The sequence below is a fragment of the Schistocerca nitens genome, chromosome 2, assembly GCF_023898315.1.
Source record: "Schistocerca nitens isolate TAMUIC-IGC-003100 chromosome 2, iqSchNite1.1, whole genome shotgun sequence".
Taxonomy (NCBI): domain Eukaryota; kingdom Metazoa; phylum Arthropoda; class Insecta; order Orthoptera; family Acrididae; genus Schistocerca; species Schistocerca nitens.
In genome coordinates, this window is record NC_064615.1 from 952380371 (window position 1) to 952668728 (window position 288358).

General features: G+C 44.3%; 2 pseudogenes; one reads left to right on the forward strand and one right to left on the reverse strand.

Annotated features, from left to right (window-relative positions):
- Window positions 1-10230: 10230 nt before the first annotated feature.
- LOC126238340 (5S ribosomal RNA) lies at window positions 10231-10347 on the reverse strand (annotated as a pseudogene).
- An 80019-nt stretch (window positions 10348-90366) lies between these two features.
- On the forward strand, window positions 90367-90483 carry LOC126238164 (5S ribosomal RNA; annotated as a pseudogene).
- Window positions 90484-288358: the final 197875 nt, after the last annotated feature.

Below are 288358 nucleotides of genomic sequence, written 5' to 3' on the forward strand. Positions count from 1 at the left end.
CACAGCCGATTATGATTAATTCCTGGAACAGTGTCTTACGAGCGGAAGTATATTGAGATAGGTCAGTTGAAATCTTGGATCGCTAAATTAGAAATGGATATTGATCTCCACATGTTCTAAAAAAGATTAAAACGCCAAGAAAGATGCAACATTCCCGACGTGAAATATAGCTGCACAAATTTTCCATGATTTAGGTTAAAATCAATAATATTTGTTTATTTACCGGTTTCGGCTTATGTTAAAGTCATCCTCAGAATGTATGGCCCGCTATGGCTGGGGCCAAAAATTCTGAGGATGGCTTGAACATAAGCAGAAACCGATAAATATACAAATATTATTGCCATCTCGCCGGTTGATTTTAACCTAAATATAGCACCAGATCGCTGCACTCCGTAGACAATGTTGCCTAAATTTATGAATTCTACATGCTCTGAAAGGTCATGTAATTTATCATCACTTATACGCAGAGCAAATGTGCAAGCAACCAACAATATCACCTCAATCCAGAACGAAGTCACCTCAGTGTGTCCATTTCATATCACAAGTAGTGGAAAGGCATCAGGACCAGATGAGGTACCTGTAAGATTCTACAAAGATTATGTGATACAACTTGCTCCCCTTCTAGCAGCTGTTTATCGTAATTCGCTGGAGCAACAAAGGGTACCTAGTGACTGGAAAAAAGCGCAGGTCATTCCTGTTTGCAAGAAGGACGTCAGAACAGATGCTCATAACTATAGGCCTGTGTGACTGACGTCTTTTGTAGGATTATGGAATATGTTTTATGATCAAGAATTGTGAGGTTTTAAAGAACGAAAATCTCCATGGATTCGTAAACAGAAACCTTGTGAAACTCTGTCCACTCCGTTCCCCAATGAGAGGCTGATGCCGTGTTCCTAGACTTCAGGTTGGCAATTGACACCTTCCCACACTGGCAGCTTAGTGAGAAACATTCGAGCTTATCGAGTATCGGACCAGGTTTGCGACTGTATTTAAAACTTCCTTGCAGATAGAACTCAACACGTCGCTGTTAACGGAACAAAATCGACAGATGTAAAGGTGACTTCCGGAGTATCCCCAGGAATTTTGACAGGACCGTTACTGTTTACAGTTGATGTAAATGATCTAGTAGAAAGCGTCGGAAGCTTTTTAAGGCTGATTACCGATGACGCGGTAATCTACAAGACAGTAGCAATGCCAAGAAGACAGTATCGATTTGCAGAAAGACCTGCAGACAATTGATGAGCGGTGCATGCTCTGACAGTTGACCCTGAAGGTAAATAAATGTAACACACTGCGCATACATAGGGGAAGAAATCCACTACTGTACAATTGTACTATTCATGAAAAATTTCTGGAAATACTATCAGTCGAAAGTATCTAGGAGTAACTATCCATAGCGACCTTCAGTGGAATGCTCATGTAAAACAAATAGAAGAGAAATAAGATACAGGACAGGGATTCATACGAAGAATCATAGGGAAATGCAACTCATCCACGAAAGAAGTGGCTTACAAAGCTCTTGTTCGACCGAATATTGAGTATTGTTCATCAACCTGGGACCCTTAGCAGGTAGGACTGATAGAAGACATAGAGAAGATCCAAGGAAAAGCGGCGAGCTTCGTCGTGGGATCATCTGATTGGCGCGAGGGCGTTACCGAGATGTTCAACAAACTCCATTGGCGCTACAGTTTGGAACCGCGCGACCGCTACGGTCGCAGGTTCGAATCCTGCCTCGGGCATGGGTGTGTGTGATGTCCTTAGGTTAGTTAGGTTTAAGTAGTTCTCAGTTCTAGGGGACTGATGACGTCAGAAGTTAAGCCCCATACTGCTCAGAGACATTTGAACCATTTTGTACTTCTTATTTCTGTCAACGAATTTTTTATTCAATGATGAAGCAGTTCCCAGAGCATCGCGAGTGCTACCTACAAGTCCTTCTCAGAAAAGAAAGCCAACTATCCCATTGAGGGAAGATATTTGTGAGAAAATACTCTTTCTCTGCACCACTCCTCTCCCTGCTGGCACTTACTTGACCCACCTCCTGAACACCGACTTAAAATCAAACAAATCAGAATGTGTGCACTTAAAATTGTTTGTAATTCACCTTATTTGTTGATTAGTTGGTTTGAAAGAGGGGACCAAACAGCGACCTATTCTGTCCCTTCGGATTAGGGAAGGATGAGGAAGGAAATCGGCCGTGCTCTTTCAAGGGACCTATTCCGCCATTTGCCTGAAGTGACTTAGGGAAATCACGGAAAATCTAAACCAGGATGGCCGGACGCGGGTTTGAACCGTCGTCCTTCCGAATGCGAGTCCAGTGTGCTAACCATTGCGCCACCTCGCTGGATCACCTTGTTGGATTGCTGGGCTCCTTACCTCAGAACTGGCAGAAATTGGATGACTTCAAGTTGCAATTAGTTTGTGTATGACCACTGCCACTAAAAACAACAATAACAATAATAATAATACTAAATAGACCCCATAGCAGTGTAGTAGTATTTACGTCGTTAATGATGTGTTGAGCTGCTCTTTACTTCCTTTACCAGAAACCCCCAGCCATCCCGCCCGCGTCCCGATTCTCACGTAAAAACTGCTTCCGTTACACGCATCTCAGTGTATAAGATTTCATATGTGTCGCACAATGACACAATTTTGCAGATACGTTAAATGGTACATGTAGACACTGTCTGCAAAATGTATTGCGAATAGCGTTCGCAGTAAAGAAGCAGGCTAATAAATTAAACCGTTATTATGCCTGGAGGGGAAGTTTTGCTGCATGAACGTGGAAGACGTCAACGAGAAAAAGTTCCGTAACGGATTGAAATGATGTGTAAATTTTGTTTTAAGTCGTTACGCGCTTTCATTCTCAAATAATGGATGAATATACAGACATCACAAAAAGTTTTACATTACCTCGGTTCCGGAACCTGTACACAAAATTGGAATAGAGATCAACATAAATTTCATTTTGCCCTTTTCACTGCTCATGAAACCGACAAATTGCATGTTGTACCACCAAACAGCGCGACCTTCAGAGATGGTGGTTCAGATTTCTGTACACACCGGTACCTCTAATACCCCAATAGCTCGTCCTCTAGTATTGATCCATGCCTGTATTCGTCGTGGCATACTATCCACAAGTTGATCAAGGCACTGTTGGTCCAGATTACCCCACTCCTCAACGGCGATTCGGCGTAGGTCCCTCAGAGTGCTTGGTGGGTCACGTCGTCCATAAACTGCCCTTTCAATCTATCCCACGGCATATTCGTTAGTGGTCATGTCTGGAGAACGTGCTGGCCACTCTAGTCGAGTGATGTCGTTATCCTGCAGGAAGTTATTCACAAGATGTGCACGATCGGGGCGCGAATTGTCGTCCATGAAGACGAATGCCTCGCCAATATGCTGCCGATATAGTTGCACTATCGGCCGGAGCACAGTATTCTCGTGTCGTACAGCCGTTACGGCGCCTCCCATGACCACAAGCGACGTACGTCGGCCCCACATAATGCCACCCCAAAACAGCAGGGAACCTCCAACTTGGTGCACTCGTTGGACAGAGTGTGTAATGCGTTCAGCCCGACCGCGTTCCCTCCAAACACGTCTCCGACGATTGTCTGGTTGAAAGCATATGCGGCACCCATCGGTGAAGAGAACGTTATGCCAATCCTGAGCGGCCCATTCGGCATGTTGTTGGGCCCAGTTGTACCGCGCTGCATGGTGTCGTGGTTGGCTGGCAGCTGTGACCGAGCGGTTCTAGGCGCTTCATTTCGGAGCCGCGCGGCTGCTACGATCGCAGGTTCGAATCCTTGCTCGGGCATGGATGTGTGTGATGCCCTTAGGTTATTTAGGTTTAAGTTGTTCTAAGTCTAGGGGACTGATGACCTCAGATGTTAAGTCTCATAGTGTTTAGACCCATTTGAACCATTTTTTCGTGGTTGCAAAGATAGACCTCACCAAGGACGTCGGTAGTGAAGTTCCGCATCATGCAGCCTATTGCGCACAGTTTGAGTCGTAACACGATGTCCTGTGGCTGCACGAAAATCATAATTCAACATGGTGGCGTTGCTGTCAGGGTTCCTCCGACTCCGAGCCATAATCCGTAGGTAGCGGTCATCCACTTCAGTAGTAGCCCTTGGCGGCCTGAGCGAGGAATTTGATCGACAGTTCCTGTCTGTTTCTCCTCCATGGTCGAACAATATCGCTTTGGTTCACTCCGAGACGCCTGGACACCTCTTGTTGAGAGTCCTTCCTGGCACAAAGTAACAATGCGGACGCGATCGAACCGAGATATTGACCGTCTAGGCATGGTTGAGCTACAGACAACACGAGCCGTGCCCCTCCTCCTGGTGGAATGACTGCCGCTGATCGCCTGTCGGAACCCCTCCGTGTAATAGCCAGTGCTCATGCATGGTTGTTTACATCTTTGAGTGGGTTTAGTGACATCTATGAACAGTCAAAGGGACTGTGTCTGTGATACAATATCCACAGTCAACGTCTATCTTCACGTGTTCTGGAAACCGGGGTGATGCAGAACGTTTTTTGATGTGTGTAGAATGAATACCCTGCGCACTATCAGTTACGCTGTCTCGACACATATACAGAGTTTCTAATGTTAGCAGTTCTATTAGTATGTTAAACCTTTAACATAACATTATACCTGTTAATGAGTAGATTATGACAGCATTTTAAATTTTTAATTTCTGTCAATAATTATATGAGATACTGAAAATCAAATTTATGTGGCTCCCGTGAGTCGTTAGATAGGCAACCTGCCATTGGGATCTTGCCACGGGTTAGTCAGTTGTAAATATACATTGTTGGAAAGTGTTTAACAAAGCATATTTTGGTCTATTTCAGGAGCTACCTACAACTCGTAAATGTAATTTTCATAAGATATTTGTGCATATGTAACGTGTATGTCTCAGTTTTACTGCCGTTTAATTTTACTGCAGTTTATCCGTGGAGCTACAGAAGCATGAGGGAGGTGTTCATTCAGTTGGGTCACAAGCTGTAACTTGCACCACTCTGTGTATCGTGTCGATACTACAGTAGTCTTTGACAGAATAAATGTTGTTGTTGTTGTTGTGGTCTTCAGTCCAGAGACTGGTTTGATGCAGCTCTCCATGCTACTCTATCCTGTGGAAGCTTCTTCATCTCCTAGTACCTACTGCAACCAACTTCCTTCTGAATCTGCTTAGTGTATCCATCTCTTGGTCTCCCTCTACGATTTTTGCCCTCCACGCTGCCCTCCAATACTAAATTGGTGATCCCTTGATGCCTCAGAATATGCCCTACCAACCGATCCCTTCTTCTAGTCCCGTTGTGCCACAAATTTCTCTTCTCTCTAATTCTAATCAGTACCTCCTCATTAATTATGTGATCTACCCATCTAATCTTCAACATTCTTCTGTAGCACCACATTTCGGAAGCTTCTATTCTCTTCTTGTCTAACCTACTTATCGCCCACGTTTCACTTCCATACATGGCTACACTCCATACAAATACTTTCAGAAATGACTTCCTGACACTTAAATCAATACTCGATGTTAGCAAATTTCTCTTCTTCAGAAACGCTTTCCTTGCCATTGCCAGTCTACATTTTATATCCTCTCTACTTCGACCATCATCAGTTATTTTGCTCCCCAAATAGCAAAATTCCTTTACTACTTTAAGTATCTCATTTCCTAATCTAATTCCCTCAGCATCACCCGACTTAATTCGACTACATTCCATTATCCTCGTTTTGCTTTTGTTGATGCTCATCTTATACCCTCCTTTCAAGACACTATCCATTCCGTTCAACTGCTCTTCCAAGTCCTTTGCTGTCTCTGACAGATTTACAATGTCATCGGCGAACCTCAAAGTTTTTATTTCTTCTCCATGGATTTTAATTCCTACTACGAATTTTTCTTTTGTTTCCTTTACTGCTTGCTCAATATACAGATTGAATAACATTGGGGATAGGCTACAACCCTGTCTCACTCCCTTCCCAACCACTGCTTCCCTTTCATGTCCCTCGACTCTTATAGCTGCCATCTGGTTGCTGTACAAATTGTAAATAGACTTTCGCTCTCTGTATTTTACCCCTGCCACCTTTAGAAACATATTCCAGTCAACATTGTCAAAAGCTTTCTCTAAGTCTACAAATGCTAGAAACGTAGGTTTGACTTTCCTTAATCTTTCTTCTAAGACAAGTCGTAAGGTCAGTAGTGCCTCACGTGTTCCAATATTTCTACGGAATCCAAACTGATCTTCCCCAAGGTTGGCTTCTACTAGTTTTTCCATTCGTCTGTAAAGAATTCGCGTTAGTATTTTGCAGCTGTGGTTTATTAAATTGATTGTCCGGTAATTTTCACATCTGTCAACACCTGCTTCCTTTGGGATTGGAATTATTATATTCTTCTTGAAGTCTGAGTGTATTTCGCCTGTCTCATAGATCTTGCTCACGAGATGGTAGAGTTTTGTCAGGACTGGCTCTCCCAAGGCCGTCAGTAGTTCTAATGGAATTTTCTCTACTCCCTGGCCCTTGTTTCGACTCAGGTCTTTCAGTGCTCTGTCAAACTTTTCACGCAGTATTGTATCTCCCATTTCGTCTTCATCTACATTCTCTTCCATTGCCAGAATATTGTCCTCAAGTGCGTCGCCATTGTATAGACCTTCTATATACTCCTTCCACCATTCTGCTTTCCCTTCTTTACTTAGAACTGGGTTTCCATCTGAGCTCTTGATATTCATGGAAGTGGTTCTCTTTTCTCCGAAGGTCTCCTTAATTTTTCTGTAGGCAGTATCTATCTTACCCCTAGTGATACACGCCTCTACATCCTTACATTTGTCCTCCAGCCATCCCTGCTTAATTATTGGTAACTTAAACAGTGATTAAACTAAGAGTCTTTTAAAAATAATGACGAAGCTGACAAAAGCACAGCTGAACCGTTATTTTAGCCCTCTGGAAAGTACATTTCATCCTAGAGTGGTGGAAAGATCCACTGGTTTGGATCCACTGTTCCAGAACATCTCAAGACATCGATAACGTGTTGTACTGTAAGCTTCCTTTCCACTGCACCCCGATGCATCTCAGTATGTGCAAATGTGAGAATAACAACATTATCAGGCAGCGCGCGTGCGGGAACCGGTCGCATGCACTGTGGTTATTACGACGTCTGGTTGCGGCGCCGCGGCTGTTAGCTGCCTCTGCGAGCGTGAAGGCGCGCAGTCGACCGCGAGACGCTGATCGGTGGCCGATTAACGCGTGCTGAGGGATTACTTAGGGACGCCTGTTAGTCGGCGGACGTGAGGGCTGCGCGCCCCTCTTGTGGTCGCACGGGATCCTCGTTATCGCTCCGGAGCACCTCGTCACTGCTTACTCAGATGCTCCTTTGGCGTAACGAGCGAGTTGGTATCTGTACAGCTGAAGCCGACGTGTGACAACCGCAGGTACCAAGGTATCAAGCGAGAATATTGTTGCAGCACGACAGTATCACTTCAGTTCAGCTTTACTAAGACTGAATCTCGAATTGCGGGATTCATTAGTTGTAGTACTAGAATCATTAGTATTTCCTTCGGCAAGCTAATGGTGAGACTCTAAGTTTATTACTTTTCTTCGATTAAGTACCAAAAGTAGTACATACAGAGTTTAGCTTAATTTTCATCTTCACAGTGTTTCATAGGATTCAGGCAGAGTGAGCAGTGGGCAGGGGGTTGTGCAGATGTCAGACTCAGTTTAACAATTACTTTATTTAACCTCAAAGTACTTATGATAGTAGGATAGTAACACAGTTTCAGTAAAACAGTATATCCCTGAGTATATGGTAAAGATACTTAAGCAGCGCTCGAAAAAATCAGTACAATGAAATGAAATAAAGAGAATTAAAATCCAGCCTTTGCCATAAGATACATAACTGGGCAACAAGTTTAACAGTTTCTAATACATGGCCCTCGGCCGTAACCAGTAATGATGATGGAGACAACTTCTACAGTTAGACATAAGATGCCAAAACAGCTCTTAGACTTAGCTATCTTCAGTTATCTAGCACATAGTTATACATCTACATCTACGTATATACTCTGCAAGCTACGTAGGGTGCATGGCTGGGGGTACCTGTACCACTAGTAATCATTGTCATCATTTCCTCTGCTGTTCTACTCGCAAATAAAGCGAACGAAAAACGACTGTGTACAAGCCTCCATGAGAGCACTAATTTTTCTCATCTCGTCTTCGTTGTCCATATGCGAAATGTACTTGGTGGCAATGGAATCGATCTGCAGTCGGCTTCATATGCCGGTTCTCTGAATTTTCTCAATAGTGCCCCGCTAAAAGGATGTCGTTTCCCCTCCACGGATTCCCATCTGAGTTCACGAAGCATCTCTGTAATACTTGAGTGGTGATCGAACCTCCCGGTAACAAATTTAGCAAAACCCCTCGTAATTCCTTCCGTGTTTTCCTTTTATCCGACATGGTGGGGATCCCAAACACTCGAGCAGAACTCAAGAATGGATCGCACTAGTGTTGGTCTATTACTAATACTACTACCGTCACCAAATAGCTACCACAAGCTACCGACAATACTCTACCCAATTACCTCCGCATATGTCTTAATAAATTCTTATGGAACAAGACATCATATTGGTAATTCACATAGATCAAATAACAAAATGAATTCGTAGTACAAATTGCGTCAACAACTGAGTTACGTTTTGCGGCGTAAGTTAAAAAAAAATTACTTTCGGCTTAATACGCTTATGCAGTGAACTCACACTGTGTTGTGAGGCGATTGCTCTGTTGTATAAATAATTCAAAAGCCAAGATCGCTTAAACACTCTTTACTAGATGACCAGTTTCAACACACTAAAGGTGCCATCATCGGATCTGAATGTAGCTTAACATGCATAAATCATTTGGCTGAAACGATAAATGAGGCACACCAGGTGATATAAAATCATTGTCGCAGAAATATGAATTGAAAAACAATTATTTCTACGACAATGATTTTATATCAGCTCGTCTGCCTCATTTATCGTTATATCCAAATGATTTATGCATGTTAAGCTACATTCACATCTGATGATGGCACCTTTAGTGTGTTTAAACCAGTCATCTAGTAAAGAGTGTTTCAATGATATTAGATTTTGAATTATTTATAAATACGCTTAATACGCCCACAGCGCGTAGTTTAAAAATTTTAGCAAGTCTTTCTCAGAGCGCACACACATACACGCTCCGCGTGCCATCAGTAAGGAACCACAACTTGCCATACGGCAACCACGGACTTGTGTGCAGATCATTCTTTAGCGAATACATCCAATGTACGGCTCGTACACGACACAGAGCCCTCCATCAACTACAAAAGCACCAGCGTTCAGCCATTATCTGCAAAAGCTCTCAGATAGTGCTTCTCTTGTAATGCAGAAATCCCTTTCTCTGGTCGGATCGCAGTACGTCCGACCGGGGAAAGACAACAACTGCTTCGCCATGGCGTTGTGACTACACCGTAGTTACGTCCTGCTGACCGTACCGAGACATTCCATGAAGATAGGTCGTGGCGCTACGTCACAGCACGTGACACTGCAAGTCTTACGAGTGCCAGCAGTAGCGTATGAGAGCGAATCAATATCTATTTCACACGAGTATAATAATTCTCGACTGCGCGCTTAAATGCATGCAAGCTGTCGATAGCGCACGACAAAGTTAAGACCTCCAGTGGTTAGCTACCCAATTAAATGTTGATTTACCATGGGGCCCTGCACGGAGCCGAGCGTTCGCCAAGTGTGACGTACAAGCTGACAAGTATGACGTCACAAGTTAGTAGCGGGGCCCTTATTTCTCGTGGGCCCCGGACCATACTGCAGGGCGTCAGCTTCTCGAGACCCTCGCTCTCACCGCTACGTAGAATCCGTCGAGTAACAGTGCAGTGGTATTCAACCTGTGCATGGCGGAGCCCAGGTGCGCCATGAATGAACGCCTGGGATGCCGTGGATTTGTTTCGTAGTTAGGGGCAAAGAAGACACTCGTGGAGAAATTTAATTTCTGGTGTCAACCTTTGCAGCACTCCGTCACAAGTGGTCCATCGGGACCATCCGGCCTCCGTGTCATCCTCAGCTGAGAATGCGGATAGGAGGGGCGTGTGGTCAGCACACCGCTCTCCCGGTTATGATGGTTTTCTTTGACCGAAGCGGCTACTATTCTGTCGAGTAGCTCCGCAATTGGCATCACGAGGCTGAGTGCACCCCGAGAAATGGCAACAGCGCATGGCGCCCGGATGGTCACCCATCCAAGTGCCGGCCACGCCCAACAGCGCTGAACTTCGGTGATCTGACGGGAACCGGTGTATCCACTGCGGTAAGGCCGTTGCCTCAACCTGTGTAGCCTCGGAAGAATTCTACTTTAGGTGTTGCCTAGCCTGCGTAAGCAGTCATAACCTCGAACCTGAACTACCACGCGTTGCATTTAGCACCAGCAGTGATTGTCGTGCTTTGGACTTCGTTATAAAGTTGATAGAAGCGATTGAATGTGTAAAGGTTTTTAAATTTTTCAAGTGGAAGTAAAAAGCAAGAACTTGCTGAGGACAATAAGGGAAGTGGTAATGAAGATAGAAAACTGCAAGTAAGGAAAATACGATGATAGCTACTTAGGTTTTGGTTTCACGTGCGCTGTTGTGAACAATGAAGAGCGTACACAGTACCTTTTGTGTCTGGATGTGCTTTCCTAGCAAATTACAGCGTCATTTAGAAAGTGTTCATAATAATGATGCGCTCAAATCAAAAGATAATTTTTCCGGAAAACTGAGTCAAATGAAAGAAAAAAAATCCTCATATTCTAAGCAGGCAAAAATTTCGAATAAAGCACTTACAGCGATCTATAATGTAGCTTACTGAGCAGCAAAATATAAGAAAGCCCATACGATTGCAGAAGAACTAGTTCTACCGTGTGCTATTGACGTGGTGTCCATTACGCTTGGAAAGGCAGTACAGCTATTGCCCATTCTATTTTCTGACACCACAATTAGCTGTCGATTTCAAGATTAAGGGTAGGACCTTCATGAACCATTTATAGAAAAAATTAAAGGGAGTTATTTTGATCTGCATCTTCATAAGGCCATTGAAAGCAACCGAGATGTTCGTTTAATGGTGGTGGAAAGACGGCCAGGGTGGTCGAGCGGTTCTAGGCGCTACAGTCTGGAACCGCGCGACCGCTACGGTCGCAGGTTCGAATCCTGCCTCGGGCATGTGTGTGTGTGATGTCCTTAGGTTAGTTAGGTTTAAGTAGTTCCAAGTCTAGGGGACTGATGACCTCAGATGTTAAGTCCCATAGTGCTCAGAACCATTTTTCTAGTCAATGAGATTCCAGGCCAATGAGGGTCTCGAGATGCTCTGGACAGTGATGGTTTACCAATCCGCCATACAGCCCGACGATCAGGAGTGTTCGTCTTGGTACCATCTCTTTTCATAGCGGGACTCCTTTTGCTGCCATCCGCGCCACCCTCATAGCACTACGGTACGTCGACGATATTCTACGCCCCGTTTTGCTTCCCTTCATGGCAAGCCATCCTGAGCTAACATTTCAGTGCAGTAGTGTTCAGCCCGTGCGTCGCAGTGATCTGGTGCGCCATGAACGACCGCCTGGGACGCCGTTAATTTGTTTCGTACACTACTGTCCTTTAAAATTGCTACACCACGAAAATTAAGTGCTACAGACGCGAAATTTAACCGACAGGAAGACGATGCTGTGATATGCGAATGATTAGCTTTTCAGAGCATTCACACAAGGTTGGCGCCGGTGGCGACATCTACAACGTGCTGACATGAGGAAAGTTTCCAACCGATTTCTCATACACAAACAGCAGTTGGCGGGCGTTGTCTGATGAAACGTTGTTGTGATGACTCGTGTAAGGAGTAGAAATGGGTACCATCACGTTTACGACTTTTATAAAGGTCGGATTGTAGTCTATCGCGATTGCGGTTTATCGTATCGCGACATTGCTGCTCGCGTTGGTCGAGATCCAATGACTTTGCAGGATATGGAATCGGTGGATTCAGGAGGGTAATGGGAACGCCGTGGTGGAACCCAACGGCCTCGTATCACTAGCAGTCGAGATGACAGGCCTCTTCTCCGCATGGCTGTAGCGGATCGTGCAATCACGTCTCGATCCCTGAGTCAGCAGTTGGGGACGTTTGCAAGACGACAACCATCTGCACGAACAGTTCGACGACGTTTGCAGCGGCATGGACTATCAACTCGGAGACCATGGCCGCGGTTACTCTTGACGCTGCATCACAAACAGCAGCGCCTGCGATGGTGTACTCAACGACGAACCTGGGTGCACGAATGGCAAAACGTCATTTTTTTCGATGAATCCAGGATCTGTTTACAGCATCATGATGGTGGCATCCGTGTTTGGCGACATCGCGGTGAACGCACATTGGAAGCGTGTATTCGTCATCATCATACGGGCGTATCACCCGGCGTGATGGTATGGGGTACCATTGGTTACACGTCTCGCTCACCTCTTGTTCGCATTGACGGCACTTTGAACAGTGGACGTTACATTTCAGATGTGTTACGACCCCTGGCTCTACCCTTCATTCAATCCCTGCGAAACCCTACATTTCAGCAGGATAATGCACGACCGAATGATGCTGGTCCTGTACGGGCCTTTCTGGATACAGATAATGTTTGACTGCTGCCCTGGCCAGCACATTCTCCAGATCTCTCACCAATCAAAAACATCTGGTCAATGGTGGCCGAGCAACTGGCTCGTCACAATACGCCAGTCACTACTCTTGATGAACTGTGGTATCGTGTTGAAGCTGCATGGGCAGCTGTACCTGTACACGACATCCAAGCTCTGTTTGACTCAATGCCCAGGCGTATCAAGGCCGTTATTACGGCCATAGGTGGTTGTTCTGGGTACTGATATCTCAGGATCTCAAAAATGGTTCAAATGGCTCTGAACACTATGGGACTTAACTGCTGAGGTCATCAGTCCCCTAGAACTCAGAACTACTTAAACGTTACTAACCTAAGGACATCACACACATCCATGTTCGAGGCAGGATTCGAACTTGCGACCGTAGCGGTCGCGCGGTTCCAGACTGTAGCGCCTAGAACCGCTCGGCCACCCCGGCCGACTCTCAGGATCTAAGCACCCAAATTGCGTGAGAATGTAATCACATGTCAGTTCTAGTATAGTATACTTGTCGAATGAATACCCGTTTATCATCTGCATTTCTTCTTGGTGTAGCAATTTTAATGGCCAGTAGTGTAGTTACTGGCAAAGAAGACACATTTCAGTTTACATTTCAGCATTTCTCGCACACGGCGAGAGTTTTTACTGCTTGTGTTCGTTCTTGTCAAACCATACTTTAGCCAGCAAAATCACCAGATCTCTCCCCAACTGAAAACGTTTGGCTCATTATGGCAGGGCTATCAAATAAGCTCAGGATTTTGGCGATCTTACGCGCTAGATGGACAGTATTATGCGCTATATCTCTTAGTAGGACATCTAACAACTCTAACAATCAACGCCAGGGCGGCCGTTGTGGCCGAGCGGTTCTAGGTGCTTCAGTCAGAAACCACGCGGCTGCTACGGTCGCAGGTTTACGTAGTTCTAAGTCTAGAGGACTGATAACCTCAGATGTTAAGCCCCATAGTGCTTAGAGCCATTTGAACCAATCAACGCCAAACAGAATAGATGCTTGCATAAGAGCCAGAGGTGGACCAACACGTTATTAACTTGCTCAGTTTGTCAATTTGTGAAACTCTTTCTCTTGAATCAATCATCCAATTCTTTAGAAACTGTAACCATTATTTTTTGTCTGTACACGCACATCCCATTCGGATGACTCCTTCGCGTTGCGTCAGTCTTTTTAGTGTATTATTAAGTGAGTAAAATCAGTAAGGAAAGGTAACTAATGTGTGACGGGTTGGGAATGGATGGCGCAGGGAGAGCTGCCAAACGGCATGTCATCTTTCTGGTAAAACGTTCTCGAACCGGCCCTGCTTTCATCTACATCTACATCTATATACATACTCCGCAATCCACCATACGGTGCGTGGCGGAGGGTACCTCGTACCACAACTAGCATCTGCTCTCCCTGTTCCACTCCCAAACAGAACGAGGTAAAAATGACTGCCTATATGCCTCTGTACGAACCCTAATATCTCTTATCTTATCTTTGTGGTCTTTCCGCGAAATGTAAGTTGGCGGCAGTAAAATTGTACAGCAGTCAGCCTCAAATACTGGTTCTCTAAATTTCCTCAGTAGCGATTCACGGAAAGAACGCCTCCTTTCCTCCAGAGACTCCCACCCGAGTTCATGAAGCATTTCCGTAACACTCGCGTGATGATCAAACCTACCAGTAACAAATCTAACAGCCCGCCTTTGAATTGCTGCTATGTCTTCCCTCAATCCGACCTGATAGGGATCCCAAAGGCTCGAGCAGTACTCAAGAATAGGTCGTATTAGTGTTTTATAAGCGGTCTCCTTTACAGATGAACCACATCTTCCCAAAATTCTACCAATGAACCGAAGACGACTGTAACAAATCTAACAGCCCGCCTTTGAATTGCTTCTATGTCTTCCCTCAATCCGACCTGATAGGGATCCCAAAGGCTCGAGCAGTACTCAAGAATAGGTCGTATTAGTGTTTTGTAAGCGGTCTCCTTTACAGATGAACCACATCTTCCCAAAATTCTACCAATGAACCGAAGACGACTATCCGCCTTCCCCACAACTGCCATTACATGCTTGTCCCACTTCATATCGCTCTGCAATGTTACGCCCAAATATTTAATCGACGTGACTTTGTCAAGCGCTACATTACTAATGGAGTATTCAAACATTACGGGATTCTTTTTCCTATTCAGCTGCATTAATTTACATTTTTATATATTTAGAGTTAGCTGCCATTCTTTACACCAATCACAAATCCTGTCCAAGTCATCTTGTATCCTCCTAGAGTCACTAAATGACGACACCTTCCCGTACACCACAGCATCATCAGCAGACAGCCGCACATTGCTATCCACCTATCCAAAAGATCATTTATGTAGGTAGAAAACAACAGCGGACCTACCACACTTCCCTGGGGCACTCCAGATGATACCCTCACCTCCGATGAACACTCACCATCGAGGACAACGTACTGGGTTCTATTATTGAAGAAGTCTTCGAGCCACTCACATATTTGGGAACCAATCCCACATGCTCGTACCTTAGTTAGGAGTCTGCAGTGGGGCACCGAGTCAAACGCTTTCCGGAAGTCAAGTAATATGGCATCCGTCTGATACCCTTCATCGATGGTTCGCAAGATATCATGTGAAAAAAAGGCGAGTTGCGTTTCGCAGGAGCGATGCCTTCTAAAGCCGTGCTGACGCATGGACAGCAACTTCTCTGTCACAAGGAAATTCATTATATTCGAACTGAGAATATGTGCGAGAATCCTGCTCATGAGTACCTGCTGTTACAAAACAAGAAGACCAACGTAGCCGCAGAGATAGTTTGTATTGCCTCCTTGTTTTATTGTAAGGCATTCGCCGGGGGTAATGCCTCGAGCGGCCAGAGTTGGCAGTACGGGGAAATGTTGCGCATTTTGCACATAGCACAGGATTCCTGCTGAGCCGCTGACGTCGCTGCTTGGGAACTTTCCTGTCCGCCGTCCGTGAGAGCGCCGCGCGGACGCCGTCCCCGGCGCTGGGGCGCCTCTGGAGGCCGCTGCCTTTCGTGTTGGTGGTCCACTTACCGACGCCGGGCCCGCCGAACTACGCAGGAGGTCGCGCACTGCCGTGCGTGACGGCTGCAGGGTCACCGGACACGGACACCGTTTGTGGTACTTGGCGGGTAACGCAGCCATCGCGGGCACAGAAGCAGGCATGTGCGTCGTGCGTCGGTCTTCTTGTCCGGTATTCACACCCGTCGCAAGCATTGTCACTCTAAGTCCTTGAGCACTCCGACTCGCTTTCCGTATCCGTTTACAAAAACAATGGTTCAAATGGCTCTGAGCACTATGGGACTTAGCTGCTGAGGTCATCAGTCCCCTAGAACTTAGAAATACTTAAACCTGACTAACCTAAGGACATCACACACATTCATGCCCGAGACAGGATTCGAACCTGCGACTGTAGCGGTCGCGCGGTTCCAGACTGTAGCGCCTAGAACCGCTCGGCCACCCCTGCCGGGGTATCCGTTTACACTCCCCCGTTCTTACACAGCACTAACTTATTGAATTCCCATATCACCTCAAACACCTGGATTACGTTCGGCAGTTCCACGTCTCCCGCAGAATCGAAACCAACACTACACAGTATCCCCAATCCTTGCGAACCCTGACCTCCTGCAGCACATCTGTCACCAAGTTTCCCTTTTCTCACGCATCCGCGCACACCAAATCACCATACCCACTTCATGGTTAAATTCAACCGCCTCCCTCTACTAGACTGTGAAATCATTCCTGAGATCCGTCCTATAAGCGCCGACCTGCACTACATTTTCTTTTACCAAATGAAGTCTCCAGCTCATGCTTTCCCTGCATACCTCCATAACAGCAATTCCATCCATCAATCTCCTACTGCCCACATACTATCTCTCGACCCTTGTCAATTCTCTTCACACGTTCGTTCTCACCTCGCCTCCTCTCCAGTCTCATCTGTACCCAAATCCCTCACCTAGTAAATGTTCCACATATATGTGACGAGGCAGATGTGCAATTGTGTAGGTCTGCAGGCTTCAAAAATTATGTATATGTTAGCGTGATGCAGTAATCTCTAGAATTATGTACAAGCCCTAATGACGTAGTGCGCAATGCCGATGGTACTGTTACCGACGACTGTGCCGCTAAAGCGGAGTTATTGAACGCAGTTTTCCGAAATTCCTTAACCAGGGAAGACGAATGGAATATTCCAGAATCTGAAACACGAACAGCTGCTAGCATGAGTTTCTTAGAAGTAGATATCTTAGGGGTTGCGAAACAACTCAAATCGCTTGATACGGGCAAGTCTTCAGGTCCAGATCGTATACCGATTAGGTTCCTTTCAGATTACGCTGATACAATAGCTCCCTACTTAGCACTCATAAACAACCGCTCGCTCACCGATAGATCTGTACCTACAGATTGGAAAATTGCGCAGTTCGCACCAGTGTTTAAGAAGGGTAGTAGGAGTAATCCATCGAACTACAGACCTATATCATTGACGTCGGTTTGCAGTAGGGTTTTGGAGCATATACTGTATTCAAACATTATGAATCACCTCGAAGGGAACGATCTATTGATACGTAATCAGTATGGTTTCAGAAAACATCGTTCTTGTGCAACGCCGCTAGCTCTTTATTCGCACGAAGTAATGACCGCTATCGACAGGGGATCTCAAGTTGATTCCGTATTTCTAGATTTCCGGAAAGCTTTTGACACCGTTCCTCACAAGCGACTTCTAATCAAGCTGCGGGCCTATGGGGTATCGTCTCAGTTGTGCGACTGGATTCGTGATTTCCTGTCAGGAAGGTCGCAGTTCGTTGTAATAGACGGCAAATCACCGAGTAAAACTGAAGTGATATCAGGTGTTCCCCAGGGAAGCGTCCTGGGACCTCTGCTGTTCCTGATCTATATAAATGACCTGGGTGACAATCTGAGCAGTTCGCTTAGGTTCTTCGCAGATGATGCTGTAATTTACCGTCTAGTAAGGTCATCCGAAGACCAGTATCAGTTGCAAAGCGATTTAGAAAAGATTGCTGTATGGTGTGGCAGGTGGCAGTTGACGCTAAATAACGAAAAGTGTGAGGTGATCCACATGAGTTCCAAAAGAAATCCGTTGGAATTCGATTACTCGATAAATAGTAAAATTCTCGAGGCTGTCAATTCAACTAAGTACCTGGGTATTAAAATTACGAACAACTTCAGTTGGAAAGACCACATAGATAATATTGTGGGGAAGGCGAGCCATAGGTTGCGTTTCATTGGCAGGACGCTTAGAAGATGCAACAAGTCCACTAAAGAGACAGCTTACACTACACTCGTTCGTCCTCTGTTAGAATATTGCTGCGCGGTGTGGGATCCTTACCAGGTGGAGGATATCGAAAGGGTGCAAAAAAGGGCAGCCCGTTTTGTATTATCACGTAATAGGGGAGAGAGTGTGTCAGATACGATACGCAAGTTGGGAGTCATTAAAGCAAAGACGTTTTTCGTCGCGGCGAGATCTATTTACGAAATTTCAGTCTCCAACTTTCTCTTCCGAATGCGAAAATATTTTGTTGAGCCCAACCTACATATGTAGGAATGTTCATCAAAATAAAATAAGAGAAATCAGAGCTCGAACAGAAAGGTTTAGGTGTTCGTTTTTCCCGCGCGCCGTTCGGGAGTGGAATGGTAGGGAGATAGTATGATTGTGGTTCCATGAACCCTCTGACAAGCACTTGAATGTGAATTGCAGAGTAGTCATGTAGATCTGGATGTAGACACGCAGAGCTTGTTATGATGCGAGCTGTGACATTCATTAGCGCCTCTTCTGCTAGCGCCATCTCGCGACGCGGCCTATACTGTAAGAACAGAGCCGGAGTTGCGGTAGTACCTAGCTTGCGCTTGTATGTGAGGGAGACACTTAACATTTATAATGTCAAATGGTTCAAATGGCTCTGAGCACTATGGGACTTAACATCTATGGTCATCAGTCCCCTAGAACTTAGAACTACTTAAACTTAACTAACCCAAGGACATCACATAACACCCAGTCATCACGAGGCAGAGAAACTCTCTGACCCCGCCGGGAATCGAACCCGGGAACCCGGGCGTGGGAAGCGAGAACGCTACCGCACGACCACGAGCTGCGGACTTATAATGTCATTTCTCTGGGACGCCTATGTGCTACTTAGGACAATTTTGTAAAGCCTGCGTTTTATAGGCAACTATTAATAATCACCATGGTTTGCCTGGATGTTGTAACCTGTATGTGTCGTAAGGTATGTAACTAAATCTATATGTATACATGTTACATAAGTGGAATCCAAGCCCACTTTTATAGTGTTTTCTGTCCTCCCTAGATCCAATGATGTTGGCTTTACTTTCGCCAAAAACCGGTAATCATGGAGTAAGAAGAATTCCTGCAATCTTGGCTACCAGTTTATTGTTTTACAAGCATCTAGATCGCTCCCACATGAGCACAATGTGCTCCCTACAAAATTATCCTTTAAGTTTCAAAATCACCTGCATCTCCATCTCATCAAAGTAAAATGTCCGTTTGTTTATTCAATATACTTTTCTATTTTTTAAATATTCTGAAAATGGCATCATGGCATTTGTCTGCCGATCGCCCTCTGGGGAGAATGTGTATGAGTAACAGCTACAAAAAGTCTGGTACTGACTAACATCACCTCAGTAACTTCAATCCTTGCTGTAAACACCTGCAAAACCCAGGCTGCATAACCTGTTGAGGCTTGCGTCCTCAAGATCCTGACAGCCTACACCACAGTCCACATTCGTCGTAAGTAAGACACAAACATTTCTCGTACTAGCAGCTGAGCAAAAGCAGACTTGGAGGCACAACTAATAACTCTCCTAAAGGAATCCAACGAGAGACTATAACCACTAAGCGGCCAAACAAAGCCATTGTCAGTCACAGCAAAATTTCAGATGAAACCTGCAAATCACCGTTTGTCTGAGTAACTGCAAACCTATCCACTACCATAAAAATGACTTGCACATGACTTATAGTACGACACTTCTATCTAGGTGATCGAATTCTTTTTACACTTGCTGCACATAAAAATTTTTTACTCTCTTCACCTGTCTTGTCAGAAATTCTTCATAATCACTAATGGTTTAATGAAGATGATACATACCTCATGTACACTGATCGTCATTACAAATGCAACACCACGTAGTCAGTATGCAACGAACGTTCAAATTGGCATGCTTGACTATGCACTTGATCAGCATTTCTTCGCAACCGACATTGATATAGGAGCGTGGCCTATGTAGCCTGCAGTTTATCATTCTGCAATAAACCTACTCCCGTCGGTTAGGATCTTACGATTGTCATATGAATATGGAATCGATGGGTTCAGCAGATCAAAATTCTAAATTAAGCTGGATCTCAGTGACCCCGTATGACTAGCGCCCGAGAGGATAAACATATTGCTCCTTCGGCCGAGCAGAATCGTATAGCCACATGACTTACTCTGAATAAGGATAAGGGCTTATTCGTTCAAGACAAATATCTCCATATGTATAGTGCGGCGAGCGTCAGTACGCCATTGTTGCAGCTTCCCTTGAAGCGCCAAGGGAGAGTTCCGACGGTGGTACAACCGGCGAGAAGACAGGACACGTAAGTGGCACCACAGCATCTTTCCATATGAGTTCTGGTTCTGAATACAGATTACGATATACAGGGCGTTTCAAAATTACACCGACAGACTTCGTTACAGAGCGTTGAACTTACAGGCGCCGTCGCCCGTGTATGCGTGTGCACACAGTGTGATTCCGTGATGATGTTACAAAATGTCAGGGATGGTGGAGAAGGAAAAATATATCAGACTGAGGTAAGGGATCCTGGTCTGGGAAAGTGTGTAGTAAATTATATGTACGGTAAATGAATTGTGTAGGGGGAGAAAGGGAAGGAAAGGGATTAATGATTCAGCTGCATCGGGATACTACACGGAATCAGCGGCGACGAGTGATCCCAAACCCGGGATCTCCTGCTTACCAGGCAGATGCATTAACCACTGCTCAACCCCAAACACAGAGTTCAGTGCAACTGTGCGGATTATCTCAGTATGTCTCAGGGCCGACCACGTGTCGGACAAGTCCCAAGGAACAGGCACCACACATTCATATATTTAATTCACCTAGATGGGCAATGGCTCCACCTTCTTAATTGCAGATGCACAAGTACATCTGAGCTTCTGCGAGAATCTCAGAGTAGTATGCGTGGAGGAAATGGACAGGGGCGGCAGACAGGTGGCGCTCGATGGGAATGTGGATCAGCCGTGAGACGGACCGAGATTGTCCACGCAGTTGACATAAACTCTGTGTCCTGGGTGGCGCGATGATGATCACACCTGCCAGTAAGAAAGAGATCCCGTGTTGGAATCCTGGTCTGCCACGCATTTTTTACTCGTCGCCGCTGATTCCTTGTAATGGCCCGAAGCAGCTGACATCACTAATCCTTTTCTTACTAGGCGCTTCAGTCTGGAACCGCGCGACCGCTACGGTCGCAGGTTCGAATCCTGCCTCGGGCATGGATTTGTGTGATGTCCGTAGATTAGTTAGGTTTAAGTAGTTCTAAGTTCTAGGGGACTGATGACCTCAGATGTTAGGTCCCATAGTGCTCAGAGCCATTTGAACCATTTTTGAACCTTTCTTTTCTCCCCTTTCAACCTTCAGTTTTCATATAATGTATCACAGCTGAGGATTCCGCGTGATGTCTGTTCTTTCGAGTATGTCCGGAAGAACATACATCATGCATTCATATAAACGTGTAGTAAACGTCGGCTATAAAATGTATGCGTTAAGAACTATGAACAGTTGTTCAATAGAGGAGATTTGTTTCACAGTTGCCTAGATGAACAAATGCTCGTAGCTCCACGGGTATGCATTTTACAACCCAGATTTACTCGAAACTTTTTTCTTGTTTTAGTGCATACTGCCACTTCTGAAAGTTTCCTACTTTTTTTCCCAGTGTCGTGTATCTCAGATTGATACATTTATCCTTCCCCATCGTCACTGAAATTTTTTAATATCATTACTGAATCACCCTGTAATACATACACACAAGCACCGGCGACTATAACTACGACTTCCTCTAGCGTCGTTGGTTGACGTTCCTATCCTCATTTCCTTCCTCAAGAAACGCTCACCATCCCCTTGAAGTTTGTCGGCTTAATTTTGAACACTATGCACGTAGAAGATGAGGCATTTAAAACTGTTTTTAGAAATAGCTGGAAAACTACAAATCGGATTAAAAATGGTTGTGATAAAAGTTGTTCGCCAGGAAGGGGAACATGCATTGACATCACATTCGACCCCTTGCCCCACCCCCAAGAGGCAGGAGACGGAGGGGTGGGGGTTCAACTTCGAAATCTTAAATATGAGCCCCTATTTTTCATTGCGTATTCGGATCCTCTGTGCAAAAATATGTAACTTTCGTTTTTAAGGTTTTTCGTTAGTGAGAGATGGCACTGCAATCGACAAAAATCAAAATGGGTTGAAAAATCTTTGAAAAATAATGTCTCAAGAAACACACATCTAAAAATAGTTTTTAATTCATTGATAAACAGATCATTGAATTGTTCAAACTGCTTTCCATTTCAGCGACATCTGTGAAAGAAATTACTCCAATAATGTGGACAAAGTATTGTGTTATGGTCTGGTTTGCTATAAAAACCGGTTTACCATTGAAGATTTTAGATTAACTGCTTTCTAACCTGCTGGGACATTAATCTGATGTGTATTTCTAGATATATAATATTTTTCAGTGGTTTGTAACTCATTCTGATTTTTGTCGTTTGCAGCACCATTTATCACGTAACTAAAAGAATATTAAATAAAAAAGGTTACCAATTTTTTCCCAGAGAATCCGAATCCACAGTAAAAGATTAATGTTGAGTTTGGTGTCACAGGATGTCGCCTCTGGAGACGAACAACTTGATAGTTATATTTCCACAATGTTTGGGGCCGAGCGAGGTGGCGCAGTGGTTAGACACTGGACTCGCATTCGGGAGGACGACGGTTCAATCCCGCGTCCGGCCATCCTGATTTAGGTTTTCCGTGATTTCCCTAAATCACTCCAGGCAAATGCCGGGATGGTTCCTCTGAAAGGGCACGGCCGACTTCCTTCCCCATCCTTCCCTAATCCGATGAGACCGATGACCACGCTGTCTGGTCTCCTTCCCCAAACCAACCAACCAACCACAATGTTTGGGTCCAGTAATCGTGTTCCATGTTGTGCCCTCCAGATGCGAGAATCACTCTGCAGACTAAATCGGGACTCATCTGTGAAAAGAACATTGGCCTACCATTCGACCATCCAGGTGGCATGTTGACGGCTCCACTCTAGAGGTTCCCTTGCGTGAAGACACGCCAGAGGGAGACAGACAGCAGGTCTCCAACAAAAAGGTCACTTTGCTGAAGCCTTCTGTGCACCGTTTGCCTCGCTACAGCACGTCCAAGGGATTCTGCGAGGTCAGATGCCAGTTGCAGTGCAGTAGTAAGGCGGTGCCGTAAAATAACGGTCCACTCTGTTGTCACACGTGGTCGGTCCTGTCCTGGTCTCCGCAATACAGTTTCGGTCTCACTAAACTATCGATTCATCCGAGAACCAACAGAAAGATACACTTTGAGACATCGGGCCACATCCGTTTGCGACTTTCCTGCTTCCATTCTTCAATGGCCTTGCGCAGCAGAGAATCCGTAGGCGTCTTCTCTGTGCCATACTGCACCGTCTTTGACTTTGTACACAGCGATTGTGGATGAGGAGGGACTACCCTGCAAACACTATCCCCCCCTTGATAGGTGCCCTGGGTGTTGTGCTGTCTTCATCATCATTTCATCCCCATCCGGCGCGCGGGTCGCCCAATGTGGCGTCGAATGTAATAAGACCTGCACCAGGGCGGCCGGACGTGCCCCTCAAGGGGCTCATTTCCATTATCACGGACAACGAAGTAGCCGACGCCCATCACTTAGCGACCAAGAGCAGCCTGCTAATAGACAAGCAACTCTGCATGAAATAACTGCAGAAATCAATGTGGAACGTACGACAAACGTATCCCTTAGGACAGTGCACCGAAATTTGGCGTTAATGGGCTGTGGCGGCAGACGAAGGACGCGAGTGCCGTTGCTAACAGCGCGATATCGCCTGCAGCGCATCTCCTGGACTCATGACCATATCAGTTGGATCCTGGACGACTGGTTTCCATAGTCAGTTCAGATGAGCCCCGATTTCAATTGATAAGAGCTGATGGTAGGATTCGGGTGTGGCTCAGATCCCGCGAAGTCACGGACCCAGGATTTTGGATCTCCATCCTTGTGATTGATGGTCCGTGGCAGTACGCCTGTTCACTTACGTAATAAAAGATAACAGCGGCAGCGGTGCCTCAGTACACCATCTTCAGGTCCTAGGTGGTGCTGAGGGGGTGAACTCTGTCTACAGACAGACACAACATCGCTGTTACAGTATTAGTTCAAATGGCCCTAAGCACTATGGGACTTAACATCTGAGGTCATCAGTCCCCTAGACGTAGAACTACTTAAACCTAACTAACCTAAGGACATCACACACATCCATGCCCGAGGCAGGATTTGAACCTACGACCGTAGCAGGCGCCAGGTTCCGGACTGAAGCGCCTAGAACCGCTCGATCATTGCGGCTGGCTGTTACAGTATTCTATGGAAGCCAGTTCATATATGTTGGCCACTGATGGGATCGTGTATACGATCGTTGTTCACCCCCGTCAGCATCAGCTAAGGCTAATTGACCGAAACTGGTTGTCGTATAATAATATCACATCAAAACGACGATTGCAGGTGTTTCACTTTTTCCGCAAGGACCCACGTTGAAACAAGCCACTGTGCAAGCTGGTGGTGGCTGTTCAAAATTCAAATGGCTCTGAGCACTATGGGACTCAACTGCTGAGGTCATAAGTCCCCTAGAACTTAGAACTACTTAAACCTAACTAACCTAAGGACAACACACACATCCATGCCCGAGGCAGGATTCGAACCTGCGACCGTGGCGGTCGCGCGGTTCCAGACTGTAGCGCCAGAACCGCTCGGCCACCGGCGGCCGGCGGTGGTGGCTGTACCGGGTGATCAAAAAGTCAGTATAAATCTGAAAAATTAATAAACCCTGGAATAATGTAGATAGAGAGGTACAAATTGACACACATGCTTGGAATGACATGGGGTTTTATTAGAACCAAAAAAATAGAAAAGTTCAAAAAATGTCCGACAGATGGCGCTTCATCTGATCAGAATAGCAATAATTAGCATAACAAAGTAAGACAAAGCAAAGATGATGTTCTTTACAGTAAATGCTCAATTTGTCCACCATAATTCCTCAACAATAGCTGTAGTCGAGGAATAATATTATGAACAGCACTGTAAAGCATGTCCGGAGTTATGGTGAGGCATTGGCGTCTGATGTTGTCTTTCAGCATCCCTAGAGATGTCGGTCGATCACGATACATTTGCGACTTCAGGTAACCCCAAAGCCAATAATCGCACGGACTGAGGTCTGGGGACCTGGGAGGCCAAAATGACGAAAGTGGTGGCTGAGCACACGATCATCACCAAACGACGCGCAAGAGATCTTTCACGCGTCTAGCAATGTGGGGTGGAGCGCCATCCTGCATAAACATCGTACGTTCCAGCAGGGGTTTATCAGCCAGGCTGGGGATGATGCGATTCTATAACATACCGGCGTACCTCTCACCCGTCACGGTAGCAGTTACAAAACCAGAATCACGCGTCTCCTCGAAGAAAAAAGGCCCGATAACGGTAGATGTGGTAAATCCAACCCATACCGTGACTTTCTGGTCGTGCTATGGAGTTTCCACGACAGTTCTAGGATTTTCGGTAGCCAAAATTCTGCAGTTGTGGGCGTTGACAGACCCTCGGAGCGTGAAATGAGCTTCGTAGGTCCACAACACGTTACTCAACCAATCGTCATCTTCCGCCATCTTTTGAAACGCCCACACCGCAAATGCCCTCCGCTTCACTAAATCGCCAGGCAACAGTTCATGATGCCGATGGATTTTGTACGGATAGCATCGTCGGGTACGCCTAAGTGCCAACCAAACAGTAGTGTATGGAATACCGGTGCGACGTGCGACTGCCGCACCCGCTACAGTCTCCATCTCTTCCTGAACTGCAGCATTACGCCTTGTGCTCGGTCGGCCACTACGGGGTCTATCGTCTAAACAACCCGTGGCTTCGAACTTCGAAATCATTCTCGCCACAGCTGCATTTGTCAACGGACCTTTACCCGTTCGAATCCCCTTCCTATGGCGAAAGGATCGTAACGCTGAACTAGCACACTCCCCATTCTAATAATACAGCTTCACTAAAAGTGCCTTTTCAGGTAACGTCAACATGCTGCGACTGCTGGCGCATCTGATTCTCTCTCTCTCTCTCTCTCATTACAGCTCCTTTTACACACGACTGTCATGCGCAGTCACTGACGTTTTTTTGTCCAGCGCCATCTGTCAGACATTTTATGAACTTTGTTTTGTTTTTGATTCTAATAAAACCCCATGTCATTCCAAGCAAGTGTGTCAATTTTTCCTCTCTATCTACATTATTCCATGGTTTATTAATTTTTCAGATTTATACTGACTTCTTGATCACCCGGCATAATGCTGTAGGCTGTCATGTCATGAAATGAACTGGGCCCTCTGGTCCAAATGAACCAATCATTTTTAGGAATGCCTTTGTTCGTCTACTTGGAGACCATCTGCAGCCATTCATGGCTCAAATTGCTCTAAGCACTATGGGACCTAGAGTTAGAACTACTTTAACCTAACTAACCTAAGGACATCACACACCTCCATGCCCGAGGCAGGATTCGAACCTGCGACCGTAGCAGGCGCGCGGTTCCGGACTGAAGCGCCTAGAACCGCTCGGCCACAACGACCGGCGCCGTTCATGGACTTCCCGTTCACACCAACAATGGAATGTTTATGGATGACAGTATGTTCAAAAAATGGCTCTAAGCACTATGGGACTCAACATCTATGGTCATCAGTCCCCTATAACTTAGAACTACTTAAACCTAACTAACCTAAGGACATCACACAACACCCAGTCATCACGAGGCAGAGAAAATCCCTGACCCCGCCGGGAATCAAACCCGGGATAGTATGACGTATCACCCGGACACAATTGTTCGCGATTGATTTGAAGAACATTCTGGATAGTTCGAACGAATGATTTAGTATTATTTAGTCACCCAGATCGCCCGACTTGCATCTCATCGCACATTTATGGGACCCAGTCGAGGGGTCATCTCGGACACAAAAACCTGCACCGGCAGAACTTCCGCAGTTATAGACAGCTATACAGGGTGTTTCGAAAAGGTACGGCAAAACTTTCAGGAAACATTCCTCACACACAAATAAAGAAAAGATGTTATGTGGACAGGTGTCCGGAAACGCTTAATTTCCATGTTAGAGCTCATTTTAGTTTCGTCAGTATGTACTGTACTTCGTCGATTCACCGCCAGTTGCCCCAATTGAAGGAAGGTAATTTTGACTTCGGTGCTTTTGTTGACATGCGACTCATTGCTCTACAGTACTAGCATCAAGCACATCAGTACGTAGCATCAACAGGTTAGTGTTCATCACGAACGTGGTTTTGCAGTCAGTGCAATGTTTACAAATGCGGAGTTGGCAGATGCCCATTTGATGTATGGATTAGCACGGGGCAATAGCCGTGGTGCGGTACGTTTGTATCGAGACAGATTTCCAGAACGAAGGTGTGCCGACAGGAAGACGTTCGAAGCAATTGATCGGCGTCTTAGGGAGCACGGAACATTCCAGCCTATGACTCGCGACTGGGGAAGACCTAGAACGACGAGGACACCTGCAATGGACGAGGCAATTCTTCGTGCAGTCGACGATAACCCTAATGTCAGCGTCAGAGAAGTTGCTGCTGTACAAGGTAACGTTGACCACGTCACTGTATGGAGAGTGCTACGGGAGAACCAGTTGTTTCCGTACCATGTACAGCGTGTGCAGGCACTATCAGCAGCTGTTTGGCCTCCACGGGTACACTTCTGCGAATGGTTCATCCAACAATGTGTCAATCCTCATTTCAGTGCAAATGTTCTCTTTACGGATGAGGCTTCATTCCAACGTGATCAAATTGTAAATTTTCATAATCAACATGTGTGGGCTGACGAGAAACCGCACGCAATTGTGCAATCACTTCATCAACACAGATTTTCGGTGAAAGTTTGGGCGGGCATTGTTGGTGATGTCTTGATTGGGCCCCATGTTCTTCCACCTACGCTCAATGGAGCACATTATCATGATTGCATACGGGATACTCTTCCTGTGCTGCTAGAACATGTGCCTTTACAAGTACGACACAACATGTGGTTCACGCACGATGGAGCTCCTGCACATTTCAGTCGAAGTGTTCGTACGCTTCTCAACAACAGATTCGGTGACCGATGGATTGGTAGAGGCGGACCAAGTCCATGGCCTCCACGCTCTCCTGACCTCAAGTCTCTTGACTTTCATTTATGGGGGCATTTGAAAGCTCTTGTCTACGCAACCCCGGTAGCAAATGTAGAGAATCTTCGTGCTCGTATTGTGGACGGTTGCGATACAATACGCCATTCTCCAGGGCTGCATCAGCGCATCAGGGATTCCATGCGACGAAGGGTGGATGCATGTATCCTCGCTAACGGAGGACGTTTTGAACATTTCCTGTAACAGTTTGAAGTCATGCTGGTACGTTTTGTTGCTGTGTGTTTCCATTCCATGATTAATGTAATTTGAAGAGAAGTAATAAAATGAGCTCTAACATGGAAAGTAAGCGTTTCCGGACACATGTCCACATAACATAGTTTCTTTCTTTGTGTGTGAGGAATGTTTCCTGAAAGTTTGGCCGTACCTTTTTGTAACACCCTGTAGAGGCAGGGTGTCTCAGTATTTGTTGAGTCCATGCTACGTCGAATTGTTGCACTACGACGGGCAAAAGGAAGTCCGATACGATATTAGCAGGTATCCCATGACTTTTTTCACATTGCTGTATACAAAGCAATTTTAAGTAAAAAATAAATTCGACGCGTACAGTGTCTAGGGCACAGATATAAATAAACCTATGCAACGCCGCGTTTCTCAAAAACGGTTCAAATGGCTCTGAGCACTATGGGACTTAACTTCTGAAGTCATCAGTCGCCTAGAACTTAGAACTAACTAAACCTAACTAACCTAAGGACATCACACACATCCATGCCCGAGGCAGGATTAGAACCTGCGACCGTAGCGGTAGCTCGGCTCCAGACTGTAGCGCGTAGAACCGCACGGCCACTCCGGCCGGCGCTTTTCTCAGCTAGCCGAGAAGTAAAATAGGGTCGTTTGGTATTGTTCCTGATGTTGCCACTTTAATCACCAGCGGTGTATGAATTCTGAAACCAGATATCGTGCGCAATCGTTCGAGCTGTTGCCTCACTTCCGTGCTCGTCAGTCAGCGCGCCGCTCAGCAGGTACTTTTCCGAGGCGCGGAGCGAGTCGGCCCCACGACGCCCGCAGCAAGGCTGCCGCGCCTGGCTGGCCAGATAACCTCGGCCGCACCATAGCAACTCGGCGCCCACGCACCCTCACGCACCATTTAAACATAGCAGTTACCGTTCAGGTTTTCACTGTTCTGGTGGTTACTTTCTAGCCTTCAGAGTGGGCGCCAGTAGATGGGCCAGATAGAAAAAGTGAAGGACGCAGAAGGCGGGAAGGAAACGAAATGAAATTTCACGGGTTGATAGTGTATGTGATCTTAATGTAGTGATTACAAAATCGAGTCAAACTTGGCATGCGAGTCCACTTCTCTGTAAGACGTTGAACTCCCTCTTGCCTGGATGCACTAACTGATTCTATTGGTAAGGTTGTCATGAAGTCGTTGTATGCTCTCCTGAGACACGCTGGTCCACAACCGTTTTCACTGGCGCTTCGTATCCTGGCTACTGACACTGGCAGGAATTGGCGTCCAAGCTGGCCCCACACATGTTCTACACCCTAGGGAGTATCTCAGCTTCACGAAGACAGTTACTTGAGACAGTCATTGACCTGTTGAAAAATGGCAATACGAGACTGTCCAATGAGAGGCAACAAATGAGGACACAGGATGACCGTGTCGTACCGTTGTACTTCATTCACTACCAGCTGTGACCTGTGTAAGACGTGTATACTTCTATTGTCTATTTCCAAACCACACTTTATGAAAGATGTTATGCTTTATTAATAGGATTAAGTAGGAATAATTAATATTTGTCATGCTGGAAATAATTGTGGTAGCAGGGAATGTCTGCACCAAAGTATTGTTGGCAAGAGAGACCGCCAATTGATATAATTTTAAAAAGGGCGGGAGAGACCGCGTATGGATACATTTTAAGAAAAGAGCGGGAAAGACCGCGCATTGATACATTTTGTAATGGTAGCAGGGATTGTCTGCACCAGAAAACATTGTTGGCAGGAGAGACCGCACTTTAGCGTTCGTAGGAAGCCAGTAGTAAGCGAGAAGTGAAGCGAGTCGGTAGGAGGTCTGAAGCGAGAGGTTGAGAGGAGCGGTGTGCCTGCCAGCCACCAACTATGATTTACAAGAGATTATAAACGGATATACAGAGGCATCAACTAACTATTATCATAAGAGGAACTAATATTATTGAATTATTTTTTTGAGAAAGTCAAGACTACTGAAGATATGTTTGCGCAATGCTAGTTGTAAGATTATTGTAAAAAGTAAGTCCCATTTGAACGTTTGTAAAATCATTTCATTCAGAATATAATTAATTTTGGCCAGCAATATTGCATTTATGATTATAATCCATCTCAAACACCAACAACGTAAAACTTCGCAAAATTTTATTGTTGTCAAGAAAAAAGTTTAGCTGTGAATTACGTAACTTAAGTCAAATTAATTAAAGAATAACGTCAGCTTTGCTATTAAAGAATGGAAATCCACCAGCAGCTAATAGAGTATAGTAAAACAGAGTAAGTATATTCATGTCGCAGTTCGATGTAGCAGTCAGATGGCGATCCAGTAACAGTAAAAAAAGTAAGGAACAGTTTTGGTTTATTGCAGATAACGACTGAGGGCCACGACGACGACACATTCTATGTTTCGTCGAAATAATCAGAAAATCACTTTTAATAAGCAGCAATTAAATTTGTATGCGAAGATTGAGAAAGAGAATAAATTTCAAAGGGAAGATTTCATTTGTTATTATTAAGCAAGAGATAGAAATCCTAAGGAAAGGTTTCATAGGTTATTGTAGAAGGGAAGGTTGCGTAAAAAAAGAGATGTAGAGGAGACGGGAAGGTTTCACCTGGTCGTCCGCGATGACTCTCCACACCATGACGCCACCGCTGTGCCTCTCCAAAAACAATGGAAGAATTGTCTTCGCAGGTCATCGCCAAACTAGCCGACGATCGTCAGTGCAGAACCGCGCTGAACACAAAGCGACATCATTCATCAGCATTCCAAGCTTCCCGTTCATAGCACCACTCAAACGCAGCTGTTTGTGATGTCGTGTTAACCGCAGCCCACATAAGTAGAGGTAATTCCCTAGTCACGTGGTTGCTAGCCTCCAACCACTGGTGCTGGACGATACACGATGCTGCAGGCAGTCCATTACTTTCTCTCCGATGGCAGTTGTAGAGGTAAAGGGAGTGAAGTTGTATTTCGTGCACAGTACGGCGATCTATCCTTGTGCTGCTCAGACATGATCGACCGGAACCTTGAGGACGAGAATGCTTACTCTATTTCCATGCAATCCAGCATCTGGCCACTGTCACGTCCGAATGCCACACAAACCTCCATATTGCGCAATCCGACCGGCTGGCCAAGTGGAGACCCTGAATCACACCTTTTTCAAACTCTGTCATATACTGATTACGCTTCCTCAAACGAGTGCACGACAGTTATGTCTCCTTCACAATAAAAACGCAGCATTTAACGCTGTTGATGGCCCTTTATGTGCCTTACCAGGCGTGGTAACGACACTAAATACGAACAATACCAATGAACACTGGTGATCGTTACACCTATCAAAGAGAATTACAACTCTAATGATTTGCATACCCGCCGATGGTGTGCTCGTATACGAAATTGACTTCTGTCTTCTGGGTACGTTACTTTTTTTTTCAGGCAGCGTAAGTAGTGTAAGTAGGCTGTTTAGGTTTTTATATTGGTAACGCCACGTAGCGCTCTGTATGAAAATCACTGGCTGTGCTGTGTGCAGTCTGTGGCTGGTTTGCATTGTTGTTGGCTATTGTAGTGTTGGGCAGCTGGCTGTTAACAGCGCGTAGCTTTGCGCAGTTGGAGGTGACCCGCCAGCAGTGGTGGATGTGGGGAGAGAAATGGCGGAGTTTTGAAATTTGTAAGACTGGATGTCATGAATTGCTATATATATTATGACCTTTGAACACTATTAAGGTAAATACATTGTTTGTTCGAATTTCCAAATCTTTCATTTGCTAACTATGCCTATCAGTAGTTAGCGCCTTCAGTAGTTTGAATCTTTTATTTAGCTGGCAGTAGTGGCGCTCGCTGTATTGCAGTAGTTAGAGTAACGAAGATTTTTGTGAGGTAAGTGATTTGTGAAAGGTATAGGTTAATGTTAGTCAGGGCCATTCTTTTGTAGGGATTTTTGAAAGTAAGATTGCGTTGCGCTAAAAAATATTGTGTGTCAGTTTAATGTTGATCAGAATAGGTAAAGAGCGAAATGTCTGAGTGCGTTCAGTTCTGCTCAGCTGTTTGAAAATCAAATAATGTAAGAGGTTTATCAACACTGTAATTAATTAATTTTTCTAAGGGGACGTTTCAGTAGCTTTGGAGTTTCAGAAGACGACTACACTAAAATTATGAGACACAGAGAAAAACTGCCTACTGCAACTGGAAATTACGTTCGCCACAAAGATGAAATGTCACTGACAGTATCTTTATTTCCATTACGACTTACAGTGCGTGAAGTAGTCCGAGGCACCCGTTCAGTGTCATGTGTGTGCTTCCACACGTTATTAATAGCCTTTGACCCGCGTTCTAATTTCCAAATTCTCAACAATATTCACTGAACGTGGTAATAGCTACGTGAGACAGACAGCCTATTCGGACTGTTTCCAGTGGCTACCGTACATCAGTGCCACATCAAGTATAGATATCTACAAAAAGGCTGATGTTGCCGTTCACACGATTACGAATAAAAGTTTTTGGAGCAGGCATTGAGTCTACCCTACACTTCAAACTAGCGGTAAATTAGGTGAAAATGTCACAACCAGTCATCCTCAAAACTGGGACAAAATAGGACGCAATTTGGCACTAAGAATTTGCCTCCTGTAATTCTAATATATAACATGTGAACATTTAAGTATTGTTGATGCACTACGTTACGTTCTGCTACGCAGCAAAACACTGTCCCTCTTGTCGCCAAACAACTGCTGAAGCCTTGAGAAAGGCTCCTCACTCTATTGGAACTACTGCCAATACACAAATGCGTAGTCACGGCAGACGCTTAGCAAACAGCCGAATGTTTATGTTCCATTCGTAATACCTGTTGCAATTTACTGACAGATTATGCTTTCATTATCAATTGAAGACCAGAGTTACATGTCTTGATTGCGTATCTGCAGTATAATACACAAAATGATCGACTTCGTTGCTCGTTGCTGTTCTCATATTGTTTTATTTGCCACAAGTACAGCGTAACCACTAAATGTTGCAAAGAAACCTACTTACATATCTCAACCATCAATAAAATCAGTCGTTTTCAAATACTGATACTTTCTAATACTGGTACTTTGCGAAGGTATTGGTGAAGGGTTTATGTGAGGGTGGAAGTGGAAGCAGATCAATTGCACAAAGAGGACGGATTGTATAGATTTCATAGCGTTAAATATAAGCAGTTATTACTCATCAGACCATATGTATTGAACAGTTGTCCACTGAACTTCTACCTGTACTTCCAATACGTTTTATAAACATCTAAACGAGTGCTAGTTCGAGAAGAAGTAGTGTTCACACTGATCAACATTCACGATACACGAAGTTCAGCTGACTAGACATGTGCAAGTGTGATACTCTGAACTCTAACGCGGAGAATATCTGGTCAAAAGTATCTGGGCACCACTACGTAATGCGAAGTTGATCACTAGACGTTAGGAGAGGCGGAACTGCAAGTAGAAAAGGATGTGGGGTCGAGTGTGTTGTTACTAGAGAAGCTCAGAGACTTTTCATGTGGACTAGTCATTGAATGTCATCTGAGCAACAGATGCATCAGGAACGTTTCAATCGTTCTAAAGCTGCTCAAGTCGACTGTTGGTCATGTGACTGTGAAGTGGAAACGTGAAGGAACAACCACAGTGAAACCAAGGTTAGGCAGAGCTAATGTATTGAAGGACAAGGACAGTAGAGCGATTCGGAGAGTGGTTGTAAAATATCGCATGAAAGGAGTGGATGGGATCACTTATAAGTTCCAAAGTTCTAGTGCAGCTAGGACAATGACTTTGTTTGGGAAGTTTAAACAATGGGGTACAATGGTCGCCCAGCTCCTCATAAGCAACACATTTACACTACTGGCCATTAAAATTGCTACACGACGAAGATGACGTGCTATAGACGCGAAATTTAACCGACAGGAAAAAGATGCTGTGATATGCACAAACAGCAGTTGACCGGCGTTGCCTGGTGAAACGTTGTTGTGATGCCTCGTGTGAGGAGGAGAAATGCGTACCATCACGTTCCCGACTTTGATAAAGGTGGGATTGTAGCCTATCGCGATTGCGGTCTATCGTATCGCGACATTGTTGCTCCCGTTGGTCGAGATCCAATGACTGTTAGCAGAATATGCAATCGATGCGTTCAGGAGGGTAATACGGAACGCCGTGCTGGATCCCAACGGCGTCGTATCACTAGTAGTCGAGATGACAGGCATCTTATCCGCATGGCTGTAACGAATCGTGCAGCCACGTCTCGATCCCTGAGTCAACAGATGGGGACGTTTGCAAGACAACAACGATCTTCACGAACAGTTCGACTACGTTCGCAGCAGCATGGACTATCAGCGAACCTGGATGCACGAGTGGCAAAACGTCATTTTTACGGATGAATCCAGGTTCTGTTTACAGCATCATGATGGTCGCATCCGTGTTTGGCGACATCGCGGTGAACGCACATTAGAAGCGTGTATTCGTCATCGCCATACTGGCGTATCACCCGGCGTAATGGTATGGGGTGCCATAGGTTACACGTCTCTGTCACCTCTTGTTCGCATTGACGGCACATTGAACAGTGGACGTTGCATTTCAGATGTGTTACGACCCCTGGCTCTACCCTTCACTCGATCCCTGCGAAACCCTACATTTCAGCAGGATTATGCACGACCGAATGTTGCAGGTCCAGTACGGGCCTTTCTGTATACAGAAAATGTTCGACTTCTGCCCTGGCCAGCACATTCTCCAGATTTCTCACCAATTGAAAACGTCTGGTCAATGGTGGCCGAGCAACCGGCTCGTCACAGTACGCCAGTCACTACTCTTGATGAACTGTGGTATCGTGTTGAGGCTGCATGGGCAGCTGTACCTGTACACGCCATCCAAGCTCTGTTTGACTCAATATCCAGGCGTATCAAGGCCGTTATTACGACCAGAGGTGGTTGTTCTGGGTACTGATTTCTCAGGATCTATGCACCCAAATTGCGTGAAAATGTGTCCAATGAATACCCGTTTATCATCTGCATTTCTTCTTGGTGTAGAAACTTTAACGGCCAGTAGTGTATATAGTCAGTGCTAAGAGACGTATGAGGCGGTGCAAAGAGCGACGTCATTGCATAGTGGATGACTGGGAACGAGTCATTTAAGAGTGATGAATCACGCTGTACCCTGCTGCAATCCTATGCCAAAGTTTTGCTTCGGCGAATGCCTGCAGAACTAATGTATAGTGCCAACAATGAAGTAAGGAAGACGTGATGTTAGGATATGGGGTATTTTTCGTGGCTAGTATGTGGTCTGCCTATTGGGATTAAGAAAACGCTAAATGTGGAGGGATACGAAGACACTGTCAGCATTGCGTTCTGCATGCATTAGAGGGACAGCATGAAAATGCACCCTTTCGTGAAGCAGCTGCTGTGAGGTAATGTTTCGTGGATAACAAAATTCCTGAAATTATCCTAGGGATTAAGAAGCCGTTATTTAAATACAGATTAGCGGCCTCCTAATCTCCAAGATGATTAATCACAACTATAGCTGCCCTATCTACAAGGTTTTCTGCAATTTCTGAAATGGACTGGCCTGCCTCCAGTCCCGAGCTGTGAACGCAATGCAAAATCTTTGGGATAAGCTACAACGTCGACTTCGCACCACACAGCAACGTCCGACATTTCTACCTTCTCTGGTCTCTGCTCTTGAGGAAGAATGGGGTGCCATTCCTCCATAGACATTCTGGTACGTCACTAAAAGTGTTCCTAACAAAGGCGCAAAGTGAACAGATCCCATAACAATATCCATTAATAGGTATTAGGATACTTTTCATCCGATGTGAGGGCAATACTAGTACTGTATAGGCACAAGTGTTTCAAGCAGATCGATCAGCTTACATTGTTGAACTCGGTGTTCCGCAGTAGACAACCCCTAGTGTAACCATGTTGACCCAACGACATCATTCATTACGACTGCAATAGGCACGGGGTCGTCAAGAAATCGGACCGTGAATCACTGAAAACATGTCGCCTAGTCGGACGAACCAGATTTTTTGTTACACCATGGTGACTGCATGGGGGCTTAATTAAAAAGGATGCAAATACTTTTTATTTTTTAGTAGCTGTATGTCCGATTACGAAGTCTCGTAAACGGTTGGCCCTGACTAGTATTATTACGCAATCTGACTGCATAGAACAACAACAAAGAATGAAAGGAAATTTCCGTTAACACAATTAATTAACTAAGTCCCCAGAAACTATAAAACCTACGAAACCAAAGCACAAGTGTAACTGTTCTGTATGTGGAAGTGTGATTTAACGTACACATCTGGCACGGTTCTTCCTCAATAAGACAAGATATTTTAAATACCATTTATACTGAAGTAATTTAAAAAAATAAACAGAAATACTATAATTGCACATCGAAACCAGAAATACAGTCTAATACAAGAACACGAGCCAAATGCTTTGTTGACTGAACCTGTGACCAAGGGGCATTATTGTTTAACACATTTGAAATAAAAAAATAAAAAAAATTCCTTTACCTTTATATATATTGACGAAAAGTACTCTGATCATTACAATATCTCCATTCGAACAGCATCTGGTGTCTAGCCCATCAAAACATCTGCACACAACATGACCTCAAATAGTACAGGTATCAACATCCTCTCTCCAAACCACTACCACCACATCTCAACAACGACTGACTACTGCTACTTCTCAACAAGCACTGCCAGTGGAGGCGGCGGAATAATACTCTTTGGCGCAATCTCTGGCGCTGTGGCTCAGTGTAGCCACCTTTCATGACGAAGGTGTCCAGATGCACCATCAGCCAGGAAATGTCTGCTCTAAACATGCACCATATCGCAGCCGCGGGCCGAAGAAGGCAATATTGCGCTATGGGGGAACATGTACATGGAATTCCGTTGGACTGTGGTAGTAATCTAAGGCACTATGAGAGCTGCGTACTACGTGAACACTATCGCAGATCACCCGCATCCCCTTCATGCCTGATGTCTTCCCCGATGTTGATGGCTTCTTTAAGGAGGGTAACTGTCTGCCTCAGATGGCCAATTTCGTGTTTCAGTGGTTCCAGTTGCATGATAGTGAATTCATGTTGCCGGCTTCGCGACCAGATACTCCCGATCTGAGCGCGTTGGGACGCATCTCGGATTATATTGTGCACCACTAGCCCCTAAAGTACGGCAATTGCGTGACTTGTGCGTAGACATCAAGTGATTACACCGCTATGGGTCATCGATCAACTGCCAGCCACGCTCACAGATAACGTCACTCAAAAACTTGCTCCCCATCCAGTGGCAGTTTATCGTAGGTCGCTGGAGCAGCGGAAGTTTATTTCCGCTTTCAAGAAGGGTCCTCTGATAGATGTACATAATTAAAGTCCCCTGTCACTCGCTTCAGACTGGTTTAGAAATACGGAATACGTTTTGTGATCGTATATTTAAGAGCGTATATTAGAGCAGGAACCTTCTCTGCTTGAATCAACATGGCTTCAGCAAACAATGATCTTGTGAAATTGAAGTCGCTCTCTCTTTTGTTCGTCTTTGAGATCAAGAGAGAAGCAGAAATGGGCGCCCAAGTAAATGTCCTTTTCATACTGCCGTAATGGATTCGATGAAGTTGCCAGTTATCGTCTAGCGAATAAAATACGAGCGTGTGGGGTGACGGGCAAACTTTGTCAGTGGTCTCAGGACTTCCCAGCAGATTGAACAACATACAGTGAAGCGCCAAAGAAACTGGTATAGGCATGCGTATTCAGATACAGAGACATATAAACAGGCAGAATACGGCGCTGCGGTCGGCAACATCTATATAAGACAACAAGTGTCTGATGCTGTTGTTAGATCGATTATCGCTGCCACAATGGCAGGTTATCAAGGTTTAAGTGAGTTTGAACGTGATGTTATGGTCGGCGCACGAGCGATGGGGCGCAGCATCTCCGGGTAGCGATGAAGTGGGGATTTTCCCGTACGGCCATTTCACGAGTTACCGTGAATATCAGGAATCCGGTAAAACACCAAATCTCCGACATCGCTGTGGCCGGAAAAAGATCCTGCAAGAACGGGACCAACGACGACTAAAGAGAATCGTTCAACGTGACAGAAATGCATCCCTTCCTAAAATTGCTGCAGATTTCAATGCTGGGCCATCAACAACTGTCAGCGTGCAAACCAATCAACGAAACATCATCGATACAGGCTTTTCGAGCCGTAGGCCCACTCGTGTACAATTGATGACTGCACGGCTCAAAGCTTTACGCCTCGCCTGGGCCCATCAACACCGACACTGGACTGTTGATGACTGGGAACATGTTGCCTGGTTGGACGCGTCTCGTTACAAATTGTATCGAATGGGTATGGAGACAACCTCCTGAAACCATGGACCCCCTGTATGTCAGCAGGGGACTGTTCAAGCTGGTGGTAGCTATGTAATGGAGCGTGTGCAGATGGAGTGATTGCGACCCTGTTACGTCTGTCTCTGACAGGTGACACGTACGTAAGCATCCATTCATGTCCATTGTGCATTCTGACGGACTTGGGCAATTACAGCAGGACGTTGCGACATACCGCACGACCAGAATTGCTACAGAGTGGCTCCAGATACACTCTTCTGAGTTTAAACACTTCCGCTGGCTACCAAACTCCCCAGACATGAACATTATTGAGCATATCTGGGATGCCTTGCAACGTGCTGTTCAGAAAAGAGTTCCACCCCCTCGCAATCTTACAGATTTATGGACAGCCCTGCAGGATTCATGGTGTCAGTTCCCTCCAGACATAGTCAAGTCTATGCCTCGTCGTATTGCGGCACTTCCGCTTGCGTATGGGAGTCCTACTCGATTTAGGCATGTGTACCAGTTTCTTTAGTTTCTTTACCTCTTCATTGTATTATTATTAACGATGTAAGATGCTCGGATGTAAAAGTAACTGTGGGAGGACTTCCAGGCCTTGTTTTAGAGCAGTTATCTATCAATGTCAGGTCTGTTTCCGGGAGATAAAGTTTTGAAGGCGAAATGTTACAGCGCATGCTTAATCTTTTACGGACACTCGCACAGAATGTGCTGCCGAAAACTACAAATTTCTACAAATAATTTACGTCATTCGTGCGATAGTTCCCCGCATCTAAACGAAAGGCGTCATTTTTGTTTTCATTCGCTAGTCAGGCTGTCGATAACAAATACACGCAGCAAGGAACTTTTTACGGTAGCGACTTACTCAGGAAGGCCCGGATTTTTCTTTCTTAACCGTAATCTCCACCCCCCCCCCGCCACCTCCATCTCCTTCCTCCCTCCTGCCTGTGCCACGAAATCTCCCTACGTAGGTCGTACTGTCTGGTGAGTACAGGAAAAGCTGTTACTATAGCATCATGCTTAAGCAGGAGGAAAGCTGCAAAACCAACGGTAAATTTGAAATTTTCTAATTTTAAACTCGGTAGTCTAGAATTCCCTCATCTCAAATTCATACACTTCTCTTTCCATAATCCTGAAAGTTGGTATCATTCTCACAGAAACACCTTGTAGTAAACGTTATACCACGTTATGAGGCCCAGAGTTTTTCTAAATGGTAGAAACCATTTAATGTCACCCTATATGGTTGTACTGAAAAAATAAAATATTGTAAATGCTGTAGCTGAGACGAGAATAGCGGAAAGGCGCTTACGAACGTTTCAGGCACTTTTGTAATCGATCAGTTACGCAGTTTTATCCGTTTGCCTGACTGTGTCCAGTTTGAACGCGATCCTCTTGCACGAAGTGATGTCAGCTCATTTGATAGTTCGCATGTAGCGTGCAGTAGTCGTGCATACTGGCTGTTGACTTGCAAATCGCCCTCTAATGATACGTTCTGCAGCCGATGACGTAACGATGAAGGGGCTGGGGGCAACTCGTTTTACGCCAATTTGCTCGCAGATCTGCACTGGACAGGGTCGAACGCTTGTGCTTGTGTACGGACGTTTTGCTTGTTATTACACTCCGGAAAGTGAGAGCAGCTTAACAGCGCTCGACAGATGAGGAGGTAATCAGCATAATATTTTCGTGCAGAGATCGTGACTAATTCTGATAATGCCTATTTTTTAGAATGACGACATGCTACAGTATCGCTCGAAACCTCACCTACTAACCGTACAAGAAAAAGCTCACAAATAATAACCAGCGGATCATATCGATTGCGCCTCTCCAACGTCGTCCTCACCCGCAAAAACTTAAACCGCTCTTGTTCCAAAGTTGCCACCATTTCTCTCCAGCAGAATTCAAGCATTCCTTCTAAATCCCCGAATGTAAAGCTCTTCATCTTGAAAACCCGCCACGTCTTCAAAATTTAACCATGGATATTCATGATAATTTCTGAATACGGTTTGCCCTGTCATTGGCCCCAAAATTGTTAAACTTGGACGCGTGGAGCAGTGATATTCCCGATGTGTCATAACTCTCTGAAGTCATCCGGAAGGATTTAAAGGTGAACACTTAGCGAAGACACAGTGCGTCGAACTTTCATCGTGTACGTAGACGCGCCTTCTAGACTAGACTTGTGCAAAACAAATATGTTTGCTATTTGTAACTTATAATGCATCAAAAGATCTAATCCACAAACTGGTATGAAGGAGAAAATTAAATCCAATGACACCGTTTCTGCAATTTCATGAGTCTTAGAGGTACTTTTCCATAATACAGTTCTAAATAAACGTTTAAGCAGGTGATGAATACGTTGTCGGAATCATAGACAAAGCCATGCATGTAGAGTAACGAAATCAAGAACGCCAAACATACTGTAAAGAAATTAGAATTACATTAATACCTTCAGCTGCCAACGGACGTTGATATTTATCAACGAGGACAGGTGAAAATGTGTGCCCCAACACGGGACTCGAACCCGGGATCTCCTGCTTACATGGCACAGAGGATAGCGCGACTGCAGGGACTATCTGGTGCACGCCTCCCGCGAGACCCACATTCTCACCTTGTATGTCCACACACTACATTCGTAGCGTCCCACCACAACACACTCATTACTCGTGGAAGGCATTCTTGCCAAGTCCCGTAATAGTTCGGGGAATACGTGTGCAACCGCACAGAAGAAGAAAGTCATGGCCGGTGTTGCCAGAACTATATACTTATATGGTTATGGTGTCTGTTCTTTCGGACATATCCGACAGAACAGACACTATATCCATGTAACTGTAAAGAAACTTTATGATGAAATGAAACTACAAAACGAATCACCCCTCACGGACGAATAGAACACATACAACACAACAACTTTACATCACCAAACAAGGAAATTCCAAAATAATATTACAAATTTCAATAGTGTGATTTTACGAGCGAGGGCGAGACGTTATCACTTTGATGTAAGCACGGATGTATAAACTAGAACTGAATACTGGATTCCACTTTCTCTGGTGAAATCAAATGGATCGCAAAAGGCATTTAAGCTCTTCTTACCAGTTCGAATGAAAGTTTGACTCAATTTTCCCTTAGCTTAAAAGTACCGGGTGATAAAAAAGTCAGTATAAATTTGAAAACTGAATACATGTAGATAGAGAGGTACAAATTGACACACATGCTTGGAATGACATGGGGTTTTATTAGAACCAAAAAAATACAAAGGTTCAAAAAAGTCCGACAGATGGCGCTTCATCTGATCAGAATAGCAATAATTAGCATAACAAAGTAAGACAAAGCAAAGATGATGTTCTTTACAGGAAATGATGGTGGCATCATTCCTCAACAATAGCTGTAGTCGAGAAATAATGTTGTGAACAGCACTGTAAAGCATGTCCGGAGTTATGGTGAGGCATTGGCGTCGGATGTTGTCTTTCAGCATCTCTAGAGATGTTGGTCGATCACGATACACTTGCGACTTCAGGTAACCCCAAAGCCAATAATCACACAGACTGAGGTCTGGGGACCTGGGAGGCCAAGCATGACGAAAGTGGCGGCTGAACACACGATCATCACCAAACGACGCGCGCAAGAGATCTTTCACACGTCTAGCAATATGGTGTGGTTTTTTTGGTTCTAATAAAACCCCATGTCATTCCAAGCAAGTGTGTCAATTTTTACCTCTCTACCTACATTATTCCGTGGTTTATTAAGTTTTCAAATTTATACTGACTTTTTGGTCATCCGGTATATGTAAGTTTCAGCAACATATGTGAAACGCAAATGCACGAGACACCTGCTATCTCACCATATCCTTTGACATAGCTAGGTGAATGCGCCCATCTCGAAACATACAATACAAGGGTCTATACTACACTCATTCTACGTCGATGAGGAACCAGGCCGTCCTGGCTGCCTGCCAGATGATTGGTCGCTACTGCCCAAAGCTTTTAGTGCGAAACGGGGTATACCACGCAGTACTTTGCAAAGACACGCTTAGCTAGCAGACGAAATTTGCCAACGACTGATTGTGAGATTCTCTGAGGAGGGAAGTGACTTGCATGTGCCGCGAGTATGCGCGTATTGTGAGACAAAGACCACGCAATGGCAGCCTTATATCAGCATCGCCTTATGTATCTGTCTACCCTCACCCATTCGTATCCTTAAGGGGGAACGACATGGTGACGGTCCAAAAACATACGAATTTTTTATTACGAAATTCGAATGTATATAAATTAAATAATCATTCCCTAAAATATTACGCGCGAACTCCACAAAAGAGCGAATCTGTGAGCGCTTGAAGCCGAGCTTGCACTCCACGCGTCGGCGTTAAGACAATCGGCTTCGCCCTCACCCTCCCTATTTATACCGATTTGAGTAAACTTGATTTGCTGGAGCGCTGTTTGGGCGATTTTGCTCAAAATGTGAACGAAAGTTCCAATAGGCTCATTTGGATGTATGCTCCAAAAATAACATTGTCAACATTGCTTCAAATTTGACCGTACGTCTGTTCAATGTAGGCCTTACTGCTTTAATGCACGTGGCAAATGCCCTTCAAATCAAAATCGGCGATGAAATGCGCCGGTTCTGTGAAGACAGAAACGCCAGCGCGATGCGCTCAGCGACGAAAAAGGCTTGGGGACGAGAATGAGGGCTTTTCAGGTCAAAGTAGTAGAAAGCGACCATACACTAGCCAGAGCGATAGTTATTATGGACCAGGCATGTATGATATCCCGTAAGTTACAAGCTTTATCCGTTTTTAATATGATAATACTTGTCGAACTTTAAACGGGTTTTTCTCAAAACCATGTTTTTCGGCATGGTTGTCGTCGCTCACGCTACAACTTTCATCCGATTGGTCTCCCCTGAAGCAAATTGAATTCTCTTCAGTTCATTGTATCCGATTTTTTATGCTGATATTTAGAATTTTTTGCCCAAAAAGGTGGATCCAAAAATGGCTATTTCTTCAAATATCTATAATTTCGCCATTTTTTTCTTTCTGCAAATCTCTGAGATGAAGTGAAATTACATCTGTAAGGATCGGGGTGATTTGTTTATTTCATGTTTCAGATAACCACAACCGGAGTTACAGCGACAACCGTCGATCTATCTCGTTTCAGAGCTGCCTCGGGAAATCCCAATTACACAGTGAAGATATTAATATTTTCCAATTAAAAATACCGATACAAACTCCAATTTATGCTTTATTCTTTGCAGCAGATCTCATTTGTCTACTACATTCCAGTACCGAGAAAAGAAATCCTGTATTTGACCTATATTTACGTCCATCACCCCGTCGTTCCACCTTAATGAACTCATTTGCTCCCACTACCTTCTCCTCACCACACTGAACAATTTCGGACTTTTTGCACATCCAGAAAACCTGACACCAACCACCCTATTGTTTCATTCGTGATACCCTCTTACTCTGTCGCATTTGTTCCAAAAACACATCCCCTCACCATTACATCTGCGCCCTCTCCACATTATGTCTCGACCGCTGTTTCACTTCCACCTCATACCTAATCAAGGGAGTTATCCACCCTTGCAGATCTAACAGAACGTCCTCTTCCTGTCCGCCTCAGAGATTCCGTTTTCCTCACTTTCTTCCCTCCTTCCCAACACATTGGTTCAGAGTCCTCACCACTATAACCTTTCCATCGCATATGCTTTCCACAATGCTCTCCCACAGAACACCTACTGCTCACATCCTAAAACACAATGAAAATCCACATTTATCTTCTAAGTAGCCATAGGAAGTAATCGTTATTGTAACTTATAAACTTCAGATCCCCTGCTGTCGGATACGAAACGTCAGGGAATAATTTTATAGGTGGGGAGGGGAGGAGGCAGAAACAGCCTCAAAAGCTCATAAGGGTGTTACAGGGTAGGTTGTGCTGAGAAATAATTGTTAGTAAAAATATTCGGTACATTGTGCCGTTTCAGAGTCATCAAGCATTGAAGTTAGCGAATCAGGCCATTGCACGCCAAATTCAAGCGGGTCTGCTTCATTCGGTTTCCCAAAATCGAACAAGAGACCGATACAGAAACTGAAGATGGGTCGGTAGTAAGGATCGAATCCGATCCAAAGGCTGAGCAAGTTTTTGTATGTCTATCCTTGTTACAGACGGTCTGTGGGTTTTCGGCTATTCACTTACGTAATGAAATGGAACACGTGTAGCCATCGTTATCTTATTGTATTGCAACCAGTTTCTGTGACTCAGTACACCATTTTCAGGCGGTAACTGAAGCTGAGGTTGTGAACTCAGATAGCACACACGGTACAATCAGTGGTCAACGTGTATCAACTAGTTTCCGAAGAATCCTGTAACAGCGATGTTGTGTCTGCAACCATCTGTTCAGTGGTTCAGTTAGTAGTTGGTGGTTGCAGACACAACATCGCTGATACAGCATTCTATGGAAACTAGTTGACAGACGTTGGCCACTGATTGTATCCTATATACTGTCGTAATTCACCCCTCAGCGTAAGATGAAGATGGTGCAGTATAACAAATAACATCAAAATAAGGAGTGCATGTGTACATTCGAAAGGCTGAGCAGTTTCGCGAGCTATCATCTACGTTATGAGAACAACTGATACTAATTGTGTTTTGTGGGATGCTTGAATTTGCACACGTGACGGCCTGACTGCTTAATTTTAATGAAAATTAATACCGAAATGGCGCAACGTATCGAAGTTTTTTCTAAACAAATATTTCTCGGCATAAACTACCCTGCAACACCCAGACTTCTTCTGGCCACCCAGTATATCGACCATGTCCACTTAGCAAGGAAGTTTTAGCTGAAGTATGGCGATAGGCTATTGTTAACTTCCTGCTTAATCAACATTGTCCACTCACAATCTCTCCATTACTTTTCAGGAAGAATACTACTGAAGAGTCGATAGTCAATAGAGTATTGGTTTTTGAAACAGTCGCTCCGCCGCTACACATTTTACATTTATTCATTTATATTTGTTTCTCGCTTCTAGTTTTTACGTCGTAGCCCCATTTTAGCAATCAATCGTGCCATCACTGAAGCCATCGGGTTGGGATGTGGCATCACCAGTGATCATACCAAAACAAAAAACAAAAACAAAAAAAACTGCCCACTCATTTTATTGATATCACTTTTTGAATTGTATAGGAAATAAAATGAAATTTGACTGTTGTTCTGGTTGCTGCACTCCTCAACCCGAATTCTGCTTTCACGCAGCTCGCCACACTGGTCTATTCTGCACGAGGTTCTTCATCTCTGCATCACTACGTAAATTTCAGTGTGAAAACAGTAGTCAAGATTTGGTCTCTCTGTACAATTTTTACCATACACACACGTCTCTCCATTATAAAACTCATGATTCCTTGATGCCTCAGTATGCGTCATATAAAGTCATCACTTTTTTTATTCAAGTTGAACCATCAATTTGTTTTTCTCCGTACTCGGTTCAGTGCCTGTTTGCCATCCAATCTATCCGTCTGATCATCAGCGTTCTTCTGTAGCAACACATTTCAAAAGCTTATATTCTCTTCTTATCTGAACTCGTTACCGTTCATGTTTCACTTCCGTACAGAGAGCCGGCCGAGGTGGCCGAGCGGTTCTAGGCGCTACAGTCTGGAACCGTGCGACCGCTACGGTTGCAAGTTAGAATTCTGCCTCGGGCATGGATGTGTGTGAAGTCCTTAGGTTAGTTGCGTTTAAGTAGTTCTAAGTTCTAGGGGACTGATGACCTCAGATGTTAAGTCCCATAGTGCTCAGAGCCATTTTCTAACCGTACAGAGTGTCGATTGCGTTACAGAAAGGACTTCCTAATACTGAAATTTATGTGAGACTAGCTTAGCGCCCGTTGCTTCGTTGCGTAGACTGTATCGTCCGCACAGATATATTTTTGTTTTTTATTTTTTTTTTTTAATTTGATAGAGTGTTCACGTTGTTCACAAATTGCAACACCTTCTAATCTTTTCACGCTAATTAAGGTCATAGGAGCAGCGTCTTCTCCGAATGGACTTACCGAGCGGGATGGCGCAGTGGTTACCACACAGTGGACTCGCCTGCGGGAGATTTAGGTTTTCCGTGATTTTGGTATGTCTCTTCAAGCAAATGTCGGAATGGTTCCTTTGAAAGGGCACGACCAATATATTTCCTCCATCCTTCCCTAATCCGAGCTTTCACTCCGTCTATAATGACCTTGTTGTCGACGGGACGTTAAAAACTAATCTCTTCCTCCTCCTCTGAATATAATCCCGATCAAAAAGCGATTGTGGTAGCTAGAGTCCAAGGCTTTTGTTAACCACGCCTTTTGTGTACTTGTAGTGATATTTCAACACAACCCTTCATCCACTAACTCATATTTGTGTGTATCTAACCGAGAAGTGAAATACTAGGTTTCATAGATTTAGATTAAATTTTTTTTTATATAAAGAAATGTTTTCTTAAAAATTTTCATCCCTTATTTCACCCTCATGGACACGTAATTTTAATCAATCCCTTCTTAAATGATGCTTGCGGTATAAGATCCACACCCTTTTTGTGGTGTCACCGCCAGACACCACACTTGCTAGGTGGTAGCTTAAATCGGCCGCGGTCCATTAGTACATGTCGGACCCGCGTGTCGCCACTGTCAGGATCGCAGACCGAGCGCCACCACAAGGCAGGTCTCGAGAGACGTACTAGCACTCGCCCCAGTTGTACGACGACGTTGATAGCGACTACACTGACGAAGCGTTTCTCTCATTTGCCGAGAGACAGTTAGAATAGCCTTCAGCTAAGTTAATGGCTACGACCTAGCAAGGCGCCATTTGTACCATTGCATGTACCTCAAGATAGAGTCTCACTTGTATCATCCAGAATGCTGTATACCAAAGGACGATATAAAAGTTAAGTGTTCTAGTAGCTACGTTCTTTTCTTTATCACATTCATTACGAATCCTGTTCCAGACTTAACGCCAGACGGCGTGAGTTGACGCGTGCCCTTTCGGCTACTTCACTGTGGACTGGCTGCCTTAACAGTCCACTACACTTTCCAAATTTCAAGTTTCTATCCTTAACGGTTTGGGCTGGGCGATGATGCGTCTATAACAAATTTCTCTGTCTCGCAAATGATTTCTTGCTATTGCGAGTCTGCGTTTTGTATCCGCCCTACTATGTCCAACATAAGTCACTTTTATGCCCAAACAGCAAACCCCATGTGCCACTTTTAGTGTCTCATTTCCTAATTTAATTCACTCTGCATTCCCTGATTTAATTATGCTGCATTCCATTACCTTTACTTTACTTGTGTAGATTTTAATCTTAAAACTTCTTTTCACGACTGTCCATTCCGTTCAACGGCTCTTCTAAATCCTTTACCGTCTCTTACATAATTACGTCATCGGATACCTCAACGTTTTTATTTATTCTCGCTGAACTTTAATTCCTTTTTCAAGTTTGTCCACGGTTTCCTTTCCTGTTTACATAACGTAAAAATTGAATAATACCAGGGACAAGCTACAAACCTGTCCCACTCCTTTCCAAACTACTGCTTCCCCGTTCGTGCCCTTCGATTCCTATAATTGCAATCTGGTTTCTGTAGGAGCTGTAGATAACCTTTCACGTTTTGTATTTTATTCCTGCTAACTTCAGAATTTCACGGAGGGTATTAAGAGTGTAAATACAGTATAAAAATTCCAAAGTAAAATCTCATACAAATTAATTTTGATGTCAATTTAACTCAGAACTATGCATTTGACATCAGTATAGTCCGTCTCCGACTATTTTTACAAGTCAGTTTCTCCACACGACCCCATCCACACCGTCACTGTGTTTTGTCCTAGAGAGTAAGCCGTATGAGTACCAAGTCCGGTTTCAACAGCCCCAAATAGATCAGAGTTGTGCTAAACCCCAATCATCCTCCTTCCGTGGTTAAATGACATCAGAACAGTTACCAGTCTGGCAGATGACTTTGACACTACTATCTTTACTTTTTTATTCACACATTCATTTTTACGTACAGGGTCTTAGAAAACAATACCAACAATCTCTGAGGGGAAACGCCGGGCGCTAGGTCACCCCTAAGGAAACATACGTGTTTTTCTACATTTATGAAATATTCCGTCAGTACTTGAAAGAAGATAGACGTATCAAAAACTGAACATACAGTTTCAATGTTTCACAAGAATCTTTATTTCATGAGTCGTTGTGAACCGACTATCGGCTTTCTAGGACTTCATCACAGAGCTTATACCTGTATGCAGATCGTTATTTCCAGAGGTATATGACAGTGGAAGATTCTGCATCGATAGAAAAATCATAAAGCTGCGCTGCCTTGATTTGCATGATACTGAACAAAAAAAATTATATAATGATGTACTAAATGTTACAGCTTCCAGCATCTCTTATAAAAGGAAACTACATGTAAACTTTAAAATATCCCGGCCAATCAACTGTTCAAAGAGATTTCGGGCGTGCAGCCAGTAGTCGTAAACTTCATTGCACGATATTTCGGCTGGACAACTGTCGGCCATCTTCAGGTGAGGCGAACGAGGACTGACGAAGACGTTCTCCGCTCTGCCTTTTATAGTGAGCTGATGGTACTGCCGTGCATGCTTTGAAGTCGCGGAGACAGAAGGACCACACCGCCCAGCGACAGCGCCCTCGCTGGTGGAACTGCAAAACTCAGCTGCCGTCGGTATTGTCGCTGGCCGCAGCAATCGAAGTCTTCTGACGTCTTCGCCTTAAGCAAATTTCGGAGATGACGGGATTCCACGCGTTATTCAGTTGGTAACCACTGTCACGGTTCATTAGATTTCCTGCGATGAGTATTTCAACGGATTCTTTGACAATGGAGTCCTAAAAAGTTGTTGCTGTGGCCAAAATCGAAGTTTTGTCATACTCCATTGAATGTCCGTTGGAAATAAATGTTCCGCAACTGCAGACCTACTGGGTTGCAGTAGGCGAGTACAACGTTGATGTTCGTACAACGCTCTTCCACTGTACGCGTTGTCTGTCCTGTATAGGCCATACCACACTGACACGGAATTTTGTAAATTCCCGCCTTCCGCAGTAAAAACCATCCTTCACCGATCCCAGCAAATCCTAAATCTTAGAAGGTGGACGAAAAACCACTTTCACATGAAAGTTATTAATAATCCTCACTATTTTGAAGGATGTATTTCCAACGAAGGGAAGAAAAGCTAGGGACTTGGCTGGCGCGTTCTTCTCTTCATCCACTTCCCGGTTCCTGGCTTTAGTTGAGAAGGCCCTGTTAATTTGTCGGGTCGAGTATCCATTGTCTCTGAACACCGTCCTTAAATGTGCAAGTTCCTTAGGCAAATTCTCTGCATCCGACACCGTATGTGCCCTGTGCACAAGGGTTTTAAGTACACTCATGGTTTGGGATGGGTGATGGCAACTTGAAGAATGGTTCAAAATGGTTCAAATGGCTCTGAGCACTGCGACCGTGGCACGCGCGGTTCCGGACTGAAGCGCCTAGAACCGCTCGGCGACTGCAGCCGGCACTTGAAGAAAGCAAATACAAATCAGTGTGAGTGGGCGTACGATAAACAGAATGTCCCACCGAGTCGTCACTCTTCCTTTTAACCAAAACATCCAGGAATGGAAGGCAACCATCTTCCTCTAGTTCAACAGTAAATCGAATATTCTCATGGATGGAGTTAAGATGATGAAAAAACACCATTAACTTTTCTTCTCCGTGGGGCCACACTAAGAAAGAATCATCGACGTATCTACAAAAAAACAGTTGGTTTACAAACCGCTGATTCAAGTGCTCTTTCCTCAAAATCCTCCATAAAAAGGTTAGCCACCAGACGAGACAGAGGGATGCCACCTCGCTCTGTGTTCTTTCTACACGAAGTAAATATATATATATATATATATATATATATATATATATATATATATATATATATATTATTGTACACACACTTCGTTAGATCAGTCATGTTGACTTTTATAGCATACATTATCTGAAATACCATGTATGGTAATTACACATGCCTCTGTAATTATGAACACTCATGAACTGCGTATAAATCCTTTCTGTTCTGTCTAACCCAAGTCGTTTGGTTTTACAACTTCCTCGAAATATCTAGTTATGTAATCCCAAGTGCAGTTTTGCAGTTATCACCTCTCTCACAAAACTTAACCAATTTTCTTTGCAGTTTGCTATGACATTATAAATTACCAGTGTCTAAGGATGTCATTTTTGTATTCTAATTTGAATATCTGTCAACTTTTGTTACTTCTTTAATTCTGCTCATAAATCACAGTTTAAGATGTTTGTAAACACATGGTTTTTTTTTCTTTTTCTTGTTTTCCAGTTTCACATCCGCAAGTCCAGCTGTAGTTTTTCTCAGTGCCAAAATTTTTGGCGCACTTGCCACATTTCTGGAATTTTGTAGACCTTTATTAAATGTTTACCGGCCTACATTCTTGGAACTTTTCGGAGTAGGTAAAGGAGAAGATCCGCGTTGTGACCCACACTGGAGAGATGGGCTGAATCGTCCGGGGATTGTCAGCAGTTTCAAAGGTTGTCAAGAACGTCGACCTGTTGCTCATTGCACTGGAAACTGTTGTTTCCGACAGCGAAATCAACATCCCAAGGGAAGAGGTGGTTTCGTTGACGGCCTCTGTGCCACACTATGGGCTGTGTAGATTCTGAGTGGCGGTGTGTCTGAAATGTTCTCCTCGGCCATCCGTAAGTAAACTGCGTGATTTCAACGCTGGGCGTCGCGGTTCCGACGTTTATCGGAGAAGTTTCTAAGGAACTGTGAATTGTGGGTGAGACGGCGTGTGATGACCTTCCCATCGTATGACACGTCTACGGTGACGTTGGGCGGAGTTTTAGTGCAACTTGGTGCCTCACATAAATTTTTTTTTACATGTGCCGACACGCTGTTCGAACCTTCGCTGAGTCCGAGACTGATGTCGCAAGGCCGGCCGCTGTGGACGAGCGGTTCAAGGCGCTTCAGTCTGGAACTACGTGGCTGCTACGGTAGCAAGTTCGAATCCTGCCTCGGACATGGATGTGTGTGATGTCCTTTGGTTAGTTAGGTTTACGTAGTTGTAAGTCTAGGGGACTGATGACCTCCGATGTTAAGTCCCATAGTGCTTAGAGCCATTTGAACCGTTTTGATGGCGTAAGGCGCTACACCTTTAGACCATTGCCGCGTTGGGTAGCCACGCAGTCTTAGGCGCCTTGCCACGGTTCGCGCGGCATGGGTGTATGGGTGAGTGTGTTGTCCTTAGAGAAAGTTAGTTTAAGTTAGATTAAGTAGTGCCAAAAACTAGGGTCCGATGACCTCAGCAGTGTGGTCCCTTAATAACTTACCAACACATTTTAGACCATCACAGAGGAGGGCTGCAGGCACCATTGAGCCAAATTTCAAACGATTTAATAGAAATGGGAGACGATTATGAGATTTCGAAAATGTGACACTGTAATTGTGTTGCGCAGGATATTTTGGATGACTTACCTTCGGCGTCCCACCCTGTATAGGTACAGTGAACAGCTAAAGTTTGTAAGAGCTGTTCCGTACTTGGAATGCTGGATATTACGAAATATTGACTTCTTGTGTTTAAAAAAAATCTATGTTTTAATATCTATTATGAAATCTTACCATCTTAACAACGATTTTAAAGACCTTCGAGGTTTGTAAGAAAACCAGCCTACTTGTTATCACTGAATAATTTATTGGTCATTTAAAAGAACATATTTCTGAGCAAGTCTCGTAACACCAGTGCTGCACTTTCGATACTCGTCAAACGTGGCTGCTGGGGGGGGGGGGGGTTATATTTTTGAACGAACTAAGCAGAAACATTGGCAGGTATTGTACCTAAGCGCTGACTGATAACTTTCACTGTTCATTCACTTTATGCATTCATTGTATCAAGTAGTGTGCGCCCATATTGTTTAGACTGTTTCTTTTAATTGCTGCCGGCCACGGCGGCCGAGTGGTTCTAGGCGCTTCAGTCCGCAACCGCGCTACTGCTACGGTCGCAGGTTCGAATCCTGCCTCGGGCATGGCTGTGTGCGATGTCCTCAGGTTAGTTAGGTTTAAGGAGTTCTAAGTTCTAGGGGAATGATGACCTCAGATGTTAAGTCGCATAGTGCTCAGAGCCATTTGGACCATTTTTTTTTAATTGCTAAAAATGACACACCGAATTACATTAAATACATTTTCAGCTTATTATACATAAGATTACATGTGATCCATGTAAATATAATATGAAATAAACACACACAACCAATAGTCAGTAAAAGTGGATGTTCATGTCTAAATTGCTCGAAAAGCCGAAAATGGGTCGTCCTGATATACGAAGGCCAAGTCCAGTACGACACATGGAATACGAAGCTTACCCATTCGCTACTGCAGACGCTTCGTAAATAACAAGAAGCGAAACGCACATGGCACAAATCACACAACGTTTCATTTAGTTGCATAGAGGAACCACATCTCCAAGAGTAAGTACAGGTATTTATATGACTCAAACCAAGGTATCCACGATTAAAACTTTCATATGTTTGTGTTGTGTCAGTTCACGAATAATTTTACTCTCTTCACTAGTTAACTTCAACGGTAATTATTACGCATAACATTCTTTGATTTTCACGTTGCCTGTGTTGATATTAAAGATGTTACGAAGTGAAACGGATGTACAAGAATACGAGTTGTAGACACTTTTTTATTTTTCAAGACTTAACGTTGTTCCGACATGCACTACAAAATGGTGAGAACTCTATTTTGCATTAAATATCGAGTGAGGAGTAGAATCAGTCCTCAGTGTAGCAAATGGCAAGTCCTCCGGACCAGATTGTATACCAGTTAGGTTCTTTCAAAGCACGCTGATGCAACAGTTCCGTACTTAACAGTTACGTACCACCGCTAGCTCGAGTAAAAGTCAGTATCAAAGGACTGCAAAGTTGCACAGGTCACACCAATATCCAAGAAAGGAAAATGCAGTAATCGTCTGAATTACAGACTCGATTCACTAACTTCGATCTGAAGCAGGAATTTTGAACGTATAATGAGTTAGAACCTTACACTGAAATGAAGAAAAGCACTCTGTCATCAGGACACATGTGGCCCACGGGGTCCATCCAACCGCCGTGTCATCCTCACTGAGGATGCGGATAAGAGGGGCGTGTAGTCAGCACACCGCTCTCCCGGTCGTTATTATGGGTTTCTTTGACCGGAGCCGCTGCTATTAGGTCTAGTAAGTCCTCAATTGACATCACGAGGGTGAGTGCACCCTGAAAAATGGCGACAGCGCATGGCGGCCCAGATGGTCACCCATCCAAGTGCCGGCCACGCCCGACAACGCTTAGCTTCGGTGATCGGACGGGAAGCGGTGAAGTGAAAAAAGTCGTCGGATGTCTCCTAACATCATGTCACACCTCCTTTTGCCCTGCGTTAACGGTAACTCGGCATGGCATGGACTCAACAAATCCCTTGAAGCCCCCTGCAGAAATAGTGACAAGGGGAGGCCGCAAATTGTGAAATTCAGATTCGATTCATACTGCGCATAATAAAAGCTCATGGCCAGAGGTGTAATGTGGCAAAGCACCAAGATGCACTTCTCACCCGTTGTCGAGAATATCGACAGTTAAAAGAAACCGTTGCGGTGAAATACTCTCGACGATTAATAATTTTCTACAGCGTCGTGGCGCAGCGGTAAGCGCTCGGGTTCGTAATCCGAAGGGCGCCGAACCGAATCTCGCGCTATGTAACCTTTTTTTTAGTATTTGTTTTTTATAATTCAAATATATATTTCCGCAAACAAAGTTGTATTTCACAAATGTTATTAATTGTCTTCATAATGTTAACCACGTATAGTTAACGGAAGACGTAGAAACGATATTCCGAAACGAATACGTATAGCGTAAGTCAAACGTTCGAATTAGAATAGAGACCCCACGAACACAAATTCGCTGTGGCAGGTATGAAATATAAACTCCGTTACTCGCTCGTTACACTTGAATGACAGATGTTGAATGGGCCGAAACGAGCCGCCGCATAACAGCGTAGTTGCCTGCTAACTTCGAAAGAAGGTAAATGCGGTCCCTAGCGCAACTTATAACATGTCGAAAATCAGTGCGGACGGGAGAGCTTTGGTACACCCTGTTAAAAAAAACGGAAAAATTGAGGCGGTACAATTGGAGAGCGATCCGCCTTCACCAACATGCATAAGCAATTCCTTAATACTTTATATATTTGAATTACAAAAAACTAATAATAATTAAAAAAATTGCATGGCGCGAGATTCGATCCGCCGACCTTCGGATTACGAACCCGAGCGCTTACCGCTGCGCCACGACGCTGTAGAAAATTATTAATCGTCGAGAGTATTTCACCGCAACGGTTTCTTTTAACTGTCGATATTCTCGACAACGGGTGAGAAGTGCATCTTGGTGCTTTGCCACATTACACCTCTGGCCATGAGCTTTTATTATGGGCAGTAAGAATCGAATCTGAATATCACAATTGGCGGCCTCCTCTTGTGAGCCATGCCGCCTCTTTAAGCGTCCATAATTGAGGAACTGTTACCGGTGCAGCATTTTGCACACGAACTGACCTTTCCATTCTGTCCCATAAATGTTCGACGGGATTCACTTGGGGCGATCCGGGGGGGCGGCGGGGGGGGGGGGGAGGGGGGGGCAAACTATTCGTTGGAATTGTCCACAGCATAGTTCAAATCAATCGCTAACAATTGTGGCCCAGAGACACAGCGCATTCTCATCCATAAAAAATTCCATCCTTGTTTGGGAACTTGACGTTGAAGAGTGGGTTCATGGCTTCGTGGTTTCTGCTCCACACTCGAACCATACCATCAGCTCTTACACACTGAAATCGGCACTGAGCTGACCAGGGCACTGTTTTCCAGTCGTCAAGGATCCAACCGTAATGGTGACCGGCGCAAGAGAGGCGCCGTAGGCGATGCCGTGCTGCTAGCAAAGGCACTCGCGTCGCTCGTCTGTTGCCATAGCCTGTTAACACCATATTTGGCTTCATTGTCGGAACGGACACGTTCGTCGTACGTCTCACATTGATTTCTATCCCTAGCCTTTTGCGAAATGGAATGTCCCTGCGCCTCGAACTACCACTCCGCGTTCAAAGTCTGTTAATTCCCGTCGTGCACCGATAATCACGTCGGAAACCTTTCCTAGTGAATCACCTGAGCACAAATGACAGCTCCAGCCACTGCACCGTTCTTTTATACCTTGTGTACGCGATACTACCGACACCTGTATACGAGAAGATCGCTATCCCATGACCTTTGCCACCTCAGTGTATAATCACCTCCAGGAAAACGATCTGTTCACAGAAGGTCACCATGGATTCAGAATGTACGGTTCTTGTGAAACACAACTACCTCTTCATTCGCATGAAGTAATGAGTGCTGTCGACGGGGGATCTCGAATTGGTTCCATATTTCGAGATATTCAGTAAGTTTTTGACATCGTTCCTCACAAGACAAGAGACTGCTGATCAAATTGCGTGACTGTGAAGACTCGCTTCAATTGTGCGACTAGATACGTGATTTCCTCTCAGAAATGTCACAGTACGTAGAAATCGAGGGAAAATCGTCAGGTAAAACAGAAGTGATGTCTGCAGTTTCGCAAGGAAGTGTTACAGGCCCTCTGATGTTCCTAATGTAAACAATGTAAAAGATAATCTGAGCAGCCCTGTTAGGCTGTTTTTCAGATGATGCTGTCATTTGCCGTCTATTAAAGTCGTCAGAAATTCAAAATGAATTGCAAAATGAATTAGACACGATATATGAATGATGCGAAAAGTAGTATTCGTATCTTAGTAAGGGAAAGCGTGTGGTCATCCACATGAGTACCCAAAGGAATCCGCTAAATTTATTTTACACGATAAATCTCACAAATCTAAAGGCTGTGAAACTAAATACTTGGGGATTACAATTACGAATAACTTAAACTGGAATGATCACACAGATAATGTCGTTTGGAAGCTAATCAAGGACAGAGTTTTACTGCCAGAACGCTGAACAAGATGCGAGAGTTCTACTAATGGGACAGCCTACACTACGCTTGTCCGCCCTCTTTTGGAGTATTGCTGCACCCTGTGGTATCGGCGTCAGATGTGGGCTGACAGCGGACATCGGACATCGGAAAAGTTCCAGGAAGGGTATCTCATTTTGTATTATTGTCAAGTAAGGGGGAGAGAGTGTAACGGTTACGATACTCCAGTTGAGGTGGCGTTCACTAAAACAAATGCGTTTTCCGTTGCTACAGGATTTTTTCACGAAATTTCAATGATCAACTTTCTCCTCCGAGTTCTAAAATATTTTGTTGGTGACTTACTGCATAGGGCGAAATGATTGTCGTAATAAAAGAAATCAGAGCTCACACGGAAAGATAAGTGTTCGTTTTGCCCATGCGCTGTTCGGAAATGGAACGGTAGAGAAATAGCCTGAAGGTGGTTCGGTGAACCCTCTGTCAGGCAATTAACTGTGACTCTCAGAGTCTTGTACAGTGATCAGCCAGAACATATGACCCCCGACCTACCATCGATATAAACCCGCCCAGGAGATAGTAGCAGCACCTGGCGAAGAACGACTGCTAGTAAGACACATGCACGGTGCATGTAGTATCAGTGAGCGTGCTGTGCGTGTGTAGAATGGGGAAGGCGCGCGATCTGTCTGAGTTTGACAGGGCAGATAATGATTGCCCAGAGGCTCACCATGAGCATTTCGGAAACTGTACGACATGTCGGGTGATCGAGGAGTGCTGTAGTGATTGTTTACAACACGTGACGAAACCGTGGTGAAAGCAGGTCCAGACGTCGTGGGGTTCGGCAGCCACCCGTCCGACGTCGCAAGCTGGGCAGTCTGGTAAAACTGGACAGGCGATGAATTGTGGCGGACCTAACATCAGACATTAATCTTGGGCAGATTACAGGTGTGTCTGACCCCACAGTGCAGTGAACACTCCTAACGATGAGCTTCAGCAGCCGACGACCTACGGATGTGCCAATGTTAACACCACGACATACACAAGTACTGCTGAAATGGGCACGTGACCATCGCCACTGGGAGCTGGCGCAGTGGCAGAGCGTTGCATGATCTGTTGAATCCAATTATGCCGATGGGAGGGCGCGAATCCGTTGTCTTCCGGGAGGGACAGCTCCTTGACACCTGTACTGCAGGACGAAGACAATCTGGCGACGGCTCCATAAACGTGGGCAGCTCGTCCAAGGCGCAATGACGGCCAAGGAGAATCGTGCACTGGTTGCAGGCCACGTACACCCATTCGTGATGAGCATGTTTCCCAGATGCAGTGGCACTTTTCAACTACACAATGCGCCATGTCACAAGGCCTGGAGTGCGATGGAGTGGTTCGATGAAAATAGTGACGAGTTTCGGTTAATGTGCTGGCACCCTAGCTCACCAGATCTGAACCCGATCGAACACATCTGGGACGTGATTGAACGTGGCATCAGAGCTTTTCGACCCCCTCCCCGGAATTTTCGGGAATTAGGTGCGTGGTGTGTGCAGATGCGGTGACAACTCCCACCAGCGATTTGTCAGGGCCTCTGTGCTTCCTGGCAGAGGTGGACATACCGGCTGGTTACGTGCTGGTCATAATGTTCTGGCTGCTCAGTGTAGATGTAGATTCCACCATTATTTCTAGAATAGCTAACAGATAATAAAAAAAGCTTTACTGCCTGTAAAAAAAAAAAAATTGTGGGTTATGTAATGTTAACATTGGTGTGTTTATTGATCAGTAAATACAAGGTGTACAACTTTGCTTCCGCCGTTTTTTCCCCAACACTTGAGGCTTTAATGAAACAATTTGGTTACACATGTATCATTTGAAATATTTCTCATCGTTGGCCACTACTTCTTCCCATCTTTCGGGCAGTGTACGAATCCCGCGTCTAAAAAATTATTCATCTTTTGAAGCGATCCACGAATCGATCCAATTTGTGACTTCTTCACGAGATCGGAAGTGCTGGTCAGCCAGTCCATGTGCCATTGATCTAAACAGGTGATAGTCAGGGGGGCCCTGTCTGGAGAATACGGCGAGTGCGGTAGGACTTCCCATTTTAACGTTTCCAAGTACGTTTTGACCTCTTTTGCAACGTGGGGTCTAGTGTTGTCGTGCTGCAAAATCACTTTATCGTGCCTCTCGCTGTACTGCAGCCGTTTCTCTTTTAATGCTCTGCTCAAGCACATTAATTGCGTTAGATAACGGGCACCTGTGATTGTTTCACTTGGTTGTAACACCTCATGGTACACGACGCCGCGCTAGTCACAGGAAACGGAGAGCATGATTTTGGAGCCGTGAATATTAGGTTTGACCGTCGACGTGGAAGCATGGCCGGGATTTTTTGCGTTTAGAGTCATCATAATGAACCGATTTTTCGTCCCCAGTCACAATACGCTGCAGAAATTCCTTCCGTTTTTGCCTCTGAAGCAACTGTTCACAAACACAAAAATGGTTCAGATGGCTCTGAGCACTATGGGACTTAACGTCTGAGGTCATCAGTCCCCTAGGACTTAGAACTACTTAAACCTAACTAACATAAGGACATAACACACATCCATGCCCGAGGCAGGATTCGAACCTGCTACCGTAGTTGTCACGCGGTTCCAGACTGAAGCGCCTAGAACCGCTCGGCCACAACGGCCGGCTCACAAACACACAAACGCCGTTCAACGTCTCTTGGTTTCCGCTCACACGGGACCCAAGTTCCTTCTTTCTGAATCATGCCCATAGCCTTGAGACGTTTTGAAATGGCTTGCTGTGTCACTACCATTAATCGTGCCAATTCTTCTTGAGTTTGACGCGAGTCTTCGCTCAGCAATGTCTTCCGCCACTATGCCGGTCTACGACGTTAAAATCACCGTTCTTGAAGCGTTGAAACCACTCACGACACTTTCTTTCACTAACAGCGTCATTACCATATGTGCTTGAGAGCATTCGATGAGACTCAGTCGCTATTTTCTTCATACTGAAACAAAAAAGTAACACCTCCAGCAAACGACGAGAATTAGGTTCGTAAACTGACATTTTCAATCAAGAACAATTTTATGATGCGAGCACAAATCGACAATTGTCTCAATGAGGTTTTGTTTACCGAGGTCCAAGCTAACTGCCTGACGTCTGCGATCTGTTTCTTTCGACCGCTATTTACCATTGTCGCCACCTATCGGCAAACGGCTGAAGCAAAGTTGTACACCTTGTATGATATTAGATCTATTTGTATGTAGCTTCTGTGAATTCATCATTTGACATAGATTATTGTCGACCATCGATGTTTTGACGTTGATGATGGAATCTAAATCAGCATCGATAATTTGCCAAAGTCGCGTAGCACTACTGCTTGCTTGTTGGTGTATACCTTCAAAAATGGTTCAAATGGCTCTGAGCACCATGGGACTCAACTTCTGAGGTCATCAGTCCCCTAGAACTTAGAACTACTTAAACCTAACTAACCTAAGGACATCACACACATCCATGCCCGAGGCAGGATTCGAACCTGCGACCGTAGCGGTCGTGCGGTTCCAGACTGTAACGCCTTTAACCGCTCGGCCACTCCGGCCGGCTGTATACCTTCACTAATTCCTCAACCTTGAAGTTTCTCCTTCTTGATGGGATCTACGAAAAACAGTGAATGGACGGGAAGTCCAGATAGAGGTAGGTGGCTTCTGGTCTCAACCCTCTTCGGCTGACAGGCGGTATGTGGACGTGCCTTGAGTCGCCGCCCTGCAGTGGACACCCTACGGATCTGCTGTTTCGCAGCGCCCCTACTCGACTCGACAGCCCGGCGCCCTCCACTTACATTGGTTTGGCGCACGGCGCGTGCTACGGCCACCTGGGGCTAGCCGTCTGTTAGCGCCCCCTTTATCGCATTCGACCGGCTCGTGGCTTTGACAGGAGAGAGATATGGCTGTCGCTCCGTGTCTCTGACCGGTCCAGTGCTCTTTTACAGATTTTCAGGGGGGGCAGAGAGCGCCTCTTTTCGGCTCTGTGCACGTTCTGTGCCAAATAACCCTACAGTTCGTGCCACAGGGCTGTGTTCCAGGTCCATTCCTGCTTTTAGCTATTGCAAGTTTCGCGAAAGGAGAAGGGGAGAGAGAACAGAAATTAAATAATTCTTCCTATGGGATCTACAGGGTGGGCAACATAAAATCACGGAAAATATTTCATGCACTTTAAGATAGGATATCAATTTAACGTCATCCACCCAAGGTGCATGAATTAATTTTCAGGCCATTTTTATTTTATCCTTCCCATGTAGGTTACTAAATTCTAAAACTGAGTCTAGGTATAAACTAATAACTAATACTTACTGGTAGTTATTTCTGGTCTACAATAAATGCAAAGAATATATAATTCCCATATTCTACTAAAATTGAATGCCATATTTATAAACTGATGCCACAGCATTCGAAATTTCACTTTATTCTCTTCATACGGCCTAACGATCGACACGCTATGCGTGAGCGAACGTTGCCGCTACGGCCTTTCACGTCACCACGCTTTCGCAGACCAACCGTTGCTGCTTGTACGTTATTACGATACAGCGCTCAACGGTGGCTAACTCTTGATGTAGTTTATTTACAGCTGTCCATAACAGCGTCTCCACAAGAGGATACAATAGCAATGCAAGACGTACTCGGTCCTCATTACCTGACAGAGCACTCTCGTCGACGTGGAGAGGCATCTGGACCGGATGAATCAGTCTATCTATTAGATAATTCCTGTTCACGTAAATAAAAGATTCCATTACACCTCCTCCTTCTCAAATTAGTTAACATTACATAATCATCTTAATTAAACACATCGATAAATTGAGGCTTTACATTTGAAACATAACACTACAACTGCTTCCTCGCTTTAACGCAGCTAACCACTATCTCATACCGCGCCTACGCGCGCATAAAAAACGATAACCTAACCCTGCGGTACAGCTTCCAACATCGCTGCTCGCTCACATGTAACAGCTCGAGAGCAAAGATATGACTTTATTGTACAATCGATTAATGCTCAAATGACCCCTATCAAAGGAATACGGTGAGGTCCTCCTTCGTATCTTGGAATTAACTGGCGATTTGTGAATTGGTCCTGTTTGAGGCTGACAACCAGTTGCGCCACAAATCGATGAAGAAGTAACAGCTGCCATGGCTGAAAATGCTGGACGCAATGTGCTATCTCAAAGCAGTGCACGAGTTGTGTCACGACAGCTGGACATTTCAAGACCCACCGTTGTTTCGGGCACCAGCAGAGCAATCTTTAGTGGTGTTACAGGTTGTCGTGGATGCAGATGGTCGTCACATTGAGCAACGTTGGTAACCGGGAGCGTAAACGTAGTGCGCAATTAATAAATGTTACCCTCTCACGTGAAAATTAAAATGTGGTTCTTTCAATAGGTTATTCGTTATTTCTCTCCCGCTTCTCCTTAAAAATGTTTACACGGATTTTCATTGTCCCACGATATCACAATCGGTTTTCATATGGGGCCGTCTCAAGCAGCAAATTTTAATTATAACCATCGCTTTCCTTATTTTTCATCACCCTTCGTACGGGCTTGAGGTGGTACGCCACGAATTCCTCAAAAAATGGCTCTGAGCAGTATGGGACTTAACATCTGTGGTCATCAGTCCCCTAGAACTTAGAACTACTTAAACCTAACTAACCTAAGGACATCACACACATCCACGCCCGAGGCAGGATTCGAACCTACGACCGCAGCAGCCGCGCTGTTCCGGACTGACGAATTCCTTTCTGTGCCAACATTTTCATCCCAGAGTAGCACTTGAAACCTACGTCCTCAATATCTGCTAGATGTATTCCAATCTCTGTCTCCCTCTACAGTTTTTACCCTCTACAGCACCACCTAGTACCATGGAAGTTAACAGATGTTCTGTCATCCTGCCCGATCTTCCTGTCAGTGTTTTCTACATATTCCTTTCCTCGCCGATACTGTAGAGAACTTCCTCATTCCTTACCTTATCAAACCACCCAATTCTGAACATTGTTCTGTAGCACCAAATCTCAAATGCTTCGATTCTCTTGTTCCGGTTTTCCCACAGTCCACACTCCATTGCCGTACAATGCTGTGCTCCGAACGAACGTTCTCAGAAATTTCTTCCTCAAATCGAGGCTTCAGTTTGTTACTACTTGACTTCTCTTGGCCAGGAATCTAGGATCTACATAGCAACTACAAAAAGAAGCAGTTACACTCGCCTTATAGTGCAAACGAGCAATTGGCTCTGAGCGCTATGCGACTTAACTTCTGAGGTCATCAGTCGCCGAGAACTTAGAACTACTTAAACCTAAATAACCGAAGGACATCACACACACTCATGCCCGAGGCATGATTCGAACCTGCGACCTAGCGGTCGCTCGGCTCCAGACTGTAGCGGCTAGTACCGCACGGCCACTCAGGCCGGCGAAAACGAGCAATTATTGTCGTCTGGAGTCCAGGGATAAATCAGTAGTAGATCGTGTACTAGGACTAGGGAACTATCAAATTCTTTTCTCTGATACTGTTATTTTATGAAGATATAATCATTACTGTGCTAGACTGTACAGAGAGGCTGTATAGTAATTCAGAATCTCAAAACAAAAAAAAAAAAAATTAACGGAAAAGAAGGACTGGAATTAGTTGTGACCCTTAGTACAAAATAAAACAAACTCGCCATGTCTCTCCGCCTCTTGCTACAAGCTCCATAACAGAAGTCGGTAATTTCCAAGGATGATTGCCTATCGAAGTCGAGGGGTCCAAACGATAGATATCGAGCGTGCGATCGTAAATCGATCATGCGACTCTGGTGGCGGGCGTTATGAGTATGTTTACGTTGGTCATTACTGTAACGACAAAAGATAAGCGTTACAAAAATACTTGTCACTAACTCGTCGCCGGTATTGTCGGCATCTGAATGTCAATTACGGTGGTCTGGATGGATAATTTGGATTAGTGGAACCATGTATTCTTCCTGAAACTCGTCCGTTTTCCGCACTCTCCGCATTGAAAGTTAACAGTATTTCAGCATCGAAACTGTTCTTAAGAAGTTTTCCACACTTCGCACCACCACCTTCTACACAATTCCTTCTTTCCTCGTCTGGTGGTACTCCATATTTGCGACAAAAAGTCGAACAAATTTCTACGGTGGATGAACAAGGCATTAGATTCTTCCATGTGAGAGAATCCACCGAAGAAACGTCAAGTACACCAGACATCCAACCCACTAACGACATAAATCGTCTGGGTTTCCCTAGCAACTCACGAATCATTCGCGGAGGCATGTAATTTTGAGCAACTAAGGAAAAGACGCAAAACAGATAAAAATGACGATCAAAAACAACAGATCAGAACGCCCGCAAGCGGAGTCGCATGATCGATTTACGATCGCTCGCTCGATATGTATCATTTGGACCCTTCGACTTCGATAGGCAATCATTCTTGGAAATTACCCAGAAGTCGGTGCGACTCCTCGTTCTTAGGCAGCAGTCTGCTGACGTCACGAACCGACCGCTGCGTGGATACGTATCAACAGTTCAGCTTTCTGAGTTTGAGACTGTAACTGCTTTTTGAGTAGTTGAAGTCTCTGAAGATGTCTCTAGCATTGGAAGAGGAAATGTTAGGAAGAGAACAATGCCTCCGATCACGACCTTATGCCCAGAAAACCAATACCGACCATAACGCAGATACCGGCTGTGAAAGCCTGCATTCTATCGCGGTGGACTTCCAGCGCAGAAGGTCCAGCACACGGAGCAAACGGCCATTTATTGAATCGAGTACGATTGCGGGTCGCTCTCTGACGACGCGGCGGCGGCGTCTGCGCCGGCGACGCAGAGCGCGGTTGAGCAAGTCGGACGCCGTTTGCGTCAGTCAGGCATTGTTCGGCGGACAGAGGCGCTGCGCTTCCTGCCGGTGATGCAACCTGCCTGCTACTGGCCGCGCGGCGCAGTTTTCCCGGTGAGCGCCGCCGCCGCCGCCTTCCCTGCCAGCCACCAAACGCTTCCTGTTACGCCGCACTCTGACAGACCAGTTTTCCGGTACCCCTGGAAACAACAAACGCTGTCGTCCTGTCTCTAATGACTTCCATGCCGACGAGACGGTCAACACTACATTCATTCCCCTCTTACTAGGGGAGGCCACGATGTTGGTGTGGTGTCACCGCCAGACACCACACTTGCTAGGTGGTAGCCTTTAAATCGGCCGCGGTCCGTTAGTATACGTCGGACCCGCGTGTCGCCACTATCAGTGATTGCAGACCGAGCGCCGCCACAAGGCAGGACTAGTCTAGAGTGACTCCCTAGCACCCGCCCCAGTTGTACAGCCGAATTTGCTAGCGATGGTTCGCTGTCTACATACGCTCTCATTTGCAGAGACGACAGTTTAGCATAGCCTTCAGCTACGTCATTTGCTACGACCTAGCAACGCACCATATTCAGTTACTATAAGTACTATGTGAACAGATAATATTGTGACTCATGTACCATCAAGAGCGACGTTCATCATTAATGGATTAAAGTTAAGTATGAAACTAATTACGTCCGCTTTCTGAATTCTCATTCCTTGTCATGTTCCAGGCCCCACGTCGGTATAGTCCTTCCCTCCTCACGCCAGCCTGCGTGAGCTAAAACGCGTGCATTTCGGCCTCCTCTAGTAACACGGTGTTGGCTCTTCGGCCAACACAACAGTTGGGATCACAGAGTTACTTCAGACTTTGTACGCCTTTAGTAGGCTATTAAATCAGAATACGCAAGTACACTGAAGAGCCAAAGAAACTGGTACACCCTCCTAATATCGTGTAGGGCTCCCGCGAGCACGTGGCATGAACTCGTCTAATGTCTGAAGTAGTGCTGGAGGGAACTAACACCATGAATCCTGCAGGCCTGTCCATAAATACGTAAGAGTACCAACGGGTGGACATCTATTCTGAACAGCTCGTTGCAAGGCATCCCAGATATGCTCAATACTGTTGTTGTCTCGGGAGTTTGGTCGCCAGCGGAAGTGTTTAAACTCAGAAGAGTGTTCCTGGAGCCACTATGTAGCAATTCTGAACATGTGCGCTGTCGCATTGTCCTGCTGGAATTGCCCAAGTCTGTCGGAAGGCACATGGACATGAACCGATTCTGGTGATCAGACACGATGCGCCGGCCAGTGCGGCCGAGCGGTTCCAGGCGCTTCGGTCTGGAACCGCGCGACCACTCCGGTCGCAGGTTCGCATCCTGCCTCGGGCATGGATGTGTGTGATGTCCTTAGGTTAGTTAGGTTTAACTAGTTGTAAGTTCTAGGGGACTGATGACCTCAGATGTTAAGTCCCATAGTGCTCAGAGCCATCTGAACCATTTGATGACGCGATGCTCATGTATGTGTCACCTGTCAGACTCGTATCTAGACGTAACAGGGGTCCCATATCACTCCAACTGCACATGCCTCACACCATTACAGAGCCTCCACCAGCTCGAACAGTCTCCTGCTGACATGCAGGGTCCTCGAATTCATTAGGTAGTCTCCATACCCGTATACGTCGACCCGCTCGATACGATTTGAAACGAGACTCGTCCGACCAGGCAACATGTTTCCAGTCATCATGAAACGTCATCCCCTTAGAAAAATTAAGAATGACTGTCCTGGTAAACCTCTACGTTATTTGCTTTTCAAACATCTGAGGAAAACTGAATGTACTCAGACATTTCTCTCTTTACTTACTCTGATCATCACTAAACTGGCATACAATATTTTTAGAAAAACGCAATCTGATGTTGCCTTTCATGAATCACTTACCTCACAAAAATCTTAGTTACTCGAACTACTGCAATACAGCGAGCCCCAATACTGCCAGCTAAATAAAAGTTTCTAACTACTGAAGCCAGTAAGCACTGGTAGGTATAGTTAGCAAATGAAAGATTTTGATAGAGAACAGACAATGTATTTACCTTAATAGTGTTCAAAAGTCATCATATATATATATATATATCAGTTCCTGATATCCAGTCTTACAAATCTAGTTTTTCTGACGGACACACGTCCAGATCGTCCGCTCTCAAAACTCTGCTATCTCTCTCCCCACATCCACCACTGCTGGCGGCTCACCTCCACTGCGCAACGCTACGCGCTGTTCACATCCAACTGCCCAACACTACAATAGCAAATATTCCAAAATATTCCAACAATGCAAACTGATGTGTTGGCAGAAGAGCCAACACCGTGTTGCTAGAGGAGGCCGAAATGCACGCGTTTAAGCTCACGCAGACTGGCGTGAGGTCTGGAACAGTTAAAGGCGTTATAGTAGCCAAAAATAGTACATAGCTTCTGGAATACTTAACTTTAATCCATAATTGGAGAACATCGCTCTTGTTGATACATGAATTATAATCTCAATATAAACTGGTAATGGCGCCTTGCTAGGTCGTAGCAAATGACGTAGCTGAAGGCTATGCTAACTGTCGTCTCGGCAAATGAGAGCGTATTTGTCAGTGATCCATCTGTGGCAAAGTCTGCTGTACAACTGGGACGAGTGCTAGGAAGTCTCTCTAGACCTGCCGTGTGGCGGCGCTCGGTCTGCAATCACTGACAGTGGCGACACGCGGGTCCGACGTATACTAACGGACCGCGGCCGATTTAAAGGCTACCACCTAGCAAGTGTGGTGTCTGGCGGTGACACCACACAAACCAGCCACAGACTACACACAGCACAGTCAGTGATTTTCATACAGAGCGGTACGTGGCGCTACCAACATAAAAACCTAAACGGCCTACTTACAATCAACAGCGCATTGTCGGTGTTGACGGGCCCAGGCGAAGCGTACAGCTTTGTGTCGTGCAGTCATAAAAGGGTACACGAGTGGGCTTTCGGCTCCGAAAGCCCATATCGATGATGTTCCGTTGAATGGTTCGCACGCTGACACTTGTTATAACCCAGCACTGAAATCTGCAGCAATATTCGTAAGGGTTGCACTTCTGTCACGTTGAACAATTCTCTTTCGTCGTCGTTCGTCCAGTTCTTGCAGAATCTTTGTCCAGCCTCACCGAGGTCGGAGGTTTGATGTTTCACCGTATTCCTGATATTCACGGTACACTCGTGATATGGCCGTACAGCAAAATCATCACTTCATCGCTTCCTCGGAGATGGTGTGTCCCATGCCTCGTGCGCCGACTGTAACGCCACGTTCCAAGTCTGTTAAATCTCGATAACCTGCTGTTGTAGCAGCAGTAACCGATCTAACAACTGCACCAGACACTTGGCGTCTTACATAGGCGTTGCCGACCGTAGCGCCGTATTCTGCATGTTTACATATCTCTGTATTTGAGTACGCATGCCTATGCTAGTTTCTTTGGCGCTTCAGGTGCTGCACTGCACTACTCCGGCAATTCCTAGAAAATTGCAAGAAATGTATTACGCGTCTATTATTTAGCTTACGTATCTGTGCGTAGGTGCCAGACTTCAAGAGTTCATGGTGGTCATGTGAGTAGCGTTCGAGTTTCGTAAGACGAACGTAAATGAGGCGACATTTCGACTTACGATCATACTTAATTATTAGCCTATTTTTTCCTTCACTGGTCAGATTGTTTAATTTATATGTCATTTGAGAGATAATATAATGTAGAAAGAAACCACGTGTATTAGCGTGAAGTTTCAGTTTATATTTTCAGTGTCCGTATGACAAATCCCATCCTGCAACGTATGATGTCGAGAGCACATCCAACGAGTAATTGTACAATGCTCTTGTCGTCTGGCACATTGTGACTATATTACTGATTGTGAATAACGTCATTCGTATCATTATTTATCGACGATTGACGTGGGCTTCCCACACGCGTCCCTCGTCCTAGAAAATTTAATTACAAATAGTAAATAGTCAAGTGACAAATGAAATTCACTGCAATTTCATACGTGGGCGCTTTTCATTATTTTACCTCTCAAATGTCATATAAATTATTAGTGTGACTAGTCATGAAAATACACTCCTGGAAATTGAAATAAGAACACCGTGAATTCATTGTCCCAGGAAGGGGAAACTTTATTGACACATTCCTGGGGTCAGATACATCACATGATCACACTGACAGAACCACAGGCACATAGACACAGGCAACAGAGCATGCACAATGTCGGCACTAGTACAGTGTATATCCACCTTTCGCAGCAATGCAGGCTGCTATTCTCCCATGGAGACGATCGTAGAGATGCTGGATGTAGTCCTGTGGAACGGCTTGCCATGCCATTTCCACCTGGCGCCTCAGTTGGACCAGCGTTCGTGCTGGACGTGCAGACTGCGTGAGACGACGCTTCATCCAGTCCCAAACGTGCTCAATGGGGGACAGATCCGGAGATCTTGCTGGCCAGGGTAGTTGACTTACACCTTCTAGAGCACGTTGGGTGGCACGGGATACATGCGGACGTGCATTGTCCTGTTGGAACAGCAAGTTCCCTTGCCGGTCTAGGAATGGTAGAACGATGGGTTCGAGGACAGTTTGGATGTACCGTGCACTATTCAGTGTCCCCTCGACGATCACCAGTGGTGTACGGCCAGTGTAGGAGATCGCTCCCCACACCATGATGCCGGGTGTTGGCCCTGTGTGCCTCGGTCGTATGCAGTCCTGATTGTGGCGCTCACCTGCACGGCGCCAAACACGCATACGACCATCATTGGCACCAAGGCAGAAGCGACTCTCATCGCTGAAGACGACACGTCTCCATTCGTCCCTCCATTCACGCCTGTCGCGACACCACTGGAGGCGGGCTGCACGATGTTGGGGCGTGAGCGGAAGACGGCCTAACGGTGTGCGGGACCGTAGCCCAGCTTCATGGAGACGGTTGCGAATGGTCCTCGCCGATACCCCAGGAGCAACAGTGTCCCTAATTTGCTGGGAAGTGTCGGTGCGGTCCCCTACGGCACTGCGTAGGATCCTACGGTCTTGGCGTGCATCCGTGCGTCGCTGCGGTCCGGTCCCAGGTCGACGGGCACGTGCACCTTCCGCCGACCACTGGCGACAACATCGATGTACTGTGGAGACCTCACGCCCCACGTGTTGAGCAATTCGGCGGTACGTCCACCCGGCCTCCCGCATGCCCACTATACGCCCTCGCTCAAAGTCCGTCAACTGCACATACGGTTCACGTCCACGCTGTCGCGGCATGCTACCAGTGTTAAAGACTGCGATTGAGCTCCGTATGCCACGGCAAACTGGCTGACACTGACGGCGGCGGTGCACAAATGCTGCGCAGCTAGCGCCATTCGACGGCCAACACCGCGGTTCCTGGTGTGTCCGCTGTGCCGTGCGTGTGATCATTGCTTGTACAGCCCTCTCGCAGTGTCCGGAGCAAGTATGGTGGGTCTGACACACCGGTGTCAATGTGTTCTTTTTTCCATTTCCAGGAGTGTATATAGATTAAAAAGTGAGTGGTAGAGGGATTTGATTCGCCGCCCCGTACGTGATCCCCTTGCAATGCGCGAACACTAACCGCTTGACAACAATGGCATCTTACGACCAGAACCTTCGCACAGGTGCACCAGGTACATGATAGACGCGTAAAACTTCTCTTGCGATTTTCTCAGAATTGCCAGAGCACTGCACCTTACTGCTTGCACATTATGTTGTTTTAATGACCGACTAAATATGTACAACGTCTCAAATAAATATGTGATCCCAACGTCGTGGACTCCTCAGTCATTCTTCAAGAAGCAACAACTGCTTAGATACTGCATTTCCACAACAGTTTCCTCATTCTCTGCAGCACAGTGATATCCAATAGCGTCATACCCGAAACCACTATCGTAAGATAGTGTATGCACCTGCTAGATTTCTTCCGTTCATATGCTGTCCTGGGTAACATTATACATTTTTTCTCGGCCAATTTCGGTTGAAAAAATGCGAAATTTGTATTGAGACATCGCGCAATATTCCCGCTTCAGCCCCTGTAGTTTCATGAATTTTGGACAGGTGGCGGCGATAGCCTTCGAAATGGCGTCTGTAACGTAGGTGCGTTGCTAGCAGATAGCTGTAATTTTCTTTTGGCAAAAAAAAAAACAGAGCATTGCAAATATTAATAGGCGCTGGCAGAATGTCAGCGGAGACCTGGCAGTGAATGTTGTTGTTGTTGTTGTGGTCTTCAGTCCTGAGACTGGTTTGATGCAGCTCTCCATGCTACTCTATCCTGTGCAAGCTTCTTCATCTCCCAGTACCTACTGCAACCTACATCCTTCTGAATTTGCTTAGTGTATGCATCTCTTGGTCTCCCCCTACGATTTTTACCCTCCACGCTGCCCTCCAATACTAAATTGGTGATCCCTTGATGCCTCAGAACATGTCCTACCAACCGATCCCTTCTTCTGGTCAAGTTGTGCCACAAACTCCTCTTCTCCCCAATCCTGTTCAGTACCTCCTCATTAGTTATGTGATCTACCCATCTAATCTTCAGCATTCTTCTGTAGCACCACATTTCGAAAGCTTCTATTCTCTTCTTGTCCAAACTATTTATCGTCCATGTTTCACTTCCATACATGGCTACACTCCATACAAATACTTTCAGAAAAGACTTCCTGACACTTAAATCTATACTCGATGTTAACAAATTTCTCTTCTTCAGAAACGCTTTCCTTGCCATTGCCAGTCTACATTTTATATCCTCTCTACTTCGACCATCATCAGTTATTTTGCTCCCCAAATAGCAAAACTCCTTTACTACTTTAAGTGTCTCATTTCCTAATCTAATACCCTCAACATCACCCGACTTAATTCGACTACATTCCATTATCCTCGTTTTGCTTTTGTTGATGTTCATCTTATATCCTCCCTTCAAGACACCATCCATTCCATTCAACTGCTCTTCCAAGTCCTTTGCTGTCTCTGACAGAATTACAATGTCATCGGCGAACCTCAAAGTTTTTATTTCTTCTCCATGGATTTTAATACCTACTCCGAATTTTTCTTTTGTTTCTTTTACTGCTTGCTCAATATACAGATTGAATAACATCGGGGAGAGGCTACAACCCTGTCTTACTCCCTTCCCAACCACTGCTTCCCTTTCCTGTCCCTCAACTCTTATAACTGCCATCTGGTTTCTGTACAAATTGTAAATAGCCTTTCGCTCCCTGTATTTTACCCCTGCCACCTTTAGAATTTGAAAGAGAGTATTCCAGTCAACATTGTCAAAAGCTTTCTCTAAGTCTACAAATGCTAGAAACGTAGGTTTGCCTTTCCTTAATCTTTCTTCTAAGATAAGTCGTAAGGTCAGTATTGCCTCACGTGTCCCAGTATTTCTACGGAATCCAAACTGGCAGTGAATAAAGCACTATAATTCACAGGGCGAGGCGTCTGTCGCAATCGCAACAATGTCGCTCAAATCTGCCCGACTCCCCTCGTGCCGGCCGGCCGCACGCAGGTGTGACTACCCTAATGTCGTAACGAGCGCACAGCCGGACACTTTGCAGCACAACTGGAAGTCTCTGTTGCTTGTGCTGACAAACTCGTTCACCTGTGGGGGTACTCAGGGGTGTGTGGCCGAAGGGGTTCCTCGCGGCCTAACAGAAGACCACGAAGAGCTACGCGGAATTGCCTGCGCTTTACGAGTCTGTTTTACTGCCAGAAGAGTGGGGAATACTATCGTGCACTGGAATCCTGAATAAAGCTAACCTGCTTTCAGGTATATCTAATCAACCAATACATTAAATCTGATTGCAAATATTGGTTCCTACATTCAAGGGTCCGTACTGTAAAATTATGAAGGTTCCCATTGCGATGGTGCATACTTAAAACTAAATATACAAAATTTCATTACCTCGCCTCTACTCACAATTGATTCTGCCACTCATGCCACATCTTTGGTTCAGTGGTGTCGAAGATACAATCTCTTTTACATGTGATAACCATTTCATGTCATTTTGAAATCTATTACAAAATCGGGATCCACGTACAAGTGGATCCCTCATACACTGATAAAATAAATCAGAAGACTTCTTTTTTTTTTTTTAATTTTCTGAAATCTTCAAGACAAACATGGCATACCTTTTGAAGCAAACACGACTTTTTCTGATCACCAGTTCTGCTTCCAAAGTATCAGAAGTACACTTTCTTTACTAAATCGTTACTGTTCGTTTCATGTTTTTAATCATAAACTCACAATACATTTAATAAGAACCGTCAGTACAGTCCCAGCTGATGTATCAGGCTCCCTTTTCGTGGACGATTTTACCATCTATTGCAGCGCGCAGCGTACGTGTTTCCTGGAGCGCTGTCTTCAGCGTTGTCTTGACCGTCTTTACTCCTGGAGTGTCGCCAATGACTTCCGTTTTTCTGCCGAGAAGACGGTCTGTATTAACTTCTGGCGCTACAAAGAGTTTCTCCCACCGTCCTTACGTCTCGGTCCCGTTGTTCTCCCATTCGTGGAGACAACAAAATTTTTAGGTCTTACATTTGACAGAAAACTTAGCTGGTCTCCACATGTGTCATATTTGGCTGCCCGTTGTACCCGTTCCCTAAATGTCCTCCGTGTTCTCAACGGTACGTCGTGGGGAGCGGATCGAACCGTGCTACTTCGCCTATATCGGTCGATCGTCCACTCAAAGCTGGATTATGGGAGCTTTGAATACTCCTCTGCACGGCCGTCCATCTTACGCCGCCTCAACTCTATAGAACATCGGGGGTTACGTCTTGCGATCGGAGCGTTCTATACTAGTCCCGTCGAGAGTCTTCATGCTGAAGCCGGTGAATTGCCACTGCCCTACCGGCGCGATATACTGCTTTGTCGGTATGCCTGTCGGCTACTGTCAGTGCCCGACCACCCGTCCTATCGTTCCTTTTTTGACGACTCTCTCGACCGTCAATACGGGTTGTACGTATCTGCCCTGCTACCCCCTGGAGTTCGCTTTCGCCGCCTCCTTCAGCACCTTGATTTTTCACTCCCTGCAACTTTTCGAGTGGGCGAGAGCCAAACGTGGTTCGTGTTCACCTTGACCTCAGCTCGCTCCCACAGGAGGTTACCCCAACTTCGGTATACCGCTCCCGGTTTGTCGAACTTCGTTCGAAGTTCATTAACATGATCTTCATTTATACAGATGGCTCTAAGACCAATGACGGTGTCGGGTGTTCTTTTACAGTCGGGGCACACAGTTTCAAATACCGCCTCCTTAGCCATTTTTCGGTCTTCACAGCTGAGCTATTTGCCGTCTACCAGGCTGTTCTTTACATCCGCCTCCACCGACATTCTGCTTATGTCATCTGCTCTGACTCCCTGAGCGCCATCCAGATCCTCAGTGATCCGTATCCGGTTCACCCTTTCGTGCACCGGATCCAACGCTCTCTTCAGCAGCTGGCGGACGACGGTTCTCCGGTTACCTTTATGTGTGTTCCTGGCCATGTCGGTATCCCTGGGAACGAAACTGCAGATGCCGCAGCCAAGGCTGCGGCCCTCCAGCCTCGGACAGCTTCTTGTTGTGTGCCTTCATCTGATTTTATCAGGGTCATTTGCAGCGCATTTTATCGCTGTGGCGTGTCGATTGGGCTACACTTACTGACAACAAGCTTCCGGCCTTGAAACCTCTCCCCACGGCTCGGACGACCTGTTCACGCTCTTCTCGGCGGGAGGAGGTCGTTTTGGCCCGGTTACGAATTGGACACTGGCGGTTCAGCCATCGTCATCTGCTGACTGCTGCGCCGGCGCCGTTCTGCCCATGTGGGCAATTGCTGACGGTACGCCACATTTTAACGTCCTGTCCGAATTTTAATACACTGCGCGTTGATATTGGCCTACCATGTACTCTGGATGCCATTTTAGTGGATGAGCCAGGAGCAGCATCTCGCGTTCTTCGTTTTATACACTTGACAAACCTGTCTAAGGACATTTGATTATGCTGTTTTCTTTTAATCCCTTGCCTGTTAATGTGCCTTTTATAGTGTTGCCCCTTTTAGTTGCTGTTTTAACCTTGTGCCTCGCAGTGCATTCATAACTTAGTCTGGGCGCTAATGACCACTATAGTTGTGCGCCCTAAAAAAAGTACAGTTTTTAGGATCGCTACTAGCCATTATCCTAAACACATGCACTAAAAGATAGAAACGGAGATTAAGCTGTGACAAAACGAACAGCTATAAATAAAGAAGAAGCATACAATATATACTTAGGTGAAAGAAGTTACTGGATAGCGATATGCACATATGCATATTGCGCTAGTATCGCGTATACAACGTATAAAAGGACTGCTTTGGCAGAGCTGTTATTTGTGCTCAAGTGATTAATGTGAAAAGGTGATTATCGCAGAACGACGGGAATCAACAGACTTTGAATGCGGAGTGGTAGTTGGAGCTAGAGGCATGGGACATTCCATTTCTGAAATCGTTAGCGAATTCAATATTTTGAGATCCACAGTGTCAAGTGTGTGCCAAGCATACCACATTCGATGTATTAACTCTCACCACGGAGGACGTAGTGACCGACGGCCTTTACTTAACGTCCGAAAGCAGCGGCGTTGGCGCAGAGTTGTCGGTGCTAACAGACAAGCGACAGTGCGTGAATTAACCGCAGAAATATACGTGGGACGTACGACGAACGTATCCGTTAGGACAGGGCGGCGAAATTTGATATTAATGGACTATGGCAGAACACGATCGACACGAGTGCCTTTGCTAACAGTACGAATTCGCCTGCAACGTCCCTCCTGGGCCCGTGACCATTACAGTTGGATCCTAGACGGCTGGAAAACCGTTCCTTGGTGAGATGAATCTCAGTAAGATACGATAGTAGGGTTCGAGTGTGCCACAGATCCTACGAAGCCATGGGCACAAGTTGTCAAAGAGTCACTGCCGAGGTGGTGGTGGCCCCCGAATGGCGTGCGCTGTGTCTACATGGAATGAACTGTGCCGTCTGCATTTTCGGCTATTTGGAGACCATTTGTATCCATTCATAGACGTCATGTTCCCAATCAACTATGGAATTTTCGTGGAAGACAAAGTGCCATGTCACCGGGGTACAATTGTCGATAGGTTTGAAGAACATTCTGGAGAGTTGGAGCGAATGGATTGGCCATCCAGATCGCCCGACATGAATCCCATCGAACATTTCTGGGACATAATAGAGCGGGCGGTTCGTGCACAAAATTCCGCACTGCCAACACTTTCGCAGTTATTAACGGCTATAGAGGCTGCCTAATACGAGTACTTATGCAGGGGACTTCTGTCGACTTGTTGAATCCATGCCACGTCGACCTGCTGCACTAAGCAGGGCAAAAGGTGGTCTGACACAATATTAGGAGATATCCCATGACTTTTCTCCCTCAGTGGATACGAACCACTGCAACCACTGCCGCCGAAATTTGAGGTTCATATTAGTAATTAAAATAGTACAGAGCTATTTATAAGAACCTCCGGGGTTTAGAAGATTACTGTTGAAAACTAGACATACAGGAAACAGACACACGTAAGTAGATAGAGCAACTCTCCAATTTTGAACCCATGTTACGCGTGCTCAGCATTGGCCCTGTCTGGGACCCGGCAAACGTCATTACGCGCACGCGGTTCGTTGAAATCACTGACACAAACTGTCCCGGAATGCACGACGGAAACCGTCTTTGGAATACTTTTTATTTGTTTGTCTGTCTGAAGGGGTGGACTAATTCGATGTGACAATGTGTAGTAGATGATTTGTCTACACGTACTGACACTCCCCCTCGTACAACTACGACACGGTGTGCACTACAAATCCAAATTTGGAGAGAAGCTCTGTCTACTGATACATGTCATTTTTCTGTACAGTCCTGATCATCTTCAATTCCCGCTACTGATTGTTGTTAATATAAGGGGCGATCAAAAATTTCCACCTGAGGGCATTGCTGCAGCGTATTTGCAACGTACACTACTCGCCATTAAAATTGCTACACCAAGAAGAAAAGCAGTTGATAAACGCGTATTCATGGGGCAAACATATTGTACTGGAACTGACATCTGATTATATTTTCACGCAATTTGGGTGCATTAGATCCTGAGAAATCAGTACCCAGAACAACCACCTCTGGCCGTAATAACGGCCTTGATACGCCTGGGCATTGCGTCAAACACAGCTTGGATGGCGTGTACAGGGACAGCTGCCCATGCAGCTTCAACACGATACCACAGTTCATCAAGAGTAGTGACTGGCGTATTGTGACGAGCCAGTTGCTCGGCCACCATTGACCAGACGTTTTCGATTGAGAGAGATCTGGAGAATGTGCTGGCCAGGGCAGCAGTCGAACATTTTCTGTATCCAGAAAGTCCAGTACAGGACCTGCAACATGCGGTCGTGCATTATCCTGCTGAAATGTAGGGTTTCGCAGGGATCGAATGAATGGTAGAGCCTCGGGTGGTAACACATCTGAAATGTAACGTCCACTGTTCAATGTGCTGCCAATGCGAACAAGAGGTGACCGAGACGTGTAACCAATGGCACCCCATACCATCACGCCGGGTGATACGCCAGTATGGCGATGACGAATACACGCTTCCAATGTGCGTTCACCGCGACCGCGATGTCGCCAAACACGGATGCGACCATCATGATGCTGTAAACAAAACCTGGATTCATCAGAAAAAAATGACGTTTTGCCATTCGTGCACCCATGTTCGCCGTTAAGTACACCATCGCAGGCGCTCCTGTGTGTGATGCAGCGTCAATGGTAGCCGCAGCCATGGTCTCCGAGCTGATAATCCATGCTGTTGCAAACGTCGTCGAACTGTTCGTGCAGATGGTTGTTCGCTTGCGAACGTCCCCATCTATTGACTCAGGGATCGAGACGAGGCTCCACGACCCGTTACAGCCATGCGGATAAGGTGCCTGTCATCTCGACTGCTAGTGAGTGATACGAGGCCGTTGGGATCCAGCACGGCGTTCCGTTTTACCTTCCTGAACCCAACGATTCCATATTCTGCTAACAGTCATTGTATCTCGACCAAAGCGAGCAGCAATGTCGCAATACGATAAACCGCAATCGCGATGGACTACACTCCGACCTTTATCAAAGTCGGAAACGTGATGGTACGCATTTCTCCTCCTTACACGAGGCATCACAACAACGTTTCACCAGGCAACGCTGGTCAACTGCTGTTTGTGTATGAGAAATCGGATGGAAAATTTCCTCATGTCAGCACGTTGTAGGTGTCGCCAGCGGCGCCAACCTTGTGTGAATACTCTGAAAAGCTAATCATTTGCACATCACAGCACCTTCTTGCTGTCGGTTAAATATTGCGTCTGTAGCATGTCATCTTAGTGGTGTAGCAATTTAAATGGCCAGTAGTGTATATAAGCAGCGATATGCAGGCAAGGGATTAGCGTGGCATTTGTGTCTTTTAGATGTGCGTGCGGTAAATGCGGAAACGTGAACAATGGCGACGCTATTACCAAACATGTCCAAACACGACTGACGTGCTGTTAGTTTCTTGGCTGCCGAAGGAAAAACACCAGTAGACATACACTGGCGAATGAAGAATGTGTATGGGGCAGCGTGTTTGTTGAAACCTACCATTTCAAATGGTGTGTCAAGTTCTGTGCTGGAAATCAGTGGAGGGACGAAGTTCTTTTCGCGAATCGCTATTGAGAAAGTTCAGAGAACCGCTATTTGCGCTAGACTGTAGAACGATTCCACTGCCACTATCGTATGCGATTATCACGTCTTCAGTCCTTTGAAAAAGGCCTTGAAGGGTCGACTATACCTGTCGGATGAGGATGTGCAGAGGGCAGTTACGGACTCCTTCGCGCAACAGGACACGGTATTTTTAGCTGACGGGTATCTTCAACCTGATACGTTGGTAGGGTGATTGCCTCAGTGCTCAAGGCGAATTTACTTGATTGGCATTCAGATTCCAGACTGTACTGCTTTCGAACGGAAACTTTTTGATCGCTCCTTATATTAATAAGAAACCATCACAGCTGTATTGACACAGGTTTGTTGTGCTACGACATGTGTGAGTCGAGTGTGCACTGCTTGGCAAACAACTCGCACCCAGCGCTCTACGTGCTTCTGCCACATGGTCGACGGAATGCCGTCATGTTCCAGAATTTACCTAGAACAACTATGTGAGGATATCTTATGAAAACTGTCGGCAGTGTAACATGATGATGTTCTAGTCAACGAAATCTCTCTCGACGTGATAAATGTATATCAGTACAGCTGTGGTTGTTTCTTAACCCTTTGCCTCCCATTAATATAAAGCAATCTCGAAGGTTTTCGCAAAACTGCTTTTTATCATCACTGTAAGGAACAAGAAACATAAAGAAATTGGCAAACAGCGAAGAATAAATCGTTTTAAAGTTGTCGTTTCGCTTTGGAAGCCTAGGACATACAGCAATTTCACATTTTTCGTAGACGCTACCTGACATCTCGAAACTGTTATAAACTGATAATGCCTAAAAGAAGTTCTAGCACTAAATAACAAGTAAAAATGTGCCAAAAATTTAATAAATCTGTATAAAAGTACATACAGATCCAGCAGCGGTTTCATTTCGAAACCACTCATAACCGCAGTTGTATAAACCCAAATTTATGTTACGACTACTTTAGATATACTTACTTCACTGTCGTGATCTCCTCAATGTGAACACTACATAAAAAAAACACAAGTTACAAACTTCTACAATCACAAACCTCAATCTCAGCGCCGACTATTGTTTCGAACGCGTTGATGACTGCTCCAGTGCGCTGTATTGATAAAAGTGCCTCAGTATACCACTAGAGTTCTCTGTTTTGGAATAGCATCGGTGGTTTCATGCGAAAGGCATGATACATAAAAAAATAATAGTAATAGAACTGTGATTTCAGGCAGAAATTATGTTACTCAAAGGGCTAAACCCAAGATGTACTTTTCAATAATACTGTATATGAAATACATGTGATTAGAATACTGACTGTTAATTGGAAAAGAATGATGAGCGATGCCCCAGTTTCATCATACTTGTATTCATAAAAGCAAAAACCACGAGAATAAACTATTTTCATTAACGAAAGTTGCCTCAGCTTTGGACCGTTTCATCGAATATCCTTGGTAGTATTAGGTATCTGCTGTGACATAGTTTAACAGTTTAGCTCATGCTAGAAATATTTGTAGGGAGTTAACAAATATTAGCTTGTGCTGAATTCGTCAGTGCAAGTGTCGACCGTAGAAAATAGCGATATTCTGAACAGATTATAGAAAACGTTGAGCGGAGAAGATAAGAGTATGCTAAAGGGATTATAGAGGATATTGAGCGTAGTTGTTTCGTAGGGATAAAAAGGTAGGAAAACATTAGAACATGTGTCAGACTGACTTCAGAATGATGATTAAAATTTCGTTACTTCGTACTACAATAGAACCTTACTAATCCGTCCCCTATGGGACTGATAGCATGGTCGGAACGCAAAAAAGATCTGATTATCAGAGGACCACTTTCATTGAGACATAACGTCACAATACTGTACAGTACAACTGTAATTTTCAGCTGAAAATTCTGTCTGAAACATTGCTCCACTTTAAAACAATAACAAAACGAAAAGAAAACGTTGAGACACTAAGGAATCTTACACGAAGTTGAAAGGTACAATAGTGCCGATAATGCAAAGTGTATCGTACAGTGAGACGTTGTTACTGTGAGTAAAAGTTTGACATCCGTACATTCGTTATTACAGTACTGCGTTGACACAGAATTGATTCGCGCTTCACAACTGAAAACATAACAAACCATACGGTAAAAAAATGTTCTGTTCTTCAGCAGGGCGAAAAACGTCTAATTTTCTTTTGTTCATCAGACGACGACCTTGATTTCGCCTCGATTTCCCAACATTTCCTAATACACAAAGTGTCTATTGTAGTAGACGTAGAGCTACGTTCGATGTATTGAACGGCTATATCAAAAGCATTTTAAGGATTTACGTGTGATAACCGAGCCGCAGGTTCATCGTCTTCGTTGTCGTCCTCATGTTTCTCGATCCTATCGGTTGTTTCAGTTACAGCGTCAATGATTCGGTCGTCAATTGATTCAGCATCTGTTGTGCTGCCAGAGTCAGCCGATCCGACCCAGTCACTAACGTCATTAGGCTCATTATCCGGTTGTAGACGCAGCGTCACACGTTTACGTTTAATTGTTGCCGTAATTTATTTTTACAGTCTTTAATATATAAGAAGAGCACTGTCACTAATTTGTAAGTCATCGACAAATCCAGACCTAACTGTAGCAGCGGTCCGTGTCCGTAAACAAACGCTGGAAATGGGACGGTCGGAGTAAGCGGGGACTCGGACCATCCGAGGTCGGATTAGTAAAGTTCTACTGTAGTCAGATTCTGTTTCACTGCGTATTAACTAAGCGACCGTCGATCTGTAGAAGCAAACTCCACAGCTACACCGTCAATAATTCAGTATTCGAACATTCTAAAACAAAAAGAACAGCGGGTGTTTGGTGGTACAGTGGTTTTAGTGCAATGGGAGATGGAAACCTCGCGTGAAAAACTGGGATGTCAGCATAATAATTACGACATGATGTAAAGATATAGCTACTCTAAGAACGTACCCTAATATTTGTAGAAAAGTGACAGTATTTACCTTCTGTGTTTGTCGGCTTCTTCTGTAGAACTGTTCTCATCAGGCCATGAAAATATAATCTTACCTACTCAGCGTTTTATATTTGCAGACTGGAGTCACTGTGAGGCTGATGTAACGCCATATATCTTCAGCTTGTTCCCGGAATGTAGATGTTAGCATACAAAACAAAGCAGGGCGTAAGTCTTTCGTTTGCAGTGGCCAATGTCAACCGACCCGGTGTGACTGCGTAATATCCTGTTCTGGCTGAACTGCGAATCAACGAGTGACGTCATTTCTCTACTTTGTATACGTTCGTAACTGAGAAACTCTCACTGTAAGACTCTTTTTGAGTAATTGATGACTGTTTCCAGCGGGTGCAATAAAAGGGCTGTAGCGATCCTCAGAAAGATTATGCTTGCTTGTGGCTACACCAGTGATACAGTACAAACATTTCTTTTACTGAAGTTTGACTGCAAAACTTGGATTGTTTTGATTTTAACATGTCAAAACTACTCCTGTTTTTGGCCTGTTTGTGGTCTCGTGCCTGTAATTTGTTTTGTCTTTCCGAGAGACACTCCATTTTCCCTTATTTTACCTCCTGTTTAGCTTTGTTTAGCCATCTAAAATGGATGTTTACATTGTGCGGTTAACTGTAAGGAGAACGTACATTAATGCATATTTACAGATTTAAAAACTCAAGCTGTCACAATTTTTTCCACTGTAAAATTTTAAAAAACAGCAGTAGAAGTAAATTACACATTTTTGTGTAATCTAATCACACTTTTTCTGAAATTTAATCATAATCAGTACATAAAAATGAAAATATGAGCACAATTGGCTCTGAGCACTATTGGACTTAACTTCTGTGGTCATCAGTCCCCTAGAACTTAGAACTACTTAAACCTAACTAACCTAAGGACATCACACACATCCATGCCCGAGGCAGGATTCGAACCTGCGACCGTAGTGGTCGTGCGGTTCCGGACTGTAGCGCCATGAGCACAATTAAAACCTACAGATTTTTCTCTGTACTCTTACAGTTATTAAGAATCTCTTCATAAAGACAAACGTCTTTAATAAATAAAATCGAAGCAGCTCTCTGACTCAGAATAACACTCACATACTGGAGAAAGATAAATGTTGATTCTATACAGATATAGAGAAAACAGGCGAAGTTAACATGGATTCGAAAGGTTTAATGACGCATAATATTCACCTTCCGTTTGTTGTGACACGTTCCACATCTGTTATCAGTAATGTTTTCCGCGGATCTTGACCTAACGTACGTAGTCTTTATACGTCAATTTCAAATCGAGGACACTTCCTCTAGAGGCTATTTGTTTCGCTACTACGTCAGTCTCCTCATTATAGCGGATTCCGGTGTGGGAACGCACCCAAAGCAGATGGACAGTCTGCACCCTTCGCTTGCTGCGAACATATTCCAGCATCACATGTAATATATAATAACGATTGATTATTTTATGCACTCTCCGGTGCTGAATCTTTTTAATAACACTCTCGGCGTCGAACCCGATTAGTATCTTTAGGAAGGAACCTGAAGATACAAACTTGACTGCTTTCAAATTTCCCAATGTCTGCACGGTAAAAATTGAAGTGTTTTAGGTGTTTTGAAGAGCTTACGGCTTTAGAGCTGAGGGCACAGAAAAGCACATCCAAGTGTATTCTCCTTGGGAAGTTTCGGATCCATCTGAATATGCACAGTTACAACTAAGTCACTGAGCTTGGAGGTGATAGAAACTGCTATTTGTATTTATACTTTACGAGTTTGTCGTATTAAAATTATATACTGTAATCTGGTAGCTGAATGTGTCACGATCATATACAAATAAAGGCAAATGCGAAGAATATATTACAGAATGTAAGATAGGAGGCCACTTTTTAAAGTTGGTACAAACGGCCAGAACTTTACTTCTCTTGGGGGCAATCTACAATTCGTAAATGCAGTCTATACTTTTATGGAAAGCTATCCATGTATGCCAAGCCTTGAATAAAAAACTTATCTGACAGCATTTGACATCTACAGCTACACTAACAGGCGTTTGTAGGAGCTGAACGCATGGCTCCTGAACAGCTGCGAATGGCTCTGTGCTGAAGAGTAATTTGGCTACATAAATCGTACACACTTCGTGATTGTGTCTCAACCCATAGTTCGGTGGAGATCGAATAATCCCTCGGCAGATAGTGAGTAGAATACTTTGATGCGCTTCCCACGACAGACAGTTGAGTAAGAAAATTATATTTAATATTGCTTCACGCTTTTCAACAGTGGATTGTATATGAATTGTCCAGCTTACCCGTGAGCGAAGTATTATTTCGAGGAAGTGAGGACGAGATTTTATCTGAAAAATGTGCATTCCACGTATGACTTGAGCATTCGATTTGTAAAAATGTACGATGATTGACTTCTCAACTGAAATCTCCAGCCCGTTGGTAGACACGCAATCATCCACCTGTTCTGTGGTAGTAAGTAATTCCGATTCGGCCTGAAGATACGAATTCGCAGTTGGATAAACACATACGCTGAGATGACAAAGGCCAGGGGATGGCGATATGCACATATAGATATGACGGGAGGTATAAAACGGCAATGCATTGTCGGAGCTGTCATTTGTTCTCAGATGATTCGTTTTAAAAGGTTTCCGATGAAATTATGGCCGAACGGCGGGAGTTAACAGACTTTGAGGGCGGAACGGTTGTTGGACTTGAGGCATGGGACATTCCATTTCGGAAATCGTTACGGAATTCAATATTCCTAGATCCACAGTGCCAAGAGTGTGCCGAGGATACCAAATTTCATGCATCACCTCTCACCACGGACAATGCTGTGGCTGACGGCCTTCCGTTAACGACAGAGAGCAGCGGCGTGTGCGTAGACTTGTCAGCGTTAAAGAAAAGTGAACTACCCGCAGAAATGTAGAACATACGACGGACGTATCCGTTAGAGTGTGCGCCGAAATTCGGCGTTAATGAATTATGGCAGCAGAAGACCGAAGCGACTGCCTTTGTTGACAACACTACATCGCCTGCAGCACCTCTCCTGGGCTCGTGATTATATCACTTGGACCCTAGACGATTGGAAATGGAAAAGAGTTCTGATATCAATTGATCAGAGCTAATGGTAGGTTTCGAGTGTGGAGCAGAACCCCAGAAGCTATGGAACTAAGTTGCCAACAAGATACTGTGAAGGCTGCTGGTGGCTCCATAATGGTGTGGGCTGTGTTTACATGGAATGGACTTGGACTTTTGGTTCCGCCAGGGTAGCCGAGAGCGTTCTAATTTTGTTTGTTGTAACTGAAAGACGCCTTTTGTCCATGTAAAAAAAAAAAAAAGTAAAAAAAAGGCGTTGGGTTAGTAAGCGAAAGGTTAAGAGTTCAAACCTTGTGCGATGCTAAATATTTTCTTTATTTAAAAACAATATCGAAGTTTCTACAAAAAAATAAAAAAAAGGCGCTCAGTCCGGAACCGCGCGACTGCTCGGGCCTGGGTTCGATTCCTGGCCGGGTTATTTAAAAAAAAAAAGTTGGTAGAGCACTTGCCCGCGGGAAAAAAAAAAAAAAAAAAAAAAGAGAGCGCTAACGCGCTGCTTCCTGGACTCGGATACGCGCGCTGGCCCCAGATCGAATCCGCCCGGCAGATTAACGACGACGGCCGATGTGTCGGCAAGCCTGTATGTGGTTTTTAGGCGGTTTTCCACATCCCGCTAGGTGACTACCGGGCTGGTCCCCTCGTCCCGCCTCAGTCACACGACTCGCAGACATTTGAAACACATTCACATTATTTCACGATTTACACTAGAAGCAGACAGCTGGGGTACACTAATTCCATCCCAGGGGTATGGGGTGGCGGCAGGAAGGGCATCCAGCCACCCCTAACATTAACCATGCCATATCCGTACTTAACCCTGCTGAAAATGCGTCCAATGTGGGATAAAGGCGGTAGCAAAAGAGAGAAAGAAAGGACTTGGTCCTCTGGTCCAACTGAACCGATTGACTGGAAATGGTTATATTCAGCTGCTTGGGAGGCCATTTGCAGCCATTGACGGACGTAATGTCCCCAAACAATGATGGAATTTTTATGGATGACAATGCGCCATGTCACCTGGCCAGAATTGTTCGCGACTGGTTTGAAGAACATTCTGGACAGTTCGAGCGAATGATTTGGCCACCCACATCGCCCGACATGAAACCCATTGAACACTTATGGGGCGCAATCGAGAGGTCAGTTCGTGATCAAAGTCCTGCACCTGCAACACTTTCGTAACTGTGAGTATCTGTAGAGGCTGCATGGCTCAATATTTCCGCTGGGGACCTCCAAAGACTTGTTTAGTCCATGCCATGTCGAGCTGCCGGGCAAAAGGAGGTTAGACACGATATTAGGAGATATCCCATGACCTTTGTCACCTCAGTCTACATCTCTGCATACTATAATATGTTTGTGGGGAGAGTGGTTGTTCGTTCTAAATCAAGAGCCAACAGAGTACACACAAAAGAACGTTTTGGTAGCAGGGACATAACAGTGACGTTGCTTTATACCCTGCTTTTTTCTATAGAGCACGTACGTTTTCTAATGGTCAAGGTAGTATAAACAAGAATATTATCATTGTTTCTTTGGACGATCTTTCAACGTTTTTGTCTGAAGCGTGGTCTATAGTATCGATCTTCCTCTAGACACCATTCTTACTCTTTCGGAGCCCTTTTACAATTCTGTACATTGCATCAGTTAGTTTTCGTCTTACACCCCCACAAAACACAGCTTCGTTATAGACCATCTTCTTTCAACAGACGGTCGTTTCGCCGACTCAGTGGTATACTACAACGACACGAGCGTACACTCAATTTCTATGCTAAGTCACAACTAGCCTCACACTTTTGTACGCTTCTGTAAAGCCCTCCTCTCACTGGAAGTGGAAACGTGCGTGGACTAGGAGCTGGCGACGTCACAGCGTGGAATTCCACGTTCCATTACACTGGCAAGCGCGAAAATAAGAATCAGACATGTCGCTTTGTCCGTTGTAAATAGCCTGAAATGTTTAAGTTCAGTTCATCTCAAACGCTATGGGTCTCCCAATGCCTTTGTGCTATGAGGTAGCAGTAATAGCTGACGATTAAGTGCAATTTTTGCACTGATCAGACTTGCCTTTGATCCAGTGGAACAACGTGGTGCAGTTCACCCGCCACAGAAATTTTACATCAAGTTTAAGTTAGAATAACTTGCCCATACTTCGTGTAAAAGTAAGGGTGATTGTTTCTTTATGCGAGTACGTTTTTCAATTTCTTTACGCCCTTGATTTATAAACTGAACGTCGCGCCCTTTGTTCTAATTGTAAGAAGAGCCACGTGCTCAACCTCTCCTGTATAATCAGTTTCTTTCGTTGTGACCTTAAATAATTACTTGTTATGATATTATTTGACAATTCTCGAAGTTTTCATGCAAGTGCGGAAACCTGGCGTAATAAATTGTGTGGAACCAAGTGGGTGTGGATTAGGTGGAGGCCTTCAGCCGGACCAGATTATTCCTCATCGATTTGATTTATACGGCTGCTATTCTTTGATAGAAATGTGCTCTCTGTGCCCACTTTTCCTTCTTTGCATTCGAGTGCTGTTGGTGGTTCTCGCCTGAGTCCATCTTTTGAGTCTCAGCTAAGTAACTGGTTCAAATGGTTCAAATGGCTCTGAGCACTATGGGACTCAACTGCTGTGGTCATAAGTCCCCTAGAACTTAGAACTACTTAAACCTAACTAACCTAAGGACAGCACACAACACCCAGCCATCACGAGGCAGAGAAAATCCCTGACCCCGCCGGGAATCGAACCCGGGAACCCGGGCGTGGGAAGCGAGAACGGTACCGCACGACCACGAGATGCGGGCCTAAGTAACTGAGTGCATGGCCATTTCCTTATTATTGCATGTCGTTTTCCTTCCGTTGAATTTCACAAATGTTACGATCTTCTCATTAAAGAGTAACAAGTTACTTTGTTCCAGTATAAGGCAACCGTTTCCTCTTATAATGTAACTAATTTCCTCCATTATTGAGCACTGCTAATTGAATAAACCAGTGATAAGTTGTATACCATCAATCCTGCGTATTGTTGCATGATCGTTAGGTCAATACCTGATTTCAGTTGTAAAATCAATATGAATTCTCTGTTATATCTTTTGATGAGTCATTGCATAAGGGCAGTGATAAATGAGAAGGTGAAAGTCACTTAAGTGATCAAAAAAAGAGGGGGAAACAATTGTAAATACATTTTTATAAACATTTTCCAGTTCGGTCGGTTCTCTTGTCTTAAGAGTCGCTTTAGGCTGGTGGCGACCCTGAAGCGCTATCATATTAGTTGTGAGTCTGAACGCCCCCAAGGTACTAAAAGTAGTATACCGATACATTGGTCCTAGGTCAAGTTGCTAGTGCAGACTCCGTGCAAGACCTAAACATCCTACTTATACATAATTATATTTATCAGATAATGAAATCTGTAGTTACAGTCTTTCAACACACCGTTCCATATAACTAACACGTTACTCCCATGTTGGCGTAGCATACTTGACAGCGATGTAAATTATAAAGAGGAAACCAGTAGGTTCGCGTATAACTACTTCTAATTTTTTTACCATCTGTTTTTTTAAATATTGTAGGGTCTTTCTTATTAATTTAATAGGAGACGGTGATATTAATTATTAATTTGTTGCACTGACCAAAGACTGGAATGATTAAGTGACTAGAAGTCTTAACGTGAGTGCCAATCTATTTCAGAAAGTAAACACAAGTTAGTCATTGGAAATTCTTGGTATTATGAAACTTCGTGTAAAATATATCTAACTATATCATGGTTTTATGGGCTTCTTCACATTTTGATTTTGCCTGTAAATATATTTTTCATTGATGGTTAGTAGCTTCGAAAAAATCTCCTGTTCCATTCGAATGAAATTACGAAACGAACCTCGATCTTCAAACCTATGCGATTAAGTACATTACTGTACTTCAAAGTGATGGTAGTCAATACAGCATTGAGAATATGAATATTGTCGATGCGCAACGGACATTAGACATAATACTTTAACTCTGTTTAGTTTAAAAGCGAAAACATTATAAAGATTCAACTTCTACTAGTACGTATCTTAGCATATGTAGTGGTCCTCTACCTGCAGTTCGCTATTTAAGCCATCGACAAGTCCAGAATCCTCTTCGCGATGTTATCCGCTCTTCTTCGACGATAGCAAACGGAGCTAACGTAGCTATTTCACACGCTTCCATTTTCGTAAACAAACTGTGTGATTTGCGCGGCAGATGCAGCCGAGAACTGGCCCAGGAGATCGCAGCTGTCGGAAAATTTGATGATGAGGAGCACGTAATGTTCCGTGAGATGTAGCAGGTCATTTGAGAGGGCGCAACTACCACGATGGATACCATATCTGTCAGGTTTCGTGATGAGAAACGCGGCCCGCGTGAGGACGTTTTAGAAGAGAACGAGTCGACAAGTAGGAAGCGATGGCAGCAACACCGCCCTCAAACTTCTCATACTCGCAGAACTGCAGCAGGAAGGAGGGAAGACGGCATGGCACTGACGTCACCGCGGCGCCTTGATTTCTAATGTATGCAACCCTCGACGTTTGACTCGTACTGTCTCCTTTTCTGATTTATAGTTGAAACCCGTTGCTAGTAAACAGAGTATTGGTCTTCGATAACAGCAAGGGACCACTGAGCTTAAGGCCAGGTCCTCACTCAAAATGGCCGAATATTCGATTTTTATTAATCGCGTTTTTTGAAAGGTACAGGGTGACAATTATTGAACTGTATGAAAAAATTAAATTAATTACAAACTAGGCGTGCATACAATTTATTCAACACGTTAACGTCACTACAGTTGTTCTAATTTAGGTTATGACGTGCTCGATATGCCTGCCATCATTGCGATGATGTGGCGGTGACGAATAGCCAAATTCTGCATGACCCGTTGAAGTGTCGGAATATCAGTGCTGTCGATGACTTCCTGAATGGCTGCTTTCAGCTCAGCAGTGGTTTTGGGGTTATTGCTGTACACTTTGTCTTTAATACAGCCCCACAGAAAGGAGTCGCATGTGTTCAGATCTGGAGAATATGGCAACTAATCGAGGCCCTTGCCAGTGGCCTCTGGCTACCCCAGAGCCAGAATGCGGTCCCCAAAGTCCTCCTCCAGGACATCAAACACTCTCCTGCTTCGATGGGGGTCGCGCTCCATCTTGCATGAACCACACATCTTGTCGAAATCAGGGGCACTTTGGATAATGAGGATGAAATCATCTTCCAAAAGCTTCACATGCCGTGCAGTAGTCACCGAGCTGTCAAGGAATATCCCATCGATTATTCCGTGAGTGGACATTGCACACCACACAGTCACCCATCGAGGGTGAAGAGACTTCCCGATCGCGAAATGCAGATTCTCAGTCCCCCTATTGCGCCAATTTTGCTTATTGATGAACCCATCCAAACACAAGTGGGCTTCGTCACTAAACCAAACAATATAATGCGCATACTAATTCCCATCATGCCGCACAGCCAACCGTGCAGTGTGAATGTACTAATGCAAATCGTTAAGAAATTATGACGATTTTGTTTCATACAATTCAATAACTGTCACCCTGTATATGCGTCTAGAATTTTGGGACGGAAGCGTTTTTTAATCTGCGCATTACAAAAATTTATGTTCGAAGCAGTGTGACGGTTGCCGTGGGACGCTTTCAGCCAGAGACTCCTGATTCCACTAGAAAAGTTGTCGTGCCGTGACGCAGTGTTCACAAACTGACTTATATTACAGTATGCATGCAAAACATATTCGCCGAAAAAGTCGACGAACAACGTGTGCAGGCTGCTGTACGCAGCTTCCCCAGCTCAGCTGGGTCGGCTTTTCTCGCGAAGAAGACCGAGGTAATTGTTCTCCAGGAACAATTCGAGATACAGCAAGGGTTGGTAGACGGTCCTGGAATTGAAGAATAAACGTAAGTAACGAAAACAATTTTTTGGTCAAATTTTGGTCAAAATTGATCAAAACATAATTTTTGGCCCGCCATATTGGATTAGAGGCAACGGCCTTGCCGCAGTGGATACACCGGTTCCCGTGAGATCACCGAAGTTAAGCGCTGTCGGGCGTGGCTGGCACTTGGATGGATGACCATCCAGCCGCCATGCGCTGTTGTCATTTTTTGGGGTGCACTCAGCCTCGTGATGCCAATTGAGGAGCTACTCGACCGAATAGTAGCGGCTCCGGTCGAGGACAACCATCATAACGACCGGGAGAGCGGTGTGCGGGACCACACGCCCCTCCTGCCCGCATCCTCAACTGAGGATGACACGGCGGTCTGATGGTCCCGATGGGCCAGTTGTAGCCTGAAGACGTAGTGCTTTATATTGGATTAGCCATTTTGAATTTCGAAAATCTAGTTTTTGTGCAGATTGAACTAATAATATATATAAAAGTTTACCCTAAACTGTAAACAGATTTTTCTCAAGGAATGATTCAGCCTATCAACTTCTACATTTGATCCCCGAAAGTAAACACTTTTCTTAGTAGCTTATATCTATAACATAGGAAATATCTTGATGTTAACTATCTTTTGTAAAGCCGTAAAGAGTGAAGAAAATCACAAAAAATCGAATTGTTGTTAGCACCATATCGTTAAATTTAAGGTTAATTTATTCTTGTTAGGTATAAGCTCCCATACAGTTAATGTAGTATCTACTGATGTTATACATTTTCGATTTCGGATAACTCCTGAGGGGCTACACTGCATGCTGTCTGCGTACTTCAAACTCTCAGGCCTTTGATCAAACCATAATTACGGGCCCCATTTTTTCGTGTTGAAAATCTAACATAAAGTTCAAAGTATGATCAATCATAATCCCCAAACAGACCCTTTCTAAGTCTTTTCATTGTCTCAAAAAAATTTCCAAACTTTGCCTATTTTTTGCTCATTTTAATAAGAACCCGGTCTCAATGTTAGGAAATGCTTATTATGAGGGCGGCGCCAAAGCTGCGAGCCAGCGAACTTCCTTCGATTCTACGTTGCAAGACGGACAACTAGCGCAGTGCTGGCAAGTAACCTGCGAATGCTAACAAAGCGCTTTTCACTCGTTCTTCCCTACCGTTAGCATCTGATACAGTGCTGTGTTCGCTGAGTGAAGTAGGGATGGTGGTTATCGCTGAAACAACCGGTTTTTGGTTACGTCTCTTTTTTCAACGCCAGTTTAACCGGACTGTTAAAACAACTCCAAACTACCGATTTATGAAATAACCGATCTTTGGGTTTTTATTCCCATTATTTCCTGTAATAAACGTAGAAATCGAATGCAGTTTCGAGATGCCTATGCAACTGTTTTCAAAAAGACAGTGGAAACTAAAAAAGATCACCCAGGACGGTGGATCACTCGGCTTGTGGGTCGATGAAGAACGCAGCAAATTGCACGTCGACATGTGAACTGCAGGACACATGAACATCGACGTTTCAGACGCACATTGCGGCACTGGAGAGCACATGACGACCTGTTTGGTAGTGACCACTTCCCCATCTTCCTGTCACTCCCCTTACGTCATGCCCAAGGTTGCCTACCCATTGTAAGGTGTATGCTTCGCCGGCGATGGGCGAGGCATGACAGAATCTCTGAGCAGAGAGTAGTTTATTGTTAATCGTTGCTTGTCGCGAGTCTGCGCTAGTCTGCGCGAGTCGACAGTAAAAGTCAGTCTGCGCTAGTCTGCGCTTGTCTGAGCGAGTCTGCATTAGTAGTCAGTCGGATACAGTAGTAGTCGGTCGGCTTTAGTAGCGAGTGGACAGGAGTATTCTGCGGGAGTCGGCATGCGTCGGCTGTGTGCTCTGGTCGCGACTCTGGTCAGGACTCTGGAGGATGAGTATTGTTGTAGAAGGTAAAGAAGCAGCCTTGCGCACATTTAGTAATGTATGTTAATTGTAATTAATTTTTGTTCAGAAAAAAATGCCCCAATAATAATTTTTATAATATAAAGTAACTTTTTTTAAAGAAAAGTATTCATTTCAATTTAAAGAATTTTTCCAATGCATTATCATTGCTTCCAAGAATCAAAAAAAAAAAAATTCGCCAGCATTGCACGAAGCTGTGTCGAAGAATGTGTACATAAGAGCAGATATATAATTGCAGTTTTATTGAGGTAAGAATTTTTGCTTGTTTTATTCAGAATACAGGGCCGAAGGTCAGCGCTGCTGTCCTTATAAAATTTACCAGATATTATTATTTCTGTTGAGAGGTTACATTTGGTTCGTGGTTTATTATTTAATTAATATTACTGTTGGTTTATGGTCAATTTTCATTGCTTAATTTTTGTGGGGAGGTTACGCTTGGCTCCATTCTCAATTTTCATTTAATTTATTTTCTGCGGGGAGGTTACACCATATGTGCTTTAAACAAGGCAGACTGGGAAAATAATTAAATAGGCAAATAAAAGAAAACTTAGTCTGTCCACTGTTCCCTTCTTCTCTCGAGAAGTGATAAGTCGTTGACTGCTAAGTGATAAGTGGTTGACTAGTACAAAAGCTCACCAGTATTGTCCTATTGATTCTAACTTTTTGTACCTCTGTTCGCAAATAATGAGGTAATCGGGGATCATTCCACTAATTGAACATTTTCCGCATAATTTTTTTTTCAAGGGCTACAAGTAGGTAAACGCATGTTAGGTAGGCACAGCCATTAATCAGCCGCTTTCTACTTTTATCGTAAACTATGTATGAAGTGTTAAGTTTTCTCCTTATATCATATCGCAAGTTTGTTGTCGCTCCTCCCGTTTTTAATCTTTTCAAGTAAATGGAGCACAGTACTTCACTGATAGTACACTTTGCAAAATACTTCCAGATTAGGGATGACGCCAACCTGCAATAGAACTTATGTCTGATGACGACAGTGAGAAAATAGCATATACGAGGTGCGACAATAAAGTAATGTGACTGATGTGAAAAAAAATGTTGCTTACCGTTTTAGTCAAGTTTAGTGTTGTCTCCTTCAACGTAGTTCCCTTCTGATTGCACACACTCTTTCCAGCGCTTCTGCCATTGATGGTAACATTTCTGGAACTAATCTTCTGTAATATCCTCCAAGACCCTCGTCACAGCTTTTTGGTCATCTTGTGTTGTTTGAAAATGGTGTCCCTTGACCGCCGTTTTGACTCTTGGAAATAGAAAAAGGTCGCACAGAGCGATATCTGGTGAACAAGGTGGCTGTGGTAGTACTGAATTTATTTATTTATTTATTTATTTATTTATTGAGGTTAAAAATTGCTGTACTGACAGAGCAGTATGGGATAGCGCATTATCGTGATGCAGAATCCAATCAGCAATCTTGGAATGAACACAAAGAACTATTTTACGAAGTCTTTCTAAAATTTCTTTGTAGTAATATTGGTTAACTCTTTGTCTAAAAATGGTTCAAATGGCTCTGAGCACTATGTGACTTAACTTCTGAAGTCAACGGTCGCCTAGAACTTAGAACTAATTAAACCTAACTAACCTAAGGATATCACTCACATCCATGCCCGAGGCAGGATTTGAATCTGAGCGCCTAGAACCGCACGGCCACTCCGGCCGGCCGAAACAGTGCTGTACAATTTCTTACTCAATGTGTTTGTTGGCTCGTTCTTGTCAGAACTGTTATTAAAATAGCGCTGATGGCTTTTCCAATTTTCTGTAATGACGCAGTATTTCAAAGCAACGTAAATTTTACGAATACAGAGAATTCGTTCTTTAAAAAAGTACTGCTGCTATAGCTAATTGATATTTCAGTTTATCTACCCTGCTTTTAGAAAAAAATAACAAGACCAAGCAAATACCGAAAAATACTGGGCATTCAGAAGTAAAATACTGGTATCGGTTTTACCCGGTCCGTTTTTTCTTTTCCGCCGTAGAGTGACGCACATTCGGTTGTGCGTTACCCCTGTGTAAACCAGACTTAAACACAGCACACTCCCGCCGTTTCACTTCTTTTCTCCGCCCTCATGTGCTCCACCTAGATCAGGGTTGTAATCCCGTCTTCTGTTCGTGGCCCTGAGAGGCTTTTACTGGCGGTGGGCGGATGCAGCGACGGGGGTTGGCGCGGGCCGCACTTCCGGTTGCTGCGTGGAGCCGCTTCCGGCAACAGTGACGTCAGCGTAGGACGCCAGATGTGGGCTCAGCACACGGCCCGCTGCCCCTTTCTGAAGTTTCCACTCCTCTAACAGTATCGTATACGAGTTGTCAGGAACAGAGAGGGAGCAGAGAGTGGACAACATTGTGGGCAGCGGTTTATATCACCGGGTTTGACGCACTTGTTTTTCGGATCCTGATTACGTTTAGAAAAATTTAGGAATTTGTGGTAAGTTTCAGTGGGAGCAAACTGAGGTCATCGTTCCATAGGCTTACACACTACTTAATCTTAAACTAACTTACGGTAAGGACAACACACACACACACACACACACACACACACACACACACACAACCGAGGGAGGACTCGAGCCGGCCGTAGTGGCCGAGCGGTTCTAGGCGCCACAGTCTGGAACCGCACGACTCTACGGTCGCAGGTTCGAATCCTGCCTCGGGCATGGATGTGTGTGATGTCCTTAGGTTAGTTAGGTTTAAGTAGTTCTAAGTTCCAGGGGACTGATGACTTCAGATGTTAAGTCCCATAGTGCTCAGAGCCATTTGGAGGACTCGGACCTCCGACGGGGGGAGCCGCGCGAGAAAACTATCGGACAGTTTCTCGGATAAGTCAAACTTTGTAACAGAAGACAGTTTAAAGAAACGAATTTAGAATTATATTAATACCTTCAGCTGCTAACGGGCGTTGATATATATCAACGGGGACAGGTGAAAATGTGTGCCCCGACCGGGACTCGAACCCGGGATCTTCTGCTTATATGGCAGACACACTATCCTTCTGAGCCACCGAGGCCACAGAAGAAAGCGCGACTGCAGGGACTACCTCGCGCACGCCTCCCGCGGGACCCACATTCTCACCTTGAATGTCCACACACTACATTCGTAGTGTCCCACCCCAACACACTCATTACTCGTGGAAGACATTCTTACCAAGTCCCATAAGATTTCGGGGAATATATGTGTATCCGCACTGAAGAAGAAGGTCATGGCCGGTGTTGCCAGAACTATATACTTACATGGATATGGTATCTGTTCTTTCGAACATATCCGAACCGGCCAATAGTGTGTGGACCTACAAGGTGAGAATGTGGGTCGCGCGGGAGGCGTGCGCGAGATGGTCCCTACAGTCGCGCTATCTTTTGTGCCCTCGGTGGCTCAGATGGACGAGGAAGGCGTTGGCAAACCACCTCCACTAGGACCTTGCCTAGTACAGCGGCACGGGTCTCCCGCATCATCCCCTACGCCTCTCGGACAGTGGGACCTCATTATCATCCCAATCCATCTGCCTGGAAATGTTTCATTGAGGAACCGACGAACATGCACCGGCACGGTAGCTCAGCGTGTTCGGTCAGAGGGCTAGCTGCCCTCTGTAATAACAAAACTGAGTTAATCCATCAACAACGAACTGAAACGAGTGTCTTTCGACATCCGCCCAGAGCAGATACAACGAACGATAGCCGGCACGGTAGCCCAGCGTGTTCGGTCAGAGGGCTGCGTGCTCTCTGTAATAAAAAAACTGAGTCAAAGAATCAACGATCAACTTGAACGGATGTCTTGTCACGTCCGCCCAGACCAAACGCAACGAACAATATCGAAAAAAAAAGATGGTTAGAGTGTCTGCCATGTAACCAAGAGATCCCGGGTTCGAGTCCCGGTCGGGCACACATTTTCACCTGTCCCAGTTGATATATATCAACACCCGTTAGCAGCTGACGGTATTAATATAATTCTAAATTCGTTCTAGACGGCTGCAGGTCATCAATGGTGTCTGTTCTTTTGGACATGTCAGAAAGAGCAGACACCATATCCATATCAGTCCGCAGCTCGTGGTCGTGCGCGTTCGATTCCCGGCGGGGTCAGGGATTTTCTCTGCCTCGTGATGGCTGGGTGTTGGGTGCTGTCCTTAGGTTAGTTAGGTTTAAATAGTTCTAAGTTCTACGGGACTGATGACCATAGATGTTAAAGTCCCATAGTGCTCAGAGCCATTTGAACCATTTTTGAATCCATATAAGTATATAGTTTAAAGAAATGTCAAGATATTTTTTCCAGCGTTTATGCACCTGCAGAAAGCCTTCGAGAATGTAAGGTATTATAAACAGTTCAGTGTCGCACTACAGAGGCAACAGAGTGATCTATAACGTGTACTAAACTCAGATGAGAATAATAAAAAAGGACAAGTTCTTGTTAGAAGACTGTTGTGAAGGTTTCCTGCTTTTCCTAGGTTATTGTAAAAGGATAATCTCTGCCTTAACGTGCGCACCTTTATTTCCCTCTCACATTGCCGCGCAGCTTACCAGCGTGCGAATTAATTATGGCGCTGCCAGAAGGGACATGGAGTATAATAAACACAAATGAAATATCGAACAAAAGAGACGCCACTAGGTTTTACCACCAAGAAAAGGACGAAAGAAAATTCTGATGACAGGTGTTCCAACAGAATAGTGAAGATAATTTTTATTTTTTATTTATTTTTGTTCATAATGCGGGGCCACGGTCATAATATATTTCTTTAAAGTCAGTACAGCCATTAGACTGTTGTTTATTTACAGTGTTACATTTACTCTTACACAATCATGTTTTAGGGTTCAAAGTGCCATTATCAAGTATTCTAAATTGCCTCAGATGGCATTGTTGTTGTTGTGGTCTTCAGTCCAGAGACTGGTTTGATGCAGCTCTCCATGCTGCTCTATCCTGTGCAAGCTTCTTCAAATGGGTCAAATGGCTCTGAGCACTATGCGACTTAACTTCTGAGGTCATCAGTCGCCTAGAACTTAGAACTAATTAAACCTAACTAACTTAAGGACATCACACACATCCATGCCCGAGGCAGGATTCGAACCTGCGACCGTAGCGGTCGCTCGGCTCCAGACTGTAGCACCTAGAACCGCACGGCCACTCCGGCCGGCCTGCAAGCTTCTTCATCTCCCAGCAGATGGCATACTGTCGTATTAAAATACACTATTTGACACATTGTCTAAGAGTCGATATTTCTGGCAGAGCCTACTGCTTTGTTTCATTACTGAGTACACCATCTTGACTCTGAAGAACTGCACACATGCATGCAATTACGGTATCGTAGGCAACCGCAAACATTTTTTCTCGAAGGTACTGACGGTTCTGTCTTACAGTGCGATACATTTATTAACAGCTATTATGATAATTTTTTTCATTTATCTCGTTTTCACTTGGCTGTCGCTTATTCGAGGGTTGACTGAAAAGTAATACCTCCACCTTCGTAACTCTTCAACAGTTGGCAGCATTGGTATGCGGCAGGTATTGGCTTGTTCCGTAGCCTTTTCTCTACAGCTCCAGTTGGCGGGAAGCCTTAGCATTGAACGGATGTGTTGTTACAATGTGAAGTATGGAAACCTGCGCAGACGGTCGGCCAATGCGATTATAAGTAACGTGCAGTCACTGAATTCTTGAGAGCAGTAGGTGTCACCCACAGAGGCGGATTTATAAATTTTGCGCTCCTAGGCACACCATATTATATGCGCCCCCTTCCCCCGCAATAAAACATGTTTTGAATAATAACTTTTACCCGAAAACTTCACAATTGCCGTTTTGGGTGGGAGCGCTATGAGCTGTTTCCGTACTCTGCTGTTCATTGTTCTGAAGGACGCGTCAGCGGTCTAGTCGCGCTCAATCGAAATGTAATATGGTTCCTCAACTGCACTCGTTGTACGGCAGTGGATAAAACGAGCTTAAAACTGCATTCACATTCTTCCGTCGAAAGACAACAGGAAGTAACACAAGGAAAATAACTTTTCTTTTATGGCCTAAAAATTCAGAAGAGTGTATAGGACACAACGGATTTTTGTTATACATTCACTTTTAATACGTTCTTTTACATGAAACCGTTGAAAATGAAAACAAAAAAGTTGTGTTATGATCTAAAAATTGAAGCGAACGTGCCATACATTATAATTTAATACGTACTTTTACAGAGATGCGTTCAAACTGTAGTTTTACGATCTAATAACTTGAATGTGTAGCAGATAAAAAAAACACGTTCGGTATTAATACGTGAATCTATAGGAAAGCGTAAGAAATGAATATGAAATAAAGAACTAATAACTAAATACAGACGAACAAACACACAACTGAATTTGCTATTACATAATTTTACAGACTAGTGTGGAAAAATCAAATTTGTTTTATAATCTGATAGTTAACGTGTAAAGCATTAGGGTCTGAGTAGCTAGATGCTGCATTATAAGTGTACACAATACCTTTAATCCATGTAAGGGCTGAAGGGTTTTGTACTGCAGCTACTGCTCTCACCATAGCTCTCTCTAACGGTATTAGCAAAGCTTTTACGTATTTATCGACAGAACTGAACTACGTTATTTATTAACACTTTTTCATCTGAGCGTAGTCTCCGATAACATACATTTCCGCGATAACTATACACTTCAGCAGACGCCAAGAACACGCATCAGTTGTAATATACTGTACTATGGTATCAGTATGACTTGACTGTACAGCGCCGAGCGGCCTGGGTCATTCGGGTATTGTTTAGTATTGTCGGGCGCCTTCGGTCACGTCTGCACGTAAACGAGGTTAAGTTCCGCGTTCTGCCATCGGCAGTTGTAAAATAAACAGGTAATACGTATTTTGTAAATCCAATAAATGTGCTCTAAGTTATAATAAAAACACATTATAATCTTAAACTTTTAGAACTAATATGAATAAATAAACAAACTCACCAGTCAGCAAAGTTGATGTCTGGCTCTGGCAGCAGAAAAATCGCTGATAATATCTTCATAGTTCAGGCGGTTATCAGTTAGGAGGTAGGCTTCGATGAGAGGAATGGACAAGACGTTCAATCTCTCCTCAGACAACGTAGAACGTAGGTAAGATTTCAGTCTTTTAAGAGCCGAAAACGAGCGCTCTGCTGAACAATTTGAAAGTGCCATACATAGAAATATTCTAAGAGCAAGGTCAAGATTCGGAAATACGGACAGCAACCACCGAGATTCACAAGCAAAATGTTGACAGATTAATTCAGGACGATCGTCGTATTACTCAGAGAGAAATTGCAAGCACAATCGGCAATTCACAAGAACGTGTGGTTCACATTATTGCTTTGCCTTGCTATCGGAAGATCTGTGCACGAAGAGTACCCCGGATGCTGACTCCTGAAATGAAAGCGCACAGACTTGAAATTTGCCAGCAACTCCTCTCGCGTTACGACAATGAAGGTGACGCCTTACTCTATTCAATAGTGACAGGAGACGAAACGTAGGTACACCATTACGACCCGGAGACGAGATGTCAGTCTATGGAATATCGACACAAAGACTCGCCCCAGAAAAATAAATTCAAGATGCGGCCCTCAGCTGGACAAATCATGGCCACAGTGTTCTGGGACGCAGATGGTGTAATTCATGTTGATCTCCTTGATCGTGGAACAATTCAGAGCATTACACCATAAAATGGTTCAAATGGCTCTAAGCACTATGGGACTTACCATCTGAGGTGTTCAGTCCCCTAGACTTGGAACTACACTCCTGGAAATGGAAAAAAGAACACATTGACACCGGTATGTCAGACCCACCATACTTGCTCCGGACACTGCGAGAGGGCTGTACAAGCAATGATCACACGCACGGCACAGCGGACACACCAGGAACCGCGGTGTTGGCCGTCGAATGGCGCTAGCTGCGCAGCATTTGTGCACCGCCGCCGTCAGTGTCAGCCAGTTTGCCGTGGCATACGGAGCTCCATCGCAGTCTTTAACACTGGTAGCATGCCGCGACAGCGTGGACGTGAACCGTATGTGCAGTTGACGGACTTTGAGCGAGGGCGTATAGTGGGCATGCGGGAGGCCGGGTGGACGTACCGCCGAATTGCTCAACACGTGGGGCGTGAGGTCTCCACAGTACATCGATGCTGTCGCCAGTGGTCAGCGGAAGGTGCACGTGCCCGTCGACCTGGGACCGGACCGCAGCGACGCACGGATGCACGCCAAGACCGTAGGATCCTACGCAGTGCCGTAGGGGACCGCACCGCCACTTCCCAGCAAATTAGGGACACTGTTGCTCCTGGGGTATCGGCGAGGACCATTCGCAACCGTGTCCATGAAGCTGGGCTACGGTCCCGCACACCGTTAGGCCGTCTTCCGCTCACGCCCCAACATCGTGCAGCCCGCCTCCAGTGGTGTCGCGACAGGCGTGAATGGAGGGACGAATGGAGACGTGTCGTCTTCAGCGATGAGAGTCGCTTCTGCCTTGGTGCCAATGATGGTCGTATGCGTGTTTGGCGCCGTGCAGGTGAGCGCCACAATCAGGACTGCATACGACCGAGGCACACAGGGCCAACACCCGGCATCATGGTGTGGGGAGCGATCTCCTACACTGGCCGTACACCACTGGTGATCGTCGAGGGGACACTGAATAGTGCACGGTACATCCAAACCGTCATCGAACCCATCGTTCTACCATTCCTAGACCGGCAAGGGAACTTGCTGTTCCAACAGGACAATGCACGTCCGCATGTATCCCGTGCCACCCAACGTGCTCTAGAAGGTGTAAGTCAACTACCCTGGCCAGCAAGATCTCCGGATCTGTCCCCCATTGAGCATGTTTGGGACTGGATGAAGCGTCGTCTCACGCGGTCTGCACGTCCAGCTGAGGCGCCAGGTGGAAATGGCATGGCAAGCCGTTCCACAGGACTACATCCAGCATCTCTACGATCGTCTCCATGGGAGAATAGCAGCCTGCATTGCTGCGAAAGGTGGATATACACTGTACTAGTGCCGACATTGTGCATGCTCTGTTGCCTGTGTCTATGTGCCTGTGGTTCTGTCAGTGTGATCATGTGATATATCTGACCCCAGGAATGTGTCAATAAAGTTTCCCCTTCCTGGGACAATGAATTCACGGTGTTCTTATTTCAATTTCCAGGAGTGTACTTAAACCTAACCCACCTAAGGACATCACACACATCTATGTCCGAGACAGAATACGAACCTGCGACAGTAACAGCCGCGTTGTTACAGACTGAAGCGTCGAGAACCGCTCGGCCACAGCGGCCGGCGTTACATCACAACGCTGCGAACTCTGAAACGACGGCTAACAAGGGTCCCAATGGAATAGGAAAATGTTTTCCTGCAGCTTGACAATGCCAAACCACACACTTCACGTGCCACCACAGCAGAACTTCAGAGACTCAATCTCACCATCATACGGCATCCTCCATACAGTCCAGATTTAGCACCGTCTGACTTCCATCAGTTCCCGATAATGAAAGACGATCTGCGGGGACATCGTCATACTTCTGATGAAGATGTTGAGAGAACTGTGAGACCTTGGTTGCGGAAACAGAGTGTCGACTTCTTCCGTGACGGCTCCAGAAAACTTGTTCACCTTTGGCAGAAATGTATCCAATTGCCTGGTGATTATGTGGAAAAGTGGATGTTCGTAATTAAAAATCACGTTCTAAAAATTATTTCTGCGTTTGATTTATCAAAATATTCCCATCCAGACCCAGTTAACGAAGGTGGAGGCATTACTTTTCATTCAAAACTCGTATATAAATATTCTTAAGCAACACATGAGCAGAAGACACTGTCCAAAAACATCTGCAGCCATTGAAAATGATCGTAATGGCCCGAAATCAGTCATGCCAATAAAATACAACTTCTAAAAAATGTTACTGGCTGGTTACTATCTCCTACATCAATTTTAAATCGATTCTTGTTGTCATGTTCTCCACGTTTCCTTATGATTTCGCGAATCGAAGCTATTTAGTGGCGTACAAAACACCTTCAAGTAGAGAACGCGGTCGCAGATGCGAGGGCGGCCAGAGGTAGCTACAGTGGCGACTGCTGCCTCCGACCTGGCACGGCATCGCGGACACAGACAGCAAACTTTGCTCGTCGCGCCGACATCTGGCTTCTGGCAGCTGACGGCCGCCGGATTCCATAAAACTTTACGCCCGGCGCCCTGCAAATATCGAAATCTCTGAACGCAGTCTCTTGCCTTCTCACGTTGCGAACAACTTCACCGAGAGGTCAATGCCAAGTCAGAGATGCGAGAAGCTCCTCCTAAGTTTACCCGCACTGCAATCGGCAGTTGGCTCTACTGAGCTACCTCAGTGTGAGGAAGCTAACCGTCTTTTAGAATTCTTCCACTGCTGACCCGACCGGAACTAATGCAGCTGGGTCCCAACTTTGAAAGTTGTGAGCATTAAGTGAAGTCTAGAAAAGGGGAAGTATTTAGCTGTGTTTCGTAATTTAATATTAGATCAGGAGTGTGAGCCAAATGTATGCTGATTTGCAGTGATTTTAATAAATTGCATTTTTGGCCTCTGTTTCCTAAGTGAAGGACGTGGGACTGTGGCTAGTAGCTGTGGCCCTCACTTAGTACGTGCTCAGCAAATGTGGACTCATAATTCAGAAAGTTGCTACGTTTTTGCCTGAGTAATGAATGTAAAACTTACCACAGCCAGTACAGGTCCCTGTTATAGCCATACAGGATCTCTGTATTTATCTTTCTTCCTGTCAGTGAATAATATGAATTAACTGGTCACAAGAAAGACTAGAGAGAGAGAGAGAGAGAGAGAGAGAGAGAGACTGAGATGGGCGAGTAATGGCTGAGTGGTAGTAGAACATTTTACCGTTTCCTGACTGATCTGGAGGCTTGGCGGTGATCATCCATCGAACTTCCACCATTGAATTACCAGATGTCGTATCGTGACTAACAAACAAAAGACAAATCGGTGAAAAATGTCCCTATATCTAACGCGTATGAATATGTTGTCTTCACTGTCGCCTCAAGAACATAAAATTTATATGTTAACTAATGAGCCACCACGACTTCGTACAGGTGTCACTAACTATCTACGACCGGACAACTTGTTTGTAATACACTACTGCCCATTAAAATGGCTACACCACGAAGATGACGTGCTACAGACGCGAAATTTAAACGACAGGAAGAAGATGCTGTGATATGCAAATGATTAGCTTTTCAGAGCATTCTCACAAGGCTGGCGCCGGTGGCGACACCTACAACCTGCTGACATGAGGAAAGTTTCCAACCGATTTCTCATTCACAAACAGCAGCTGACCGGCGTTGCCTGGTGAAACGTTGTTGTGATGCCTCGTGTAAGGAGGAGAAATGCGTACCACCACGTTTCCGACTTTCATAAGGTCGGATTGTATCCTATCGCGATTGCGGTTTATCGTATTGCGACAATGCTGCTCGCGTTGGTCGAGATCCAATGACTGTTAGCAGAATATGGGATCGGTGGGTTCAGGAGGATAATACGGAACGCCGCGCTGGATCCCAACGGTCTCATAACACTAGCAGTCGAGATGACAGGCATCTCATTCATATGGCTGTAAAGGATCGTGCAGCCACGTCTCGATCCCTGAGTCAACAGATGGGTACGTTTGGAAGACAGCAACCATCTGCACGAACAGATCGACGACGTTTGCAGCAGCATGGACTATCAGCTCTGAGACCATGGCTACGGTTACCCTTGACGCTGCATCCCAGACAGGAGCACCTGCGATGGTGTACTGAACGACGAACCTGGGTGCACGAATGGCAAAACGTCATTTTTCCGGATGAATCCAGGTTCTGTTTACAGAATCATGATGGTCGCATCCGTGTGTGGCGACATTGCGATGAACTCACATTGGAAGCGTGTATTTTTCATCGCCGGCGTGATGGTATGGGGTGCCATTGGTTACACGGCTCGGTCACCTTTTCTACGCATTGACGGCACTTTGAACAATGGACGATACGTTTCAGATGTGTTACGACCCGTGGCTCTACCCTTCATTCGTTGCCTGCGAAACCCTACATTTCAGCAGGATAATGCACGACCGGATGTTGCAGGCCCTGCACAGGCCTTTCTGGATACATAAAATGTTCGACTGCTGCCCTGGCCAGCACATTCTCCAGATCTCTCAACAATTGAAAACGTCTGGTCAATGGTGTCCGAGCAACTGGCTCGCCACTATACGCCAGTCACTACTCTTGATGAACTGTGGTATTGTGTTGAAGCTGCATGGTCAGCTGTACCTGTACACGCCATCCAAACTCTGTTTGACTCAATGCCCAGGCATATCAAGGCCCTTATTATGGCCAGAGGTGGTTGTTCTGGGTACTGATTTCTCAGGATCTATGCACCCAAATTGCATGAAAATGTGACCACATGTCAGTTCTAGTACAATATATTTCTCCAATGAATACCCGTTTATCATCTGCATTTCTCCTTGGTGTAGCAATTTTAATGGCCAGTAGTTTACCAGAGCGCTTTCTGTGTCTGTCCTTTGATAGGGAATGCTCGCAGCCAGAAGCCTCAGTGTTATGCAAAAGTGTGAAGCAAGCAGGCAATCATGTAACGGAGACGCATCTGTGCTTCCTACAGTAAACTGAGAATGTTTGAGAGGGGTCAAATTACGACCTCCTGTGTAGCGGGATGGTCCTTTAGGAGAACTGCCACACAAGCTGGATGTGCTGCGTCAGTTTTGCAACGATGTTGGTATCAGCGGTCACGTGAATATTCTCACACCTGTGGACGAAGTTCTGGAAGTCCACGCTGCACAAACGCCTGTCAGGATCGTAGTATTGTAAGGGCAGCAGTGGCAGATCGTACAGGTAGCACATCACAGGTAAGAGGGCTTATGAGCCCAGACGTGTCAATACACTGTGGGACTACTGGCAAGCAGACATCTAGCTCGTCTTCCACTCACGCCACAGCATCCACGTTGACGATTCGAATGGTGCCGTTAGAGGATCACTTGGAATGGAGCGCTGTGGTCTTCAGCGATGAAAGCAGAGTGATGGTCGTTTGCGCGTATGACGTAGACTTGGTGAGCGCTGTCTTGTAGAGTGCCTTCGTCCAAGAGACAATGGACCCCACCCCAGGCCTTATGGTCTGGCCTGCCATAAGCTACAACTCTCATTAACCTTTGGTATTTCTGGAGGGGAAGCAAACCGCGGTCGGTACGTGCAGACTGTTGTTAGACCCATTCTTTTGCTGCTCTTGCAACGGGAAGGTAACGTGTTGTTCTAACAGCATAATGCTTGTCCACTCACTGTCCTTGAAACTCAGAGTGTCCTTCAAGACGCGTAGAAGCTTCCCTAGGCAGCGCAATCTCCGGACTTGTCGCCAAGCGAGCAGCTTTCGGATGTGATGGGACGAGAAGTGACTCGTCCGACTCGTCAGCCAATAGCTCCTACAGAACTACGTGAACAGGTCGAGAAGGCGTGAAAGGACGTATCCCGGACAGTATTCGCCATCTGTACGATCGAGCTGATGTCAGTGTCAGCGCCTGCATTGCCACCCGTGGAGGTTGTACCACATATTGACATGGGCGTTTCAGCATGGGTCGGTAGCTGGAACTTCAGAACCGCTTGTGATATTGATCTGTAAATGTACTCCATATGCACTGTCGCAACAATAAATCTTGAGTGAGCTGGGAACCTCTAAAAGAGTGTATTAATTACTTTCCGGCAGTATATTACACTTTGAGAGGGGATATACGGGGTGCTCCAAAAGTCTCTCCGCAGTGCCGTGTGATAGCCGCGCGTGTCGTGTGCCGCACTGAATATACCGAAATGAAACTCAGTGAAGTACAAGTTATTAAGAATATTCATTTTTACTTACAAATTTTCACATTAAATGTTGAAAGTGTCCCCCTGCTGAATACACAATTCAGTTCGCCTAATCATGTTTCCAAACGCAAGCTGTAACATTCCGTCTGTAACAGAAGCAGTGGAAGTGGGTATTGCAGTTTTCAATTCATCGATGGATTTTGGATGGTTTTTATAGACAGCTGCTTTCGCTGCACCCCAGAAGAAAAATTCAGGTGGTGTTAGCTCAGGCGATCGTGGAGGACAAAGTCCCTGTGAAATTATGCGATCATCATAAACATCAGAGGCCGGCCGCTGTGGCCGAGCGGTTCTAGGCGCTTCAGTCCGGAACCGTGCTGCTGTTACGGTCGCAGGTTCGAATCCTGCCACTGGCATGGATGTGTGTGATGTCCTTAGGTTAGTTAGGTTTAAGTAGTTCTAAATCTAGGGGACTGATGACCTCAGATGTTAGGTCCCATAGTGCTTAGAGCCATTTGAACCATAAACATGAGCAAGCAGTAACATTGAAACGCGAGCTGTATGCGCGGTTGCACGATCTTGTTGAAAATAACCGTTCAGTATTTCACTTAACACAGGTTCTCCTATGAGTGGGTACAGAATATCACTGCAGTATCGTTGTGCGTTTAGTGTTTCGTTATGACTGGATGTTTGTGTTGTTCTCATCATTTCATCATCATACATGAAAGTGGCGAGTTTGGACAGAGCAAAGGTTGGCAATTTGTACGGGCGCTGATAACCACGCAGTTGAGCGTCCCACAAACCAACCATCATCATCATCATCATCATCATTGTTTCGTTGAAAAATATGGGACCCACAATCCGACGTCTAGAAATTGCAATCCGAACTCCTATTTTCACAGAATGAAGTGGTTCCTCATGAATAAACAATGGATTTGGAGTACTCCACATACGAGAATTTTGCGAGTTGATGTACCTGCATAAATGAAACCACGCCTCATCAGTGAAAAACGTTTCACTAAGAATATCCCTTCCATTTTGTTGAACCAAATTTTTGAACCATTGACAATAATCCAGTCTCTTTCCATTATCAGTATTTTTTAGTTGTTGCACGACTGTCCCTTTGTAAGGGAAAAGTTCTAATTTTTTCCTTATAGCTGTGTGGGCCGTTCCGACATTAACATCGATTTCCTGAGCGAGTTTTTTTACTGACTTGTTGGGACTCTTAGACATTTTACCGGAAATATCGAGTAGTTTATCCTCAGACAAAACACTAGGACGACCACTTCTCGCTGCATCTGTCACTAAACCCGTACTTCGAAATTTTGTTAATCAAATCTCGCACAGTATCGCGATGTGGGAGCGTTGTCTCCGGGAAAACTGAATTAAATGTTGGATGAACTGAAACTGTGTATTTACCGACAGCTTTGAACACTTGTTCGATTAAAAACACACGTTCTTCAATGGTTAGCATTTCAACAATGACAAAAAGGAAACAAACGAACAAAGGAGCTAAATTTAAACGTTCACGTCAACACGTAACGACACACACCAACGATACTACTGGCGCTGACTGAGATAAACGAAACAGTGGAATGTTGGGAGAGTCCACTTGAAGGGAAGTAACACAGGCAAGCGAACAATCATACGGCACGCGCGACTAACAATCAAACGGTACTGCGGAGAGACTTTTTGAACACTCCGTATTAAAATCACCACCTCTAAAAAATATTTCTGTAACTGATGAATGATATTCTCAAGTTTCCGTTTCTTTCTCTGTCTTTACGGAGAAACACAATAAATCGCCATACAAAAGTGTGAATATGATGACTAATAACGTTGCCCATTACGTTCTTTGACTTTGAGCCACTGAATAACATTTTTTCTCCACCGATTTCATTCACACTACACAATGACTCCATCAGCCAGATATGAAAGAGTTTACCAAATGAAAATGAGATTGGGGCGGAATCGTAGAAAGGTACATTCGATCTGCGACTTCCAAAAAATATTATAAATGAAAAGCTTAGTACTTTGTATGTTCTACAGAAAGAATGTATTTTGTTAACAGCTTACAAGGCCATCATCAGACTTCAACAGACTATCTTTGTGAAAGAAGGAACAATGTCGGTGAAAAACGTTGAAAAAGATATTGGTCGTCCATAGTGAGGCATGAAGACAGAGTAAATGTCCTCTTTGACAATACGGTGGTAATTTCGATCAAAAAGGTTAAAATTTAAACGGTAAATAAAAATAAAGAGAGCAAACCATAAAAAACTTTATTAACACTGAACTCGGGAAAACAGTGTGTATATAAGAATTGAAATTAAATTAAAAATCCGAATAAAATAAAATTTATATCTGTGAAGGGTACTGAAGAATAGGTTGAACAGGTATTACATATGGAAAATGGTACACAAAGAATAAAGGATAAAACTGACAATTATAACAACAGGATACATGGAGTACATAGCAACCACAATAAAATAAATAAATACAGGAGAAAAGGGAAACAGAATACAACAAGCAGCTTGGGAAACCTTTGAAAGTTGTGAGCATTAAGTGAAGTCTAGAAAAGGGGAAGTATTTAGCTGTGTTTCGTAAATTAATATTAGATCAGGAGTGTGAGCCAAATGTATGCTGATTTGCAGTGATTTTAATAAATTGCGTTTTTGGCCTCTGTTTCCTAAGTGAAGGACGTAGGACTGTGGCTAGTAGCTGTGGCCCTCACTTAGTACGTGCTCAGCAAATGTGGACTCATAATTCAGAAAGTTGCTACGTTTTTGCCTGAGTAATGAATGTAAAACTTATCACAGCCAGTATAGGTCCCTGTTATAGCCATACAGGATCTCTGTATTTATCTTTCTTCCTTTGTTACTCACAAAGAATTTTATTCTGTCAAACTCTTCAAACGCTGACTTGAGACCTAGTTCTAATGTAACGGGGATAGCTCCGCATGTAACAGCCGCTAGAGAATATGATATTACGTCATAATACTGGACAACATACGTAGTCAAATTCACAACTATCTATTAGACAATGGGATTTAAACCCTTGACACTCCACCTTGCTATTAATACTTCTTAATTAACATTGCTTACTTGTGCGGCGTCCTGTCATATGGCCAAGATCAGAGATATAACGTACATGACACGGATATCCGTTTGGCTGAACACCGATGAACTTGTCGCATAGCCAGTGATTGAAAAATCACCACTGGATGTCATTCAAATATCAAACTACCACAAGAGAGCTGTTTCTGTAGCCGACCTTTACATTTCTGCAAGACCAAAGTAAATAATTCAGCCTCAGATTCAATATCCACTTCTCGGAAGTACACAGGGACACATACAAGTATAATATGCTATCGATATCTGTCATTGAGCCACGTGATCGTGTCCGGTATCATTTCTTCGAAAGGGCGTTTACTTCGATACGTATATCATGCAATCAAACGTAAAGCTTTTGAAGCGTAACAGACCTTCATTTTGGTCGCTATTACGAGCATGGTACCTGTTCCTTGTCCAGAAACTAGGTCACGTGTCAGTTACGTACACATCTGCAGCTGTAACTACATTAAGGAGTGAAAATTTATTCGCTTGTCTAGTTAAATGTCAGAAGCATACACGGGTCTGCACTAATCAGAACAGTTGGGGAATCAATCATCAATCAAGTTATTCTGATAACTTATTGGGGGGGGGGGGGGGGGGAGGAGGAAGTAGCGTACCACGGACATCTTGCGATGCAGTCATGTACAAAGTAATCTTTACGACATATTTGTTGAAGAAGCTGTGGAGTTTGCAGCCTTACGGTTTGGAAGACGCAGGCAAAAACACAAGCTGTTTGAGTCTCTGCGTCCCGCATTGCCGCTAGGAATCGTTATCACGCTTAACACAGCGAACTAGTGTTGCCAAACGCGTTACTGAATAAGCGACACACATTTTGAAATTTTCTAGAAGTATAGGATGTAACCATTATTGTCTCCATGGTCCTCTTTCTTCGAAAGCCAACTGGATCTCAGTTTTAGAAGCGGAAAAATGAATTTTGGTTAAGATGAGAAGTAAAGTAATATTTTGTTACAGTAGTATTTTTCCATTTACGACGACAAAAATGTCCAAGTGCAAAACAGTTTAGCAAAAAGAACCCCAACACTTCAGTAAGCAACAATCAGAATTTCTCGTTTCTCATGTCGTTCTCTCATGTACATATTACGGAAAAGAGTATTGCATCCTATTCTTTCTACGTATTCATTATTTTCATCGTAATACCTATAAAATGTCTCGTTCAAAATATGCATAAGATAACATGTTTCTCAGATAAATACCCAATTTTTTTTGCACCCCAACAGTTTCTTTTTCTTTTTTGTAGCTTTACTAACCACTGAACAAGGCACCAGGTAAACTACCAAAATGGATAATAGCTTTAGAATAAATAATTCTTAAAAGTGACTGGTACTTGATTTTTTCCCGTAAACCAAAAGCCTGATTTAAATACTTTCGTTTCACTACTTTATTTCATACTATCGTTTCTGGGACTCAATCATCAACTGTCTTTATATTCATAATACGTCATGAACAGATGCAATGTGTAGCCAAATAGCTAAATACATTATTTGTTTTCACACTATCAAACTGTAAAGGTTAATCACACACATCGCGTAATTTAATATCCACTTATATATTAAGAAGGAATAATCATTTCAAAACCTTGCATAAATTAATGAGGTTATTTTTAAGTGGGACAGGATATCCCAAACATGGTCCCAAACATGGCAAAGTGAAATTTAGTAGTAAAGTTTATATAACTGAATCTGGGGAGTTAAATGACTCACACAGTATAATTCTTATGCTGGTTATACTAAAACGAAATTTGTAATTACATACAAAATGTGAATATCCATTTGCAATGTCGCGGTTTACTATGTTCTCATCTCAGAAATAAAGCGGAGATTCCTTCTTCCGCGGTCCGGTCCAGAGACTTCCCTGTTAAAAGCCAACGATCTTCCTCTATTGGAGAAGCTGTAGTAGAACCAGTAGTATTCTACGAACCCAACGGGTGTAACAAATGTTTTCAGTATCACGTTAACTGATCGACTGATCGAAAGATGGTTTGCGAGTGAACACTTCGATATATTGGTGCTAGTTCGACACAAAAAAAACCACTGCCAAGTCGGTGTTAATCTGAAATTCTAGTTTCAACATTCACACGCAATCAGTCACTCGTAATAGCCAGCTTATGGTAATTAACTGAACCCGTTACCAAAACGGTTTATCAAACCGATTATCTGTGACAGAATGCTTGCTCAGTATTACACAATCTGAATGCTTCAGATGTTCATTTTCCCCTTCAGACTTGTGTAACATGCCACGCGGATTTTAGTTATTCAAAAGCCACACTATAAATATTGAAATCGTAATTTCATGTGATCGTTTTCCTCCCACGTTCGCATTCACTTTGCAGCATTCCACGGTCAATTTTAATCATTATTCTGCAAAATCATTACATCTATTCAGAGTTCCTTATATCTGCATCCCAACATAAAGACGGTTGATTTCCGATCTGAAACCTGTAGACTTCGCAAAGCAACTCTTTAACCCAAGAAGTACACGCGAACGTACTGTCCTCTAATTTCCTGATGCAGATCATACACAATCCGACATTAGTATTAAACAGCGCAATCCTGCATCTTTTACTTTTGAACAACCACAACTTAATAGCTTTTATGATAAATTTACTAAATGCCAAATTTAGAAACTCTACAAATATCAAAATAACTCCCTCTTTAAATAACAGAATTATCGTAAAATGTTTCTTGCCTTTCCAGTCCCATAAACTGGCTAGTTGTACGTTACAAAATTCCCATGAGAGTATAATTCACTTTCCTTGTCTAGTCACATTTCTCATGCTAACGTGTACTCAGTTAACAAACATAACAATTATCACTTAATATCCTAGTTTCCATTCACACCATCTTTCACATTAATAAGCATAGTAGCAATAATTAATGGCAGCCGTAATAATCACAATAACTACAGTTTTACTTACAAAATGTGTTTTTACTACTAGAAATTTTTATAATCCATAAGCAGCTCCATAAGATATGCAAGACACTCATAACTACTTGCAGCTAGCTACTGGATCAGGGTGCATCTGTCTTGCATTAACCATGACTCATTGTCTGAAGCAATTTGCCTGCTACCATCTCTTACTTACGTTAGGCGTGATATGAAGCATTACACCTCATATTGACCAATATTTTCCTTCTTTATTGTATAATACACCGATTAACTATCATAAATACAAAAAGAAAAATCTTCGATGTCTTTAATGATCCCCATAGCCGAATAATATTAAAAGTAACAAAACAAGTTCTTTCTAACAAATTGAAGAATGAATATTAGCTACAACCTTCTTTCTGTTTATACGAAGACACGGATTCCATTGTTCAAAACCGTTGCCATTGAAGGAATATGGGAATCGGTGAAATCTCTTGCGAAAAAAAGGTTTATATAACTGATGCAACTAAAACGGTTTTCATTTAATACGAAGTTCACCATTCCTCATTCTAGGCGTTTCTACAACATTTCCTGACACAGATCCCAGTCTCGAGCCATCAGTAAGCAGACATCCTCGATTAGATATACATAACGAGACATTTCGACGCCGATACTTCTGAATGTCTACTCAGCCATTTTTTTCAGGTTTACTTTCAACAGAACGGCCACATTTTGGTCCTTCAGTACTCCGCCACATTCTTCTTTTAGTACCACATCTAGCATCTCATCTCCATCTACTTCCTTTTCCCTCTCTGTAATATTGTCTTCATGTGCGTTTCTGTTATACGTAATTAAACTCTCGCCCCTGTTGTGTACGACTCTGTATTCAGTGTTAAGGATAAAAACAGTCTTACGAGTAAAGTCCCGCTCACCTTGTCAGACCCATGTTCAAAAATGGTTCAAATGGCTCTGAGCACTATGGGACTCAACTGCTGTGGTCATTAGTCCCCTAGAACTTAGAACTACTTAAACCTAACTAACCTAAGGACATCACAAACATCCATGCCCGAGGCAGGATTCGAACCTGCGACCGTAGCAGTAGACCCATGTTGATTGTCTGCAACTGTAGTGCAGACTGATGCTTGTGGTCCGCAGCTCGTGGCCGTGCGGTAGCGTTCTCGCTTCCCGCGCCCGGGTTCCCGGGTTCGATTCCCGGGGGGTCAGGGATTTTCTCTGCCTCATGATCACTGGGTGTTCTGTGATGTCCTTAGGTTAGTTAGGTTAAAGTAGTTCTAAGCTCTAGGGGACTGATGACCATAGATGTTAAGTCCCATAGTGCTCAGAGCCATTTGAACCATTTGATGCTTCTGTTTCATCCCTACGTCGCTGCACCGATCCGGCGCCTAAACGCAAAAAATGGTTCAAATGGCTCTGAGCACTATGCGACTTAACTTCTGAGGTCATCAGTCGCCTATAACTTAGAACTAATTAAACCTAGCTCTATATCCAGCTGACGAATAATACTGTATTTCTGCCAGTACACTACACCACTTCTCGCTATATCTCCTTTCAACCTATCCACAGGTCTTTTTAAATTTTGTAACCTATCTACTCAACTAAGAGAACCTACAGCCCACGCTTCGACTCTTAAAACTCCAGTATTGTTTTTCGTGATGACTAGATCCTCATCGGTAGTCACTGCCTGGACTTTCAGAATATTTTACTCCAGAGGACGCCATCATCATTAAATCACACTGTAGAACTACATGACCTCGAAGAAATAACGGCCAGAGTTTCTCCTTGCTTTCAGGCGTTCGCAATATCAATTCAGCAAGTCTGTTTCGGCTATCGTTACAAGACCAGATCAGTCAGTCATCCAGACACTGGCCCCTGCAACTACTGGAAAAGCTGCTGCTCCGCTCTAGGAACTATATGTTACGGTACGTTTATGCTACAACCTCGTTGCCCGTCGGAGCCTTTACCATGCAGCTGTTCACATCTCTAGTGCAGTAGACAACTTACACTGGTGCGAGGTGCCGGCCGGTGTGGGCGAGCGGTTCTAGGCGCTTCAGTCTGGAACCGCGCGACCGCTATGGTCGCAGGTTCGAATCCTGCCTCGGGCAGTCCTTAGGTTAGTTAGGTTTGAGTAGTTCTAAGTTCTAGGCGACTGATGGCCTCAGATGTTAAGTCACATAGTGCTCAGAGACATTTGAACTATTTGAACTGGTACGAGGTAAAGACGACTTTGTTTGCATCATGGCGCCATAAATGTAATTATTGGCCTGGAAATAGAGGTGCACTCTTTGAATACAGAACGTCTACATTGCAGATACTCTCAACGTCCTAACGACATGTCAGACTTGATCAATACGCTTTTTCGTAGAGTTACGAATGTCGAAACAAATTTTCCAGTTTATCTTAAATATTTTTGAATCAAAAATTGTTAAACATATCAATATTGTGAATCCAGTTTCTATGGAATACCGATTGGTGTTGTTGCCTACAAAGAAGTAATATTTCATTAGATTTTATTCACGACTATTTCATGTACAATATCTGCCACATGGAGATTTTTGTCTTGATATTTTACCAAATAAAAAGATGGGTCAGGTAAAACAGGGGAATTAATTTCCAAACAATATTATATGATCGTGTAAAACTCAGTTGTGGTGATCTGTTTCCCTCTGGTTCCAGACAGCTTTCCGTTCAAATACGTCTGAAATAAATGCCTGTCTGCAGTCTTTTCTTGTAATTTTCACTCTTGAAATTATCTCCTAGGCTCAGAACGAACACTAGTGTCTACATATGGTGGTTTCGTTTGTAGGATACTGCGAAAATGCACCATTCTACATAAACGAGTTCTTACAAATCACCTGTATGACCCAATCTACAAAGAAGCTCAAATTTGTACGGTCCATACCACTTTAGACTATCAGTAGATATTGAATGTGTACAAAGCAGAGTTCATTTCACCTATGGGTGAGTGTCACGGAAATGCCGGGAAAGCTAAACTGGCAGACGCTTGAAGATGGATGCCAACTGAAATGCCACTGATGGTGGCACAAAAACTATCCAAGTAACAGAGACTGAACAAGTTTAATTCTCAAAAATTAATATCATTTCTACTCCAACGTGTATTGAATCAAAACAAAAAATAAATTACTCCTTGAAACAGATAATAATACTTCTTGTTGCTCGCGGTCAGTTACTTTTGTCACTAAGTCTAAGTTCATTATACACACACTTTATAAGAGACAGCCCTGTAGTGAGCAAAACTGTCTACTTTTGGCGTCCAGCCGTTTTAAAGTTAAACAGGAATAAGTTCACAAGCCCACAACTCTGCCACAACGACAGAGTCCCCATTTTCTTTGGCGAGACGGCCATGAACGATAAGTCCACCGCTGGCAGCTTCCAGGATCACGAAGGCGGACACGAATGGCAGCGACGTCATGGCGACACCTCTCAAGCGAGAATCCTGATTGGTGGAATCCTTGCGGGATCAGCGCCTGGCCCAGGAAATCTCACTCGGATTGAAATGGTCTGGTCTGGCCCGGGCACTGTACTAAATACCACTTGGCGCTAGGATACAGTCGAGCCTACTATATCGATCAAGTCTCTTGGGGAAGAGAAAACATCTGCGCAGCGTGCAGCCTGTAACGACGATTGGGTCGCCTGCCGGCGCACTGTCAGAGCACGGCCACTTGTCTTCCAGAGAACTGTCCCCTGTGTGTGTGTTAGCGGTACAGCACCAACTATCCTCCAAAGGTCCACCTACAGAATTTGAAGACCGTTTATTGAGGAATCTAGGAATCTGCAACAGTCGTTGCTGTAGGGATTGTGAAGGCAAAATTACAATTCACAAAGAGGCATTTGAGGAGTAATTTTCCCATACCTCGTACTCCGTGGTTTTGAAAGGTATGAATGTTGATACAACTGTATGATGCATGGGTAACCCAAACGCATAAATAAGGGGCAGTTGTCTTGACAATGACATGTAAAGTTTCAGGATGGCTGACAATGGTCACTGCCCTTCACACAAAGCAGCTTGATACCCTTCCATGACGAAGATCGTAGCAAGCAGCACTGGCACAGCTTAGAAACACTAGTAAGGCTAGCTGGGCTTGTTCCATAATCGACTTGTCCTACCAAAGATGTGTAAAGAGCCAGGCTACACTATAAAAATGTGTCGTACCATCAGTCTGGCCTCTCCACTGACGCCAGTCCATCAGGGTTGCACCTGTGGTATGGCAGCCCTGCAAGCCACCCAACTGCGACTACGCCCTCTTGATGGGGTTATTGAACTGACGTCTTAATACTCATTCTGTTAGAAGCACACTAGTTTTCAGTTTTCTGCTTTAAAAAAATTGCAACACATCTAATTTTAATTTTGACATTATCAGAACTCATTTTCAGACATCAAAGAAGTTTTGCTTAACCACAGTTCCCACAACTTCTGAAGATAGACGTTGACTGCGGATTTTGTATCACAGACACAGTCCCTTTGACTGTTCAGAGATGTCACTAAACCTGCCCAAAGATGTAAACAAACACGCATGAGCCGCGCCTATTACACGGATGGGGGCCGACAGCCGATCGGTGCCAGTCACTCCACCAGGAAGGAGGCACACAGCTCGTGTTGTCTGTAGTTCAACCACGCCTAGACCGTCAATACCGCAGTTCAATAGCGCCCGCATTGTTACTTTGTGCCAGGAAGGGCTCTCAACAAGGGAAGTGTCCAGCCATCTTGGAGTGAACCAAAGCGATGTTGCTCAGACATGAAGGAGATAGAGAGATACACAAACCGTCGATGACATGCCTCGATCAGGCCGCCCAAGGGCTACTACTGCAGTGGATGATCATAGTGCTCAGAGCTATTTGAACCTTTTTTTGCCCTACAAACAGTTTTTACCCCAGACCAATTTGCCTCTTTAATTATTGATTGACCCTCGTATAAAGGTATAAGTAATGCAAAAATGAAATGTATTTACCGAATAGTATCTGTAAAATCGTTTGAGAAATATTGCAGGCCATGCACTTTGATTCTGCCAGTACAGCGTGTCACCAACCGGCGGAAAGCGAGAAAACGATGTTGGCCACCTTTCTCGAACAAACGAATCAACTCGCCCAGCGCTTCGGACGAAAAGTGATCACTGTGCAGCGGCCACCGTACCCTGCTCGGACTCTGTAACACGTGATCCCTCGGCACCCGTTGCGCAGTGCGACAGCCAAGTCACTCTGCCCTGACGCTTGCCTCTGCCTGCCTAGCTGGCTCGACACCGCAGCACGCGGCCCGCTGCTGCAGCGCGCCAGGCCACGCGGCAAACCGTGCGCCGCTTGCCTGCGCCACCGGCGCGTGAGCGTAAACAGCCAGCGGCAGCGGCGCAGTCGGCACGATCCGCGCTCGCACGGAACTCGCGCGCCGGAATGCGGCTAATTGATTGCACGCCAGCGCGGGCCTCATCAGCGACGCGCGGCGCGCGTTTCGCACCGCGTCATGCGGGTGGGCTGCCTTCTGCGCTTCCGCCAGTCCTACGGGACCTTTAGCTCCAGCAAAACCAGATATCTGGAAGGGTGCGAATCCGAACGTATTGTTGAGGGTTGCATACTTCAGAAATCAAGTCGCCGCCACTACGGCAGTGTTTTATATTGGCTTGCTTCCTCCCGCTCTACTTCCGCGACTACGACGAGTGAGAACGGTGGCGCTCTTGTCGCTTCCCACTAACGACTCCTCCTCTTTGACTGAAGTCCGCTGGAGTGAGAGGCTAGCCGTGACAGTACGGAAGCTTAGTGCACGATCTCGCTGTTGTAAGGTATCAGTGACGGGGTGAAATGCTCGATTATTTTCACCATATGACCTTTAAAATAGCTTTGTTTCGTGAGACTGTGGAGGGTGTAAGACGATAATCGAGTAGTGCAGTATATACTGATACAAATGTGCTCCATTAGAGGAAGAGTGATGTTTGAAAAAAAGTCGATTCTTTAGTACCTGCTTCAGACGAACACCATACCAAATTCCTCCAACGCAAACAATGTGGTTGTGTTCTTATTCCACAACCAATATGACAAACTATAATTATGTGCCCAGAATGAGGTTTTCACTCTGCAGAGGACTGTGCGCTGATATGAAACTTTCTGGCAGATAAAAACTGTGTGCCGGACCGAGTGAAAATCTCATTCTGGAAACATCCCCCAGGCTGTGGCTAAGCCATGTCTCCGCAATATCCTTTCTTTCAGGAGTGCTAGTTCTGCAAGGTTCGCAGGAGAGCTTCTGTAAAGTTTGGAAGGTAGGAGACGAGGTTGTGGCATAAGTAAAGCTGTGAGGACGGGGCGTGAGTCGTGCTTGGGTAGCTCAGTTGGTAGAGCACTTGCCCGCGAAATGCAAAGGTCCCGAGTTCGAGTCTCGGTCCGGCATACAGTTTTAATCTGCCAGAAAGTTTCATAATTATGTGCTCCGCCAAACGTAAACAATAGAACAACGCCACTGTTATGTCGCTGCGACCAAAAAGCTCGTTAATTGCGAACTTTTGGTCTTAGTAACCTGCGTTTATCGGCTGATGACGAGTTCTCTAGCTTATTATTCATTTCTGTCACTTTTTAAAGACAGCTGTAAATTTGTTGTGATAATTAATCACCAGTTAGAGCATAAGCTTCATCATCCTGTCCTGTTTTATTGTATAGTCATTCTCTGAATAAAGATTTAAATATGGTTCAAATGGTTCTGAACACTATGCGACTTAACTTCTGAGGTCATCTGTCGCCTAGAACCTAGAACTAATTAAACCTAACTAACCTAAGGACATCACACACATCCATGCCCGAGGCAGGATTCGAACCTGCGACCGTAGCGGTCGCTCGGTTCCAGACTGTAGCGCCTAGAATCGCACGGCCACTCCGGCCGGCATTTAAATATGAAATGCGAACAAATGTAGTACCACATACGTATATAGATGCATATAAACATTCATATGCATGCATACATACATATTTATACCAATACAAAAGTATACAGCTACATACTTAAGTATACATTCATACACACACACACACACACACACACACACACACACACACACACACACACACGATCGTATGTAGGGGCCAACGGGATATACGGGTCCTGTGGCGTGCGCTACACCACGTGACACTACAGGCCTTATGAGTTGCAGCAACCGTCTCTGGCGGGAAGCAAGATACTATTTCAGATGAGTTTAATAGTTCTAACTCCGCGTTTAGATACATGCAAGCTGTCGACAAGACAAAGTAAAGACCTTCTGTGGTTACCTCTTCAGTGACATACTGATTTCCCATGGGTTTCGGACGGAGTTGAGCGTTCGTGATGTATGTCGGGTAAGGCAACTAGTGTGACGTCAGAAGTTCGTTGCGAGCCTGTATTTCTCGTGGGCCCCAGTGCATAGCGAGTCATGCAGGCGAGCGCTATTCACGTGGATTCGCTACGCAGATCCAGTGCTCTTGTGTCCGGAATGATGCCTTGTGCTTCAGTATGCTGCAGCAGACGTCACGAGTAGAATAGCTAAAATACTTTCGGCAGCACTGGAAAGTTGATGGGCCTGTAACTTTGTGGAGATCGCGCATCTTTGACTTAGGGACAGTGTCGATACCCTCGAGTTTCCAGGTGCTGCTTATTAAGCAGATTGCAGTATGGTGTTGAAGAGGTTCGCATGGTAATCAGTGCGGGTGCGATCTGAGTCAGCATGAAATTAGAGACTAAATCAGCTCTTTCAAATTTCTATTGGTTGACCTGAACACTGGCTGCCGAAAGTGGTTCAATGTCGTCGAAGTTTGTTGACCAGAGCGATGTTTGCGGAGTCCATGGGATCTTATATTGGACTGAAGTGGCCGGCCGAAGTGGCCGTGCGGTTAAAGGCGCTGCAGTCTGGAACCGCAAGACCGCTACGGTCGCAGGTTCGAATCCTGCCTCGGGCATGGATGTTTGTGATGTCCTTAGGTTAGTTAGGTTTAACTAGTTCTAAGTTCTAGGGGACTAATGACCTCAGCAGTTGAGTCCCATAGTGCTCAGAGCCATTTGGACTGAAGTTCACAAAGACTTCTTCGATAGCTTTGGCTTTGGCGTGCGGGGTCTCTGGTAAACGTGTTCAGAACATGCAGTGGAGGCATGCAGCGACTGCAGCTCAGGAAACGCAGCGGGGCTTGCCATTCCGTACCACCAGCGAGATATATATATATATATATATATATATATATATATATATATATATATATATATATATATATATATGGAGGGTGTTACAAAAAGGTATGGCCAAACTGTCAGGAAGCACTCCTCACACACAAATAAAGAAAAGATGTTATGTGGACATGTGTCCGGAAACGCTTAATTTCCATGTTAGAGCTCATTTTAGTTTCGTCCACCTACGCTCAACGGAGCACGTTATCATGATTTCATACGGGATACTCTACCTGTGCAGCTAGAACATGTGGCTTTACAAGTACGACACACTATGTGGTTCATGCACGATGGAGCTCCTGCACATTTCAGTCGAAGTATTCGTACGCTTCTCAACAACAGATTCGGTGACCGAGGGATTGGTAGAGGCGGACGAATTCCATGGCCTCCACGCTCTCCTGACCTCAACCCTCTTGACTTTCATTTATGGGGGATTTGAAAGCTCTTGTCTACGCAACCCCGGTACCAAATGTTGAGACTTTTCGTGCTCGTATTGTGGACGGCTGTGATACAATACGCCATTCTCCTGGGCTGCATCAGCGCATCAGGGATTCCATGCGACGGATGGTGGATGCATGTATCCTCGCTAACGGAGGACATTTTGAACATTTCCTGTAACAAAGTATTCGAAGTCACGCTGGTACGTTCTGTTGCTGTGTGTTTCCATTCCATGATTAATGTGATTTGAAGAGGAGTAATAAAATGAGCTCTAACATGGAAAGTAAGCGCTTCCGGACACATGTCCACATAACATATTTTCTTTCTTTGTGTGTGAGGAATGTTTCCTGAAAGTTTGGCCGTACCTTTTTGTAACACCCTATATATATATATATATATATATATATATATATATATATATATATATATATATATGTGTGTGTGTGTGTGTGTGTGTGTGTGTGTGTGTGTGTGTGTGTGTGTGTGTGTGTGAGATGGTGAGCTCGGCGATGACGTTATAGGATCTGCTGGTAAGTTTAAAACGAGCATATGGAGCGCTTTTCTGATCTGTAGTGAGTGTTACTTACCCGCCAACTTTGTCCAGTCATTTGTACCGGTTGGGCAAAATGAAACTTTTCCAGAAAACTTTCTAAGGACCTCAAGGTATGCAGTCCAACTTACGTCATCCACAATTAAGGCAGATGATGTGAGTCTGGTGGCCTAGCTTGAGGTCCACGAAATGTTTTCTGCGCCAGTTTTATTCTGCCCTTTCTGTACTTCTCTACTGGATTTAGAAAGCAATCTTCGCTTTATGTTTATCTCTTTACTTCGCCACGGCCGCCACGACAACACCGGCTGGTCAATCCTCCGTGCAGGCGACGCCGCTGACTCACGTTGTCCTCCCGCTTAGCCGCCACCAGCCAATCGTCTTACTCAGCCGTTGCCTCCAAGTCTTCACGTGTTCAGCTCCTCTCAGACAGGGTGACTCCGGTTGCCCCGGTCACTTGAGCTCGTCGACACTGGCGGCGCTAGCAGAGAAGTCCTACGATCCCCACGCTCTCTTGCCACAGCGAGAAAACTCCTCCATAATAGCGTCAGCTGCTGAGAGGGACAGAACTTTAATTTTGGTGCGAAATGAGGGCAGAAATCTCACAGACAATGTTTTAGATCTGGCGTTAATATTTATTTTCAATTATAAAGACTAGTGCAGCTTTCCTACCTAGTTCAACCTGGCACAGCAGTAACAGGTTTCACAGATTGTACTACATATGTTGGGAGATTTAGTGTCATGGGGGGAGGGGACGGTTGCAGTGTAAAAGCGTCGTTCTGATCTTCTTCAGTGTGTGTTTAATGCAAAGAAATTGTGTTTATTTACCAGCCGGTGCCAGCTCCATTACTCTCAGCGGCCTGACTGTCCATGACAAATAAAGAGGTACTTCTGCTGTGAATATTGGCAAATGTTCAAAATGGTTCAGACGGCTCTGAGCACTATGGGACTTAACTTCTAAGGTCATCAGTCCCCAAGAGCTTAGAACTACTTAAACCTAACTAACCTAAGGACATCACACACATCCAAGCCCGAGGCAGGATTCGAACCTGCGACCGTAGCGGTCGCGCGGTTCCAAACTGTAGCGCCTAGAACCGCTCGGCCACTCCGGCCGGCTTGGCAAATGTCAAATTCATTATGAAAATAGGTATTGTTTCGTCCTGCATTCTCTTCGGGTGTTGAGATACGACTGGTAATATACTGCCTACAACTCTAGATAATATTTGACCTTCTGTTGACACGTAACTTGTTACAGACTTGCGCCCTTAGTGTTAGTACTGCAATTAATAACACAATAGTGCAAAGCTAGACACCGCGAGGATACTTGACAAGATCGTGATGGAGCAACAATTATCTGTTGTCTTTATCATGTAATTATTAATCTTTTCTTATTCTAACGTAAGTCGTTTTCGCTATCAATGATATATTAATATTTCTACATTTTAATAGCTTGGTGAATAAACAAGTACTGTTTCATGAGATCCTCGTATTTTAATAATAATGTGCATTTGTTGCTAATTAATAATAAGTACTGATGTTTTGACGCCTGCATCTTTAGGCTTTGAGTAGTAGATGACAGTTCCCAAGCCGTCAGTTATGACCGACCCAAGCGTCAGGGAAGCACTTCAACTTACCACAAGGAGCATGCTTTTCAACACTAGAAATGCCTCTCATCCTGAAGACTACATACGACGCCCACACATATGGCGCCTACCTCAGCAACGTTGGCGGCCATATCAAGAAGGACAGAGTTCGACGGGAATGGCAGCTCGCACACAAACCTGTCAGCAAGCGGCTGCCCACCAGAACGCAACGTGGCATCCCGCACTACACGTCGCTGGTGGTACGGAATGGCAAGCACCGCAGCGCTTCTTGAGCATGCGGTCCCCGCATGTCGGCACTCCATGTTCAGAACACGTTTACCAGATACCCGGACGCCAAAGCCAAAGCTATCGAAGATGTCTCTGTGAACTTCAATCCAATTGAAGACTCCATGGACCCCGCAAACATCGCTCTGGTCAACAAACGTCGACGACATTAAACCACTTTCGGCAGCCAGTGTTCACGTCAACAAATAGAAATTCGGAGGAGCTGACTTAGTCTCCAATTTCATGCTGAATCAGATCGCAGTCGCACTGATTACCATGCGAACCTCTTCAACACCATACTGCAATCTGGTAAATAAGCAGCACCTGGAAACTCGAGAATATCATCACTGTCCCTAAGTCAAAGATGCGCGATCTCCACAAAGTTACAGGCCCGTCAGCTTTCCAGTGCCGCCGAAAGTATTTTAGCTATTCTTCTTCTGCAGCATACTGAAGCACAAGGCATCATTCCGGACACAAGAGCACTGCATCTGCGTAGCGAATCCGCGTGAATATCGCTCGCCTACGTGACTCGCTATGCACTGGGACCCGCGAGAAACACAGGCCCGCAACGAACTTCTGACGTCACACTAGTTGCCTTACCCGACGTACTTCACGAACGCTCAACTCCGTCCGAAACCCATGGGAAATCAGTATGTCACTGAAGAGGTAACCACAGAAGGTCTTTACTTTGTCATGTGTTATCGACAGCTTGCTTGTATCCAAACGCGAGGTTAGAACTATTAAACTCGTCTGAAATAGTAAATCGCTTCCCACTGGAGACGGTTTCTCCAACTCATAAGGCCTGTAGTGTCACGTGCTGTAGCGCACGCCACGGGACCCATATATCCCGTTGGCCCCTACGTACGCTTAAGTGGAAGCACGCGGCTGGCACTTTCCTACCCGGTATCACGCGGCGCTCGCTCAACGAGCGCGGGGCAAAAGCAAATCCCAACCTAACTCGTGAGGGTTCTTTCACATCCGCACAGATCCGGACTGGCGTCTATCGAAGATCTATAGGGAGCCCAAGTCTGTTCATCTTGTGCACATTGGACTTACAATGATTACCATAAGTTCGACTGGCCATGTATGCTGACTACGTGATGCTGCACTCAAAAAACCGTGTCTCCTACATCGTCCCAGGACCGATTCTAACAGGCTGTAGAACACTTCCCTGAATGGACATCGATGTGTAGGCTTGTGTGTAACGCAGCGAAAATGCAAACAGTCATTATGACGTGGTGGAGAGTGCCTGCAGTATTACCATATGTCGACGTCGGAGGCAGCCCCATCACATGGGGTGCAACAGCTCGCTATCTTGGAGTCGACTGGACAGGCCTCCAAAGTGGCGCCAGCACTGCATAGGTTGAAAGATCTCCATCCAGTGTTGAATACGAGGTCAGCACTGCTACCAGCGATTGGCCTCGACTTTTACGAAAACCTCACAGGACGTCCAGAGGAGCTGTATGGGGAAACGCCGCTGATACACATACAGAAAATTTCAGGAGATACAAAAGAAGGCCTTGGTCCTCCATCGTTCTTGGGAATAACCAGCCGCTATGACAAAGGTTTTAACAACACTACATGTGAAGCTCGACGATGCCAACAGTGTAGAATAAAATGCGAAATATGACTACAACTTGAAGGGGACAATCTGCTTTTAGATAAAAAAAAAAGGGACAACAAAGCACTCACGAGCTTGTTGGAGAAAAGCTGCGAATTAAATAGGGATACAGTGTCTTCACTGATCTAGAAAATGCATTTGATAGTCACCTGGAAGAGCCTCTTCAATAACTTGAAGGATACAACGTAGACTGCAGAGTAGTGAAAGCAGTATTATACATATAGAAAAACCGAAGTGTGTGGGTAGACATTAATAAAGAGCTATTCAAAGCTAAAATAAGAAAAGGTGAAGACATGAATGAACATTATCACCATATTTGTTTAACATTTTCACTATCGCCGATACATCGAAAAAGCCATGAAAACCTTCAAAGCAGAAACGTCTGCAGTTGAAAGGGCCATCAAAGCACTTAAGAGATTGTTGGAGAAAAGTCGCGAATTAAATATGGATACAGTGTCTTCATTGATCTAGAAAATGCATTTGATAGTGTCACCTGGAAGAACCTCTTCAATATGTTGAAGGATACGACTTAGACTGCAGAGAAGAGAAAGCAGTATTACACATATAGAAAAACCGAAGTGTGTGGGTAGACATTAATGAAGAGCAATTCAAAGCTAAAATAAGAAAAGGTGAAGACATGAATGAACATTATCACCATATTTGTTTAACATTTTCACTATCGCCGATACATCGAAAAAGCCATGAAAACCTTCAAAGCAGAAACGTCTGCAGTTGAAGTGAGTGAAATTATCATTCACTACATAAGTTATATGAGTGAAAAACATACGCAGAACGAACATTTTAAATTCCCTGATAATGAAAAAAAGTAGCGAAAAAACGAAATCTATGATAGAAAGCAAATAAAAATGAAAAGGACGTCTGACAACAAATTTGAAAGAAATGAAGTGGAAAAAAGTTGGTAGACTTTGCAACAACAAAATTTGCTACAGTTAAAAGAAACAGCTGTTAGTGAGCAAGACGTTTAGTACAGAAAAGAGAAACAAACTGGTTTTTAAGACATTCATTGGAAGGGTCCTCGTTTATCGGTGTGTAAGGTACACACAGTTGATGACAGACGGAAAGCTTTCTGAAGCGATGGAGGAATGTTTTTTTAGAAGAAAGTAGTGGTGACCAGATGAACAGAAATAAACTTCAATGAAGATGCTTTGAAAGAGAACAGCGAGCATAGAAACTTCATAGAAATCGTTCACAAAAGGAGAAGGAAACATTTTGAACATTTATAAACTCATATTGAGTTTTAGCAGATAGCTACATTAGATGATAAAATTTTGGAAAAGAAAACCAAGGAGTGAATGGAGCAAGTGAGAAAACAATAGGATGTCTGTTGGAGGTTACACATTTATGAAGAAATGAAGAGGGCAGTGCTAAATATAAAGAGTGGTTGCTGCAGCTGAGCAAGGTAATGATGATGATAAATGATGCCGCTGGGTGCAGGACATAGAAAGAAATGTAGGCCCTTGTCACACCTGAGTGATGACTCAATAAAGGCGACATGCAGAACAGTGTTTCGGCATGTTGGCGCCTGGTGGGCGGGTCGCGGCTGGGCGCCGGCGAAGCAGGTGAAGGGCACTCCGGGGCAGCGCTTTCTCCTGGCCGGTCGCCAGGCAACCAGTGGACGCCGCGCCGGGGCAACCAGCTGGAGTCACCCACCCACCGCTCAGGCGCTGGCTGCCCGTTCTCCACCGAGGAGCCAGCCAGCAACCACCAGGCTTCAACGCCACCTACATACCAACAGTCACCTAATCGTCACCCACGAGAAAGACGGCAGCAACCACCTAGATGCCTCACCCCATCCCTACCCCAGTCTCTAGGTGTCAACAATGAGCTAGATGCCAACCACTACATAGGGGCCAGCAATGAAATACACCCTAACAGCTAACGAAAACGCAGCACCAACTTGGTGCTAGGAACAAATAACCATCCAGGCCTCAACCACAAAATAGTCAACAGAAACTAGCAAGATGTCATTTATTTTCTAGATACCAAGCACCATATAGGTGCCAGTCGCTACTTATACGCCATCCACCACGTAGAAGTCACCCAATAACTATATCGCACGACAACTGCATGTCAACAGTAGCTGTACTCTACAGTGACACAACGTCATAGTACAGCGATATGCACATATACAGATGGCGTACACAAGGTATAAAAAGGCATTGCATTGGCGGACCTGTCATTTGTGCTCAACTGATTCATGTGAAAAGATTTCCGAAGTGATGATGATCGTACGACGGGAATCCACAGACTTTGGGCGCTGAATGGTAGTTGAAGCTAGAAGCATGGGACAATTCCGCGACCCACAGCGTCAAGAGTGTGCTAAGAATACCAAATTTCACGCATTACCTCTCACCACAGACTACGCAGTGGCCGACGACCTTCACTTAACGACCGAGAGTAGCAGCGTTTGCGTGGAGTTGACAAGCAGCACTGCATGAAATAACCGCAGAAATCAATGTTTGACATTCGATGGACGTATTCCTTAGGACAGTGCGGCGAAATTTGGCGTTAATGGATTATGACAGCGAAAGACCAACGCGAATGCCTCTGCCAACAGCACGAGATCCCCTGCGGCGTCTCTCCTGGGTTTGTGACCCAAGCGGCTGGAAAACGGTGGCCTGGTCAGATGAGTCCCGATTTCATTTGGTAAGGGCTGATGATAGGGTTCAAGTGCGGCGCAAACTCCACGAAGCCATGGACGCAAGACACTGTGTACGCTGGTTCCATAATGGTGAGGGCTGTATATACATGGAATGGACTGGGTCCTATGGTCCAACTGAACCGGCCATTGACCGGAAATGGTTATGTTCGGCTACTTGGATGTCATTTGCAGCCATCCATGGACTTCATGTTCCCAAACAACAGTGCCATTTTTATGGATGACAATGCGCCATATCATCAGGCCAGAATTGTTCGCGATTGGCTTGAAGAACATTCTGGACAGTTCGACCGAACGATTGGCCACCCACATCACCCGGCATGAATCCCATTGAACAATTATGGGGCATAATCGAGAAGTAAGTTCGGGCACAAAATCCTGCACTGGCAACTCTTTCGCAGTTATAGACGGCTATAGAGGGTGCATGGCTCAGTATTTCTGCAGGGATCTTCCAGTGACTTGTTGAGTCCATGCCACGTCGAGTGTCTGCGCTACACCTGGCAAAGAGAAATCCGACGGGATATTAGGAGGTGTCCCATGACTTTTCCGTCACCTCAGTATACTTCAGAACTGGGTACGAACAGCCATCTCTCGGACAAATACTCCCGGAGACAGCTACAAACCATCCTCTGACAGGAAGAGAACTTGAAGCTTGGTAGTGGCTAAAACCACCTCTGTACTCGGAGCATCTGAGGAGACAGTTCAAAGGAATGATGACTGACAGCACGTGGCACAGATCTCATGATGTTGCCAGGACGTACCACGAACCACCTTGGGCAGCCAACGAAAGAGTGACTCGTAGTTTAATTGCCCTCACATCAACTAATAAAACAGTTATAAGGGGACAAGTAATGTGGCGGATGTTTGCTTTCATCCATCCTGATCAGTAACAGCGCTTCATGCCTGGTGCCAACTCCAGCGGAGGAATGGCAGACAGTATCTCACTTCAGAAAGATTTGTAGTGTCGGACAAATGAAACGACTCCGCTCACATCTGGTGGATGACACCCTATGTCGTAAAATCTTGAAGACAACCGTGAATATCTGTCAGACTTAAGAAGGCCATGTTTCGTGAGTCCAGCATCGAAGGCCAGGGTGCTGCAGCGCTCAGGATACACACCCATGGACTGCGATTGATGGGTCACCCCTCATCAATTAGAGATAAAACTACGAGTATAACACGATTACTTGGTAATATTTGTACTTTTTACGTGCCATTACATCTGATATTTTTAATTAATTTTAACGGGTGTCTGTAGGTACACAGTAACTTGCTTTTCTCAATTTCAATGTCTTCCTTCCTGTATCTTTCCTCTTCCTCCTCCTCCTCTACATCATTTTCTTTTCATTTATTAATGGGTTCTGGACATCACACATAACAGCAAGCCTCGGACGTTTTGACATTTAAGTTTCAAACAGTTTGGAACCAGTGAAAAGAAGCTTGTGATACAACTGTCAATATAAAAAACAGTTAAACCAGTTTTATATGAAATTAAATTCGTGATACAAGGAAAACAAAATAAATTGGTTAATCTGAAGGGTGGTTTGGTGAGCATACTTATCGATGAACTATATTATAATGTAAAAAAAAACATGTTTCCTGTACTGTGGTTTGTGCTATTGCTTTACAGTCCTGTACGTGATTATTCATTTTTTTCTCTTTTTTGCTAATGGATTTTGGGGCTGTACAGATAACTATTTACAAAAGAAGGAAAATTTTTAGTAACGTAGTACGAATTTAAGTGATGATGATAATAGTAGTAACTGTAAAACACAATCAGCGGCACATTCTAGGGTGGACGTCGTATGTAAAAACAGCAAATAATAAAAAATATGAGATGGTTTCATCTTGTGCAGCCGACGAAACAATGGCCCGTACTTTAACTACCCCCACATCGACTTTTAAGTCAGTTCTAAGGGCACAAGTAATGCGGGGGATACCTGCGTCCATTCATGGCTCTAGAAAGTCGTGCAGTTAGGCAGGAGTCGAGGAAATAACATGGCAGATAAAATGTTTATCAATGTCTTGTCAGAGGAACCACGCGGTGGGCGGTTGTTGTTGTTGTTGTGATGGTCTTCAGTCCAGAAATGCATTGATGCAGCTCTCCATGCTACTCTATCGCTTGCAAGCTTCTTCATTTCCGAGTAACTACTGCAACCTACATCCTTCTGAATCTGCTTAGTGTATTCATCTCTAGGTCTCCCTGTACGATTTTTGCCCTCCTCGCTTCCCTCCACTACTAAATTGATGATCCCTTGATGCCTCGGAACGTGTCCTACCAACCGATCCCTTCTTCTGGTCAAGTTGTGCCACAAATTCCTCTTCTCCCCAATCCTTTTCAGTACCTCCTCTTTAGTTACGTGATCTACCCATCTAATCTTCAGCATTCTTCTGTATCGCCAGATTTCGAAAGCTTCTATTCTCTTCTTGTCTAAACTGTTTATCGTCCATGTTTCACTTCCATACATGGCTACACTCTATACAAACACTTTCAGAAATGACTTCCTGACACTTAAATCTATACTCGATGTTAACAAATTTCTCTTCTTCAGAAACGCTTTCCTTGCCATAGCCAGTCTACAGTTTCCTCTCCGCTTCGACCATCATCAGTTATTTTCCTCCCCAAATAACAAAATTCATCTACTACTTTAAGTGTCTCATTTCCTAATCTAATTCCCTCAGCATCATCTGATTTAATTTGACTGCATTCCATTATTATCGCTTTGCTTTTTTTGATGTTCACCTTCTTTCCTCTTTTCAAGACACTGTACATTTGTTCAAATGCTCTTCAAGGTCCTTTACAATGTCATCGGCAAAACTCAAAGTTTTTATTTCTTTTCTACGGATTTTAACTCCCACTACAAATTTTTCTTTTGTTTTCCTTACTGCTTGCTCAATACAAAGATTGAATAACATCGGAGATGGCCTACAACTCTGTCTCTGTCTCATTCCGTTCTCAACCATTCTTTCCCTTTCATGCCCCTCGACTCTTATAACTGCCATCTGGTTTCTGTACAAATTGTAAACAGCCTTCAGCTCTCTGTATTTGACTCTTGCCACCTTCTGAATTTGAAAGAGAGTATTCCAGTCAACATTGTCAAAAGCTTTCTCTAAGTCTACAAGTGGACAGTTATATGAATATTAAATTTGTTAATTTAACCTGGCAAGTATATGGCCAATAGATCACTCTTTCATGTAACCATGCAGTCCACTTACATTAGTCACAAGTTACATCTAATGTAGAATCCAACATTTAGATCTTACAGTAAAATAAATAATGCAAAAAAGATTACATCTGCTTATTAGAAGTACGACAAGAAAGACACATTACAGGCGGGCCGATTTACACTACGAGCTCTAGCACCAAAGGACATGGGAGACGGGCTGACAAAGGGAGGGAAGAAGGAGCATGATAAAACATAAATAATAACGAAGATAGGGGAAAATTGCCATTACTGGTTAAGAAACGAAAACAGACCGAAGGGTAACTGGGGAAAGAGTAGTACAAACTGTAGTGATGGAAATAATAATAACTGTAATACACAGCCTGCCGTTCCCTCTAGGGTACAGGTTATCTGTAAAAACAACTAATAAAAGATACCGGTTTGTTTCTCCTTGTACAGCCAACGAAACAATGACCCGTAATTTAACTGCCTCCACATCGACTTTTAAATCAGTTCTTACAGGCACGGTTTGACAGAGGGAAACTAGCCATATATATTGGTTTTCATGGAAACATTATGAGGTTCACATGAAGAACTGTTTAAGGAGCAACATGGCATTTAATCGAGTGCAGAGCGCAGGGTAGCATTTTCGAGAGACGGTCAGCAGCGACAGAAACTAACTTCGCTGATGCTTTTGTTTTGTGGATGTACACAGCTAGGATGCCAGGTAAGTGACACCTTCCGTTTCGATTATGATGAGATGAGAAGTATTTAATCAATATTTGAGCTCTGGGGTGTATGCGCACCAGGATGCCATGAAGAACACATACACTACCTGATCAAAAATATCCAGACACCTGTTAGTGCATGTTATTGCGGGTTCCGACCACCCTTCGCCTTTACGACGGCTCGAGTTCTGCGGGGGACACTTTCAGTGGTATGTATGATTGTCTGTGAAGAAATGGCAGCCTATTCTGCCTCAAGAATTGAAACCAGATGTAAATGTCGTGTGACTAGCGCCTCCCGTCGGGTAGACCGTTCGCGGGGTGCAAGGCTTTCAATTTCACGCCACTTCGGCGACTTGCGCGTCGATGGGGACGAAATGGTGATGATTAGGTCAACACAACACCCAGTATCTGAGCGAAGAAAATCTCCGACCCAGCCGTGAATCGAACCTGGGCCCTTAGGATTGACATTCTGTCTCGCTGACCACTCAGCTACCGGGTCGGACACTGAAACCAGATAATGTAGTGATGTTTGACGTTGGGATTTGCAGCAAAGTCGACGTTCTATCTCAGCCCAAAGGTGTTCCACTGGGTGCAGCTCGGAACTCTGGGCAGACAAGTCCATTTCAGGAACGTTATTTTGCACAAATCATTGCCTCACAGACGCTACTTTACGAAAGGTACGTTGTGTAACTCTATACAAACAATCAACAACATCAACAACGATCCCAGCTGCTTCTCCACCGTACGCAGTGCTGTTAACGATGTTCGTATCGTTCCGGTCCTAGCGTTTACATAAGTGGAATTAGGGGACCAGTCCCCAACCAGGAGAAAAATCCTCATACTGTAACACCACCTCCTCCTCCGTGATACACATGATCGCAGGTAATGATTTCTAGGTATTCGCCAAAACAAACCGTTCAGCCGGATTGGACTACACCCCAACCAGGAAAAAGATCCTCATACTGTAACACCACCTCGTCCGTGCTGTGCTACAGATGATGGCAGGTAATGATTTCTGTGTATTCGCCAAACCAAACCATTCAGTCGGATTGGACCCCAACCAGGAAAAAGATCCTCATTCCGTAACACCACCTCGTCCGTGCTGTGCTACAGATGATGGCAGGTAATGATTTCTAGGCATTCCGGTCATCCACAGGCGTCGCACTTTATATGACTCAGTCGCAGCGTTGCACTGACTATAGAAATGCATGGCTAATGAGAAGCTGATCGATTATTCTGATCACTTCTTTTTAACTCCCTATGCGCAGTCATTGTGCTAGCTGGACTGCTAGTAGCAGTTTAGAGTTCCTGAATGATTCCTTCAGCTGATTTCATGCGAATTTTCCGCAACCATTCTCTGCAATGCTCGGAGGTCCTTGTCTATCAGTACATGAGATCTGCCACGTCTTGGTGCAGCTGTGATTGTTCCTTCGCGTTTCCGCTTCAGTATGACGTCAGCAACAGTCCACTTGGGCAGCTTTAGAAGGATCGAAAGATACCTGATGGTTTTGTTACTCGTATGATATCGAGTGATGAGTCTACGTCAGAGTTCAGCGACCTCTCCTGATCGACCGCCTCTGCTGTTACTGCTTCTCTACTGACATACAATACTCCCTGTCTCCTTTTATACTGGCGCGTCCGCCACTAGTGGTATCTAGTGGTCAATTCCGCATTACATAGGGTGTTCCGGATACTTTTAATCAGATCATGTAGTTCTCGGTAGTCACGTAGGTTGTCTGGCCACAGAGCGAGATGGCACAGTGGTTTGCACACTGGACTCGCATTCGGGAGGATGACGGTTCAATCCCGCTTAACCGCGCGGGGTAGCCGCGCGGTCTGATGGCGTCTTGTCACGGTCCGCGGGGCTGCCCCCCCCCCCCCTCTCCCCTCCCGTCGGAGATTCGAGTCCTCGCTCGGGCATGTGTGTGTGTGTGTGTGTGTGTATGTATGTGTGTGTGTGTGTGTGTGTGTGTGTGTGTGTCGTCCATAGCGTAAGTTAGTTTAAGTTAGATTAAGTAGTGTGCAAGCTTAGGGACCGATGACCAAAGCAGTTTGGTCCCATAAGATCTTACCATAAATTTACATTTTTTTCAATCCCACGTCCGGCCATTCTGATTTAGGTTTTCCGTGATTTCCCCAAATCGTTTCAGGTAAATGCCGGGATGGTTCCTTTGAAAAGGGCACGGCCGTCTTCCTTCCCCAGCCTTCCCTAATCGGACGAGACCGATGATCTCGGTCTTTGGTCTCCTCCCCACGAACATCCCAATCAACCTTGTCTGGCCGCAGGTACCCTAACTGGCCGCATAAAGCAATGGCAATGCCGAATAGCCGGATGTTGCACATGCAAGGCACACAAGCTTTCATTGTTAGTTATAATTATCTACAGCTTTCGCTACACGCGTCATGTGGAAATCCGAGTGACTGCGCAAATTTACGTTTCATATGCAGTGGAAATATATTTCGAAACTTCTGTAGGTCATGGAGGAAAACGGATGTCTTTCTGCATGTGGCTAGAGTATTTTCTTCCCAGGTGACATGGCCGTCCAAAATACAGTGTATCTGAAAATGAATATCGCGGTTTTAAGGCTTTGTAGCATTTATTACTTTCAACTTGCAATTACAAATAACATCTCAGATGAAAGAGCAGCCCGAACAGTTTTGCTTCTACATCTACGCGCGATGGGGAGAACATGAAACGACCAAGACTGACTGAAGGACGTGCTGAACGAATGAGAGTCTTTCACGCGTAGCCCCAAGAAATCAGTTCACAAGGCTAGTCGTGAATTAGCAATTCCAGTGACGTCTGTATGGAGGCATACAAAGAGACGCTTAAAATTACGTCCGTATCGTTTGCAACCGTTACAAGCTCTTAACCTTACAAACTGCGCTTTACGTGGCAACTTTGCAAACGAAATGTTGCTCCATGACGATGAAGTTTTTCCTGGATCGTATCGTCTTCAGTGACGAATCGACATTTCACCTAAGTGGGCATCTGGGGATCAGTAAGTCCCCACGAGATGGTACAGTTGCAAAAATACTCCCCTATATTGAATGGTTTCAGTGCCATATCCTGGCAGAAAGTTTATGGGCTTTCCTTTGTCGGTGAAGCAAGTATAACTGATGTTTATTATCTTAATGCGCTACAACTATGGCGCTTTCATCAATTTGAACGAAGCTGAACCACAGAACTTTGTTTGGCAGTAAGATGATGCACCGCCTCATTGGCATAACTCAGCACGCGACTGGTTAAGCGTCGTTGTACCCGAACCCTCGGTTGGCCGCAAGGGGCCGGACGACAGAGCTTGTTTTGCACGATCTTCACGTTCACCCTACCCGACGCCATGCGCTTTATTCGTGTTCATAAAGGAATACGTTTATGTCCCACCGCTGCCATCTGATCTGCCCGACTTAAGAAACAGGACAGAAACAGTTGCAACAGTTATTCCAGGCACACTGATCAACATTTGGGAAGAACTGGCCTATCGACTTGATGTATGCCGTGTGACGAATGGTGCTCAGATAGAACACTTGTCTTCACAGCGCGTAAGCGCTGTAACACATATGTAGGAAGAGGCCGCGCGCAAAATCGCGGGTAGGGGAAAAGGGGGTGGGGGCGGAGGTCTTGGTGCTCGGCTCCTGTCTGAGATAGGTACACAGGCCAAAAAGTTTTTGTTTTAGCCCGAGACAGCGGCCATTTGTATTCCCATTCGAACATCCGTTTTACTGTAGCTGTGTTACTGTACATTAAGCAAAGTTTGAACGACGAACCGGAGAAGACGCCAGGCAAATTTTGCGAATCGATTAATTCCTTTTGCAACAGATTTTCATTGGTGTGAATTCAATGCTTGTCAAATGATACCATTTGTATATGCACCGTTCGGAATTTACGTGCAAAAACAGTCACCCTCGTTCGGATTTTGCATGCGAAAGCACTCTTAAATCACTCCGGACTGGAGCGAGATTGATGACTCTTATTTGGACCACTAATGGATCAGCATTGGTGTAAGATGATTTTCAACCGTTTGAAAAAATCGCGCTTCCTTTGGATTTTACGACCAAAAACCGCCTTTTTCTGGGCGTTTTATGAAGCGCTTCAGTTCTCTACTTTAAACTTATACGAATCGGTTCAAACTTTGACCGGAAGTAGATAAATCGTTAAAGTCGAAACTAAACTTTCTGTATCGTATAGTCTTCATCTGTTATCGAGATAAGCTGGTTCAAATTCGAGCTAAGTGTAACATGTAAAATTAATTGTTACGTGAACTGAAAGCGTGGAAACGTTTTAAAATGAATAAAATAAATAAAAAATACATTCTTACGATAAAATTGAGAACTTGTTTCCAAAAACTTTTTTGTGAGTTTTTCTACGCCCGCCAGTTGTGTTTCAAAATTGTGCGAATCGTTTCAGATCTTGTGATATAATAGAAAAAAACATATTACTACTGGTTGTCCTGCTGTCTTGTGAAAGCCTTATCCATTGCCACGATATAAGCAACATACCGAATCAATCGCTGCCCGAGTCAACAAAAATGTACATCGGTTGCCAAACTATGATGGTCTAATATTAAAATTCTGGTAGAGATTATTGAAAACCAGAATGAGAAATGTTCCTATAGAAGAACAAAAAAAGGCGAATATGTCCTAGACAGATTTAGGGATGCAAAACAAGGGAATTAGCTTTTTGTCTTGCATGGCAGCTTTAAGGACATTTAAATCAAAACATCTTGACATATTTGTGCTTTTTCGCGAGTTAACATTACTTCCCCAGTGCAGTGTGCACTGTTAGCTGCAAAGTGTTGGGAAAACTGCATCTTAACGTTATAGGCTGAAGTTGCTGATCCTGTGCCCAGAATCCATAAGATTCGCCAGTAGTAATCAATATATATCACCATATGGCTGAAGAACATACATTTGTAGCTGAAAACGTTTTTCTGGGAGGATAACATTTCTGGGATTAGATTCATTCCTGGGGGAAGGTAAAAGAATTTTTTAGATTTCTGGGTTGGGGAGAGGGTTGATTTTTTTTCCCCCTCGAGGTGACCATTTCTTGCCCAAACGCACCTCGTGTTACATATAAGGTTAGGGGTGTAAGAACGTGTGGGGTACTGAGGTGGAGAGGAGTTTGTATCTCTTTAATTCAGACGAATTTGCATGAGAACGAGACATGCACTCGAACCCCTCCTTATCTACCAGCTAATTAATTATGCGCACAACGGTAACGGAAGAAAATGATGGTGGCCGCTGCTAGTTGGTAAAATAGGAAGTGCACACTCACAATAATTTGCTAAAAATCGTAATCTACTCAGAAAAAAGAGAACTTTATCATAATAAACAACAGGAAATGGGATTCTGCATATATCTACGTAATGATATGCTGATTAAATATTACAATGAGATTTATAAATGCACATGTTTGTCGACACACACAGTAGGTTAAAGGATAGGGTACACTGAAATATTACGAGAATAAGAGTTGGCTCGAGAACAAGGGGCTCCTACTCTCTGTGATGCAATAGATTGACGATAATGACTGAAGGTCCTAATGAATCAAATATTAATCTCCCGACTATATAGCAGTATTGCAGTTAGTAGTGAGAGCTCAAATGGGATCGCATGGAGAAACAAGCAAGGTGGACTTGTAGCAAAGCGAACGCGCCTGCTGCTGAGGGATTCAGTATAAAATTGATAAGATCCTACAATGCCAGAGCCGAAAAATACTATACCAGTACTGAAATCTGCAGCATGTCGTCGGTAGGCAGCGTCCTGATGATGTAGGCGCCGACTTCTGCCGTGCAGCGACTCTGAGTCAACCCCTGACCTCGAAGACTGTCCTAGAATTCTAAGTTCTTCCGAAAAAGAGCGACCAAGTCGCAAGACTGTCCGACTCGGACGAAGATCAGATCCCGAATCCTCTGCCCGCGCAACGCAAGGGCGAAGCCAACATTGCTCTACTCCCTACTCTCCTCGAAAACCGCGAATCAGCATTCAGTGCTGATTCCAAAATTTCCCCACACTGTCTCGGAACATCATTCGCGCCAATAGCGACCGTTCCCTCCAATTTCGAGCAGGGCTTTATGACGTCAACTAGCCTCAGTTTAAGTTGACCAGTCATGCCTTTGCTATTCAGCTGAGGGCACTGAACTTGCCGTTTGACTGGCTACGAAAACAACCTGCCTAGACTTCCGGCCATCCAGTGCAAGACAGTCGCATTCAGCAGGGCAATACCCACAAGTATTCTCAGAATCAGGAGGACAATGCAGTCAGTCGGTGCCAGGAATCATCGTTCCAGACGCGCCGGAACGGTAAACACATAAACTGCGGCGACACTCAGACGCCTCGCAGGTCGTTTCGCCCTGCATACAATAGGTGAAACTCCACCGACGTCAGTCGTTCCGCCAGGCGCTTAAGCCTATCATACAAAACCCTAAGAATTCAGGGAAGTGCAGTCCCCAAACGGAAATGCCGTGTGCCGCGTCCACCGATGCTTGCCTCGCAAAAGCCACCCAGGGAAGTAACCCAACATGCATAGGAATCAAGTGAAAAATATTTTTTTGAGCTCTCAGTACGAATACTCTCATTACAATAACCTTATTCGGTCTGTTACTACCGTGCAATGACATAGAACATTAATGTTCAAATGTGTGTGAAATCCTATGGGACTTAACTGCTAAGGTCATCAGTCCCTAATCTTACACACTACTTAACCTAAATTATCCTAAGGACAAACACACACACCCATGCCCGAGGGAGGACTCGAATCTCCGCCGGGACCAGCCGCACAGTCCATGACTGCAGCGCCTTAGACCGCTCGGCTAGTACCACACGGCTAGAACATTAATAAAACTGATGAAAAAGAGAGGTGACATTCAAAAGAGGGCATGGAACCTCTCAAGCAAATAGACACACATTTATGTGCTTAATTTAGAAACTATCCTAGAGTGGGGATGCCTGCAGCCTAAACCTTAATGACACGTAAATGACGCGTTGTGTCATATTGCACGGCATGGCAAATGCTATGTTGATTCAAAATTATGATGACATGAGTCATGTTATACGACGTGACGTCGTGTATCATGTTACTTTAGTTGACATGATGCATTACATGACATGACATTGCTAATAATACTAACCCGTAAAAAAGTGCAAGTATGCCAAGATGTTTTGATATAAATGTCAGACAAAAAGAGCTAAACGAAACGGACTGGCGGATTAAACCTGTGTTCCCGACCGAGACTCGAACTCGGGACCTTTGCCTTTCGCGGGCAAGTGCTTTACCATCTTTTTTTTTTTTTTGTTCCATCTGCTCGGGGCGGACGTCGTAAGACATCCGTTTAAGTTCATTGTTGATCGATTAACTCAGTTTTTTATTATAGAGGGCAGCTAACCCTCTGACCGAACACGCTGAGCTACCGTGCCGGCATCATCTGAGCTACCGAAGCACGACTCCCGCCCGGTCCTCACAGCCTTACTTCTGCCAGGATCTCGTCTCCTACCTTCCAAACTTAACAGAAACTCTCCTGCAAACCTTGCAAAACTAGCACTCCTGAAAGAAAGGATATTCCGGAGACATGACTTAGCCACAGCCTGGGGGATGTTTCCAGAATGAGATTTTCACTCTGCAGCCGGCTGTGGCTAAGCCATGTCTCCGCAGTATCCTTTCTTTCAGGAGTGCTAGTTCTGCAAGGTTCGCAGGAGAGCTTCTGTTAAGTTTGGAATGTAGGATACGAGATACTAGCAGAAGTAGGCTGTGAGGACCGGGAGTGAGTCGTGCTTCGGTAGCTCAGATGGTAGCGTGTCCGGTCAGAGAGTTTAGCTACCCTCTGCAATAAAAAAAAATGAGTGAACGGATCAACGAACAACCTGAACGGGTGTCATCGGACGTCCGCGACGAACAAATTCAACGAACAATAGAGAACAAAATGAGATTAAAAAAAAAAGATGGTAGAGCACTTGCCCGCGAAAGGCAAAGGTCCCGGGTTCGAGTCTCGGTCGGGCACACAGTTTTAATGTGCCAGGAAGTTTCATATCTGCGCACACTCCGCTGCAGAGTGAAAATCTCATTCTGAAAAAGAGCTAGTTCGCTTCTTTTACTTCCCCACCCCTGCCAGGGCACATTGGCCTTTTTGCGCTATGACAGGAGAATTTTCCATTGTGGTAACGAAACCAGATACTCATTTTGAAACACCCGGTATGGTACTGGAATGCTGTCGAGAAGGCGTCACGCAAAAGACGGACATCGGAAAACTTTTACAGAATTCTTCGAATGGACAAAAATCCCGCACTCACTGTGCGTACCTACGGGACTGGAAGGAGCGAACGCAGCGGCAGTGGTTGCAAGTCGCAGCCGGCGGAACCGGCCGCTGTCCGCCGCGGCAGGCGTGCGGGGGCTCCGTATTTGGCGCGGCGCGGCGCACAGTGCGGCCCCGGCGTTCGCTTCCGCCGCTCGGCAGGCGCCGGCGTCGGGTCTGACGGCATTCCTCCCGCGTGCCTCCGCGTCACGCCGGCGGCCCGTAACAATGGCGCAGGCGGCCGGCCGGGCGTTGGGCCGGGCTGCATCAAAATTCGGGCGGGCGGATACCGCGCCCTTGACTTCAGCCGCTGCAATCGCACCGTCGGTCTGCGTCTCCCTTATGAAAATTCTGGTGTGTATGTGTGTGTGTGTGTGTGTGTGTGTGTGTGTGTACCAGTGCAGTTAATGAAATATCAATATGTCGATATTTCCCTCGGAAAATAACGATAGATCGATCCGCTCCACAGAAGACAGCGATACATATCTACGGCATTTCCTCCTCTGATATCGATCTATCGAAATCGAGACTGCGATAACGAGTGCCGATGATTTTACACTACTGGCCATTAAAACTGCTACACCACGAAGATGACGTGCTACAGACGCGAAATTTAACCGACAGGAAGAAGACGCTGTGATATGCAAATGATTAGCTTTTCAGAGCACTCACGCAAGGTTCGCGCCGGTGGCGACACCTACAACCTGCTGACATGAGAAAAGTTTCCAACCGATTTCTCACACACAAACAGCAGTTGACCGGCGTTGCCTGGTGAAACGTTGTTGTGATGCCTCGTGTAAGGAGGTGAAATGCGTACCATCACGTTTCTGACTTTGATAAAGGTCGGATTGTAGCCTAGCGACATTGCTGCTCGCGGTGGTCGAGATCCAATGACTCTTAGCAGAATATGGTGTCGGTGGGTTCAGGAGGGTAATACGGAACGCCTTGCTGGATCCCAACGGTCTCGTATCACTAGCAGTCGAGATGACAGGCATCTTATCCGCGTGGCTGTAACGGATCGTGCAGCAACGTCTCGATCCCTGAGTGAACCGATGGGGACGTTTGCAAGATAACAACCATATGCACGAATAGTTCGACGACGTTTGCAGCAGCATGGACTATCAGCTCGGAGACCGTGGCTGCGGTTACCCTTGACGTTGCATCACAGACAGGAGCGCCTGCGATGGTGTACTCAACGACGAACGAGGGTGCACGAATGGCAAAACGTCTTTTTTTTCGGATGAATCCAGGTTCTGTTTACAGCATCATGATGGTCGCATCCATGTTTGGCGACATCACGGTGAACGCACATTGGAAGCGTGTATTCGTCATCGCCATACTGGGGTATCACCTGGCGTCATGGTATGGTGTGCCATTGGTTACACGTCTCGGTCACCTCTTGTTCGCAATGACGGCACTTTGAACAGTGGACGCTAAATTTCAGATGTGTTAAGGCCCGTGGGTCTACCCTTCATTCGATCCCTGCGGAACCCTACATGGACGACCGCATGTTGCAGGTCCTGTACGGGCCTTTCTGGATACAGAAAATGTTCGACTACTGCCCTGGCCTGCACATTCTCCAGATCTCTCACCAATTGAAGACGTCTGGTCAATGGTGGACGAGCAACTGGCTCGTCACAATACGCCAGTCACTACTCATGATGAACTGTGGTATCGTGTTGAAGCTGCATGGGCAGCTGTGCCTGTACACACGATCCAAGTTCTGTTTGACTCAATGCCCAGGCGTTTCAAAGCCGTTATTACGGCCAGAGGTGGTTGGTTGTTCTGGGTACTGATTTCTCAGAATCTATGCTCCCAAATCACGTGAAAATGCAATCACATGTCAGTTATAGTATAATTTATTTGTCCAATGAATACCCGTTTATCATCTGCATTTCTTCTTGGTGTAGCAATTAAAATTGGCCAGTATTGTATATTATATTTTTCCGCAATTTTCGGAGATTATTGGAAGTAGTTCTTTTCAAATTGTAATAGGACATAAATTAACTTTTACTGTGTGAAAGAGTCTTACTACTTTTCGAGTTTTCATAACTTCCAATCTTTCTCTTTAATTATATGTGGCACACACGAAGAACACCGATTGCTTTTGGGGGGGGGGGGGGGGTGAGTAGAACAACAGTATTTCCTATGTGAAGAAACAGCTCAAACGTTTCGTTGAAAAAACATCTTTTAACGCAACTAGTGAGCTATTTCTTCCCTTCAATATTCTTCAAACACAGTTCTTAAACTGTTAGGTCGCTGGCATTTGCAGAAATGAAAAAACGTTGACATGAAGCGTTCCACAGATATCCGATATATGACGAGACCGATCGATAGACCCATCGGACACCTTTTATGGTGACACATCCATTTACCAATGTTAGCAAAGTGGTTCTCGCCAAGTGTAAACGTGCATAGTTTTCATTTCAATTCCTGCTCTTGCTCTAAGGGTGATGGTCAGGCTACAAGCTTGTTGATTTTCAGAATATCTAATAATAAATAAATATTTAAATATACAACTCTAAAACCGGCAGTATATCTACAGTGTGCAGTTGTAATGTGTGGCGATTTTTTGATAGTCACGTACTTCGGTTTTTTTCCCTTCCGATGTATCGATATTGACCTATACGTTTTTGATATATCGAGAGCCGATAGTGATACATTTTAAATATCGATAGACTATATGGATTACCGATAATTTCAAAAATATCAGCAGCCCTAGTGTGAAGTGGTCGGTTACTACTAGCCGACGCCATCCCACAGGGGAATAGTTTAACCAGACATGTCGGAGCCTACCCTGAGATTTTTTACACGGGAAGAATACACCGAAAGAAATGCACTCTCAGAATTTTAGCCGTTAATACGAACTGCAAGTTTTAAAAAAAATGAAAGTAACTCAGTTTATCACACGAAGAGCAGCTTGTAACATTGATATTTACGATACTGCAGTGCCTTTTGTTATTCCAAATTCCGGTGAAATATACCTTCGGACATCCATGCTTGTGCAAAGGAACTTTGGATCGTAATTCAGGATAACACAGGTACTGCAATGTCGTATTTATTCGCAATCACCGAGCAAGCGACTTTGAAAGTGAAATGTCTCCCATGTATGGGAATATACATAATGGATGTACGAATATAGACAGGTTGTAGACACATGGTTGAAGACAATATGGAAGTTTGAGTCTGGCAGTGGTTGTGCTCGGACAGCTAAATCGGTTATAGAAGTGTTTCTTTGTGTTTCTTCCTTCCGTGCAAAAAAAAAAAAAATAGTAGAATGCTCGCATGCTACGCTGGCGGACCAGTTTCGATTCCCGGCCGATGCATCATTTTCAAGTGGTCTAGCTACATAAGTAACCTTTACTGAAGAGTAGTCTTGATATTTGTTCCTAAGTGGCAAATACAAAACTATGAATATAAAAGCGATTAAGGTGGCCGCTCGCGTAAAAAAATTAGAAAAAAGACGATGATGGAAAAAAAGAAAAAGAATGCTAATGCAACCGTCGTGATGAGCAGGAAATCCGTCCGGCACAAATTTTCATTCTCGTAATTCCATTATACAGCTAATGGTAGTGCTTACAACAGCGGTTTGTACAACTCTTCCTGCCTAGCGCGCGATCCGGCGAATAAACGGAGACAGCTGTGGCAAATTTTGTTTTTCGGGCATCCACAGCTGTAGAACTGAGCCATGATGGGTAGGACCGCTTCAACTGTATGATAAATTTTAATTTCTGATCCCACTAGTTCCGCGGCGTGGGAGCCCATGTGCAGATCCTCTAGACGGTCACAGCAGACTTCATGTTGTCACGACGATGTTTAACCCTCAATTTTACTGTATCGGTATGATGTTCCCTGCATTCTGCTCTATTTTAAATGAGTCTACCGACATCTCGACGGTTAAACAGTTTTATCGCAATTGGGTCATCTACCGCTTATCGTTTGGAATGAATTATGAATCTGTATCCCTGAAGATGTAGCTCCAATGCTGCGAAACTAGTTGGATCAGAAATAAAGATATACCATACAACTGAAGCAGAGACAGCTGTGACAAGAGAACATAGCACCGCGTAGAGCGAAGTACTAAGTGCACCCAGGCGAATTTTAACCACTTAACAACACCAAAAAGATCTCAAATCGTTAATTTTATTAATAGCTTGAAGTTCATAGCGACAGTTAAACTGTTGCAGATGTAACTGTTACACAAGTGGCTGGCAGATGAAACAAAATCTAGGCAGTGTATTACGTTACATTGCAAATGACTTCCATCAGTCGGAACTTTACTTTGTTGACATGAAATATTTTATAAAAATTCCGGTGGTACCGTTCTTATGATAATTTTCCACTAATGTATATTTTAGTAACAATGAAACAGTTCCTTATTTATTCACTGAAGTCATCGTAAAAATGCGAAGTGTGTATTGGATGACGAATACAAACATTTTCCTTCCACAAGGCACACCCAGTAAAAGACAGTTCATTGCATTCAGGCACTTCACAGTAATTGATAGTTTTATTTAGATAGAACTAAAAGGGAGTAAGAAATGGTCGTGGCCGTTGTTCTGCAAATTGTGCTGTGTACCAGTCGTACTTGATCAAATTGGTAAAATGTGATGATGCAAACTGACAATGCACAAATGACTGAAGTTTAACAATACTTTAACGTTGATGAACCTTGAAATGGCAAAGACCTATCAAACATTATGTTATCCAAAAATTTTATGAAAAGCGCTTTAAAAATATCTTTACTGAAGGGCTTAATCACCATATTATTACAAGGTCAAATACGAATTAAATTAACAGTCTGTTCATCCTCTTAAAGAGAGAGTTGTTATTACGTCCAGGCTAAGAGTCCAACAAAAGAAATGAATTATTTGCTGTAACAGGTAAGAAACCGTTTTGGATGTAGTACTGAGAATTATTCTCTAGCATTTTCCCAGGTTTTCTTACATCGGTTACAAGATTTTTGCAACTAAACAGACAGGTTTTTTTAAATTTTTGGCCATAATTTTCCTTGACGATCCTGAAAACAGACATAAAGCTACGCAAACAGTACTGCACTGATACTTCTCACTGACATCGTTGTATATGAATCTATCTCAGCATTCACCAGCTGCACAAGCGACTTTGTATCTTCTTCGCTCGAAATAACAAAAGTGCTATTTACACGCAGGTCTTGCACGAAATCTGACTGACTGACTTTAGACACAGCATTTTAGGGAGTAATAAAAAGCTACGAGTTTGTCTATACTCTATAGTACTACCTATTAATAACAACTCCTCCATACGTATACTTGAATTAAAAGTCGTAATATTTCGACTTCCTTTTCGGTATAATTTTCTGAATCTAGGCTGGAAATCAGTAATGTTCATCTAATTTGCAATTCAAAGCCGCCAGTCTCATAGATCTTGCTCGGTAATGGTGTATTGACTCTCATGAGCGTTTCTAAACCTTTCAAATAGTTTTTCTCCCACGCTTTTGTGAGTTTCATTTTGGTATATATTTTGTATATTTCGTACTGTGTGCAAATCTTTATTCCATTCATAAAATTCACGTTCAAATTTTGTGAAACAAAACCGGTTTCGCAGGCACCTTAACTTAAGTGTTTCTCCTTACTTCATTTACCTAAAAATTTACTGTATATTCTTTGTCACTGAAAGCTATTATTCTCCATGTTTTCTTTGCGCTCAGGTTATATTGCCTTTTTGTTCTGGACCTTATTTAGCACAATTATCATCGTTCGAACCACAAGTCACCGAATAGTCAGAGTTACTTCCTCTTTCCCCTAATGTTTACACAATTTCTAACTAAATGTCATCATCCGAATGAATGTCCAAGAAATTAACTAATAAATAAACCTATGTTGTGTATTGTGTATTAAACCGTGGACCCAGAAATGACAGGGAGCCTTCGTCCCGCCATAGCCCTCAGTGGCCCTCAACCCCACAACAGGCCACAGAAGTCCACCCACCCCACCGCCGCCCCGCACCGAGCCCAGCGTTATTGTGCTGTTCGGTCCCCAGTGGACCTCCCGGGAACGTCTCATACCAGACGATTGTAGCCCCAAATATTTGCGTGGTGGAGTAATTATGGTGTACGTGTACGTGGAGAGAGTGTTTGGGCAGCAATCTCTGACACGGTGTAACTGAGGCGGAATGAGGGGAACCAGCGCGCATTTACCGAGGTGGATGGAAAACCGCATTAGAAACCATCCACAGACTGGCCGGCACACCGGACTTCGATACTAATTCGCCGGGCGGATTCGTGCCGGGGACCGGCACGCCTTCCCGTTCGGGAAGCAGCGCGTTAGACGGCGCTGTTAGCATACACTCCTGGAAATGGAAAAAAGAATACATTGACACCGGTGTGTCAGACCCACCATACTTGCTCCGGACACTGCAATGATCACACGCACGGCACAGCGGACACACCAGGAACCGAGGTGTTGGCCGTCGAATGGCGCTAGCTGCGCAGAATTTTTGCACCGCCGCCGTCAGTCTCAGCCAGTTTGCCGTGGCATACGGAGCTCCATCGCAGTCTTTTAACACTGGTAGCATGCCGTGACAGCGTGGACGTGAACCGTATGTGCAGTTGACGGACTTTGAGCGAGGGCGTATAGTGGGCATGCGGGAGGCCGGGTGGACGTACCGCCGAGGTGCTCAACACGTGGGGCGTGAGGTCTCCACAGTACATCGATGTTGTCGCCAGTGGTCGGCGGAAGGTGCACGTGCCCGTCGACCTGGGACCGGACCGCAGCGACGCACGGATGCACGCCAAGACCGTAGGATCCTACGCAGTGCCGCAGGAGACCGCACCGCCACTTCCCAGCAAATTAGGGACACTGTTGCTCCTGGGGTATCGGCGAGGACCATTCGCAACCGTCTCCATGAAGCTGGGCTACGGTCCCGCACACCGTTAGGCCGTCTTCCGCTCACGTCCCAACATCGTGCAGCCCGCCTCCAGTGGTGTCGCGACAGGCGTGAATGGAGGGACGAATGGAGACGTGTCGTCTTCAGCGATGAGAGTCGCTTCTGCCTTGGTGCCAATGATGGTCGTATGCGTGTTTGGCGCCGTGCAGGTGAGCGCCACAATCAGGACTGCATACGACCGAGGCACACAGGGCCAACACCCGGCATCATGGTGTGGGGAGCGATCTCCTACACTGGCCGTACACCACTGGTGATCGTCGAGGGGACACTGAATAGTGCACGGTACATCCAAACCGTTATCGAACCCATCGTTCTACCATTCCTAGACCGGCAAGGGAACTTGCTGTTCCAACAGGACAATGCACGTCCGCATGTATCCCGTGCCACCCAACGTGCTCTAGAAGGTGTAAGTCAACTACCCTGGCCAGCAAGATCTCCGGATCTGTCCCCCATTGAGCATGTTTGTGACTGGATGAAGCGTCGTCTCACGCGGTCTGCACGTCCAGCACGAACGCTGGTCCAACTGAGGCGCCAGGTGGAAATGGCATGGCAAGCCGTTCCACAGGACTACATCCAGCATCTCTACGATCGTCTCCATGGGAGAATAGCAGCCTGCATTGCTGCGAAAGGTGGATATACACTGTACTAGTGCCGACATTGTGCATGCTCTGTTGCCTGTGTCTATGTGCCTGTGGTTCTGTCAGTGTGATCATGTGATGTATCTGACCCCAGGAATGTGTCAATAAAGTTTCCCCTTCCTGGGACAATGAATTCACGGTGTTCTTATTTCAATTTCCAGGAGTGTATGTTTCTTTTCAAGAGAAGTAGGTGATTTCGATTGTATACCAAGTTCGTCTTATTTTATTTTCGCGAGGTTGAAAACATTAATTGAATACCACATTACTGTGAAACTCTGGTGCCTGCACCAAGATACATGCTAACAGCAAGCATATACGAAGAAAACACAAAGAAAATTAATTTAGTTTTACCTCCATTGTTATCACTTAACGGTACCGCAAAGAGAACTACTGTACTAATTATTAAGGATATTAAATGAGCTGCCAATTCGGGCGAATAGTGACTATCAACAACTGTGTCAGTGAAAGTATCAATGGAAACTGAAATTCGCTGTACGAATTACCACCGCGTTGTACCGTGTTATCCGATTACCGATGTGTCGTTAATCAAGGATAGGTGCCTGCCATGTCACGTACGGGCTATCTACTACAGCTACAGTAGGGGTGTACATTTTATCAGCCACCTTCCTGACTACGAAGCTGACAATTTTCAACATTCTTTCACAAATAACTGCAGTGAGTCATAGCAGTTAAAATTTTGAAACACGGTTTCTTTCGATGTATTCTTCCTGTATAAAAATATCAGGGCAGGTTTCGACACGTCGGATCGGAACGTTCCCTTGTCAGACTCATTATCACCCCCCCAAATGGTTCAAATGGCTCTGAGCACTAGGGGACTCAACTGCTGTGGTCATAAGTCCCCTAGAACTTAGAACTACTTAAACCTAACTAACCTAAGGACAGCACACAACACCCAGCCATCACGAGGCAGAGAAAATCCCTGACCCCGCCGCGAATCGAACCCGGGAACCCGGGCGTGGGAAGCGAGAACGCTACCGCACGACCACGAGATGCGGGCTTATCACCCCCCCTCCCCCCCCCCCCACATCTCTCACTCTTTTTTCCTACATTTGCATATCAACTCTCTAAGTCACTATACAATAAGTAGCGAACTATTATTTGCTATCAAAATTAGAGGGAAATGCCCTTACCCCTAAAAGCGGGCCCCCAGTCTGACTGTAGGGAGCCTACATCCGGAGAGTTCAGCAGGACAAGAATTCTTGGAAAAGTAGATTAAACTTGCTTCGGATGTGAATTGTTAGTCGTGGTATCATGACATTTATTGAAGTGCTCTGACATCTACATCTACGTGGTTACTCTACAATTCACACTTAAGTGCCTGGCAGAGGGTTCATCGAACCATTTTCATACTACTACTCTCCCATTCCACTCTCGAATGGCGCGTGGGAAAAGGAACATCTAAATCTTTCCGTTCGAGCTCTGATTTCTTTTATTTATTATGATGATTATTTCTCCCTACGTAGATGGGTTTCAACAAAATATTTTCACATTCGGAAGAGAAAGTTGGTGATTGAAATTTCGTGAATAGATGTCACCGCAAAGAAAACCGCCTTTGTTTCAGTGACTGCCACCCCAACTGTCGTATCATATCAATGACACTCTCACGCCTATTGCGCGATAACACGAAACGAGCTACCCTTCTTTGCGCTCTCTCGATGTCCTCCGTCATTCCCACCTGGTTTTGTGAAGTTCCGACACCAAGAAGAAATGTTCTGAGAACAGTACACCGAGGGCCATGATTGCATCATACAACATTCTGCCATTGTCACAGAAAATCGCCACTACACCCACCTTCAGGCAAAGCAATGTTTAGTGCTATATATACTGCACGGATCAGTGTTTGCTGAAATGTTCACATTGTGTTGATTTGTATTAATTTAGCGCCACGAGCTTTAATTTAATGCAGTTCACGCAACTTCATAGGATCCTGTTCCTGCTAAAAAATAAATTCGAGTTTTTCTAAGTCAAAATTAAAGTGACGGACTACATAACTGAAATTATTTAAAGGAATTGTCAAATTTCATGGAGCAGTAGTTTTAATTTTGCAAGTATCTTTCGTGTGAAATGTTCCACGTGGTAATCAAAGTTCTTAAGTTCAATATAAATAATATTCAATTAAAATATCAATCAGAAGTGGAACTTTAAAGAATTTAAAATCATTTCGAAATATACGAGTATAAAATATACTCATAGAACAATGGCGACAAAACAAAGTCCAAGCCATAACAATTTAAATGCCTACAAAATTGATTCTTAGATAACAGGTTTGCAAATTGTGCTTTGATGTGTTTTCTTCTGTTACGTACATATGTAACTACTGTTTAATGTTGAAAGCGTGTTGTGAGACAGGACAGTTTTAGGGTTGCTCTATGATATAGTCAGTCAGAAAGTTTGTGTAAAGCAAGTTAACTACTATTGAAATATTTGTGCTCTTGCAATTATGAATTTCAGTCACTTATCTAAACTAAAACAGATTTAGGACCCCCATGTACAACTCACGTTACGTGCAATGCAAAGGCTTATTTACATTCTTTGAAAACAGATAGTGTTCATGTTCGTTGAAGTAGGAGCTAAGTAACTATTTCAAAATCACTGTTCATCGGTACTGAAGTTTCAGGGCCACCGTATGTCAGACATATTGGTACTTTTCTCCCGTGAAATGGCACAGTGTAATTAGCATTGTTCTTTACAAACTAAAACACTGTACGTTGGTGTGAAGCAGTTCGTTGCAACTGTACTTAAACAGCAAGCACCTTAGTTCATGACTAGTTACTTTACCAGTGCATGCTACTGTTTTTCGTACCCATTTGCTAAACAGATTTCTAATTGAAATGACGTTTAATTCAGCAGTTATTTTACTCCGTTTGCCATATATTCTTTGAAATTCCATTTGCGTAATTTAGGATTCCGGTCACAGTGATTTTAGATGATCACAGCTTTTATTTTTCAATTAAATTCGTTGGTCGATTCCCGTTCGAACAACTTTCCAGTCTTTCAAAATTTAACACTTCATGTGACAAATTAAAACCCGATTACTTTCCATAGGCATGCACCATCACGGCCAGTTCTAAAATCCTCTCGAAGGGGTGCCACTGTAGGGTGGAATCGCTAGTATTATGGTAACCCTCTATGGTGTTACAGCTAATTGCAATGGAAGAACGGCAGCTGTATGATATACTGTTCCCGCAGCGATGGACACCACATCACAGTACGTTGTTTCGCCGCAGGGTTGCTGCATTACGCAGTGTTGTGTGCTGTACGCTTTAGTTACTGCATATTACAGCTTTCGTCACTGTTGTGAAGGTATTTTCACAGAAACAAGGCTGATTGGGGTAACAAAACGAATAAATCAAAATTACGTTATTACTCTGTAATGAGCTGCCGGAGACCGTGGTACCCTTGTACCAAAATGCTCATGAGCTATCCTAGAAGAACCTCTTCAGAGTTTCTCTGTGGAGTTCTCATTCAATCATTAATGAAAGAACCTAAATAGAGCATATTAGCTGAGGCTAAATTAACGTATACCCACAAGTGGAACACAGAAATTAACAATCAAGTTGCATAACTAGGTGGGTATTTACATTTCGGATGAGTGAAGGGTAAAAACCGCACAAGTTCGAGAAGGACTCGAGCTGTGATGGTTCCGTAAAACTTAATTATCGACACTGCCGAAAAAGAATTAGTACTCCCTTTAGGAGGTTTCCAATTCCCTCAAGATTTATTGTTGCAACAGTGCATATGGAGTGCATGAAATGATTACTTCTGCAGATCAATAGCACAAGCAGTGCTGAGGTACAAAGTACGGATCCATACTGAAACACCCGTACTAGTGCGGGGTGTTGCCTCCACGGCCGGCAATGCAGGCTCTGACTTTGGCATCCAATCGATTATACAGATGGCGAATACTGTCCTGGGAGACGTTATGCCTCACCTGCTAGACCTGTTCACCTTGTCGTTGACTGACGAGTCGCACGAGTCATTTCTCGTCCCACCATACCTCACACGTGCTCAATTGGAGGCAAGGCCGCTGACCACAGAAGTTGCTGCATGTCTTGCACAGCAGATTTGAGTTTCACGGGAAGTGAAGGGGCGACCGTTATCCTGTTGGAATACCGCATCACTTTTCTGGTGCAAGAAAGGCAAAAGGACGGGTCTAACAACATTTTGCAAGTACCGCGCGCTGGTTAGCGTCCCCTCCAGAAACACCAAAACTGTAAGAGACCATAATGCCTGTGTTGGGGCCAGTGTGTCTTCGACGAATGCACTGTACGAGACAGCGTCCACCAGGTATACGTCGTACGCGCAAACGTCCATCACTTGCATGCAGGCGGAATCTGTTTTCATCGCTGAAGACAACAGCGCGCCATTCCACCTTTTAAGAGGCTCCGGAACGCCCTATACTTGCAATGTTAAAATAACGCTTATAAATTACATGTTTCCTCACAAAGTATTTGAGGTAGGAAGTTGAACTTTTTACAGATTATTTATTGGAATATGGGCTACAACTTAACACAGGGATTTTACAAAATTTTAGTTCAGTTATTGAAGATGATTTTTTTTCAATTGTAATGAAAATTCACAACATTTTTTTGCAATTTTTTATATTCAAAAATATACAGTTTTTTGGAAAAAGGCTGTGTTAAATTATGCAGAAGGTACTGTGTAACATTTACTGAAAGTTTGAAACAAATATGTTTGGAAGATCCTTAGAAAACTTGTAATTAGTATGAGAAAATAAAAGTTTTGGGAATCGAGCGACAAAGATTGGATTAACTTTTTAGTGCATTCCAGGTCCATAGGATGGATTATCTTCATCCTCTGCAAACTCCTCCTCCAGCTTCCTCTTGTTCCTCCTCCTGTTTACTCTTGCTTGTATTTCTAGACTCTTTACAGCCCTGTCTGCAGCCCGAAGGCGTTCCTTGTCTAAAGCAAGCATCGCTCGTTGTTGTGTTCGTAGATTTTGCTACCATTTTCTTCAGTTGCAGTTACTGCAACACTGTTCCAAAAGGTGGTCATGTATGAACACTTATCACATTTCAGTTGTAGCAAGTCCTACGTGCTTTATTATGGAGAGTTCCAGACCAACTTCACTACAATGAATACATCTTACACAGTTTGAAAAAATTCCTTTGAGAACCGACATATCAAATATTTCATTCACATCCGATTTGCCCCTAAAACATTCATAGTTTTCACTCATTGAACCAAGCTTCTTCTGTGAAGTATTTTCTTTCCCACTTTGACTGCTATGGGCAGGTGTACTTGAGAGGTTAGGTTTACTCACTTGGTTATCGTCTTTATTGTTTACAGTAATAACACATACCTCTGGCTTTCCAACATTTCTCCTTTTCTTAAAAGCCTTCAGGGGATTTCTAATAACTTTACTTTTACTCATTATTATACTTCAACAAAACAGAGACTCAAGAAACAGAATTAATTACGAATATTTTCGAGATAACGACAGAGTAAATAAACATGAAACAATCGACAATCACACCAGCGATATATATTGAACCATCACAGGTTAGCCACAACACATACTTTATCTCACATCACTAAAATGTACCTGATGAACACGGACGTTAATAATAACACCATTTGATAGCAGTTTAACAGCGCCACAGTGGGTCACGCCCATGTAGAACACATTTCAAAAAAAATTTAAAAATAGTTGTAGTCTTCGGAATTGAATAAATTATATATCTATTAAAAGGTAATAGTCTGCAGATTCAGAAAACGCAAAAAACTAAAAATTGAACTTTTCATGATTTTGAGCCTTTCCGGAGCCCCTTAAGCGATCCTCTCATAACACCAGTCGAACCGTGCACGGCGATGCTGTGGTTTGAATGGCAGACGGGCTAGAGGTGTGCGTCTCGTAGTCCTACTGGTAATAAGCGGCTTACAGAACGCGCTTACACATCTGAGCTCACAATCCCTCTTATCTGTGCTGGGGTAACTGTACGATCTGCTACTGTTGCCCTTACAACACGATTATCCTCGCGGGCGTCTGTGCTACGTGGACGTCCAGAACCTTCTACGGGTTTAAAATGGTCATGTGACCACTGATACCAGCACCGTTGCACTACTGTCCGATTTGTGTGGCAATTCTCCGAAAGCAACAGCCTGCCACTCGGGAGGCCACAGTTTGACCCCTTTCAAACTCTCTAATTTGTCTGCAGAAAGTGCGAGTGCGTCTCCTTGGCATGCTTGCTTGCTTTTCACGTTTGTACCACTCCGAGCCTTCTAGCTGTGAGCATCCCCTATTAAAGGATAGACAGAGATGGTGCTTTGGCAGCTATGTCATTACGCTACACCTTGGCGGACGGCGCTGAAGCCATTATCAGTACAGCTACTACCCTCGAAAGGCATATGATGTCATCGAATCAGAATCGGTATCGTCTTTCCAGGTGTACTATATTTTTCCATCATTGTATATAAAGGGTGTTACAAAAAGGTACGGCCAAACTTTCAGGAAACATTCCTCACACACAAATAAAGAAAAGATGTGTGGACATGTGTCCGGAAACGCTTAATTTCCATGTTAGAGCTCATTTTAGTTTGGTCAGTATGGCTTCATTCCAACGTGATCAAATTGTTAATTTTCACAATCAACATGTGTGGGCTGACGAGAATCCGCACGCAATTGTGCAATCACGTCATCAACACAGATTTGGGCCCCATGTTCTTCCACCTAAGTTCAATGGAGCACGTTATCATGATTTCGTACGGGATACTCTACCTGTGCTGCTAGAACATGTGCCTTTACAAGTACAACACAACATGTGGTTCATGCACGATGGAGCTCCTGCACATTTCAGTCGAAGTGTTCGTACGCTTCTCAACAACAGATTCGGTGACCGATGGATTGGTAGAGGCGGACCAATTCCATGGCCTCCACCCTCTCCTGACCTCAACCCTCTTGACTTTCATTTATGGGGGCATTTGAAAGCTCTCATCTACGCAACCCCGGTACCAAATGTAGAGACTCTTCGTGCTCGTATTGTGGACAGCTGTGATACAATACGCCATTCTCCAGGTCTGCATCAGCGCATCAGGGATTCCATGCGACGGAGGGTGGATGCATGTATCCTCGCTAACGGAGGACATTTTGAACATTTCCTGTAACGAAGTGTTTGAAGTCACGCTGGTACGTTCTGTTGCTGTGTGTTTCCATTCCATGATTAAAGTGATTTGAAGAGAAGTAATAAAATGAGCTCTAACATGGAAAGTAAGCGTTTCCGGACACATGTCCACATAACATATTTTCTTTCTTTGTGTGTGAGGAATGTTTCCTGAAAGTTTGGCCGTACCTTTTTGTAACACCCTGTATATAGTTAATCCATAATTTTTGATGAATGAGTTTGCGAATATCAAAATATGTGACAGAAATAGCGTTATCTTCTGGCTGCATTGTCTTACAAGCTTAAATTTTTCATACCGCCAGACTGTAAACTATAGTATTTGCCATAACTTTCATCTTGATTTTCGTGATAGAAAGGGGTCTTGACAGACGTACAGACAGACAGACGAACAACGAATGTCAAAAATTATTATTTATAGAGTACCAGGGTGGTTTGAAAAGTTGTCGGAATCACCACGAGACGTCAGCGCTAGCGCAACGAGTTGTTACTTGATACTCAATGGATTGTTGCCTGTAAACACGTGCCACGTCAGTGCTCTAGGAAGGGAGCTGTGGCAGTGACGTCGCTCTGTTGATGTTCCCGCGTATGATTCGCGAAGATGGAAGAAGCCGATATTCGAGCAGTGATTAAGTGCTTCGTAAAGAAAGGTATGAAAGCAAAGGACATTCAAGCCGATTTTCAGAATACACAAGGGGACTTTGCTCTTTCATATTCAACTGTTGCCAAGTGAGCAAATGAATTTAAATTTGGTCGCGAGAGGTTAGATGATGATCCGCGCAGTGGTCGGCCAAGATGTGTCACTACGCCAGAAATCATTGCAAAAGGGCACAAAATGGTCACGGAGGATCGCCGATTGGAAGTGTGTGAAATTGCTCACACTAGCCAGATGTCATCTGAGAGGGTATATCATATATTAACTGAAGAATTAGAAATGAAAAATTACCTGCAAGATGGTTGCCACGACATGCCACACATGTGCAGTGACCATGGCAAAATTACACGAACTAAGGGATGAATTGTTGCTACACCCGCCTTATTCACCTGATATGGCTCCGTCAGATTTCCATCTATTTCCAAAACCGAAAATTTTTCTTGGTGGACGAAGATTCACTTCAAATAAAGAATTGATAGCCGGAGTTGACAACTATTTTGCAGGCCTGGAGGAAACTTAATTTCGAGATGGGATCAAGGCACTGGAACATCGTTGGACCAAGTGAATTAATCTACAAGGAGACTACATTGAAAAATAAAAGAAGTTTCAGTGACATAAGTACTTTGTTTCTATTCCGTTCCGAGAACTTTTCAAACCACCCTCGTACAATTACAAAATAACCATTTTTTGGATTCTTTTCCTTTACTTATATTGTGAAATCTTGCATGTTGACAAATATCGTGACTCTAGATCAACGGGAAATACCCTGTAGGTTTTGATGAGTGAGTCTACGAGTAACAAAATATGTGACATAAATGGGCGTATCTTTTGATTGCATTGTCTTAGAAACGTGCCCTTTTTTACACTGCCAAGGCACCTTAACCTTTATATTTGTCATAAATTTCAACTAGATATCTCTGCCCGTTCCTGAGAAAAAGGGGCCTTAGCCGACGGACAACACGTAAGAAGAAGCAATCGACCTTGCGATACTGTCAGTATTGATAATTATAGTTTTGGGTATTGATATTGACACCAAAGATCGAATACAATCATTTACCGGAACGTCTCCATTCGTTGCCAGTGTTACAGCTTTTACGACCTGGGCCCGCATCTCGTGGTCGTGTGGTAGCGTTCTCGCTTCCCACGCCCGGGTTCCCGGGTTCGATTCCCGGCGGGGTCAGGGATTTTCTCTGCCTCGTGATGGCTGGGTGTTGTTGCTGTCCTTAGGTTACTTAGGTTTAAGTAGTTCTAAGTTCTAGGGGCCTGATGACCATAGATGTTAAGTCCCATAGCGCTCAGAGCCATTTGAACCATTTTACGACCTGGGGCAGCGGGAGTAATACTGCGTCCAGCTAGCTCAGAATTACTCGGTCAGGGTCCCCTGCAGCGCCGGATGGGAACCGTAATTCTCTGTAGGTAGTGTTCTGTCTCAAAATATGCCCCGCCCCAAACGCTAGAGCGCCAGATTGCTGCTCGCCCAGCACGACAGGGCAGCGCATTACGCAGCCATGTCCGGCCCTGCGTCTTTACGACGCGTCGTAACGCGGAGCGCTGGACCTGCGGGCAACACGACTCGATTGGCTGTGGCTGCAGACTCCCGACTGTTGTCTGGTTTCATCCGCCTTCCATTGTGCCCCGCGAACGAGACGACGCCTACTGCGGTCACTGCCGCGCGGAGTGGCCGCGTGCTTTGAGGCGTCCTGTCACGGACTGCGCGGCCCCTCCCGCCGGAGGTTCGAGTCCACCCTCGGGCATGGGTGTCTGTGTTGTTCTTAGCATAAGTTACTTTAAGTAGTGTGTAAGTCTAGGGACCGATGACGTATGCAGATTGGTCCCTTAGGAATTCACACACATTTGAACATTTTTAGTACGGTCACTCCGCGAGAGGTCCGTAGTCACAGGGGCGAGGGCACGGCAGGAGCATGCGTATGGCTCTCAGCACTATGCGACTTAACTTCTGAGGTCATCAGTCGCCCAGAACTTAGAACTAATTAAACATAACTAACCTAAGGACATCACACACATCCATGCCCGAGGCAGGATTCGAACCTGCGACCGTAGCGGTCGCTCGGTTCCAGACTGTAGCGCCTAGAACCGCACGGCCAATCCGTCCGGCGAAGCATGCGTAGCACGAGTATTATAGCCGATTCCCAGCGCGGTGAAGAACAGCCGTCTCATTGCTAGCTGGCCAAGGGTCGACGTTAGTAGTTCAAGTGGTAGCTTTCGCACTTACTCAAAATGTCTACAAGTTGCTGCAACTTCTCTTGGCGCAGGGATGATAAAGTAGATTATTCCACAAATTTAGTAGTTGACCTTTTCGTTAACACTGAGGAACATCAGTCGTAACAAATGCGTACGAAAAGGCCCCTCGCAGAATCGCGGTTTTGGTGGGGGGCGGCCTTGGTTTTCGGTTCCTATTTTAGCTAAGAACATCGGGTAAAAAGTTTTTGGTTTAGCCCGGACCAGCGACCATTTTTAGAGCCATCGAACACCTGTTTTATCGTAGCTATGTTGCAGCATACTAAGGAATGTCTGAACGTCCAGGCTAGTTGTGCGAATTGATTAATTCCTTTCGCAAAGGATTTTAATTGGCTGAAATTAATGCTCAGCTAATATCAGGATTAGTATATGCACCGTTTGGACTTTGCGTGCAATAAAAGTCACCTTCGTTCGGATTTTCCGTGCAAAAAACGCGTTTTTCTGGGAGGTTTTAGGAATGCACCGGTTCTATACTTGTACAAATTGGTTTAGACAGTGCTCAGTAAGCGCATCAAGTCAAACCTAAATTTTTTATCTGATAATATTTATCCGTTGTCGAGATACGATGGTAAAAATTCCAGCTAAATATAGCACGTAAAATTCGTTCTTATGTGAGCTGAATGCGCGGAAACGGTTTACAGTAAATCATATAAATAAAAAATTGCATTCTTTTAATAAAAGTGAAAATTCTCCTTCAAAAACCTAGTTTTATTCGGATATTACGTGCAAAAACCCGTTTTTGTGAGCTTTTTTACTCGCACCATTTCTACATTTCAGACTTTGGTGAATCTGTTCAACTTTTGTAAGAAAGTAGATAAGTACATGCAATTAATCGTGATCCTGTTGTTTAGTGAAAGCGTTATCCGTTGCCACGACACGAGCAACATGGTTCGAAAGACAATAAAAGAATCCCTATACCGGATCGATTGTCGCCTGAGTCAACAAATATCAACGTTGGTTGCCGAGATACGGCGGACTAGCGTCAAAATGATGGTAGAGTAGTAGTCTGGAAACAGAATGAAAAATGTTCGTATTGTAGCAAAAGAAAAAAAAGGTCGGATTTGTCATGGGCAGAGTTAGGGATGTGCAAGAAGAGAACTAGCTTTTCGTCTTTTCTGGTAGCTTCCAAGACGTTTAAATCACAACATCTTGACACATTCACGCTTTTTTGCGAGTTAACTCTACTTCCCCAGAACAGTGAGCTCTCTTGGACCCACCGCTTGTTACTTGTGTGGTGAGGAGTGTAAGGACAAACTGACACAAACTTTTGCGCTTCTAGAGAATTTGATGCATCCAAATAGTAAGTATCCGAGAGTGATAGGGGTGCATCTACAATAGGAAGTATCCCGGAGTTGGGATGCATGCATCCTTGAATTTAATGACACATTGTGCCATATTGCACAAAATGAGAAATGCCATATTGGGTGACATGGCATGTGTCATGTTATACGACACGACATCATGTATCATGTTACTTTGCTCGACAAAACGCAATATATTTCGTGACATGGGAACTAATACGAACAAGTAAAAAGGCGCGAATATGTCCAGATCTTTGGATTTAAGTATCATTGAACCTGCCAGATAAGTCGTAAAGCTAGTTCCCTTCTCTTAAATCCCCAGCTCTGCCCAGAACATATTCACCATTTTTTGTGCTACGATAGAAACATTTTTTTATTCCGGTACATCTGTATTTCTCAGCGGCTAAATCTGTCACCCAGTCACCCTGCCATGTGCTGGTTGACTATCAAACGGCTTCTAGGGGCAACAAAAACTTTGATTTTCAGTACTTCATATAATTCATGGCCGAACTTAAAATTTTAAAATGCTGTCACTATCCGTAACCTTACGTTAAGGGTTTAATACAGTGAGTCAAGTATTACAGTTAGTCAAGTATTACAGTTACAAACTGTGTATATGTTTTGTTGCTGTGTTACTAACAGTGCACAAATTCCCTGGCAACATTAATGCCGTATTTGAGAAAGACAGCAGACAGCGACTTCCAACAAACTCTACAAATAATTTCAAACCTTTTCGAAACTTTTTCTCATTGAAATTCCGCTCAAGATAATGAAAGAAAAAAAAAGTTTATCGCTTCTTACGGTCTCACTGTTCATTCATCCTAAGACTTCAACACCAGGTTCAAAAATGGCTCTGAGCACTATGGGACTTAACATCTGAGGTCATCAGTCCCCTAGAACTTGGAACTACTTAAACCTAACTAACTTAAGGACATCACACACATCCATGCCCGAGGCAGGATTCGAACCTGTGACTGTAGCAGTCGCACGGTTCCAGACTTGAAGCGCCTAGAAGCGCTCAGTCACACCGGCCGGCTAAAATTGTAAAATTCTGCCACTATCCATAATCTTACATTAAAGGTTTAAGATAAGGAGTCAAGTATTACAGTTAGTCAAGTATTACAGTTACAGTGTATATGTTTTGTGGCTCTGTTACTAACAGTGCTCAAATTGTCTGGCAACATTAATCGCGTACTTGAGAATGAGAGCAGATAGCGACTTCCAACAAACTTCACACATGACTTCAAACCTTTTAGAAAATTTTTTCTCATTGAAATCCCACACAAAATAATGAAAGGAAAAAAAAAAGTTTATTGGTCCTCACGTTTCCCACTGTTCATTCACCCTAAGACATCAGCACCAGGCATAACGTATAAATTTATTACTTATTTACTTTTAAGTACTTTCGCAACATATTTTGCAGACAGTTTCTACCTGTCTACATCTACATCATCTATATCATACTCCGAAAGGCACTTGTCAATGTGTGGCGGAGGCTACTTCTGGTAACACTATCTGGTCCCCATTTCCTTAATCCATTGACGAATGGCGAGTGGGAAGAATGATTGTCTGTCTGTAAACCTCTGTATTAGCTTTAGTTTCTCGAATTTTCTCATTGTGCTCATTTGCGAGATGTATGTGGGAGGATGTAAACAACTTCGTGATGCACAACGCTTCTCTTGCAGCGTCTGTCGCTGGAGTTCGTTGAGCATCTCTGTATCACTTTCACAGCGACAATACGACCCTGTGACGAAACGAACTGCTCTTCATTTAATCTTCTCTATCAGTTCTATTATTCCTACTTGGTACGGGTACCTGAATGACGAGGAATACTCGAGAACCGGTCGAACGAGTGTTTTGTAAGCCATTTCTTTTGTGGATCAGGTGCTTTTCCTTAAGATTCTCCCTATGAATCTCAGTCTATCATCTGTTTCTTCTACTATTTATTTTATGTAGTCACTCCACTTCTTTCGCTGCTACAGGGGTGCTCTCTGCGTTCCGTGCTGGGCGCCTTTTGATTTTTATGGAGGACATTTTCGGGCTCCAAAAACGTCACAATACGCGAGCACTGAACATGTTCCTTAATTCCGCAATAGTGTGACGTCAGCTATGTAGTTCTATAATTATATGCATTTGTCCTACGATCCTTCTTGAGAACGGGAATGACCTGCGCTTTTTTTTCCAGTCGCTGTGTACCCTTCGTTGCTCTAGCGACATACGATAAACTGCTGCTAATTGGGGAGCAACTTCTCCCGCATAATCTTTGTAGAATATTATATATATATCTCATCTGGTCCTGATGCCTTTTGTAGTATCACGTTGAGAGAATTTGATATTTCATTGTATTCTCTGTCTTACGACGCGTGTGCGAAAGTGGTCGCTAAATGTTTACTTCGCATATGTTTTGAAATGTAATGCAAAATTTTTTTTTACTTCCGATCTGGACAGACTACAAAAGATATACATCGAATTACATGTCAAAAATTGACACTCAAAGATGTAGTGGCTGCGAATGGCAGCAGCGATACTAAAAAGAGACTGTTGTACCTTGTATCTCTGGCTTTGTTACGGTACGTTCACATAAAAAACCAACTCCAACAAACAAAAACGTACAACTGTTCTTAAGTTTGGCAAACTTGCAACTGTTGTGAGTTTAGCAAAATTACAACTGTCGAAAAATGATGACAACAGTTTCAGATTCTTGCAAACATACGTTCGGCGTTTTTACTTTTGTTACAGAAAAGCAATGGAAGTGGATTCTGACTGTGAAGATTTGCCATTTGTTATGGTGGGAGATGATGCTTTTGCTCTTTCAGATTACATGATGAAACCATACGCATGAAGGCAAGAGAAAAGCAGTCAAGAAACAATGTTTAATTATTTAATTACCGAACATCTCGCGCTAGAAGAATTGTGGAGAAATTTTTATGGAATACTGTAAGCAGTTTCTCGGTGTTTTAGAACAACTATGCACGTAAGTCCTGTAAAACCAAACATCAGTGACTTCTGCAATTGTGTCTTTGCTCAGTTTTCTTAGCAAAAAGAAAGAAAGTGCCACGGTTTACTTACTACTTGGCAGTTTTGATGTGAAAGATCCAGAAACAGGCAGGTTTCGGATGGCAGTTGGAGGATGTCTCCGCAAAATAAATGTCTTCAGAGAAAGGAGACAACGCAGGAGGAACCGCAAACAAAATAAGGGATGCATTTGCAATCTACTTTGTATCGGGTGTTGGTAAAGTGAAACCGCAAGAATAGATAAATATCGAGTGAAGAGACAAATATAATTAAAAATTCCTCATAGCTTTAGTTATTCACAGCGTAAACCATTGATCTGCAACTACCTTGTATCAGATTTTGACAAAATGATATGAGAAAAATAAATAAATTTCCGGCGAAAATTCTGTTGTAATCACAAAATTTCCGACCAAAAGTTTTACAGCTTCAGTTACGTTAGTGAATGACATTTTACTTAAGATTATAAATATTTTTCTCCCTGGTTTGTTCACGCGTTCCAAGTACTTCATACGCTCGTAAAATATCCATTTCGGAAGGTAGATCTCAGTTCTCCCAGACCCACTTTTATTGTTGACCATTTTACAATGCTCAAGATTTTACTGTGTTTTCATATGTGTCCATTTTGCCCACTGACCATAAACTACAAACTCGAGACGAAACTTCCCTCAACTACCGGAGTGGCCGAGCGGTTCTAGGCACTTCAGTCTGGAACCGCGTGACCGCTACGGTCGCAGGTTCGAATCCTGCCTCGGGCATGGATGTGTGTGATGTCCTTAGGTTAGTTAGGTTTAAGTAGTTCTAAGTTCTAGGGGAATGATGAACTCGGATGTTAAGTCCCATAGTGCTCAGAGCCATTTGAACCATTTTGAACCCTCAACTAGTTGTTCAGACTGGCGACTTCAAACAACTGGTGACGATAGTTGAAAACTAAGTCAAACTTCGGGTTGAAAACAGTTGGCAACCGAGTTTTGGTGGAACTGGTTTTCAGTGTGAAGGTACCTTTAGCCGACTTGGATGTAATTTCTATATATATCTTTTTTTCTTTTTGTCTTCTTCCCAGCGGGAGATCAGATAGGTATATATTGTCGTATGAAATGGATAGTCCACCACTGCAAACAGAACTGTGACTTTAATGTTTGGTGTCTATATAGAAAAGATGGAAGTATTAAAAAACCAAAGAGCTCATCTTGTAGAATAAACGGAGAATACAATCATCGTCAAAGACAAAAAACCAGGAACAGATAGTTAATTCTTTTAAGAATCCGACACTTCACATTGGACATTATACATGTTTAAGTTTTACCAGAAAGATTTACATCGAATTTATAATAACACGGATCAAAACAGGGACGAGTGACATTGCCGTCTTTACTCAAAAGTAACATCCAGTAGCTCGCACTTGGATTTATTATCGCTACAACTATTAAGGATGTGCTGCCATTTTTAATTCCCCTCCCGTTTTTGAGGTTGTGCAGGACCGTCAATACTAAATCACTGATCGCCACATCTCTGTGAAGTCCCGGGATCGACACCGCCGAGATTCCGAAGAAGAATTCTTCCTCCAGCGAATCATTATTGCTGGAGATACAAAAATAATATGAGAATCTTCAAGATTTTTGTTAGGAGACGTCCTGCAATTAACTTCACAAACATTCGCAATATTCTTGTTTTCTTTTTTTTTCATTTTCTTCTCTGCACAGTCGCCCAGTACACATTCATTCAAAAGAGAATTAGTACATTATTGCAATTATCTTGGTGAAGGGATATTCTACTTTCACTACTAAACGATTGTATTCTATTCCGCTGTCACTTACCCCAACAACTGCCATTTCCATGTTCGTACTATGTCCGAAAGGAGGAACCGTATTCCGATCTTCCGCGGTACAACTATTTCGGAAGACCGAATTCGGTATTTTTGCCTTCTCTCTGTCATCTTCCGTGTGGGTGCTACTCCTGGTCTCTGATTGGCCGAACAGATGATTTTGACTCCCTTTTTGATATTACGTAAGACCAACATCTCTTAGGATTTTTAATCAGATCGGTTTGCACCCTTTTACTTTCAAAGCCGTGTATGCTTCTCTCATTGCTCTCTTCACGCTTCAAAAAATGTTCAAATGTGTGTGAAATCTTATGGGACTTAACTGCTAAGGTCATCAGTCCCTAAGCTTACAAACTACTTAACCTAAGTTATCCTAAGGACAAACACACACACCCATGCCCGAGGGAGGACTCGAACCTCCGCCGGGACCAGCCGTTCACGCTTCGTTCAGTTTTTGTTTATCAACTTAGTAACGACGTCTATTGAATCCGTGATGAAGCACTTCTTGTGTTTACGTTGCAGTTTCTAATATGGTCATTACCGCAGACCATTGAATGTAACTGCAAAATTATGTCACTGCACGGAACATACTTCAGGAGTAATTAAAACGGTCCTAAACGGCTTCGTTCTCGCTGTCACGGCTGTTGCTCGTTTATTTAAGACAGTTGTAAAAGTTAGCAGAGCATGTAAATCGTTGACGTGAGCTACGGTATCTCCGATTGTAACTCACAAGTGGGAGTGACACCAGTACTCTCATTAAGCTGTTTATAAAACACTACTGGTCATTAAAATTGCTACACCACGAAGATGACGTGCTACAGACGCGAAATTTAACCGACAGGAAGAAGATGCTGTGATATGCAAATGATTAATTTCTCAGAGCATTCACACAAAGCTGGCGCCAGTGGCGACAACTACAACGTGCTGACATGAGGAAAGAGTCCAACCAATTTCTCATACACAAACAGCAGTTGACGGGCGTTGTCTGGTGAAACGTTGTGATGCCTCGTGTAAGGAGGAGAAATGCGTACCATCAGGTTTCCGACTTTGATAAAGATCGGATTGTAGCCTATCGCGATTGCGGTTTATCGTATCGCAACATTGCTGCTCGCGTTGGTCGAGATCCAATGACTGTTAGCAGAATATGGAATCGGTGGGTTCAGGAGGGTAATACGGAACGCCGTGCTGGATCCCAACGGCCTCGTATAGCTAGCAGTCGAGATGACAGGCATCTTATCGGCATGCTATAACGGACCGTGCAGCCACGTGTCGATCCCTGAGTCAACAGATGGGGACGTTTGCAAGACAACAGCCATCTGCACGAACAGTTCGACGACGTTTGCAGCAGCATGGACTATCAGCTCGGAGACCGTGGCTGCAGTTACCCTTGACGCTGCATCACAGACAGGAGCGCATGCGATGGTGTACTTAACGACGAACCTGGGTCCACGAATGGCAAAACGTCATTTTTTCGGATGAATGCAGGTTCTGTTTACTGCATCATGATGGTCGCATCCGCGTTTGGTGACATCGCGGTGAACGCACCTTGGAAGCGTGTATTCGTCATCGCCATACTGGCGTATCACCCGGCGTGATGGTATGGGGTGCCACTGGTTACACTCTCGGTCACGTCTTGTTCGCCTTGACGGCACTTTGAACAGTGGACGTTACATTTCATATGTGTTACGACCCGTGGCTCTACCCTTCATTCGATCCCTGCGAAACCATGCATGATAATGCACGACCGCATGTTGCAGGTCCTATACGGGCCTTTCTGGATACAGAAAATGTTCGACTGCTGTCCTGGCCAGCACATTCTACAGATCCCTCACCAACTGAAAACGTCTGGTCAATGTTGGCCGATGAACTGGCTCGTCACAATACGCCAGTCACTACTCTTGATGAACTGTGGTATCGTGTTGAAGCTGCATGGGCAGCTGTGCCTGTACACACGATCCAAGTTCTGTTTGACTCAATGCCCAGGCGTTTCAAGGCCGTTATTACGGCCAGAGGTGGTTGTTCTGGGTACTGATTTCTCAGGATCTATGCTCCCAAATTGTGTGAAAATGTAATCACATGTCAGTTCTAGTATAATATATCTGTTCAATGAATACCCGTTTATCATCTGCATTTCTTCTTGGTGTAGGAATTTTAATGGCCAATAGTGTTCTTTGATGACAAGCATTCACTATACAGTCACAGATACTTAATCCCGTAGTGCACAACGTGGCCACAGTAACGACTTGTCGACCAAGATTAACTCTACTGCAGGTTTGGCTTAACACAAGATGCTTCAGATTGAGGTAAATAAATGTCTGAAATTCGTCTTATATTTATACGCAAGACAACACACTTATACACTCGCAGTCACTCTTACAATAATGATTATAAATAAATACACACAGCGAGGTAAGTATCCAAATGATGGGTATTGTAAACAGAAGGTTGATTGTTGTTTCTATAAGCGAGTATGCTAACAAGTAGTTCAGTTCTGCTAATTGTAATAGTTACGAAAAGGGCAAGTAATCTGAGATGCGTTATTGAAACATGCTGTCAATTCAGTTCTTCTTGATGTAACAGTTGTAAAAAACGAAGGTGACCTGAGATGCGTTTTTGGAATAAGTTGTCAAGTCGTGTAGTGGAAGTTAAGTTAGATACAACAAAATGCTGTTATTATAGAAGCTGCTTGCATATGGCGATGTGAATCCTAACTGGAGTTTGATTAGATTAATTGATATTCGGAGTAACTCTGTTAATTACTTCTTAAAGGATCACTGAATTACCCGTTTATTTATTGTTTGGATAAATATTCTCTCTTAACATCAAATAAACAAAGGTGGTTTTAATGACAGTTCTGTCCTGGACTTTCCATTGTTTGATGGTGATGAGTCTGATACATTCACTTGTCTAACCTGGTGTCGCCACTGCCGTGAAGAAAGTTCGCTGGAGCAACCACTCTGCTCTTCTTGAAGATCGTTGATCTACAGCAAGATGGCGATCGCGATTTCGTTAATTAGAAACTTCATCGTCAAAACTGAAACACAATGTCGCGGCCATTCCGTCGTGCCGTTTAGTAGCCAAACACTCTGTAAGAAACTGTTTCCAGCAAGGATATGGGAATGTGTCGGAATGATAAATTTTAGCACACACGATGACTGTAACTCTTCTAGAAATGATGACAATGTTTAATTATATATTTAAATAGTGGCCGGCAATATATTACTTCATTCAAACAAAATAAATGGTTGGAAGCTTGGTCTTCACACTGTTAATACACCTTTAGAAAATAAGATGCCGATCAGTCCGAATTCGTAGTGCTGTAGAACAGTGAAATTCAGTCTCTGTTTTTTCTTCATCGCATCGCAACATGTTAAGGAAGCTGTAATCTTACCTGTAGCGTGGAGCTATTTTTGCCTTCATCTTTGATCGCACCATATTACCTTCGTTAACCATTCCTCCCAAATACTTAAACTAATTTACTCTTTGACATCCTTCGAACTGGTCATCACCTCTCCACCTTGTTTTGCTTCTGGCATTCATTATATATCTTCTTTTTTTACCTTATATCCCCCAGGCTAATGGCGCCCGCTTCCCCTTCCAAAACTATATAATTTTCCGGCAACTATCCTCCATTTCTCCCAACCATGGCTAGTCGCCCGAAAATGCCATATTTTGAGTCAATCTGTTGAAAACAACACCATCTAGTTTGCATCTGGTTTTCACGTGACAACCTCCATAGCCAAGATAAATAAAGTCGGTGATACAGAATCTCCATACTTGAAAGATTTGCCATTAGCTTTTATTTTGCAGTTGGTATTGCTCAGGCTCATTTGCACTTGTCTTATTAGCTTTGGTGGTATTCCCAGCTCCCGTAATGCCTTAAAAAGACCGTTACTGTTCACACTGTCAAAAGCAGCTTTAAAATCCCTGCACTGTTACATTGTACTCGTAATAATTTTCCTTTATTACTCTGAGGGCAAACATTGGATCTCCTGCTTTCTCCTTCGTGAAACTGCACTGGTGTTCCCCCCCCCCCCCCCCCTCGCTCCCAATGCTTCCTCATATGGTCGTAATTTCTTGTTCAGTAAGTTAGCCAGTATTTTGTAGTCAGCGTTCATTTATTGCAATTTTTTCTAGCGCCCTTCTTACATAATGCTATAATGATGAACGTGTTCCAGTTTGTTGGAATTTTTTCAGTTCTCCGTATTATCCGAAAAGGTTTTCCATTTTCTTTAATACCTCCCTCCTATCATATTTGAAAATATCACTTTGTATCTTATCTTTTTACAAGCAGACAAACCAGGCGTTGTCCAGGTATTTATTTGTAGCTGTGGGCCCACCACCGCACCACACAGCGTCTAGCATAGTGCTAATGTTTAAGGCGTCATATATCCGGAACCGTGTGTCATGCAATTACATAATTTCTTAGGTACATTCAGCGGCATATGTGAATAATGTCTGCGATATTTATTGTGAACAGAGTAAGTAGCAAAGAGAGAAATTTAAACGTCATGAACCAGCAGTTTTTCACACTTCTCGTTGTTTATGATGTCATATCTTCTGAACTAATGTCGTACAATGATATAACACTGAAGAGTCAAAGAAACTGGTCCACCTACCTAATATCGTGCAGGGCACCCGTGAGCACGCAGAAGCGCCGTAATACGACGTGGCGTGGACTCGACTAATGTCTAAGTAGTGCTGGAGGGAACTGACACCATGAATCCTGCAGGGTTGTCCATAAATCCGTAACAGTACGAGGGGTGGAGATCTCTTCTGAGCAGCACGTTGCAAGTAATCCCAGATATGCTCAATAATGTTCGTGTTTCGGGACTTTGGTGGCCAACGGAACTGTTTAAACTCAGAAGAGTATATATACCTGGAGCCCCTCTGTACCAATTCTGGACGTGTGGGCTGTAGCATTGCCCTGCTGGATTTGCCCAAATCCGTCGGAATCCACAATGGACATGAATGGATGCAGGTGAACAGACAGAATGCTTGTGTACGTGTCAACTGCCAGAATCGTATCTAGACTATCAGGGGTCCCATATCACTCCAGCTGCACACACTACACACCATTCTTGCTGGTTCTATTTCCCGCAGCGATGTCGGAGATTCCTGATATTCACGGTACACTCGTGAAATGGTCATACCGGAAAACCCCCCACTTCATCGATACCTCGGAGATGCTGTGTCCCATTGCTCGTGCGCTGACTACAACACCACGTTCAAACTCACGTAAAGCTTGATAACCTGCCATGTAACCGATCTAACAATTGCGCGAGATACTTGTTGCCGACCACAGTGTCATATTGTGCCTGTTTGCAAATCTCTGGGGTTCTCATGTCTATACCAGTTTCTTTGGCGCTTCAGTGTACTTTCCCCTTTAGAAATCTCGCTATCTCATTATCGTAACAAACACTGTACACTAGTTTCAATTTCAGTTATTTACCTTTCATCTGGTGTGAACTAAAATTAATCATTATCTTATTACTTACCTCTAGCATACCAGTATGTATTCCCATTTATTAGACGAAACAACTAAAGACGAGGGCAGCGGTGCACGAAGCGCGAAAAGGATGAAACTCCTTCGAAATTTCTTTAAAATTATTGTGTTGGTAACATAATATTACGATAATTCTTTTTATTATTAGCACATGACAAATAAAGCGTAATTATTATGTCATCTACATAACTCATTTGGACACCTTTTAATTGTAGGAGTGATGAAAGCTTTCATTTTATCGTTTGAATGAACAATATAGCATATTGAGAAATGAGGATTTAGGTTTTGGTGGTGGCTCTCGAAATTACGCTAAGTTCAACAAGTGCTACACGTTATACGGTTGGACTGACGCAAAACGTCACTTAAACCTATTTTTTGGGAAATTTTATCCTCTTTATTTTCTTAAATATTCAACATTCGCAAAAGTTTTGCCGTTTACGAGTTATAAGCGAAAAACAAATAAAAATGCAATTTTTCGGTTTTTTTTCTTTTTTTATTTAATCCCGGCCGAAATTTTGGTGGGACTTGGAAAATTCATATTTAGCGACCTCGAAAGCATGCAGAACACTTGCCAAAAGAACTACTCCAACAGTTTTCACTAAGAATCACCATTTGACTGGATTATCTCCATATACTAAAACAAATTCGCAGGTACCCCAGAGCGCGAGTCCTACTCGCACTTGTACTTTTTTGTTTTTTTAGTTTCGTCTAAAACTGCGCACTCACCATGGCAAATATTCCTGTCTCAATATCAGAGTTGTGGATCGTGGCTCTAGAGTTATATCCTGTGTGCCGGTTATTAGCGCCAAGAAAACAATAACGCCGAGTTCGTAGACTATGCTCGATATCTTTCTTCTGGTCCCTCTAGTGTAGCGTAAACGCTTGTTCATAGATATAAGCGGATAGTAGTGAACAAAGCGAATTGCCTACGAATGCTCTTTGACTTGTATCGCTTCGATTCGTTCCGGTGTAAACCACGCTTTATTTTCAGAATTTTAGCAACGAAACACGAAACAAACGAGCAGCTACACGATTACGTCACAGTCTCGCGCCTCACTTTGCACTATCGATGCTTCACTCTCGACTCTCATAATAACGATCACCTACTCACACACTGTAACTCTATGATTTAACAGATACATTTGCAATTTATAAAAACTGACCACTTAACATCATGAAAGAAAGGAAAATAAAATTAAAACTTATATTTACATAGGCTTCACAGAACCGTATCGTTATATTAGTAAGTTCCTCTTACGCAAATTTTATCGTATGAATTATTACCGCCTTGGTGACTTCAAGGCTCTCATCGAGTTCTTTGGTTGTTATACCCAAGTGTTGCTTCGTGTTAATACCAATACCAATAACATAAAACTATCATCATTTAGTTTCTCGCCAAAAGCAAGCACAAGCTACCACGAAGGGTAATACGAGCATCTCAGTTATGGTTTCTTAACGGTTTCTCTCAGCAGAAAAGTAACTTTATATGGACTGGTAGCAGAAGGTCGTCATTAACCCAACTATTGTTCGCTGGCGTCTGCTTCTGCATTTTCTGCCTAGCAATTCTTTCCCTGTTACTCGCTCACGAATGTAGTAAGTGCCTGCGTATTGTTGACTGTAGTGCCTTACTCTCTGCCTTTGTTGGGATAATTTCCGCAGCGTTGGATGGACTCTGTGGCAAGGCAATTTCTTCGCTGACAACCAATGTACTGTTCAACGATTCCGCATTTCACCGCCCCTCCCCCTTTCTTTTTGTAAGTGTTTTTGAAACTATCAGCCACAACTGCTCAGATCCCGACGTTCCCAGTCCTCTCTGATTAGTTGCTAATTACGCGGCTAGGAACTGTTAGAAGTTGCCGATTTCAAATAATTCAGTGCTTTTTTATATATCTTTCGGTAATATTTAGTTTCGCTTATTAAACTGACTCACTGGTTTATAACTGCACCAGAGAATTTTTGTAAATCATCTATGACTAATTGCTGGTTCATTTATTGTGGAAGCTTAATAATCTATTGCGCAGCTCAGCTTTTTTTTCTTAATTATACTCACTCATAGCTTCTTTCATCACACGGGATCTCTGTTTTCTCCTGTTCCTCTTTTAATCATATTATTAATACGCCAGCGTCATAAATTGACGGATGCCAATGAACCTTATAAAATTCGAAAGTTAGTTTCCCATCGATATGAAAAAAAAAAAATCATGTGTACGTAGCCGTTAAGAGACATAATAGGAAGTAGACAGACACACATGAGTAAAGTTTTCCCTACACTGCTACCAAATTGCACCCAGCGTTCGGATCAGATGGTATGGTAGAAATGACACAAGAAAGCAACGTTTCTTGAAATTGCATTCTATAAAAAAATAAAAAATAGTGGCGTTCAGTGTTTAGATGTTGCAAATGGTTCATTTGTAGTAACAAATGCATACCGTGCAGCTTCAGTGCCACAACTGCTAGGTCATTTACGTTGTCAGCAGTGGAACACAAAACATGGCCGGCCGGAGTGGCCGAGCGGTATTCGGCGCTACAGTCTGGAACCGCACGACCGCTACGGTCGCAGGTTCGAATCCTGCCTCGGGCATGGATTTCTGTGATGTCCTTAGGTTAGTTAGGTTTAAGTAGTTCTAAGTTCTAGGGGACTGATGACCTCAGAAGTTAAGACCCATTGTGCTCATAGCCATTTGAACCATTTTTTGAACACTAAACATCGTGATCGTGGTAGCGAAGGCTTCGGGGGTAGGGGGGGGGGGTGGCAACACAGACCGTACATAACGTTAATGGCGTCGTTTTTCGCTTAATTTTGTCTCAGAATAATCGGCAATAACTTTGTGTTCAACTGTCGCAGTTAGCTCAGAATTTGAAGTAAGTTCTTAATTTTCAGTTTTAAATAGCTACGACTTCCCTTATTGTATGGAAACTGTAATTGTCTTAGGCTATTCCTCGAAGAACACGAACGGGTTCGAGTGAAAGACGGAGAGCTAGAGAGAGAGAGAGAGAGAGAGAGAGAGAGAGAGAGAGAGAGAGAGAGAGATATTGATTCTTGTATCGACTAAGCAATATTGGATTTTTGTTCTGAAAGATATATTTAAATGTGCACTGGACGTAATGCCAAATAAGTTTCAGAGCTACAGTTGCGGTTTCATGAATTTACAGTGATACCTCTGTAATGCAAACATTTCGCATCGAGGTTACTTTACGTGATACAGCGGCTTTCACATTGTGTTATCATAAGGGAAAAGTTAATTTGTCAACTGTACCACAAAATTTATTTTTCAACTCACTGTGGCAACGATTCACTTCAAATGATCGAACAATTAAGAGGAATCAAAGAATTGTTTCAATAATATTCGTGCGAATTGCAGCATTTGCTATCGTCAGTTGTGAAACTGAGTGTATTACTTTAATCATAGATCGGGTCTAGTGACTACTATGTTTGGTCGTTCACCATGTTATGCGCAAGTTATATTTTTACGTCATTAACACACTTGGCGGAAATTCGACCAAAAGCGATTCTGGTCCGAATTAAAGGAAGGGAGGAAGATATGTCTTTAAATACTCGTCGACAGAATGGTCATTTAGCATTTTTCCGTACTTCGTAGTAATTACTTACTTTTTAGTGTACTCGTGGACCCGACCGGTTTGAAACCTTCATGTGGTTCACACACGCTGAGGTGACGAAAGTCATGGGATACCTCCTAATATCATGTCGGATCTCCTTTTGTCCGACACAGTGTAGCAACACTACGTGACATGTTGCTCTGCCTCGTGATGACTGGGTGTTGTGTGACGTCCTTAGGTTAGTTAGGTTTAAGTAGTTCTAAGTTCTAGGGGACTGATGAGCATAGATGTTAAGTCCCATAGTGCTCAGAGCCATTTGAACCATTTTTGAACTACGTGACATGGATTCAACAAGTCGTTGGAAGTCCCCTGCAGAAATATTCAGTCGTGCTGCCTCTAATGCTGTACGCAATTGCGGAAGTGTTGCTGGTAAGGATTTTGTTCACGAACGGACCTCTCGATAATGCCTCATAAATGTTCGATGGGTTTCATGTCGGGCGATCTGGGTGGCCAAACATCCGCTCGAATTATCCAGAATGTTCTTCAAACCAATCGCGAACAGTTGCGGCGGATTGTCTGCCATAATAATTCCATCGTGGTTTGGGAACATGAAGTCCATGAATAGCCGCAAATGGTCTCTATGTAGCTGAACATAATCGTTTCAATGATCGGTTCAGTTGGACCAAAGGCGCAGTCCATTCTGTGTACACACAGCCCACACCATTATGGAACCGTGACCACCTTGTACGTTGGCAACCTGGATCTGCACCTCACTCGAACCCTACCATCTGAAATCAGAACTCATCTGATATGGCCACGCTATTCCCGTCGACTGGGCTCCAACCGATATGATCACAATCACAGGAGAAGTGCTGCAGGCGATGTGGTGGTGTTAGTAAAGGCACTTGCGTCAGTTGTCTGCTGCCATAGCCCATTAACCATTGTATTGCTCATCAGTGTGGGATCCGTACCAGGTCGGGTTGACAGAGGAGATACAGAAGATCCAAAGAAGAGCGGCGCGTTTCGTCACAGGGTTATTTGGTAACCGTGATAGCGTTACGGAGACGTTCAGCAAACTCAAGTGGCAGACTCTCCAAGAGAGGCGCTCTGCATCGCGGTGTAGCTTGCTGTCCAGGTTTCGAGAGGATGCGTTTCTGGATGAGGTATCGAATATATTGCTTCCCCCTACTTATACCTCCCGAGGAGATCACGAATGTAAAATTAGAGAGATTCGAGCGCGCACGGAGGCTTTCCGGCAGTCGTTCTTCCCGCGAAACATACGCGACTGGAACAGGAAAGGGAGGTAATGACAGTGGCACGTAAAGTGCCCTCCGCCACACACCGTTGGGTGGCTTGCGAAGTATAAATGTAGATGTAACGCCAAATTTCACCGCACTGTTTTAACTGATGCGTTCGTCGTACGTCCTACACTGATTGCGGTGGTTATTTCATGCAGTGTTGCTTCTCTATTAGCACTGACAACTCTAAGCGAACGCAGCTGTTCTCAGTAGTTAAGTGAAGGCTGTCGGCCACTGAATTGTCCATGGTGAGAGGTAATGGCTGTAATTTATTACTATAGGCACACTCTTGGCAATGTGAATCTCGGAATATTGAATCCCCTACCGACTGCTGAAATGGAATGTCGCATGCGACTACCTCCAACTACCATTCCGCGTTCAAAGTGTATTAACTCCCTCCGCGCGGCCATAATCACGTCGGAAACCTTTTCACATGATTCTCCTGAGTACAAATGACGGCTCTACCAATGCATTGCCCTTTTACACCTTGTGTTAGACGCAGTAGCGCCATCTGTGTGTTCATATCGCTATCCCATGACTCTCTGTGAGCTCATTGTAATGTAAACATTTAAGTACCACACGTTAGTCCTCCGTTCCTTGCAGACATGTTAGAAGACCAGAATTCTGGAAACATCCCCCAGTCTGTGGCTAAGCCATGTCTCCGCAGTATCCTTTCTTTCAGGAGTGCTAGTTCTGCAAGGTTCGCAGGAGAGCTTCTGTAAAGTTTGGAAGGTAGGAGACGAGATACTGGCAGAAGTAAAGCTGTGAGTACCGGGCGTGAGTCGTGCTTCGGTAGCTCAGATGCTAGAGCACTTGCCCGCGAAAGGCAAAGGTCCCGAGTTCGGGTCTCGGTGGGGCACACAGTTTTAATCTGCCAGGAAGTTTCATGTTAGAAGACAATAATGCAGCTGCAGGATCAGTATAAAAATTTACGTACGCTCCAAATGCAAGCGACCGTACTCACCTTCAGAATCACGTAAGGCATGGACGCTGCCATTCTCCTGTATTGTCGAACCTGTATATGGAACAAGAGCTGAAAGAAGGCAAACAATATGTTGAAGATGCTAGGTAGTTGAAGAGACGAGATGATAGGACATCTTTAAGACATTAGGAGAAAGCTTCGGCGGTAACAGAGGGAGCCACGTAGGCCAAATATTACAGGCGAAGTAAGAGATTTGAGTGTACAGGGTTAACCAAAATGAACGCATTGGGACACCACACTGCGATTCCTTGCATGCGACCGGTACAAAAATATATGTCACAGACTCTCGTTACGTGCTTATTTTCGGTAGATAATGGACAACAAGGAATGGCAATTTGGCAAAACAATACCATAGCAAGTACCGCCATACCATACTGAAGAGCTATGCAACCCAGCTAGTGCAGTGCGTTTTCCGTTTGAATACACGAATTCGGGAATTTTGTTATACAGGATTTACAGCAGGTCTTACAAAAAACACGTGCAGTTATAAGTTTCAGAGGGAGGCCATGCTGACAATGAGTAAGGGAAGCATGGAGGGTGTATGCTTAGAAGTGAACACAGTATACGGTTATAGGCAAAATACGTTTCTAAAGGCGAAGTAATAAAAACGACTGCACTCTCATTTGTGTGTTAGTACTAAAAATGGTATGTGTTTTTTCTTTACGAGACGTGAAGTAACTGCTGTACAATGATTGACAAGGCAGGTAGAGCGGCTGTACAAATATATACACTACTGGCCATTAAAATTGGACAAATATATTATACTAGAACTGACATGTGATTACAAAAAAAAAAGTTCAAATGTGTGTGAAATCTTATGGGACTTAACTGCTAAGGTCATCATTCCCAAAGCTTACACACTACTTAACCTAAATTATCCTAAGGACAAACACACACACCCATGCCCGAGGGAAGACTCGAACCTCCGCCGGGACCAGCCGCACAGTCCATGACTGCAGCGCCTTAGACCGCTCGGCTAATCCCACACGGCATGTGATTACATTTTCATGCAGTTTGGGTGCATAGAACCTGAGAAATAAGTACCCAGAACAACCACCTCTGGCCGTAATAACGGCCTTGATACGCCTGTGAGTCAAATAGAACTTGGATGGCGTGTACAGGTACAGCTGCCCAGGCAGCTTCAACACGATACCACAGTTGATCAAGAGTAGTGACTGGCATATTGTGACGAGCCAGTTGCTCGGCCACCATTGACCAGACGTTTTCAATTGGAGAGAGTGAAAGGTGGCTACACTGAGCCACAGCGCCAGAGATCGCTAGAGAGCATTGTTCCGCCGCCTCCACTGGCAGTGTTTATTGAGATGTCGTAGTGGGCAGTAGAGATGGGGGATCCGCTCTTGAACTAATTCATAGAGTTCAATCTTTCAAAGGAGTGAACAATCAGTGATTCAGAAAAAAAGAACGGTAGCTCCAAACGTTTCCCAGGCAGAGAGAGAGAGAGAGAGAGAGAGAGAGAGAGAGAGACGGAGCATATCAGCAGCGCCTCTGCTGGTCAGAGCACAGTGCACGCCACACAACACAGCCAGCGCCGGCCTCTGCCCTGCTTCTACCTTGGCTGCCTGCATTGTGCAGTGCCCCATTGGATTTTGTGTTTCACATATGCCGGGCCGTCTCTGTGCGTCGTCTGCCGTGTGCACTGTGCAGTGTCTGGCGCAGCTTAACTTCGCATCGCACTCTGTCGGCGATCGTTTCAGTCGCACGTCCTGCCCTCTGGGCAGTTGATGCCAGCAACAGGACAGAGAGCCACCTAGCGGATAACATAGGAACTACTTGCAAAAACCTGCTCGCAAGGGAGCGGACGATTTGTCTCCGAGCGGGTGAGCTCCCCCCACCCTCGGAACTCGCCCGCTCAACGCTCACCCCACCGTCTCGACTCTAGCCAGAGCGTCGAGCAAAGCGACTCTGGTGTCACTCTGGTCTCTGCGGTCTCAGCTCACGCAGTAATACAGCTCGCGGCTCGACCTGCTCGACTCAGCGCCTCTGCATCGGAGTTTGTCCCCACTGGATATTGTTCTTCATAGTAATACCGCTATGTATATTACATTATTATGTTATGTATACATCAATTGTTTTTATTTTATTTTTATTTGTTTAAACTGATTAGATTAGGTTCCTGATGACTACTCTTACTATAGGATTTTTATTATGGACACTCGAATTTACGCTTTAATTACGAGCGAACCGATAAACGTATCGCAAAATGTGATACACCAATATTTTCCTTGTTTTATTCTGCGTAAGGCTATATGCAGCACTTTCGTTTTACAGTCAAATTTATATTTTTTTTTCTTATTCTGGTACGGATTTTGCGATTTTAGGCGTCTTCGAAAGGAAAAATATATGGCTTGCGATGTATTTGTATGAGGTTAATGAAATTTTAATACATTATAGCCAAATATATTGTTAATGTAAATCTCAAGTTACAACATTTTCCGATCACCCAAAAAACCACGCTAGTGCAAAATAAATCAATAATCAAAAACTTTGTCATATCGTGGAAATTTCAATAAACAATACAAAATTCTTACTCATTATCTATGTTACTTCAAAATAGGATCAAATAAGATCAAAATACAGGTATAGTACTGGAATAAACCAAGTTTAAAGGGCAATGTGCCTTTCATTTATTTTCTTTTGTAAATGAGTGGTGAGTCATGAAAAACAGCTAATTCATTTCAGGGAGTGAACAGTTCTGATCCAATCTCTGAAAAGAACAGTTTTGCCCATCTCTAGTGGGCAGTGCTTGTCCAGGACTCGTAGTAGTCAGTTCGTGTTCAGATGTGCTAGTAGGGAGTGCTTGCTGAGATGTGATACTGAAAAGTACTTGTTGAGATGTGGTAATAGCGAGTCGGTGTGGAGATATATTGTAATGATTAGAGTGATTTTGGTCAATATATGAAGGTAACGAAACTTGATTTATTTTTCATTATTTCCATGTTTTAAATAATGCGTCATTACAGGTTCAGTCAACAAAGCATCTGGCTTGTGTTCTTGGATTAGAGTGTAATTCTGGTTCTCTTGAGTAATTATGGTATTTTTATTTTCTTTAATTAATTCAGTATAAATGATATTTAAAATTTCTTGTGTTGTTGAAGAAGAACCGTGCCAGATGCGTACGTTGAGTCATACTTCCAAACACAGAACAGTTATACTTGTGCTTTGATTTCGTAGGTTTTATAGTTGCTGGGGACTTAATTAATTAATTGTGTTAATGAAAATTTCCATTTCATTCTTTGTTGTTGTTCTAGCAGTCAGATTGCGTAATAATACTAGTCAGGGCCAACTGTTACGAGACTTCGTAATCGGACAGACAGCTACTAAAGCAAAAAATTAAAATTATTTGCATTCTATTTTAATTAAGTCCCCATGCAAGAGTTGTGTAGAATGTGCTGGCCAGGGCAGCAGTCGAACATTCTCTGTATCCAGAAAGGCCCGTACAGGACCTGCAACATGCGGTCGTGCATTATCCTCCTGAAATGTAGGGTTTCGCAGGGATCGAATGAAGGGTAGAACCATGGGTCGTAACACATCTGAAATGTAACGTCCACTGTTCAGAGTGCCGTCAATGCGAACAAGAGGTGACCGAGACGTGTAACCAATGGCACCCCAAACCATCACGCCGGGTGATACGCCAGTATGGCGATAACGAACACACGCTTTCAATGTGCGTTCACCGCGATGTCGCCAAACACGGATGCGACCATCATGATGCTGTAAACAGAACCTGAATTCATCCGCAAAAATGACGTTTTGTCATTCGTGCACCCAGGTTCGTCGTTGAGAACACCATCGCTGGCGCTCCTGTCTGTGATGCAGCGTCAAGGGTAACCGCAGCCATGGTCTCCGAGCTGATAGTCCATGCTGCTGCAAACGTCGTCGAACTGTTCGTGCAGATGGTTGTTGTGTTGCAAACGTCCCCATCTGTTGACTCAGGGATGGAGACGTGGCAGCACTGTCCGTTACAGCCATGCGGATAAGATGCCTGTCATCTCGACTGCTAGTGATACGAGGTCATTGGGATCCATCACGGCGTTCCGTATTACCCGTTGAACCCACCGATTCCATATTCTGCTAACAGTCATTGGATCTCGACCTACGCGAGCAGCATTGTCGCGATACGATAATCCGCAATCGCGATAGGCTACAATCCGACCTTTATCAAAGTCGGAAACGTGATCGTACGCATTTCTCTTCCTTAGACGAGGCATCAGAACAACGTTTCACCAGGCAACGCCGGTCAACTGCTGTTTATGTATGAGAAATCGGTTGGAAATATTCCTCATGTGAGCACGTTGTAGGTGTCGCCACCGGCGCCAACCTTGTGTGAATGCTCTGAAAAGCTAATCATTTGCATATCACACCATCCTCTTCCTGTTGGTTAAATTTCGCGTCTGTAGCACGTCATCTTCGTGGCGTAGCAATTTTAATGGCCAGTAGTGTAGCAACACGTCAAACAACACATTACCATGAATAATAGAGTGTAGGGAAATCACTGGCTTTTGAAACAGCTTCAGCTGGCCGTTCGGTTCTAGGCGCTACAGTCTGGAACCGAGCGACCGCAACGGTCGCAGGTTCGAATCCAGCCTCGGGCATGTGTTTGATGTCCTTAGGTTAGTTTGGTTTAATTAGTTCTAAGTTCTTGGCGACTGATGACCTCAGAAGTTAAGTCGCATAGTGCTCAGAGCCATTTTTGAAACAGCTTCTAGTCGTCTCGGAATGAAGAACTACAGGTACTGTGTGTGTTCAAGCGAATCTTACCTCATTCTTCGTGCAGAATAGGTCAAGTTCAAGTGACGGTGACGGAGGTGAACAGCGATCACGCCCCCTTCTTTCCAAAGTAGACCACGAAGGTTCAATAACATTGGGAACTGGTGGCTGTGAAGGCCAGAGTAGATGTGACAGTTCATCCTCGTGTTCGCAAAACCAGCCCTGGACAAGGTGAGCTTTGCAAACAGGGCCACTGTCGTCTTGGAACACAGCAACACCACTGTGACAAAAATTTACCACGGGTTGGACCTAACCAGCCAAAACTGTCACATAATCCTTGGCGGTAATACGAACTTGCAGAGTAGCCAAGGAGCCCACAGAACACCACGACATGGCTGCCCAAATTATTACCGAACCCTCATCATGTTTCACTGTTGGGATATAAACTCAATCAGAAGTTGAAAACAGAGTGAAGCAAGACTCATCCGATAAGATGAGTTTCCTCCTTTGCTCCATTTTCCAGGTTCTATGGCCTCGGCACAACTTTTTCCCCTTACGGGCATTTGAATAACTGACGAAGTGCTTTCCAGTATCAGCTTGCCCTGCAGTTCCCTGCTTATGGAGCGCTCCCTTCGTGTTCTTTTGATGCGGACAGGGTGCGCGCGTGCGATATTCAGTTCTGCAGTTACTTTTGCAGCTGTCTCGTCCTCTTATCTTTCGTCACAATCCTCTTCAGTGAACGTCCGCAGTGTGACTTAACGGATGTTTAGCAGATTTCCTTGCAAGCAGGATTATTTCAGATTTATTGCCTCAGTACCTGCCGCGCGGGGTAGCCGTGGGGTCTAGGGTGCCTTGTAACTGTTCGCGCGGTTTCCGCCGTCAGAGGTTCGAGTTCTCCCTCGGGCATGGCTATGTGTGTTGTCCTTAGATTAAGTTAGTTTAAGTTAGATCAAGTAGTCTGTAAGTCCAGAGATCGATGACCTCATCACTTTGGTCTCATAGTCCATACCACAAATTTTCAATTTCCACTTGCCTCAATACCTCCAATCTTAAACAAAGTTTTCCCTTCTACATGATCAAACGTTCCATTCAAAATTTTGTACGTACAGCTATGGTTCAAACGGCTCTGAGCACTATGGGACTTAACTTCTAAGGTCATCAGTCTCCTAGAAGTTAGAACTACTTAAACCTAACTAACCTAAGGACATCACACACATCCATGCCCGAGGCAGGATTCGAACCTGCGACCGTAGCGGTCGCGCGGTTCCAGACTCTTACAGCTATGCTAGCGCTTTTGACCACCAATAAATTGTTGCCAGACATTTATTACTCTGTAACGCTTGTAAGTATCCTGTTTGTATGTTGGCAGCGCTATATATTGTGTTAATATCGCTGACAGCGCAAGAGATTCTGTGGTTTGACGGACTAGCAAATAGCGAGTGGATAGGGAAGTGAATGGACATGATATTCTTAGTGTTGGTAGGACATGCATTGTAAAGTGAAATGAAATGATGGTTGTATAAGAAAATACGGAAGGAATGATGGTGGATATTTGGTTGATAATGTTAGCGCAGTGGAATTATTGGTAACTATATAACTTTTGGTACTGGATGTCACGTGACTGTCGCAAAATTTTCTAATTAAATTGTTTGCTCTTCAAATGGCTCTGAGCACTATGGGACTTAACTACTAAGGTCATCAGTCCCCTAGAACTTAGAACTACTTAAACCTAACTAACCTAAGGACATCACACACATCCATGCCAGAGGATTCGAACCTGTGACCGTAGCGGTCGCGCGGTCCCAGACTGTAGCGCCTAGAACCGCTCGGCCCCCCCGGCCGGCCGTTTGCTCTTCAACATCATCTTTGTTTCACTAACCATATGTCTCGTAGTAGTTAGAGTCCGTAGTAGATAGAATCTTTTTATTTAGCTGGTTGTAGTTGTTACTTGCTGTAATTGCGGTAGTTCGTGTTATGAAGATTTTCTGTGAGGTAAGTGACTTATAAAAAAGAAGGGGTTTGCACTGTCGGGATTCGTGATTGGAATGAGTTTAGCGAATTAACAGAGTTGGAGGTAATTTGATATTTCTTTAATTATTTTTTTTTTGGGTTAGTATTATTTTTAGGATTCCTTGCAATTCAGGTCCATTCTTTTGTGTTAATTATTGGAAGTCATGGTGTCAATTAATAGCAGTCAGATTGCGTTGGGCTTGTATATTGTGGGTAATAAATGCGTAGGTTAAGTATGAGTTGTCTTTGCCAGGGAAATTCTGTACGTTAGTGTTTAATAAATATGATTCAAGAGATAGTTTCACGCTTCCAAAACGCCATGGTTTGTTTTGTACGAGTATATCTTAAATGCACTAGTCCAAGTGTGCGTGTTTGGAATTCGCTTTAAAACCCCGCTTTCCCTACAACAATTCCAGTGGCTTAACCAATACGTCATTTGTCTCACTGTACCATTAAAATCACAATATGAAATTACGCGTTTACTTTTGAATCCATAGATCGCTATATACTGGTACAAACCGATTTTTAAACGAATTTAGCTGAAACGTAGAATCTATAAATTCCTCTATGGTGTGAGGTACCGCTTTTTTATTTTTTTTATTTTTTTAATCTTCAACTTCCGGGTTATAAAATGAGTAGCTTAGCGCGACATTCCGGCTATGGTGGCCGATGTTTATCTCTCTTTTTGTTGTGTTATGTTATCTTTTTTTCCCCAGTATCTTGAAATGAGTACAGCTTTCTCACCATAAACCGCAGAAAAAGGTCGGAATAATAATATCTGCGTCGTTAATTGTAAGCACAAACTACTCTTAAACGCCTGAGATTCGCGCGCGTGATTAAAATTCTTCGCATTTTCGCTGACATTTTAATTAATAAGGGAGAGCGCTCGCTTCATGCATTTAAGAGCGCAGAATTAAAATGAGGCGGGCCAATAAATATTCAGCACGTTGTCGCTTCATTAATAACAGTCTTGTCGCGGCGCGTCACGGCCTGCTAACAGCTGTCCATAGGCCTTTACCAGCCGCTGTCAAACAAGTGCGGACTATCAAACGCAGTCGCACCACACTGGCACCGCGGTGAAACGAAACTCACTTTTGTTTTACGCTTGTGCCCGAATAACGAGCGTCGTTTAGCCTTCTGCAGAAACACTGAACTCCTGTGACGTACGAGGTGTGGCTATAAAATCGTGGAACATCAAAACAACAGAAATGCAAGGTCCATGTTACGATATGGGAACAGTGACCGACAGTAGCGCTCCTAGTGTAAGTGGGCTGCTTCTGTGTTGGCAGCGTTGTGTAGCGCTTTGCATTAGATCTCTGGCTGCGCTTCTTTGTAAGAGACTCTGTGGCTGGTTGGACTCGTTGTTGGAAGTTAGTCGCTAGCAGTAATGGAAGTACCGTAGGACATTTGGCGGTGAACAGCCAGCAGTGATGGATGTTAGATGTGAGAAGTTAGCATTGATGGAGGGTAGAGGTCTGAAGCGTTAGCGTAGGCCAACGATCTGGAAGTATCGACTTGGAGATTGAAAATTATTCATGATTACATATCTTTGTACTGGATGTCAATGACGATTTATATTCGTGTTTGAACTGGAGGTCACATTATTAAGGTAAAAAATACATTATTTGGTTTGCAACGAAATCTTTCCTTTGCTGACCACATGCCTATTAGTAGTTAGGGTCTTCAGAAGTTAGAATCTTTTATTTAGCTGGCACTATTGACGCTCGGTGTATTTCAGTAGTTCGCGTAATGAAGATTTTTGTTAGGTAAATGTTTAATGAAATGGATAGGGTATTCTCAATATTGTTTCTTATTTAGGTCCATTCTTTGGAATTAATTACTTGAATTCAGGTTATAATTTTTTGAGCAGTCAGATTGCGTTTCGCTAGAATATTGTGAGTCAGTGTTGACATAATAAGAAAAGGTAAAGCAATTCGGTACGTTCAGTTTGACTTAGCTGTTTCAGAATCAAATAACGTAGTTTAATCTTCTCAGTCATTCAGCAATTTAAGTACACATTCACACATTTAAATAAAGAAGTTTCGCTAGTAGCCTGGCAGTGCACTTCGAGTTTGGAAAAATATGGTGCGATAATCTGTTTTCTTGTTTTGCAAAATACAAGTACTAGATGATAATATATTTCTTTTATACTTTATGGGTGGTCTGATGGTGAAGCGTATTATTTTTAACACTCAATATTGCAGTTTCGACCACATGGCTGTTAACAAGTGGAAATTAGGTTCCTGATTACCACTTTCTTGTGTAGTTTTGCACTCTTTGAATTGTATTGTAAATATGTGGCTCGTATCCTACTTCATTTTTGCTCTCATTCGTAATGCTGGGTGGGGTAAATGACTCCGTATTTTTGTTTCGCATGAAACGGAAGCAGGTTTCGCCTCATGATATACTGTGGACTCACGTTTCTTTGTTACAAATCTGTGTGCGGGATGCTCAACTTACAAGCATTGTAATTATAGTGTCGTATTCTACGTTATTTTTGTTCCCATCCATTTTTCGTAGTCTCGCATTTAATGGAGGCCACTGAAAGTTTTATAGGTTTCTGCTAAAATGCATTGTTTGTAGAACCTGTTAATAACGTGTGAAACTTGTGCGTAACTACTCCCGCATTTTCAGCATTTGCAAGGAAGAATGCACTGGTCACCATAACTACAAAGCCTACTCCCTTACATCTACATCCGTACTCTGTAAGGCACCATGAAATACATGGCACTCAGTGGCAAGAGGCAACATCATTCAAAGCGGAATTACATACTCATTCAGTCACGAGAATACCAATACTGTCAAATCCTTCTAACATTTCGTTCTCCGTTAAATTCGAGAAATTACGGAAAACGGTTGCAAACCAAAATAAAGATGAGTGAAGGCAATATACTTACAATGCATTTAAATCGAGCTGTTCATAGACAGCCAACGGCCTTGCTGGGGTGGTAACACCGGTTCCCGTTAGATCACCGAAGTTAAGCGCTCTCAGACTGGGCTAGCGCTTGGATGGGTGACCGTCCGGTCTGCCGTTTCGCAGTTGGTAATCGGGTGCACTCAGCCCTTGTGAGGCAAACTAAGGAGCTACTTAACTGAGAAGTAGAGACTCCGGTATCGTAAGCTGCCATACGGCCCGGAGAGCGATGTTTTTACCACATGCTCCTCCATATCCGCATCCAGTGACACCTGTGGCTGAGGATGACACGGCGGCCGGTCGGTACCGTTGGGCCTTCCAAGGCCTTTTCGGACGGAGTTTGTTTACAGACAGATACGTAATCAGTAACGAATACACACCATGCATCGAATCCAACCAGATTCGGTTTTATATGAAACAAAACAAATGTGGAATCATTAATCCCACAATATATTACTGAAGGCTGCAGAAAGTAATCAGAATACGAGCAACATATTTACAACGCAATTCAAAGAGTGCAATAGAGAAGCACACTGAGAGGAAACCTGCTTCTTTTAACTACGGCCGAAGTGGCCGTGCGGTTAAAGGCGCTGCAGTCTGGAACCGCAAGACCGCTACGGTCGCAGGTTCGAATCCTGCCTCGGGCATGGATGTTTGTGATGTCCTTAGGTTAGTTAGGTTTAACTAGTTCTAAGTTCTAGGGGACTAATGACCTCAGCAGTTGAGTCCCATAGTGCTCAGAGCCAGCCATTTTAACTACGAAACGAAAACAAATATGGTAGACTAGAAATCAGCCAATAAGAAAGCGAGATGATGGACTGATAAACTTGCAGCGATTCAAGTGGCCTGGCAGCGAACCGGGATCGTGTTACCGGAAGTCCCTATACGAGTTTCACCACCGTGTATAAAATACCAGGACTGGTGCTGTCACAGAGTAAGTACGCATGCGCCAAAGGAGAACGCCCAATAGCTGTGAAGCGTGAAGCCTTCTCAGTCGAATGTGGCATCTCAGTGTCTGTAGACGAATCAGTGTGACCGTAGCTCAAAAATGGTTCAAAATGGTTCAAATGGCTCTGAGCACTATGGGACTTAACATCTGAGGTCATTAGTCCCTTAGAACTTAGAACTACTTAAACCTAACCAACCTAAGGACATCACACACATCCATGGCAGAGAAGGATTGGAACCTGTGACCGCAGCAGCAGCAGCACGTTTCCGGACTGAAGCGCCTAGAACGCTCGGCAACACCGGCCGGTGTGCACCTAGCAACTTCTCGATATTAGTTTGCGTACGAGAAGTAAATTTGAATTCTACACTTTTCATTATCATGTAAAACTATAACCTAAACACATACTTCCGGAAAGACTTCCCAACATCGAAATTAATGTTAAATGTTAATATATTTTCTCTTTTTTAGAAACGCTTTTCTTGCTTTTGTGAGTTTGCGTTTACGCCTCTCTCCATATAGGCCATAGACTTATTTTGCTGCCCAAATAGCAAAACTCATCAACTACTTTAAGTGCCTCATTTCCTAATCTAATTTCCTCAGCATCAGGTGATTTAATTCGACTACATTCCGTTATCCTCGTTTGCTTTTGTTGATGATCATCCTATTTCCTCCTGTCAAGACACTATCCATTTCGTTCAACTGCTCTTCCAATTCCTTCGCTGTCTGTGACAGAATTACAGTGTCATCGGCAAACCTGAAAGTTTTTATTTCTTCTTCCTGGACTTTAGTTCCTACTCCAAATTTTTCTTTTGTTTCCTTTACTTCTTGCTCAATGTACAGAGTGAATAACATCGGGGATAGGCTACAATCAATCCTGTCTCACTCCCTTCTCAACCACTGCTTCCCTTTCATGCCCATTAAGTCTTATAAATGCCATCTAGTTTCTGTACAAGTTGTAAGTAGCCTTTTGCTCCCTGTATTTTCCCCATGGAATTTGAAAGAGAGTATTCCATTGAACATTTTCAAAATATTTCTCTAAGTCTGCAAATACTACAAACCTAGGTTTGCCTTTTGTTAACCTAAATTCTGTAAGAAGCCGCAGGGTCAGCTTTGCTTCGTGTTTTCCTGCATTTCTCAGGAATCCAAATCGCTCTTCTTCGAGGTCGGCTTTTACCAGTTTTTCCATTCTTCTGTAAACAATTGGTGTTAGTTTTTTTGTAACCGTGGCTTATTTCGGTAATTTTCACACCTGTCAGCACCTGATTTCTCTAGAATTAGAATTATATTATTCACCAAGTCTGAGGGTATTTCGCCTGTCTCATACATCTTGCTCACCAGATGGAAGAGTTTTGTCATGGCTGGCTCTCCCAAAGCTATCAGAAATTCTGACGGAATGTTGTCTACTTCAGGAGCTTTGTTTCGACTTAGGTCTTTCAGTGCTCTGTCAAATTCTTCACGCAGTATCTTATCTCCCGTCTCATCTTCATCTATGTCATCTTTCGTTTTCATAAAATTGCCCTCAATATCTCCCGTGTATAGACCCTCTATATATTCCTTCCACCTTTCTGCTTTCCCTTCTGTGTTTAGGACTGATTTTCCATGCGAGCTCTTGATATTCATACAAGTGGTTCTGTTTTCTCCAAAGGTCTCTTCAGGCAGCATCTATCTTACCCCCTAGTGATATATGGTTCTACATCCTTACATCTGTTTTCTACCCATCCCTGCTTAGCCATGTTGCATTTCCTGTCGTTCTCATTTTTTAGACGTTTGTATTCTCTTTCGCCTGCTTCACTTCTAGCATTCTTATATTTTCTCCTTTCTTCAATTAAATTCAGTACTATTTTATTACCCAAGGATCTCTAATATCTCTCGTCTTTCTCTCTTCTTGATCTTTTGCTGCCTTCACTGTTTCATCTCTCAGAGCCACCCATTCTTCTTCTACTGCTTTCCTTTCCCCTCTAATTGTCAATCGTTCCCTAATGTTCCTTCTGAAACTTTCTACATATTCAGGTTCTTTCAGTTAACCCAGGTTCTATCTCCTTAAATTCCCACCTTTTTGCAGTTTCTTCAGTTTTAATCTACAGTTCATAACCAATAAATTGTAGTCGGAGTACACATCTGACCCTGGAAATGGCCTACAATTTAAAATATGGTTCCGAAATCTCTGTCTTACTATTACATAGTCAATCTGAAACCCTTCGCTGTCTCCAGGTCTCTTCCAAATATAATGGATATCCTGAGACAAACTGCATGTCCGCCATATTGGAGTAATATTGTGAACATTTATTTGCAGTTCCCAACCGAGTTCTAGGATGTATTTGAGAAAATGTAGCAGCAAGCTACTTAATGTTCGCTGCTCGATAAATATGATGTTACGATGGAGTTCTGCAATATAGTGCATAAGTGAACGTGTGGCAAGTGAAGCTTAGAATGCAAAAACAGTGAGTGAAACCTCTGACACGCAGGGAGAATGTTAGATAATTAGGGCAACTAGTAATGTGCGCCAAGATATCGTCATACGTCCAATACATGTAGTTCCACAATTGATAAGATGCACAGAACAGTGGACGTCACTCTCCCCCCCTCCCCCTCATCTCCCCCCTCTTTCCCCTTTTTCACCAGTTTCTCGCAAGAAGCGACTGCGTCAGTATTACATTAGACATAGTTTGTAAATTATCTATTTGATAACCTCAGATTATTTTAGTTACTTTAGCTCTCATATGCGTACTAAAACACGTCCGATGCAAATAAAAGAACATGTGCTGGGACGCGCAGCGAGGTACTAAAATAAAAAATTATAATCGGTGGCAGTAAAAAAAGATAATTTATTTTGAACTTTAACTGTAGTTCCTTCACATTCGTATCAGTTCGCTAGATATTTTAATACTGTCGACTCATTTATTAATCTATAACAAAATGTCTGCATGAACAAATACAAAGCAAAACTTTGGTCTTTTCTCACATAATTCAGTATTCCTACATTTCCGGAAAGCTTATGACACAGTTCCCCACTGTCGACTGTTAACGAAGGTCCAAGCACACGGGACAGGTTCCCAGGTGAGTGGTTCCAAGACTTCTTCAGTAACAGAACTCAGTGTGTTCTCCTCGACGGTGAGGGTTCGTCAGAGAGAAGGGTCTCGTCAGGAGTGCCCCAGCGAAGTGTGATTGGACCGCTCTTATCCTCTTGTATACATAAACGATATGCCTGATAAGGTGAGCACCAGTCTTTGATGGTTTCTTGTACGGGACACTATGCTGTAGTGTACGGGACAGTATCGTTTTCATGTGACTGAAGGGGAGGATACAGGCTAAGACAACGTTTGTATCTGAATGAATGGCAGCTTGCTCTGAACGCATAAAAATGTAAGTTAATGCAGTTACATATCTGTGCCTCGTGAATCCAAATGGGTAACCCTGGAGCGAAGAAGACATAGTTTTCGCTAAATACTATCGAGAAAATTTAGAGCACCGGAATTTGTGACTGATTGCAGAACATTTCTATTGCCGCCAATGTACAGTTAGCATAACGGCCGCGAAGACGAGATAAGACATTAGGGCTCCTACAGAGGCATATAGACAGCCGTTTTTTCTCGCTCCATTGTGAGTGGAACAGCGAATTACGGCTCGCGGAGTGTATACACTAATCAGCCAGATCATCATGACCACCTACCTAGTAGCCGGATTGTTCACTTTCGGCACGGATAACAGCGGCGGTACGTCGTGGCACGGAAGCATTGAGGCCTTCATAGGTCGCTGGAGGCAGTTGGCGCCACATCTGCACACACAAGTCACCTTATTTCCGTAACTTCCAGGGCCACGTTCAATCACATCCTAGATGATTTCGATCGGGTTCAGGTCAGGCGCGTTGGGGGGTCAAGCACATTAATTGGATCATACAATGAAGGCTTTCACGACCGAATGTTTCAGCTTCCGAGAGTTCTTCCGGGTTGTATGGCCGTGATCCATGAAACTCTTCTGTCCCTGACGTTTCGTCCAAACCTACGTTGGACATCTTCGGAGGTGCTCCTGCTTGTGCTGAGTCTTGCCGACTGACGAGTCGGACGTCGAAGAACGGCCTAAATACCGTGGAAAGTGGGCGTGGTCTGGATTTCACGTGATAGCAGAAATAAACCTTGCCAAGGATAAAATATAACTATCGAGCATAGCACGTCAAAGATAAAAACTTCTCATCGATTCTATAGCGCCACTGTCCATATATCGCCGAGTTTCATGGCTTCTTTTTTCGGTTAAAATTATCCCCATGTTTATATATTTCGATGGCTTCTCTATATAGCCGTGGATAATAGTTCGTCATTGTACATAAAACTTCGGTTTCCGAAAATTTCACTACGTGATCACCCGACTGAAGAGCATGTTCCGCCACGGCTGACTGGTCTGTTTTCCGTAGTTGGCAAAGACTTTTATGTTCCTTAAACCGTGTATTCACACTTCTCTTTGTAGTTCCAATGTAGACTCTACCATATCTACATGGAATCTTATACACACCACTTGCAGACAGAGGGGGACGTTGACCCTGGAGAAATTCTTTTGTAATTTAAATAGTATAAATGCTAAAATCCATGGAAATGGAGAAATACAATGCAATATCCCTCTTGGATGTCTTCGTTATGATACGGACTGATGGCAGCTTGAAACATAGAGTCTTTCGGAAGGTTACACATACCGACGTATTCTTTCGTAAGGATTCCAATCATCATCCACAACAGAAAAGAGGTGTAATTAAAAGTCTAGTGCACAAAAAGGATTTGTGCGCCGGAATACCTGGACGCCGAGTTAAAACATCTAAAGCAGGCTTTTGAGAAAAATAGGCACTCTAGTAAGGACATAGAGTTTTGTGACCGAATAACAGGAGGCCTAAGGACAACGATAGGACACAGCGATGGAAGAACTTTCTCTACCCTTCATCAAAAAAGTAACGGATCAAGTCAGCAAGATTTGAAGGAAACTGATTTTCAGACCAAGTAAGAAAATAGTCCAAGCACTTCGTTCTGTTAAGGATAAACGTCCCCCTCTGTCTGCATGTAGTGTATACAAGATTCCGTGTATGTGTGGCAGGGTCTACGTTGGATCTACAAAGAGAAGTGTGAATAACGGTTGAAGGAACATAAAAGTCTTTGCCGACTAGGAAAAACAGACAAGTTAGCTGTGGCGGAACATGCTCTTCAGTTGGGTGATCACGTAATGAAATTTTCGCTAACTGAAGTTTTATGTACTATGACGAATTATTAAACACGGCTATATAGAGAAGCCATCGAAATACATTAACATGGGGATAGTTTTAACAGACAAGTAGAAGCTATGAAACTCAGCGATATATTGACGGTGGCGTTACAGAATCGATGAGAAGTTCTTATCTTTGACGTACTATGATCGATACTTATATTTTTCTCTAGAAAAGGTTTATCTCTGCTACCACGTGAAATCCAGACCATGCCCACTTTCCATGGTATTTAGGCCGTTCTTCGACGTCCGACTCGTCAGTCGGGAAGACTCGGCACAACCACTAGCACCTCCGAAGATGTCCAGCGTAGCTTTGGACGAAACGTCAGGGACAGAAGAGTTCCATGGACCACGGCCATACAACTCGGAAGAATTCTCGTCACATTAACTGTAGCTCGCCACTGTGTTCCTCGAATCGCCCCATCACACCCCTGGCCTTATGACGTGGCGCACAATCTTGTTGAGAAATGCCGCTGCCGTCGGGAAACATGATCGTTGTGAAGGGGCGTAAAGTGGAATTAAATGGAACGGCATGTAAGAATTGTAGTGATAAAGTCGAACGATTGACTACAGCTTATTGGGAGGGTTTTAGTAAAGTGTGGCACACCTGTAGAGGAGACATATAGAACCCTAGTACAACCTATTCTTGAGCACTGCTGGAGTGTTGGGATACCCACAATGTGGGACTGAAGGAACACATTTAAGGAATTCAGAGGCGTGCTGCTAGATTTGTTACCAGCTGCGTCGATCAACACCCAAGTATTACAAATGTGCTCGTGAATTCAAAGGGTATCCGTGGAGCGAAGACGGCGTACTTTTCGCGAAAAAATTTACAGAAACCCAATTTGTGGCTGACTGACGAACATTTCTACTGCCGCCAATATACACTCCTGGAAATTGAAATAAGAACACCGTGAATTCATTGTCCCAGGAAGGGGAAACTTTATTGACACATTCCTGGGGTCAGATACATCACATGATCACACTGACAGAACCACAGGCACATAGACACAGGCAACAGAGCATGCACAATGTCGGCACTAGTACAGTGTATATCCACCTTTCGCAGCAATGCAGGCTGCTATTCTCCCATGGAGACGATCGTAGAGATGCTGGATGTAGTCCGAACGGCTTGCCATGCCATTTCCACCTGGCGCCTCAGTTGGACCAGCGTTCGTGCTGGACGTGCAGACCGCGTGAGACGACGCTTCATCCAGTCCCAAACATGCTCAATGGGGGACAGATCCGGAGATCTTGCTGGCCAGGGTAGTTGACTTACACCTTCTAGAGCACGTTGGGTGGCACGGGATACATGCGGACGTGCATTGTCCTGTTGGAACAGCAAGTTCCCTTGCCGGTCTAGGAATGGTAGAACGATGGGTTCGATGACGGTTTGGATGTACCGTGCACTATTCAGTGTCTCTCGACGATCACCAGTGGTGTACGGCCAGTGTAGGAGATCGCTCCCCACACCATGATGCCGGGTGTTGGCCCTGTGTGCCTCGGTCGTATGCAGTCCTGATTGTGGCGCTCACCTGCACGGCGCCAAACACGCATACGACCATCATTGGCACCAAGGCAGAAGCGACTCTCATCGCTGAAGACGACACGTCTCCATTCGTCCCTCCATTCACGCCTGTCGCGACACCACTGGAGGCGGGCTGCACGATGTTGGGGCGTGAGCGGAAGACGGCCTAACGGTGTGCGGGACCGTAGCCCAGCTTCATGGAGACGGTTGCGAATGGTCCTCGCCGATACCCCAGGAGCAACAGTGTCCCTAATTTGCTGGGAAGTGGCGGTGCGGTCCCCTACGGCACTGCGTAGGATCCTACGGTCTTGGCGTGCATCCGTGCGTCGCTGCGGTCCGGTCCCAGGTCGACGGGCACGTGCACCTTCCGCCGACCACTGGCGACAACATCGATGTACTGTGGAGACCTCACGCCCCACGTGTTGAGCAATTCGGCGGTACGTCCACCCGGCCTCCCGCATGCCCACTATACGCCCTCGCTCAAAGTCCGTCAACTGCACATACGGTTCACGTCCACGCTGTCGCGGCATGCTACCAGTGTTAAAGACTGCGATGGAGCTCCGTATGCCACGGCAAACTGGCTGACACTGACGGTGGCGGTGCACAAATGCTGCGCAGCTAGCGCCATTCGACGGCCAACACCGCGGTTCCTGGTGTGTCCGCTGTGCCGTGCGTGTGATCATTGCTTGTACAGCCCTCTCGCAGTGTCCGGAGCAAGTATGGTGGGTCTGACACACCGGTGTCAATGTGTTCTTTTTTCCATTTCCAGGAGTGTACATTTAGCATAATGACAACGAAGACGAGATAACAGAAATCAGGGCTCCTACAGAGCGAGTGGAACAGCGAATTAGGACTTGCGGAGTGTATACACTGGTCAGCCAGGACATTATGACCACCTGCCTAATAGCCGGAATGTCCACCTTTGGCACGAATAATAGTGACGATGAGTCGTGGCATGGAAGCATTGAGCCCGGGGTGGGTCGCTGGAGGGAGTGAGCACCACATCTGCACACACAAGCCACCTTATTTTCTTAAATTACAGGGAGGGGAGCGATGAGTTCTGACGCCACGTTCAGTCGCATCCCAGATGTGTTCGATCGGGTTCAGATTGGCAGGTTGGGGGGCCCACACATTAATTGGAACCCTCCACTTTGTTCATCGCACCACTCCATCACACTCCTGGCCTTGTGACATGGTGCATTATCTTGCTGAAAAATGCCCCTGCCATCGGGAAATATGATCGTCAAGAACGGGTATACGTGGTCTCCTTGGCCGTCATGGTGTCTTGCACGAGCTCCACGTGAATGTTCCCCAGAGCATAATGGAGCCACCGACGGTTTGCCTTCGTCCGGCCGTACATGTGTCAAGGAGCTGTATCCCCTGGAAGATGACGGAGTCGTTCCTCCCATCGGCAAGGTATCGGTATTCTTCAAACCATGCAACGCTCTGCCACTGCGCCAACTCGCAATGCCGATGGTCATGTGTCATATCAGTCGTAGATGCTGATGTCGTGGGTTTAACATTGGTACATGCGAGGGTCTTCGGCTGCGGAGGCCCATCGTTAGGAGGGTTCGGTGCACTGTGTTTCCAGACACACCTGTACCCTGTCCAGAATTAATGTCTGATGTTAGTTCCGGCACAGTTCGTTGCCTGTCCAGTTTTACCAATCTGCCCAGCCTGTGACGTCCGATATCTGTAAAGAGGGGTGGCCGCCCAACCCGACAACGTCAGATGTGGTTTCACCTTGGTTACGCCAGGTGTTGAAGACACTCACCACAACACTCCTCGAACACTGGACAAGTCGTGCAGTTTCCGAAATGCTCGTGCCGAGCCTCCGGGCCATCACAATCTGCCCTCGGTCAAACTCTGATAGATCGCGCGACTTCCCCTTTCTACACGCGGACAGCACGCTGAGTGATACTATATGCACCATGCTTTTGTGTGACTAGCAGCTATTGTTCGCCAGTTGACGTTGCTATCGCCTGGACGGGTTTACATCGATAGCAGGTCGGTGGTCATAATGTTCTGGCTGATTAGTGTGTACGCAGATGTAGATGTGGACGTAATAGAATGTAGTCAAATTAAATCAGGCAGTGCTGGTTGAATTGGGTTAGGAAGTGAGATAGTGCCGGTAGCGGATGAGACAAATATCACCGTCAAATACTCGCTCACCCACCTACTTCTGACTGCTTTTCGTGGCACTGTGGAGACAGAGTAAGTTGATTCTCCCCGGAACGCCGAGGGTCGCGCTGGCATCCATTACGCCGTCTGCGCTTTCGGCTGGGACTGAGGGACTCCATCAGCGCCGCCCGGCAGCTCGCAGCGAGTCGAGACGCGGCGATACGCTTTGGGAGTCACTCAGTCCCGCATGTTCCGGCAGAGGCGACAGCCGAGCAGCGACGATCCGCCTCGTGCATAGCGTATGAGTGGAGGCGTCTCCTGCAAACTAGAGGCAGCCAACAGCCAGCCGGGAGGCAGGGACTGATACCCCACCCACACTCGGGCATCGCTGCCGACTGCAGAGTTACCAGCAGACTCGCTGGGAATTCGTACCGCGTCATTGCGCTGTGCTATCTCCTATTTGGCTGAAAGAGGTGACGCGAGCGCCTTCTTCCCGCAGTCCCTTCAAGTGGCAATGGCGTTTATCGCTAAACGGTTACACCCATTTATTTTCGTCTCGAGTATGTCCCTAGTTTTGAAACAGTTCTATATATCCAGTTGCAAATATAATCCATTTCCTGTTACTTAATGCTTTAACTCCACTGATAAACGTAATCTTTGAGAAAAATTTGAGGAGTACCAATGAAGGCGAAGATCGTGATTCATGCAGGAGTACGGTTGCGATAGAAGTCGATACCAATATGTGCTGCAAAGATGGCTAAGTAGAAGCAGAGTGGCAACGCGGCTGTGAAGCGAAACATCACGAGCTGATGACTTCGTGCATCGCCACTTTTGTATGGTATCAATTGTTCACCATAGAACAACCTTGAAATTAAAGGTTTCGGTGTAATCCTAAGTTTATAGTATGACAGTAAAGTTTTGGGTATATCAATCAGATTTACCTTCTCTTCCAAGGAACACTGTGGACGTACTCCTTGTACACTAGCGCAAGTTTCGTGTGCCTTGTCCCGTTTTTAATCTTTCAAAGGAAATGGAGCATTACACTTCACTGGCAACGAACATCGTAAAATACGTGCAGACTAGGAATGCTGCCATTGTGCAACACAGCTGATGTCTGAGGGCGACAGCGAGGAACTACCGTATAGACTGGGTGGGTGTAAGACTTGCACACTGCACGTACAGATAGAGTGCGCATAGAATAATACGGCCGGTAGATGAGCAATCGATAGGACACGCGTGGGGAGAGTGGTAGTGGTGGGGGTTGTAGGCAGGTGCTGTACGGGAAATGAAGAGTGCTGCAGGGGACGTGCCGTTCTAAACTGAGGCCTACGCTCGAAGTCTTCGTAAATATTAAGTGGAACCCTTCCATGCCCACACATGCATGGTTACCATGACAAAAGATCTAGTGTCCCCTCTGCTTTGGTTAGCATCTAAGAAGAAATCTGCTGCAAGTGCAACAACAAAAGCAGTGATTTATTTTCGCCTGAGCTATTAACAATTTGTAACTTTCAGAGAAGTGTCATGAGTAGCGAATTTTGAGTAAAACCTACATTTTTCTTGTCGCCATGTTAAAATTTGCTTCTTTTGTCAAAACACAGCGTAGCTTACACAATGTCATCACACTCACATGTTGTACAGACACAACTGCGAGAGAATTCTGAAACAGTGGTTTATTGAGGGGCTGTGGACAAGTAAGTTCAATACCTAATGAAAAACCACATCCTTGGTACGAAAATAAACGTGTGTCTTCACTTATGCTGTTCGAAACTCCAAGGAATTTCGCATTTCACCAGCTATCAGTAGCTATAAAAATTTCATCCTTTCATCGAAAAAGTCTGTAGTTAATGGAATAACATGGTAGATAATGGGATTCAGCACAATAACCACATGACAAAATACTCTCCTCTTTGAATGCTATCACTTGCCAAAATCTCATTTCAATGTCTCAATCTGTTTAAGGATATGAGAAATATTGCAGATATTTCATTCTGGCGCGCTCGATCGCAAATGAGTGTGCTAAATCAGATCAGTTCTCTCGAGATGGATGACACACAGAGCCCTCCACCCACATCTAAAGAAAACTTTAATATGATAGTTAAATTTGATACGCAGCAATATATTACGTAATATGCACCAAACGCAAAATCATTGCTATCCCTAGTTTTCATTGCACACTTTTTCGAATTTCGAGCAGTGTCGTACGTGCACGTATCATAATCACTATATGACCATTAAAGAAATGACAGGCACTTTATCGTGAAGCTGACTTATAAAGCTATAAGTAACCCAAAAATGAATTTTTTATTGTAAAATCGTTTGAGAAAGACTGCAGGATGTGCGCCTCGATCCTATCATCGTAGCGCGCCACTGACCGGCCGAAAGCGGGCAACCATTTTGGCCTCCATTTCCGAACAAACGAATGAACTTGCCCAGCACTTTGGTTGGAAATTGGCTACTGCGCTTCGGCCATCGTACCCTGCGGGGACCGTGCAATAAGCCGCGCCACACGGCGTCAGGTGCGTTGTTGTGGTAGCAATGCTGTACCGATTCTTAGGTCACGTGTCTGTTGCTAGTATCCAAACGTCGGAGTTGTTATTGGTATTGTACTGATCGCATTTCCGGCTGTATGTAATAAACCAATACACCAAAGCAATGGGCATTTTACGAATAAACATTGCCCACTAAAAAAAATATTTAAAAACTAAAAATTTCAGCACTGCTGCTATGGCAAATTGATGTGCCGATTTTTTAATACGATATGAAAAAATCCTGTTAAAACCTAGACCAAGTCAGCATGAAAATCATCGGTTACTCAGAGCTAAAAAAAAAACGGTATCGGTTTTAACCAGTCAGTTTTTCCCATCCCTACCTTAAAGCCGACCTCAGACGGTACGTGAAAGCGGTCGTGGTCGTGGACCTTTTAGAGTTTTTTGTGACATCACAACGAGGACTTCCACGTTCCAGAGCATACAGAAGCGCGAGAGACTGAATAAGACGCGTCAGATTTGTGCTTTGTGGAGAGGGATATGACCAATGAGATGCGAGATGGGTTGTACGAGACGAGGAGAACTTAGGAGACAAATTATTGGCCTACGTCGTTTGCAGTTGAAGCTTGTATTTGGCCGGTTTTCATATTACCAGCAACCCCACCCACAGTTCATTAAAGAATCAAACTCCCAAACATAAAACCGCTTCAGATATGTGATTAGTTTACAAATGAGTTAATGCGTAAAAGACTTCCAGAAACTGGAAAATTATGCAGCTAGGTTGTGTAACGCATCAACTGACGGATGTAAATAGAAATAGGTGAATTCCACTATCTTCTTTTAGGCAAAGAAATTACGTCCCAGTTCGCTGAAATAACATGAATCTCTGTGTATAGAATAGAACTTATAATTAGCTTGGATTTCTTTGGTACAACACCCCATATAAACCATGGGTTATAATGAAATTTAATTACTTTATCAGTACATATCTGAAATGAGTCACTAAACTACCGAGAATAAATATCACATGAACATCAGAATTATTGTTGAGTCTGAGCGTGTTTAATTTGTGTCGCTTACCGTTTCAATTTTGCTTGATATTGCCATTGGTTGGCATCGAAATGGTTACCAACTGATAAATCTGACTCAATACTTCAACACTGAATCACTAATGAAAGCTGTCATATGTCTTGCACTTTCCTATGCGCTATGCCAGAGGAAAATCACGAGTGATATGGCGGACGGAACACGGCATTCCTGATCAGCCGAGTGAAATATCGCCTTACCAACGGAAAAAAACTGGTTAATTACTCGTGTAATAAACGGGAGAATTACTTTTGCTGAGGGGGAATTGGTACGAACATTAAACAGAGCTATATGTTTCCTCTTTAATAAATATGGGAACACCTGTTTTGTTTAACCTCCAACTTGACGTTGCTCTCAGACGTTGGAAACATGAGCTGTAGAAACAATGTAGAAGATATGGAGGGAGTGAAATTGATAAGTACTCTCATGTATCATGACGACCAAGTGATTCTCAATATTTATGTGCATATTTGACAATGGGGACTATTTGAACTTTGTAAGACAGCTGTTCAAATGGTTCAAATGGCTCTGAGCACTATGGGACTCAACTGCTGTGGTCATAAGTCCCCTAGAACTTAGAACTACTTAAACCTAACTAACCTAAGGACAGCACACAACACCCAGCCATCACGAGGCAGAGAAAATCCCTGACCCCGCCGGGAATCGAACCCAGGAACCCGGGCGTGGGAAGCGAGAACGCTACCGCACGACCACGAGATGCGGGCTAAGACAGCTGTTGTTATGACCTTCAGTGTGAAGACTGATCTGATGCAGCCCTCCACGCTAAACTACCTGCGGAAGTCTATCCATCGCTGCATGATTACTGCAGTTTACATCCATTTGAATCCGTTTACTGTAGTCAATCGCTGGTCTTCCTCTTCAGTTTTTAGCCCTTGAACGTCCCGCCCCCCCCCCCCCCCCCCTCCCTATCACCTACACTACTGGCCATTAAAATTTCTACACCACGAATATGACGTCCTACAGACGCGAAATTTAACCGACAGGAAGAAGATGCTATAACATGCAAATGATTAGCTTTTCAGAGCATTCACACAAGGTTGGCGCCGGTGGCGACACCTACAACGTGCTGACATGAGGAAAGTTTCCAACCGATTTCTCATACACAAACAGCAGTCGACCGGTGTTGCCTGGTGAAACGTTGCCGTGATGCCTCGTGTAACGAGGAGAAATGCGTACCATCAAGTAACCAACTTTGATAAAGGTCGGACTGTAGCCTATCGCGATTGCGCTTTATCGTACCGCGACATTACTGCTCGCGTTGGTCGAGATCCAATGACTGTTAGCAGAATATGGAATCGGTGGGTTCAGGAGGGTAATACGGAACGCCGTGCTGGATCCCAACGGCCTCGTATCACTAGCAGTCGAGATGACAGGCATATTAGCCGCATGGCTGTAACGGATCGTGCAGCCACGTCCCGATCCCTGAGTCAACAGATGGGGACGTTTGCAAGTCGACAATCATCTGCACGAACAGTTCGACTACATTTGCAGCAGCATGGACTATCAGTTACGTTTTCGGTGGGGGAAATGGTACGAACATTAAACAGACCTACATCTTTCCTCTTTAATAAACATTGGAACACCTGTCTTGTTTAACCTCCTGGCTGCGGTTACCCTTGACGCTGCATCACAGGCAGTAGCGCCTGCGATGGTGTACTCAACGACGAACCTGGTTGCACGAATGGCAAAACGCCATTTTTTCGGATGAATCCAGGTTCTGTTTACAGCATCAAGATGGTCGCATCCGTGTTTGGCGACATCGCGGGTGAACGCACATTGGGAGCGTGATGGTATGAGATGCCATTGGTTACACGTCTCGGTCACCTCTTTTTCTCATTGACGGCACTTTGAACAGTGGACGTTACATTTCAGATGTGTTCCGACCCGTGGCTCTACCCTTCATTCTATCCCTGCGAAACCATACATTTCAGCAGGATAAGGCACGACCGCATGTTGCAGGTCCTGTACGGGCCTTTCTGGATACAGAAAATGTTCGACTGCTGCCCTGGCCAGCACATTCTCCAGATCTCTCACCAATTGAAAACGTCTGGTCAATGGTGGCCGAGCAACTGGCTCGTCACAATACGCCAGTCACTACTCTGATGAACTGTGGTATCGTGTTGAAGCTGCATGGGCAGCTGTACCTGTACACGCCATCCAAACTCTGTTTGACTCAATGCCCAGGTGTACCAAGGCCGTTATTACGGCCAGAGGTGGTTGTTCTGGGTACTGATTTCTCAGGATCTATGCACCCAAACTGCGTGAAAATGTAATCATGTCAGTTCTAGTATAGTATATTTGTCCAATGAATACCCGTTTATCAACTGCATTTCTTCTTGGTGTAGCAATTTTAATGGCCAGTAGTGTAATAAACTGGTCTTTGATGCGGGCAAGATGTGTCATAAAAATCTTTTTTCCTCCCCGTTCAGTTCAGTACCTCTTCACTAATCATCCGACCTGCCCATCTAAACTTCTGCATTCTCCTGTAAAAAATTTCAGAAGTCTTTATTCTCCTCTTACCTTTACTTTATCTTGCACATTCACTTCCATATCACCCCACACTCAAGACAAATAGTCACCAAAAAAGAATGTTCAAAAAATTAAATTTGTGACTATAGACTCAGTATGTTTGACACAACAGCAACATATTGTTAGCACAACACTTGAAAAGTACATAAAACAAAAACATAATTTACCTTTTTATATGAAGCTGAGAATGGGGAAAGAAACGGAAGCGATTGGTGGGAATTCGTGACTTCCGACAGCGCAGGGCATTGTGGTAATGCAGTGGCAAAAGTAGAAAATTTGTGTCGGATCGGAACTCGAACCCGGATTTACTGCTGCTCGTGAGCGGCTACATTAACCGCTTTTTTTTTTCATTTTGTTCGTTGGGTTGGGTTGTTTTGAGGAGGGAGACCAGACAGCGTGGTCATCAGTCTCATCGGATTAGGGAAGGATGGGGAAGGAAGTCGGCCGTGCCCTTTCAAAGGAACCATCCCGGCATTTGCCTGGAGCGATTTACATTTTGTTCGTTGTATTTGGTCGTAGCGGACGTCACACGACATCCATTGAAGTTCGTTGTTGATCCTTACAATCAGTTATTTTATTACTGAGACCAACCAGGTCTCTGGCCAAACTAACCGCTTCGGCCATCCGGACACGGTCCCCGAGCAACTCAGATTTTCAACTTACTGTACGCGGTAATGCAGTCTCCCTCGTCCACTTACCCCTACTTGCAAATTATTGATTCCCTTGGGAGTTAGGACGATACCAGTGCATCCGCAATGAAGTAAATCAAGCAGTCGTCACACTTTTACAGAAATGAATACATTTGAGTACTGTGCGGCAGAACAGACACCACTCAAACAAATAATTTTACTTTTTATTGTTTCTAAATTATATTTAACCTTGCTTTACTTGGACCGAATTTCACTTCTGCTTCGCCTTGTCCTTCCTCCATTTGCCAGAGTGTCATCTCCTCATAAGCTCCCCTTGTATTACACATACTTCACCTTATCGATGAACTGATTGTCAGATATATATTTTGTACCGTAATTCCAGTAACACGTCTAGTAAGAAAGCGGCATAGAAATTGTCCAAAATGGCAATGAGCATAACTAAGAAGAAATGAGGAGTACCTCCATGATTCCCTGCGGAACATACCGTTTCCTCATGTAATACTCCAAGCGTTAGGTGCCACCCCCTCTAAGGTGAGAATGTGGTGCTTTCTATGTCACGGCTTTGACGTGTGACCTCTACGCAGATGTTGGGATAGTGCTTTTCCAGGTGAACTCTCCGGTCAATACACCGTTGAATTTCATTGCCGCGCCACATCGGCGGGAAGCGCTTGCCAAGGGTTTCTCGTGCGGAAATTATGACCTCAACACTTGCCGAACGTTCACGAGAATCGTAAAGGGAGTGCCTCTGCGGTAGGTTGCTGGGTGCTGCGTTTGAGATATCTCCGTGAGAGTGAAAACTTGTAGATAACCATCACACTATGAAATTGGGGAACAGTGTTAGTAACGTGGCACTGTGGACGAATCTGTATTTTTGTTCCAACACAGTCAAGCAGCTGCAGGACAGGACACTCTGTGTCACCCAATTTTTGAAGAGAGAGGGAAAAAAGACAATGGAAAATCAATCTACCACAAGACGTACTGTAAGAATTCATACGTCAGTTTGCTGGGGAGAATTATCGTTCATTGAGAAACAAGACGTGACTTCGGCAGTCCAAAATGATAGCTTACGGAGAGTAAGGCTCACAAAATTCAACAGAAAATGTTACGCGACTGTCATGATGCTTCCAGGTCGCTCGGAAATCGTCCCAGTCGACAGCACTGACAGCTTCGCAGGCTGAATGAACATGGGGCCGCACTTGGTATGGTCAATATTCACCGTACATGCCACTGCAAGTTGTAAAGAGGTTTAGAACCATGTGTAGATACACCACCACCCATTTTTCTTTCACAGAAAGTCTACGTCTGCAATCACTACATTTCTCGCACTTCGAAACTATCCACGTCAGTTTCAGACCGTTTTCTGACAGTTCAAAACAAGCTTATAGACCATTCCTGCGCAGAAGATCACTTTTCTCTCAACCGAGGATTTATTTACTGTGCAAAGTAATCCGTACATGCCAAGATAAGCGTTGTCGGTGAGGTGGTATAAACTTTGAAGTTTTTCACGGTTAGGCATTGAGCGAAGCATTAACTATGTGCCGGAGCTCGTCAGTGTAAAATGAATAATTTTTAGGTCCTGACAGTGGAGACGAAGGTTTTAAACAGTGCAGCGATATCATGTAAACATTGTTCTGATCACCGAATCAGTGTCACAGCCACGTATCACGAAACACAAAACTAGTAACTCGTATAATGGAGCTTAGTGCATCGGCAGGTCGGTGAAGATACACTCGAGACGGTGTAATGACCTTTCGAATTCGACCCTCAATTTCATCCATGTTGTAAGCTGAGCTTAGGAGGAAAAGAGGAGAAGACTGAAATTCAAGTTGCCATCGATAATGTCTTCATTAGATACGGAGAATACCCTCGGGCTGAAAAACGATATGAAAGGTAATCGGCAGTGTCCTTTTCAAAGGGCCTCGAAGGCCCAACTGTACCGAGCGACCATCGCCAGTGGTTCAAGTGAAAATTGCAATCGGAAATGGATCTACATCTACATGACTACTCTGCAATTCACATTTAAGTGCTTGGCAGAGGGTTCATCGAACCACAATCGTGCTATCCCCCTACCATTCCATTCCCGAACAGCGCACGGGAAAAACGAACACCTAAACCTTTCTGTTCGAGCACTGATTTCTCTTATTTTATTTTGATGATCATTCCTACCTATGTAGGTTGGGCTCAACAAAATATTTTCGCATTCGGAAGAGAAAGTAGGTGACTGAAATTTCGTAAATAGATCTCGCTGCGACGAAAACCGTCTTTGCTTTAATGACTTCCATCCCAACTCGCGTATCATATCTGCCCTATTACGTGATAATACATAACGAGCTGCCCTTTTTTGCACCATTTCGATGTCCTCCGTCAATCCCAACTGCTAAGGATCCCACACCGCGCAGCAATATTCTAACAGAGGACGAACGAGTGTAATGTAAGCTGTCTCTTTAGTGAACTTGTTGCATCTTCTAAGTGTCCTGCCAATGAAACGCAACCTTTGGCTCGCCTTCCCCACAATATTATCTATGTGGTCTTTGCAACTGAAGTTGTTCGTAATTTTTACACCCAAGTACTTAGTTGAATTGACAGCCTTGAGAATTGTACTATTTATCGAGTAATCGAATTCCAACGAACTTTTCGGTATTTAGCGTCAACTGCCACCTGCCACACCATACAGCAATCTTTTCTAAATCGCTTTGCAACTGATACTGGTCTTCGGATGACCTTACTAGACGGTAAATTACAGCATCATCTGCGAACAACCTAAGAGAACTGCTCAGATTGTCACCCAGGTCATTTATATAGATCAGGAACAGCGGAGGTCCCAGGACGCTTCCCTGGGGAACACCTGATATCACTTCAGTTTTACTCGATGATTTGCCGTCTATTACTACGAACTGCGACCTTCCTGACAGGAAATCACGAATCCAGTCGCACAACTGAGACGATACCCCATTAGAAGTCGCTTGTGAGGAACGGTGTCAAAAGCTTTCCGGAAATCTAGAAATATGGAATCGAGATCCCCTGTCGATAGCGGTCATTACTTCGTGTGAATAAAGAGCTAGCTGCGTTGCACAAGAACGATGTTTTCTGAAACCATGCTGATTACGTATCAATAGATCGTTCCCTTCGAGGTGATTCATAATGTTTGAATACAGTATATGCTCCAAACCCTACTGCAAACCGACGTCAATGATATAGGTCTGTAGGTAGATGGATGTTTCGGGAAACACTGTTTTCGTACATTTAATTGTAGCCATCTCAAAATCTAGCACTACAGTTTCTGGTGAACACCTAGGCGTCGTATTTTTCAATCCAGAAAATGCCTTTCATTTGCATTTTGACTTTTATCAGGGAGCAAGCAAATAAAATAGAAAATACCTTCCTCGCTTCCTCGGTGCTTCCATTGTCAAAGTGTATGATGTACAGTTGTCTAAATTGTTTCGAATGTTGGTGAGGAACAGACCCATTGTCAATTTTCAAAAAACTATTACCTTCAGTTAATTTCAAAATGTTTTCGCTCAGTTGAATCTTCGAACCAATGCAAGGGTTCTGCGTCGTCCCAATAGTTTCTCTTCTAAATTAACTTCTCTTCTACATTAACTTTTTTTTTATGTTTAATTTAACACGTTGTAGTGCGTTTCGAACCTATTCTGCCAATCTTGAAGAGTTTATGCATACAGAAAATTGTTATTAAAATTAAAGTGTCTTAAACTAAATTAGTATAAAACTTTTTATTTATTTTTCGCTGCTGGAGTGGCTGTTCAAGTATTTGGAGGAGGGCAGTGGTTGCCCAGAAATTGATGTGCACTGAAGTCTTCTGCTTGTGTGGAGGTGTATTTCGTTGTTTATTATGATTGACACCAGAGCCTGTGTAGGATGCAGATACTTTTGCATCAGTTGTTATGGTGCGAAAATTATGTGATACACATTTTTATACGACAGTTGTTCACTTACGGTTCGGACTTGCCAAAGTCTCTTTGCGTCATTGCTACACTGGCGGAACTGTTGTGTATAATTACACTATTGCACTATTTATTTTGGCACTGTTTTTTTTTTTTTGACGTAACTCACTGCACAAATTTTTCTACATAGATATAATCAGTATACAATAATACAATATGGCAGCCTGCAGTGGGTATCGACTGTCGTATTTTACAGCGCTATTCGCGATACTGAGCGTATGGTACTCATTTGTTTCGCTCTGATACATCTTAAATCTGTTGCCTTAGAACTGGCTTAAGACTACTGGAAAATTTGGAGTTTTTGAAACTGGTTATCTCATAAAAATATTATCTCCATATTTTGTATTGTGAATGAAATTTCCACTTTTCCACGATATCCATTCCTTTACTTTTTCCGATTGCGTGCAAAATTTCAAAGGATATGATACTTCGATTTTCAAAGGGTGACCTGTGTATTTAATGTTTGTTGCTACTGCTGATTTGTTACATTTATCCTGTCTGTAGCAATCTACATGTTCTTTAAATCGAGTTCTGGGATTTCTGCCTGTTTTCCATACATATAACGTTTGTTGCAATGGGTGCAGGTAATTTTGTAAATGCCAGATGCATCAAACGATTTTATATTACAGTTTTTTATATTGGTGCTGAAGATGATTTTTACATCTGTGTTTTTGAATAGTCTTTCTAATTTGTCAGACATTACACCAAGATTCGGCATTTTTTTTAAACTGTTGGGGTGCTGTCAGTTGTGAGTGCAGTTTGATGTTGTTTGTTCAGTTTAATTTTTATTTGTTGTGACATCGTATTAATGAATCGAGTATCATATCCATTGTCTATTGCAGTACGTTTTATGATTTCTGTTTCTGTTTGAAGTTCTGTATTTTGAAGTGTACATTTGTGGCCTCTGTATAGCATCGGTGTAAATGCAGATTTTTTTGTGAGAGGTGGTCTGTGTGGAGGATTTGCGATACTGGTGTCCGCACGAGTAGATTTTCTGTAAACACTGAAAGATACCTTTTGGTTCTGTTTTGATATTTTCATGTCAGTAAAAGGTGTGGTGTCCTGTTCACGCTCAAGGGTGAACTGGGTGCTTTTATGCAGGCTACTGAACATATTAAAAAGGTGTTTTACTTCCTTATCTGTGCCATCAAATAGAATGAGGATGTCATCTACATATATTTTATAGAATTTAACTTCGCTTGTAATGCTATCTTTTAGTGTCGATATCTTATCCTCCTAAAATATTTCTGCTGTTAGGCTATTAAGAAGACTTCCCATTTCTTACTCTAGGACCAGCTTGTAAATTTTTTTATTGAAAAAAAAAATAATTATATGAGGGTTGTAACCTCCCCACAAAATGTAAGTCAATTCAATGATAATGAAATCTCAGTCACAATAAAAATGCAAATAGACCGAAATGTCGATCTTAGGCCCTGTTCGCTAATTAAACTCAAATTCTCACCTCAGTAAATCTGCATCTGCTCTTATTTTTCGCCATAGCTGCGAGGAAATACATCGCAAATTTTTTTTTTAATTTAAGGGAAACTTTTCTTTAAGGAAATGTAAGGGAATATTCTTTCAAAAAAGGATTCTTTGTTAAAAATGGTTGGTCTAAAAATAAAATTATTATTGGGGCAATTCTTGAACAAATTAGTTACAGTTAATTTACATTACATTATCAAATGTGCGCAATGCTGCTTCATTACCTTAATTAAAAATATACCTCGTCCTGCATCTTGACCAGAGTGCCATGTCGACGCCCGCCGACTCCTCACACACAACTGCCGACTCCCTACATGCAACTGCACTCTCTCACAACTCGACCGCAACAGCACTCTCGCGCAACTCGATCGCAACTGCACCGCGACTGCACTGAACTCTCGCGCAGTCAAGCGCAGACTAGGAACAATAAATAGCTCTCTGGTCAGAGACTCTGCAATGCCTCGCCATCGCCGTCACACAACATACGTGTTTCAGGGTATTGAAGAAAGTGCATCTACAAGTTCTATTACTTCCAGTCTGCTCAATGTGTTGTTTTCCAATAGTTTTTTTCTTGTTACCTCAACTGTTTCCCCAAGGACTGGGTGTTTGTGTCGTCCTCATCATTTTATCATCATCATTCGATGACAGTGAAAAAATTGGGATTTTGTACGGGCACTGATGACCGCGCAGTGGAGCGCCCCACAAGCCAAACATCATCATCATGATCATCATCATGAACAACAACTACTTCATCTACAGGTATAGTGCTGTACAAATGCACAATGTCTAGGGATAAATACTTAACTTGAGGAGGTATAGACAGGTCATTCATACTTTTAATAAGTTCATAGCTCTTCTTTATGGAATTTGATTTTTCAAATGTGTATTTATCAACAAGTAAGTCTTTACTTTTGTCGTTAATTTATAACTGGGACTATTAGTTGATTTCACAGTAGGCCTGATTGTTACATAAGGTTTGGCTGTGCACTGAGTCTAGGGGCTGAGGGATTTATTACAATAAGGCCCTGTATTTCATTCTTAGTGAAGAGGAAGCTACCGTTGTTGAGCCATTTTCATTCTTAGTGAAAAGGAAGCTACCGTTGTTGAGGCATTTTCTGATTTTAGCCTGGCACTTCGGCGTGTGGTCAGCCTAGACTTCATGTATGTAGTTTCTTGCAAGGAATTCTAGTGTTTTTAGTATTTAATCATCCTTAAACATTACAACAGTTGTGCAACGTTTATTAGATTTTATTACCAGAGTATCATGGTTTTACAGTTTGTTATTGGCGGATTTAACTACATTTATTTCAACATTATTTCTTTTTGTTTGCTTTAGCAGCCATGTGTTTTTATATAATTTTATTACGTCTACATCTACATCTACATAGATACTCCGCAAGCCACTGTACGGTACGTGGCGGAGGGTACTCTGTACCACTACTGTTGATTTCCTTTCCTGTTCCGCTCGCAAAAGCTCTTACGCGCAATGTATGCTGGCGGCAGTTGAGTCATGTGGCAGTCAGCTTCAAATGCCGGTTCACTAAATTTTCTCAACAGTGTTTCTCGGAAAGAACGTCGCCTTCCCGCCAGGGATTCCCATTTGAGCTCCCGAAGCAGGCCCGCAACACATACGTGTTGTTCGAACCAACTGGTAACAAATCTATCTTCCTTCAATCGCTGCGCGGTCTAAGGCGCTGCAGTCATGGACTGTGCGGCTGGTCCCGGCGGAGGTTCGAGTCCTCCGTCGGGCATGGGTGTGTGTATTTGTCCTTAGGATAATTTAGGATAAGTAGTGTGTAAGCTTAGGGACTGATGGCCTTAGCAGTTAAGTCCCATAAGATTTCACACACATTTTTCCTTCAATCCGACGTGGTACAGATCCCAAACACTCGAACAGTACTCAAGAATAGGTCGACCAGCGTCCTGTATGCGGTCTCCTTTACATGTGAACCACTCTTTCCTAAAATTCTCCCAAGAAATAGAAGTTGACCATTTGCTTTCCCTTCCACTGTTCTCACATGCTCGTTCCATTTCGCATCACTTTGCAACGTTACGCCCAGATATTTAAACGACTTGACTATGTCAAGCAGGACACTTGTAATACTACAGGGTGACAATTATTGAATTATATGAAATAAAATCGTCATAACTTCTGAACAGTTTGCGCTAGGACGTCCAGACTGTACGGTTGGTAGCAGGACATGATGGGAATTAGCACGTGGATATGGTTTGGTTTGGAGACGGAGCCCACTTTCATTTGGATGGGTTTGTCAGTAATCAAAATTGGCGCATCTGGAGGACTGAGAATCCGCATTTCGTGATCAAGTCGTCTCTTCACCCTCGACGGCCGACTGTGTGGCGTGTGCAACGTCCAGTCACGGAATAATCAGTGTGGTATTCCTTGATGGCACGGTGACTACCGAACGGTCCCCACGATCCAAAATGACCCTGATTTCGACAAGATGTTGTTCATGCAAGAAGGAGCTCGATCGCACGGAAGCAGGAGAGTGTCCGATGTCCTGAAGGAGCGCTTTGGAGGCTGCATTCTGGCTCGGGGTACCCAGAGGCCACTGGCAGGGATCTCGATTGGCCGCCATATTCTCCGGATCTGAAGACATGCGACTCCTTTTTGTGGGGCTATATTAAAGGCAAGGTGTACAGCAATAACCCCAAACCATCTCTGAGCTGGAAACAACCGTTTACGAGGTCATCGATGGCATCGATGTTCGGATACTTCAGCAGGTCATGCAGAATTTCGCTTTTGCTATGCGCCACATCATCGCCAATGATGGCAGGCATATGGAACGTGTTATAACCTAAAATTGAATATGTATAGTGACGTTTACATGTTGTTAAAATGTGTGTGCACGCTCTAGTTTGTAAATAATTTACGTCTTTTTTCCATATAGTTCAATAATTGTCACCCTGTATATCCGAACTGAAAGACCTGAGTCGAAACAAGGCCCCCGGAGTAGACAACATTCCATTGGAACTACTGACGGCCTTGGGAGAGCCAGTCCTGACAAAACTCTACCATCTGGTGAGCAAGATTTATGAAACAGGTGAAATACCCTCAGACTTCAAGAAGAATATAATAATTCCAATCCCAAAGAAAGCAGGTGTTGACCGATGTGAAAATTACCGGACAATCAGTTTAATAAGCCACAGCTGCAAAATACTAACACGAATTCTTTACGGACGAATGGAAAAACTAGTAGACGCCGGCCTCGGGGAAGATCAGTTTGGATTCCGTAGAAATACTGGAACACGTGAGGCAATACTGACCTTACGACTTATCTTAGAAGAAAGATTAAGGAAAGGCAAACCTACGTTTCTAGCATTTGTAGACTTAGAGAAAGCTTTTGACAATGTTGACTGGAATACTCTCTTTCAAATTCGAAAGGTGGCAGGGGTAAAATACAGGGAGCGAAAGGCTATTTACAATTTGTACACAAACCAGATGGCAGTTATAAGAATCGAGGGGCATGAAAGGGAAGCAGTGGTTGGGAAGGGAGTGAGACAGGGCTGTGGCCTATCCCCGATGTTATTCAATCTGTATATTGAGCAAGCGGTGAAGGAAACAAAAGAAAAATTCGGGGTAGGTATTAAAATCCATGGAGGAGAATTAAAAATTTTGAGGTTCGCCGATGAGATTGTAATTCAGTCAGAGACAGCAAAGGTTGGCTCTGAGCACTATGGGACTTAACATCTATGGTCATCAGTCCCATAGAACTTAGAACTGCTTAAACTTAAAGTAGTAAAGGAGTTTTGCTATTCTGGTAGCAAAATAACTGATGATGGTCGAAGTAGAGAGGATATAAAATGTAGACTGGCAATGGCAAGGAAATCGTTTCTGAAGAAGAGAAATTTGTTAACATCTAGTATAGATTTAAGTGTCAGGAAGTCGTTTCTGAAAGTATTTGTATGGAGTGTAGCCGTGTATGGAAGTGAAACATGGACGATAACTAGTTTGGACAAGAAGAGAATAGAAGCTTTCGAAATGTGGTGCTACAGAAGAATGCTGAAGATAAGGTGGGTAGATCACGTAACTAATGAGGAAGTATTGAATAGGATTGGGGAGAAGAGAAGTTTGTGGCACAACTTGACCAGAAGAAGGGATCGGTTGGTAGGACATGTTCTGAGGCATCAAGGGATCACCAATTTAGTATTGGAGGGCATCGTGGAGGGTAAAAATCGTAGGGGGAGACCAAGAGATGAATACACTAAGCAGATTCAGAAGGATGTAGGTTGCAGTAGGTACTGGGAGATGAAGAAGCTTGCACAGGATAGAGTGGCATGGAGAGCTGCATCAAACCAGTCTCAGGACTGAAGACCACAACAACAACATATCCGAACATTACAGCTTTGTTGTTTCTACTCATCCGCATTTAGAGCTACCGGCCACTCATCACACCAACTAGAAATTCTGTCTAAGTCGTCTTGTATCTTCCTACAATCACGCAACTTCGACACATTACCGTACACCAGAGCGCGTCATTAGCAAACATTCGCAGTTTGCTGTCCACCCTGTCCTCCAAATCGTTTATGTGTATAGAGAACAACAGCGGTCCTATCACACTTCCCTGGGGCACTCCTGACGATACCCTTGTCTCTGATGAACACTCGACGTCGAGAACAACATACTGGGTTCTATTACTTAAGAAGTCTTCGAGCCACTCACATATCAGTGAACATTTTCCATATGCTCGCACCTCCGTTAACAGCCTGCAATGTGACATCGTATCAGAAGCCTTCTGGAAATCTATAAATATGGAATCTGCCTGTTGCCCTCCATTAGTCTGTTGACCTAGTGCTGTTTGTTCAGCGCTGTTAAATTTTGTAAAATCAGCAGCTAGCTTTAGTGAGCATTGGTGTGTCTTCCGTTCTTGTGATGCTTCATGTCCTTGTTTAAGAGTATCATTTCAGTCCGACTGAACTGTATGTTAGTTGTAGTTACAAGTCTTAAATAAAAGTGACTGGTAGTAGAAAATACAAATAAATAATTAAATCTTCTCCTCTTCCTTTAAACGATGCAGTCTTCAAGTTCTCGTAATTTGACACATTATCGAGGAAATCTAAACAATGTTCTTTCAATGCTCTTCAAAAATTTAGAAGACAGGCACTGTCTTTTCTTTGTGGACTCTTTTTCTTGTAGTTACGCATTCGTTTCTTAACCTGCACATCTGCTTCGTCAGGAGGGCAACAGTGTTGCTGTTGAGCCATGATTCTGTCATTTGCATTTTGTGAACGGTTTCGGAATTTACTCTGTTCGTAATTCATGCACGGTCAGTACATGTACTCAGCGCATTTTCTGTACACCCGGTAGTGATGACCATCCTTAAGAAGACACGGCGTCCTTTTCGTTGTTATAGTTATTTCCATTACCCGCAGTGTACAGAGCTCAAGTAGCTTAGGCCTACCCTGCGATACTTGACAGAAACATAGACTGTCGGCGAGGATACTGCCTTGGCGATGAAAATACATCCGCTGCTGGTAAAGCTCTGGCTGGAAAACCTATAGTGTTAAACTGTTTGGCTGTAAGTCTAACGGTACCTGCGGCACCTACAAAAGTGCAGATAACACCGCGATTGGAAAGCCCAATTAACCTCCAAGACTACACTCGGTCGCTTCGGGGGCCGCCTCGTGGACACTGATGGCGCCTGCTGCTGTCCCTCTGATGTCACCCACTGCCACATAACTCCCTGCCGGTCTCAGCGCCAGCTGCTGAGCGGGCCTCAACGCCAACAGTGCCCCGATTGTCACGCCACAAATTAAATGCATGTAAGTTTCCATTTGGAGGCTGTGGCGAATGCACCGTTACGTCAGGCCCTCGTTTCTACAACTTTTTTCCTCGCCAGCCATCTGTCACTTTCGTGGTCATACTGCCATGCCTGTCTGCTTATTAAAAGGCAAGGGTTGTTTTCAGACCTATGAAAACGACGCTGATATTTCAGTAAGGATTGCACCTTCTGATTTGCGTAGGTCGAGAGGAACTACTCTACGGTTTAGTATGTTTCAAAGGAATCTGAAATGGAACGAGCACGTAAAGATTGTACTAAGGAAGGCGAATGGTCGATTTCAGTTTCCTGGGGGAGTTTTAGGAAAGTGTGATTCATCTGTAAAGGAGACCTCGTTTAGAACACTAGTGCCAGCGTTTCTTTATTACTGCTCGAGTGTTTGGGATCCCCACCAAATTGGATTTAAGGGAGACACCTGAGCAAAACAGAGGCAAACTGCTAGATTCGTTACCCATATGTTAGATCCATGACTAGTATTACAGAGGTGCTTCCTGAATTCAAATAGAAAACCCTGGAGGAAAGACGACGTTCTCTACGCGCAACACTGTTCGGAAAATTTAGGGAACGGGCATTTGAGGCTGACTGTAGAAGATTTTATTTGCCGGCAACCTACATTTCGCGTAAGAACCACGAAGACAAAATAAAAGAAATTAAGTCTCGTACGGAGACATACAGACAGTCGTTTTCTTCTTGCCCTATTTGCGAGTGAAACAAGAAAGGAAATAACCTATAGTGGTACGTGGTACCCTCCGCCACGCATCGTCCAGTGGCTTTAGGGGTATGTACACTGTGTGATCAGAAGTATCCGGACACCCCCGAAAACATACGTTTTTCATATTAGGTGCATTGTGCTGCCATCTACTGCTAGGTACTCGAGATGAGCGACCTCAGTAGTCATTAGACATTGTGAGAGAGCAGAATGGGGCGCTCCGGGGAACTCACGGACTTCGAACGTGGTCAAGTGATTGGATGTCACTTGTGTCATACGTCTATACGCGAGATTTCCAGACTCCGACACATCCCTAGGTCCACTGCTTCTGATGTGATAGTGAAGTGGAAACATGGAGGGAACCGTACAGCACAAAAGCGTACAGGCCGACCTCTTCTATTGACTGACAGAGACAGCCGAAAGTTGGAGAAGGTCGTAATCTGTAATAGGCAGACATCTATCCAGACCATCACACTGGAATTCCAAACTGCATCAGGATTCCACTGTAAGTACTATGATAGGCGGGAGGTGAGATAACTGGTCCAGCGGCTGCTCATAAGCCACATATCACGACGGTAAATGTCAAACGACTCCTCGCTTGGTGTAAGGAGCGTAAACATTGGACGATTCAACAGTGGAAAAACGTTGTATGGAGTGACGAATCATGGTAGACAATGTGGCGATCCGCTGGCAGGGTGTGGGTATGGCGAATTCCCGGTGAACGTCATCTGGCAGAGTGTGTGGTGTCAACAGTAAAATTCGGAGGCGATGGTGTTATGGTGTGGTCGTGTTTTTCATGGAGGGGGCTTGCACCCCTTGTTGTTTTGCGTGGCACTATCACAGCACAGGCGTACTTTGATGTTTTAAGCACCTTCTTGCCTCCTACTGTTCAAGAGCAATTCGGGAATGTCGATTGCACCTTTCAGCACAATCGACCATCAGTTCATAATGCACAGCCTGTGGCGGAGTGGTTACACGACAACAACGTCGCTGTAATAGACCGGCCTGCACAGACTCCTGATCTGAATCCTGTAGGACACCTTTGGAATGTTTTGGAACGTCGACTTCGTGCCAGGCCTCACCGATAGACATCGATACCTCTCCTCAGTGCGGCTCTCCGTGAAGAATGGGCTGCCATTCCCCAAGAAGCCTTCCAGCACCTGACTGAACGAATGGCTGCGAGAGCGGAATCTTTCGTCAAGGCTAAGTATGGGCCAACACCATACTGAATTCCAGCATTATCGATGGAGGGCGCCACGTACGCGTAAGTCATTTGCAGCCAGGTGTCCGGATACTTTTGTTCAGATAGTCTACCTAGATGTAGATTAATCGAATGAAAGGCAACATTTGATTCTGTGGCAGTTGTACCTTAGTTGTACGTCTATGCTGAAGCAAAATTATGCCCATCTCGTGCGGGAAAAATAGAATTTTGCTTGAAATAAACGTGTCGGTTTGTCCATGCGTGGTAAAAATGCCCGTGCAACACAAGTGACAGCGAGCAAAAGTCTGTTGCCTGTAACGTAAGATCTGATATATCCGTGATGAGGCCACGGGAGAGCCCGATCTTCAAAGGGACTTTTCTGTTGCGATTTCACGTCAGTAGGACGGTACCAAATTTCCAAATTAATTAACAGCGGTGTTGCTGCCATCTCAGAGCTCGGCTGATACCATATATCAGATGTATAGGATAATGAAAAATCCACAATTATTAGACTGACGGCATTTATTCAGAAATATTCAGTGAAGTGTAATGTAGTCGACCGACTCTTGTTATGGGCGATTAAGTAAATTACTTTATTCTGTGATTCTTGAGTTTCTCCCGGCGTATTTGATATCCTGTATTGTACAATGTTGAGGTAGAAGAAACGCAAAAGGTTAAACCTTGATTCCAAGAGTAGATTGGAGTAACTATCCGAGCAGACTGAAGCTCCAAAGAGGAAGAGTACAAAATCTTTTCTTTTTTTTTCTTTTACGACAACGACCTACCTTCAGGGCACAACTGCAGACTGTTTCTGCGCTGCTGGATCAGCGCTTGTGCGAGAACGTGTACGAAGGAAAGTGGCTTAGTCAGAGCCCAGTGGCTGCTTGCAGGGTGTTGATAAAATCGCTGCTTCCAGAGTGTCGATCTCAGCCGAACCGCGGAACGTGTTCGTATGGCTGTATTGGAAGCGTTTAACACTCACATAGCAAAGATACGACATCGAGTGGAAAGGTGGTCCCGTTTCAATGCATGCGCCACTGAAAACTGAACGTTTCTTTTAGAAAAGATGAGCATTTTTGGCAGATAAATAGAAGAAAATTTCTGCCAGCTGTCTGGTAAAACGGTGCGGACAGAAACCAATCATTAAGATGCTCTCAATATCAGTTACATGACAGAAAAAATAATCTGAAATAATGAGACTTCCGGTCCATTTTTTTTTCCTTGTTCGTAGTAGACGTCACAGTCTATGGATTTACAACAGCTTTCGACAAATTTCTCCCTGTTCTTATTGTGGCAACTACTTGGAAAATCAACCGAAAGTGAAGTTAACGGATTTTCAACTGCTAATCGTTTGTAAGAAACGGTAGTTTCCCTATCTCAATAAAAGTGCTTTCCCTGCATGAAACGATGGTAAATTTTTTACGTACCATGGAATTGTCTTTCATATATTTGAAAATAAGTGACAGATGAAAGGTAACAACGTTAAAGGCAAAGCTGTCATCAACCTGCAGGTTGGTTTGAGCAACACATTGCTTTGTTAAACATGGTCCGTTTGGTTGTGTGACATTGCGTTCATCCCATCTTTGAACTAACCAACCCAACCAGTTACGACTTATCGTGGATTCCCAACCATTGTGAACCTCGGAATTTTTCACATTAACATAGCAAGAGGTCATAAAAGTTGTAAATGGCAAATAAAAATTTAGAACTGAAACAGGAATCCAACCCTGGAAAAATTTAAAGACAGATGTAAAAAAAAAAAAAATGTTTCCAGAGGTAACATGACACCCTCATATTGCACGATTTGTATCGCGATTTTCGTGTAAGGATGTCCAATTCCTAAAAACTACGCCTGCAAGTGATTTTCACATTACACTGCATTCTGCGTGAATGGCGTGTGTTTACGCTTAAAACATTAGTTGTGCGGAACGTCAGTCGCCGTAAAACGTTACCACATACGACAGTAACAGCAGCAGTAGTAGTACAGCGTAGGCCAGAGGTCACAATCGGAAGTGTTTCATGTTCTTGTATTGAAACAAGAAGCAACATGAAAGGCAAACAGCAACACGAAACGAGTTCCTAGCTCTAGCAAAAATTGTATTCAATAGAAAAAGAGACGTGCTCGAATGGAATAGCACACAAACGAATATTAATACGTATTTATTATATATTTTGAAGTCGCTCTGTATGGTGATAGTCGTTCTTAGCGCAGAGTTGGATTATTTTTGCCCATCGCAGCATTTCGACAGTGGTCATTCTCAGGGTTGTCTTTCACCCAGATATAAACATTTCGATACCGGGAGATAAGTTACACAGCATATTGATCTGTCATCATAACCTTACGGCGAGGCGCTAATTTTGAAAAAGCAAGTAACTGTTAACAGGAATCATGTCACGTATTCATATCATGATCACTTATTGATGCTGCCGTTTCGAAATGAACGGTAACCTTATTTTTCATCCAATGACATACGGAGATTCTGGGAATGTTCCTTGCTGCCGACCGCTTCCTTGTCTACTTTTCTGGTGAACGAATTAATGACGCATTTAGGCGTTTAGTGATTTCATCGTCGTTGTCCTATTTCTTGGCTCTTCAACTGCGTGGTGCATCTGTCACAGACCCAGTTGCAAAGGTGTTCCTTTCCAGTTTCCGAAGGTCAGCCTCCGTTGGGGCTTCCTCTTTGAAGCAATTAAAAAAGTTCTTCCTATTTTCGTCATATGACTCATCCGCTCGTTCCTTTTCATGCACCCACACGCTAAGAAGAAAACCACCTTCAGCTGTGAACCTGCTTGTATTCGCCATTATAAGACAAATGTTTACAACAGTATCACCTTAGTAGCAAAACACAACACGATCACATGCCATAGCATTCCCCAGCACCAAGCAAAACAAGGCGGTTGCATGCTGCATGTTCGTTGAGTGACGCCTGTATTGTTGTAATCCGAGTCAGCTCTACCAGAATATAGACGTACTACGGGTAGAGAACATACCTACAATAGATATGCAAATCCATGTAACCGCGAAACTATGGTTCAAATGGCTCTGAGCACTATGGGACTTAACATCTGAGGTCATCAGTCCCCTAGTACTTAGAACTACATAAAACAAACTAACCTAACGACATCACACACATCCATGCCCGAGGCAGGATTCGAAACTGCGACCTAGCAGCAGCGCGGTTCCCGAACTGAAGCGGCTAGAACTGCTCGGCCACACAGGCTGGCTGCGAAACTATGTATTAAGATACTTGAATACGTTCCAATTGTGGCTTCTGTCCCACCCTATAGCTGTAGTAGCAGCAGTTGTTGTTGTTGTGGTCTTCAATCCGTAGACTGGCTTAATGCAATTCTCCACGCTGGTGTTTTCCGTGACGTCTCCTTGTATCTGAATAACTGTTGCAACCTACATCAGTTTCAACAACCTCGACCTCTCTCTCTGCAATCTTCGTTTCAACATTGACTCCCCCCACTCCCCCACTCCCCCCTCCCCCCCCCCCCAGGAGAGTGGCCTGTCAACCGATCCATTGTTTGGCCGGCCGGAGTGGCCGAGCGGTTCTAGGCGCTACAGTCTGGAACCGCGCGACCGCTACGATCGCAGGTTCGAATCCTGCCTCGGGCATGGATGTGTGTGATGTCCTTAGGTTGGTTAGGTTTAAGTAGTTCTAGGTTCTAGGGGACAGATGACCTCAGAAGGTTCTGGCGCTGCAGTCCGGAACCGCGGGACTGCTACGGTCGCAGGTTCGAATCCTGCCTCGGGCATGGGTGTGTGTGATGTCCTTAGGTTAGTTAGGTTTAAGTAGTTCTAAGTTCTAGGGGACTTATGACCTAAGATGTTGAGTCCCATAGTGCTCAGAGCCAATTGAACCATTTGACATCAGAAGTTAAGTTCCATAGTGCTCAGAGCCATTTTTTTTGATCCATTGTTTTTAGTCAGGTCGTGCTGCAAATTTGCTTTTTTCCCAGATTCTGTTTAATACCTCCTAATTAACTATCTGATCTACGTAGAGAATCTTCAGTACGCTCCCATGGTAGAACATTTCAAAAGCTGCTACGCTCTTCTCGTTTGTACCGCTTATCGTCCACGTTTCATTTCCATATAAGGCTACAACTCAGAGAAAAAGGTTCAGAAAATATTTACTAACAGCGGCAGTCCCCCACTCTCCGAGAGTTCTATTACACTTTAGTTCTGGTATGTGATCTACCAACTGGCCTACAGCACGTGAGAGCGCTTAGTTGGGTTCATCGTCCCAGGGTTGGTACCACACAATATAGCGAATATAGGTGCCTTCTTTGAATAATGATCTGATAATCACTGGATACCTTGTCTCGGACGGCTGAGAAGGACATCAAAGGAAAAGCAGCGAACGTTGTTATAATTAGCAAAAGAACACCAAACACCTAGAAAAACCTTCAGTCACAGTAAGGCAGAATGTCGCTTTCTTAAAAACGCTCACGAACCTGTCCAAGTTGTCCTTCCTGGTCCTTAAAGCAAGCAGACATGTAAATCATCAAAATCGCCCATCAGAATATCACCAAAGTTCCACTACGATCACTAAGCACCAACAGTTGAATTTAACGTCATTACATATTCTCGTAATTCTTTACAGCGACGTGCCGTTTAAATTCTCTGAGAATCAGACATTAGCAACAATCCATTAACTTCAGTGTAAAACAAAATAATCTTGGTGCATTTGTCTTGACCACATAATAAAGAGATGAGACCTTTACAGGAGACTGAACAGTCAAAAAAATATGAAAACATAAATTCACATTTAAAATTTTAGAAAGCATTCTGTAATTGGAGCAAAGCAACGATCGGTATAAAACGCTAAAGATCAAATAAAAACAGTCTAGATCGCGTTTTCAGATTTTTATTCCTTAGCAACCGGTTTCGGCCATTTCCTGGCGGCAGAAGGAGCGAGATCGTAGAAATAAGGATGTCAGTGGGTGACGTCATTATTTTCTTGCCGCCACCGACAGCCATGATAGCGGGAAAAAGCCTGAAGGTGGTCTGCGGAAAGTGCACATGCACATGCTAGACTTACAGTTTACGCTGTCACTTTTGACAACAAACGGCACGTGCGCGGTGTCCTCAACTCAACAGTTGCGGTCGGAACAGTGTTGTGTGTCCTGGTGAGTGCATTATGTCGGAAATAAGTGACTTCGAAAGTGGGGAAACTGTTAGTGCTCTTATGGTGGCGGCTTTCGCAGACAAGGCAGCCGAAGTGCGTGGTGTCTCAAGAGGTGGCGTGTCGAAGATTTATACCAGATGGCTCTGAGCACTATGGGACTTAACATCTATGGTCATCAGTCCCCTAGAACTTAGAACTACTTAAACCTAACTAACCTAAGGACAGCACACAACACCCAGCCATCACGAGGCAGAGAAAATCCCTGACCCCGCCGGGAATCGAACCCGGGAACCCGGGCGTGGGAAGCGAGAACGCTACCGCACGACCACGAGATGCGGGCAAGATTTATACCACATACAAGGAAAGCGGAAAAACATCTTTCGCTAAGTCACAACGCGGACGCAAGTGTCTGTTGAGTGCCATCATCATCATCATCATCATCATCATCATCATCATCATCATCATCATCACCACCACCATTCGCGACAGTGGCTTGTTTGGACATTGTAAACTTTGGCCTGTGTAAAAAGTTGGGACATTGGACGGGCGCTGATGACCGCGCATTTGAGCGCCCCACAAACCAAACACCATCATCATCTTCCCTTGTTGACGGACTGTCACAGATGGTCATTGAAGAAGACTGTGACGGAAACTAAGACGACGACAGCTGCAAACGTCACTCCAGAACGGAATGTTGCACTCGCAAACCCTGTCAGCACCAAAACAACACGAAGGGAATTCCATAAATAGGCAACTCAAGGACGATTTGGAATTCAAAAACCATTCATGAGTGATGCAATTGTCTCTAAAAAGAGAGTGTGGCGCCATAGCTGTAGAATCTGGACTATGGACCAATGGAAGAAGGTCATTTGATCGGATGAGTGATGTTTCACACTTCTTTCAATTTCTGAGCGAATTTACGTCTCAAGAGTGAAACATGGCGGGGGTTCGGTGACGATATGGGCAGCCAAATCGCGTCCCATCGCCCCCGTGGTTATTCTGCAAGGTCGCATTACTGCCAAGTATTATGTCACCGTTTTGGCTGGTCGGGTCCACGCCATGGTACAATGTTTGTCCCCCAAAGGTGACTACGGTTCAATCCCGCGTCCGGCCATCCTGCTTTAGGTTTTCCGTTATTTCCCTAAATCGCTCCAGGCAAATGCCGGGATGGTTCCTTTGAAAGGGCACGGCCGACTTCCTTCCCCGTCCTTCCCTAATCCGATGAGACCGATGACCTCGCTGTTTGGTCTCTTCCCCCAAACAACCCAACCCAACACCAAATGTGATGCTTTATTCTAAGACGACAGCGCCCCTGTTTACGAAGCTCGCATAGTGGTTTTGTGAGCATGAGGATGAACTTTAGCGTCTCCTCTGGTCGCCACAGTCATCAGATTTCAATATTACTGAGCCTTTGTGGTCTACTTCAGAGACAAGGGTGTGTGATTACTATCCACCTCCATCATCGTTACCAGAACTTGCCACGATTTTGCAGGAAGAATGGCGTAGTATTCCACTGAAAACCATTCGGGACCTGTATTTATCCATTCAGAGACGACTGGGAGGTTTTCGAATGCCAACACGTTTTCTATGGCGTATGAGGCATGGTAATGCGTTGTAGTATTTCCATATTTTTGCGCATACCATGTATTTCAGTATTCAAACTGTAGCCAACAGAATATTCTTCGCGGCCCATCTCATTATAGCTGCGCCGCCAGCAGCCCACCTGCTAGTGGATGGCTCTCAGTCCACCGGCACTCCAGTAGTGTTGGCCCGTTCCGTTAAAATAGCGTTTCTGTAAATATTGTCACAGTAATTATTGCATGGAAGCTCCCACCCCCCACCCCTTCCCCCCAGGTTGTCGTCCAGTCATTGTTCCCTCAGCAGTTGTTTATATTCGTAGCATATCGGGACGTTAGCTTGCGTAGTTTATTCACAAACGAAAATTCTAAATTAGCTGCAGGTCATCAATTGTGTCGTCCAAAAGAATAGACACCATATCCATATAATTACTTTTGAGTACATTATGGAGTGAACAGTGATAAATGTGTTACAAATATTTACTATCAGAAACAGTCTTGATCACAATTTATTTATTACGGTGACCGCTTTCGACCACTACTGTGGTCATCTTCAGACCTACAAGTCGTATACAAAGCTTTAATTAGAGTGCTACATACATTAAAGGGAATACATAAAGTTATAAAGCTATAAAACGATGAATTACCAATGAGTAAGAACCTCCTTCTGCTGGAGAATCACTACTGGAGAAACCAGTGCACGTCTTACTATATATAATGGAGGCTCCGCCCACTTCTGACGGAATGATGTCATTACTAACCAATGGGTTATAGGTCGAATAACAATGTAAAATTTCTTAGTTAAAAGAACATTGTCAAGAAAGAAAAATAAACACACACTAAACTTAGCTTATTTAACAGCTATTGTCAATTAAGAAGCGTTAAAAATTGTTCCAAATGGTTCACTAACAGGCCTTGAGAGGGAAACCCATGCATTGTCAAAACGAATTTCATTTATCCTACACGTTTAAATATTTTTAATGCTTCTTAATTGACAATAGCTGTTAAATAAGATAAGTTTAGTGTGTGTTTATTTTTCTTTCTTGACAATGTTCTTTTAACTAAGAAATTTTACATTGTTATTCGACCTATAACCCATTGGTTAGTAATGACATCATTCCGTCAGAAGTGGGCGGAGCCTCCATTATATAGTAAGACGTGCACTGGTTTCTCCAGTAGTGATTCTCCAGCAGAAGGAGGTTCTTACTCATTGGTAATTCATCGTTTTATAGCTTTATAACTTTATGTATTCCCTTTAATGTATGTAGCACTCTAATTAAAGCTTTGTATACGACTTGTAGGTCTGAAGAGGACCACAGTAGTGGTCGAAACTGGCACCGTAATAAATAAATTGTGATCAAGACTGTTTGTGATAGTAAATATTCATATAACGAAAATTCGGTATTGTCGCACTATATTCGATGTCAACGAATTCCTCTTTCCTCAGAAATGTTTTTCTTGCTACTTAGTGTCTGCATTTTATGTTCTTTCTACTTCACTCATCGCTGCCCAAAGAGCAAACATCATCTACTACTTTTAGTGACTCATTTCCTCATCCAAGTCCCTCAGCATCGTTTGATTTATTTCGATTTCCTTCCATTACCCTTGTTTCACTGTTGTTGATGTTCATCTTATAACCTCTTGTCAAGACACTTGTCACTTCTTTCAACTGCTTGTCTAAGTTCTTTGGCGTTTCTGCCGGAATTACAGTGACATCATTAAAAATCAAAGTTATATTTCCTTTCTAAGTTTCTCCTTCCTTTCGTTGACAGCTGGCTGAATTTGCGGACTGAATAACATCGGAAATAGGCTAAATCACTTTCTCACTCCCTTCTCAGTTACTGCTTTCCTTTGATGTCCTTCGTCTCTAATAACTGCAGTCTGGTTTCTGTACAAGTTGTGAATAACCTTTCGCGCCATGGATTTTATCCTTGCTACCTTCGGAGCTTCAAACAGTTAATCCAGTCAACACTTCACACGCTGTCCGTAAATTTACAAACGCTATAAACATAGGTTTGCCTTCCTTTTATCTTATCTTCTCAGAGGGAGTGAAATTTGGAACGTTATCTAGCTTAAAAGTACTGTGGATGCTGGTGGGGGCAATATCCTGATCACGAACGTTGTTTTACGTCATTTTTGTGTCTGTTGAAACGATGGGACGGAGGAGTTATTATCTCTTTTCGATGTTAATTGGAGGAGCAATTTTATATTCGTTTGAGCCTAACGCGATAGACATTCCCACTGGGACACGATGTTGACTGTGCACGCTGATGTTTTCACGGCGTAATAACTCATCCATCAAATTTCGGGAGTGCAAGCGCTGAAACTTTGTTTCTTATTTTTCTAGTATTTCCTCCATGTACTTTGCGGCCTTATTCAGAATGAGCCAACTCAGTCTACAGTACGCTACAGTACTTGCTCCGTCGTTTTAAACCACAGAAAACACATGCGCCAGAGTCGTTCATCGGCGGCAAACAGAATGCATTAAGTGAATCTGTGGCTACGAGGGCGATTCATGCTGGGATAACCAGGACAGTGTTTAGCTGCACTGTAGCGACGTCATTGCGGGTGTATTAAAGAAAGCGCCGGATTCCATGATTTGTTTACGCTGAAACCTCTACCTTTGGTGACTGAAATCTTCGCCAAACTAATTTCAACTAAGTTGTTTCACCACCGACTCACAAAAGGATAGGCCGGCCGGAGTTGCAGAGCGGTTCTAGGCGCTACAGACTGGAACCGCGCGGCCGCTGCGGTCGCAGGTTCGAATGCTGCCTCGAGCACAGATGTGTGTGACGTCCTTAGGTTAGTTAGGTTTAAGTAGTTCTGAGTTCTAGGGGACTGATGACCTCAGATGTTAAGTCCCATAGTGCTCAGAGCCATTTGAACCCAAAAGGATAAAGTCGACGCTAGATTTTTCGACAGATTCATACCACATAGAGTGACCGCTATCGATGAAGTGCTCTACCACAGCCGATTAATTGGGCTGTAAGAGTCGGGTGTAGCAGAGGTGCTCCTTCCGAAGCACTGGATCATAACAATCTGTGCTTTGTCAAAGTCGCTTTTGTCTGTTGACCTGCTAATTTATGAAATTACAATTAAATTAATACCATAAGCTGCTGACAGGCGTTGATATACTTCAACGGAGAAAGTCGAAAATGTGTGCCCCGACCGGGACTCGAACCCTGGATCTCCTGCTTACATGGCAGACGCTCTATCAATCTGAGCCACCGAGGGCACAGAGGATAGTGGGACTGCAGGGATTTATCTCCGGCACGCTCCCCGTGAAACCCGCATTCTCAACTTATAGTCCACACACTACATTCGTAGTGCCCCTGCCATTATACCCATTATTCGCGGCAGACAACCCACCGAGTCCCGTAACAGTTCAGGCAATTCGTGTGCATCCGCACTGAAGGTCATCAGCCGGTTAGCCTTTGACGATATGAAGGCATCTGTTCTTTCGGACATGACCTAAAGAACAGATGTCATCTTCATATTGCTAATTTATGGCCTGTATCTTCGCTAGAATGATTCCCCATTCGTCTCTTCACCGCATATACACTTTCCCTAACGCGTAACGCACCCGCGATGGCATCACGCAACGTTCAGTCTCGCGGTGGGCAGTGGTCGTAACGTTTTGGCTTATCAGTGTGTGTGTGTGTGTGTGTGTGTGTGTGTGTGTGTGTGTGTGTGTTTTGGCTTATCAGTGTGTGTGTGTGTGTGTGTGTGTCGTCGTTCTACATGAATTTTCCACTTGTTCATGTACTTCACGATTTTTTCTTGTTAATAATGAGGCATGTGTGTGGGGTGGGGCCTGTCAGTGATCCGGCGCCCACCCAAACCCTGCTGACTCGTGACGGGGTGTTTTCTGTTGCAGGCTCGCGTTCCGGAGTCAAGCTGGCGTCCTCGGGCGGTAACGCGGCCGCGCCCTCACCCCCGGTGCTGTGGAGCTCCCGCAGAAAGCCAGGTGAGTCCAGTCTAAAAATAGCAGCATTTACACCCGCGTCAGCCGCCCGCATGGGCACCCTTCGTGGCCTCGCCGGTCATAATTCATGAGGTCAAAATAGATTAATCGAACACAGAGGCGTTTCATCCACACAACACATACAGCACATGGAACCTGCCCGCGCTGTCAGCGGCCCAAGCAAATTTTTCGGGGAGAATTTAAGCAGTTTGGAACTGAAAACACTAATATTGTGCAGGATTATCTGCACAGAGTCGTGTAGCGCTGGAAAAAACGGTGTCTACTTTCAGATGTTTGAAGAATACATTGCTCCTAATTCTACTTAATTAAACCACATTCTACGTACTTCAGATTGGAACGAAATTTTTGTTCACATATTACTAACTTCCTCCAAAATTGTCGAAAGTGCCTGCTTTCTTAACAGTGGTAAGGGAATTTGCCTGAAAGTCATTTGTTGATATGCCCTCGCAGCACATATTAAACTGACAGTAAGAATTCGTTTGAATTAAGATTAGTGATAATGCAGCTCAGGTAGCCGTGTTATTGTGTTCCTGCTTTATCTGTCATGTGCCATTACACTCCGCTCCTCTATCATGACGTTATAAAGGAACGTCTATAAAATGACAAGATACTATGTCTCGAACTTAAGATCTGATGATGGTGATATCTAAACGTGTTCTGAGAAATGAAAAATAAAGAAAACATATTTTCTGCCGATCAGGACAAGCGTATTCATCAGTGCTAAAGTGGTCGCAAGCCCCATGAAAAGTTCTTAGCTACAGCGCTGGTTAAGAATTTTCTCATTGTTGTCAAAAAAACGAGCCAAAGGTGAAATCTCGTTTTTGTAGTGGTTAGTCTTATCAACTTAAAAATTTTGCAGAGTTCGGCGTAGAGCGTGTCATCTTCTTAACAAGTATGGCAATTACTTTGGTAGTTAGTTAAATATCATCCATGCCTAGAATTGACTATTATGCAAATGCAGGCTAAGTACCACATCACCACCCTTGCAGTTTGCAGCCGCTTTTCTCCTATAATTGATCGAATCCACTAACTCATTGATTTCTCGGCCGCTTCTTGGTTAAAGTACACCCTGCACGGCAAAATGGGGCTGTCGAGAATCTGTGCCGAAGCAAGTGTGATGCACCACAGGTTATAGATGATGGGGGTGAACAACGGCAGAGGAAAGTGTACGGACGAATAGACGAGCAACTGGCCACCCACATGAACAAAGGGGCTACCAACGGTGTCTTCTCAACGTCCATTCAGCGAACATTACTGCATGTGGGCCTCTGCAGCAGATGCCCGGTTCGTTCACCCATGTTGAATACTGTTCATTGGTGGCGACAGGTGGCCATATGAGATGACTCACGTTTTATGCTCCATCTAACAGAAGGCCGTCGGTGTGTTCGGCGTGAAATGTCTGGAGGAGAGAGCGTTATGGTCTGGGGAATGTTTTCATGGCATTCCCTGAGTGACCTCGTCATTCTGGGAGGTGCAATGAATCGGCACAAGTACGCATCCATCTGGACACCATGTACCCACCATGTACACACCCCTATGTGCAGTTCGTATTTCCTGGACACGATGGCATCTACCAACAGGACAACGTAACGTGTCTGACAACTCGCGGTGTACGTGCGTGGCTTAAAATGTTTAAATGGCTCTGAGCACTATGGGACTTAACATCTGAGGTCATCAGTCTCCTAGAACTTAGAACTACTTAAACCTAACTAACCTAAGGACATCACACACATCCATGCCCGAGGCGGGATTTGAACCTGCGACCGTAGCAGTCGCGCGGTTCCGGACTGCGCGCCTAGAACCGCTAGACCACCGCGGCCGGCGGTGTACGTGCGTGGTTCGAAGAGCAACAGGATGAGTCTGCCCTGCTTCTGTGGACACCAAACTCTGACGCTAGTGCCACAGAACTCCGACCATGCGTGCACGCCACCAGCAGCCCCGGCCTGACTTCATGCTGCGGAGACTTTCTCGCTGCTCCGTCGCAACCGACCAACTGCCTCACACACATCACGACATGGAAATATATCGGCCACACCAAAGAAGGTACAGCAGTGCTAGTATCGATAAACGCTGCTGCTGCCACTGACGGAGGCAAGTGAGGAACTCGTTCAGGTAGTAACTGAGGGAACAATAAGGTGCCACTTGATGGTGACAAAATGCCGAAAAAGAAAAACGGCATCAGCGCGAACCTACCACGGCTCACCACTGTCTGTGAAGATCGTAGTGCGAGTTACATATGTTCTATAGCTAAGGGACATGAAATTCTACAAACGATTAGATTTACAGAACTGTACTTGCACTATGACCGTGAGAATTCGGTGCTGCGGTCAGTGCCTGTAAACGTTGTGACATGGAATAAAATAAGGGCTGGTTGTTCTGCTGCAGAACAGACTGGCGCGTGTTTTATAGGCGCATCGCAACCACAGAGCATCGGCACTGGAGGACCAGAACGAACATGTACCGACAACCCATATCCAGACGAGGTCGATGCGGGTCACTTCAGGTGAATGTGCAGCCACGGAAACACTGGTAAACGTCGTTCTTTGAAGAAGGCTAACATCTACCTTGTCCCATTTGGCCTGGTAATGTCCTGAAATAGGGCGTATGGAGCTGCTTGTAGGAGAGGCAGTATCTCGTGCTCTCTAACCTGCCTGATGTTGCAGTTGCCGTTCAAATTGTCCTCAGTACTTTGGACGCGAGATCGCGTGTTGTAGCAAACGGCGCGCAGAGAATCGCACTTGGCATTTGTCCGCTGTGCAGCTCAGCAATGCAGCCTGAACGGTTGCGTTGACCACCACAGTGTCTAACACGTACGCTGCCAGTTACTTCAGGACTGATTTAAGCGACTGTCGTCCGAAAACGCGTTCAGCCACTCGACACGCCAGTGAAGGCGTTCACGCATCCATTGCAGTCTTAGGCGTTTGTGGTTTCTGGCCAGTGGAAGGCGACGCAGTGCAATTCTTGCCACCAGTCAAGCCCTCAGCATAAGATGTCGAACTGTCGACGCAGACATGTCCACGGCAGCTGCAGTGCTCGACATCGAGCCGACACTGTGGACGAAGCTGTTCTGTCGGTTACGATCATTTGAACAGGATGGTGGTCATCCTGCACGATACTCACATAGTGTGATGCAGTACCCTCTATACATGGATAACACACTCGCATCACTATTGTAGAAGTGTGCCCTGTATGAGTCGCTATGTCATGGTACGATAAACCCGTTTCCCGGAAACTAATCACTCTGTCGCGTTAGGACTCACTCGTACGGTGATATTGCACCCTTTGACGTCGACGAGGCAGAACGGTGATTGTTTGCCCGTTTCCACTTCGTTTGACGGCTCTGCTCCGACTGAGCGTGCCGTAACATTGGCGTGTCTGGTCTCACAGGAGACGGCGCTGCTGAGCCAACGTTAAACCATCACTCTGCAATCGTAATGGCTTTTCCCCCGATTTTGCAGTGACTCAGACCATTCCTCCTGTGTGTTGCTATTTTCACAAAGCAGACGTGTACTTTCACAGGAGCTACTACCGCTCGGCCCACTGTAATACGCATAAGCTCGTCGAAATCAGTTTGTCGTAGGAGCTGACCTCTCCCGTAGTCACATGGTTCGAGGTGTGAGACTAACCCGACCCGACCCTGTCCAGCACGTGTGGCCGGTAACAGCGGCGATAGGATCACGCCGTACTTACCACAGTATTGGAACAGGGGGGGGGGGAGGGGGACATTTTAGGAATCCGAGGGGCTCGTGACTTCTGAGGATTACGGCAGTCCCAGATAACGCCCACCGAGTGTGCTGTGAGAGGCGAGATATGCTGTCGGCCGGTGTCTTCTCGGCAACTGTCAACACAGCAGACCCACCCCAGCTGGGTGTACGCTTTTTACTGCCTCCACCCACCCACCAGAGGGAGAAGGGGAGTCTTCGTTTTCGGAGGGGTCGTTACGACAATGTCTAGTTAGAGGAGATGGCTGCAGAACGTGGGGAGCCGAAGAGGGGCGCGAATATTTTCGTGCGTGTGTGTGTGTGTGTGTGTGTGTGTGTGTGTGTGTGTGTGTGTGTGTGTGTCCCTTTCCGTGGGCCGCTAGACGCTATAAAGTCCTGTAAAAGAGAAAGGGGTACCACAGAAATGTAGGCTGACGGACGATATAAGGGAAAGTTAGAGAAGCGTTACTCCGTGGCAAAGACAGCACTTCTGTTTTATCGCGGCCCGGCTTATACAGAATGTAACGAAGTTCTAAACTGTGGCAGCGTCAAACTGGAGCAGGAAGTTATTCTCTCGGCTGTGTAGATGTGAGTGACGCAGTAAATACCCTAATGGACGTCCTAGATCGTGTTGCGGGATGGTTATTAGTTCAAAAAGAGGGAGCATTTCAAATTAGGTCACAAGTTAGTACAGTATTCCATGCGCTTGGTGACATAATAATACCGTGAATGCGAAAGAACACAATTAAGCACAAGGAGAGATTTGTAGCTTAAATGAGGTGCAAATGTCTGTCGGAAACTTCTTCGCCCTTTTAAATAAAGCTTACGTCAACTGTGCAGCCATGTAACAAAGGAATATAAATGAAATAACTAGCTGTGTGTGAACTGTGTTGTCAATACAACTCAATGCTGGACACTTTTAGTTGTTAAAATCATACGTTCTACGAGTAGGGTGCTGTTGCAAGGTGGCACAATTACGTTTACAGACTTTACTGTCCGACAAGGAAACAGTTTACCGCCGATATTTCTTAATTTATACATCGCCAGGTGTTAAAGAGAACGGAGAAGGCAAACAACTATGGGTGTGAAAATGAATAACAGTTCATATACTTTTAATCTTTGAATATACTGTAATATAAGATTTATTGGTTCAAGACTCTTTGTGTATTACATTAGGCTCGTGTATTTGTGTCGATATTGTCGTAAAGTGTCACATATCTTTAAAAAATAATCTTTGTACAACTATGAACTCTCGCTGAAGTTGTGTGGACTATCTGTTTAGTATTAAGTTACATGCGATGTTAACAGAACCTTCCGTCGGTTCTTGGTAGAACCACATTATAATAATAAATGAAAAGCACCAGTTCGCTTTTGTTCTACAATATTACTTTTATTGCTAACCGGTTTTCGGCTTACAAGGCCATCTGGTGCTTTTCATTTATTATTACATGCGATGGCCTAGGAAGCCGAAGGCTGCTTCATAATAAACTATTAAAGTATAAATATTATTTTGGAACATTAATATTTGTCTTCACGTTTTTAATATAAGATTTTGCACCTCCAAGAACCGACGGAATATTCCACAAATACACTCCTGGAAATGGAAAAAAGAACACATTGACACCGGTGTGTCAGACCCACCATACTTGCTCCGGACACTGCGAGAGGGCTGTACAAGCAATGATCACACGCACGGCACAGCGGACACACCAGGACCCGCGGTGTTGGCCGTCGAATGGCGCTAGCTGCGCAGCATTTGTGCACCGCCGCCGTCAGTGTCAGCCAGTTTGCCGTGGCATACGGAGCTCCATCGCAGTCTTTAACACTGGTAGCATGCCGCGACAGCGTGGACGTGAACCGTATGTGCAGTTGACGGACTTTGAGCGAGGGCGTATAGTGGGCATGCGGGAGGCCGGGTGGACGTACCGCCGAATTGCTCAACACGTGGGGCGTGAGGTCTCCACAGTACATCGATGTTGTCGCCAGTGGTCGGCGGAAGGTGCACGTGCCCGTCGACCTGGGACCGGACCGCAGCGACGCACGGATGCACGCCAAGACCGTAGGATCCTACGCAGTGCCGTAGGGGACCGCACCGCCACTTCCCAGCAAATTAGGGACACTGTTGCTCCTGGGGTATCGGCGAGGACCATTCGCAACCGTCTCCATGAAGCTGGGCTACGGTCCCGCACACCGTTAGGCCGTCTTCCGCTCACGCCCCAACATCGTGCAGCCCGCCTCCAGTGGTGTCGCGACAGGCATGAATGGAGGGACGAATGGAGACGTGTCGTCTTCAGCGATGAGAGTCGCTTCTGCCTTGGTGCCAATGATGGTCGTATGCGTGTTTGGCGCCGTGCAGGTGAGCGCCACAATCAGGACTGCATACGACCGAGGCACACAGGGCCAACACCCGGCATCATGGTGTGGGGAGCGATCTCCTACACTGGCCGTACACCACTGGTGATCGTCGAGGGGACACTGAATAGTGCACGGTACATCCAAACCGTCATCGAACCCATCGTTCTACCATTCCTAGACCGGCAAGGGAACTTGCTGTTCCAACAGGACAATGCACGTCCGCATGTATCCCGTGCCACCCAACGTGCTCTAGAAGGTGTAAGTCAACTACCCTGGCCAGCAAGATCTCCGGATCTGTCCCCCATTGAGCATGTTTGGGACTGGATGAAGCGTCGTCTCACGCGGTCTGCACGTCCAGCACGAACGCTGGTCCAACTGAGGCGCCAGGTGGAAATGGCATGGCAAGCCGTTCCACAGGACTACATCCAGCATCTCTACGATCGTCTCCATGGGAGAATAGCAGCCTGCATTGCTGCGAAAGGTGGATATACACTGTACTAGTGCCGACATTGTACATGATCTGTTGCCTGTGTCTATGTGCCTGTGGTTCTGTCAGTGTGATCATGTGATGTATCTGACCCCAGGAATTTGTCAATAAAGTTTCCCCTTCCTGGGACAGTGAATTCACGGTGTTCTTATTTCAATTTCCAGGAGTGTATATATCAGTTCATTACATCCAGTCTTACAAATTTCCTCTATCTGACGGACACACGTCCAGATTGTCCGCTCTCAAAACGCTGCCATCTCTCTCCCCACATCCACCACTGCTGGCGGTTCACCTCCAACCGCGCAACGCTACGCGCTGTTCACATCCAACAGCCCAACACTACAATAACGAATATTCCAGCAATGCCAACCAACCACAGACTGCACACAGCACAGCCAGTGATTTTCATACAGAGCGCTATGTGATGTTACCAACATAAAAACCTAAATAGCCTACTTACAACTTGTCCCATCTGGTCTGTATGATAGTTTCTCACTATCGTCTTCGGATATCAGTTGTACTACTAAATGGCAACGTCCCTAGTATGGAGATATTTTACGAAGTACAGTATCAATGAAGTACAATGTTCGATTTGCTTTAAAAGATACAGTAAAAATAGAGACCAGCTGATCTGCTGCATGTGTCTACATAACATACCTTTATCTGCTTGTAGCCCTTGGAGACGGACAAATTAACGCGAAAAGTGGTTCTTCAGCCTCAGTTTTCACCCGTTATCACTGACTATACGTGATTTCCAAATAGTTGTATGAACTCCGATTACAACCTGATTTTTGAGCAGAATTTCAAAAAATTAGAATCGATAGGAAAACTTTGGTGATTTTTTGCAGTAGTCAGCCACCTATCACATTTCGAGAAAAGCTACGAACAGTGGACGGACTAAGTTTTCTTTTATTTGCTTCTTTAGTTTAACATTTTGATTCTACATTTCTTGAAATAGGGAGTCAAAATGTTGGTTCGATTTCTACGTTCACTGCAGGAACTAATAGGAATAAAAGACCAAAAATCAGTTATTTTCAGAAACTGGTTTTTATAGCGGCTTTCGTAGTCTGGTGAAATTGGCGCTGAAAAAACTAATATAGCCGAAATCCGGTTGTTTCAGCGACAGCCACCATCCCTGCTGAGGTTGAGGTGCAGATGTCTTGACAGGGCGGCAATGCACGCCGTTCTGTTGTGTGTACAGGTTTGTAAAGTACCAGCCAAGGTGCCACATACCTTTTTCCTACCGAGGAGATGGCGTAGCCATGTCGCTGTGTAGTCGGCGGACGTAAAACAGGCTCCAGCCGAAGATGCAGTAGTAAACAAACCTTCCACTTGAATTACGTGCCCTGAAATTATGACCGTACAGATACATTCCCGAAAGTGGAAAGTGTTACACCACGAAGCACTTCTCCGGCATTCATCAAACTTCGTGGATGTATTCGTCACAAAACGGGTATTAAATGACTAAACTTTCATTCTGTTCAGAGCTGATGTCCATCATGCGGCGTTGACCCCACTCTGGTAATCGTTGTGGCGTGGAAGTAACTGCCTGCGAATACCATCTTGAGGAGTTTCTTGGCAAGCGTAGAAGTCAAGCTGTGTCAGTTCATGAAGAGGGGACTGGTATGAAAGTATAGGTCTTCATATCCTCATTCCAGACATGATCTGTAGGTAACAAAACTGTAGATCGGACAGGCAATTCAGCGATACTTACGGTTCTCAAGTCATTGTTGTGTGAAATGCGGTAGAAGGACGAGGGGTCTCGCATTACACTGCTAGAAAATGCTGTTCCGTATCTTCATCGTGAAAGGAATGACAATAGGGTTTACCATTCATGCCACATATTGACTAGCATTCAGCCTTCCTTGAACGATTCCGAAATTCGTTCGGTTGTCATTTCCAATGGCTCAAATGGCTCTGAGTACTATGCGACTTAAGTTCTGAGGTCATGAATCGCCTAGAACTAACTAAACCTAACTAACCTAAGGACGCTTGATAGGTTCCCGGGACATCACACACATCCATGCCCGAGGCAGGATTCGAACCTACGACCGTAGCGGTCGCTCGGCTCCAGGCTGTAGCGCCTATAATCTCACGGCCACTCCGCTAGATAGGTTCCCGGGGCATCACACACATCCATGCCCGAGGCAGGATTCGAACCTGCGACCGTAGCGGTCGCTCAGCTCCAGGCTGTAGCGCCTAGAACCGCACGGCCACTCCGGCCGGCTGTCATTTCCAATAGTGCCCTACATATTTCTCAGGAGTTGGAGAGGTAACGGTCTCAAGAATCGATGCGTTGTGTGACTTCTCACCAGGTCGTCTGCGGACGCGTAGGCGCTGGTCTGACCGCCACAGACACAAGTGAGCGCAGAATGCCGCTCTAGGTCGTAGTTCACACGTGCTCTTACCTGGTGGGTCATATTTTTCTGTGGTATGGCATCACCGCGACCCATGGCAACTCGAGATCCCAGCCTAGCTTCTAGTAATCTCTTCCCGACGGTTCGCCGGCCGGTGTGGCCGAGCGGTTCTAGGCGCTTCAGTCTGGAACCGCGCGACCGCTACGGTCGCAGGTTCGAATCCTGCCTCGGGCATGGATGTGTGTGATGATGTCCTTAGGTTAGTTAGGTTTAAGTAGTTCTAAGTTCTAGGGGACTGATGACCTCGGATGTTAAGTCCCATAGTGATCAGAGCTATTTGAAACATTTGAACCCGACGGTTCGTACTATACTCTCTGCCTGGATTACAGTTGCTGTCTACATCTATACCTACGCAGGGCGTTCAGTAAGTAATGCAACACTGGTATTTGGTTGTATTCAGGATTCCAATACACCATATTATTCCCCACTCGTTTGGCTACAGAACCTTATTTTTCAGGCCGTCCGCGGTGGCCGAACGGTTCTTGGCGCTTCATTCCGGAACCGCGCGACTGCTACGGTCGCAGATTCGAATCCTGCCTCGGCATGGATGTGTGTGATGTCCTTAGGTTAGTTAGGTTTAAGTAGTTCTAAGTTCTAGGGGACTGATGACCTCAGCAGTTAAGTCCCATAGTGCTCAGAGCCATTTGAAACATCCCTGCATGGAACGCATCTCCGTTACAGATACCGCTTTGAAGGCTACGCCTAGCGCCACCACTTATCGGAAATTCACGCAACTATAAGGGTTGAAGCGCGAATATTCCACGATGTCCCAATACAAATTCTGCATTTTTTCAAACCGAAACTCGCCGACAAAAAATGTGTTATATTACTTGTTGAACGTCCTTCGTACGTTTGTATCAGTACTCCCCAAGCCACCTGACGACGTGTGCCGGACGATATTTCTCCTACCACTAACTGATCCGTCCTTCCCTCTTCCATTCTCGAATGGCGCAAGGAAAGAATGATTGTCGGTAAGCTTCCATATTAGCTCTAATTTCTCGAATTTTCTCGTCGTGTTCATTTCGAGAGACGTTTGTGGGTGAAAGTAATATGTTGTCCGACGCTTCCCGGAAAGTACTCTGTCCAAAATTCAGTAGTACACTACTCGCCATTAAAATTGCTACACCAAGAAGAAATGCAGATGATAAACTGGTATTCATTGGACAAATATATTATGCTAAAACTGACATGTGATTACATTTTCACGCAATTTGGGTGCATAGATCCTGAGAAATCAGTACCCAAAACAATCACCTCTAGTCATAATAACGTCGTTGATACGCCTGTGCATTGAGTCAAACAGAGCTTGGATGGCGTGTACAGGTACAGCTGCCCATGCAGCCCCAACACAATACCACAGTTCATCAAGATTAGTGACTGGCGTATCGTGACGAGCCAGTTGCTCGGTCGCCATTGACCAGACGTTTTCAATTGGTGAGAGATCTGAAGAATGTGCTGGCCAGAGCAGCAGTCGAACATTTTCTGTATCCAGGAAGGCCCGTACAGGACCTGCAACATGCGGTCGTGGATTATCCTGCAGAATTGTAGGGTTTCGCAAGAATCGAATGAATGGTAGAGCCACGGGTCGTAACACATCTGAAATGTAACTTCCACTGTTCAAAGTGCTGTCAATGCAAACAAGAGGTGACCGAGACGTGTAACCAATGGCACCCCATACCATCACGCCGGGTGATACGCCAGTATGGCGATGACGAACACACGCTTCCAATGTGCATTCACCGCGATATCACCAAACACGGATGCGACCATCATGATGATGTAAACAGAACCTAGATTCATCCGAAAAAATGACGTTTTGCCATTCGTGCACCCAGGTTCGTCGTTGAGTACACCATCGCAGGCGCTCCTGTCTGTGATGCAGCGTCAAGGGTAACCGCAGCCATGGTCTCAGAGCTGATAGTCCATGCTGCTGCAAACGTCGTTGAGCTGTTCGTGTAGATGATTGTTGTCTTGCAAACGTCCCCATCTGTTGACTCAGGGATCGAGACGTGGCTGCACGATCCGTTACAGCCATGCGGATAAGATGCCTGTCATCTCGACAGCTAGTGATACGAGGCCGTTGGGATCCAGCACGGCGTCCCGTATTACCCTCCTGAACCCACGGATTCCATATTCTGCTAACAGTCATTGGATCTCGACCAACGCAGAGCAGCAATGTCGCGATACGATAAACCGCAATCGCGATAGGCTACAATCCGACCTTTATCAAAGTCGGAAACGTGATGGTACGCTGTTTGTGTATGAGAAATCGGTTGGAAACTTTCATCATGTCACCACGTTGTAGGTGTCGTCATCGGCACCAACCTCGTGTGAATGGTCTGAAGAGCTGATCGTTTGCATATCACAGCATCTTCTCCTTGTCGGTTAAATTTCGCGTCTGTAGAAGGTCATCTTCTTGGTGTAGCAGTTTGAATGGCCAGTAGTGTAGATCCCTCCGTGATGCACAACGCCTTATTGTAGCGTCTGCCACTGGGATTTGTTGAGGATCTCTGTAATGCCCTCGCGTCGACCAAACGATCCCGTGGCGAAATGCGCCGCTCTTCGTTGCATCTTCTCTATTTCTTCTATCAGTTCAACCTGTTAAGTCTTTGTAAGTCGATCATTATACAAAATGGTTGCGGGACCTCGGCTACTCAGTATAAAATTCCTAATGAAAACACCTTCAGGTATCTACATTTCCAGTTTTATTTTATTTTTTGCACAGGTAAAATGAAATTGGAAATCTAGACTGCTGGAGGTGATTTGGAACGACATTTTCTACCTGGTAAGGATCCCAGATTGATGAAATGTACTGGAGAATAGGTCGAACAACCGCCTTTTAAGCTACTTCCTTCCTGGATATGTTACGTTTCATTAATATTCTTGCTAAGAATCTGTCTGGCATCTGCTTTTCCTACTATTTTTTTTATGTAGTCATCCCACTTACGATCGCTCTGGACAGTTATTCGTAGACACTTCACGGTAGATACTGCTCGAAATCAAATGGTTCAAATGGCTCTAAGGACTATGGGACATTTGAGGTCATCGGTCCCCCAGACCTAGAACTACTTAAATCTAACTAACCTAAGGACATCACACATGTCCATGCCCGAGGCAGCATTCGAACCTGCGACCGTAACAGCAGCGCGGTTCCGGACTGAAGCGCGTAGAACCGCTCGGTCACAGCGGCCGGCGATACTGCTCCCAGCCATTTGTAATCAGTAGGGCAATTGTACAGTAGTAGATTTCTTTCCTTATTTATGCACAATATGTTACTTTTGTTGACGTCCAGTGTCAACTGCCAGACCCTGCGCCATTAATCAGTCCTACGTAGGTTCATCTGCAAATCACTGCTGTCTTCTGGCGTTGCTACCTTGATATAGACAATCGCATCACCTGAGATCAAAGAGCTTCCGATGCTTTCTACTAGATCATTCATATACATTGTAAATACTAACAATCTTACCATACAGCCTTGGGTTACACCAGAAATTTCCTTTACATCTGTCGATTTTGTTCCGTTAAGAGCGACGTGTTGAGTTCTGTCTGCAAGGAAATCTTGAATCCAGTCGCAAATCTAGTCCGATACTCCATTACATCGTACTTTTCTCACTAGTCGGCAGTGTGGGACCGTCTTAAATGCCTTCTTGAAGTCGAGGAACACAGCATCAACCTGAGCGACTATGTCTACAGCGCTGTGGGTTTCACGGAGGAACAGACGGAGCTGAGTTTCTGCTGATCTCTGTTTGCAGAACCTATGTTTATTTTTATAGAGGAGATATTCGTTCTCCAAAAACATCATAATTCATTAGCCTAAAGCGTTCTACAACTGATAGTGCGAACGTCGGCAATAAGCTGCACGTTCACGTCCTCTGTGCATGCTGCGTTGCGATACCCTCCTGAAAGTTCCATTAACGTTTGACACATGCAACAACCAGGACGTACTCACACCATTCCTCATGTATGGGAACGGCTACCGAAAACAGTGAAAACAAGTTCGCCTAAGGATGAAATTTTATGCATCACATTCGACAGGTACGGAAATACTGACTGACTGTGTTCATGTCTTTTTAGTTCCCACCAGTGTGTACTGAAACCTCAATCACCTTGTAACGAGAATATTATTTACATAATCCAAGTGAACGTCCACTAATGATTCTGAGATAACAAACTTTCTTTGTTCATCCTCCACCAGTAAATAAATAAATAAATAAATATCGTCCGAACTGGCCTTAAAGGCCCAACAGTACCGATTGGCCGCCGTGTCATCCTTAGTCCTTAGGCGTCAACAGATGCGGATACGAAAGGGCATGTGGTCAGCACACCGTTCTCCCGGCCGTTGTCTGTCGTCGTGACCCGTGTTGTTACTTCTCAGTCAAGTAGCTCCTCAGTTGACCTCACAAGGGCTGAGTGCACCCATTTGGCAACAGCACTCGGCAGACCCGGACGGTAACCCCTCCAAGTGGTAGCCAAGCCAAACAGCGCTTAACTTCGGTGATTTGACGGGTACCCGTGTTATCAATGCGGCAAGGCCGTTGGCTCATCCTCTACCAGTACGAGAATATTATTTATATTATCCAATTGAATGTTCCCTTATGATTCTGGTAAATAAACTTTCTTTGCCCATTCTTCACCAGTACGAGTCCATCATTCATCAGAAACCGATGTATCACAGCGTTGTATGTCCTTATCAAGTGGACGAGCGTCTCGTATTGCTTCTCAGTTTCGTAAACACGCCTGTGTACGTTACAGCACACGCACGCACACACACACACACACACACACACACACACACACACACACACACACACACACACCGCCATAAACAGACCCGGACAGCAGCCAGCAGCTCGGCACAGATAATTAGATTGTCATGATGAGTAATGCTGCCAAGTGTCCTCGTGCAGTGACACAGCCACACGTTTGCAGCCACGTTTGCGAGTGATTTAGCAGCGACCAGCTCTTGCCGCTTACGTTCTCGACTTTAATCGAAATGCTCACGACAGTACGCAAGCTAGGGTCGACAACAGAACAATGAAGCTCTTAACAGTAGTCGTGAGCTGTCGCTCAAGAACTGAAGACATACACCGCGAAATTACGGCACGAGGCTGCAGTATATATTGTGGGAGTCACAGTATATTGTTACTTACTTGACGCGGCGACCATTAGCATGGAAATACTCTACTGCTAAAGGCGGTTCCTTTGAAGTATACAAGCCAGCCGCATATTTAATGACGGCATGGTGTCAGAGTTCAGAAACATGCTGATGTCATCGTTTTTAAATATGTAATAAGATGTCAGTGGCATCACATTGTGAAGTACAAGGCAGTGGATACCGGTCTTCTGGTCGAAGGTGTGTTTCTCGACTTCCAGAAAGCGTTCGCTAGTGTTCCACAGCGTTCCGTAATGAACAGAATATGATCTTACGGAATGTCAGGCTACCTTTGTGATTTAGTTGCTAGCAAACAGAATACGGCATGTTATTCTTGACAGGAAGAAATCCTCACATGTAAATGTAATTTCGAGGGTACTCAAAGGGAGTGTTATACAACCGATACTATATTCAGAATGGCCCAGAATTGTTGCCACAAACTTCAAGGGTTGTGGAGGGCGTCTTGATGAAAAAATAGAGAATAGGAACCTGTGTCCAGAAGCGTCATCCAACAACGTTAAAGAGCGTCGAAGTTATACGAGTATACCAAAAACGTAAATTTTGAGGGTTCCAGGAGTATAAGAAACTGCAGATGGAAACCTGTGTCAAAATCCGTCATCCACCAAGGCAACAGTACATCGCATTCATAGAAGACAAGGCCTGTCTACACAGTAGCTAGCTCCATCTTTTCCACTGGCGATCGTAGCAATCAGCCGCAATCAGTGAATAACAGATAACATTGGTAGACTTCCGCTTACGGTCCGTGAGCGTACAAGTTATGCTTGGTGCCGAAGAGGTGGCCTGCTTGCAGGCGCCAGCGCCAATAACTTCGACTCTCAGTAGCGTCGCTGGCTGACGTTTCCAGACAGGGTTCGTAGACTTTGTTTGTTCCTCAAGACACACACTATAACCCTTCGAAGTCTGTCGCAACATTTCTGGCATATCCTGTACACACTGCTATGCAAAACTTAAGGATGTAATCACAGAGGTGTCAGGTATGTTCACGGGATTTAACGATTCTTTAAGAAAAGGGGGGGGGGGTTGTATGACGTGTAAGAATGATTGATAACCACACTGAGCATCTTTTGTGATGTTTATCAGATAGCTGTCGCAGGACACAATTGCACATATCTCAACATGCATTCATTTCCAGGCACATGTTTGTAGGACTTTTTTTTTTTCTTTTCAAAGCTTGTGGCCACAATGGTAGCAGGTTGGAGAACATGCATTAATGCCCTTGGAGATCACATACCATATTAAGAAACATGTCCCACCTGTTGTAGTATCCAGGAAAATACCATAAATCGTGGTGACTTCAGAATAATTATTGTCTTGAAAAAGAAGTGTCATTCCTGTTTCTTCGTTTGCGTATTTCTTTCAGATACGTTCTGTGCTATACTCAAGCACTTCTTTCTAGTTATGACCGAAGTTTCATCGAACTGTGTTATTTGGCAGTAACACATCATGCGAAATTCGTCCTTAAGTTTTGCATACGACTGAGATAACAATTTTATTAACTTCAATCAATACATGTTACAACGGTGCAGATGCAAGTCTTATAGTTGCTCAGAGGTGTAATTCAGTGCACTTGCTGGTCGCGAAGTAAATGATCATCACGGATTGACGATGTCGTCGGCAAGATAATCACTGAATCTAACCAACTGGATTTTTTTTACTGATTCCATGAATTCAGAGTCAAACGAGTGGTGAATGGAGGCTGTACACAGCGACAGACTGGTTGCTCGCTGCCGGAGTAGAGACGATGTCCAACAAGGAAGTGGTCAGCGAAGATAGCGATGACTTCCGGCTGTTTCTACTGGCGACGGCTTAGCTGCTCGTGGATATCCTGGAATTGTGATGATCCATACTTGGCAACGCGAACGGAACTGCTTCACAAACTTTTTTTTTCATTTATTGTTATTTCGTCCACCTCTCCCCAAGATGGCGGGGGGTTGACTGTCAACGGTACATTATTCCTTTCTTCAGCAAAGGGAATTAGAACATATAACAAGAATGAGAAAAAACATTAGGCCTGTTTTTCTATTTTACTGTCAAAATCAAAGACCGATAGCTAAAAGACGAAAATACAGAAGCGCCAAAGAAAATGGTATAGTCATGCGTATCCAAATAGAGAGATCTGTAAACAGGAAGAATACGACGCTGCGGTCGGCAACGCCTATATAAGACAAGTGTCGGATGAAGTTGTTAGGTCGGTTACTGCTGCTACCATGGCGGGTTATCAAGATTTAAGTGAGTTTCAACGTGGTGCTATAATCCGCTCTTTCACGAGTGTGTGGATACAGGAAAAGATGCTTCAAGAACGTGACCTACGACAATTGATGACAATCGTTCAACATGATAGAAGTACGAACATTCCGGAAATTGCTGCAGATTTCACCGCAGGGCCATCAACAAGTGTCAGCGTGCGAATCATTCAACGAAACATCATCGATATGGGCCTTTGGAGCCGAAGGCCTACTCGTGTACCCTTGATGATTGCACGATACGAAGCTTTACACCTCGCCTGGTCCCGTCAGCACCGACATTGGACTGTTGATGACTGGAAACATGTTACCTGATCGGACGAGTCTCGTTTAAGTTGTATCGAGCGGACGAACCTGTACGGATATGAAGACAACCTCATGAATCCATGGACTTTTCATGTCAGCAGGGGACTGTTCAGTTTGGTGGAGGGTCTGTAATGGTATGTGGCGTGTGCAGTCGGTGTGATATGGGACCCCTGATACGTCTAGATACGACTCTGATAGGTGACTCGTACGTAAGCATCCCGTATGATCACCTGCATGTCCATTGTGCACTCCGATCGACTTAGGAAATTCCAGCAAGACAATGCGGTCCCCACATGTCTAGAATTGCTACGGAGTGGCTCCAGGAACAGTCTTCTGAGTTTAAACACTTTGGCTGGCCACCAAACTCCACACACACATGAACATTATTGAGCATATCTGGGATGCGTCGCAACGTGCTGTTCGGAAGAGATCTCCACCCCCTCGTACTCCCACGGATTTATAGACAGCCCTGCAGCATTCATGGTGTCGGTTCCCTCCAGTGCTACTTCAGCCATTTGTCGAGTTCACGCCACGTCATGTTGCGACACTTCTGCATGCTCGCGGCGGCCCTAAACGATATTAGGCAGGCATACCACTTTGGCTCTTTATGTAATGTTTAGAAACACACCTCAGATAATCTGAAGAACCTGCAGGGGTGAGAGTGGGGGGGGGGTTGAGAGAGAGAGAGAGAGAGAGAGAGAGAGAGAGAGAGAGAGAGAGAGAGAGAGAGAGAGAGTATTCCGGGAGTAGAGAATATGTTCCATAGGGATCAGGATTGTGGTTTGAAACGATGGGGATCAGTTACATAGAAAACTGAGGAGATTATTGTTGGGTTGGGGTGGATAATGGGAATACAGAAGGTAGGAAAGACAGAGGTTGAAGAGAAATTTCGTGCGTGGGCACGGTAGTGATTAAGAGGAAAGGGATGGGGATGAATGGAAAGGGAGCCGGAGGGTGGACCCCAGATGTGTAGTGGAATAGGTGGGAAGAGTTATAGTTCGTATTAGGGATAAATTCAGGGGCGGATCTCATTGTCTGGGCGAGGGAGTTGGTACAGGTTTCGTTGGGGTAGGATATGTGGAGTTTGTGTAGACGCAGGGACGGTGGAGTGTGTTCGTAAAGGAGTGGCACTGGTTCACTAGCTGTCGAGTAACTTCTTAAATACATGACCAGCGGAAGGTTACTCGGCTGTCCTCCACTGGTCACGTGACCTTTTTGTGGGAAGTAGTCGGGCATCACGAGTTTCCGTGGAGCCTTCTGTAGGCTACCTTGTAAACATATTGTCATATTGGCATGAGTATGTTGGCCGATGTATTTATTTATATGCAGTGTACACCGGCCGGTGTTAAGATGCCATGGTTGGTGGCCACCTGCAGGTGCGACAACCGGGCCGCCTTGGCTGTGTTACCGTCTAGCTCCCTCATGGAATAAGCACTGGGATACACGCCCCCCTCCCCTCCCCCGTTAATCTGATCTTAATCCCTTGCAGCTTTTTCTACGTACTGGACTGGCTTATCGACGACAATCAACGTAGTGCACTTGTTGAAGAAACGTTTGTCTCATACCTGTAACGTAATCCAACACCCGAGTTGGTGATTCTTGGAGAAATATCAGAGGACAGCATGGCACGTATCTCAACAAGTTTTTATTTCTGGGAATATATTTATAGGACTTTTTTTGCTTTTCCCGTATGAATGTGGGAGACTTCTTTTAAACTCCGTCTACGTGTAAGACTGATGATGAAAAACAAAGAAAATGCTGTCTGAAAATTTGAACGAGAATGTCCGTTTAGTCGAGAAAGCACTTAGTTCTAACCTATCATGAAGTTTCATGATAGTAAACTACTGCAGAGTGAAAAGTTTTCCTCTACCTTTGATGAGCATACTCGATAGGATGTCGCAGCACATTTTACTACAGTTCTGAGTTTCTTTCGTCTCCTCATATCTCGCGACTTCATGTTAGCTCTATTTAAGGTACTGAATAGACCAGATCATTTGCTGGTGAATAGTGTAGATTTTGTCCTACATGGTCTTTGCTCTTTATATCATTGTGTAGCATGTACCTGAAAGGGACATAAGGAAGCTAAAGAAAACACTTGAAAACCTGACATAGTTGGCCAGCAGTTCAGTCAGCTGTCGCCAATTCGACTGACAGATGCTTGTGTTGACTGTTTCACCACTCGCCGGGACAAGGATATGTAATGCGCATGCAAAAATCATTACGTGCACGTAAGTTACTAACCTAAACTTTGAAACAGAGAATGCTCGCCGGCCGAAGTGGCCGTGCGGTTAAAGGCGCTGCAGTCTGGAACCGCAAGACCGCTACGGTCGCAGGTTCGAATCCTGCCTCGGGCATGGATGTTTGTGATGTCCTTAGGTTAGTTAGGTTTAACTAGTTCTAAGTTCTAGGGGACTAATGACCTCAGCAGTTGAGTCCCATAGTGCTCAGAGCCATTTTTAGAGAATGCTCCAGAAGGTAATAAAGCGTAAGTGAATTTCCGCGGCATTCAGAGAAGGTAATTACTACACGTCTGTTACGGCGTAGCGTCCTTACAACAGCCTGTAGCCACTTTTGCTACGCCTCGATTGCGCCTCTGGCCAGACGCTGGGAGGTAACTCACTGGCTGGCGCCTTCCATGAGCTCCAATCGTGATAGGTCGCCGTTCGTAGTGAAAGACCGCCGCGGCGACCTGATGCCGTTGATGGTGCATTCCATCGACTTCGCTACGCTTCACGTAACACCAACAACAAGCTATCAGAACTGGAAGGTGTTACCCGCCAAAGGCAACTGAAGACCTGACCGCGAGGGCAGCACCGTCGTGTTTACGTTTTACAGGCAGGGAGGGGAAACAGTGACAGCGCATACTCCTATATCCTTAAAAGCAAGGTGCTGCCCCACGCTACACGTCTGTACATGGATGCAGTGCAGTCCACATCAACTAAACGTGGACAGGCACTTTAGTTCCACAGTACTCCTCAGACCCCCTCACTGTCTGGGATTAATTCACAGAACGGTTTTTAACCGGTTTGCTGCAGAATCCTTTAAGGTATTCTCAGTTTCAATATAATATATTTCATTTTGAGGGAAAAGCTTGTATCTACAAAGCAGCACGCCTTTAGAAAGTATCGTTCGTGCGAAACTCAGCTTGCCCTTTCCTCACATGAGATCCTGCTAACCATGGATGTAGGACAACAGACGGATTCCTTATTCCTAGTTTTCCGTAAAGTATTTGACACGGTGCTACACTGCCGACTGTTAACGAAGCTACAAACATACGTCGTGCCGAGTGTCCGCGCGGTTTAAGGCACCATGTCACGGATTGCGCGGACCTGCCGCCGGAGGTTCGAATCCTCCCTCGGGCATGGGTGTGTGTGTTGTTCTTAGCATAGTTTAAGTAGCTTAAGTAGTGTGTAAGTCTAGGAACCGGTGACCTCAGAATTTTCTCCCTAAGGAATTTACACAAATTTGAACATTTTTTTACAAGCATACACAATAGGTTCCCACGTTTGGGAATGCCTCGAAGACTTACAAGGTAACAGGACACAGAACGTTGTCCTCGATGGCGAGTGTACATTACAGATCAGGGCATGGTCAGGAGTGCCCAAGGCAAGTGTGATAGGACTACTGTTGTATAATATACACTGACGCGTCAAAGAAACTGGAATAGGCCTGCGTATTCAAATACAGGGATATGAACACAAGCAGAACACGACGCTGCTTTCGGCAGAGAAAACAAGTGTCTGGCGCAGTTCTTAGATCGGTTACTGTTGTTACAATGGTAGGTTATCAAGATTTAAATGAGTTTGAACGTGGTTTTATAGTCGGCGAACGAGCGATGGGACACGGTATCTGCGAAGTAGCAGTGAAGTGGGGATTTTCGCGTACGACCATTTCACGAGAGTACCATGAATATCGGTAATCTCGTAAAACATCAAATCTCTGACAACACTGCGGCCGGAAAAAGATCCTGCAAGAATGGGACCAACGACGACTGAAGAGAACTGTTTAACATGACAGAAGTACAACCCTTCCGCAAATTACTGGAGATTTCAATGTTGTGCCACCAACAGCTGTCGGCATGCGAACCACTCAACGAAACATCATCGATATGGGCTTTCGTAGCGGAAAACCCACTCGTGTTCCCTTGATGATTGCACGACACAAAGCTTTACGCCTCGCCTGGGCCCGTCAACACCGACATTGGACTGTTGATGACTGGAAACATGTTGCCTGTTCGGACAAGTCTCGTTTCAAATTGTATCGAGCGGATGGACCTTTCCGGGCATAGGGACAGTCTCATGAATCCACAGACCCTGCATGTCATCAGGGGACTGTTCAAGCTGGTGGAGTCTCTGAAAGGTGTGGAGCGTGTGCAGTTGGGGTGATATGGGACTCCTGATGCGTCTAGATACGACTCTGACAGGTAACAGGTACGTAAGCATCCTGTGTGATCACCTGTATCCATTCGTGCCCATTGTACATTCCGACCGACTTGGGCAATTCCAGCAGGACAATGCGACACCCCACACGTCCAGAGTAGCTAAAGAGTGGCTCCACGTATACTCTTCTGAGTTTAAACACTTCCGCTGACCCCCAACTCAACAGACATAAACATTATTGAGCATATGTTGGGATAGCTTGCAACGTGCTGTTCAGAAGAGATCTCCATCCGTTGTATTCGTACGGATTTATGAACAGCCCTGCAGGGTTCATGTTGTCAGTTCCCTCCAGCACTACTTCAGACATTAGTCGATCCATGCCACATCGTACTGCGGCGTTTCTACGTGCTCGCGGGGGCCTTACACGATATTAGGCAGATCTACCGTTTCTTTGGCTCTATAGCGTACAATAAATGACCTGGCGAACAGGGTAAGCAGTAGTCTGGAGCTGTTTGCTGGTGATGCTGTGGCGTATGGGAAGGTGAGGTCGTTGAAGGAATGTAGGAGGATACAAGATCACTTAGACAAAATTTCTAGTTGGTGCGATGAATGGCAGCTAGTCTAAATGTAGAAAAAATGTAAGGTAATGCAGATGAGTAGAAAAAGAAACCGATAATGTTCGGCTACTGCGTAGTAGTGTGCTGCGTGATTAAGTATCTAGGCATAAAGTTCGTACGACATAGCGTGAAGCCGAATTTTTGAAGGCTGCAATTCATCGTTATGAATGGGTCATTACATAATAAATATAACTACTCGTACTAAATCCGGTTTTGTAGCAGAGCGCAAAGATTAGCGTATTAATCGTGTGGAAGGTTGTTGGATCGATCCTGTTTGATTCTACGAAATATTTCTTATTTCTAAATCTAATCAAAATAATGATTATCTAATTCTGTTAATTGGTTTGAATGTAATCTTTTTATTTCTAATTCTTTGCCGCGTCATTTTCTTTTGTTTGCTCTTATTTTTATGCCTATCATTCTTTTTTCGTCTGGAATGTTTGTCACCTATAATCTGCAACAAAGTGCGAACGAGGACTGTTCATCCGTTGGTAGCGCGGCAGGTCTGTAGCTAGTATGAGGATAATTTCAGGTAACCAGTGATAGCGAGAAATTACAGTTTGCTTTTAACGCTGGAACTAAAATGTTTTCTGTCTTGAGTTTGCTTGTAGAGGTTATTAGCTTCAATTGGTGCGGACAAAGCGATCGCTATTTTAGTTCTGCTGCAGTCTCTTTAGCGCTGTTTTATCGGGTACATTGCACATCACAGCGGCCACTTCCTGAACTTCTCCTCAGTATACATTAACAGCATTTGGGAAGTAGATCGCCGCGTTTGTTTGTCACTTATAACCGAGCACCAGCCGATGTGGCAACACTGTAGTGGCAAGTGACAGACGTCAACTGTCAAGAAATTTTAATCGGGCTTTAGTGCCTAGATGTGTACCTGAAAACTACAAGGAGACTGAGCAGCCAACCAGCTCGGAACAACCTGTGTTCGAACTCGCTCCCAAGTCTGGCAGTCTTGACACATCACTGAATAGCTTACTCCATGACCCAACAACTTCCTTGTTGGAAAGTGAGAAAAAACACTGGGTGGCATCTGTTTACTTGTCTAAACTGTGAATTCTCCTTGCTACGTGATTAACTATTCTACACTACTGACCATTAAAATTGCTACACCACGAAGATGACGTGCTACAGACGCAAAATTTAACCGACAGGAAGAAGATGCTGTGATATGCAAATGATTAGCTTTTCGGAGTATTCACACAAGGTTGGCGCCGGTGGCGACACCTACAACGTGCTGACATGAGGAAAGTTTCCAACAGATTTCTCACACACAAACAGCAGCTGACCGGCGTTGCCTGGAGAAACGTTGTTGTGATGCCTCGTGTGAGGAGGAAAATGCGTACCATCACGTTTCCGACATTCATAAAGGTCGGATTGTAGCCTATCGCGATTGCGGTTTATCGTATCGCGACATTGCTGCTCGCGTTAGTCGAGATCCAATGACTGTTAGCAGAATATGGAATCGGTGGGTTCAGGAGAGTAATACGGAACGCCGTGCTGGATCCCAACGGCCTCGTATCACTAGCAGTCGAGATGACAGGCATCTTATCCGCATGGCTGTAACGGATCCTGCAGCCACGTCTCGATCCCTGAGTCAACATATGGGGACTTTTGCAAGACAACAACCATCTGCACGAACAGTTCGACGACCTTTGCAGCAGCATGGACTATCATCTCAGAGACCATTGCTGCGGTTACCCTTGACGCTGCATCACAGACAGGAGCGCCTGCGATGGTGTACTCAACGACGAACCTGGGTGCACGAATGGCAAAACGTCATTGATTCGGATGAATCTAGGTTCTGTTTACAGCATCATGATGGTCGCATCCGTATTTGGCGACATAGCGGTGAACGCACATTGGAAGCGTGTATTCGTCATCGCCATACTGGCGTATCATCCGGCGTGATGGTATGGGATGCTATTGGTTACACGTGTCGGTCACCTCTTGTTCGCATTGACGGCGCTTTGAACAGTGGACGTTACATTTCAGATATGTTACGACCCGTGGCTCTACCCTTCATTCGATCCCTGCGAAACCCTACATTTCAGCAGGATAATGCAGGACCGCATGTTGCAGGTCCTGTACGGGCCTTTCTGGATACAGAAAATGTTGGACTGCTGCCCTGGCCAGCACATTATCCAAATCTCTCACCAACTGAAAACGTCTGGTCAATGGTGGCCGAGCAACTGGCTCGTCACAATACGCCAGTCACTACTGTTGATGAACTGTGGTATCGTGTTGAAGCTGCATGGGTAGCTGTACCTGTACACGCCATCCAAGCTCTGTTTGACTCAATGTCCAGGCGTATCAACGCCGTTATTACAGCCAGAGGTAGTTGTTCTGGGTACTGATTTCTCAGGATCTATGCACCAATTGCGTGAAAATGTAATCACATGTCAGTTCTAGTATAATATATCTATTGAATGAATACCCGTTTATCATCTGCATTTCTTCTTGGTGTAGCAATTTTAATGGCCAGTAGTGTAAAAGTCAACTCGGTTCATTGCGTGTCTCGGATACGCGAAAAACAGTGCAAACGTTGTCGTAATGCAGAAATGCAGCTATTTAACTGGCATCCAAAAGGGCACGACCATTGCCTTTCGTGCCAAGGATGGAAGCATTTCCCAAACGGCTAAGTTTGTAAACTTCTCGCGTGCCGCTGTGGTCAGAATATACGGCAAAATGAGAGTATCCAAAACGGGCTCCGAGGGAACTGTGGTTGGCCACGGGCCATGGATGACAGCTGCGGGGATGTGGACAGGCGAATATACGGGCAAGTGTTGAGCAACAGACCGCCATGATGTACCTTGGGGCTCCCAGCGGTGTCTCCTTAGTGAGCGTTCATTGTACGTTGCTGCCTAGGGCCTACGCAGCAAGTGCCTGGTTAATGCACGCAAGCTGACTGCTGTTCATCGGCGTCGAAGGCTGTTATTTGCTTGCCAGTAACGCAACTGGACGTCCACTGAGTGGCGACTGGTGGCCCTTCCGGATGAATCACTTTTTATGCTCACTCGGACAGACGGCTGTTGGCGTATTGGAGAATAGATGAGGCGTGAAACCTCTGAAAACAAACACCTTTCAATAGTCGTCGGGAGACTTTAGGTCGGAGGATGGAGCTTTGTGGTCTGGGGAATGTTTCCGTGGCATTCCCTAGGTGATCTAGTCATTCTGGATGGCGCATTGGTTCAACAAAAGAGTACATCTATCATGGGGTAGGTCTGTTTTTCGTTGGCACGATGGCAGCCACCAGCAGGACGGTGCATCCTGTCATATAGAAAGCAGTGTACGTGTGTGGTTCGAAGGGCACCAGTGTGAGTTAACCTTACTCCGCTGCCCACCGAACTTCCCAGATTTAAATCCAGTCGAGGGTCTGTGGGACTACCTCGATTGGTTTGTGCGGGCCTATGGCCGAGCGGTTCTAGGCGCTTTAGTCCGGAACTGCGCTGCCGTTACGGTCACAGGTTCGAATCCTGCCTCAGGCATGGATGTGTGTGATGTCCTTAGGTTAGTTAGGTTTAAGTAGTTCTAAGTCTAGGGGACTGCTTACCTCAGATGTTAAGTCCCATAGTGCTTAGAGCCATGTGAACCATTTCCTGACACCTTCCGGAACCTCACTGATTCTCTTCCCGTACGTCTCGCAACCGTCCGCGCTGCGAAGATGTGAATATTCCGGCTTTTCATAGGAGGTCACATCTAATGTGACACGACAGCGTAAAATCGAAGTACATAGCGTCTGTTAGTGTTTAAATTAATGAAATGAAATTTTGGTAGACGTTACGTACACATATTATATGAAAATAAAATAAAACGTTTAAAGAACGTGAGTACACATTACTGAGTAGGTGCCCGTTGTTAATCAGTGCTATGGGCTCCACGCAACCCCAAACCGGTCACGACGATGACTAAAGCAGTTACCATGCAAATCCGGTCGAACATACAGGTCACATCCTTTCTGTAGCGAACTTTTTTTTATTGCTCTACACTATTTAATACTATTTTTGTATTTCATTACGTATAATACTGCAAATATGGAGTATTTTAAAGCCTTTAGAACCGTCACTTAGGACTAACATCAGTTATGACTCAATGGATTTGTTAAGTAAATAATGTTAATAATAAAGAAGATCTAGCTATTCTCCCAGATTCAATGGAAAGAGCCTACAGACACATAGAATTGCTGAAAAAACAATCTGAAAAATCAGGTTCACTGATCTCCTTTGAGAATACCAAATTTATGAACAAAAAAAGAAGTTGACCAGCTTCTCGCGCACTGACGGTTCTGTGCAAACTTAATAATGTATAGAGACAGTACATCCATCACGGGGTTCGAGAATCTCGAAGATTTTTGCCCATTATTGACTCTGATACTTTCGAGAATGTTTTAACGTTAATTTTGAAGTCAGATAACAAATGACAAAATTTCGTGTGAAATAATTACGAATTAACATTTTTCTGGTTTCTTTTCTTCACTTGTACTGCGAAACCATGCTTCCAGCTAAATTTCACGATTCTAGGTCGATAGAAAGAACCCTATAGATCGTAATGAGTGAATTTGCGAGTGTCAAATTATGTGACACAAATGGCAGTATCTTTCGACTTAATCATAATTATATAATAATTATATATATTCGTTACTCTGGCAACAATCCGTAGACCTTAGTATCTGATATACATTTGAACTTGATACATCAAAGTCTACCTAAGAAAAACGGGCCGGCCGGTGTGGCCGAGCGGCTCTAGGCGCTTCACTCTGGAACCGCGCGACCGCTACGGTCGCAGGTTCGAATCTTGCCTCAGGCATGGATGTGTGTAATGTCGTTAGGTTACTTAGGTTTAAGTAGTTCTAAGTTCTAGGGGACTGATGACCTCAGATGTTAAGGCCCGTAGTGCTCAGAGCCATTTTTTTGAGAAAAATGGTTTTTAACAGCCTGACAGACCTACATACATACAGAGGAACAACAAAGTGATTGTATAGGGGTTCCGTTCTCTCCACTGAGATACGAAACCCTAAAACGATGATGCAAGCTAAATACGGAAAAACGGAGAGAACTAACAAGTTCAGGTATCTAGGAGACGTAACTGAATAAGCTATTTCAGAGAAAGAACCCATTAAAACAAGAGTTAATAAGATGAAAACAATGGACTGCCTCATTAAGGATGTGTATAATAAGAAATCAATACCCCATAACGCTAAACTTACACATTACTCGACGGTTATTCGCAGAGAAGCACTTTTATACACCAGAATGTTTATCTCTAAATAAAAAGGTTATGATGGCAGCACTGGGAACAACAGAAAGCAAAACACTGAAGAAAAATTTGGGACCAGAGCAAACATAATACAGAAGATGTCATAATATTGAATTTTATACACATATTGAAGAAATTATAGCCATGATTAGGAAAAAAAGAACGGCTTTCCATGAATACACTAAAAAATGAATCCCAACTGGCTGCCAAAAAGGCTGTTCGCTGACGTCAGTAAATTACAAATGGGAAGGGATACGGACCAACTCCTGTTACTCCGAAAGTTATTGGAGAAACACAGCCACTCAGAAAGAAATTACAAGGTTTACGAAAAGAAGACTGGAACAACTTTGATGGAAGGAAGAAGCGAAAAACATCAGCAACTGAAAATAAAATGTCCAAGTAAAAACATAAGACGCAGTTGAAATAACCGTAGTACATAGTGGCACACATATAAAAGAAGAAAGAATATGGCGTAAATAGTCTTACAGGTTTGCACGATTCGGATAAATCAAAGACGCTGAAACTCCGAGGCGCAGATATGCAAGATACGAAGTAAACTACTTTATGCCGTATTGTTAATGCAAGCATAATATTCTCGCAGTCAGTTAATTTACGTTATGGTTATAAAACGTACTTTTGTCATTTTATTGTTGACTGATTATTGTTGACACTTCTACAACTTCAGTGTTAGAACTACACTCGCCGATTACACTCAGTCGGTTGTGAGCTCTGCAAGATCCATGTACTAATTTATATATACGTGACAAACCCCAATTCTAGGGCTATATTTAATTTTGACAAATGGATCTATGCCGACATTTGTAAAAACGGCGCCCGCATCTCGTGGTCGTGCGGTAGCGTTCTCGCTTCCCACGCCCGGGTTCCCGGGTTCGATTCCCGGCGGGGTCAGGGATTTTCTCTGCCTCGTGATGGCTGGGTGTTGTGTGCTGTCCTTAGGTTAGTTAGGTTTAAGTAGTTCTAAGTTCTAGGGGACTGATGACCATAGATGTTAAGTCCCATAGTGCTCAGAGCCATTTGAACCATTTTTTTGTAAAAACGGCGATGGCACATTAGTCCTTACTAATGTAAAATTGCCACCTTCTGAAGAAGACAAATTTATATTTGTCGAAACCTAGGTAAAGAATTCTTTATCCATTGCAACTGGTCGGCTGTTTATAATTGTATTACATCTACAACTTCAGTATTTGAACTACGTTCGCCGATTACACTCAGTCGGTTGTGAGCTCTGCAAGATCCATGTACTAATTTAAATGTACGTAACAAACCCTAATTCTAAGGTTATATTTCATTTTGACAAATGGATCTATGCCGACATTTGTAAAAACGGCGAAGGTACATTAGTCCTGACTAATGTAAAATTGCCACCTTCTGAAGAAGACAAATTTATATTTGTCGAAACCTAGGTAAAGAATTCTTTATCCATTGCAACTGGTCGGCTGTTTATAATTTTATTACATCTACAACTGCTGTATTAAGCAATGCTTGTGGAGATGATGCAATATGCTAACCAGAATACTCCCCATTTGTACTAGGAATGATAATACACATTGCAATTTATCATGAAGGAGGTACCGCGTAAGACCAAGGGCTCGGCAGATCTACGAAATAAATAGAGAACATCAGAATTTCACGATCCACCTCAGAAAAGTAGGTACAACATTCCCATGTTCAAAACCATTCTTTCACAATACTAATATCAATAAGTGACTAACTTAGAAAGCTTTCAAATGTTTTTAATATAAATTTCATCTTCACCTAAAAATGTAAAGTTGTACCATTATGTTAAACATAGGGAGAAGTGGTTTGGGGGATACGCTCTCAACTAGGGCTGTTAGTAAAATACCTGTACTTCAATATATCGACATTTTTTCCAAAAAATATCGGTACATAGTGGCATTATTTGTTCCCCCAATCCATCGATATCAAAATGGCAATAAGGAGTGCCGGTATTTTTTTCACAATTTTCAGTACATATCTGAAGTAGTTCTTGTGAAATTGTAGTAGAACATAATTTAACTTTCACTGTGTGAAGGATTCTTACCACCGCACTTTTTGAGCTATCATCATGTCCAACCCATCTCTTGACTATATTACGAAAAAGGAAAGTTGCTACTCACCATATTGCGGAGATGCTGAGTAGCAAACAGGCACAACAAAAAGACAGTCACAAATGAGCTTTCGGCCAGTAAGCCCTTAGTCAAAATTAGACGACGGACTCTCTCTCGCTCTCTCTCTCTCTCTCTCTCTCTCTCTGACGCAAACGAAACTGACACATGACTGCAGTCTCTGGTAACTTTAATAAACTTCTCGACACATTCAAATAAGTACATTACCTGGTACAATGATATTCTTTACACATTGCAAAGTTTTGGTATTTATTTACGATTAGACGAACAGTAAAGAATTGTTTTATTTATGTCCAATTATAAAAATGTGGAAATGTTTCAACACTTCAGTTTTGCTGAACAATCTTTTCAAATTTTGAAAAGGCAATTGAAACTCTTATTATTTTTAATTTTTTTAAGATGATCGCTTAAATCATTTACGGAGTTACTGTTCTATGGTATTTATAAATCTTTGCGTATTAAGAACGATATATCTTAATACTAATATAATGCGAGATACGTATCGCGGTCGACTTGCCGTAACCTTATGGCGCGTTTTAACAGCAGCTCTATGTTAGCAGTACCAGCTTGCAGTTTGAAAAGAGCAGTTGGCTGCCAGAGTGTGTAAAGGCAAGCGTGTGTACGGAAAAACATGTAACTGGTTGTTTATCTGATGTGTCGTGTTCTTATGCCTACTGAACAATAATCTTTCGAAAATTATTACATCACCTGGGAAGCCTGAACCTTCCCTCGTAAAATATGAATCAAACTGGATGCTGAGCAAATAAAAAGGAACTGCGACAAAACTTCAATGAAAAAGTAAGCTAAGTAACTTCCACGTTTTATTTTAATAAATCGCCTGTCCTTTGTATACTGTCGTATGCAGAACAAACCAATGCTCGCCACTGGTGTCTGCTGAATAGTTTGTTATCAGTTTGGTAATACAACAAAGGCAAAAAGAGGTTAGATCTTCAAGCAGCAGTCTACCGTAGATTGCTGGAGGAGTGAGGCGTTCCCAGTGACTGGAAAAAAGTGCAGGTCATTCCCGTTTTCAAGAAGGTTTGTCGAATAGTCGTACAAACCTGCTGTCTTTTACCGCTGACGTCAGTCTGTTTTAGACCGCGTAAAATGATCTTTCTGGATATCGGAAATCTCTGTTGAAGGAATCAACATGGATTTCGATAACAACGATCGTGTTGAACCCAGCTCACTCTTTTCGACCACGAAACTCAAAAGGTAGCAGAAACCGGGTTGATGCCGTGTTCCTTGGTCGGTCGGTCGGTTGGTTGGTTGGTACATGGGAGGGGACCAAACAGCGAGGTCATCGCTCCCAACGGATTAGGGAAGGATGGAGAAGGAAATCGGCTCTGCCCTTTCAAAGGAACTATCCCGGCATTTGCTGAAGCGATTTAGGGAAATCACGGAAAACCTAAATCAGCATGGCCGGACGCGGGCTTGAACCGAGTCCAGTGTGCTAACGACTGGGCCACCTCGCTTGGTCCGTGTTCCTTGATTTCCGGAGGACTTCTATACAGTTCTCACTGACACTTAATGGACAAATTATGGGTGCATGCATGGGTTATCAGACCAGCTGTGTAACTGTACTGAAGAGTTCCTAGCGAATGGAACACAATGATTAGGACCTAAACATCTAGGAATAAGAGTTAGTGATGGAGTAATGTAATGCTGGCGTCTGGTTTGTGTTACCTCAATAAACTCGTGAATTAGTCCGATAGGTATCTGGACATGCGTTTCACAATTATGTAGCTTTTGAAACGGCAGAAAATACACACAAATGACAAGGGGGAATGGGCGGTGAGTTCTTATCTTTCTTCGATCCGAGCACCAGCTGACTCAGTAATTAATTTGTCGTCTTACGCTATGACTTAGTTTCTTTAGTTTCGGGTGCATGCCGCTTTTCACTCAACGATACCTGTAGTCTTGCCGGATTCACAAGTTGCGCTAGGAGAACATAGGACACATCATCTTCCTTGTGTGTAATCAACTGAGCTGCAAAGCTACCACTTATAACAGTCAAACGTTAAGAGGAAATAACAAAAGTAAATTTAGTGTTCTGAGGACTGCAAGACTTTGGAATTCTCTTCATGTGCGAGTACGTATTAAGTGAATTTGATGTCGATTTACATACCGTATATTTCAAGCATCTGATTGTTAAGTGACATTAACTGCTATTTAAAATGTGTTTGACAACATTCACATCACGAGAGAGAGATTTAAAACAAATGACTGTCACTTCCGGTAATTTCTCAGGTTATACACAAAAAGGATTGTAAGGCCACGTAAAGATCAAGCTAATTGTGAAATAACAAAAATATATCAAGAAAGACGTAAAACTAACCATAGGTGTAAGACGAACTTATGGCTGGAAGAATCATATTAGAGCATATTGACCTGTTTATCCAGAACAATATTAATATAAAAAACTGCGATTCACCAGCTACTACTTCTGACACATTCTCTTCGCGCTATGTTAATCGGAGTAACTTGGTTTACACTTTTATTTTCGAGGACATTAGAAATTTGTATCAGAATACCCTCTCAGTTGTGCCTACACATCAATGTACATCAGTTTCTTGTGAAAAGGCTAACTACGCAACAAAGGCCATGCACCAAGCAGGCCGGGGTGGCCGAGCGGTTCTAGGCGCTACAGTCTGGAACCGTGCGACCGCTACGGTCGCAGGTTCGAATCCTGCCTCGGGGATGGGTGTTTGTGATGTCCTTAGGTTAGTTACGTTTAAGTACGTCTAAGTTCTAGGAGACTGATGACCTAAGAAGTTAAGTACCATAGTGCTCAGAGCCATTTGAACCATGCGTCGCTAACAGGGACTACTTCTGCTTGCCAATAAAAGGAACCACAAGTGCAAGTCAGATAAATATTACTTCACCTCACTGCTTAGCTTATAACTCAGTTCTCACACAGAGGCAAAAATATAAGTAATAACATCTAGAGCATCGGTGACTTTGGATTCGGCGTATAGATATTATGGAAGTAATGTTACATTAATTTCTTGTTTCAAAGTTTCTTTAACTGACTAAACTATAATCAGTACGGTAATAGATTTTTCGAATGTATATTTGTATTAAAATATGAACCATTAACATGCTATGCATATTGGCTTGGCTGAAAAGTTGTCACGGACCAGAATTTTTATGTAGTCTGGTTGAACACGCCAGGGTGTTTCAAAACTCGACGGCAAAATTCAGGAATGGGTTCCACAAAAACAAGAAGAAAATAAATCCACTAAACGTGGGCTCTAAAATGCACACGTTAAGAGCAGTGAGACCTTCTTCATCTTCGATTCTGTGAAATGAATCTCTTCTGCCATAAGCTTTTGCTTTCCATATTTTGGGAGGAGGTGGTATGGGCCAAAACAATAAAAAAACGTCCGGTAAACATGGGCCCTAATACGTATATCTAAAGAGCTACCCGCACTTGTTGATCTCCGGTATTGTGAAACTGTCTCTTCTACTGAAAAAGTTCTCATAGTTCTTTAGGTATGCATTGTAGACTGCATGTTTACTGGACTTTTTTTTTTTTTCTCCATTTGATCCATTTCACCTCCTCACAAAATATGGACTTCTTTTCTTCATCTTATAAGAGGAATCAATTCCTGAAGTTTTGCCGTCGAGGTTTGAAACACCCCGTATAAAGAAAGCATCATAATCGTCATTACACATTATTTATAGATAAATGCACCTGCCTATGCTTCATTTAAATGTGTATAAGGTACATATTTTTGTATGTTACCAGGTGGCCCGTAAGCCGATAATACAAATGAAGCTGAAAACATCAGACTGAGTAAATACACTACTGGCCGTTAAAATTGCTACACCAAGAGCAAATGCAGATGATAAACGGGTATTCATTGGACAGATATATTATACAAGAACTGACATGTGATTACATTTTCACGCAGATTGGGTGCATAGGTCCAGAGAAATTAGTACCCAGAACAACCACCTCTGGCGGTAATAACGGCCTTGATACGCCTGAGCATTGAGTCAAACAGAGCTTGGATGGCGTGTACACGTACAGCTGCAGATGCAGCTTCAACACGATACCACAGTTCATCAAGAGTACTGACTGGTGTATTGTGACGAGCCAGTTGCTCGGCCACCATTGACCAGACGTTTTCATTTGGTGAGAGGTCTGGAGAATGTGCTGGCCACGGCAGCAGTCGAACATTTTCTGTATCCAGAAAGGCCCGTACAGTAACTGCAACATGCGGTCGTAGGGTTTGGCAGGAATCGAATGAAGGGTACAGCCACAGGTCGTAACACATCTGAAATGTAACGTCCACTGTTCGGAGTGCCGTCAATGCGAACAAGAGGTGACCGAGACGTGTAACCAATGGCACTCCATACCACCACGCCGGGTGATACGCCTTATGGTGATTACGAATACACGCTTCCAATGGGCGTTCACCGCGATGTCCCCAAACACGGATGCGACCATCATGATGCTGTAAACAGAACCTGGATTCATCCAAATCAATGACGTTTTGCCACTCGTGGACCCAGGTTCGTCGTTGAGTACACCATCGAAGGCGCTCGTGTGTGTGATAGAGCGTCAAGGGTAACCGCAGCCATGGTCTCAGAGCTGATAGTCCATGCTGCTGCAAACGTCTTCGAACAGTTTGTGCAGATGGTTGTTGTCTTGCAAACGTCCCCATATGTTGACTCACGGATCGAGACGTGGCTGCACGATCCGTTACAGCCATGCGGATAAGATGCCTGTCATCTCGACTGCTAGTGATACGAGGCCTTTGGGATCCAGCATGGCGTTCCATATTACCCTTCTGAACCCTCCGATTCCATATTCAGCTAACAGTCATTGGATCTCGACCAACGCGAGCAGCAATGTCGCGATTGGTTACAACCCGACTTTTATCAAAGTCAGAAACGTGATGGTACGCATTTCGCCTCCTTACACGAGGCATCACAACAACGTTTGATCAGGCAACGCCGGTCAACTGCTGTTTGTGTATGAGTAATCGGTTGGAAACTTTCCTCATGTCAGCACGTTGTAGGTGTCGCCACCGGCGCCAACCTTGTGTGAATGCTCTGAAAAGCTAATCATTTGCATATCACAGCATCTTCTTCCTGTCGGTAGCACGTCATCTTCGTGGTGTAGCAATTTTAATGGCCAGTAGTGTACCATTCTCCGTTCAAAGGCCGTTAATTGCCGGTGTGCGGCCACAATCACGTCGGACACCTTTTCGCCTGAATCACCAGAGTCTAAAAGACAGCTCCACCAGAGCACTGCCCTTTTATACCTCGTGTGCGCGAGACTACCGCCATCCGTGTGTGTCCATATATCTAGCCCATGACTTTTGTCGCCTCAGTGTATTTGCCAGGCTCACTGCACAGAGCAGCAGCCGTATTGCACACTGTCTCCACACTGATCGCACATACGCAGCTGCAGATTCGGCTGTCGAATTGTATTCAGTTCTCGCGGATGGTGTCTGCGTGATTGCAAGAAAGGATGGCGGCAGCATGTGACCAGACTCCAGACGCGCCGCGCGCGGGCGTGTGATGGAGAGAGAGGGGGGAGGGAGGGAGAGAGGGAGGGGTAGGTGACGAATCCAGGAAGCTGATGCGGCGTCTGCGTCAGCCTCACCCGGGTCTGGCCGAGACGGCGCGCCCGCCGCGCTGCGGTCCCCCGGTGCCAGGGGTCGACGCCCCCGCAAGCAGTGCACCCTCTGTGCAGTCTTCCCTTCCCCACCCTTAGATTCTCTACTCGCGCAGCCCTATAATTCAGCAGGTCCGCGATGCTTCCGGCATCGCCGCCGGCACCATATCGAATAACGCCGACGATTTACGACCTTACTTGCATAACCGTCTGAGAAAATAAAAAATAACAGCATTTTAGCCATAATCGATGGTGTCTTTTCAACCTGAAGAAAATACTGCAAGGCTCTTCGCAGTGATATTTTGTACATGAACTGTTGCACAGCTCTGAAGCATTAAAGAAACTTCATCAGTTATGATTTATCATATAGATATGGAAACATTCTGTTTTCCGCAGCTGAATATTTTATTTGTGTGTACCAAACATGTTTCGTCTACTCATGCTAGGCATCTAACGTGATCAGTAACAAAGAAAATTATTCAATTACACATATTTTGATTAGAGATCTGTCGCGATTCTTAGCTGTTTATTTAAAATATATAACTATTAACAAATACCACAGATGTGGTTTTTAATTTCATTTTATTTTTATGTCCTTTTCATGGATCCTTGCGTTCTTCTGTATGTACTAAATGCACATAGGACAGGTTTCGTCCCAACTAATAGGGCACACAAAAAATTTTGCTGCCCATAATCTATAGATTATTGTAGCACAATGCACATGTCCTTGCTTACATGCTTTAAGGCTGACTGAGGCCTCATGGAAGCTGTGGGATGTTGTGGAGGGGATTGAGGGAAGGTGGTGATGGGGTACTGTGTGAGTGCTTCAAACTTCTATTTATTATTTTTTAATAGTTTTTTACGGCAAACTGTGGGTTTGTTTAAGTGTTGTTCGTCTGGTGTTTCTCCTTTGGTAACTGAGCACATTTTCATTTTTACCTGGCTTTCTGTATGAAATATCCGCATTTTAGGGTGAGCATTCCCTGTCATTTGTTGTTATGCTACATTTTATGTTAATCTATATGTACACTACTGGCCATTAAAATTGCTACACCATGAAGATGACATGCTACAGACGCGAAATTTAACCGACAGGAAGAAGATGCTGTGATTTGCAACTAGCTTCTCAGAGCATTCACGCAAGGTTGGCGCCGGTGCCGACACCTACAACGTGCTGACATGAGGAAAGTTTCCTACCGATTTCTCATACACAAACAGCAGTTGACCGGCGTTGCATGGTGAAACGTTGTTGTGATGCCTCGTGTAAGGAAGAGAAATGCGTACTATCACGTTTCCGACTTTGATAAAGGTCGGATTGTAGCCTATCGCGATTGCGGTTTACCGTATCGCAACATTGCTGCTCGCGTTGGTCGAGATCTAATGACTGTTAGCAGTATATGGAATCGGTGGGTTCAGGAGGGTAATACGGAACGCCGTGCTGGATCCCAACGGCCTCGTATCACTAGCAGTCGAGATGACAGGCATCTTATCCGCATGGCTGTAACGGATCGTGCAGCCACGTCTCGATCCCTGAGTCAACAGATGGGGACGTTTGCAAGACAACAACCATCTGCATGAACAGTTCCACGACGTTTGCAGCAGAATGGATTATCAGCTCGCAGACCATGGCTTTGGTTACCCCTGACGCTCTATCACACACACGAGCGCCTGCGATGGTGTACTGAACGACGAACCTGGGTCCACGAATGGCAAAACGTCATTGATTCGGATGAATCTAGGTTCTGTTTACAGCATCATGATGGTCGCATCCGTGTTTGGCGACATAGCGGTGAACGCACATTGGAAGCGTGTATTCGTCATCGCCATACTGGCGTATCACCCGTCGTGATGGTATGGGGTGCCATTGGTTACACGTCTCGGTCACCTCTTGTTCACATTGACCAGTGGCTCTACCCTTCATTCGATCCCTGCGAAACCCTACATTTCAGCAGGATAATGCACGACCGCATGATTCAGGCCCTGTACGGGTCTTTCTGGATACATATAATGTGCGACTGCTGCCGTGGCCAGCACATTCTCCAGACCTCTCACCAATTGAAAACGTCTGGTCAATGGTGGCCGAGCAACTGGCTCGTCACAATACGCCAGTCACTGCTCTTGATGAACTGTGGTATCGTGTTGAAGCTTCATGGGCAGCTGTACCTGTACACGCCTTCCAAGCTCTGTTTGGCTCAATTCTAAGGCGTATCAAGGCCGTTATTACGGGCAGAAGTGGTTGTTCTGGGCACTGATTTCTCAGGATCTATGCACCCAAATTGCGTGAAAATGTAATCACATGTCGGTTCTAGTATAATATATTTGTCCAATATATACCCGTTTATCATCTGCATTTCTTCCTGGTGTAGCAATTTTAATGACCAGTAGTGTAGTTCGAGCCAGACGGATGGGAGATCCCATCTCGGAAATCTTTACGGAATTCAATATTCCGAGATCCATAGTGTCAAGAGTGTGCTGAGAAAACCAAATTTTAGACTTTACCTCTCACCACGGACAACACAGTAGCCGACAGCCTTCACTTGAGGACCGACAGCAGCGGCGTTTGCATAGAGTTCTCAGTGCTAAGGGAGAAGTAGTACTGCGTGAAATAACCGCGGAAATCACTGTATGCGTTAGGACAGTGCGGCAAGACGTGACGTCAACGGCCTACGGCGGCAGACGACTGACGCCAGTGTCTTCGCTAACAGCGCGATATCGCCTGCAGCGCCTCTTCTGGGCTCGTGAGCCTGTCGGTTGGGCGCTTGACGACTGGAAAACCGTAGACTTGTCCGATGAGTCCAGAGTTCAGTCGGTAAGATCTGATGGTAGGGTTTCAGTGTGGCGCAGGCCCTACGCAGCCAAGGACCCAAGTTGTCAACAAGGCACTGTGCGAGCTGGTGGTGGCTACATTGTGGTTTGGACTATGTTTACGTTGCAGGGACTAGGTCCCCTGCTCCAACTGAACTATTAATAATTTGCTGCCATTCATGGACCTCTTGTTCCCAAACGACGATGGAATTTTTGTGGACGTCAATGCGCCATCTCACCAGGCCACAACTGTTCGCGATTGCTACTAAGGACATGCCTGGCAATTCGAGCTAACGATTTGGCCAACCAGATCGCCCAACATGAATCCCATTGAAGATTTGTGGGACGAATTGAGAGTCCAGTTCGTGCACAAAATTCTGCACCGGCAACACTTTCGCACTTACGGACGGCTATACTGGCAGCATGACTCAATATTTCTGCAGGGGACTTCCAAAGACTTGTTGAGTCCGTGCCACGTCGAGTTGCTGCACTACACCGGCCAAATGTATTTGCTGTCATCTGATCCCCGTACAGATCATTACAAAATGCACTGATTGCAGGAGTTAAAACCCCAGTATGTGTCCATCGAATCGGATATGAAACTGAGTGGTGTATGTAAAATCACCTGCATTTCATTTCATGCTGCTTGCATACGGGAGGCATGGTCCCGCAATCACAGTAACTTAAAATAATAAATCTAGGTGACAAATATCGGCGCTGGAGCTGACTGCATGATTGTAGACCAAGGGAAGATTAATTTTATGGAGAGACATAATCCAACAAAATGACTTAGAACGGGAAGCGATCAATCTTAGGATCTGCAAACTGGACCGAGAAAACCACTTGATGAGAAACTTCTGTTATAAAAAGTCGATGTGCATAGGAGTCAAGATAATTCATGACGGTACAGTTGTCCAACAATAAGGATTATATGCTTCACCGATATTAATTATGTCTATACAGGAACTAGCCGATATAGTAGTCAAGAGAGAATGCAGGCTATTAAGGAAAATTTCAGGGAACAGATCGGTTATGGGCACATATGTGTGATAGCAAATGAGGTACTGTACGAAGGAACCAGTAGCACGTTCGATTGCCCGCATCTCGTGGTCGTGCGGTAGCGTTCTCGCTTCCCACGCCCGGGTTCCCGGGTTCGATTCCCGGCGGGGTCAGGGATTTTCTCTGCCTCGTGATGGCTGGGTGTTGTGTGCTGTCCTTAGGTTAGTTCGGTTTAAGTAGTTCTAAGTTCTAGGGGACTTATGACCATAGCAGTTGAGTCCCATAGTGCTCAGAGCCATTTGAACCATTTGAAGCAGTTCGATTAAAATGAGAAGGTAGTTGTTCTACGGACACTTCAGAATGTTCGATGATCGCTTAACAAAGAAAATCTGGAATTTCTCAAGATAAAAAGTTTCGGATGATTATAAGAACGAAATAAAGATCTTAAGAAATCGTTATCCCAGAGGACAAAACAATGGCTAGGGATGAATTTAAGCAAATAGGGAAGAGCTACTTCTATTTTAAGGTGGGGGAGGAACTCGAAAGACGAAGGGGGCCTCTATCAGAAGACCGGAGGAACGTACTGAGTGGTGGGCGCAAGAGATATTGGCAGGATATCAAAGCTGGCAGATGTAAAAAACCTAAAAATGGAAAATGATATTCATTGTTAACTCATAATACACAGTAGCTCGATTATAACGTAAAAAATACTAAATTGTTACTGGATTATTATAATGTCGTAAAACTGTGATCCTGGATCCCCCAAAAACATTTTTGAGACTATTCAGGGATGTTTTGTATTTTACTACCAGAACCCGCTGTCTCCAATGGTTTTTGAAAGAGTAATTTCATTTCGTTTGATTTATTATACTCATTCACTTTTACATCCGTACTGCACTAAAAATACCTGCATAACAGCGCAAATGCCGACGGTATGCGCTGTGTATCTTCTTCGGAAACACCCTTCGTTCACTCACGTTACCTCTTGTTGACAAAATTAAAGGCCACATTACTGTTCGCCCTGAAGGCTCCATCGGAACTGTTCGGTTCTGTCTTGAGTTCGTGTACGTTGTACCTTAACAGTGATGCTCATTATTATTAGTCGGTTTACTGAATGAGAGCTCGACTGTCTGCTCCTCGTGTATTGGTGTGCTTAATGTGACGGCAACCACACCACATTCTCAGAGTTGTTGCATTACTCCGTGTTATTTGTACGTTTAGGTGACTGCGTATTACACAGTTTTTCGATATTTTGAATGTATTATCACAGAAACAAAGGCGATTGGGGGTGACAAACCTAACCGAATCAGTTGATTACTATATTATTACTCGTGCCACCCGAGATCACGTGTCATAAATACAAAATATTTCTGAACAGTCTCCGAAATTTTGTCACTGGGGTCAGATTCACTCTTTAGAAAAGATAAAAAAACCAGTTTCCTATACTTAAATAGGTTTTGCTTATATCGTAATTTTGACTTAGTTACGCTAACACAGTAACATATTACCGTGAAATACATAGTTCTGGTTTACTAACATTCAAGTAACATTACGTGGGTAGCAGCCTTACCTTGCTGAGCATACAATCCATGTAGAATCACTTAAATATTATTAAAACAGATGTGACAAGAGTTAAGCAACAGGTCATAAGTCAATGCTAGGAAGTAAATAAGCGATCCGTGCACTACAACTACGTAGCCATCTGTATTCGTCCTCACCTTTGGATTTTGTATGTAGCGTGCTTGCGTCCATAATCTGGAACTGCACGTCATCTGTTGCGTCTCTAAGGGAAATATTTGTGTGTACCAATAAACGAGGCAAAACTCCGTTTCTTGATTTAGTTTTGGGAATAACATTTACTTTTTCTGACAACAGTGGTTAAAAGCATTTTTGGGCTCAACTATAGAATTAAAAGGTATTTCCTTACTGTACAAATACCTTCTTTGCTACTATATGCGTGATGAAAGGGTTCAGTGTGTCTCGTTGCAGCTTTATCATCTCGTGAGGATTTGTTGACACCTAGATGCGCACATTGTGTGCGTTCAGATTTCCACTTAGGTGAAATATCTGTTCACCACTGAAGACGACACGGTCCAGAAAATCTTCATCGTAATGCAGCAGCATTTCATTTGCAAAGTTGGCTCCTAAACCGTAGTCTGTAGGCCTTAGAGCTTGTAACAACTACAAATGATAAGGACACAGCCGTAAGTGTCTTCTTAAATCTCCACACGGATGTGACTGGAATTGTTAATTCTCGACTAGCATTCCGTACTGCTTTCCTGGGACGAAGTGTGAAATGCTCTAACTCGTTCAATACATTCTTCAGTAGTTCTTCGTCGTTCAAAACTCCTTCCTTTACGACTGGGGTACAAACACAACTGCTTGAATTTCTCTTTAAACGGAAGTTTCAAATAAAGTATGTGAATACCTTTTTGTTTGTTTGGAAATTTTATGTTATATATCCTTTCAGACATTATAATTCATAATTGTTAATGAAATGCTTTTAACAAGAGGAAATGCATTTTTTACAATTAGGTGACTGATACCTAAATACTGAATGATAAAGTTTAATTTGAAAAGTTTTTAATGACATTTCGATAATTTTTTTGAATTAGTTGAACATCCATTACGTATTTAATAGACTACGTAAAAGTAGGAGAAAGCGTAATCTCAATGGTTAGCTCCTGCTTTTCTTTCCAGGTACCTTCCCCTTTCAAAAATAAGTGGTTAGCTGACGAATCTTTATTGCTGCTTGTTACATATACGTATTGCACTCAACTATAGCCCAAAAGAAATGCTTCTGTTAGACGAATAAAATAAGTACTTCTATTTGATCACTTGTATCGTGTAATTGAAACATGAGTTCGAGTCGAGTTCTATATTTCGGTATCTACTATACACAGCATAGGAAATTTACCTACCATCTCCCCCCCCCCCCCTTTCACCAATCTCCGCCCTCTAGATGCGTTTCAGCATCCAGAAATCTCAAGATACCTTTCCTGAGCAATTTCCATATCTTTGAACTAGTGATAGAAGAAATCCTGTTCTGATGATGAAGTCTCTTCCATGCGACTTCAAGTGCTGGCGGTTTTCAATTGTGCCTATTCATGTCGAAAAGTGTGTGCACAACGAGAAATATCATTTTTTTAATTACAGTTTTCATTTGAGTCACTCACCGAGAGCCGCATTCAATCCGTATCGCTGTTCTCCTGGCGGTCCCCTTTCTTTCTCCAGGCATTGAAGTGAGTACAGAGTAAAACTCGTTTTGCTCTTTTTAACTGACGTCATTAGTGTTTCTGCAGGCGAGGCAATAGTAACGTTCTTAGACTCCGCCGCGGCTCCATCTTGTGCTATTACGACGGGACCAGACCCCCTGACCCACGTGTCGCCTCCAGTTTCCCAGAACATTATCGCGGCTCTTCCCCGCACAGTTTTACGTCCAAAATATTCTCCTTATCCTGTTTGGCAGAGTGTCAGCGCTCGGTAGCTTCTCTGTTGATGGCCCTGTCTTTGTAAAATCACAAACTCGAAAGTAAAGGAAGAAGGTAAACTTGTTTACCACGTTTTTCTTTTATGGCACGTTTCACTTCAAAATCGTTTTTCGATTCGCCAGACGACTACGATACTCTGAGTGACAACAGTCTGTTCCACTGTTTGTCGTTACTTCGATTAAAATATCCCGTTATTCTGGATTCGCCACAACTGCAAACTTTGATTCTTTAGCCAGTTTCAAGTGATTAAGAATATGTACCAGATATGGCATAGTTTAAACAGAAATAAATTGTAACCATTGGTAGGTTTTTTGAAAGAATAAAACATAAAACTAAAAAGAAAGCTTACATAATGGAATGAGGGGAGGATACATAGAGTGACTTCGTTGCAGATCACAATGACGATGTGGGAAGGTTGCGGGGGAGTGAACATGTAGAGCCAGGTGGACACCCATCATAGTCATAAAAGTAGTAGAAAAACAGTAGCCATTTTATTTATTCCATTCAATACAGCAGTCGAAACGTAGTCTCCTGCAGTCAGCCCCCAGTGGCATGGGCTGGCCCTATATTATGGTGTGTGCTTAGCTTTGCATGCCCAGAGTCGCCAAACCAGGATGGAGGAAGTGGTGAAGAAGCGACGACCAGCACTACGGTGAGTCTAAGGCCACATCATTAGAGTGTGCATGGAGGAGAATCTGCATAGATGCACTAGGATTGTGGCATATGCATTCATTCAGACAGCCAAGCAGCTCTGAAATCTCCGTCAGTTCTTGCAACAAGATCAAAGATCATTCAATGTGAAGCACTCGAGCCAAAAGACACAGAAAATTTGGGTCATTAATTCCTGAAGAAATGTATCTAATAAAGAACTAGTAAAGGCTCTCGTACTACTCTTTAAGAGTACTGGCTGATTTTATGAGAAAGACAGGGACAGAAACCGCACAATAAATTGAGTTTCGGTGCAGGCGTGTTGCGTGTGGGAAAAGTGTCAACCTGCCAAATTTATCTGCTTTGCAGGGCAGCCTTCATGTTGGGATCAAGAAAGAGTTTTCTGGGGCTTGACATTTATGTTGCCCTGCATGACAGGTCTGTTGTGTTGGAGTAATAACAGCCTGCTTTATCAACCTGCATTTCATGGCGGTCTGTTCATTAGCGGCAAATAAATTTTTTTAAGCCCTTGATATATAGCCTGCCCTGTGTGACAGACGTATTGTGGGAGTAGCATTGGCCTGATTTTTTTCTTTTTTTTTTGGGGGGGGGGGGGTCATCGGTCTTCTGACTGGTTTGAGACGGCCCGCCACGAATTTATCTCCTGTGCCAACCTCTCCATCACACAGCAGCACTTGCAACCTACGTCCTCCATTATCTGCTGGATGTATTCCAATCTCTGGCTTCCTTTACAGTTTTTGCCCCTCTACAGCTCCCTCTAGTACCATGGAAGTCATTCCCTCATGTCTTAACAGACATCCTATCACCCTTTACCTTCTCCTTATCAGTGTTTTCCACATGTTCCTCTCCTCTCCGATACTGCACAGAACCTCCTCATTCCTTACCTTATCAGTCCACCTAATTTTCAACATCTCAAATTCTTCGATTCTCTTCTGTTCCAGTTTTCCCACAGTCCACGTTTCGCTACCATACAATGCTGTACTCCAGATCTCACAGTTCTTCCTTGAAGCTGTGATGATCTGACATGGAAAATATCCATTAGTTTTGAACACAGTTTGTAGGTGTTCTAGCTCTTTTGCAAGGCTGTCTTCATGAGACACAACATGTGCCCCGTGCACGTCCATAGTTTGTAATGGGTGGCGGCAGCTACATGTTTGCAAATACTGGTCTGTATGCTGGGCTTACGGTAGATGGAATACCCCTATGATATGTGCACTTTCTGTCTGACCAAGACATCCAGTAATAGTAGCCAGCCGTCCTTCTCCACTTACAGAGTAAATCTGATATTCTTGTGGGTAGAATTCAGGTGCTGCAAAAAACCGTGGTTGTTCTTCACAGTGGGGCCACACTACAGAAGTATCGTTCTCCTGTAGACGGAAGACTTTTGGCTTAAGATCTGCTAAATCAGGTGCCCTCTCCTCCTCTTTTTGGTATAAAGGTACATTAACTAGCAACCCCCAGTGCAGACCACTCGCCTGAAGATGGCTGAGTGGTGTTAGCCGAAACGTCGTGGCAGGAAGTCGACGTTATCCGGCTGCAGTCTCGAAACTTCATGAAATACTCTATATTCCGGAAAAAATTTGAAGAAACTCATTCTTTACATCTTATTGCAAGGCTGCGAGTTGTGTACTGTTCCTTGTAGACAGGTCTCCAGACTGCAGATTGAGTTTGTCGACGGTACATGAGAAAGTAGAATCAGAAGACAACCAGCAGGAGCTGTAATCCGCGGAAGGGCTTCTGTCCATCTTACTACGTATGTGTTTGGTGTCGCTCCATTACCCTTTCTTTCCAGGGCCGCTCTGGTACGCCTGAACCGCAGCTCTGTCATTTTCTATGAGATTTGACGTGCTTGGTGCAGGCAGTCAGGAGCACCATGTCCCGGGAAATCCTCACGCAGCGTCTTCTTCGTGGTGGCGATCTACTTCTGCATAAGCTTTGTAGCTCTTTCAGCTTTTGTTTCGTCTCCGATCTTTGTAGCTAGTTGCTGTGACCTGCTCTGACGAAGCGGATGCCCATCTTTCTGCCGTTACCGCTCCGGCTCTTCTTCCGCCACGCAGATTAGCACTTCCTTCAAGAAGACTATATTTGTTGTTTAACTGTCTTTGTATCATAGCCTTTCGCCTGTCAATAGTCTAGTAACTATTTTATTCTGAAAGAAATTTCGATCGTGATCTGAAACATGCATTCAGTGGACTCGCATAAGGAAGTGTGGCGATTCAACCCCCCCTCCCCCTCCCTAGCCCTCTGGATTTAGGTTTTTCGTGGTCTCCCTAAATGACTTAAGGCAATGCCCTCTGGGAATAAAGTGTGTTTATGGTATGCCAAAGCATAGGTCAGATGTTTTTTTATTTACTCTTTCGAACTTACAAAGACAGTCATCACACTGATTGCTTGGCACAATGCAACAGAATTCTCAGCTGTGTACTGAATAACAATTTGCCAATGTTCTTTCAATTCTGTATTATATTGCAAGTAGTCTTTACTCACTATATTGCTGAGTCAGAGTGTCTGTGTATGGCCTTTAGTTCACCCTCATGGTCACGCACTTCCACACGAGTATATTATACATTGACTAGATTAAACTGCACTTACGTTCGGGGTCGTCCGATGGGTCGCATTTGTTCATCTTGACGCATTACAATGTTGTCCACAATGTTCTCAGGAGGTTGAATCCTTTCATGTTCTTGTTGGGGTCATCCACTAAATTTCGGTTCGTACGTCCACTTACAGCCTATAATTCTTTCCAAGTTTTCTTTGAAGAATTGCATTTCTTCGCTGATTTTCCATAAAAGTGATCTAGGTTTAAGTCTGCTTATAAGTGCCAGGTCCTTTAGTATAGGAGGCTCTGGTTGTCCGATGTGAGGCAGACTTTTGAAGGAGTGGAGTGCCGAAAACAACCTATATATGCATTGTGTGTATTTATGCATGCATACATGATGTAAACATATATGTATGTATGTATGTATGTGCCTGGCGGTAAATAATCGCAACAATAAACTGTAGCCGGCCGCTGGTGGCCGAGCGGTTCTGGCGCTACAGTCTGGAACCGCGCGACCGCTACGGTCGCAGGTTCGAATCCTGCCTCGGGCATGGATGTGTGTGTTGTCCTTAGGTTAGTTAGGTTTAAGTAGTTCTAAGTTCTAGGGGACTTATGACCTCAGCAGTTGAGTCCCATAGTGCTCAGAGTCATTTGAACCAATAAACTGTAACATCACTTGAAAATATTCACATACAATGAGCCCATACAATCAACAAGAAAGGTATGAATCGCCAGCTTGCAGACGCCGAAAATCTGTCTTCCTGGTAGACGCATGGCGAGGGTACAGTTCCACTGCGGCACATACGAGTATGTAATAACAAGATCCCATATGTCGTAAACAGAATGCAAGTGCAATTAAAGCTTAAAAACTTGCGCTCCTTAAAGATGTTTATTATCTAATGATAAGAGAATAACGAAAAGCTTTAATACAGTAATATATATGGAAAAAATATTTATTCTGCGCATACAAAAAACTTAAAAATATCTATTACAGACGACTGAGGACGCTTCACAAATTAAAAAGAAAAGAAAGTGGAAAGTATATGGCACAAAAAGAGCATTTTATTTAGTTGCATAGACAGATCAAAGATATTAATAGTAAACGATAACACCACTCAGGGATTAGGAGTTAGGCCTACACTTACTGTCCGACGGTTGCCTACAAAGCAGTGCGAGAAGCGATCTGTGATCGTGGGGCAGATGATCAATATATCGCCAATCTCTTTGGCCGTTATAAGCAGTAGATTAATCCTTATCCAAGCAGCTTCTCATTTAAATCGCTCCCTTGCAGATGTCCCCAGCCAGGAAAAATTCGCGGTTGTATCGAGATTCGAACCGGGTCCTTCCAGACCGAAGGAAGCTACACTAACCATTCAGCTGAAGAGGCGTTGTACATACCAATAGTAGTAGCCATAAATGTACCTGTATACAATTGTGTAAATACACTGCCAGAAGGACAACGTCGATTTAGATCCGATGACGACATACGCCACCTATGGGATAGTAGGTGTGCTGATGCTGTAGTATACAGAGAAGTTGCAGCATTAGAAAATTGCAGCGAAATGCATGAAGATCTCCAGCGGATAGGCACTTGGTGCAGGGAGTGGCAACTGACCCTTAACATAGACAAATGTAATATATTGCGAATATATAGAAAGAAGGAGCCTTTATTGTATGATTATATGATAGCGGAACAAACACTGGTAGCAGTTACTCCTGTAAAATATTTGTGAGTATGCGTACGGAACGATTTGAAGTGGAATGATCATATAAAATTAATTGTTGGTAAGGCGGGTGCCAGGTTGAGATTGATTGGGAGAGTCCTTAGAAAATGTAGTCCATCAACAAAGGAGGTGGCTTACAAAACACTCGTTCGACCTATACTTGAGTATTGCTCATCAGTGTGGGATTCGTACCAGGTCGGGTTGACGAAGGAGATAGAGAAGATCCGAATAAGAGCGGCGCGTTTCGTCACAGGGTTTTTTGGTAAGCGTGATAGTGTTACGGAGATGTTTACAAACTCAAGTGGCACTCTGCAAGAGAGGCGCTCTGCATCGCGGTGTAGCTTGCTGTCCAGGTTTCGAGAGGTTGCTTTTCTGGATGAGGTATCGAATATATTGCTTCCCCCTACTTATACCTCCCGAGGAGATCACGAATGTAAAATTAGAGAGATTCGAGCGCGCACGGAGGCTTTCCGGTAGTCGTTCTTCCCGCGAACCATACGCGACTGAAACAGGAAAGGGAGGTAATGACAGTGGCACGTAAAGTGCCCTCCGCCACACTCCGTTGGGTGGCTTGCGGAGTATAAATGTAGATGTAGATAATGGCTTCAACGCCGTTCTCCAACAGATAGTGTAGTGGCATAGCTACCAGAGCGCCATCTCTGTCTACTCTTTAGTGGTAAATGCTCATAGCTTGAAGGCTCAGTGTGGGCAAACGTGAGAAGCAAGCAGGCAGCCATGCCACTGAGACGCTCTCGTGCTTCCTGCAGCCAACTGAGTGAGTTTGGAAGGGATCAAGCTGTGGCCTTCCGAGTGGCGGGATGGTCTTTTCGGAGAACCGCCACACACGTTGGACGTGCTACGTTAGTTGTGCAACGACGTTGTTTCCAGTGGTCACGTGGACGTTCCTACACCCGTAGACGAGCTTCTGGACGTCCACACAGCACAGACGCCCGTCGTATTGTAATGGTAACAGTGGCAGATCGTACAGCTACCACAGCACAGGTAAGAGGGTTTTTGAGCTCACACGTGTCATTCTGAAGTGTTACAAACCAACTGTTAGCAGTGGTAATATGGGCACGCACAGCTCTATCCCGTATTCCACTCACGCCACAGCATCGAAATGCACTGCTCGACCGGTGCCGTCAGAAGGTCACTTGGAGAATGGAATGGTGCATTTTGGTCTTTAGCGACGAAAGAAGATTCTGCCTGCGCCCAAGTGATGGTCGTTTGCGCGTACAACTGGAGAGATTTATCTCGTAGAGAGCATTCGTCCAAGATACACTAGCCCCACCCCAAGCCTTATGGTCTAGGGTGCGATAAGCTAAAACTCTTGTTCAGCTTTCGTGTGTCTGGTAAGGATGCTAACCAGCTCTCGGTAGGTGGAGAATATTGTTAGACCCGTTCGGTGGTCGTTATCGCCACAGGAAGGTGATGTGTTCTTCCTACAGATTAATGCTCGTCCACACATTGCCCGTGAAACAAAACGTGTCCGGCTAGACGTGCAGCAAGTTCCCTAGCCACCACGATATCCGAACTTGTCTCCAGTCAGGCACGTGTGGGATGTGATGGGACGAGAAGTGAATCGTGCGACTCTAACAGAATTACGTGAACAGGTCGAGGAGGCATGCTGTAAATATTCCAGGATAGTATTCGCCATCTGTACGATCGACTGAATGTCAGGGTCAGCGCCTACATTGCCCCTCGTGGAGACTATACCACATACTAAAATGGGTGTTTCAGCATGAGTCGTTAATGGTACCTCAGAAACGCTTGTGCTGTTAATCTGTACATGTAGTCATTTCATGTACTCCATATGCTGTGTTGCAGCAATAAATCTTGAGTGAACTTGAAACCTCTAAGAGCGAGTACTGATTTTTCCGGCAGTTTATGTTTGAACAATTTGCTTCTTTTGTGCGTCTGGAAAGATGATGATGAAAAGCTCTTGGGTTTCCAATCAGGAAACCCGAGTGCATTTCGTGAACCGTATACGCCGTGAAAGTCTACATGCACGTATGGAGAAGAAGTTGCAGATTAAAAATATATTTCAAATTAGATTTGTCTGGTGTTCGTACGATGGGCTGAATGATGCACCACTGAGAATGTTATGCTTCTCTCGTGAATAAAATGCTTTGCGGATATAACAGATACTCGATTAATTATGTGTTACGCTTATGAATGTTTGAATGAAACTGAGGTGAATCAAATTATTTGCACATCAAGCTAATTGGGAGATATGTCTAACTTCACTTAATTTGTGCCGCTCATAAAATATGTACAGTGCCAAAATGTTGATTACTTTGTAAATACTTTTATGTTTCAATCGTTTTTAATTGCGAAAATTAGATGACGCGACACTAACTTTTGCAGAACGTCAACAGATTCGTATAGAGCTGCAGAACTCATCGAATCCTACCACTCTGGAAACAAAACATTACACAGTTACATTAATAAAAATAAAACAAATATTATACTTGTACTCCTGTCTCCCGGTGGTAACAAGGTGACGAGAACAGATTATCGTTATTTTAAGAGCCGATTGTGGAAACACATTATCAGTGTCAGTAAAATAAGTTTGGGTGTCAGGTAGCGTCATTATGAAACGCTGAAAACAAGTTAAACTACCCGACGTTTGTGCCGTCATGGCAGAGACTAACTGCTGGATTCTGGTGCTTCTCTTTCCCCATACTCAGTGGCCTGGACGCAGATTGATTTTATTCGAACTGACACTGACCGTGGTAGTCTACGCACTTATACATTATCGGTACCAGAATGAAAACGCTCCTATCGTGGCACGAAAAAGGCGAACACGTACTGGGCAGAGTTAGGGATGAGAAAGAACGAAATTAGCTTTTCGACTTACCTGGTAGCTATAGAAGCACGTAAGATGGTATCTGTTTGTTCTTACACCCCTCACCGTACCTGAAACGGTAGATGGGTCTGAGAGAGTTCACTATGTTGGGAAAGTAGGATTAACTCGTAAAAAGCTCGAATATGTCAGGATGTTTTGGTTTAAATGTCTTCGAAGCTAACAGATAGGTCGAAAAGCTAGATCCCTTGTTTTACATCCGTAACTTTGCGTAGGAAAAAAAAGTGTTATAATGATCTCTGCATTGGCAAAAGACTCCCTAATAGTCCCCCATTTGTATCTCCGGGAGGGGGCTGCCCAGTGGGAGGTGTCCATGGGAAAAAGATTCAATAACCAAAGAAACGATAACTTTCTACAAGTCGAGCCGTGGAATGTTAGAAGCTTGAATGTGATAGGGAAGTTAGAAAATCTGAGAAGGGAAATGCAAAGGCTCACTCTAGATATAGTAGGGGTCAGTGAGTTGAAATGAAAAGAAGACAAGGATTTCTGTTCAGATGAGTACAGGGTAATATCAACAGCAGCAGAAAATGGTATAACGGGAGTACGATTCGTCATGAAGAGTAAGGTATCGCAGAGAATGTGTTACTATGGACAGTTTACTGATCGGGTTATTCCTATGAGAATCGACAGCAACCAACAGCGACAACAATAGTACAGTTATACATGCCGACTTCGCAAGCTGAAGATGAAGGGATAGAGGAAGTATATGACGGTATGGGTAATACAATACGCAAAGGGAGATAAAAAGTAGTAATCATGTGGGATTGGAATGCAGTTGTAGGAGAAGGTGTAGAAGAAAAGGTTACAGGAGAATATGGGCTTGCGACAGGGAATAAGAGAGGAGAATAATGGATTTCTGTAATAAATTTCAGCTAGTAATAGCGAATAATCTGTTCAAGAATCACAAGAGGAGGAGGTATACTTGGAAGAGGCAGGGTGATAAGCAAAGATTTTAGTTAGAGTACATCATGGTCAGAGAGAGATTTCGAAATCAGGTTCTTGGAAGGCGTACCCGGGAGCAGATATAGACTCAGATCACAATACAGTAGTGATAAAGAGTAGGCTGAAGTTTAAGACATTAGTCAGGAATAATGAATACGCAAAGAAGTGGGATACGGAAGTACTAGGGAATGACGAGATACGCTTGAAGTTCTCTAAGGCTCTAGATACAGCAATAAGAAACAGCTTAGTAGGTAGTACAGTTGAAGAGGACTGGACATCTCTAAAAAGGGCCATCACAGAAGTTGGAAAGAAAAACATAGGTACAAAGAAGGTAGCTGCGAAGAAACCATGGGTAACACAATAATACTTCAGTTGATCGATGAAAGGAGGAATTAAAAAAAATGTTCCGGAAACTCAGGAACAGAGAAATACAAGGTGCTGAGGAATGAAATAAATAGGAAGTGCAGGGAAACTAAAATGAAATGGCTGGAGGAAAAATGAGAAAACATCGAAAAAGAAAAGATAGTCGTGAGGACTGATTCAGCATATAGGAAAGTCAAAACAACATTAGGTGAAATTAAAACCAAGAGTGGTAACATTAAAGAGTGCAACCGTAATTCCATTGTTAAATGCAGAGGAGAGAGCAGATAGGTGGGTAGAGTAATTGAAGGCCTCTATGAGGGGAAGATTTGTCTGATGTGACAGAAGAAGAAACAGAAGTCGATTCAGAATAGACAGGGGATCCAGTATTAGAATCAGAATTTAAGATAGCGCTGGTGGACTAAGATCAAATAAGGCAGAAGGGATCGATAACATTCCATCACAATTTCTAAAATTATTAGGGGAAGTGGAAAAAAACGACAATTCACCTTGGTGTGTAGAATGTTTAAGTCTGGAAATATACCGCATGACTTTCGGAAAAATAACATCCCCACAATTCCGAAGACTGCAAGAACTGACAAGTGCGGGAATTATCGCACAATCAGCGTAACAGCTCATGCATCTAGGTGGCTGACAAGAAAATATACAGAAGATTGGAAAAGAAAATTGAGGATGTTTTAGACGACGATCAGTTTGGCTTCAGGAAATATAAACGCACCAGAGAGGTAATTCTGACGTTGGGGTTGATAATGGAAGGAAGACTAAAGAAAAATCAAGACATGTTCATAGGATTTGTCGACCAAGAAAAAGGGTCCGGCAATGTAAAATGATGCAAGATCATCGAAACTCTGATAAAAATACGGGTAAGCTATAGGATGAGATGGGTAATATACAATATGTACAAGAATCAAGAGGGAATAACAAGAGTGGTCGACCAAGAACGAAATTCTCGGATTGAAAAGGGTGTAAGACAGGTATGTAGTGTTTCGCCCATACTGTTCAATCTGTACATCGAAGAAGCAATGATGGAAATAAAAGAAAGTTTCCGGAGTGGAATTAAAATTCAAGGTGAAAGGGTATAATGATACGATTCACTGATGACATTGCTATCCTGAATGAAAGTGAAGAAGTATTACATGATTTGCTGAATGAAATGAACAGTCTAATGAGTACAGAATATGGACTGAGAGTAAATCGAAGAAAGACGAAAGTAATGAGAAGTAGCGGAAGTGAGAACAGCGAGAAACTTAACACCAAGATTGACGGTCACGACGTAAGATGAAGTTAAGGAACTCTGCTACTAGACAGCAAAATAACTAGTGACGGAGGGGGCAAGGAGGACATCAAAAGCAGACTAGCACTGGCAAAAAGAGCATTCCTGGCCAAGAGAACTCTATTAGAATCAAATGTAGGCCTTAATTTGAGGAAGAAATTTCTGAGAATATACGTTTCGAGCACAGCATTGTATGGTAGTGAAACGTGGACTGTGGGAAAATCGGAATAGAAGCATTTGAGATGTGGAATCGGAAAGAAAAGCAATATGTGGGAAACACTGACAAGGAGAAGGGACAGGATGATAGGATATCTGTTAAAACATCTGGGACTGACTTCCATGAGGGCAAAACCTCTAGAGGAAGACAGAGATTGGAATACATCCAGCAGATAATTGAGGACGTAGTTTGCAAGTGCTGCTGTGAGATGGAGAGTTTGGCACAGGAGAGAAATTCATAGCGGGCCGCATCAAACCAGTCTGAAGACTGATGACAAAAAAAGAGGGGGGGGGGAGCAGTTTTCATTCTGGTTCCCAACTTTTGCTGTACCGTAATTTTGACATTAGACTTCCATATCTTGGCAACCGATGTAGATTTTTGTTGACTGACCAGTCATATGTTTTTTTATTGTCTTTACCGTGGCAACGGATAAAGCTTTCACAAAATAGCAGTATGACCGCTAATTACCTTCTTACAAAATTTGAACGGATTCAGATTTGAAACATAGAAGTTGCGGTATCGTGGAAAGATCGCTGCGCCGTACAAAAGTCGGTAACTCGCATTGATATCACACAAGTTAGCGATATCTCTTTGCAATCCACACAGACGAATGGGAGGCGCTGCGGATCCACACACACACACACACACACACACACACACACTCTCTCTCTCTCTCTCTCTCTCTCTCTCTCTCTCAATCAACTCCGCAGCGCCACTGCACGGAGGCCGATATAGAGCCGGGCAGAGGAAGGCCGTACGCTCCCTGTTCATGGCCTCTGATCAAGAAGACAACACTAACTAGTTACTGCTCACGTGTTTCTAACGTCTTATGTAGAACTGCGCTTTTGAACATAGTGAACTTTGTACAACAGAGGAGTTTAGTAAGACTGTGCATCAAGTGATGCTTTAATATTCATGACAGTTGTAAATATTCAGTACGTTTCTGTGGATATGGAATGCATATAGTTAATTAAATCTTTTTATCATTTTTGCACTAAAGTGAACTAATATTTCATACGTTGTAATTCCTATCAACCATCTACCGGAACAGTCATAGAATCTACAGTTACGACCAGACGACTAGTTTCGTCAGGTTATAACAGAAGTGGTGAGCTTAAAATAACTCACAAAAAACTATTTTTCGCAAGAATGCATTTTTATTCGTTTCATTCACTTTAAACCGTTTCCGCGCATTCAGTTCACGTAACAACGAACTTCACGTGTTACATTTAGCTGGACTTTAAACCACAGTACCTCGACAATGGATAAGATGTTTGTATATAAGGTAATTCATTTTGACTTCATCCATTTATGTACCTTTTTTTGCAACGTGATAACTGGTTCGCACAAATTTAAAGAGAAGAAGTGGCGCGATTCGAAATCCTTCGAGAAACACCTGCTCTTTGTATGAAAAATCCAAACGAAGCAATATTTTTTCAAATGGTTAAAACTTATCTTAGACCAAGGTCCGATACCCCGGTGGAACAAATTTGAAGTATCAGTCTCGCTTCAGTCCGGGGTCATTTAAGGGTGATTGCTTTTACACGTAAAATCCGAATTCTGTACATAAAACTGGTGCCGTTACCTGAGTATTAATTTCAGCCTAATTAAAATCTCTTGTAAAAGGAATAAAACGATTCGCACAATTTTTCCTGGGTGCCAGCTCCGGTTCGTCGTTCAAATCTTGCTTAATACTCTGTAACATAGCTACAGCAAAAGATATGTTCGAATGACTACACAAACGGCCGCTGGCCCGGGCTAAACCAAAAACTTTGTACCCAGTGTTCCTAGTTCAAACAGAAACCGAGTACAAAGATCCTCCAAACGGCGATTCTGAGCGCGGCCATTTCAAACAGATTGGTTGCAGCGCTTCCGCGCTTTAGTCATATGCAGAGAATCAAAAAGTATCTGAAGTGAATGAGATGCCATTCCCTGTATTTGAGATTGAGAAAGCGACGATACACTGAAACCAGACATTCTGCTTGCAAATCCTTCGCTCCCTGTTCAATCGTAGGAAGCAGGAGATCGAATGAAATGTTGCGAACTCTCTGAATTATAGGAGCTCTTTATCTTCGCTTTTTCGCATAGCGCCGATATCATGACATACCGAGAACCAGATCAGTGTGGGATAGATTTAAGGGGCATCTGTTAAAACACCCACTCGTCCAAATTTAGAAACTTCCGCGGTATTTGGCTAGTGTGATTTATGTATATCACACACCATCTGAATCAGAGCGCCCAAATCGGAATTTCAACCTGGAATCTGCATAATGCGAGCTGATTACACAATGATTGCGCAACACGTCACTCTTTTAGGTGAACTTTGCATATGGCGAGGAATTAGTTACCCAATCAAAAGCTCCATCGCAGTTCGCCCTACAGGAGAGTGGGTTACTCGTTCGTTCCATACGGTTGGCCCTGTTCGATCCTGCAGGGAAAGTCCATCCGCTAAGTGCAAGCATTAATGAAAAGTCACAGCGCTTCTAGGAAGAAGCGGTACCTCTGACGCATGTCTTGCGCTTAGAAAATTATGATGAACTTGCCATCTGTGTTCGGCTTTGTCATCTGCAATTTTCTCAACAGTACTTAATCATGGGGCACGTGGCCATTTCGTTCTGGTCTGCTAATGCAAGAATCGCTATTCGTCACATACGGAATTCCGTAAAGCGTCGATATATAATAATTACCTTATGTATCCCGTAAACCGCGCCACTGAAAAAGCTGTAACTCCCGCGCGGAAATCAGAAGGAACGAAATGAATACATAGTACATCTTTCTGAGTTACAAGGCCATCTTAACAAAGTGGAGACACATTTAAGAATTATGAAGTGGTGCAAGGTACTGAAATACTCAGAGAAACACGTATACGATAGCGCAAAAGACTTTAATCTATACTACTATCTTAAGACAAGTCGTAGTTACCAAAAATCTCGAAAAACTTTTGATCGATTTACTTAAAATTTTTACACGATACCCTGAGAACTTTCAGATGGACATATGCTGTATACTTTTTTAAACAACAGTGTACGGGTTTTCCATTAAAATTTACTGCGAGAAAGAAAATACTGTGCTATGAAAACTAGTGGTTGCTGTTTCTTCCTCACAGTCAGTTTTAACTACGATAAAAGGGCATTTAAACCAATATACAAATTGTGTCATCCAAATGTATTCTTTTTCCTTACATATAATTTTAAATAAAAACTGTAGACACAGCTATGTGCTGTTTTGTTTTCTTCTTCGCAGTCGGGTTTAGTGGAACACAGGAAAGTTGTACTTACGGTTATCCGATTATGATCAGAGTACTACTACGCAATCGGAATCGTCCGAACCTTTCTGTCCGTAGGTTAGAAATTATGCAGAATACTGTCATTGAAGCCACTATCCTTACACTTGCAGGAGAGGTCTCTAATACCTCATACACAAATGATCCCAACCAGTTTACCCACTGATTCAGCTCTCAATCAGGAACTAGTTGGCAATAACAATAAACAAGGCTAAAGATCAGAGAGAGAGAGGGGGGAGGGGATATGAACAGAGAGGTAGGAGGAGGAAATGGACTTAAAGAGGGAAGAGGAGGAGATGGACAGAGAGAGGGGGAGGTGGGGAGAGAGAGGGAAGTGAAGATGATGGATAGAGAGGGGGTGGCGGTGATGTACTGAGGAAGGCAAGGAGGAGAAGGACAAAGAGAGGGGGGGTGAGGAGACATGGACAGAGATGAGGGGAGAAGGAGATAGGACGTATATCCAGTTTCCATACATACTTAGCAATCGTGGCATATACAGCTTTCGCTAGTATGCAATATGCACAAAAACCTGGAAAGAACAGTAAGAATAAAAGACACAGGCGGTCAGGTTAAAAATGCCATAAGAGAGGTATGTAGTCTTTCGCCTCTAATGTTTAACCTGTACGTCGAAGAACCAATGAAGGAAAACAAAAAGGTTCACAAGTGAAATTAAATTTCAGAGCGAAGGAATATGAATGACAAGATGCCCTCTTTGAAAGAGGGGAAGAACTACGCGAGCTATTGAATTGGATGAACAGTCTACTCAGCACAGAAAAAATCGACAGAAAGTAAAAAGTAAATGAAAGAAGAAAGTATTGAAGGGCAGCAAAAGCGACATCAGCAGCAAACGGCAGAACTAAGAAAGACAGAAGAAGCAGACTAGCCTTGGGAAAGAGAGTACTCCTCGCTAAAAGAAGTCTGCTATTACCGGTTATAAGACTTAATTTGTTAATTTGGAAAGAAGTATGTAGGAACGCACGTCTGGAGCACAGAACTGTATGGAAGTGAATCATGCAAGTCGGGAAAACCAGAGGTGAAAAGAATCGAAGTGTATCAGATTCATTGTTGCAGGTGGACTGATAAGAAATGAGGACTAATACTTAATATTTTGAAGATTAAGACTCAGTTGCTCAAATTTTCTGGTCTTTACCAGGTTTCGGCTAAATTAATATAGCCTTCTCCAGACGCATAAAATTATTATAACATGCCAGAGTAGGGCACAGTCAACATTAGAATTAAAACCTATAGTACCGTGGTACCATGTCCAGTCCCGGCGTCTCTTCACCACGCGGTCGGTTGGCAGCGGCAACTACTTAGGCACTGGATATATGCTAAAAATTCTTAGAAATTAGGAGGTTCTTCGCGAAATTCACGAAGAAAGGTTTGTGAGAATCTCCAATTAAAATGAGGGACAGGATGATGGAACAAGTGTTAAGTCTGCAGGGAAGAGCCTCCGTTGGTCTAGAGGGAGCCGTAGAGGTAAAAAACAGTAGCGAGTGCGCGTCGCCTATGGATGTGGTAGACACCGGCGCCTTCAGATTATCTGATTGCCATAAATCGAAGGGACTAAGATCAAGTGAACGTGTTGGCCCTGCTACCGGGCCTCCTCGGTTAACATGACGTCCATTAAATTTTTGTATTAGGTACTGTCTTAAGAGTTATACAGTACAGTTTTCTAGGGTTTGCAGAGGGGCCTTAGTGGACAACATCTTGAAAGGAAATTTATCATCAGAGTGTGAAATAAGTACGACATCGGATCGCTTTTCAATCTCTCGTTTTAAAACATCCCCACACGGGACGCCGGCCGCGGTGGTCTCGCGGTTCTAGGCGCGCAGTCCGGAACCGTGCGACTGCTACGGTCGCAGGTTCGAATCCTGCCTCGCGCATGGATGTGTCTAATGTCCTTAGGTTAGTTAGGTTTAAGTAGTTCTAAGTTCTATGGGACTGATAACCACAGCAGTTGAGTCCCATAGTGCTCAGAGCCATTTGAACTAACCCACACGCAGACGACACATCCGACCTCAGGAGAACCAGTGTTTTCGGCACACGGAACGAGTTGGTTAACGGGATTTGCACTCTCAGCACTCTCCAGCGACCGTTGTCGGCTTTATTTGGATCTCAAAGCACACAGTTTCTGTACGAAACTGGACGCACGTAAAATAACAACGTTAATTCTGTTAGCGATTGTGGAATAAGCGCGGAGAAAATAGCGAAGAAGATTTTGGACTCGTCGACGGCTTGAACAGCGAACCGTTGGTAGATGAACACAGCATACATCTACATTTACCTGGATATTCCACAAATCACACTTAAGTTCCTGGCAGACGTTTCATCGAACCTCCTTCACAATAATTCTTTATTATTCCACTCTCGAATAGCGCTCGGAAAAACAAATACCTACTATATCTTTCCGCGCGAGCTTTGGTTTCCCTTATTTTATTATGATAGTCGTTGTCTCCCTATGTAGGTTGGCGCCAACAAAATATTTTCGCATTCGGAGGAGAAAGTTGATGATTGAAATTTCGTGAGAAGATTCCACTGCAAAGAAAAACGCCTTTGTTTTACTGGTGTCCATTCCGAGATCTGTACCATATTCGTGACTCTCCGCTGTTTTGCCCTAAACAAAACGTGCTGCTCTTCTGTGAACTTTCTCGATGTACTCCGTTAATCGTATCTGGTAAGGATCCCGCATCGCGCAGCAGTACTCCAAAAGAGCATGGACAAGCGTAGTGCAGGCAGTCTCTTTAGAAGATCTGTTTACATTTCCTAAGTGTTCTATCAATAAAACGCATACTTTGGTTTGCCTTCCCCCACAAAATTTTCTGTCTGTTCCTTCCAATTTACGTTGTTCGTAATTGTATTTTCTAGGTATTTAGATGAATTTGTGGCCTTCATATTGACTGCTTTATCGTGTAACAGAAGTTTAACGGATTCCTTTCAGCACTCATGTGGATGACCTTACAGTTTTCGTTATTTACAATCAATTTTCAATTTTCGCACCATTTGGAAGTCTTTTCTAAATCGTTTTGCTATTTGTTTTGGTCTTCTGATGAGTTTACTGCACGATAAACGACAGCAACATCTGCAAACAACCTAAGTCGGCTGCTCAGATCGTCTCCTAAATCATTTACGTAGATAAGGAACGGCAGAGAGCCTATAACACTACCTTGGGGAACGCGAGAAATCACTTCTGTTTTACTCGATAATTTTCCGTCAGTTACTACGAACTGTGACCCCTCTGACAAAGTCTCGAATCCAGTCGCATAACTGAGACGATATTCCACAAGCACGCAATTTCACTAAAAGCCCTTTGTGTGGTACAGCGTCAAGTGCACTCGTACGGATTTGTGGGCAGCCCTGCAGGATTCATGGTGACAGTTCCCTCCAGCACTACTTCAGATATTAGTGGAGTCCATGCCACGTCGTGTTGCAGCACTTCTGCGTGCTTGAATTTCTCACGTGCAACGATCTGACTGGCTAATTTCAGTGTTATTCAACTCGCAAATGGTGCAACGTGTCGGAACTTATTCTTAACAGTTTTTTTCTCAGCACGAGGGAGATGTTCTGAGTAATTTGGTACGACTCACCCTTAGTTGCCATCGCGCATCTTGCAGAGTTAATCCAGGTCATTCCATTTGTCACTACCATTTCTCTTTGCATATGAATTGCACTGAAAATATCTGCACTGAAATTTAAATGTCGCCAGTACGCACCGTGCTTCTTGTTTGGAAACAAACGTGTCCCATCCACTTATTGCAACTAATGTTGACAACAGTAAAGACCACTTTACTCTTCGCCCTGAAGCTTGCATCCGGTGCTACTGAATTCTGTCTGGGATGTTTTTTCTTATACGTTAACAGCGATACACACCAGCAGGAATAGGTTTACAGACGAAAAGTTGGCTTAAATGTACATCGTACATGGGTTTATTGAATGCAATGGGGGACCGTCGGAACGACGCATACAGAACTGTCGCATTGGAATGAGTGCATACAATATTAGAGGATGTTTGACTGTTGTTAAGGTATTTTCGCAGAAACAGAAGAAACTGGACAACAAACCCTGTAAATCTTTTCTTTATTACAACGACCTATTGGAAACCACGGGTCACTTGTACCAAAACACAATAATACCTTTCCATAGTTAGGCTATTATTACGATGAGGTCGTCAGTCCCGAAGGCATTAATAGAGTTACTTGCTACCCTGGGAAGGGATGTTTACATGTTGTTACCATCCGGAGTCAGTTTTTTTTTTTTAAACGAGGCCTGGGACTGGCACTCGTGGAGAAAAGGTTAAAAAGGTTTGGTTATGTAAAGAGAATGAAAGATGAAAGAATATCAAAAGGAACGATGAAAGCCAAGTTTGAGGGCAAGAGAAAGCGAGATGGATTGACTACAGCTCGAGATGAAGGAATCTGGACTGGAGCAAATTGTTACAGAAGAATAATGGTGCAAAGACGCAGGAAAGTGCAGGATTTCCATTAATATTCCAACCAGGCCTGATGCTGAATAAAGGAGAAACGAATACGACGGCTGTTTAGAGAAATATTACTGAAAAAAACTCCGAACTTTTGTCGATTCCACTCTGCGTCGCGAACAGGAACCGTTCTGTAGCACTCCTGTAGAGTGCTCCCGAAATTAATTTTACATCTGACGATTTAGTCCCGTTAAGGACGACGTGTTAATTTCTGAATCCAGTGGCAAATCGGGTAACCTCCAGTTTTGTCGACTGAAATACGCTAAAAAACTGTTTCGAATGCCTTCCGAAAGTCAAGGAATACGTCGTCAAGTTCGGAGCTGTTCAGGATCCCTTGGATGAACAGGGCGCCTACGGGTCAATTAAGGATTCGTCGTCGTCGTGTGTCGTCTAGCAGCTGCGCCCTCGGCCTGCGATAAGTGAAAGGCTTTTAATTGGGGCCATGGGCGTGATTTTCCCGGCGCCCACGCCTCCTCGTAAGTCTCCATTTAGATCGGATGGGCCCATCCCTCTCCAGTGGCCGCTTCCTCTGACCGCTACAGCCGCACGTGGCGTCTTCAGCTGCCGCCGGTCCCAGCTTGACTTCCGCGGCGGCAGCTGATCCGCATAGGAGGGGCAGCTTGTCGGCTGATACGGTTAACCGGTGAGTGGTGGGCTGCCTCCGGTTGTCTCCGGGATTACCGTAGGAGGTGACGGGCAATAGAGGGTCAGGCGAAGCAAACTGACCACAAGAGGGTCGCATGATGAGTTAGCTACGAGTGCGCTACGAACGGCTATTAATAATAAAAAAAAAAAGAATGGCCTCTCTCATTTGACGAAAAAGGGAGAACAATGTTTCATGATGTGTGTTTACTGTGTCGTGATACATTTGCTGCATTTGCTGTGATGACACTTTTAAGGAGGCACTCACTGGAATGTTTAACTCAGTTTGTATTGTTATTGGATTAACCGCCAATTGGGGAAACCTACTATGGATTGCGGCTGCAATATTCTGCAGGGTTAATAACGCCTTTCTGGATTCCTTCTCTTTATTTTCTGTCTCACTCTCTTTGTTACTCACCTCTAGCTGTATTAAGAATTTTGTTATTTCATCCATTATATCTGCACAAGTTTCTGTAAATTCACCTCGTTCCTGTGCTCCTTCCTCCTTTCTCTATTCTTCTTTGCTTCCTTTCACTCATTCCTTTGCGCATTCAACTTGCTTATTCGCACATTACTTTGCTTCTATTTCCCTGTAATTTTGAACCTGATAGGACCACCTATGTGATGTCTCATCCCTTCTTTAGCCACCTAAATACAGATACACTGACCGAGCGAAGTGGCGCAGTGTTTAGCACACTGGATTCGCATTCAGGAGGACGACGGTTCAATCCCGCGTCCGGCCATCCTGATTTAGGTTTTCCGTGATTTTTCTAAATCGCTCCAGGCAAATGGCTGGATGGTTCCTTTGAAAGGGCACGACCGACATCCTTCCCCTTGCTTCCCTAATCCGATAAGACAGATGACCGCGCTGTCTAGTCTCCTTCCCCAAACAAGCCCAACCCATCCCAACCAACCCAACAGATACATTCAGCTGCCTCGCCCCCGCACCTATATTTACCTCATTCGGTCACCAGCCTCACTATAAGAGATTCACTCTTGTATGACGACGGCATTTACGTAAGTATAAATCGCAGGCTCCTCTGACAGTCGTACATTTGTTTCAGGCGACTTCGAGCAAGCGTATAGTTCAGAAAATGCAAGACACAACGCTATATTAATCTTTATTTATTATTACCATTGGTTTCGGTAAAACACCGTCCTCTCGGCATCTGTATCACCGAAAGGAAGAAAAAACAGCTACAGAAAAAATATACACAAACATCGTTAGGCTCATGGGTGAACACAGATTAATATGTACGAACAAACGCTAATATTACACGCTTGTCATTGCACTTACTGACTAGGAAAAACACGTTTTAAATATAAACTCTTGATAATGCTGCTTCTTTAGCACGGTAGCAAATGGTCTAAAATACAATAAGCAGCGACTCACTGGATAGCAACTGAAAAATGGTCGCGATGTAGTGAGCACATAGACGAAACAGATACCAAAGATGGAGGTCAACAGTACAGAGAATAAACATACTGTACTCGTCATAGCCCTTTTTGCATATATTGTCTGATAATAAAAATACAGAATCACAACCTTTGTTTGATAGTTCCAAGTTCATTACAAAACCCAGAGACAAGTAAGTATTAAAAAATACAAAGAAAATTAATCAGAAGTCGAATTAAAGAAAACCGTGGATAAAAATAATTACAAAGTAACAGTCGCTAGTATGACAATTTTAAGTTAGTTGTAACACTATCAAACAAAATAAACATAAAACATTTTGGCATAATCAGCTTTTAAAAACATACAGCATTACACCAGTATTTCAATATGTTTCACAGATGTGTCTACCTCCTAAAATTTGTCAAGAAGTTACGTTTTTGGATTAACTCTATAAGTTGGATCAAATAATCTATTTTGCTTGATACTCCCCCTTACACATTTTGTGTTGTTGATGTACCTTTATACTTATGTAGGTTCTGTACTCAACAGCCTTTGCTTTAGTTCCAAAGTTTTATCAAAATTTTCACTGATAGTATAGCAATTTCTTTTGTTCTGATAAAATGGAGGTTATTTAGATCCTTGTCAGTATACAAGGCTTAGATTTTGCAGTGTATATAAATTTATCATTTTAGGTGTGTTTAACTTACACTATTTCCGTCTCTCACAGCATATGTGATAGGTGCATTGACATGGATATTTTCGTATCTTTTAAATGTTTCTGATGACTTTTGTCTTATTGATTTTTCATATTAATTATTTTTCATTCATCAGAAATTGGTAGTGTTGTCGTTGTATCGATTAGGTTTTTGTAAAGAAACGCCTGGCGGTAATTTACTATATTTACAAATTTGTATTTTACTATATGACCTACTTGTGTTACTAGTTGTACACGCCGTACTTGGTTGTTTCGCAGGGTGTTACCTGTAAATTTTCTGTGGTGACCTGATGTGATCAGTTAGTGCAGGAGGCGATCTATAATTCTGTATTGTATTCTTCTTTTGCAAACCAATTTATTTGCCAAGATCGCTATGTAAACACAATTACTGATTACTGGTTTCAGCAATATGTATGGCCACAATCAGATCCATAAAACCAGGTAGT